Source organism: Acinonyx jubatus, chromosome B1 (genome assembly GCF_027475565.1).
Source record: "Acinonyx jubatus isolate Ajub_Pintada_27869175 chromosome B1, VMU_Ajub_asm_v1.0, whole genome shotgun sequence".
Lineage (NCBI taxonomy): Eukaryota > Metazoa > Chordata > Mammalia > Carnivora > Felidae > Acinonyx > Acinonyx jubatus.
Window position 1 is genome coordinate 198,018,482 of NC_069382.1, and position 284,256 is coordinate 198,302,737.

Genomic DNA, 284,256 nt, shown 5'->3' on the forward strand with positions numbered 1-284,256 from the left:
AAGACACGTCCGATTCGTAACCTGGCCCGGAGCCCGGCACTCAGCAGGTGCACAAGCGTTTCTTCAGTTCGGGTCTGTAGACTACGAACCACTTAAAAACACAACAGCTAAGGCTCTTTCATGAAAGAGGGTCCTTGCGGATGGAAACAAAGCACAGCCCCCACCTGCTCCTCCACCTGCTCCTTCCCCCCCCACCCCCCCCCGGAGACTGCCCGCAACTCGCCCCATTCCCGGCTGCTCTGCAAACCGAGTGAGCGAGACCCGGAGGCTGGCTGGACACGTACCGCTTTATTGATAACACACAAATGAGGCACGCCGGAGGGCGCCAGTCCGTGTGCTACACCGTGTAAAACAGTAGAAAAATCAGTTAGTAAAGCAGAAAATTCAAGTGATTTACTACAATATGGAGCAAACGGCCTGAAAACTGGTATCTCCATTGGCAGTTTCCACTGATAAAAGTTCTTACTTCATGAATTAAATACATTGAGAAATACAGTGAAAATCTATTTACAATCATTTAAAATGGGCACCGGTGACATATTTAATTAAAAAAAAATCTTTGATGCTTCTAGTTTGTTTTTTTCAAAGAGAATTTTAAATATGACTTTAGTTTTTTTTTCTTTTAAATACAGTAGGAAATAATTACAATCTTAATATGAAAACATTTTACAACTTATAGCCGTGGTCAATTAATGCTAAATAGAATGCAAAAGTTGGTGTTAAAATTTAAAGTCACTGCTTTCCTCCTCACTAGAAATCAAATACAAAGATTATTTCATTAAAAACACCTTTGGTCCCTAAGAATCACGATCTGACGATCCCATGTTGAAAACACCTTCCATGGCGACAGCTCGGAACGCCTGGGGACACGTGCCCGCTGCAGGAAAGGGGACTTTTTCTGGAAGATCACAGCTGGAACTGTTTCACAAAAGATGGGGCGGCAGAATCGAGGGAGCCCGGCGACCCCTGGGGCGCAGCCACCTGCCTTCACCCCGGACACGCCGCCTGGGGGCGCTCGTGGGAGAGGCTGAGCCCGCCTCTGGGCACGCAGTGTCGTTCACCGTCACGTCTTCACAGTATCAACCCGGCCCTCCACGGGGACAGCAGCCAGCAATGACAACAGGAACAAAGAGTAATTGCGCTCTTTAAAACGACACGACAGACTTAAAATTTTTCCCATTAAAAAATTATCTTAGAAAGAAAAAAAAAAGAGGGCAGCCACAGTGGGCCATGTGAGCGATGCCGCCTTGCCCCTCGGCGGTCCTGTCACACGCCTCGGCCAGCAGACCGAGTGCACGGCCAGGTGTGTGGCCAAGATGAGGCTTCCAGCCAGAGGGCACGCGGGGACGGTCGCCATTCCCTTCTGGACAGAAAAGATGTGACCACAGACAAATGGGTCCTGCCCGAGACACCCATGCTGCCCCCAGGTTGATCCCCTTGCAAAGCTGCACACAGGTTCCAGACTGTGGCTGTGAGTGAACAAGTCTGAGTCTCCTTCCTGGGCGCGGCCTTCAGGCCTGAGGGCACAGACCGCTCCAAACAGACTCGACAAAAGGTAAATCCGCAAACCATTCGGGTAGTTTGTTGAAACGCATGCGGGGGAGATCAGGCTTGGCAACACAGAGGTGTGCGGATGAACGGGATGGCGGAGGGGGGGCAGGACGGGTTCACACCACGGCGTGAAGGGTCACCCAGAGAAGACTCCAGAAAGCTCCACGGCCATCTGGGCCGCTCCCCAGACCCACACTGGTTACCGTGGTGGAACCGTCCGGACGCCCGGCAAGGGTGTGGCCAGCTTGCAGGGCCTTGCCCAACCCTCTACAGACTCTGAACAAAGGAAAAGTGACCTTCCCACCTGTGCCCACACCAGGTGACCAATTTCTGCCCACCTGTGACCACACTGAGGTGACCATTTGCTTCTGTGCAAAAGGCTGCTGGGTGACTTTCAAACGTTACAAACACAGAAGGCGGGAGGGGATTTTGAAGGTGGATGATGACATGTGACCAGAGGCAGCGCCTGGAGACTGATGGTGTGGCTTCAAGTGCTGCTAATGGAAGTGGCCCGTCACCCGCAGAGCTGGCCCCATCTGCGAGCCCCCCGCGTGCCTCCCACTTTGGGTCAGGGCCCCGTCATGGTCTGGCCATCACTCCATGAACGGGACCGTCTGTTACGGCTCGGGTGACGTCTCCAGTGGGACGTGACTGGCACCCACGCAGCGAGGGACCCTCAGCCCGCTGCACAGGTCACCTCGCCGGGCAGGGCCCGAGCCCTGGGGTGCTTGGGGAAGGTGGTAAAATGACATCGCTGTCAGGATTCTGACAAGATGGCTAATGTGTGTCTAATATATACAGACATAAATTAAAAACTCTATTTATTGAACATATACAAATAAATAACTTAATTTGAAGCAAATCCCTTCACCTAACTTTCTGACCAAATCTAAAGACATTGAGGGGAACGCACAGCAAAGGAGCCCAATGTCAGCAGACTTGCTCTCCGCGCGACCCCCACAAGTGGCTCCGCGGGACGCAGGACCCACCTGAGCCTGTTGGCCCCTTTAAAGGGTTCGTGGCTGTGAAAGCGAATTTAAAACCTGGCGTTTTAGACACCAGTTTTGTACGTCAGGAGCGTGAGGACCAGGGTCCGAGTCCTAGTCCGGGCTCTGGCTCCAACGGGTTGTGTCCTCGGGCAAACTCATGGGGATGAGGGTTAGCACCGCCTGGGGTCTCCCTGGCTGTGCTGCTGTCCATGGTCGGGCGCACAGGCTGCACACTTTCCCTCCTGATGGCCCTAACCTGGCAGCTGTCTCGGGCAAAGTCGGCTGTCAAGCAGAGAGGCCCCAGCGCCTTACGCTGAGAAATTTTACTGGACCGGAAGGCAGCAAAAATCTACGGTGGATCAAACCTTTTGCTTTTACAGAAAATCAGTTTCATAGAAGGAAGGCAAGGCGGTCCAGCTTCCCACACGGACGACAGCAGTGCTGGGAAGATGGGCCCTGAGGTCTTGGGGGCATTCCCCCTCGATGTCCCAGGGGGTCGAATGGGCTGGGTGCTGGGGAGATAGGTCTCCACCTGCTAACGGGTGACGGGGGCCCTGAGGGACAGGCCAGGAGACAGCTGTCTCCGCTCGGGCCCAGCTCCACAGCTCACACTCCCTGCTGTAAACTGTCTCGCTAAGGTCACAGGCAGCCTCAGGACCCCTAAGAAGAAAGGGCGGTGGGAGCCGTGGCGGAGCCCAGGACAGGCTATGCGGGCGCCTGGGGGAAAAGCGGGGCAGACCGCTTCTTGTCTGCGGTTCCCGTATTTGGTGGGGAACCTGCGGCGGATGGAAGCCTTGCTCCGCTGTGGCTCCACATGGTGCAGGAAACAACCTCCACGCGTGTGTGACGCGTGCCCCCGAATCTGTCTGCAGAGGGGTCCTGGGGTGACCACTTTTATTACATCAGTAGCTGCACCCCCCGTTACTGAGGATTCCTGAGAGGGTCCCTCTGGAGACACAGCAGATTACCTGGCTCTGAGAAACGCCACACGGGTGCAGGGACCCGACCCCGGCCCACGGGCCTGGGAGCAGCCCAGTGCCCCTGCGCTCCGGGTCTGCGTGCGGGAGGCAGGGCCGTGCTCTCGTCCTGCACCAGGATGCTCTGGTTCTGTGGCCGGGCGGCTTCCAGAACCTGCTTCTCTCACGGGACTGGCCCGTCTGTAAGTGGAGGTTTCATTGTAATCCCTCGAGGCACCTGCGGGCTCTGAGTGGCAGGCAGGGTCGGGGACAGCGGGGAAGGGGACAAGGACACACATTGGTGAGCAGCAGAGACGTTCCGCTGCCTTTCAAAAGCAGTACAAATAATTAATAAAATATGGTACAGAACCTCTGAAGAACCCTTAGAGCTAAGTGCAACACATGATAAAAGGAGAATTTTTTTAAGGTTTAAAAAGAATGGCAGCTTTTCACGTCACGGTGACAAAAGCCTTTGTCCAGAAAAAAGACGGTAAAAGGGGAAAGACGCTTCACAGCACAGGTGCATCACGTGCCCGCCTCCAGTGACGAGGGGGACGGGCACGTGGGGAGGGACGCGGAGACCCCGGCCTCTGGGCAGATGGGCAGGGCGGTGCCGCTGCCCACGCCGGCCGCGCTCACCCGCGAGGGCCCGGGTCTGGGCCCGGGGGTGCTGCGGGGCCGGCGCTCCCGGAACCCGGGAAAGGGGTGCAGCTCCCCATTCGCCACGGGGCTCCTTCCCGTCCTCTCTGCTCTTTGGCAAGTGGAGGCGGAAGCCAAAGTGTTACCAGGAAGTCTCTTTAAGGGGGACGTGAACAGTAGCGAGAGTGCGCGCGGGCGGGCGTGGGCGCTGGCGTCGGAGCTCGGTCACAAACCCTCGCGTCCTGTGCCGCGGCCACGCGGGCGCGTCCTGCCGTGCTCTACGTCCCGTTCTTCAGCTCCCATTCCTAAGTGTGGCGAGAGGAAGGCACAGGTCACGGTGGCCGGGGCCAGGAGGCAGGGCTGCGCCCCGGGGACGCAGGCCGCCTGCAGTGTGGGGACGGGCACGGCGGGGAGAATGGCCATCCCACCTGGGAGTCAGACCCACGCGAGGGGCCGCTGGGAGGTGCAGGGAGGGGGCGTGTGTGGGCGCGGGGCCGGGGGCCGAGCGGGGCGGCCGCGCTCCATCCCCCACGCCCCGGGGGGGCAGCGCTGGCCGACGTGCACACCCGACTCCTGCTGGACTAACGGGGCTTGTTCACTGCACACCTGCGCACATCGCATGAAACGGGGGATTTCTCACCTTTTCTGGGGTCAAAAGTCGAAGCTTAATTACAGTTAAAAGCATAGCTTTGGCCAATGTGCCGGAAACAGAAGCAAAACCGAGCCGCCCTCACGCCCAGGAAACCATGTGTGGGCACGGTCAGGCAGGCTGTGCAGACAGAGGACCGGCCTCCAGTGCGGCCTCCCTCGGCCCTTCTGCTGCTTCCCCGAGACGGCCACGTGGGCATGTGTCCACCGTGAAAGCCAGGAGGCCGCGTCCCCCACTCCCCACCGCCGCGGCTCACGATGTGCCCCGGGGCCGTGCAGGGTTTAGAGAGAAGACGGGTGTGCGTGTTGTCCACAGAAGCTGCCACGTGTCTCCCCGACAAGTTTAGCAAAGGTAATGCAATCGCCAGGCGCGGGTCACAGTGGCCAAAGCCAGGAGGGACAGAGCTGCACGAACACACCGAAGCAGGCCAAGGTGGGAAGGGAGACCACAGACCCACAGGCCCTCGCTGGAGAGTCTGCGGAGAGGTCGGGCGCCACCGTGAAGCAGCCCGGCACCCGGCACCTCCGGAAGGGTCTGCCTGTGGAGGCTCCAAAGGCACGCTGGGGCCATGGCACCAGGCTTCCAGAACACCCCTCAGCGTGCAGGTTTCCTGACGGAGCCGGGGGAGCACCAGGCCTGGAGCTGAAAGCCCGTGTGACAGGTGCCTCCCACCATCCGGGTTCCCATCGGGACCCGGAAGTCACTTAAGGGATGCCATCTGGGCTAACCCCTCCCGTGCCCAGAACGAGCCGACGGTCCTGGTCCTCAGAAAGGGGCTGGGGTGGGCCCCTGAGAGCACGCGTGTGATGCCCCTAAGTGTGGATTACTGTTCCCAAAACCCCTGGCCCTGACCCCAGCCATGAGGCCCCTGTCGCCTCCCAGGGATCCCGGAAACCCCTGTGCGACCCCCCTCTCCCTCAGTGAGGGACCCGCAAGCAGGGACAGCGGCTCCCCTCTGTGGACCTGGGCTGGCCTCAGTGCTGCCACCCATCTGAACCGGCCGAGGTCACGGGGAAGCAGCAGGGGCTGCCGTCCCCAAGCCGGGGGGCCGCCGGGCGCCCCCGGGGCATACAGCTGGATGGGGGGCTGCCGCGGCTCAGTGGTAAATCTGATTTCTTCCACAGGAGAGGAACAAAATAGCTGCTACACTCTTACCGCACGGCTCATCTACAAACAATTAGCGGGACCAGGGGGGCCGGCTCTGTGCGCTCCCCGGGGGGGCTGACGGGCACCCGGCAGGGGCACCTCTCAGCGGTCAAGGGTGTGCCAGGAAGGACGTGCCCGCAGCCACAGCCGCCAGCACCCACCGTGGGCACCCAGAGGGCCGCTCTCACCCACCCACAGCCACCTCTCAGGAGACACTGCATCTCTAGCCAGGTCGGGCGGGTTCTGACGGCGACGAAGGGCCCAGAGGCGGCAAAGGGAGGCTGCCCGCCTCCACACGCGTCAGAGCAAATTACATGCATCTGATGAATTAAGGTAATTACTCCCAGCCCGACTTCTCTGCATGCCACGCTTGCGATCACCGCAGTCAAGAACCGTTCACTTTGACAAACTATAACGGATTTAACATTTTCTGAGAGTTTTCGGTCTAGCATCCCAGCTTGTCAGGGCCAATTCCAGACAGGAGACTGGAGAGCACAGGTGGGCACAGGGGTTCACCCTGTGCCCCCAGCACCACCAGCAAGGCAGTGGGGCAGCCTGGACTCTGAGAACCAGAGGTCACCTGGTCCAGTCCCCACCCCAGGTCCGCCCAGAGCCACAGTTGCTAGGGACACCAGCTGGTCGGTGCCCTGAGCTAGGTTCTGGGGCTCTTGGCCTTTGAAAAGGAGGAGGACCCTGAAGGAGGCCCTGGCTGTGGGGATAACGGCGAGGCCCTTGGAGCACCCCCCCCACAACCTGTCCCTCCCATGGCAGCCAGCACACCCTGGGGCGGGTGCCCCCGCACATGGGAGGGCGGAGCTCACCTTGGCCTTCCGCAGCACGTGCCCGCGGCAGGGGGAGCTCCCGGTAGGCTGGCTCTTCCGTAGCACGGCCGCGCTGTTCACCGGCACCGGGCCCTCGGCATCGCTGGTCTCGCAGCTGGACATGGGTGAGCTCTCCAGAGTCCGATGCCTAAAAACTGGAGACTGTCAACGCAGAGAGAAGGCCCCTCATGAGGTATGGTTTCCAGGCCATCAGCATTTTCCAGCAGGAGAATCATTCAAGTTTTTTAACATTTATTTATTTTTGAGAGACAGAGAGAGAGAGAGCGCGTGCGCGCGCGCGCACACACAAGTGGGGGAGGGGCAGAGAGAGATGGAGACACGGAATCCAAAGCAGGCTCCAGGCTCTGAGCTGTCAGCACAGAGCCTGACACGGGGCTCAAACACACGAACGGTGAGATCACGGCCTGAGCCAAAGTCAGATGCTCAACTGACTGAGCCACCCGGGCACCCCGAGAATTGTTCATTTTAAAGAAAACACATGGGTTTTGGAAACAGGCAGAGACAACAACGACAATGGCCCTGCATGGTTAGCACCCGGCTCTGAGAGCACCTTTGACACGCCATTTCAGAGGGGACGACTGGTCGAGCTGGGCAGCTGTCCATTTGCACGGTGCTTTTTGTACCTTCAGAGAGCTCTGCGTGCCACCAGGCAGTGAAAGTCACTGTGACCGTGGCTGGTGGCAGCGCAGAGCTCCCTGGAGTGACCCCAGCCCGGATAATCCTGCAGCCCATACAGCTCGTGGACACCAAAGGAAGACGTCTTCTGAAAGGCTTAGCGTGTGACCAAATGTGCCTATAATTGGCAGCACCCCGCCCCCCCCCCCCACGAGGACACAGGCTGCTCCCTGGGGAAGAGGACTGGTGGGGAGCAGTGCCCACCCCGATGGGGGCCCAGGACCAAGCTCCCCATCATGGCGGCATAACACATGCTCGCATCTGGTTGGGTCACACGGCACGCCACTGAGTAGAACACTGCTTCAATCACCACTCAGTTGGGTCTCGTGGAACCCCCCACGGGGGCTGCTGGCCCTGGATGCCAAGCAGCTAGCTGTAGCCATGTTCCGGTTCACTTGGACATGCTTTTCAAAGGCCATGCTGGCCAGGAGGGAGCGGGGGACAGAATGGTTGGTAAGGAGAGAGTAACACCATCTCTCCCTGGGAGAGGCCAAGCTGGGTCCTTAAGGCAGCCCGTGATGCTCCTCTGGGACATCTGTCCCATGAGCCGCATTCCCAGGACAAGGTCCGGGCGGGTAGAGCCGGGAGCTGCCAGTGCCGGGACCGATGACAGCACCAAGGTCCAAGGAGAGACCTCCCGAGGGAGGACGTGGCTGGGCCCTGCGGGCTGGGTGGGGAGGCTCAAACAGACCAGTCCTGAGCCTTCCCAAGGACAGGTTGGCTTTGTGAGCCCCAAAGGAGAAGAGTTGATAAACGGGGGCCAAGATGGGGACTCTTGGTTGGGGGGGGTGGTGCAGGGTCACCGCTAGAGAGAGGAGGAACCCCCGGGGGGGATGCGGGGTTTCAGCTGTGCCCTGCATCCGTAAAGACATCAGTCTTCCCTGCGGGTCCACCCCAGCGCTGAGGGGAGGGGCAGGGGGCTTCACCCAGGCTCCACATTTTGCCAAGCAGTTTGGAAAGAGGGACAGAAAGGAGCCCTGGGAAGCGGGTCAGGTGGGGGGAGGGGGGTGCTGTCACAGGCTCCCGCAGAGAAGGAGGCACCGCATTCAGGGCTCCCCACTGGCCACGTGTGCTCAGGGCGGTGGGGGGGGGGGGGTCACTTCACTTCTCTGGGTCCCACGTTCCTCGACCGTAAAACGGAAGTAGTGACATCAGACTCTGAGGGTCATCTGGACCCGACAGAATAGTTATGAGAAGGACGCTGGTAGCTCCTCAGTGACTATGAGTCCCAGAGAGTGAACAGGAAGCCCCTGAAGGCACTAATTTGTGTTTCGAAAGTTCTTTCCCCTCGTCCTGTCAGATTTGACAAGGGTTCTGCCCCCCGCAACTTGGCGGGATCCCCAGCATGTGCTGGATGCTTCGTGAAAACCTGCTACGTGGGATTGAGATTTCCAGCTACTGAGCTGGAATCCAATCAGGACGTGTTTGGAAAGAGATAAAGAGAGCTGTGTCCTACGATGACGGGATCCGGGAAGGGAGAGGAGGGGGGCTGCCGTGTCCACCATGCTTACACAAAGAGGGGAAAACGTGAGGCCAGTGGCTCAGAGCACAGCCGGGAACCCATCCAGAGCTGGCATGTGGCTGTGTGCTCGCTGGGCTGGCAGGGACTTTACCTGTGGGCTCGACGTCCCTGATCGGGGCTCGATGGCCAGGCCCAGGGTGACCCCGCCGGCCAGGGCCTTCTTCAGGCTCTCCTTGACCTCCGTGAGTTCCAGCTCCAGGTTGACGCGCTCGGCCTCCTTCTGCTTACACTCCTCCTCCAGCCGCTTCAGCTTGCCTTCCAGAACCGCCTGCGGCTTCCTGCCTGCAAGCCCACGGACACGCTGTCGCTCCGGCCAACAGATGGCACACGCCGCTGCCCCTCGCGCGAGCTCTGCACAGCGCTGCGGGCCAAGCGGCCCTGACCTGGGTTCCCTTCTACGAAACTCAAGTTCAGCTGTTCGCTAAAAGAACAGCGACCATTTCCAACGGCTCTGCTTTCCTGCAGCTGGGAGACTGTGGCCCTGGAGGCCGGAGGCCTGGATTCCCACAAATCCCAGAATTCTGGGCCCAGGCCTCAGCGTACTCACCTCAACACAGGGGACTCAGAGCAGATGTGTGCAGGGGTGCCGCTGGCTTGGAGAGTCTGGCGGTCGTCCTGTCCCAATCCCCCCCTCCACCCCCCCCGTGATTCCTGGGCCTTCTCTCCTCCCGGAGGATCCACGATAAAGCTTTCACCCCCACAGAATAGGCACCTGTCGCTTCAAGGTGCATTTACTGGACTCGGTTTATTTGAAATGTGTCCCACGGACATAAGGCGCCTGGGAACGTACCCACTGGATGTGCAGGAAAACTGATCCCAAGGGGTTACCCGGCTCGCGTGTGTGGCCCTGGCCTAGTGCTCACCGCGTGGGAGCTGGTCTAACCTGTCTGCGTCTTTGCTACTCTGCAAGCTTGAAACAACGGAAGGAAGAAATCCTCCTTCTGTCTTGTGGGCCTGGAGGCTCCTACCCAGGTCTCTGACTTAGCATTTGGTTCCCCGCAGGCAGGCGGCTGGCTGCCACGTCCGGCCCCTCCTGCGGGTTAGCTCTCACTTGCTCAGCCTATATCTAACCTCCCAGTCTTTAAACTCCAAAAGCGCTTCCTGTCCCAACACTCATTGAGGCCCCGAAGTCCGGAGAGGCTGGACTGAAAGGCTGGAAAGGCTGATGAACTGTTTCACGTGCAGGTACGCCAAGGCCTCCCTGCAGGTGAGCCGTGTGAAAGCAGGCGTCTCCCCTTCGGACCCCTCGGGTCCTCTGCTCCACCCCGAGGCCAGCAAAACCGAAACCTAAAGCGTGAATCTTGCCCCAGGGTAAGAACCAGTCTTGAGCTGAGGCGACCTACATCAAACAGTTCCATCCGCACAACCATGAACCCCATATTCCTTGCCCCTGCCAGCAAGAACAAACCTGCCTGGTCCAGAGACGCCCCTCTCTCTGGTCCTGACTCGGCTCTCCAACAACGGCCATTGGGGCGTGTTTCCACTATCCTGGCCTGTTTCCCTGTTCCCTTCCAGGAGTTCACACGCCGTCTCTTCTCGGAGCACCAAGGGTTCCTTCCACCTCTTGCTTGGGCTCCTGAATCGTACCTGTCCCCGTGGACTGTTCTGCCAGCAGCCCCAACTGCTTCATCATACACATGACTTGAAACTGCCGAGCCCCGCCTGTCCCGTAGGCAGTCTCTGCTGCCAGCACCTGAGGAGGGGACAGCACCCGGCGGCCCCGCCCACCGGCCCTGGAGAGCAGGCGAGCAGGCTGACGGGCGGCCCTGGCCTCCTCTTGCCTGTTCTGCTGTGCCACCCTGGGCTTACCAGCACGGAGACGGGCGGTCTTACTGAGGGCAGGACAGGAAGTGCACGCTCTAGCCCAAGGAGGTGCCCCCGCATACCAGCATTCACTTCGATGGCGGCCCTCAAGTCCTTCCTCTCCTTCCGGAGCTGGGCCAGCCTGTTCCGCAGGGTCTCCTTCCTCTTCAGCAGCTCCTCTTGCTTGCTCTGCAACAGCTTGGCGTCGGCTTCGACCCGGTTCTTGCCATATTTGTACTGGTCAGCATCTTTAAAAAAAAAAAAAAAAAAAAAAAAAAAAAAAAAAAAAAAAAAAAAAAAAAGAAAGCCACAAAAGAAAATTAGGTTTAATTAAGCAGGTAACAGGGTAATTCATAAAGCCTATTTAAAATCAGCCAACTCGAGGTGTGCCTGGGTGGCTCAGTCAGTTAAGCGTCCGACTTTGGCTTAGGTCATGATCTGACGGTTCGTGGGTTCAAGCCCCGTGTTGGGCTCTGTGCTGACAGCTCAGAGACTGGAGCCTGCTTTGGATTCTGTGTCACCCTCTCTCTCTGCCCCTGCCTTGCTCGCACTCTGTCTCTGTCTCTCAAAAAGTGAATAAGCGTTAAAAAATATATTTAATAAAAATTTTTTAAAAAATCAGCCAACTTGGTAAAAGAAACTCTAATCTAGCTATTTCGCTAGCTCAGTAAGACAAAGAATGGGAAGCTGGACTTGAGTAGAAAATGGACAAATTCGAATAGTTTCAACAGCTTCCCAGGAGTCTCTGAGTTGAGTTAAGGGAACACAAACAGAACATCAGGACATTTTTTAACTCGCTTTCCTTTGCAGCACGCAACAATCTTCAATAAGGCTGCGGCTCAGCATTCTCTAATCCACACCAAGAGTAATCTCCTGGATGTGGGCACTTCTCTGTATTTTTCAAAAGACTTCCGTGAACACCGGCACACCCGAGCCCCATGACTGAGCCGCCTGGCAGTGTGGCCGGCTGGACGCAGCTCTGTCCCCTGTGCTGCGGTCGGTGTGTGGCCTGGACCGAGCACACGGCTATCCACTGAACGAGTGAAGGAATGAACAGGAATACGGGGAGTCTGTGTGCAGCGGGGTCTGGATCTGACTGGCTGGGCTGGAATCCCATCATGCCACATCAGCTGTGCGACCTGAAACAACGCGCCCCGCCTGTCTATGCCTCGGTTCCCGCAACTGTGACACAACAACCCCCAGGGCTGTTACCAGGGCTAACTTAAGATTTATGGAGCGCTCAGAACAAGCATGAAATGAGCACTTGCTAAATGCTCATTAAATAAGAGGAATGAATGAGTGAACGAATGAATGAACGAACGAACGAACGAGCGAACGAAGAGGAAACCAGTCTTAGGGAAACTAGTCGGAGATCTGGCCAACGCTACCACATTAAATCTTGTCCTCTGAGTATGTGGGCCTTATGAGGACAATAATTCAGAGAAACCCTCCCTGGAAAAACACCCTGAAGAGACAGAGATGCCACACGTGTGATCAAGGGTCACTGACTTTGGAGCTCCCACTGCCTCCTGCACCTGATTGCGACTCAGGGGCCTCCTACGAGTCAGCCGCACCCCTGCACCCCGCCGCCTCACACCCCACAGCACCGCCATCGTCGGCTTGTGTGTCTGCTGCCCCAGGGGACTGGCAGTGACCCCTGGGCAGGTGTGTGGTGTGATGCCAGAGAGGCCGCCAGGACTGGGCAACGAATCTCCCCGAGGCTCAGCTTCACCCCACCCCCCACCCCCCCCATGAAGCAGAAGCGAGAAGCCCACCTGGAGGTCCAACAAAATTTGAGATCTGTACCTAAAACCCATCCCAACAAAACCACAAGGTGCCTGGGACGGGGTGGACCCTCACTGGCAGCTCCAGTCACCGTCAGTGACAATGGAGTCCCCAGGAGCCCCAGCCGGCCCCTGTCCTAGATGCTGAAGGTGCTGACTCCTGCAATGAAACCTGCGTTTAGGAAGGCAGGTGCAAATCTTCAGTCCCCAGGCAACCTCCCCTCACTAGAGACAGACAGACCGAAAGAAAAAGTACACACACAGCATGATATTAAAAGGATCGCAGCCCGAGGGTGACGAAATCGGCCATTTGAAACAAAAGCACTGCGGGCACCGGCTAGAGTGCTCGCTGACTTCTAACCGGAGAGGCTTTCCCAACAGACCTGCATGCACTAACCTATAAATGTCCACATCTCTGGGTCCCCGTGCCATAAACCCCGTCCAGCCTGTAACGCAACTGGCTGAATTCAGCAAAAACACTGAATGCAATTATTTTTTTTCTTCTGTCACTGTTAGATGTCACCAAAGTTAATACAGGTTCCCTACAGAAGGTCTCATAACATAAAGGAATAAATCACCTAGGAAATGAAAGGAGCACGGGCCCTGGGAGAAAGGCTGTCAAGACAGAGATCTCATGAGGGTCAGGTCCCATGTAGCAAGGTTCTGGGGCACAAGCTATTTCTTTCCCCCATGTCCCTCCACGAATGAAGAGCGCTAACCTTTTAAGTGACTATAAATACACCCAACTGCATTAGAGAAATAAGATTTGTCAGAAAGACGAGGTCAGAATTAACTAGCACAATAACATTGTGACGAGGGGGATTTGGTCCAGCCGGCTCCCGACCTATCTGCTCGAAGCGCACGTATGAGGAGAAGGAAGTAGAGACAAGCTGATGTACAGAAGAGAAGCCCCCTTGGGGCACAAGCGGCCAAGGATTGTTGGTCAAGTCCAAGGCTCGTCCTTGTATGTGGCCAAGGAAAGGGCCGCCCTCTCCATCCCCAGACACTCTCACACTCCGAACGTCCGTCACAGTGCAAACAGGAGGTCACTCAGTCAGGTGCTGAGAACACCTGAGGGGTTACTAACGAGCCAGCTGGCCTCATCGTCGGCTCCACGGAGACCGTCTACCAGCCAGCGGTACCGAGCCAGATTCAGAAAGTACAGACACAACTCCCCACTCGATCTCCGGAGTCTGACTCCCATCCTCCTCCCCTAACACGTCCACACCCGCTCAAGAGCTCCCGAACCTCGTAACGGCCTGAGCCGCAGCCCCTTTACCAGCAGGTCTGGCCGAGAGCTTCCCCGGACACCCGAGCAGCTGGGCGGCAAGCACCCTGCGCGTGCTGCCCGGGCAACAGGCACGGCTGCCCCGCTGGCCGAACGAGTCGGGGCCCAGCGCCGCCGGGGCCGAAGCAAATCTGCACGGGTGTGGACGGCGCTGTCACCTGAGGTGAATCCACCGCAGGTGGGGAAGGGCACCGGGCGCTCGGGCGGGCTGGGTCCCCCCTCGTGTCCTACTTCTGCTCTGCTCGGCCGCCTGCAGATGTGGAGTCTGACGGCAGTGCTCACTCTGGTTCCGTTACTGGCCAGCTGTGAGATGCTGCGGGAGCCCCTCGGTCTCTCGGAGAGGATTTCTGCGTCTGCATGGCGGGGCAGACGACACCACCTGCCCTGATAAACAGGCCGGGCGAACCAACAGGGGAACGCGAACATCGGCTCGCAGACCCTAAGGCGGGGCACGAACACGCATCCCGTCAACCTTCCGCCGCTCTCGTGCCTGGAGGCCCACGGGATACCTCAGAGATGTCACAGAGACCACAGCCACTTGTCTACACCACCAACACGGGGAGCCGAGCTCACAGAGCGCTCGCGCGGCTTGACAGAAGTCACTAAGTCACCAACAGACCGGGGACGCAAGCTGACGTCTGCTGACCCGAAGCCCAGGGCGCCTACAGTCGTGTCCTAGGGAAACAGCGTCAGAGCGGTTGCACGCCGCCTGTACGCCTAACCGGTCAGCTTTGCTTCTCCTTTCATACAGCGCTCAGAAGAGCGGAGTTAGAGACCGTCACCCGTCTTCGGCCCGGCAAGGAGGCAGGGTGACGATGAACGCAGTCCCCGCTCTCCACCGGACCCCCACACATGGCATCTCTACCTGAGCAGGTGAGAAGACGGCTCTTACGGCCCCAGCCCTGCAAACCGCACCTGAAACTAGAAAGGACCCGGACGGTGAACTTACTTGAAGGCGTGCGTTTCACGCTGGATGCCGAATCGGCTTGTTTTTGCTGACTGCTTGGAGTCTTCCCCTTCCCCGGGGCCCCACTGGAGGCTGCCGGGGGCTTTTTACCCTTCAGCTGTCAAAACAAGCAGAAGGAAATTAAAAACAGACAATAAAAAATACTTTTTGTTTTCAGTAAGTTGTCTCAGTCTCTGAATCCTTCCTATAACCTAGCACGGACGGAAAGCCAGCATGCGTTCCAAACACTGAGCTGCTGTGGTTTTCCTGCTCTGGCTTACGTGGGTCTGGAGCGGAGGTCCGAGGCCAGTGAGGAACTTGGATGTCTCCAGTTGGGATGCAATGAAAGTTATATACGCTTCTATTGGGAGATCATAAACGCTAATCAAGAAGCTGGCACAGGCAGCAGAATATCCGAGAGCATTTGGTGGAGATTCCTAAAAGTGTGGTTTCTAAAAACAAACGGCTCGTCTTTCTGGGGGATTCTCTTTAGGGGAGCGGCATGGCCAAGCATCAGATTTCTGCTCGAAGGGCCCTGCCGCTGCCTGACGTCCTCACGGGACAGGTAACTACCTTCCGATTCATGGGCGGGTCAGAGGACAGAAGCAAGGAGAGCGACACAGGACCAGTATGAATGCAGTCGGTTCTTGGGAAAGATTCAACGGTACCTCTACTCCTTCACTGCAAGCCAACAGACGCTGGGTTTTGCTTACGTGATACACGTGGACCTTACTTATGTCATCAATCAACCCAGAGTGGCGGCAAACGTCGACTCCAGACCCACGCTTTCCCACAATGCCTCGTTTGCTGCTATTGTGGGCCCAGTGGTGGGGAGGTGGACAGACGGAGCTTCAGGCTCTGACTCTATGGTTTGGGACACGCTGAGCAAGTCGTTACAACTCTTGGAGCTTCCATTCGCTCATTAAAAAAAAACATAAATATACCGAGTCCTCCCCACAGGGTTCCTAAAAAAGTCAGGCGACATGCCAGACACGTGCACAACATACGGCAAACTGTAGGTTCTCACTAACTGAAAGACCTCTCCATTAAACACCAGGTCCCTGTTATTTGGTCAAAATGACCAAACTAGCACAGGAAACCTAAAGGCTCTACTATTCAACTTACAAACGTGTCTCCTACCTTAAAACAGAGTAAAAACGAATAAAAACAAGCACATCGAAATGACGTATCGAGTCATTCCAGACTAATCTGGGGACAAAGCAAATGTGCCAGATGGCATACTTGCCCCACAATTTCCACCTAACAGAACTTTTATGCCAATAAAAGGAGAGAAGTCCGTAGACACGTTCGTGTTCACTGAGTGAATCTTCACAGATCTGAGCAGTGGTCGTTAAAAATCAGAAACAAACAAACCTTCCCTGGGATTTTGGTGAAATCGATGAGCTGGTTAGAGCTCTGCCGGCCTCCGCCGCGCAAAGCGCTAGGACCTTACCAGGCAGTCACTGCTTCCTACAGTTACCCCAAAAATGGAGCAAAAAGAATGTAATTTAAAGTGTACCCCTCTGCTTCATGTTTGTAGAGTATTCTCATATCGTGGTGCTTAGATCTGTATGCCAAGTACAGAAAGTCCTCGGGCGGAAAATGCATGAACACACCAGATTAGCACTGACACTGCAATGTTATCGTCTGCCGTAACTAGGAGGTACAGAGCAGACAGCAGTTCAACATCCAGCTTATTTATTCAGTGATAATCCAAAATCCTCATTACTACTTGGTTTTAGGCAGTACGCTTTAGACTCGTTGCAGAAAAATACTGTAGCATCTTGAAGATCCTGTTCTGTTTAAAGACCAAAAGCAAGTCCAGCTGGAGTCCAGCGTTCCTCACGTACGTGCGATGGGAACATATTGTAAAGAGCTTGCAGGGCAAGAATGTTCTGGAAAGTTATACTGTCCCTGTCCTTTTTTGAAACCTTTGCCTTAAGTCAACATAATGCACAATATTCACTGGGGAATTTTCCAAGAATAGAAAAAGAGCCAGATTTAGGCCAAGAAACACAGTGCTTAAGCCATGAACTAGTTAGGAGTGTTTGATCAGTTCCTGGGCAGCAAAACATCGATTACATTTGCAAATTCTGTTCTAGTTGAGGACAAAATCCCGCTCCACCCTTGATGGGTCTCAGCCGCTGTGAGCTGGGGGCTACACTATCCTTGTAACGCCCTGCAGGAGGCCCGCGGTTCAGACAATTCTAGAACAGGATGGAAGGAGATGCTGTACCTGGGAGCTGAGCCCGACAGAAGACGCCCTCCCCAGAGAAGAGGTGTTAGTGGCAGACTGAGTGCAGGAGGGAGGGTATTTGTAATGGTTACAGGACAGTCTGTCGGCAGATGGCCTAGAAGCCTTTCTGTCAGCAGGCGGGTAGCGCGCAAAGATTTTCGGAGACGGCAAGTTATCGTACAGGACTGCGTTATCATAGAGCACCTCTTCTCCCAGGCCTCTGGCACGGGAAGCAGGAGGGCCGTCTTCAGGGTCCCACTGCAACACACGGCTTCGTCGTTAGTGCCCTCGGCCACAGAAAGCATAGCAGAGACATCATTAGTACCCCCCAAAACGCATACGTGTACCCCACGCCGTTAGCAAGAACACACACGCGCATGCACACACACGTAAGCGGACAACTTTTCTACTTTGGGAGACTCAGGAGGGGTTGCTTTTTTCCTTAAGATCATTCCCAGGGTAACTGGCTTATGAAGTTTTTGTTTTGTTCCTTTCTTTAAAAGTAGAGGGGAAAACAAAAAGGATTTGACATTTTTTCTTTAAAGACCCCAATTTTGGAAGCTCCAATCCAGAGAGCGGAAGCCATGTGACAGCCTGGGGGCCCAGAAACCTCGGCCCAGAAAGCGCTTTATTTTACAGTAATTACTACAGCCCAGACGTTGTTTTAAGTGCTTCGAAACTGTTGACCCCTCTATGTCCCCCGGGGAATCTCAAGATGCGGGAGGAGACCGCGGCACAGAGCCTGGCCCCCAGCCGCGCACGGCGCTGCCTCCAAGCTGCAGGTGCGCCAGGGTGACACCACCTCCTGACTCCGCCTGTCTGTCACGCACGTGTCAGCGGCTCAGGTGTTACAGGTGACCATCAGTGTGCACCCGGGTGCCACACTCTGTTCTACCTGAAGAAAGCACAGCGACCAAAACACAGTCTGTTGAAAGAAAGAAATCAAATCATCACAGAAAAGAGGACGTTTCAGAACATGGCGGATATAATGGTGTTGTTTTAGCAGGAAAGGTTTTCACAAAGGACTAAAATAACTACGGGCCACTTTAGAACAAGGACATTCAAGTGTGAAGTAAACCCAGACTCAGAACCACAGCCAGAGACCAAAAGGTCTTTACCAATTGCTTTGCACTTTCCAAAAAAGAGAGAAATATTAATTCCTAGGTTGTGCTCATTTTACCCTATTTTTACATCCTTCTGGCAGCACACTGTAATTACAGCCTTTTGTTACAAAAATAGAAGCGGTCTGAGTCTCACGGGAGGGGCGCTTCTGTCTGTTGCAGCCGCTTTGACGTGTCTATTTCTGTGATGCAGGGACCCGCCCGCCATCTACACGCCGCGGCCCCTGCGCACAAGCCTGGGCTGACGGCCCTGCGGGGGCAGCCCAGCACACAGCTGTCCAGGGTTATCTGAACGCTCCAGACTGGACCATCACCTCCCCAAATGCCAAAGGATCGAGTCACATGGAACACTTAGAAACTGATACTCCACGGACGTTTCTAGATTAAAAGTACCTCAGAAGGTCCCTTTTGAGACCCGCTTTTATCTCGCGCTGGCGTCAGGGGGGCACTGAGGGTCAAGGATCACTGAAGTAGAGACCCTGACAAAATGCCAGATTTGGGGTCAGAAAGCACGAACTTCGTAAAACCGAGGAAGGAAGCCTCCCGAACAAGGGACAGCCTGGTGCTGGAGCCCGGAAAACAGAAGCAGTTTAAAGAGGGGCCTTGGCTTCCAGGAAGCCCTCAGCAAGCGAGAGAGCCACAGATACTGCACCTGGGACCTCAAGTTGCCACCCTGCCGCACACACGTGCAGAAACAATTCCTAAATGCAGAGTCCTTCCAGAATGGTGGGTTTTTATGTCTGAATCGGACGACGCTGCGGGTGCTCGAAGGAAAGCTCATTCCTGGGGACGGGCTGAACCCCCGTGACACAAACCTAAAGGGATGGAGGGGTGGATGGGGCGTGCTCGTGCCGGCCCACCCAGCTCTCCCTGAGCCCTCCGTGTGGAAGGTAAGGAAGAAGGCAGAAAACCCTTGGAGGAAGAGGGACGCAGAAGGGCCTTTGGGTGGGAAGGCCCAGAGACAGTTTTGTGTGATGTCTTTCCAACACAGGGGGCGCCTGGGACCAAGGGCTCAGAGAAGCTCACGACTGCGTGGGGGCGAGTGGGTGGCTGGACCTACCACCAGGGGTAAGGCCACTCTGTCAACAGGAGCTGGTGGCTGCACGGAGCAAACGGAGGCCAGCACAGCCAGGGGCCAGCCCTAGCCAGTGCCTAGGAAGGCAGAGAGACTGCCCAAGAACCTGCTCTCACAGGGGCCACCATGCAGCCCTCCCTGAGTCGGAAGGCCACCGGGGGACAGAGGCTACAACTCCTGTATTGTGTCTTCAATCCCTAGTGCAGACCCTGGGCGCTAGGGGCCATGCGGCAAATCAGGAAGGAGGGAGAGAGGATGGGCAGGCAGGGAGGAGGGACTGCGCGATAAGGAATCCAGTAAAGAGCCTGCGGACGGGGCCCTTCAGGAACCCCAGGGCAGACCCGAGGGGGTGGAGGGAGGCACGCCCAGGGCAAGCTATCCAAGACCCTGGGACAGACACATGACATCACTACATTTGATAGCCAGCTGGTCACCCAGCTGGTGGTGGTCTGACCCAGACCACAGTAACCTTCTTTTCAGTTTGCTTCTACTTCTGAGCTCCAGGAGTCCTTGCCTGACCCCCGCACTTCCCTCGAGAAGGCCGTGATCTCCCGGTGCCTGCCTTGGGCAGGTGTGGATTTGATAACCACACAAAAGAGGGGGCTGATTGGGGACGTCCATCCAAGTACCGAGAGAAGAACAGGTGAGCAAAACAGCAGGAAAAAAGTCCAAAATACCTTCCAAGATTTGAAAAACACAACAATAAACACATTCTCTGCCGAACTTCGAAACGTATCCTGACGCGATGCCAACTTTAAGCCCACCCAATACCAGGGGACCGACGGTAAGATGGTTCCTCGAGGGCCTCTCCCCTGGTGGCCCGGAGGACGGCACGGGGCCTGGCCCAGGGAGTGTGCTCAGTGACGGCTGTTCTGTTCGGCGAAGAATGTGGAGATGTGGTAAGAGTTTACTGATGAGGTCCGCTCATTGCGTACAGGACACAAAGTACTGAGAACCGAGCCGGCCAGCCTGAGGCCACGCAGAGCTGTCACTGAGCACCCGCACTGCATTCCTACGGGCAGATAAGCCGCTCTGGACCAGGGGCCGGGCGTCCTGGGTGCTCCAAGGCCACCAAGGGGGAAGACGCCTTGAGTCTGAGGTGCGGCCACTACGCCGAGGCAACATGTCCCTTCTGCTCCCTGAGAACCGAGCCTGGGCTCTATTTTGACATATATGAGGTGCCGTCCTATGTCCCACATTTCAGGACGTGTTGAGACACAATGACGTGGATGCTGAATGACAGCGTACTGGTGTCCAGGTACCCACTTGCTCAGATGCACACTAAGGTCACAAACAAGCCTGGGAGAGAGGGACACGGGTTCCATCCCGCCTCAGAGCACGGCCAAAAGCCCTCTGGCGCCTGGCCTGAAATTGGGGTCCCAGATTACAGGAACCCTCGCGCTGTCCCGCCTCTGACACAGCCGAGCCCGGACCCCCGTACGAGTGGCGCACTCACCGAGCCGTTAATGCAGGGGACGTCGTCGTAATGCAGCGCTGTGCCGCTGGGGTGGGCGTAGCCGTTGGAGGTGCTCCCCAGGTACGGGTTAGTGGAGACGCCACGCCTGTTCATGAAGCTGCAAGAAAGGAGGTGAGTTAGGCCCCTCCAAGCCACCCAGAGTCTCACCCGAGATGGGCTGGGTGCTCAGGCCAGACCGGAGGTGACGGGGGACAGAAGCGCGAGCCGGCACGCCGGCAGAAGTGGGGTGCTGGGTTACGGCAAGGACAGGCTGCTCTCCTGTAAGACTAGGGAACACCGCCTGCAGGGCTGCGGCCAGGACCAGAGATCACGCATGCTGGGACATGACGCAGTGCCGGCACGTGACCCAGCTGTTCAACACAAGCGACAGGTTTCCTATCTGCAGTGCGCGGCAGGGGCGCCCGGCCGGCTGCCTGCTGGCTGGGGCTCGGCCTTGACCCTCCGCTGGGCGCGCACCGTCTGTGGCTGCTTTCCAGCGCTTTACGGGCTTCTTCCAGGAGCCTGCTAACATGAACGCCCTGAGGCAGAGACTCCCAGCTGGCAAAGCTGAAGTATTTACTATGCGGCCTTTCTGGGGAATGTTCGTGGAGCCCAAGCTCCTTAGGGCACTGTCAGCACGCGTTTCTCCAGTTCCCAGTGTTCATGCAGCATCGCTACCTCAAGCCACTCGCCTCTCGTGAGTGCCTCCTTCCCTGACAGCGGCCAACACGTCTCCAGGGGGAAAGCCGGATGGGGCCACCCCCTGCTCTGAACTGGCGGCCGTGACGCTCCCACAGCAGTCAGAGTGCCGCGTGGCCTGCGGGGCTCCACCACCAGCCCGCTACCTCCCTGCTTCTCCCTCTCACCAACCACCCTGCAGGCCGCCCTGCGCAGCAGCTTTGTTCCCGAGGTCCCTCTGGTCTTTCAGCCCCGGTGGGAATTTACCCTGGCACACGAGAGCCCCTCCCTGAAACTGCACAGTAAGGGCTTCAGTGCCGCTACCCTTCTGCTTGTGCATATTGCTAATCGCCACCTGATGTGTCTTTATGCTCGTCCCCCACGACGTCAGCCTCAGGAGAACATGGCCGTGGTCACTCTTGCCCATTCCTGGACCTCAGGAATCTGGCCACAAGACGCTCGGCCTATACGTGCTGGATGTGTGCACGTGTGAACGGTTTACTCGTGAAGTTTATGCTTGTGAGAAGTGAAAGATGTAAATACCCAGGGAGGAGATAACCTAGATAGCACCCTCTCTAAACTAAAATAAATAAGTAAATAGCTAAACTAAAGTAGCTTCCGGACTTCAAGATACATTACAAAGCTGTAACCATCAAGACAGTATGGCACTGGCACAAAAACAGACACGCAGATCAATGAAACAGAATAGAGAACCCAGAAATGGACCCACAAACATATGGCCAACTAATCTTTGACAAAGCAGGAAAGAATATCCAATGGAATAAAGACAGTCTCTTCAGCAAGTGGTGCTGGGAAAACCGGACAGCGACATGCAGAAGAATGAACCTGGACCACTTTCTTACACCAGACACAAAAATAAGCTCAAAATGGATGAAAGACCTCAATGTAAGATGGGAAGCCATCAAAATCCTCGAGGAGAAAGCAGGCAAAAGCCTCTTTGATCTTGCCCGCAGCAACTTCTTACTCAACACGTCTCCGGAGGCATGAACTATTGGGACCTCATCCAAATAAAAAGCTCCTCTGCACAGTGAAGGAAACTATCAGCAAAACTAAAAGGCAACCGACAGAATGGGAGAAGATATCTGCAAATGACATATCAGATAAAGGGTTAGTATCCAAAATCTACAAAGAACTTATCAAACTCAACATCCAAAAAACAAATAATCCAGTCAAGAAGTGGGCAAAAGACATGAATAGACACTTCTCCAAGGAAGACATCCAGATGGCCAACTGACACATGAACATCATCAGGGAAATACAAATCAAAACCACAATGAGATACCACCTGACACCTGTCAGAATGGCTAACAACAACTCAGGCAACAACAGATGTTGGCGAGGATGCGGAGAGAGAGGATCTCTTGCACTGCTGGTGGGAATGCAAGCTGGTGCAGCCACTCTGAAAGAGGTTCCTCAAAAAACTAAAAATAGAACTACCCTGCGACCCAGCAATTGCACTACTAGGCATTTATCCACGGGATACAGGTGTGCTGTTTCAAAGGGACACATGCACCCCAATGTTTATAGCAGCACTATCGACAGTAGCCAAACTACGGAAAGAGCCCAAATGTCCGTCGATGGATGAATGGATAAAGAAGATGTGGTATATATATACAATGGAGTATTACTCGGCAGTCAAAAAGAATGAAATCTTGCCATTTGCAACTATGTGGATGGAACGGGAGGGTATTATGCTAAGTAAAATTAGTCAGTCAGAGAAAAACAAAAATCATATGACTTCACTCACAGGAGGACTTTAAGAGACAAAACAGATGAACATAAGGGAAGGGAAGCAAAAATAATATAAAAACAGGGAGGGGGACAAAACAGAAGAGACTCATAAATATGGAGAACAAACTGCGGGTTACCGGAGGGGTCGTGGGAGGGGGGAATGGGCTAAATGGGGAAGGGACACTAAGGAATCTACTCCTGAAATCATTGTTGCACTATATGCTAACTAATTTGGATGTAAATTAAAAAATTAAATTAAATTAAATTAAATTAAATTAAAAATAAATAAATAAATGGGAGGAAATCCCACCATATGTGACAACATGGATTAATCTGGAAGACACCACACTAAGTGAATTAAGCAAGTCACAGGACAAATACTATATGCTGTACCTTTATTGTCATTGAGGTGAGAAAATAGTTTTTAGTCTCTATCATCCGCCCAGTTTTGTTATTATAATTGGCTTTCCAAATACAAAACTAATGTGATATTACAAAAAGGAAAAGTTCTTAATGAAAACTAATAAAATGTGAAATAATCATGTTACTAAAAGAGTTACAGAAAAAAAAATAGTCTGGAATAAAAATACATGTATTTTTAAAAAATTGTGTTTCTTCACGGGATCTTAGATTTCTATGGTAGCTAGGTGCATAAAAATGGGAGAAAATGAAACTGGTGAGGGCAGGCCTGGGAAAGAGGTCTTACAGTGAGGCCAGCCTGTGGTTCTGTGAGGAGAGGAGGAGCCTGTGGTCCGAGGGGGCCCCTTCCCATCTGTCTGTCCCATCCGTCTAAGCACAGGCACCACCTCTGCTGGGCCAAGGCCACGGCGCGTGGTCCCGCCTCACACGTGCACTCTTCAACGTGAAGAGAACGGACACAAATGTGTAGGATGATTCTATGAAATTACATACAGGAACAGGAAATGTGTAGGAAAGAAAAAGACAAGAAGAGAAAAAACTTAAACAAAAAATTTCAGAACTCTGCCATGACAGAAGGTTTTTTGTTCAAAGATATGTATTTAAGGTTTTCTAATTTAAATGTCCCATTTGAAGGCATCATGGGCTGAGTCACCGTGTGCACGTGTGGTCGACGAGCACTGTGACACACAGCCGCCGTGGTGGTCACGGACCGCGTGTCGGGAACACGCACGGTGGGGACCGTCGAGTGCTTGACGTGTGGCGGTGGGCACGCTGGGGCACAGTCGCCAGGAAGGAGTGGGCTCCGGCAGGGGCGGGACAGAAGCTGGGCACAGACCCCAGAGAGGTCGCGGACACGCGGGACGGCCCCGTTGGAAGAGGCCTGGGCCTTACAGCGGGGGACCTGCACCCCCCCCCCCCACAGGTCTCCGGGCCCTAAGCTGCAAGGCGAGCCCCGTCTGCGTGCTAGGCCCCCGTCTTCTGCCTGCTGCTCTTTCCACAATAGGGGTTTTAACCAAACATAAAAGTGGACATGAGATAACAGAGCACACGCTACCTGCTAAATCAAGACCGTAAGACGCTCACAGAAGTACGCGTACCGTGGTAAGATACGGACTGCCAAGTGTATGGATCTGGGGCACTGAGTCCATTCACGCTGCTGGGCGGCCGGCACCGCCCTCCACCCCCAGACCTTCCTCCTCTGAACCTCCGTACCCATGACACCCTCCCTCCCTCCCCGCCCCCGGGGCCCTGGGCCCAGCGTCAGCTTCCGGCCTCTCCGAATCCGCCAGCTTCAGACCCCATGGGAGCGAGGCAGACAGACCGCGTCCTCTTGCATCTGGCTTATTTTACCGAGCACCGTACCCGCAAGGTGCATCCCTGTTTTGAGGGGTTCACGGGAAGGTGACTCAAGACAACAGCTCCCTTCCGGCCTGTCCACTGCCCTCTCTCCGTCCACCCTGATCCACAGCCTTTTAGCGTGTCGTCACTACTTCCATAGCCTCGTGGGTCTCCAAAGGGAGTGTGACTTGAAATCAGTGTCAGGAAGAACATTCAGAACGTCTCTCTTGTACCATATAATCGATACATCTCACTTAAAGCTAGGCTAGGCCGTGGGAAAACAGGTTCCAACTGTTTACCATTATTAATATTCTGAAATACGCTACTTTTCCCGGGAGAATTTAAATTGCTATATTTTTACTGCCCTCTTCCCAAAACACATCACTGTCCTTTCCCCTCACACATAACCAACGCACAGACACTCCCCCACCCCCCCCCACCCCCCACCCAAGACCTTGGAAACATTCATTAACCAGCTGCCATTTGCGTCAAAGCAAAAATTAATTTAATCCCAGGACATTTATTGTACTGGCGAGCTGCCATAATTTATATTCTGAACATTATTTACTTGTTAAACGTCTTCTCTCAAGTTTTGCAAGAATTTTTAGCTTGCAAACTGACAAACGAAAATACACTTTATTGCTAACACCTATAAAGATTTTAACGAGGTACCAAAGAGTCTTGCAGCCATAAACTCCTTGCACGCATCCTTTTAATAAATGATTTCTCAATATTGCAATCTACGTTCCTTTCTCAAAAATGTGGCCTTCCCACATTTGGTTTAGATTACTATTCCGCTCATTTGGAAAGCCAAGTTTTGTTCTGGGGGAAACGCGGCCACTCGGGGCCTGTCAGACACGCGATGAGTGCTTTGGTGATTACAGCTGAGGTCACGGGTGCACTCGGAGAGGCTCCAGAATCTAGTAAATTCTGAAGAAGCAGCTAAAAACCATAACCTCCTTTCTTTTATGTCACTCTAGACATGGAGATTTTGCAAAACCCAGTGTGATGTTACATTTCTTAGAGAGCCGCTTGATTAAACGTTCTTCAATTACTGCATGTGCCGAATGACGAGGGGGGTTCACTGCAATTCACCTGCATTTTGTTGACCAGACAGGGTGTTATCACAGAGAAACGACGAACATGAACAGAAGAGTCAGTTGACTCAGTGACTTGACTGAGTCACTCTGATTCTGACACTAAGAACAGGAAGTCCACACTTGAGAAAGACCGCTAAGCGTTACTGGGGATCTGCTGGAAAAGCTGCACCAAAACTAACTCATGTTGTCAAGGCTACTGATTCACCTCAGTTGGGGGTAACACGTGGCTCGATCCCTAACACCAGCCCATGTTCCTCTATTCGCCCCAGAACATCTCAGCCAAGCAAGAAACGTTCACTCCCCAGTGCCGCTCGAGGGACGCAGGAACACGGCTCAAATTCGCTGTAGACACCACGTGTGTGGCAAAACGGATGACGGGACTCGGGGGGAGCAGGCGAGTGCCAGTGTGGACACGGGGGCTCATCTTCTTCGCACTCAAAGGGACTCACCGTCTGACTGAGGGTCTGCCCACGGCTGCCGGCACGTTTAGCAGCACGTGTGGATGGTAAACCCCATCACCCGCTTTGTTTCTACCCACCTCGCCTCGGCCCCAAACGCGGACCCTCCGTCCCTACAGACTGTCTGTGAGGGAAGCAGAAGCAGGCGCCTGGGGATCGCAGACGCGAGACCGGGAAAAGCCTGGCCTCTCCAGAGGGAGCCGAGGCACCGAGAGCCTCCAGACCACTTGTCCGGAATCTCCACGTAGTAAATGCTGCGCGGGACCCGCCTGGGTTCCTTCCTCCTCACCCAGCACCTCCCCAGCACAACCGCAGGGCACAGGCTTTCAGACCAGTGTTATTATGAAACCGGTTTTGGCCCCTGGAACTGCCCGCAAGAGTCTCAAATGCCCTCAGGGGTCTGGGGCCCTCACCTTGAGAGGTGCTGCTTTGTCATCATTACGTTACAGAAATAGGAATCAAAGGGATGTTTTCAGACATACAAGCCTTTTTTAAAAAATGAGATCGCAATTTAAGTTTTAAAAGTACATGACTGATGACTCTGAAAATTCCGCCCCGGCGACAGCAATACGGAAGTCACGTGTCGCATCAAAGCGTTCCCTGAGCGCAGGGGCCAGAGACCTACGGCCCGCGGGCCACGGCCAGCCCACTGCCTGCTTCCGCAAATAAAGTTTTATCGGGACGCAGCACGGCCATTCGCTGATGCGGGGTCTGTGGCTGTGATGGCAGAGCCGGGCAGTTTTAACAGGGAACGTGGCCCAAAAAGCCGAAAACACTTCTGGCACCTGATGGAAAAAGCCTGCCAACCTCTGCTCTGATAGAAAGCGCTCCAACAGAAAGTGGGAATGACAAACATTTCAGCAAAGTTCAGATCAATGTAACGCCAAAGGGAGAGTCTTTAGTGGTCTTCCTTCCCCCTGAGGCTACGCGCACAGGCAGTGAAAAAATCCGTGAAAGGGAGCACTGTTTAGCTTTGGTGCCACTTCCCAGGGGTCTTACCAGAAGGTTTGCTTGGCTGTCTGAATGACGTTCGCGGACGTCTCCACGTCGATGTAGTCGTAGTGCAGGGCCCCGGGGTCTGTGGAGGAGCCCGTCTCAGCCAGCAAAATTCCGATCCATCTGCCCATGTCCTCTGAGGAGGACGCCTAGCGGGGGGAAGGGAGGAGCGTGCATTTACTTAAGTGATGGTAACGAGCCCCACACTTGCCAACCGCAGCAGAGACGGAGCGGCAGAAAAGGGAAGGGAACAGGAAGCACGGAGCGGGCACAGGGGACGGAGCCACGGTCCCGGCCTGAGTGACAGGCCCACGCCGCGTGCACACCAAGCCTGGACACCGGAAGTCACGCACGGACTTACACCCAAGGAAACAAGATTGAGCCCCGCGATGCCGTCCGGTCTGGGGGACGGCAGCAGGTGCAAGGTGTGGAAATTGCTATAGGAGTGAAATCGCAGCTGAAGGAAGCAGCCTAGAAAGTGTCTGGCCAGAAAAAAGGAGTCCCCCAGCCCCGGCCAGCCTCACCTGGCATCTCGATGGGGCCCGCGCCTCTGGGGGGGCCAAACCCTGTCCCACTGCGGCCCTTGGTGGGGGGGGGGGGGTCTCCTAAATGGGCCTGAAATGGCAATCTTAATTCTCTTAAGATAGCACAAAAAAATCAGCGAAGTTTTCTACCAGTTTATATAAGTGTAGACGAGTCTATATAACTTTATATAAGCGTAATCACGTTTTATAGTCATTGCCCCGCTTGGTGCACGGTATAGCTTTAAGATGTTCGAAATGGTCCCCATCCCAAATTTGATCCGTTGAATTTGCAAGTCGGAAATATATCTTCAAGATCCTGTTCATTAAATTTTTAAATCATCCTTATCGTGTGATTTAGAAAATCAGATACTTTACTTTATAACGATATTTGAAGCATTTGATTAATCAAAATACAATGTTTAAAAAGGTAGGGGATGCTGAGTTATTAAGCACGTAGGTTAACAGAATGGGAAAGAAAAGAAATATTTTTACTAAAATGACTAAATTTTAATATAAAGACAGATCTGCTAAGTTAAGCTTAAAGACTCCAAGAAAATGAAGTTTTGTATTCGTAGCCTTGGCAAGTTGAACGCTGATCAGAATACACATAATTGTAAATATTCCCAGAGCCGTTAACACGAGAGGAGCTATTTTTCTTGTGATCATAAAATTGGCTGGCAGTAACGGCTCCCTCCTGGCCGGTAGGGCGTGAGGCCCCAGGACAAAGCAAATGGACTCGAGTTACGCGCCTCCCCGGGGGAGAAGGTAACCAAAGTTTGGGGAGCAAAAGTGAATGCATTTAAATACTTGGGTAAATAAAAATCCCAAATGTGTTGTTCTCTTTCATCTTCCTGTCCTTCCCCAAACAAAATCTGGATCAAGAAAGTATCTATGACTCAATCTACACTGAGGCATCTGTAACTATTTTATCTAAGCATTTTTAAAAGTGTTTTCACACGCCACGTAATGTGTGATTGATATAGTGACACTAGAGTTTATTCATTGTTTTCCTCATAGTTTACTCTATAGAATTTTCTAATAGGCTTTTTAAAAAACAACCCTGTGATGCTGGACTGAAATTAGAGGTCTTGGTTATGATCGTAACTTTTAATACAGATGTGGGTGTGTGAATGCACATATGTATATACATGCACACTTAGAAGTATGTACCACACATGTAACACATACAGGTGCACAAAGACATGTAGTGCACGTGTGCCACACACACACACACACACACACACACACACACACACCCCTATTTCCCACTGCCACCGGGGGGATTCCACTAGGAGCTGTCCGGAGACATGGCTGGTTCCAGGCCTGGGCCAAGGGAAGGTACGAGATAAGCCTGGAGCATCTTACTGTATCACAACGTAAGGAAAGTGCTCAAAGAATGAAGGGGACCACGGCATCTTATTACAGGGACACAGCAAGGACCACAGGGGCAAGCAAAGTTCAGAGGGACTTCTGCTGACCAAATCTGGGAGTTTTCCACCAAATAAGGCATTATAATCACTGAGAAAAACGATATGCTGTGAATCCCCGCAGATATACGTACATAAGGGATTGATAATTAACGGGAGGAAGGGAGACCCTTCCTTACAGTAGAGGCTAACTAAGGAGCACAGAAGGAATAATGGGAATCCAAAGTGTGATTTAGTTGCCACGACGATGGTCGCCTCATCAATGGATGACAAAATTAGCAGGTGAAATTCTGAGTGACAACAGGATATCTACATAGACGGCCTCGAAGTAACTTCCAGATGATGCTTTTAAAAACAAAGGGGGGGGGCGCCTGGGTGGTTCAGTCCGTTAAGCGTCCGGTTTCGGCTCAGGTCACGATCTCTCAGTTTGTGAGTTTGAGCCCCGTGTCGGGCTCGGTGCGGACAGCTCAGAGCCTGGAACCTGCTTCGGATTCTGTGTCTCCCTCTCTCTCTGCCCCTCCCCTGCTCATGCTCTCTCTCTTCCTAAAATAAACACTGAAAAAAATTAAAAAAAAAAAAAAAAGACAAAAGGAAGGCAGTGACTGTGCAGGGGGAAGCCTTGCAGACACCCTGCCCAAGGGATCAGTTAACACCACCAGCCGAGGGGCCAAGTGACGGATGCGCCTGCCCATGTGGCCTGCAGCACACAGCCCTGCTTCCATGGCTCCCGCCAGGGAGGCCTGCCCGCAGTCTAACAGCGAGGAGACAGAGATGCGCCCAGACTGAGGGCCTCCATGCGGTAAATGGTCTGTAACCTCTGCACGTCTCTGTGCCGGGAAAAGAGCCAGCTGGACCAAGAGGCGTTGGCTGGGGTTTCCTCGTGCTTCGAGGAACACTGTGGAGATCAGAAACGCCGACTAAGGTCGAAGAATCAGGTAACAGGAGGGTGTGAACGACCATTTCCTGATTTTGATAATTATATTGTGGTTTCGGTAAGGGAATACCTCTGTTTTTAGCACATGTGCAAGGAAGTATTGAAGGAATAAAGGGGCAACGTGGCCGTAAAAGTCTGAGAAACGTTACACAGAAGGAGAGGAAGGGGGGTGCGGGGGGAGCGCCCGAGATCCCGCACACGGCAAGACGCTTCTATCGCGGGATACGGTGGAGGGTGCTTGGAGATTTTCCCACTGCTAGCACAACTTTCCCGTAATTCTGAGACTGCCTCCAAATAAAAGTTAAAATGACCTTAGAAGACATACAGATTACAGTTACTGGCTGGCGTGCCGCATCTCATGACTGACCGAGGTGGGGCTGCCTGCGTGTGGCCGTGTGTGTGCGCGTGACTAATGACGGGGACAGGGAGGAAACACGGGGAAGGGGCCGCCCCGCCTGCGGGCTGCAGACGCACAAGGGCGCCTTCCCTCCCTGGCTCCCCGCCCCAGGTCTGCTGCCCAGGCTCAGCTCGCACGGGAGACCCGACCCGCCTGGTTTTACATCGAGGACGTTGTCTCCTCCTTTGGGTTTTCAGCTCTCTCCCCTGCGCCCACTCTACGGTTTTCGGCCCACGTTGGCAAAAGTGCAGATTCCGGCCTGACACTCCTGTTTTACAGGCGAATCAAAAGGCCATGAGGGAAAAAACACGCAGTGTGATCCCGCTGTTCCACAGCACGGGGCCCGGGGCCCGGAGCACATAGTGGGTCCTGGCCAGCTTCGCAGGCCCGCAGCCCCGTGGGAGGGAGCACTCCGGTGCTAGTCTGGTCCCGCCCCTGTCGGAGACAGTTTCTGTGAAAAGAGTCTCTGGAACAAACACCTGTCTCCCATCAAGACCTCCCAGACCATCAACTGCACAGCCCGTGTCCACGTGCTCTGAAGTTCACACGCCTGGTGTTTGTGGACACGTGTGTGTGCATGTGCGTGTCTTTGTGTCTAAGTCATGGTAATGTGAATGAACAAAGGGCCAGAAAAAAGAAGGTCTGAATTAATAGGGGGTAGAAATAAATTAATAGTATAATAGATGAAAAATAAAATCCGAAGTTGTCAGCAGATAGTGAAGAAACCAGTGTCGACTGCTTTTCCGCATCAGGGAATAAGAAGTTCCCAAAAAGCAGGCAAGCACGTATTGCATGCACACCAAGCAGAGGGCTCCTGAAAGCGAAAGGTGTTCTTTTGGGATTTCCGTGTGACTGGCCCGTGAGCCGCCGTCTATAAGGTTGTCTAAAAACACCTGTTCCGTCTGTGAAGAACATTCCGAAGGGCAACTGAAAGAAATACCATTGTTTCAAAGGTAGACCATCGTTAGGGGAGAAAGGGGTGACTTTACTCTGAAAAAGCAGTGCGCTGTGTGGAACCGTGTATTTAACCGTGCCAATGCGCGCGGACGACAGGAAGCGAGGTGGCGTCTGGAGACGGGGGGCCTGCACCGTGCAGTGAGAGGGGGCGCTGGCTACTCGCACCATCACAGAGAGGGGGTCCCCACGGCACACACGAGGGACACGACCGGAAGCACGGTGCCCCGGGGCCGGCAGCGGGGACCGGGCAGGAAGGAAAAGCGCCCGGCAGGTCTCCGAGGGTGGCCTCGGGCAGCACCTCACCTCCAGCACCGCGACCTCCTGTCCATTGCGAAGCAGCCGGAAGGTCAGGGGGTGTTTGGAGTCCAACCCAGGGATCACGTCACAGCCGCGCAGAGGGATGGAAACGATGTGGGTCTTGAGGTCGGTCCTGTCCTTGTGGAAAATGAGCTTGTTGTCCTTGACCCGACACCAGCGCTCCCGCCAGCGGCTGTTGGAGAGCACGTTGAGATAGCCTGCAAGGGGACCACGGAGACCGTCAGCGCGGAACCGCCCCCCGCACACCTGCAAGTGCAAGTTTACGCCAACGGGAAGGGCTGCCCCCACCCAGTGGCTCACTTCACGCAGTAGGGGACTCCTGGGAAGGCAGGCGCCCCCTCCCCCCAGAAGCCCCTGAGGGCCCGCATTGGGGGTGGGGGGGTGCATGCCAGGGAGTGGTTCTGGGAAGGTTAAGGGTTTCGTGGCGATCTGGGGTCGGGCTGGCCGGGCTGAGCCCTCGGTGTTTGCAGGGTGGGAGGGAAAGGACACAGTGGTCGTCTTACATGACCAAAGGGACACCATATGGAAAAGGACGAGATTCACTCCGGGTAGCTGCAAAATGACACAGCCGGGGCAGAAGTTACGGGAGGCAGATTCTGGCATCACGTGAGAAAAACACTACCCAAAAAGGAAACTCTATTCTCCTACTCTGCAAGGAATAGGAGGCCTTGGGGGGCACTGAGTCCCCCACTGCTGGACGCATTCCAGCAAATGATGGAAGGTCCTGGGCACGAGAGTCCTACAGAAAGAAGGCAAAGATGCCTCCTGGCCTTCCCCGCAGCCCTCGCGTTTGACGATTTTGTCCGACTGGTGGAGCGTGCCCAGACGGGACGGGAACGCCGGAGTCTGAAGGCGTAGGTCTCTGACACTAAAGACATCATCAGTATGTGAACTAACAGGGCAGAAAACCAGATTTCACAGGGTGGCTGCTGCTTCCTCCCGCTCCGTGATGCTAGGAGATGGCTGCCCCCCGCCCTCGAGACGCAGGAAGGGAGTGCGTGGGGCTTAGAACCCTGGCCAGAAAGGAAGAAACGATACAAGGATTTCACAAGTCATTGCACTACTCCTTCCACTCACGCATGCAGGTGCACACACCCACACCCACACCCACACCCACACCCTGCTCAAAAACAAAACAAACTCTCTCCAATCCGGGTTTTGTATCGCCTTTTCCAAAGGGTTTGGGAGCACGCATTTTGCTTCTTTCCACGTCTAACACACACAGTCCTGCGTCTTACACGCTCCATTAGCAAAGGATAAATGCTATACACAAATCACAATCACAAAACAAAACCCCCAACACACAGGTAAGTTACAGGGCCCGTAGCGATGCTTTCTACATCACGTATAATCATTTGCTCGATGAATTCACGCATAAAATGCACAGGTAAAATGTTAAGTCTTCACTTGGCTCAGGGTGACATCAGTTCTACCGCAAGGTGCACTGCCTCTCCTGGAACTAGAATTTTCATTTGGGGCGAAGTTGCTGTACTTGTGAAACTGGGGAACAAGGGGAGAAGCCCGCCCATCGGCTCAAGTGCCTGGGACCCGAGCTCCTCGCGTCTCACACATCTAGGAGAGGCTGCAGGGACAGGAAGAGAGGCTGGAGTCCAACCGGAGTCTGAAAGGGCTCCTTTGTGAAGGAGGGGGTCTCTCTGGACCTGTGACTTGTTCAGGCCAGCGACTGCTCTCCAGGAACCTAGTGGACACACAGGTGACCAAGTTTCACAAGGAGGCGGTGGGCTCCAGGGCACTGACAGACATTGTGACTGGGGCTGGCAGGAGCAGTTCAGGGACAGGGCGGCCTTGGGGGGACAGGAGGTGCCTGGACTGTTGGAACCTCGGAAAGCATCACGGGAACCCGGCCTTGGTGCGCAGGGTGATGGGGGAGTGAGACGCTAGGATATTTATTGAGGAATGTGAGCGACAAGACCTAGGAGCTAGATGACTTCTCAGGAACAGTGACGACACTGCCTTCACACTCGCACGTGGCTTTCCGTTGCGGAGCTCGGCACGTGGGGGCACTCTCGCGCGGGCACACGGCCCTGCAGCATGGCAGGGACAGTTACGGAGCCCGGCTCCACTAACCAGGGCGATGGTAATCTCTGGAACAGGTCCAGGCGCTCTCGTGATATTTTCTTCCCTGGCTGAATCTGGCCCCGAGTCACCAATACTATCAATTTCTTGACATCTGAGTCCCAAACGGAATGGTTACACTGGACAAATCCTCATTTTGTTTGAGCATGACACCATATGAAATTACCGTATTTGACGCCTTCCTCAGATTTGTTTTCAGTTCCCAAAAGGGAAAGGCAAAAGGGAAAATCACAGTGCACGCGAGGCCCATCTCTACACACAGTGAACACCACAGTGACGCGTCCACATCGGGCAGCAGGCCTCCACCACCAGGCTCGCTGCCCTTTGCTCTTCCAGAAAGGGGTGGCCTAAAAATCCCATCTTCTGGGGAGGGAGCACAGGGAAATGACACACAGCCATCTAGGGCATCTGGAGTCACAGGGTGGGGGGACACGGATCCCGATGGGCCCCATGCACATTTCAGCTGTAGCACACACCCACCACCAGATGGTGCCAAAGCGCAGCCAGGCCCGCTAAAGACAGGGAGGGACGGGTGCTGCCGTGAGAACCGTACCCCCAGGCTCAACGGCCACCCGGGTCCGGGTCAGTTCCAGGAACCGCACGCACGAGGCAATTCGGAGGCAATTTTATTTTTATAAGATCCCACCCATCGTGTCAGGTGAGACGTCAGTGTATCTTAACAGTTTGGGAATTTCAGTTTGATGTTTTCAGATTAGTCTTGCTCTGAACGCTAACGTTTCTCGCGAAACCGTGGCAAGAGGCTCAAGGTTCCCCGAGAGCTCGATGGGCCGGAGACGGACACACACTCTCGCATGAGGCCGTTTGGATCGCTGGCGTCTCAGGCCTCAGCGCCAGGTGCTCTCAAGCACAAGCAGCTGCGGGGAGCAGGCGGGAGCGGGGCCGAGCGTCCCGTGTTCTCCGCAGGGCGAGAAACGTGGCGTCTGCCTGCCAGGCTCTGGTCCCCTCTCGGGAGGGCTCTGGTCCCGGTGCGATGGTGGTTTCACTTGCGGCGAGCCTTGGCTTACAATCAGCCGGGAGGAGACGCCCAGGGGAAGGAGGGGAGACCACACGTCCTGACGCTGCCACTGGCAGGTCCCGGTCCCGCCCACGGCAGAACTCCCCTGCCCACCTTAGATGCCTGCCCCCCAAAGGCTCACGTGTCCAAGAACGAGGATGCCAACACCCCAGGGCAGCAACTTATGTCGAGGACTCTTTCCTCCCCCTTGATTAAAGGTCACCTGATGTCCTGTGGGGCAGGTTGTGACAGAAGGGGAGAGGTATAGACTTTCCCCGCGTGCCAAAAAACCCTACTGTTGAAAACTCCACAAAGTCACAGAATGCTAGATGTAGAAGGGACCCTGGGAATATCCAGCAAGGCCTCTCACTAGCTCAGGTCATGCTGCCTCCACAGAGACCTCCACCTTAGACCCGGGACCTCTCCTTCCACCCGCTTCTGTATTTCTCAGTACCCAGGCTGCTCCCCCCAGTACTGCCCTCACGCTGCTTTGGTCTGTCGGTCTGTCTGCTTGGGTTTTTTAAAATAAGCTCATCAGGTGAGCAAATAACAACAACATTACTTATTAAGCATGGACCTTAGTGTTTCATGATTTCATCTTTAACTTTCTTAAGAAGACAAAGTAAGCATGGGCCCATTTCCCAGAGGAGGAACCTGAGGCCTAGACAGATTCCACAATTTGCTGAAGGTAATTCAGCCAGTTGGTGGGCGTGGGCTGCACTGCCCCTGTCTGCCAGGCTCTGCGCCGGGCACTGGGGCGTGACGAGAGAGCCAGGCAGTGTGAACGTGACCCAGGAGGATGGGAGGGACAGCTGTGGAATCAGGCTGGGACACGACCATCAGAGGCTCTGAACCGGGAGGCAGAAGCAGCTCTCGTTTCAGCACAGGACCCTGAGTTGTCACAGCTCGCGCCTGGTGGCCTGAAGGGCACAGACACGGAGGCCAGGTGGGGCTTGCACGCTGGTCCGGCAGTGGACAGACGGGGCGGAGAGGATGAGGACACGTGTCTCCCGACCCCTGCCGAGTGTAGACAGGGACAGGCAAGCACCAGAAGGGGGCCCACAGAAGATCCCTCTTTGCGGGGGGGGTCTGGTGCACGTCTCAGGCTGCAGCCTGCGCGTGGCCGTATGCGAGCGCACCGGGCTGACGCTCACCATCACTTCAGGGCCTCGGGGCGGTAATGGGCAGCGGTACAGGGCTGGCTGGGCTGACCTGGTCAGCGGCCGCGGGACCCACTGCCCCTGCCCACTCCCCGTGGAGCGCCTGCAGAAACCATCTCCCACCCCCACTGCATCGTTATTACACACCCGGAGGCCCACCTGCTGGGCCGCATTTCATGGAAGGGCTGGATTTGAACCCAGGTCTCGATCGCTCCCGGGAGCTCACGTCTGCCCGCCCAGCGGCACGGTCCTTCCGGCCCGTCCGGCTCAGCTCCCCTCTGCTTGCCGCACGGGGCCAGCGGCCGCACGGCCACCACTCGGCAGGGTTGGCGTCTCCGGCCTCTTTCCAGCTGACATTTTCTGTGTAAAACTTTACAGAGGTACTAGAATAATTGAGAATAGTCATTTTCCTCCTGCCTCTCTCTACAGACCCCTTCTGTGGCCCCTGGACCCAGCGGAGATCTAAATGGCAATTTTAAAATTTTGTGGACAGAGAAGGTTCTCTTAACAGAGACGAAAGATATCCGCGGAGCAGCTTGATAGAAATCCACACCTGCATATTACAGGTTTCAGACTCACTCTCTCTGCCCTCTGAGTGCCAAGCGTTTCCGAGAAAGTACCAGCAAAGGATTTCTGGCAGTGCCGGATGGCCAATACGATGAGGCCGTGTGCGACGGGTTATGAGCGGGGGAGTCTCCCGGGGAGCGAAGGGCTATGCGGAAGGGAGCTCCAGGGAAGGAGCAGCGTCGGGCCCGTGGGCCAGCTGCGCCTCCACGGGCTGTGAGGCTCCCGCAGGCCAAGGCCTTCCAGAGCTCAGCGTCTGGACCCTGAGGTCTAGCTCGCCTCCCACGTCAATGTTTGCTTTTCGTGACAGAATTTCTCTTTCCTTTTTTGGATGGCTCCCTCCTTGCATTTCTAATCCCTAACTCCCCTCCAGGGCCAGTGCGAAAGGAGGGACAGTCCCACACCACCCAGAGACTCTTGCCGCACCAAGAAAGTCAGAGGCAAAAGGGAAACAGCATCCTGGCGTCACCCCTCTGTGCTAGAGCCCTGCCCCCACCCCTGCTGTAACTTCAACAAGGTGATGCCCCCTCCTTCACGTAGGGCAGTGGACAGAGCCTCAGTCAGCCCGCCCCTATGACCCCACTGCCATTTGCCAAGCTCAGGGACCTGAATGCACGGGCTCCTAGACCCTCGGCCTCCTTCCGCTACCAGGGCGCTCCCCGACAATCCAGACATGGCAGCTTAACGGGACCTCCCTGAGAGGACTCCCCAGCCGGCTTCCACGGCACGTGCGCCACCACCCAGGGTTGCCCCGGCCTGACGAAGGACAGGTCTCTGCAGGGCCTGCGGAAGTCTCATGCGTGCGGCTTCCTCGAACCCCGACCGTCAAGGCCAGAAGGGAGCCGGGACTCCCCGTGACCCGCCCTCGGGGTACGGCACGCGCCTGCGTCCAGCGCTCTGCAGCCTGCCCCTCCGCCACAGTGCTACCTCTCCCTAGCGTTCTCCTGGCACACGGCTCGCGCCCCGGCATGTGACAGCTGCTGAATTAATTTCCCCTTGTCTGTATGGCCAACTCGGGCACGTGGCGCGGCATTACTTCCCAGGAAAGCCCGATACCCCGGGCAGATGGATGCTCGCGGAGAGAGGGGTGAACAGGGTGAGTCTGCAAAGGGAGGGGACCAGACACCTGCAGGGACAGAACACTGGCTGTGCCGCGGGTCTACGAGCACCCACAGCCTACCCTCGGTTCCCAATAGAGGCCAAAGCCCCGCCGTCCGGTGGCCAAGGAAACAGGACACCTGTCCAACCTCACCCTCCACTTCTCCCCAGAGGCTGCCCTACTGGGCCCCCACCTGGCCAGGGTCCCTGTGACACTCTCCCGCTGTGCCGGCTTCCCTCCTCTGTCACCAGGCCGCACTGCACGCCTCCTCCCGTGACTCCTTGTTCACACGGGAGGGCCGGGGCCGCTTTGCGGGTGCCCACCCCTTCCTGGACAGGGCAGCCCCTCAGAAGGGACTTGAGGTGACAGGCTGAGCGACAGCACCGCCAGGATGCTCGTTCTACCGCTGTAGCCCGGGGGGAACGCCAGCGGTAACCCCACGCACGCCGCACCGAGCCCCACGCTCCCTCCTTCGCTCGCCAAGGCACGTGTGCCCCAGCTCAGAAATGCTTAAAAGGACTCTGGGAGAATTTCACGGGATCACAGCAGGAATTTGTTTTTTATCTTGAAAGAACCTCGGAGATCGTCTCAAACCCCGGCACGATCTTTTATTAATAAGCGGCAGAAATGTAGCGCCTTTTCCACCATTCAGATGATCACAAGCCCGACTGGGAAAAGCCCGCGCGATGCAGAGGCAACTCCAGGAAAGAAGGACACAAGTGGGGTGAGCGCCACTCCCGGCCGGGGAACCCCGGCTTACCGCACGTGGGGACGTCCTCCTCCGCGGACGAAGTCTGCTCATCCGTCGAGGGCTTTTTCTTCCCCAAGCCGATGATCTTGGTGATCTTCTTCCCAGTGACTTTAGACACGGTTCCCTTGGTCTCTGATTTGGAACTTTTCTTCCTCTTAACTGTTAAGAGTGACGATGGAAATGAGAGAGAGAGTGTCAGTTGTAGACTTTAACGGAAAAAATCAGGGACAGAGCATAAATCGCAGTCCATTTTATTTTCCTCAATTTGTACTCATTGAGCACCTGCTATGAGCCGACTGCTGGCGTGGACACAAAAGAATACAGCAAACAGGTGTTCAGAAGGAGTGTATGTGCTAGAGACGATGCACACGGGTGTGCAAGCACGTGTACACACGCACACATGCAGTCACACACAGAGGAGGCCTGATGGCAGCCGGGCCCGCACGGTCTACACTGGGGTGACGTGGACAGGCCCCAGGCGGTGGGCAAGCCGCCTGGAGGGGCCATTTTGAACCGCCAGCTGGGAGACGAGGAAGCAGCCAGCCGGACCAAGCGAGAGCCTTCTGGGCAGCGGGAGCGTCAGGAACACGGAGGCTGTGAGGCTGGAGGGAGGGATGGAAAGAAGCAGAGCGGCCTGGGGAGGGGCTGACGGAGGGACAGGGGGACGCGGGTCCTCCCCAGTCCCAGGAGCCCTCCACCAGCCCCTCACCCTCCCCAGAACGCCCAGGACGACAGCTTCCTTCTGAGCCCCTTACGCTCTGCTTTGGCCTGCACGGCATGAAGTTACGAAGTCGCACTGAATGTACCAAACACGCAGACGCTGTGCACCAAAATGACTTCTGGCTCCCCTTGGGAAACAGAAACGTCTGGCAACTCGGGACCCCCGTCTGGGATCTCGCAGAGATCGGAAGGTGCGTGAGAAAGCGCACCCGGAACCGGGGGCCAAGGAAGACCTTTCCTCCCATGGCAACTGTGCGAAGGAGATGTCACTCACCCCCCTCACCTGACAGCCACTGCGTGCCTGGTACTGGACCCAAGGGGAAAAGGCACCTTTGCCAGAACCACACAGGACAATGAGCCTCCGGGAGGGGCAAGTGTGGCTTCACGACGGAGGGCAGTGGGCCGGGAGAGGGGCTCCCCATCGCCCTCCTGGTGTCGCCGTGTCCAGGGTGACTCGAGCCTCCCCATCTATAACCCACAAGGGGTCTTTTGACAATGTAATGAAAGTGAGGACCTCTCTCCCCTCCTGCTCATCCTGGGCCCAAAGGAACATACCTTAAACACACACAGAATAATTTCAGAGACAGGGGACTGGGGCGTGAGGGATTACAACCCTAGGCCTCATTCCTAAAGGCCCCTGTAACACAGACTGACACGATTGCTCTCTCGATGGGGGTGGGCGGGGGGGTGGGGTGCTTCTCTCTCCTCCAGTCCCAATCTGCCATCCGTGAGACACCAGGCACAGGCCCACGTCCCACCTGGCCCTGGGGACACTAGGCGTGGGCCCACGTCCCACCTGACCCACGGGACACTAGGGGCAGGCTCACATCCCACCTGGCCCTGGGGACACCAGGCACAGGCCCACATCCCGGTCCTACCCGGCCTGCTCTCGCACTCCCTGGCCCGGCAGACTCTGCACCATCCCGAGTTCGAGTCACTTTGTGTTTACCGTTATTGCCTCTCTAGAAAGAAACGACGGTTGAAAGACAAGAAGCCAAGCCAAACTTCTGGGTAAACACAGCCTTTGTTCCAGACTGAAAGTAGGTGCCCCCCAGAACCCCTGCATTGAAGCTCCAAGCCCAGTGCAGCTGTATTTGGTGATGGGGTTACAGGATCATAAGGGTGGGGCCCTGATCCCGCAGCATCAGTGCCCTTCTTAATAAGAGACTGAACACGGAAGAAAGGCCACGTGAGGACACAGCGGGAGGTGGCCATCGGCAAGCCAGGAAGAGGCCCTCACCAGCAGACAGCTCTGATGGCACCTCCAGGTAGGGCTCCCGCCTGCGGACCATGAGAAATGAACGTCCGTGCTTTCAGCCTCCAGGCTGTGGTACCTCGTGAAGCCCTGGTGTGACACAGGCCCATGGATGGAGCACAGGACAAGCACCCCGCCTCCCCTACGCTCTCCCAGCGCCCGCCCCTCCTCTCTTCAAATAACACACCAAGAACCTGTTGCCATCTTGGTGGACTGGCACATTCCCACCCCATCCCCCCAGCTACCCCCAGATGTGGGCGTCCGCGGTCGGGACGACTCTGTCATTGTGCTTTCCGTGTGGCCACACCAAAGCGTTTCAGAAGAGCCTCAAGACCACCTCTGACCGCAGTCCCGTTCAAACTAAGCTTTGAAAGGAAGGCGCTCCCAGCGTGCCCTGAACACCCCCTTCCGCAGAGCTTGGGGAGCACACGGAGTTCTTCCTTGTGGCTCAAAGCGAAGACGTTACATTTACTTCTGATTCTACCAGCATTTTCTCCTGCTGGGGAAGTACCTGACCAACAAGAAAAGACCCGATGCTTCTAATTCCCTGAAGGACCACTGATTAATTTTTTACAAAAGCAGAAAGGACTCCCTGGAAGGAAGAGCCAAAGTATGTAGGGACGTGAGAATGTGTTGATGCTGCTCGCTACACAGAAGGCAGGATTTGACACACGTAATGGAATTATGAAGACACCTCCAAGACTCAGAACTCTCCAATAAATTCAGAGACCAGGAAAGCCGCAGGGTCCAAACGTCACACGCCGTCAGTGCTTGGCAGGCAGTGAGGGACAGACCACCGAAGCAAAGCCAACTCCCAGCATTTTGAAAGCCATAAATATCATCAGCCCAGACACATCCCTACGGCCAGTGGAGAACCTGAGTCACAAGATGGCTAGGGATATGGGGAGCTGTGTTGAAATCTCTCGACTGCAAATCGGTCATGAGTGAGAAGGTGGGTGCTTAGGTACAGATATATTCTCTCCCTCTCTCTCTCTCCACACACACACACACACACACACACACACACACACACACACACGTATATTCTCTAACACGTATATACAGACATTCGTATCATTCTGTGAACCTAATTTCCAGCAGGGACCCGGGAGAGGAAATGGCAAACAAGGACAGAGACCAACAACGTGTGCCGTGCCTCAACATCCGAGCAGGGACCGGAGATTGTATGTTATTCTGTTTTGGGGCAAAGTGTAAAGACTGCTTTTCGGGCTTTGATTACACATAATGTGCCCACGGAAGACGCAGATGATACCTTCCACTGAGTAACTTCCGACGGAGAAGACTAAAATTACACCCAGACACGACCGAGCTAGGGAATCGCAGGGGCAAAGGCAGAGATCGTGACCTTCCGGCGTGAAGCTTCTAGTATCGCAGTAGGCCAGCTTACTTGGGTTTTAACATTCTTAGTGCCTGGATTGCTATTTGGCTTAAGGGGACTTCCTTTCCGAGCTGGGAGACGCCTGCTCGGCACAGTGCATTTGAGCTGGGTGGGCGGACCGCTCCCCTGGGAGGCCAAGGTCATGGGGCTGCAAGCACACGGGCTGTTGGCTTTGCACAGGGGAAACGTCCCCACGACCCACAAATCCCAGCCTCCTCTCAGGCCACACACCCCGGGAAGGACACAAGCCACAGGCTGGGAGAGACTACACGCAAAACACACTGATAAAGAACTTATATTCAAAACATTAAAGAACTCTCTAGAGTCAATAATATGAACAAAAACCCAATACAAATACAGGCAAAAGATCCGGGCAGACGTTTCTTCGGGTGAGATGTGGCGGGCAAATGAGCACGTTAAAAATGCTCAATTAACATGGCTAGTCTTCAGGGAAGTGCAAGTTCAAGCCACAACTACGTAGCTCCACACACCCACAGAAAGGGCCGAAATGTATAGAACAAAACAAAACGACAGTGGCAAGGTGGTGAGAATGGACACGACTGACAAGCCACGCCCCTAGATTTTTATCCAACAGAAACGAAAACCTGTTGCGAATGTCTAGGACAGCTTTGCTCACTGCGCTCAAACCTGGAAACCCCCAGCTGTCCAGGCGGTGGGGGATACCCAAGCCGTGGTCCACACACGCCGACATGCGGCTCGGCCACACAGAGGAGCAGACTGTGGGGCGTGCTACAGTGTGGGCGCATCTGCAGGGCGCTGAGCTAGACAGAGAGGCCAGACCCAAAGGCCACGTACCGCCTGATTCCGCTCGCCGGGCCTTCTGGAGAGGACACAATACACGCCAGTGGCTGCCGGGGGCACGAGGGAGCGTTTCGGGGTAACAGAAACGTTCCACGTCTCGCCTGCGGTGATGGTTAGAGGCCCGTGTTTGTCTCAGCTCAAAGAACTATGTGCCAAAAAGCGTGGATTTTACTGCACAAAGTTACGCCTTGTGAAGCTGACTTAGAAAAAGAGAATTCAAACTCCATACGCCCACGTTCACAGCAGCTCCATTCACGACGGCCAAAACGCGCAGGAGCCCAAATGTCTGCTGATGGAGGAACGGATAAACCCAGCATGGTCCGTCCAGACAACGGGATGGCAGCCAGCCTTAAAAGGAAGGACATCTTGACACCTGCTCCCATGTAGACGGACCCTAAGGACATCGTGGTGAGTGAAACAAGCCGGTCACGAAGGGACAGTACCGTACGGCTGCACTCTTGTGCGTTTCCTCGAGCTGTCAGGCTCACAGAGACAGAAGGGAAAACGGTGGGCACGGGGGCTCAAGGAGGGCAGGGGAGCCACTGCTTCCTGGGGACAGAGCGCCAGTCTCACGAGACGAAAAGAGCCCTGGACGGGGATGGTGGGCGGCGGCACAAGTCCGTGAGCGTCCTTAACACGGCCGAAGTGGACGCAAAATGGTCGACGTGGTCAATTTTATGTCGTGTGTATTGAACCACGGCTTAGTGGTTTTTACGTGAAGGCGAATAAAAGACGTTTTCGGAACCTCTGATTTCAAATGACCAGAAGTCTGTGAGCCTGGCCTTGGCGTCCCGCACAGGGGACGCTGGGAAGGGCCCTCACGCAGCAGGAGGGCTTGCTTGGGCTCTTGGGCTACGTGCAGGTGACGTGGAGCGGGCCACGGGCTGCCGGCCACACTGCCCACCCACTCTTACGGACACTCAGGTCTCCCCACTGCAAATTCCTCTTGGCGATACATCAGGTCTGAGAGCCCGAAGGTTTAAATATGCGCAGGGCACCCGGAGGACGATGGGGAAAAACCGAGGCCAGGGCTCAGCAGGACAGCAGGCGAACACATGGGCTCGCATCGTCCCAGGGGGTTTCCGTGCACTTCTGGACGATGACACACACGACCGAGCCACCGAGCAGATGGTCTCAGAGTTCACAAAGCCGATTAGTTTCTTAAATTTTGTTTCTCACTTTGATTTTTGCTTTGTGGTTTACGTGTTTTCGGCACGAGCAGAACTCACCTTGTTCTTTTCCATTACACACGGTGATTCCGTTTTCGGTAGCGCCCTCCCCGTCGGAGCTCGGCCTCTCAGAAGACAGTTTCTGTGAGGGCACAAAGGACCAAGTTATGCTCCCGGTGGTTCACGCTGGCCGAGTGACACATCCCGGGTCAGTCAAAAGCCCTCTCCGCAGTGGGAGGAAGCGCGGGCCAAGTTCGCGACAGCCCAGAAGGAGCCGGGGCTCGAGCACGGGGCGCACCGCTGGCTGGCTCGCTGCTACAGCTCCCAGACGGCGGGGAAGGGGGAAGAACTCGCCAAGGTGGCCGTGCTTACACGCGCTCTATACCGCCCCTCACCCACGTCATTCTTGCAAGCAATTTTGAAAAACATTCAGATTGCAAAAGGACATTCCCCTCACCAAGCCTCACCGAGCCACACGATCCTCCCAGAAATAAACAGCCCACCACCCATCTCCTTTCTTCCTGTCGTCTGCCAATTACAGGGGAAGGTCAAAGATCTGCTCGTAACGAACACTCCGAGGACACACAGAGCCCAGCCACTGTCAAAAGCGCCCAAGGGCACACGCACATCCGCGCAATCGTTTGCGTCCGGCATCTGATGTAGGGAGCGTCCTCAGGACCCTGAGCAGCATCTGAAGAAGGGGTAGTGTTTAGAGCTGGAATCTCCATCCTGGCCAGAGACCCGTGGCATCATGGTGGAGGAAGTGGACCTCGGGTCCAGCCCCACAGCCCAGCCCCACAGAGCCTCGGCCAGAGACAGAGAAAAGATCTGGATGATACCGGGGCCCACGCACCATCAGCTGCCAACGCGGGGTCTGGGCGGTGCTGCCCGAGGACGGCAGACAGGCGTCTGCACTCCCGCGGCGGGGCCCGGGAGAGCCACAGTGAGGGAACTGCGTCATTTAGTGGGAACCGGTCGTATGTCGAGTGCCAAGGGACAGAATGGCTGCGAGCCGGCACTGCTCCAGTCTCGGGCCAGGAAGCACCCCTGGGCTCCGGGTTGGCAGGCCTGGCCAGGCACTAACAGGACAGCCTTGGAGACCAGGGAGAAGGAGACTGGCCAAGGGATGGTGAATGGGGGGCCCTGACGTGCAGCCCATAGCGAATGGGCCCCAGAGCAGCCTGTCTGGAAAGCAGCGTGCTTAGCAACAGGAAGCGAAATCTCAGAAAAGATTTCCACCGCTTGGTCTCGTAGGCCAGCTCCTGGGAGTCTAATCTCAGGTAACAGAGACGCAGCAAAGACTTGTGGGAGAGACTCCAGTGCCGTGCCGTTTGGATCTGTCTGAAGAGGGAGACGGGCCTGGGGCGGGGGACCGATCCGAACAGCAGCAGAGGCACGGGTCTTTGGTACGAGACACGTGCTGAACATGCAGACGCGTTTGCTGCCCCTTACAAGGTTTCTAAACTGGGAACGTTGCTCATAACACACACGTAATGGAGGAAAAGCGGCATAAGCCATGCTATGCATCAGACCATCCAAGCCAGCTAAACCTACGCACTGCTACGGGGAGCTTCCTCCTCCATGCGGTGGCCTCACGAGTGACTTCCTTCGTCCCGTTTCTATTTCTTGGCCTTTCTGAGTCTCTACAGCGAACAGGCGTTAGTTTTGCTATCAGGAGAAAAACAAACAGGCCCGCCGTGTCCCAATGTCTGGGTGAGTGAGGCCTGTGAGGTTAATTTTACGTGTCAACTTGGAGGCGGTGGGTGGGGTGGATGAGACTTAACATTGAAATCAGTGGTCTGTGAGTAAGCAGACTGCCCCACTACGGTGTGGGTGGGCCTCACCCAATCAGGTGAAGGTCTGCACTGCGCAGAAAGACCAGCCTTCCCCAGCAAGGGAGGACTCTCCAGAAGACTGCCCGCAGACTTCACCTCCAGCCCGCAGACCTACACCGTACATTTTGGACTTGTCAGCCTCCGTGATCACATAAGCCAATTCCTCATAACACGTCTCCTCACATATAAATGAGTGTGTACTTGTGTGTGTATATCTGTGCACACACACACATAATCTTATATAAAACATCTTATATTTAAATTTTATATGTTGATAACACACACACCTTATCAGTTCTGCTTCCTGCAGAATCCAGACTAAAACGAGAAGAGACAAAGAAGGATCCATTCCCTGGCTGTGGGGGCCTGACAGGGGGGACTCAGAAGCTTCCTGGGACCCAGGCTACCCACAGAATATCTCCACGTGTACAGACACAGGAAGCACGGCCAGAGGGGGCTGGGCGTGTGCGCCACAGTGATGGGCTTACATGTTTCTGGCAAGAAAGGCCAACCCTCCAGCCCCTGTGCGGGGCGCTCACTGCGTCTTCCCACAGGTGAAATGCACGCGGAGCAGAGAGGGAACGTACCCTGGTCTGCAGGGAATGATCGTATCCCGGGTCTTCGGGAAGGCGCACTTGTGTAGCGCCTGCTGGATCCCAGACACACACAGACAGAGCGGCACGCAGAACAGCCACATAACAGCCACGACTTTGAGCACCTCCAATCCATTAACACCTTTAGCCCTGTTTCTGTGTCTGTCGCTGGGAACCTCAAACCAACCATGCAGTCTACGAAGTGACTAACTCAGGCTTTGTACAGAGTAGGCACTTGAGGCATAAGCAGCTGAATTGCATTTTTTCTCCCAACTTTAAGTGCTCGAATCCTCAGAGAATGTCACCAAGACTTTGAGGGAGGCCTACATCGACTGCAAGAGTACCACTCCCGGGAAGAAACACGCCCTTACCTTCTCCAGCTCCGTCTTGTGCACTGGGGAGCTTGATGGCGGAGGCCCCTCTGAATCCGCTGGGCCGCTGCAGCCACTGTAGACCTCTCGGATCACCTGTAAGAGGTGTAGACACGTCTGAGCTCTCGCAAAGGCAGGGACACATGGCGTGGGAGGAAAATCCGTGGGCGCGAAAGCACGTGGCTTTAAGTTCTAAGATGCCATCTGTTCACTCACTCGCCCACCAGACGTGTCTCCGATCCTGGACTGACACAGGCCATGCCCTGCGTTCACGGGCCTTCCAGTCCCGGATTATCCAGAGATCACGGTGAACAATGGGTACCCCCCAAACACGAAGGGAAAGTAAGACAGCAGAAGGGCCCAAAGACTGGAAGGTGATGTTTAACAAAAGGGGAGTGGCTGATCTGTAAGATCCGGAGGCCTCACTGGGGTGACACATAAGCCGGGAGTCGAATGGCCAGAAGGATGTGGCCACGTGAGGAACTGGCAGAAAAGGCGCCCAGGCAGAGGGACCAACGGGTGCAAAGGCCCTGTGGCGGATGGGAAGTGTTTAAGGACAGCACCTAGTACTGTGTGGCAGAGACGGGGGAGAGGCCACCAAGGGTCACAAAGCACGCTCAGGCCAGCGAGGGGGGCTGGGTTTGTGCAGTGAGAAGCCCAGGGGTGACGGGATTGACTTTGAGAAGCGGTACAGCACAGGGGCCGAGAGTGTGGGCCTCAGAGCCCAACTGCCTGGGTTTTCATCCTGCCCTTCATCTTGGGCAAAGCGGTGACCTATTCTGTGCTTCAGTGTTTCCACCTGCCACGCAGACACGCGACGGTCCCACCTGTGAGACTGAAATGGCCGGAGGCGGTGCCTGAAACAGGAAGCATGCCCCAGCAGAAGTGCTAGACCGCATGCGTGCTGCGGAGGGAGGAACACGGACAAGTAGAAGGAAAGGAGTCGGGCCCTCGTGCGGTGGCTCAGGGGACACAAGGGGGCAGTGCAGGCTGGGGCGATGGCAGGAAGGAGCTGAACAGTGGCCTCTGGAAGATTCTGGAGAACCAGCAGGCCCTGCCGGTGGGTGGGGCAGGAGGGAGGCGCCCACTCCAAGGCGGCTGGGTGCTGCCATATACTCCGACGACGACGGGGGAGGCAGAGAGCAGCAGCGGGTGGGGGAGATGCGAGGCGGGTGAGTGGAAGCAAAGGCGAGCTTCCAGACAGAGCTGGAAGTGAACTAGGCAGTCAGGGGAGAAGAGCCCGGGGGTGGGGGGTGAGTCGCCAGAGGGAGGGCAGACAGAGCAGGACGCAGGTCCAGGAGGAGGACCAGAGCCGGTCAGCACTTGGGGGCTGAGCCACAGGGGCGAGGCTCGTGCAAGAATGAGCTGGAGCGGCCAGGGAAGCGGGGGCGAGGCGGGAGGGTGCGGCTCCCCGGAGCACGGAGGAGGAGAGAAAGCCCCTCTGCTGGGGGCGGGGAGTGACCGAGGGGCTCCCGGGGAGGAGGCGAGCAGAAGAGGGTCTTCCAGAGGCGGCAGGAAGGCGGGGTCCGGAGAAGGCAGGGGGACACAGAGAGGCTGTCGTATCTGGTGGCAGGAGTCTGGGGACGCTCCTGTCTGGCCGGCTCCGTCTTCCCAGCGAAATATGAAGCGAGAACCTCAGCTACCAGCTCGAGGCCCCGACCTCGCTGAGCCTCCGTTTCCTCACCGGCACAGGAAGGAGGGTCAGGGTGGCCTGTCCCGCCATGTACACGGCTGTGATTAAATTAAGAGAAAACGAGACCCGCTCCGCAAAACGCCTGAGCCGGCACCCGGCACGCGGTGCTGCTCCGGTCATCGTCACCGTCACCATGGGGAGCGTCCTCACCATTGACGCCGGCAGCTCAGAGGGGTTCCCGCCCTCGACAGACGGGAGTGGTGATCCTCAGCCCCGCCAGTGCTCACAGCGCCCCCACGGTCACCCGCCGTCCCCTCCGTCACCACTGAGCTCCAGCAGTGAGCTGGACGTGGTTGTGGTCACCGGGGATGTGCAGCGAACAGGACAGACCGGGATCCGGGGCGGCGGCCCGTGCATTCTGGTAAGGCAGAAGTTAGCCGGCGGTTCCTTCAAAACGTCTTGTTCCTTTTGGAACTCAACTGCAGTTTGAGTCCGACCCAAGCACCTTCGGGGCAGAACTGAAGTGCCAAAGCCCCAGATATCCTGGTAGGGGTTTTGCAACGGGATCTCAGCACACATGCCCAAACTCGCCGCCTTGCACTGACGCCGGGATGAGCGCCAGGAACCCACAGGAGCCCAGGACACCGCGGCCAGCCATCTTCCTGCTCAGCCGTTTTATGAGAAAACTATCAAGCAAGGTACACATTTGGGGCTAAAGTAGGAAAAAGGAAGAAGAAAGAAAAGCCCAGAGAACTTGCTGCCACATTTTTTTTTTTTCCTTGTCGGTTCTGAGCTGTGAAAACATCACCGAAGTGACATGAATCGACCCAGGCCTTCCGGACACCCCAGTCTCTGTCCGTGCTGACTCCGCTCCTGCTGCCCTGCGCCAGGCCTCTGTCCCCACACCTCCCCTGCGGCTTTATCAGATCTGTAGTCGACAAGGCAAATTTTTATTCGATCCAAGAACAAGATTCTGTCTTTTTTCAAGGGAAAGAGTACAACGCAGCGGGATCTCCGGGGCCCTGGGGCCAGGCGGAAACGGGGTTTCGACCCCAACCCTACTGCCTTCTGCATACGAGAGGCGGAGTGTCCTCGCCCGGGACATGCAGGACACAAGGCCTCTGGGCCACCATGGGAGGCAGGACCACAGAACGTGAGGTGCCCAGCCGTGCTTCTGCCAGAGCAGGCAAGCGGCACACGTGGGCTCCCGTCCCCATCCCGGTGGCCCGCCCCAGAGGACGCACCACAGGACAACCGTGCCAACCGGCCGGAAGCTCCCAAGTTCGTTTCACACCGCAGAACACAACCTGCAGGAAGCCCCCTCTGGCAAAGCGTTTATGCAAGAAGCAACCGTCCCTTCTCACTCTTGCTCCGTCCGAGGCGGGAGGGCCCACGGCACCGTGACGCGGCTCCGATGTCCCTCCCGGCCTCCCGGGCGGCCATCCGACCTGTGTGGGGGGAGCTGTGCTTCTCCTCCCGGCCGGATGGGGCTCGTCCTCGGAGCCACATGTCTGGCGTGTGAGCAGCACCCCCGTCCTCACGTGCACACGGCTCTCGCACCCCGTGCGCCCACCGGCCCGTGTCTTCCCCTCAGCTGGGCCCGCTTTCCCACATGGGGCTGCATCTTGCTTATGTGGGTCTTCCCAAAGCCGAGCACGTAACAGCAACGTAAAAAGTTTGATTGGGAGGCGCCTGGGGGGCTCAGTCCATTGAGCGTCTGACTCCGGCTCAGGTCATGATCTCACGGTTCACGGGGCTGAGCCCCGCATCGGGCTCTGTGCCGACAGCATGAAGCCTGCTTCAGACTCTGTGTCTCCCTCTCTCTCTCTGCCCCTCCCCTGCTCATGTGCTTTCTCTCTCGCTTAAAAATAAACATTTTCAAAAAATTAAAGAAGATCTGATTAAAGAAAAAAAAAAGGAGGGAAGAAGGAAATAAAATGGACTTGACGTTTTCTATAGGGAAAGAAAGATGAATGAATGGAATCCAGGGGGAAAGAAAGTGGGCCGTCACATAAAGTAAGTAAACTCTCATGACAGCCTGTCCCCAAGCCTCTGCACAGATTTCTGAAATCCTTGGAGAACAAAAAGTTAAAACACGAAAAAGGAGTGTGCAGATAATAGCCACATCTGTGGCACCGACCCCACCCACAGGAGGGTAACCTCCTCACACTCTCTCCCACTCACCGCAGTGTCCCCTCTCTCCTGCTCCACAGCTGGACCCGTTCTGCCCACGAAGGTCCAAGGGACGGCGCACTGACATCGCCAGATGGGGTGGCCTCACCATCAATGCCAAGTAGTGTCCTCACGTCTCCTGAGAAGCCTTTCCTAACAAACCCAACCCATGTATCTGCAGGCTTAGAACTCTGTACATAAAGGATGTTCTTTTCTTCTCGACCGACTTCTCCTCGCTCCCGCGACCGAACTTAAATTCCTTGTGCAGAGTGCAGTGCCTCTGGCGATGCCTGGGAAAGAGACGGCATCCAGCAGGCCACAGGGGACCCGGACACACCTGGGGCCAGGCTCGGGGTCATCCCTGGCATCCCGCCAACATGGGATTATTTCCCTTCCCCCAGACTCAACCATAATTACAGCCCAGGTACAGAGAAGGGCACTGTGGAAAAGATGGGGGGTGGGGGGCATAAGCCGGTCTCCTTCCACGGTTTTGACCAACCAGCCAGCTGGATTACTTCCGATTTCTTTTTTGAAACTATCTTTCTGCTCTGATCTCCATTCATTGCCAAACTGCCCCCACACGGTTAATTCAGAAGTAATAAAGAAAGGGTTTATCACCCACGTTGCTCGGATAGCTGCAAAGGAAGAGTTCGTATTAATGTGTTTCTTTTTAAAGAGCCACATTCCACGAGAGGTTCCATAGGTATTTAAGAGAACCAGATCCAAATTCAGAATCACAAACCCTTCAGGAAACTAATTGTTATATGTTCTGTGGTATTTTTGTTTGCTTTTAACTCGAGCCCTCATCTCCAGAAACACAATCTCTGCACATTTTTTAAGGAAACCTGACCACTCCGTTTCTGGGAACATTGGCTGTTGTCTTCTGACTGACCCCTACAAAATGGCTCATGTTTTCAGCATCTGTACACACACACACACACACACACACACACACACACACACACAGAGTCAGTTAGTTTTGGCCTGAGCAGCTGGTAACGGACGTTGCAGACCAGAGGAAGAGAAACAAACTTGGCCACAATTCTTGAAGAGGCGTGGGGCAGGTCAGGTGCAGACCCCACGCGGCCCTCCTGCTCTCCGCACCTGACAGCGGCCTCAGAGAACGTCAGCTGGGCCATTAAAGCCGCTCTTCAAAATACCAAAAGCCTGGATAATAAGTTTGGGACAACAACACAGCAGTTTATATTAACAAAGACACGGCCCGTTTCACACCACAGTTCACGTCAGAGAGTTGTTTTAGAGTTTCTACACGAGGAACCCTAAGGGGTGACACTTTACATTCCAACAGTTGATTACAGTTCTAAGTGTGCATTTGTGTAACTTTTCAGCCTGTCTTTGTGATAATTCTGATCACTATCACCTCCACTTGGCAGATAAATGGGAAAGAGTTTGCTGACCTCGAACATCCTGATGGGCGAAAGCCCTTCCGGGAATATATATATTCCAGATTTCAGAGCCTTCGCTCACGCTCTGTCACTCTAACACGCCGTCTCTCAGATAAATAAGGGCTGTTCCTCTTGTGACAGAAGTTCTTTGATTCGGGGGGGGAAATCTGCTTCAGTCATAAAGTTGTGGACTTGACAATGTGAAATAAAAAGCCACGATGACAGCATTGGCTTATTTCACAGAAAATTATTGTTTCAAAGTTTTAAATCATTTAGAAAAAAATTGAACAAAGTTAGAAGACACAGACTAGCTAATTCCCAGACTGTGTGTAAAGTTGCAGCCATCAAGACGACGTGGCACTGGCACGACCACATGCGAGCAGACTAATGAAACAGACGGGAGCCCAGCGGTGGGCCCGCATGCCCACGGTCAATACATTTCCAACCAAGGCAATTCAGGTCATCAACGGCACTGAAACGACAGACTATCCACATGGAAGAACATGGATTTTGACCCTTACATCTCATCCTATACACAAAACCAATATATATGGACAAGACCAATGAATCAGAAGTTCTGAAGATGACAGTTAATGACCGTGATCTGAAAAACCCGTGTCGACCTGTGCACCCAGCAACCGCAAAATGCACATCCCTCAGCACAGACTCAGGGCATTTCCCAACACTGACCGCAAGTCCGCAAACCTCTGCAGTGTGAAATCATATGAAGTTCCGAGTACAGCGAGATTCAGCTAGAAACTAAACGAAAATAGATTATTTTTAAAAATCCAAACACGTGGAAACTGAGCAACGTATTCCCGAAGAAATCAGTGGTCAAAAAAGAAATCACGACAGACATTAGAAAGCATCTTGAACTGAATGACAATAAAAATACAAACATCAGAATGTACAGGACGCAGCTAGACTTTAAAAGTCTCTGCAGGGACTTTAAATGGATGCACGTATATTAGAAAAAGGCTAAGAATCTATTATCTAAGTATGAACTCCGAGAAGTTCATCATTCAACCAAGTCCATAGAAGTCCAAAACTATAAAGAATTAAGCCAAAAGAAAGACGTGGAGAACAGAACTGAGAACAGAACACCAGAGTACGAGGGTGAAAACCCAACAGAGCCCAAAGGTGGCTTCTCGAGACACCCAGCACAGAGGGGGGCCGTCTGGCAGGGCTGAAGGACGGAAGGCCCAGGTGTCTCCATTCTGGTTACTGAAGACAGTAACCGCCACTCCCCTTGACAAAGAAGACAAGGTGGATATATTTTTAACACCACCGCAGTTTTCACTCATCAGAGAAGGAGGATAGAAATAACCTGGACACATTACGTTCCCACACGGGAAGAGCCCACGGCAAGAAAGCAGTGACCGCGGCCACCTCCTGACGGGCCGGGCGGCGGGAGGCAGGGACGCCCACCGCGGAGGCTGGGGGAGAAACCAGCCACATCCGAGCAGCCGTACGTGGGCCGGCACGATGGTTTAAACGTCAAGGAGCCCCCAAGACCTCGCGAGACTGCGCCCCCCCCCCCCCCAGCCCTTGCCCCTGCGCCCTTACTGGGCGTGCGGGAACAACACGGATGGCTGGAGGCGAGGAGGCCGGGTTCGGGGATGTCCTGTGGGCACGCGGGAGGCATCTTGCCGTCCCGAGCGAAGGAGGGTTGGAGGCCGTGATGTGGACGCCCCTAGCTCCGGCCTCGAACGCATCCCGCTCTCATCCTGATTTTCACGCTGCTTCCAGCTGGGGCTCGTACGTTTACTGAGACCTAGAAGCGGCAGCACCGCGGTAACAGCGAGAACAAACGGCGGCGGAGACGGCAGCTCACACTTACAGAAGCGCTCACTGTGCGCTCGGCGCTGTTCTGAACGTGTCTACCTTAACGTGCTATTTTATGCTCACAGGTCAGAGAGCAGGCGCCACTAGGACCCTCCTCCCATTTCACAGAGGAGAAAACCGAGGCACAGAGAAGCCAAGTAGCTCATCCAAGGCGCGAAGTTAGGACCGGCTGAGGTCACAAGCCGAGGGCGCCTGGGTCTGGGCTCTAGTGACGCCATCTGCCCGACACTGGCGCTCACGTCCTTCTCCCGGTGCTTTTCTATCCACCATACTGAATTTCGGAAACAGTGGTGAGACTCAAATAAAACTTCCCCCAAATGGCTTTGGAATGTCCTTCACGTCGACTGCCCGCCGGACCACAAAACCAGTCAGATCAGGTATCTTAAATGCTACCTCAAGCACGAGCAGGGGAGGGGCAGCCAGAGAGGGAGACGGAATCCGAGGCGGAATCCAGGCCCCGAGCTGTCGGCACAGAGCCCGATGTGGGGCTCGAACCCACGAACGGTGAGATCACGATCTGACCGAAGTCGGACGCCCAACCCACTGAGCCCCCCAGGTGCCCCTTAAGAAAAGACTTCTGAGCGAAGGACATTTACAAAAAGGACAATAGGTGTAAACGGACAGGTCACAGAACCATTAATACAACTATAGGCTCTCAAACCGAACAAAAGGGTGCTGCTCTGTGTCAGCCGTAAGAAGCGAAATGCAGATTAAACTAGATGGAGAGGTGGCCCTTCCCCATCACGGGGCGCATCCCCGATGCTCGCTGACATACGGTGGGCGAGGCTGGGAGAAAGGCACTCTGACATCTCGCTGGCGGGAGCTGAGCCGGCAAACCTCCTGCGGAGAGTGATGTGGCTGTGTATCAACACTACGAGTCCTTACGACCTCCGTGCAAGCAATTAGTCTCCTGGATGTCAGCCGCCAGGCTGACAAGAGTGCGGGGTGATACACACACTGGGTTCATGATCACAGAATTGTCTGTCACATCCGAAGACTGAAACAACCCAATGTCCAGGAACAGGAGAGTATTTTTTTTTAATTGTGGCCTGTTTACACCATGACACGATACGTACTGGAAAAGAGAAAAAGGAGCGGCCCTATCCCCTAAATTGGAAAAATCTGCCAGACACTCGAGGTGTGCAGGGAAAGAGGCGGAACGCTGTGTCTTGTCCGTGGGGGTGGGAATTAAAATGTGCATTTCTACTTAACTGCATATGCAGATAAAGAAACCCTGGATGCCACTCAAGAAATGACTGCTCCCATACATGGCTGGCAGATGTAGAATTGCACAAGCAAACCCAGGAAACCATTTGTCATGTTCTAGCAAGGTCGAACATGTGCACACACGAAAGCCAGCCATGCCAACATAGGTATCCACGCCAGAGAAGCCATGCCACGCGAGACCAAGCGGCGTGCACGAGAACGCTCGCGGAAGCGCTCCAGGACAGCGACGGGGTGGACAGACCCTGTGGCCGTCGACCCCAGGACAGACATAAAACAGGGAGTGGAAAAAGCAAGCTTCAGGGTACGTGCGGTGTGGAGCCATGGACGTGAACATTTTTAAGCATAAGGAAAAAAAAAATCATTTGTCGTTCACAGTACATATATAAGTAAAAAAGTATTTTTAAAGTATGTCTAGGCAATATTTTGGATAAAAGTTACCTTTGAGGCAGGAGAAATAACTAATGGGGAGGCATGTTCCAATTCTATCTGCAGCAGTTGAGATCTCGAGAAAGAAGATACAAAGGGAAAAGGAGAAGATTCTTAGGACCCTCATGAATCTGAGTCACTGCGAATCTACGTTTTTTAAATTCTTAGGTGATACTGACAAGACAGCCAATCTAGTAACAGTATAGAGAAAGCACTTGACCCTTTCGGGGATCTGTTGCTTTAAAGAAAGAGAACTCTCTCGCTAACTCAAGCTAGTTTTGTCTCTGACTCATTTCTAATCAAGACTCCTTAGCTTCTGGGGCGCCTGGATGGCTCAGTCGGTTAAGCGTCCAACTTGGGCTCAGGTCATGATCTCGCAGTTTGTGAGTTCGAGCCCCGCGTCAGGCTCTGTGCTGACAGCTCAGAGCCCAGAGCCTGCTTCGGATTCTGTGTCTCCCTCTCCCTCTGCCCCGCCCCCACTCATGCTCGCTCTCTCTCTCTCTCTCTCTCTCTCTCTCAAAAATGAATGAACGTTAAAAAAATTAAAAAAAAAAAAAAGACTCCTTAGCTTCTGACACCGTCATACGTCATAGAAGTAAAGCACAAACATTAAACGGACGTAAATCAACTTCAGCTCTCTAGACGAAGGTAACTTACCAGCTATTATTTATTTCCCTTTTGAGAAACATCAGCCAAGCGCTCTCAAAATCTTGCGGTGAAGCTTCCTTCCATTGACCAACAGAGTCATGGCTGTGAGTCAGCTAAGCGCCTCCGATCGGCGTCTCACGTCTGGTGAGATAGGACGTGAGACTATGTCCACCCCATTGGCGTCTGACATCTTGGAAACGTTTGCTCTCTAGCTGTCTACTTGCGAGCTGCCAATGCCACTGCCCGATGAGACGGGAAAACGCAGCGACATTCTCGAGTCATTAAGAAGGGAGCGACTCGGCGCGCACAGAAGACACAACAAACCGTACGAGCGGGGGAAGAGGAAAGCTCAGGTCTCGGGCTGGCCCTTCGGGTTCTCCACTAGCGACAGGCGAACCCACGAGTGCAAAGGACAGAGACAGCTCGCCCAGAGCGGGACCAGGCCAAGAAAACAGAATCACAAAGGAGGCTCCCTGCTTCCTTCATCCTTCTTTCCCTCCTTCCTGAAGGGACGGCGCTGGGACCAGGCAAGAAGGAATGACAGGGAAAACGGCAAACTGCCAGGTGCCCAGCACGAGGAAGCCGGAACGTGAAGGGGAAACCGAGGCCAGTTCCCGCTCGAGCCTTCGCAGGCCTCTGCACTGTCCCTCCTGAGACCCGGCCCCTCTCCTACAACGAAACTGCTAACGGAACACCTTCCTCGGGCGGCCGCTCTGTGCGTGGAGAGATAACGATGGAGACGCGTGCTGTAAACTCTGAAGGGCTTCAAAGATTCTGCTAACGGTGGTGTGGATATGCGCCTTATGAAAGCTCCGTGTGGGAGGCTGAGCACCCAGAGCACAAGTTCCTGATCACATGGCTCCCGTCAAAACATCACATGCTCTGTTCAGTCTCTCCTGGTGCAGACACGAGAAAAGGCACCTGTGTGTTCAGACCAGCAGACAGAGGTGATCACTGTTAGCACCGTCACGGTCTGGCCTGCGTGGTCTCCCAGGGGAGAAGAGGGCAGTGAGGCTCAAGGGTGAATGGACACGTGCACGTTACAAGAACCACTGTTAGAGAACGTTTCATCAGGACTTCCCACTCCTCCCACCCCTTTTTCCAAAGCAGGTACCGCAGGCAGTGAGGGACTAGACGGCCCGGAGTCGCCTTCCTGAGGAGGACCGTCAGGAAGGCAAGAGAAGACAGACACAGCTTCTTCCCAGAGCACGAGAGAGCTACTGTCACCGTGAGGAATAGTGGGCCGAAATCCAGAGGAAGACGGAAACCTGGACGGGTGGGCTGGCGGCGGGGACTGCCTTTGCCACCCCAGGGGCGGCAGCCGAGAGACCAGGCAGCGGCTCTGTGGCCCCAGGGGCCTGGGAGTCAGAAGCTGGAGTCCACAGCATGCCCAGAATGAGGGCTCTGGCAAAACACCCACAATTAGGGTGGGGAGTGCATCTCGGAACAAGCGTGAAATGAATATCAACCTGTAACCTTGAATGGACTGCAGGCCGGGTGGCTCCAGAAAGCTCAAGCCCTGCAAGCAGACTAAGCTGACTTCGGAGAGCTAATGCCCTCGCGGCACGCGGCAGAGGCAAAGGAAAATGCTCTCTGATGGAGGAAAGTGTACTGCCACGGATTGAATTATTTCTGCAGGGACGACTGGACACCAGCATACGTGAGCACGAAGTCAGTCCCCTATCTCAACACTACGTGGAAGAGTCAACCAAAATGGATCCCAGACCAAGCTTCAGGTCTGACGCTCTAAAGCCATCAGAAGGGGACATAGGTGCACCTCTTTAGCACCTTGGAACAGGCCACGGTTTCTCAGACGTGGTGCAAAAGCAAAACCAGAAGCAATGAACGAGCGATACATCTGACAACACGGAGGGACCTTGAAAACCGTTACGCCAAATGAAAGCAGCCAGGCACGGAAGGACGCGCGCCGTATCTGTGTTTGTATCACATGTGGAACACAGGCAAGTCTCTGCAGACAGAAAACCAATCGGCGGTGGCCTGGGGCCGGGGGGCGGGGCCGTGACTGCTCACACAGGGGGTTCGGTGCTTCTCTTGGGGGAGACGAAAATGTTCTGGAATTACACCGTGGTGAATAGACTAACAGCCACTGAATCGTGCTCCGGAAGGGTGAATTGTATGGTATGTGAATTATACTTCGATAAAGCTGTTCTAAACAATTATCGAATTCATTGTTTTCCCCACACAGAACGAGCAGCATGGTCGTCGGAGGCCCCGGCGCACAGGAAGGCAAAATGACACGAACAAGCACGTGTACAGAGTGGACCAGGTCCACCCGCGACCCAAACCCCTGTCTAACCAGACCTGTTACCTGCTTGTTACGTAAATAAATGACCATCGTTTCCACAGGAAATTTAGAACTGTAAAAAGTAAGTGGTATTTCCAGGCCGAAGAAGAAATAAGTAGAAATTCTAGAGTTCCATAACCAACGCTCAGAACCCAGTGAATGGGGACACATTTAACAGCAGCTCTGACACAGCTAAGAAGAGAAACGGTGAGCTGGAGAGAGACACGAAAACAGTAGCCAGACTAAAGGAGGGGAAAAAGGTAGGAAGATACAAAGAGAAGATAAGTAGAATATAGTTAAAGCGTCTAATGTATATTTAAACATAGCCGGAAGGGAGAAGAGAATGGGACAAACTTCTATTTTTTAAGAGACATGGATGAAAATTTTTTTCTAACACTTAGAAAGATGGCAATCCACAGATTTAGAAGCCCAGGGAATTCCTAGCAGAATAAATAGAAAAGAATCCACATCCGGACACATAAAAAAAAAAAAAAAAAAAAAAAAAAAAATCAAAGAAAATCAAAGGAAAAGAGAAAGACGGTAAAACAGCCCGTGAGCCGGAGGCAGACGGCCTTCTGAAGACCAGAGGTGGAGGGATTAACCACAGAGTGATCAGAATACTCTGCCATCAAAGACAAAACTGCTCAGGTCAACCCATTCGTGCCGACACCTGAAAAAATACAAACTGAAATAAAAACAGGTCTGGGGGGGCCCCCTGGGAGGCTCAGTGGTTGAGCGTCCGACTCCCGATCCCGGCTCACGGTCCGTGAGACCGAGCCCCATGTCGGGCTCTGTGCTGATGGCGTGGAGCCTGCTTGGGATTCTCTCTCCCTCCCTCTCCCTCTCCCTCTCCCTCTCTCTGCCCCTCCCCCCCTAGCGTGCGTGTACTCTGTCTTTCAAAACAGAAAAACGAGACGAAACAAGACCCAGGTGTGGGAAAGAGGCCTGGCGACGCGAGCGGCTCAGCGGCCAGGCGAGCGCCTCACCTTCAGCCACTGCTCGGCCTGCTCCTTGCTCTGCACCGCGAGCACCAGCGGGTCGGTGCCCTGCTGGGTGATCTTCAGCTCGTGCTTCTTCTTCTTGCTGTCCTTCGGGATGTACGTGACGCTGCAGCCTTGCAGCGGCAGCTCCATCTGTGGCTGCTGGTCCTTGGAACTCTTGTAGCACTGCATTCAACACGAGACAGCGGAATCAGGCTTAAGGAAGTACAAGCAGAAAGGCTGATGAAACCCCGGCGCGACAGAGGGGCCGGCGCCCGCAGGAGGTCTATCTGAGCAGCGGAGAAGCCCCGAGGCTGGGGGCTGGGTCTGCAGACGCACACGCGTCACCCACACGGGGCGCGCTCCGCATGGCACGTCCCCCCCACGCACGTGAAAATACATCCGCTGGTGGTTCAGCCAAGGTTACCGAGCATCGATGACCCGACTCAGCAGAGACAGAAACTCCCTCCTCTGATGGGGATCAGGTACCAATGGAGCGTCCTCGGGAAGCGACAGGAACGTGATACACCAGAACTGCCGAAAGGCACACCCCTGATGTGGGCGGACGATACTCTGGATGCTCTATTCTACAACCTACGGCGCTGGGTATCCGCCTGTCTCATCCTATCCCCTTCATCCCCATCAACGCGTCCTACACATCATGTCTGCAAGCGTTTGCTTTCTAGTTGAGTACAGGATCCAAAGTTCACACGGCTCCATCTACACAGCAGACATCCACTCTAAAGATCTCAGTGCCGTGGTGAGCACGAGGAGTTAGTTCACATCAGTGGTGTGTAATCCGGATCTGTAAAATCCGGACTAGGATCAAATCTTGCCCAAAGGTTTCTCCTCCCACCTTGGGTCTAATTGTATTACTTAGGACCAACTGTACACATCTTCATGGAAATAGATGGTCTGAGGGTTCAGGCATCCAAGTCCTACTCTGTCACTGATTGTATCTGGCCCCTGGGAAGTCTCTCAAGCTCTCTGAGCCTGTTCCCACATTTGTAACACAAACTATTGCTGTGATTATCACTATTTTATGGAGTCACTAAATTATTGGTAACTATAACACCTCCCACCAAGTCAGCATCATATGAGGCATTTCATAATTTCATTTGATCGCCACAGCTGTCCATGTTGCAGACTAGGGAACTGAGGTTCACCTGGCTAAATAGCTTGCCAATATCAGACACCTGGAAACTGGTAGACCCCAGCCCCACATGGCATGAGTGCAAAGCCCACTACCTACTGGGGAGGGACAGGAGGAACAGACCCCTATTTTCAGAAATGACTTCCAGAGTCCTCTACTTTCCAGTTCTAAAACCTTGGCTCTTGAGCACCACAGGTATGGAACACATCCACTTTTTACAAAAATCCACTTGATGGCTGCCCCGGTCTGAAAAGGAAGGAAAAAAAATACACCGAATCCAACTAACCCTGGATTGTTATGAATACTTACCGTTCGGCAGTCTCTTGTATTCTAGGTTAGCGCAAGAAAGGAAAGAAACAGAGAAGAGGGAATTGACAGTACAAGGGGTGGGAGTTAGACGGGAAACGTGACAGCTTGTATTTTTCTCCAGTTAAATGTCTCAAAATGGGATGTGTCACCAGCCCTACGTGAAAGTGCAGGCTGGAGACCCCTGCGGGTTGGGCTCCCGGGGACGCAGACTCTCAAACAGAGGACGGTGTGCGGTATCTATCGGGGCGCCCCCTGAGAGCCACGCCCGCAGGACGGAGGGGTAGTAAGAGGGGGCAGTTCAGATAAAAGTCCTCAGCTGAGCCTGCGGGATCTCTGGAGCTGGAAGGCACCATCGGGGCCGTCCTGATGCAGACCCCCGAGGAGGGGCCGTGACCTGGGCGAGCCGTCCTGAGGGGCGTCTGGCCCATCACGGCGTCCACCGCAGGGCCGCCTGGGCACGGAAGGTCACAGATGCCAGGTGCCTACTCGAAAAGCTGAGGATGACGATGCCGATGGGCAGGAAGGCTCACTTAGGGAAGGGCCTGGCTTTTTGTTTTCCACTGACAGTTTTCTGTGCTGTTCAAACTTGGAAAGCATTCGCTTTCGTCACTGTTGATGTTTTTTCAGTGTCAACAGGGGTGATCTGGGCACTTGCATCATAGGTCATTTTTGAGAAAAAAAAAAAAGCTTCATCCTAGTAATAATTAACTTGGATTCTGCATTTTGTCAAAGAAAGTGTTTTCACATGGTTTTTCCGTTAGTTTCTTCTGAAATGTTTACAACGAATCTAAATGGTAGGTGTTTTCATCCTGGGCATCCTCTCATTTGCAAGAAACGAGAAGGGAGGGGAGGGTGTGGAAGAGGAGGACGGTCGGGAGGGGTAGGGGGGCTGTGGGGCACCGAGGGCCCTGCTCCCTGACTGCTGAGCCCACCACACAGCCACCTGCTTCCTGCTCCTGGTTCAAAACCCCACATTCACATGAGTCCACTGCACGTCGTTGAAGCATTTACGTAACACGGCCACATCTTGCAGCCATTATGTCAGATTGTAAATAAGGACCATATTAATCTTTTAAATCTGTTTTTTTCATTCTGTACTTTAAAATTCCCGCATGGCATCATTTTTGGCATGTTCTAAATTTGGGAGAAATTCAGGCCACACATGTGGAAAAAATATGTATTCTCAGTGTTTAAAAAAATTGTTTTTAACCATTAATTTAAAAATATACAACGCCCCAAGCATCCAGTAAGCATTCCCATGATTCACAGAAGAAACTGTAAAGAAGGGGGTTACCCGCTCCACTCAAGGGTGACACACAGAATCATAAATCCTCCCGTGTTCTGTTTTAACGGTAGAATTTGGGGAGAACCTTTTCTCCAAGGTTAATGAGAAGGAAAAAGCAAATGCAAAAATACACTCTACAATTCACAGTTCCGATGATCAACCACGTTTTCTACGAAAGCTGGAAGGACAGAAGGAGCAGGGGGGGAGTGACACACGCTCTCAAGGGCTCTGGCTTCCTCAGGGGGGCCCCTGTGGGAAGGACACGGCAGCGGGCGGCCCGCGTGTCCCTGTCCCCGGCTTCCCTGTTTCTTAGCCTATCTTCCTCTTCAGCCCCTCAGATTAAACAACAAGAAAAGAATCTGCCTTTAGTTTTCCAAAAGAATTTCCTTGCCTGGGCACTCTCCCCGCAAACCGTGGCTGGCCCGCCCGCCCCACTCGATGACCTGGCTTTGAGGAATTCACTGACTCACTACAAACGAGAAAATCCATCTTGCGCCGTCTGGCAAGTTAAAGCCCGTGCGTTTCCATGGGCACACGCCACAGACGTTAGTGGCCCGGGGCGGGAGGCCCGGGGCGGGAGGGACTCTGCCCACCGGTGGGGGCAGGAAGCGGAACCGAAGGCACGCAAGGCTCGGTGCCCACGGCCCGCACTTACTGCCCGGCGCCCGACCGCGGTGAGTGCACCCACCGCCCGGCAGCCACTTCCCCCCAGCGGACGTCGGCGCCACCCGGGGACCGATCCCATCGAGTCAGACCGCCGCCCAATCCCGCCGAGCCTGCGCCAGCACGAGCCGTGCGCGATGCGTTACCAGCAGCTTGGTGTCCTTGATGACACAGAGGAGCTTGCTCCACTGCCCGAAGCGCTTCTTCCTCAGCAAGAAGGCGCAGATCTTGGCGTCCTTCACCAGGTCCATGGAGGCCTCCTCGGACGGCCACTGGTGCCGCGTCTTCTTGCCCTTTCCGTCCTCCTCCTCCTCGTCATACGACTCGTAGGAGCTACTCATCGCGTCCGAGTCGTAATCTGCCAAAGTGAGGAAAGCGGTAAAGGTAAAGCGCCTGCCTGCAAAAGCCTTATGTGGAAGCTACCGCTGCTCTGGGCTCCAGAGCACGTGCGCCGAGCCAGTAAACGAGGAAGGGGCTCTGGGTTCCGTGCGCCACGCAAAGAAAGGGCAGTTAGTAAAAACGGGGGGGAAAAAATCAACGAGACAGCCGGTGGAAGCGAAGGAAAAGTTTTCAACTGAAGGGCCTTAGAATCCTTCACCCGTGAGAAGCAGCCCTAGACTGTCCAGCGAGGGATTGGCCGCCTGCAGACCCCGTGGCGTCGGGTCTTGGCCCCGCCGCTGCCTGGCGAGCGGGCCCCCGGTTCAGCAGTGTGAACCACCGGCCGCAGAGCGTGGCCCTCCCCTACCGCAACACCAGGTCAAGGCTCTCCGGGGTCTCCAGCGTCGCCCCGTGCGCATCACCACGCCCTCGCTGCGGACGTTCCAGATCCAAGCCAAGGCCGCCCCTCTCCTCGAGTCCTCCTCGAGGCCTCCGGACGCACGTGCGCCCGTCCTTCTCATGCCGCAAGGCAGTAACGCTTCGTGTCTGATGGCGCCCAGTCTCCCGAACGCAGCACATCCTCCCTCGCTCCTGCGGCGCTTCCGCTCACTTCCCGTGTGTCCCACTCCATTTCCCTTCGCCTGAATGAATGTTCTCGCCTTTCACGATTTAATTTACGGGCACCTCCTCCACGATGCCCTCCGTGAATCGCCAAAGCCGGCCCTCCCTAATTCACATGCTGAAGCTCTCGCCCCAGCGAGACTCTATCTGGAGACAGGACTTCTGGGAGGTAATTATGCTTAAGCGAGGTTATATGAGGGGGGTCCTAATTCGGTAGGACTGGTGTCTCTCCGGGGAGAGCAGGAGTGGGGTCTTGCTCTCTGTCCGCCACGTGAGGACACTCGGAGACGGCGGCGGTCCGTGAGCCAGGACGAGGCCCTCGCCGTGACCTGACCGGGCCGGCACCCTGCTCTCGGGCATCCAGCCGCCGGCACAGTGAGGAGACAAGCGTCTGGTGTCGGGCCACCCAGTCTGCGGCGTCTCGCTCCGGCAGCCCGGGCTGAGGCACTAGGCGAGACGCCCCTCGTGTCTGCCTCCACAGCCTCCACCGTGCTGTCCTGCTGTTTGTCGACACCCTGCATCAGGCTGCAAGCCCCCCAGGGCAGGGAGACCGCCCTGCAGGATGCGATGGCCCCAGCACAGGACAACGTACCTGGCCCGGGGCAAGGAACCAGGGTCTGCAGAAGGGCGGACTGCTGGATGAACCCGTTACACCTGCAAAGCCCTCGGACGAACGGCTGGTGCAGAGTCCAACGAGTGCGAGGGACTGTCCGTCTTCTCAGCCTCAGCCCTGCCGGACGACAGGCTCCTTGACACGGTGTCGACTTCACCTCTGCACTCTCCCGCACCCCCAGACACATCCGGAACACTTTCCCTTCTCAGGACACGTCTGAGAGACGGATGGACATCTACACGACGCGTGACTCGGGTGGACGAACTACGGCGGACGTGGCCGGCCGCACGGTTCTGGAGCGATGGCAGCCGCAGACCTTCCGCTCGGCAGAATCCACCTCTTGCTCGCTGGGAACTGGGTTACAACCTGCACTCAGCGCTCATGCCCACGCTCAAATGTCATCACAGAGAATCAGTACTTCGAGCGGGGACAGCTGTTCGGCCGGGTTTTCAATCACGATGAAGCGGTCAGGGAAGGGTGTCCAGCAAGAGCTTGTGGGGGCAGCGCTGAGAATGGGTGCGGTCAGGGGGCAGAGGCCGGCGGCCCAGAGGCACCTGCGTCCTGCCGATGAGGACCTACCCAGAGGACCAGGCAGAGGGTGAATCCAGGCCTGAGAAGGGCCCGGCCCGAACTGCTGCGGACAGAGAATGAGAGAACGGCCCGTTCCTGCCCCTGCGCAGACATACAGCCTTCCCCTGGCAGTCGGGCTGTCCTCCCCGAGGAAACGTCCTCCCCATGCGCACGCGCACCCACACCACCGCCCCGTTTAATGCAGGAGTCGCAACAGCTACTTAAATTCAGGTCTAAGTCAAGTCAAAGAAAATCAGGTGTCAGTTCCTCCGTGGCACTAGCCACATCTCCAGAGCTCAGCACTCGCGGTGGCAAAGCGGACGTGGTGCCACAGCCCAGACGGGGAGCGTTTCCACTGCCGGGGAAGCTGTCTGGCCTGTGCTGGAGTGACTCATGCGTGCCAGGTAGAGCGGGGCAGGCCGTGGGAGACAGGCCGGGGGGGGTCGGCACACGGGGGGCAGGGGACACCAAAGGTAAAACTCGATCCAGACCTTTTATGTGTCGGTGCCAACCACACACAGGAGTCGAGGAGGAACGCGGAGCAAAAGCACCGAAAACATCAGAGCGGAGCCTCTTGTTTTCCAGTAGCACCTACATGCTTGCCACAGAGGCCACGTTACTGGTTACACTTGTGGGGAGGGGCTGGGATGAGGAAGGGGCACACGGGAGCTTCTGGGGCTGACGCGTTCTCCTCGTGACCTGATGGCGCTTCCACAGATATCCTGGATCGTAAGTCAGGAAGTCCATATGCATATTTTGAGTACTTTTCGGTAAACGTACAATGTTTTTTACAGTAAAAGGGTTTTAAAAGTTCAGCATGGCTAGAGCAGAGCTCACGTGGCAGGGAGTGGCGAGGCACGACACTGAAGGTAAGTGGAGGGCCGCCAGACTCGGAGAGACCCAGTGCGCACGGAGGTCTCGGAGGGGCGATGCACAAAATCAGATTTTTCCTTCCCAAAGGTTATGCCCACCATAGTTTGAAGGACCAGGAATCCCTCAGTGCTTAGCTCATTTCCTGGAATAGCGAATCCACTAAACACTTAGCAAACGAACGAGCAACAGCATTAACGAATACTTACAAGTGGAAGAAAGACCTTTGATTTCATTCATGCAACAAGTATTTACCAAAGGCTCACGATGCATCAGATATTACTTTTCTTATTTATACAGTTGACCCTTGGACACAGTTTGAACTGCACCGGTCCACCTGGAAGCCGATTTTTTTCAAAAAACACAGGACAGTCCTGAAGATGTATTTTCTCTTCCTTATGCTTTTCTTAATACCATTTTCGTGTCTCTAGTTTACGTTATTGTGAGAATACAGTACATGATATACATATGACAAACGAAACGTGAGCTGATGGACTATTTGTGCTCACGGTTAAGGTTTCCAAGCCAACAGCAGGCTAGCAGCGAAGATTTCGCAGAGTCAGAAGTTACGCACGGATTTTCCACTGTGCGCAGCGCCCGTGCCCCCACCCCAACGGTGTCCCAGGCCAGCTGTGCTTCCACGGGTACAGCCATGGAAGACCAGGCCCCCGCCCCTGAGACGGGCGCACCTCAGTACCGTGGTCCCCCCTGAGCCGTGGTCTCACTTTCTGTGGTTTCAGTTTGCCACGGTCGGTATGATCCAGAAGCAGGTGATTCTCCTCCTGACGTGTGGTCAGAAGCTCACCAGCAGCCTCACGCTGCGTCACGCGCCCACGTCACCTGCCTCCTTCATCTCTGCACATAAGCACTTGTCATCTCACATCATCGCAAGAAGAAGGGTGAGGGCAGGACAGTAAGACGTTGAGACAGAGAGAGAGAGAGAGAGAGAGAGAGAGAGAGAGAGACCACATTCACACAACTTTTATTACAGTGGTTGTTACACTGGTTGCATCGTTGTTAATCTCCTGCTGCCTGATTTACCAATTAAACTTTATCACAAGTATGTGTATAGGAAGAAACACAGCACATACGGGGTTGGGTACTGTCTGCAGCTTCAGGCATCCACGGGGTTCCCGGAACGTCTCCCCCCCGGAGGAGTGATGGCCAACAGGGCCCCTGGTGGCCCTCTCTGTACTGGGGAAGGCTGAGGTGCCCAGCGGAGAAAGACAGCAGGTTCACTGCCCACCCCCCCCCCCACCCCCCGCTTCTGAGAGAGAATCGGCACATTCCTTTTTAGGAGACCGGCAGCCAACTTAGCAGGAAACACAGAGCAGTCAGGGGTACTGACCACAGTCTGAGCCTAAAGGAAAGTCAATCTCTGAGAAGTCTCTCCAACGCCTCCCCAATGGAGAGCAGGACGTCTCATTACCTCCTCATTCCCTGCACCCCCTGGTGGCTCCAGTAGGACTTCAAGGAGCTCACTGTCTGGGGCTGGGGTTTGGAATATATTAGGAAACAATGAGGACTTTGTGAAAAGTTAAGAAGGACCCGGGATGGGGGAGGAGGAGAAAGAATCACCACCGGCCTTCAGACCTTGAGGTAAGCGGAACGGGTGTTTCGGAGATGGATGGAGGGTTTCCTTTCGGCAAAGTCCAAGAGGGTGCTGATTAGAAGCCCCCAAGCCCCGGCGTGTCCTGGCATCCCGTGTAGACGTCTACACTCCTTATAAAGCAAGGAGGCAGCCCAAAGAGCCAGCCAGAGACCTGTGTGGATCTGTGTGTGTGCCTGATGTCACTGGTTAGGAAACAGTCCTCAGGCCAGACTAGTCACGTGGGCAGTTGTGATGGAACCAAAGAACATTCCGATGGTCAATTACTTGCAACCAAAAACGTTAAAATGCGTATCGTAGACCTATCTCCATAGCCCAGAAATCAGAACATTTCAACCAACTGCCCTTGGGGAGCGAGAGGACAAGGGGCGCGGGCGACCAGGAACCAAAAACAAGATGAAATGTGGATCTGAACCCAAAGCCCCAACAAGATCCACGGCGACTGCCGCCAGCTCAGCCAGGCTGGACCCGGCTTCCAGCCTTCCTGGCCTGTGTGACCAGGGTGAGGGCCAGCACCACGGGCCACCACCAGACGCAGACCGGAAGGCAGAAGGAACGGCGGCACTCTGAAGGAAGGTTGCCGGGCTCGGCCCCCGGTCCCGGAAGTGTCGCCCGCCCTGCTGCGGGGCCCCCTCCTGGGGCAGCTCGGATCCCCTCGGTCCTGCGCCACGGCCAAGAGCACCGGCATCTTCTGTGTCACCCGTGTTGCCGAGTGTGGAGGGACTCACAGGCAGATGGACTTGTCTTCGTGGATTTCGGCGAGGCCCCGAGCCCCGCCACCTCCAGCCGGCTGCTCTTCCAGACTTCCGAGCCACCAGATGCGCAGGCAGCGGCTTTCGTGGACTTCTACGGCTGCCGTGACTGTGTGAGGTCCACGTCACCATGGCTCTGTGTCTCGGATCATACCCTGTTCTAGAAGCTAGCAGAAGCCTGACAGAAGGCAGGCCCCTAGAGGTGAAGCTCGGCGCAGACCCTTTAGGATTTCAGGGCACGGCGACACCAACCTCTGGAAACAGTTTACCTTGGAGAAACTGCTTTTGGCTCACGGACACCCTAGTGGCGTCTAAATGCTTGGTCACGGGCGCCCCAGCTGCCCAACACGGGCTCCGTGTCACCTGACCCACCGCGGAGAACCCGACCCTCACATCCCAGCGGTCTGCATCCATCGGGCTCCTCCAGGCCCGGAAGCTGTACGTAACAGGTAGAAGCTAGTATTTCAGATGCACGTGGTCCTGTTCCTGCCACACGGGCTCCTTCTCCCAACAGGGACCTCTCGGCATGGCCTACGGCTTGGCTGCGTGGTCAAGACTAGAGACTAACTGGCAGCAAGAAGGTCTGCAGAGGGGTGCGGACAGGCCTCCCAGATACGCTGGGAAGGTGAAGACTGACATACCGGGAGAGCTCTCGGCAAAGCCTCCGCGGAGGGGCTTCGTGACCGGGGACATGACACGGCCCGTTACACGAGCGTTGGCCAGCCTCTTTCCCCAGGCTGCCCGTCCAGATGCATTCACGCACAAGTGGCCGTGGTCCGGGGATGGACCTCCGCTCGGCAGGGTCAGTCTGACTCCTGGCCCTGCTGAGGGCCCTGCCTGCACATGACCCTGTGCCCCGTGGCCCCAGCCAGCCCACCTGGAACTGGACCACGTCCTCCACAGAAGGGGCAGCAATGCATTCGCACTGAAAGAGATCACTCAAGACAATCCGCTCTCCCCGCCACGATGCTCCTGCCTAAAGCCCCATCCACGGTCTTGCAGAACGCCCCGTTCACCAGCACGGCATCCCGCGACGTTGCTTGTGACCAGAGAACTCTGCTATAGCAGATGTAGCCCGCGCTATGGGTCTGTGCTCGTGAGACCCACTGGCCATGCTGTGTCCCCGTCCCCTGAAGTGGGTGACCCAACAGGCCAGCGGAATACCCTTTGAATACCCAGTTCTAGGACCAGCTTGACTGGCCACCCCTGGAGACTGGGGGTGCCATCTTCGAGAATACCTTCTGGTAGGGTGTGCTGCGCCTCAGTTTCCCCCAGAGCCAGGGCTCACGGGTCTGGGAATCTAGGGTTGAACACGGTAGTGGCTCCTATCTCTATTACCCCTAGCGATCACGGACATTTCTGCCTCCCTTCCCTGACAATTTTGGCTCTGCAGCCCACAGGTCTTAGTTTCTAAGGGCAGAACGTTCCCTCCAAAGGACACAGTGACTGCTCCGTTAACCCAAAAGTGGAGACAACGGGGGGGGGGGGGGGGAGGGGGTTATTCCAGTGGCTGGGGTGACTAGTCACGGCCACACCAGGGCGAGGGGGGCGGGGGGTGCAGGTCTCTAGGGTGGCCCCGGTACTCCCGCTCCCTGTAAGTGAACCATCCAGTGCAGCACAGACCTTTCGGGAAGGAAAGGTGAGTCATCTTACCGGGTTGATTGGCCAAGGTGCTTGCCGAAGCCAATGGGAACAGGAAGGAAGTTACAAAAACGAGCCATGACCACTGACCAGTTGTAGAAATGAGGACGGGACTAGTTACACACAAGGCTACTCATCCTGACTCTGCTGTGTGTGTCTCCCCCATTCCCTACGATCTCACAGCAGAAACTCTAATGGCAGGTGGTCGTGCATCACAACCTTCAGGTTACAGGCTCCCAAAGGGGAGAAAGACCCCGCGGGAAGAGCAAGGGACTTTGCCTCCTCTGGGGTGGAGGGCCGGGGAGCTTTCTGTGATACGGGTGACAGTTGGGTCCCATGACCCTGCACTGTGACCCTGCACTGTCCCTACCTGGAAACCCAACGCGGTTCAGAGCGTGTGCCTGGGTGCCAGACGGACGCCGGAGAAACAGCGGTAGCTTTACACCACATCAACCGAGCAAGGCTGCAGTGACGTTGCCCAGAGTCCCTTTCTCGGCTGGCTCTGGCCACAAGAGAGGTCTGCGAGCAGTCCGGAAGGCCGGAGGGGAGCGGCCTCCAGCACTCTCCGCAGGCTGGCGCGGGGGGCGGGCGCTGCTCCAGCGCGCACACAAGTCGCTGGCCAGCCCTTGCTGGGCCCAGAGCCCGGGCAGCTCGTGCAGGTCCTGTCCCTCGTCGTCGGAGGCCCGGCCAGGCGCGTGCAGCTCTGCGGAGGCACATCCCCGTCTGCCCTCCCCCTTCCTCCGGATCCTCAGCGTTTCTTCCCAACCACCAGCCCTGCTCCATGGGCCTTTCTGGCCGTTTCCACGGCTGCCTAAGCCTCATTCCCTTCACAGACCCTTCATTCCATGACACTCTTGACAGCCTGCTTCTCTGCTAGACCCACACCTGACCCAGGGTTCGACAAGCCGGTGCCGAGTCCCTAAGGAACCATCTGGAAGCCAGCCCGCTGCCCGGTTTCTCGGGAGCAGGGGGAGGTCCTCACCACCAGCTGTGCAGCTGCAGACACCGGACCGAGGGAGCCACGCGCATCAGCCCCGCTGATTCGCGGCCCCGAGCGTGCGTCCCACTGGTCTTGCTTCCGGAGCAAGCTCAACAAAAGCTCCCCACCGCCAGTAAGTGTGGGACGGCTTCTCTGAGGAACAGGCCAGGACACCTCGCTGACGGGGGGCTCCTCAGACAGGCCCCCCGACGTCAAACAAAATGACTACCAGGTTCTGGCCCAGACAGTGTGTTGCGGGTGGGGGCGAGGGAAGGTAGGAGAAAGCTAGAGCCAGACTGTTCCAAGTGCTGGGCAACCCTTGTCGAAAAACCCGTTTCCCTGTGCTCAGTGCAGTGACAAAGCAAAGGACTCCAGTGAAGTCCTGAATCCACCGGGCCGTTTCTGTTTCCATGTTTTCTGAGTAGGCCCCTGATTTCTGAGATGGTGGACACTTAGAAATTACTCGAACGCATCTTCCATGAGTAGTTTTTACATAAAAGAAACATTAGAACACTTGACTTAGAGACCTCAAAGCCCGATAGGGCCTGGCCTCCATCGCAGAACGGTCCCCTTCTCCCTCAGCGTGCACCTGTTCCGGAAGCTGGGCAAACTGGCGCCCTGCCCTCAAAGGGCCGGCGGTCCCGCTCGCTGGGTTCTCACGCAGAAGACGTACCACGGGAGGAGGCCCTCCTGGAACGATCCAGGGAGACGGTGGCAGCACCTCCGCCTGCCTGCTGCCAGGGGACAGGGAGGTCAAAGACCGCGAAGTGCCGCAGGGCAGAGACCTCGGGCGACGGGAAGACGGCCCCGGGAGAAGGCGTGCATTCCCGTGAGAAGACAGATGGAAGAGGACCGTGTGCCACGAATATTAACGTGCCGGAAGCCCCGAGACCAAAATGAGCAAACCCGCCTGACTTCCCGTCTCATGTGTCTAAGAAAAGCACGGCTCTCTCGTCCACAGGGACCCGGATGCCGTCCCCGCACTTCACTCGGGGACAACAGCTCCTGCCTGACAGAGGATCGGGGGAGAGATGAAGGCGGTGATCCGGCACCAAAGTCCAGAGGTGCTTAGAGAAAGGTGCTCCGTGTGAATGCGGGGCCTGGGACCCAACAGAGGTACTTCTGAGAGCTACCAGGCAGGCGCCAGACCAGAGCCTCGCCAGGACGGCTCCAGCCTAGGCAAGAATTTTCTAGAAAAACCTATATGAAAGGAAGAAGAAACAGGCGGGAAGAAAGGCCTGTGACTGGGACGCCCACCGGTTCTGTACCCAGGCTTTTCCAGCTGCGGCTCCGCCCATCACGGCACTCGGGGGGAAGCCGCAAACACACGCCGCCACGGAAGTCACTGCCTGTGACCAAAGGGGACATGCTCCATCGAGACCTAGGAATCCACGGCGACAAGGCTTCAGCACAGGTCAGAGGAAGCGGACAGTGAGTTACCCAAGGGGCCGCCAGTGAGGCACTGCAGGCTTCACAGCCCTTCCGGCACTTACCTTCGGGGTCCAGAATGACTCAACTCCACGCTCCCCGTCGCTCTGTAGGCCCCTCCTCCCCTTCCTCCCCAGAGAGCGAGCCGCGCTCTCCCCACCCTGCAGACAAGGCGGCCGGCACGGGCCGGGCAGCCCCGACACTCACTCGACGTGATGTATTCCGGAGCCTTCCCAGGGCTCAGGGGCACGGCCTCCTCGTAATAAGCTTCCGGGAGAGAGGACGTCGGGAGCGGTGGCGGCCCGCCGTCGGGTGGCTGAGGAGAAGAAGCGGAGACACCAGAGATCAGAACTGTCGCTGGAAAATTCTGTAGTGTGCACTAGCAGGTGCTGCCCAGCACTCCCCCCTTTCCTTGCGAAGTCCGTGGTAAAAAAGAACACCGTCCCACAAAGGGGTTCTGAGTTCAGGCCCTGCCGGGGTCCCTATTGCTTCCCTGCCACGTCCACCCCGGCCCGGCCCTGGCCGTACCCCACAGGCTCCACGCCAGGTCGCCAGTGGCCAGCAGCCGTTGGCACCCGGCACAGCCTGCTTCCGGGGCAGGGGCGGACTCGCAGCCCTCTCTCGGACCCTCCCCAGAGCCGAGAGGGGGGCTCCCCTCCCCGCCCCCCACAGCACTGACCCTCCTGCGTCCCCAGGGCTCCGGGGCGCGGGAACCGTCCAGATCCGCCGCGAGGCAGTAGGTAGGCAGTGGCTGGACAGACGAACGTGGCCGGCCCACACTCCCACCACGCCCCTCCCGTGGCCACGGACGCTTTTAAAGAATTATAAAAGAAAGTCGCCTACGAGCTGCTCTCTGAGAGAAACTTCTGTCGACAAGGAGTCTGCTTGTGGCGGAAACCAATCCCGCCACAGTTTCTGGTCAGACTCTGGGGCTGAGGCACCCTGGTTCTGAGGCCATACCTTCCGAACACGCGAGAGCCGGCGGGGACTGAGGCCGCCTTCTTCCCTCGCACGTGCCCGAGGAGGAGCACGTCCTCACCTCGCTCTGCATGGACACCCGGGAGTTTGCCGCTTCCCTCACTCGCTGGTCCTCATGCCGGCAGACGGCAGGGAGGGGAGGGCAAGGAAAGCCAGCATTTGCCAAAACCTGCTACCCGCCCGGAGCCGTGCCGGGAGCCTGTGCATCGGCCATGGGTGGCTCAGTCAGCCGCCTCCGGAGGCCTCCGCAGCAGACGTTACCTTAACTCACGCATCCCAGACACGGAGCGTGAGGCCAGGAGTCTAAACGGCCTCCCTGAAATCGAGCTGGGCTTTTTCCGACACCAGGCCTGTCCACTGAAGACCTTTTTGTATTCCCATCCTCTCTCTCCCTCTTGTGACTGGTTCACACGACCTACATCCAGCACATTAGAAAGACGTCACCGAGAATGGAACAGAACAGTGGCCCAGACGGACGATCCACCAAGTTAAGTGTCCAAGCACAACACGTTTCGAAGAAATCGTAAGGGTTTATACTAACTCTCTAGAATGTGAGACTCCACCACGGAAAGTGCAACTCAGCACCGGATCCAAGAAGTCCTTTGTGAATGACTAATCCCCCACCGTGCATCCAACCCACTCCTTCCTCTCGCCAGACGAAGGGTAATTTTCACAATTTTCCTCCATCTGCTTGAGGCCCGTTATCTGCCCTCCGCCCCGGGCCTGCGCCCCGGACTACACAACCCCCGTCTCCTCGCCCACCTCCCACCGGGCTGCCTTCCCGACTGTCGTCATTCTGTGGCCGTCCGCTGGACGGCACCCAGCTCCTTCCTATCCTCCCGAAAAGGCAGTGCTTAAAACGGAACCCGCTACACCATGCTCTGCCCCAGGCCAGGTCTGAACAGGAGCCCGTGCCCGGGTTAAAATCCCTGCTTGTTACTCGTGGAAAAGAGCTGCCTGCCTCACTGTGTGTTTTTATTCATGAAACAGAGAGGGTTTCAACTTCCTCTTGGAAGTTGGAACAGGCCAATTATTCATGGCCTGGGAGAGCGTTACGAACAGCTGACTCAAACAGACGTTTAGAAGGAGCACAGACCCCGTTCCTACAGCCGCAAGCTACTCTAAGCCGCACAGGGTGAGGGGCTCCCCTCCCAGCTGACAGGCTCCCGCAACTGACTCGCAGCCGCTGCTGCTGGTCGCGGGTTTGGCACAGCTTCTCAGCAGGTGTGCCCTCAGGTCCCATAACTCCACGTCTTGTTTCTGTTAATTTTTTTTAATGTTTTATTTATTTTTGACAGAGAGAGAGAGAGAGAGAGAGCGAGAGCGCATGAGCGGGGGAGGGGTAGAGAGACAGGGAGACACAGAATCCCAAACAGGCTCCAGGCTCCGAGCTGTCAGCAGAGCCCGACGCGGGGCTCGAACTCATAAACTGTGAGATCGTGTCCTGAGCAGAAGTTGGACACTCAACAGACTGAGCCACGCAGGCGTCCCCACCCCCCTCATAATTCCACTTCTGGAAACACATGGCGAGAGGACTACCAGTCATGAGAGCAAAAATGTGTAAAGATGTTCAATAAAAGTTTAGTTAGCAAAATCTAAAAACAATCTCAAAGTTCACCAAGAGAAGAACGCTTAGGTGTGCCAACCGACTCACGTGCAGACGTCAGAAAGGTCAGCACGCACCTGCTACAGTCACTTTCTTGGCAAACCTTCCCTGGACTCTGTTCGGTGGGAGAAAGCCGGCACGCCAGAGCCCTTCGTGGAAAATGTGTGTGTTTAGGCTTACACACATACACAGACGGGAGGTCATTCACCAACGTGTTAACAAGCATTTGCATATCTGTGTAGCTTGGCTCGTCCATGTAATATTTACCATTTCTAAAATCAGTAAAAAATTAAGCTACCTTGGCTTTGAAGAAATACCCCTCAAAAACATCATTCTTACGGGGGAACACCCTCTCTCTCCCCAAAGGGCCTGCACTCCACTCCCAAATACTCCTTATCCTGGAAATTCTGGGTTTCAGTCAGAGAAACCACGGCTTGTTAAGTAACAGCAAGTGTGGGAAAGGCTAAACAGAGGGACCCGAGCTGTTAGTATCGTTGCTTTCAGAGGAGAAGCTTCTTTCTGAGCCTTTTCAATAGTAACAGTTCACTGAAATCACCATTACCAGGAATTTTTAGAGGGTGGCTGGGAGCCTGGGTGGCTCAGTGGGTTAAGTGTCAGACTCTTGATTTTGGCTCAGATCATGATCTCACGGTTCGTGAGATCAAGGCCCTGGTCAGGCTCTGTGCTAACAGTGCACAGCTTGCTTGGGATTCTCTCTCCCTCTCCCCCCCCGCCCCTCCCCCACTCACACACTATCTCAAAGTGAAAAACAAACAAACAGGAATTTTTCTAAGTACAAAACACAGAAGGCAGATTTCCAAAAGGGCTCATGGAAAACCAGAGAAGGCAAGGGGAAGGAAACAGGAGTCTAGCACAAAGAGGACGAAGGCCAATTCGTTGGCACGGACCGCGTGTGGGACCAGCGCCGTCCTGGGGCCGCGTCACCTCCCCGCAGCTCTGGGCCCCGCTGTCCTCACTTGTAAACAAGGGCGCCTGTGACGTCCACCCCAGCTCTCGGGCTCATTCCAGCGTTCCTGTAAAGCTGCAGGTCAGCAGGCCATAACACCAGCTTGACCGGTCTGGAGAGTCCCGGGAGAGTTGAGCTTGGGGCCTCATTTTGTGGTAATGACACTAGTCTCTGGCCAGGGCGGCCTCTGAGGTGCACCTTCTAACGGCGACACCAATCGCCAGCGTGACGCCAACATAGACCGTGCACGTTGCCCTCGATACAGAAGACAACCAGTCTGCACACGGAGCCTGGCCGCTGTCCTGCCCCCGCCCCCCGCGTCTCCCGCGCTGGCCCCACAAACCACCCCCACAGCCTCTGCAGAGACTTGGGGAGACACGCGAGAGACCGTCCTCCTGGAGGGATGACTGAGCCCTGGTTGCTTGGCCGCGCCCCAGACATGAACGGACCGGCACCGCATCAGTCACTAGACATCGTCAGATCCACGGAAACATCTCTCCCTCGAATTAATACTTCAGAGAAAGTTACTCCGTAGCTTAGGAACACTCTCCTGCCTTAAAGTAAGCTTCTCCTCCGAGGCGTCCATGTCTTACTAGAGGAACCTACACCTACGGCTGGACAGAAATCCAATCTACAGGCTTGCTTGGCTCTCCGCATCGGCCATAATCCAATTCCTCTCTTTCTGGAAGGAAAAGCCCATTAGCATCTGCCTTTGCTAATTTAAGGAGAAGCCTTCAGGGACCTATTTTCCCATTGATAATAATAAATATCATGTTTATATAACTGTACAGTAGAAGCGTAATTATCATCGTTATTATGACCCTTTCGGCAATCAAACAATGGTACCTGCCATTCACTGCTGGCCTACCTACCGCACGTCAGACATTGTTCTGGGTACTTTATATGTGTTTTCTCCGGTTCAGAAATTAATACTGAGATGCTGGTATTTTGATGATGACTTTACTTAATGAGGAAACTGAGGCCAGGAGGGGGAAGGCCCCCACACGGAGGTCACACACACGCGGAGCTCACTGGTGGAGGAACTGGAGGCCGGCTGGAGAGGCCCGGGGCTGAGCTGGAGGCCGGGGACCGGAACGCAATACACTTCCGTGCCTCGACCTTATCCCACTGCACCTGCTGCCATGCCCGCCACAGGAAGGAGCCTACCAGCCCGCTGAGGCGCTGGGTCCAGGGTCATTCCCATCGTCTCCTCACAGAGGCGGCCATTCCACCTGCCCAGCGCCCTTCAGGGCTCCCTGTCTGTCACGCTGCTCCCCACCACCTTCCCTGCTGCCCCAACCCATCTCTCGGGCCTCTGTGGCAGAAACAATAAGCTAAGAGCCCTGATTCTAGCCAAGAGTCTGAAATCACCTGGAATCACTTTTTTAAGTTTGTTTGGGGGGGGGGGGGGAGTAGAAAGAGAGAGACAGAGGGAGAGAGGGAGAGAGAGAGAGAGAGAGAGAGAGAGAGAGAGAGAGAATCCCAAGAAGGCTCTGACCTGAGCTAGAATCAAGAGTCGGACACGTAACTAACTGAGCCGCCCAGGGGCCCCTGGAATCACTTTCTGACTTGAATTCTATACATACGTCGGGCATCCAGATTGTTTTTCTGGTTGGTGTGACTAAAATCCATCAAGAGTAACATAACGTGAAATAAGAACATCAGAGTTCAGGGTCGAGGTCTGTTACATATCAGCAAGAGCCTTTTCTAGCTGACACAGCGTTTGGGAAGCACGGCAGGGCACCCTCGCGCGAGCGCAAACCTCCTTCGGGCAGCACGGCTTCGTGGCAAAGCTGTCTGCGCTGCTGAGCTAGCCTGAGGACTGGCGTGGAGTAACCATCGATGGTAACAGAATTTTACAGTCTAAGCAGCCAAAGGGGTTCGGCCCTAACAGCAAGCATTTTGAGTAAGTACTCCTCCTGGCAAAAGGCAAGTTTTCGCCCAGGTCACACCCTGCAGATTCGCATTCCGCTTAGCACGTGAGTAAACAGTGGGACCATATTCACACTGTTCAGTTTCCTGTGGCTTCATTCACGCGTGGCAAAGAGTGGAAGCCCTGCGGGGCCGTGTCCTCTTCCCCCTCCTCCACCAGCGGGAAGGCATCCGCAGGGAAGGCCAAACAGTCCGTCGGGAGTATAAACAGGATACGTATCTGGAGTGCGGCCACACGTTAAATTTTTAAAAGATGCCACAGGAATTACACAGGAGACTGAACTCCTCAGGAAGACAAGCGGGGGAGAAGAAGAAGAACAAATGATTCATGTTCACCAAGAGGATCACATCTGATTTCACCAGGAAATAAATGGTTTTCTTGTTTTAAGTCTTGGGCTTTGGTCTCAACTGGGCAACTGGAAAAATACTTAACTTTGTCAGAGAACCTCAAGGAGCCTCGTAATCTCATCTGTCGGACAAAGTTGCCGTGAAAGTGCTTTGGGAAGCACGGGTGCAAGGGCGGAGGGGACGCTGGGACCACACTTGACAGTTCCACAGAGCCAGAAAGCAGAGCGGTGGGTGCCGGGGGGCGGGGGGGGGGGCTGGCTTCCTGGGGACAGAGTTTCAGCTGGGGAGGAGGGACAAGTTCCGGGGACGGAGGGTGGCAGGGCGGGGGGGGGCGGGGGGCTCCCCAACACTGTGAATGCACTTGACGCACCGAACTGGACACCTAACGATGGTTAAAATGGTGGAGCTTAGGTCATGAATATGTTAACACTGCTCCAAAAGGTCTTCATTATTATCTGCTGACATAATAAGCGATCACCATTTATAAACTCTGGCCCTAAAATATCAAAGAACTCAGTGGCTCTCTCACACCCCATCCAAACACCGTGTGGCGCTCGGCCAATGAATTACCAAATGAAAACATTTCTAAATGCCTCGACTGGGCAGCACACCGATGACAGCTCTCCTCGCTCAGCCGTGAAGACCTGAGAGTCCCCGGGTTTGGGCTCAGCGCCGTTCCGCGACGAGGGGGAGGAAGGAGTCACCTGCCGACGGCACCCGGCCCCCCGCGAAACGGCCCCGTGGGCACAGGTGCCAGCCGGCAGCCGTGTCCGCGTGGACGTGTCCACCGTCACAAGTGCCCTGCACCCTGGCCACACATGGAGCACATCGGCGTGACAGCTGCGCACTGTGGTGCGAAACCACACGGACCTCTGTGGAAAAGCACAGCTCTTCCCAGAAGGCTTTTATCAAACAAACCATTCCTTCGGCCCATTCTAGTCTCCGTCGGAGAGCAAGGGGGTGCAACCAATCGCCCCATGCTTGCGATTTCGAGGCCTTGGGAGAAGTTCCGAGCATCCACACTGTTGCGAGCACTTCTGAAGCCTGATGGCCACACTGAAGGACCCCAGGTCACACGGGACGCCCTCGGCTGCCACCACATTTCCTCCCAGGACGGAGCAGGCACACTCAGAAGTTCCCTCGGTGCATGGGCGCATTGTCAATGCTAACAAGACTTAGGGACGCGCTCCCCGACCCTGAGAAGCCACCGGCCTCTTCTGCGCGGCACGCGGCACACAAAGAAGCACAGAAACAAACCGTCTCCACAAAGTGCAGACTTCGCTTGCTTAGAAGAGTGTGGAAGGGAGTCGCTGCTGTTCAATAGACCCTCACAGTCCCCTGGGGAGACGGAATGACGGGCGACGGTCGGTGGTAGTTGCATAAAGCCCTGCTGGGCACTGAAAGGGACCGCTGACCTTTTTAGGTCAAAGATAACTCATCTCTAACAGTTGTTCAGATGGAGAAGAGGACGTGGCCGGAGTATCACATATCTTGCCCTACGACACATTCTTCAGCCTTTCATGGGCGGCGTAGACGGGAACCCCCACAGGCGCCTCGGGACGAACCCCTACAGCGTGGCAGCCTCACGGGCAGGCCCCTGGCCAAGTTGCTCCCCGGCACACGGAGCCGCGTGCCAAGCTCCAGGCCACCCCGCCTTCCTTGGGGAGCTGTAGGCCGTGGCCCAGTGGCTGCCTGTCCTTTCCACCTCTGCCCCAGCACCTGCTAGTTCTGCTGAAAGTCAGCCTGCCACCAGCAAATGACCGACCGGCCAAAAGCCAGCTCACCAGGGGCAGACTGAATCCACTGAATGACAGACCGGCTTCCTTTTTGGATGATGAATTCACTGAAGCACCATCAGAAAAAGACAGTGGGGCCATCCTAACCCACCTCTACTCCCCTGACTTGCTGACGTGACAGGCTTTCTTCATTCCCTCTGGAAAGCGCCCTGATGGATGTCCAGAAAGTGCTCAACATTCATGGTCGACAGGCTCCTCTCCAGGGTGCCCCCTGCAAAGGGTCCCATCCACTGAGTTGTACGTACACCAAGAGTCAGCCTCGTTCCTTAAGCACTTACACTCCTTACAGTAGTTATTGATGTTAACGTGATTAACTATTACACAAATAAGCCAGTGAAATAATGAGTGCAAAAGGCGAGGTGATGCCTCTTTGAGATGATGCTCTTTAGAAAGCTTCAGTCAGGGGGCACCTGGCCAGCTCAGTCAGTGGAGTGTATAACTCTTGACCTCAGGGTTGTGAGTTAGAGCTCCACACTGGGTATAGAGATTACAGAAAGGAAAGAAAGAAAGAAAGAAAGAAAGAAAGAAAGAAAGAAAGAAAGAAAGAAAGGAAGGAAGGAAGGAAGGAAGGAAAGGAAGGAAGGAAGGAAGGAAAGAAGGAAAGAAGGGAAAATGAAAGAGAAAGAAAGAAAGAAAGAAAGAAAGAAAGAAAGAAAGAAAGAAAGAAAGAAAGAAAGAAAGAAAGAAAAGGAGGAAGAAAGAGGGAGGGAGAGAGGAAAAGAAAGGTTTGGTCAAGACAAACTACAAAGGAAGAAAAGAAAACCATTCAATCAAGGGAGGGCGTGTCGACTGGGAAAGAACAGCACAGCACTTGAAGCTGCACAGGCTCCAAACTCAGGCCGGCTCACAAGTGTCTACATTTTGCTCCACTTTAAGGAAACAAAAACCGAAAATCACTAACTGCCACAGGTAGAGATGACGCAGAAAAGACTAGAAGAATGCAGGGCATAGCCCCTGGCCCCACATCACAATCCCAGGAGAATCGTAGCAAGGAACATCCTGGCTTAGAGGCTGCGGGAAAACCCCAGATACCCATGTTCTAGGCACCAGTAGGGAGAAATTGTCCATGGGTCAGACTCCTACTCAAAAGCTATTCGTTTAAATTTAATATATTTAGGGGTGCTTGCGTGGCTCAGTTGGTTAAATGTGTGACTTCAGCTCAGGTCATGATCTCACAGTTTGGGAGTTCGAGACCCGTGTCAGGCTCCGTGCTGACAGCTCAGAGACTGGAGGTGCTTCGGATTCTGTGTCTCCCTCTGTCTCTGCCCCTTCCCCGCTCACACTCTGTCTCTCTCCCTCCCTCCCTCCCTCAAAAATAAATTTAGAAAAAACATTAAAAAAATAAAAATGTTTATTATGAGAGAGAGAGCACGAGCAACAGCAGGGGAGGGGCAGAGAGAGGTGGGGAGAGAATCCCAAGCAGGGATCTGCTGTCAGCGCAGAGCCCAAGGTGAGGTGGATCGCACAAACCGTGAGAACACGACCTGAGCTGAAACCAAGAGTCAGACACTTAACCGACTGAGACCCCAGGCGCCCCCACCAACATTTTTGATTACCCCGCTACCACCAATAGGAGGGCTCCTCGTGCACCTTAGACCAGGACAGTCTGCAGCACTGCAGCCAAAGGCAGGGACAGAGCATAAGCTGGCACAGCGAGAAACAGGAGCGCGCGCGCGCGCGCGAGAGAGAGAGAGAGGGCGCACAAACGAGTGAATGAATAGCAAACTCCATCGGAGAAAAAACCCAGGGGAACAGATTGACTATTTGGTGGCCAAAATGGTAGAAAACGCTGGCTATTCAATGAGCAGGCTTTGTCTGCAACTGACACCGAAAGCGGCAATCTGTCTGGTCTGGACCAGCTCTCGGGTCTCAGACTGAGACACGGGTCTCAGTCCAGACCAGGTATGTGGCACTTTACGTGGCAGCCGAAGAGTCCACGACATTCACAGAAGCCTCCCACTCTCCGATCTGAACAGCAGCGATGAAATACAAGCCACAGTGTAGGGAGGGCCACGGGCTCAGACCAGGAAAGTGCACGTGAGCCGGAAGATAAGCCCCAGAAAGGAATGAACCGCTGACCTCCACCCTGTTCTGCTCTTTCAGACAAACAACGTGTATGAGGACAAATGCTTCTGGCCTACGGTTCCGCGTTACATCTAAAAACAGATGACAAGTCACAGTTTCTACAACAAACGGGATGAGTTTTAAAAAGGAAACGAATCATTAAAAAAGAAATTTATAAAGAGGGAGAAACACATCATGTTAAAATGATAAAACACGGTGCATAAAAATCATATATTCCATACACTCTCGACCGCAAAAAGGCTAAGTGTGTAAAACGACAAGTAGGCAAGCTACACACGAGAGCCCCACGTGTAATGTAAACTTTCCTAGTGGCCGCAGAAATTGATGAAATTGACTTTACTGCTGTAACCCCGTGCACACGAGCCACTTACAGCACATCGGGATTCGGACCTGAGGCCTGTGGTCCCCCCACCCGGACGGCAAGGGTGGAGGAAGAAGGCGCCTCTCCCAGGAAGAAGGAAAAGTGGGTGACTTTTATTTACTTTTGGGGCTTTCCCCCCAGTTCTCTTCTGTGATCGTGTTGAAAACGCAGCACCGAAGGCCCCATGCGGACCTAGTGGATGAGAAGGTTCGTTTTCACAGGATCCCCGGGGATTCGGGGCCGTGAAAGTCTGGGAAGTACGGCTCTCTCCAGGAGCGGCAGGCCCTTGCGTGGGGCTTGGCACCTGCCAGGCACCTTCTCTAAGCACCAGAGATCTACCATTTCGGGACGAACTCACGGTTACCCTATCGGGCTTCCGGTTCCGGACACCACATTCTCTGCTCCGGGAGCCATGCCTGCCTCGGCTGTGCGGCCACACCCCAAAACAGTAGCGTTGAGAAAAGACTGGATTTGAATCCAAAGAACCTGCTACAATTTTTGCCTTTCCTGACTCTCGTGTGGTGTTGAACCAATCACATATATTCACTGACCTAAATTTCCTGGTCTGGAAATGGGTGTGCGTCCCAGTCACATGGTCAGGTGCTGTAGGGGTTCTCTAAGGTCAAGCCGTGAGGATTACATGAAATTATAAGTGGAAAAATACCGAGTGAGGTGTGTGATACGCAGGAGGGAGCCGACGGGTGCTAACGTCCTCTGTCCCCTCTAAAATGCTAACTGATGGGCATCTAATGGACACAGGCCACGACGCGGGGACCCAGGCGGAGACAGGCCCTGCTCTCCCACAGCCCTTGTTCTGAGGGTGAGACGGTGACGTGTCCCTGCTGAAAGCAAACATTAAAAAGAAAACCGTCAAGTAACCAAGTTTGCTCTGGTCCTGCCAGCATGTCCAACGTTCCTAAGTGAGCACACAAGAACGCAGCAAGGCAGGAAGAGCTAAATGGCCTGTGAGAAGGTGCATGTGAGAGCACCCCAAGACGGCAAACGTGGCAAAAGACTTCCAAAACAAATTCTGGATGCATCCAATCCAATCCAATCCAATCCAATCCAATCCAATCCAATCCAACACACATTCCTGGGATGTGGATGTATTTTTTTGCCCCGGAAGAAGCATAACAATGAATATTAAAGTGTCAGACTAAGGTATTCAACCCCAGAACTCACCCAGATGGTCAGGTCCCTAGACTCTGCTGCCACTGTTGTGCCTGCTAAAGCCTCTGATTTTAATTAAAAAAAAAAAAAAAAAAAAAAAATCTGACCTAAGAACAGATTTCCACGGACCTGGAGCTCCAGCCCTTGTTAAGGAAACACCAGCCTCCCAAGGGAAGCTACGTGAACAGCCTCCCGCTCGCAGCCCTACAAACCACTCGAAGGAGAGCCTCTAGCAAGACGAGGCCCCCTTTCCCCCAGACCCAAGCCATTATCACCTGCCCGGGGCCCTGAGTAGCCCGGGGCCCGGGGGCTCTGCTGCTGCCCCGGGGGGACCCTTCACTCACCAGCCACGGCTGAGGGATCTCCGGCAAAGGCATCTGGGGAGGAGCCGGCAAGCTGTTGGGGGTCTCTTGCTTCTGAACATGGTCTTTCACTTCGAAACCTGTGAGCATCAACCAAAACCACAGAACTGAGTGGGGGGGGGGGGGGGGGCGCTAGCCGTTCTCACTCCCTCGGCCCCATCGTGAATGCTTTGCAAATATTTGTTTTCTCTAATCGTGTACAGCAATTTTGTCATTCTCCACTTTACAGGTGAGGAATCTACGGCTGGAAAAAAAGGGTTACGGAACTCACGGAGACATTAGCAGGTGCAAATGAGGGAGTGGCCACCAAAGCCACGTTCTTCCCAAAGCCACCGGCCTCGCCCAGGTGAGGTGCTTTGCCTGAACTTCCCCTCAGGTCAGCGATTACCTGTGGACTCCGGGGGCAGGCGCTTCCCTGGGAATCAGCCCGTGTGTATTAGGTGCCCTCTTTTGTTCTCATTTTTTAACTTTTTTTTATTTTGGAGAGAGAGAGGGAGAGAGATACAGCATGAGTGGAAGACAGGGGCAGAGAGAGAGAGAGAGAGAGAGAGAGAGAGAGAGAGAGAGAGAATCCCAAGCAGGTTCCATGCTCAGTGCAGAGCCTGACATGGGGCTGGATCCCACGACCCTGGGATCATGAGCTGGGCCAAAATTAAGAGTCGGACACTCAACCGACTGAGCCACCCCAGCACCCCTGTATTAGGTGCCCTCTTAAAGTCAGACACTGGGACAGACGAGCGTGGTGAGTGCCATGGCTGGTGTGAGCTCATGCTCTCAGTGGGTTCGTGTTCAAGTTGGGAAGACAAGTTTACACACAAGTAACTCTTAGAAACAACAGTGAGCACCAGGTCAGCGAAGGCAGGAAAGTGGAAGGAATCGGGTTTCATATGGGCATGGGACTATCTATAGGCCAGGACCCACCTGGAAAGACCCACAAGCACAGCCACTCGACAAGGTTCACCTGCACTAGGCTGCATGTGCTATGCAGGCAGGAAAATGGGCTGTGAAAAGCCAGAGCCCTGAGCGCCAGAAGCTACGGTGGAGAATTCTGGCACGGAACTGGCAACAGTGAAAAGACAGAAAAAGAACGAATGGGAATATTCTACCACTGAAAATAATCAGCGGACAGGTTCAAGGCTAATTAAAGAGTGGAGGGGAGAACAAGACAGGTGGAAAGCTTCGGAAGCATGTACAGAGCACAGCATGAGAGACAGAGGGTCGGAACCCACCGGGCAGAAGGAGACAGGAAGGGGCATCAGGGAAAGCCAACAGCAGCTCCCAAGGCTGGAGGCCCACATGCGGTGGTGCGTCCAGACCGCCTGTCAGGAACAGCCGGGCAAAGAGAACACGCAGAGGGCGTGGGGTTGGAAAGCAGGGCCCCTTCCACCCATAAAAGCCACAGGAAAGGGACCCCTGGGTGGCTCGGTCGGTTGAGCGTCCAACTCTTGACTTCGGCTCAGGTTGTGATCTCACGGTTCGTGAGTTTGAGCCCCGCGTGGGGCTCTGTGCTGACAGTGTGGAACCTGCTTGGGATTCTCTCTCTCTCTCTCTCTCTCTCTCTCTCTCTCTCTCTCTCTCTGCCCCTCCCCAACTCACTCTCTCTCAAAACTGAATAAATATTAAAGGGAAAAAAAAGCAACAGGAGAAAATCACAGCCAGTGATGGCGGGTTTACCACATGTCAGACACTGTCTGGAGGTATTTTATGTCATCGCCTCTGACTCCCACGACATTCGTCTGAGGCGGATGCTCCCGATGAGGAGAGGAGTGTACAGAGAGGAAGTAAGTAGAGCGTGGTCACCGTCAGCTCCTCAAAGGCTTTGCCCTCCCATGCGGGGAGCCCGCCAGCACCGGGCACACAGGGAGGCCCTCGGGGACAGCGTGGTGAATCGATAGGTTCATATGTTAATGAACAAACGATCGTGTTTACATAGTGGTATTAAAGAAGGTTCAGAGGCAAAGCAGACACTGGAGGAAGAAAGAGCGGACGCACCTTTGGATGACTGTATCCTCAGCAGTATGTCGGTAATCACCGCCTTTTTCTCCCTGACGGTTGACGTTAGGTACTCGTGGTCCAGGAGTTCAAGAAAGAGACGGAGTTCAACTATTAACTCTTCCATTGCTGCGAACAAAGGAGAGAGGAAGGACACCGTCAGACCCAGTGGTGTGCAAACGCCACAGGATAAATGCGTTTCATTTCAGCTGGACTGGGTACAGTGTTCCCATGTGCAAAGCAAGTTTGCCGAAGCCAGGCGGAAGAAGATCCAGGCACCACCTTCTAGACAAACACGCTGCTTTGCCCGGCTTTGACGCGGCAAGTTTCGTCTCGGACAAGCTCCAGAGCCGTGCTGCCAACAGATGGAGCCGTGACCCAAAAGCCCGAAATCATGGGGTCAATTGCATATTAAATTTCAATGTTGAGAAGGAGCTGGCAGTTTGAAATGCCAAAGAGCTTTCAAATAACCACTAGGACGTGGTTTCAGAAACTCAACACTCAACTCTGCTTCCATCCCCAAGAAGGCCGTGAGCATGTCTGTGCAGTTACGAGAAAGATGCCGACGCCAAGAAGGACTTGGGTGCGGACTCCTCACCGTGTCTGTCCCTTATAGGATCAAGGCAGACTCAAGACCAGGCTACGTGGCTGAAGTCAGCAATTGACGTCTCATGGTGTGAACCTTTCAGGGACCCCCAAAGCCCTTGTAGGGTGTGCAGGGGCTCCAACTATTTTTATAGTACTGAAGCTTGATTCTTCTTGTCCGGCATTAATGGTGCAAAGGCAAAGAGGCTTAAACTGCCACCCTCTTAGCACAAAGCAAAGCAGGGACGGCGAACTAAACTTGTGGCCACTGTATACCTCACCACACGCTGACAGTAAAAATTAAAATGTTACTTTAAGAGTGTTTTGGGGGGCAGCTGGGTGGCTCAGTTGGTGGAGTGTCTGACTCTGGATTTCTGCTCAGGTCATGATCTCAGTTTGTGACTTTGAGCCCCACATCAGGCTCTGTGCTCCGTCTCTCTCTGCCCCTCCCCTGCTCACACCTCTCTCAAAATCAAATAAACTTTAAAAGAAAAAGAGCTTTGACGGAGTGGTACGAATCATCCGCCCCAGGGGATGCACCTTTTTGGCATCCTGTACGATAAAATGGGAAGCAGGCAAGCAAGCAGCCCCTCCGCGCAGACTGACAGACAACAGGGGTCGGAGGGCAAGCACGCGTGCACTGTTTGAGGTGCCAGTCACACTAAGCTGCTTTGTCACGGGGGCCCAGGAAGCAATGATACACGAACTGCAAGGACACAGACTGAGTGTATGACTGACATCTTCCCAACAGGGAACAAAATGACCTCATCAGGCCAAGGTAAACAACGGCAGTGTCGGTTGCCAAGGGTAAAATTTGAGCTTCCAAATGGAAGAGTGAGAATTTCGAGCACTTGTACCCACCACCGTGAGCACGACAGCTTCTCAGCAGAGACTTTACCGACCAGAACGGGAGTGACACTGACCAACAGGCCTTTCTGATACGGTACAGAGCAGCAGGTCAGCCTTTGGAAGAGCCACACAACCCAGTGAACCGTGACGTCACAAAATCACACACGGGCAAAGATCCATCTAACGTACAAAATAAGCTGAAATGTTCTAATGTAACGGAGGATGAAGTGTTTGTTGTCTGATTCAGCTTCAGATTCCACATTGCAACTAACACACTAAGAAACTACCACTTGACAATTTTTGGTGTAGTATCAAAGAAGAATATTGACAGTTTCCTGAAAAGGCACTGAAGTACTCTGACCCTGGGTCTGTGTGAGCCAGATTCTCTTTATGTGCTCCCTCTAAAACACTGCTTCACAGCAATCTGAGTGCAGAAATAGATACAAGAATCCAGTCATCTTTATCAAACCGGATACGGGAAATACTTGCAGGAATCTGAAACACGGCACTATCTCACAAATTAGCTTGTTTTGGTCAATGTGGTTACTTTTCATAGACATATATTATTTTTAAATGAATGACGAAATTCCTTAAAAATCTGCCAGTTTTAAATTATAATGTGTACAGATAAGCCACACATCTTCAGTATTTATTTTGAAACCAAAAAGTCCTAAGCAAAAAGGTTTGAGAACCACTGGTCTATGGGATTCTTTCCAAGTCCACAACACTCTTCAGGACTAAAGATCCTAACTGAGGCCATGCTGTTGTAACTACAGAATCTCTCATAATTTTAGGTACGTGGATGAAGAAATGGCAAATGAGTCCAAAGTAGGCAAGGTGTATCCCTGGGCTGTTCACTTTTCCTAATTGAACGAGTTCCCCTCTATGAAATGGAGAGGATAGATTAAGTATTTACTTAGTCAAACACTGACTAAAGGTTTCATTAGTCAAACAATGTGTTGATGATTCTAAGTGGAAAACAATCTCATCTATACTTTAAAAATGGTGGGCTGCTAGTGTTGTTCATAGTTCAAAAGGTGGAAACAACCCACACGTCCACTGATGGCTGGACATGGCCTATACACAACAGAATATTCTTCAGCCTTGAGAAGGAGGGACATTATGACGCCTGTTACAACATGGATGAACCCGGAGGACCTCGTGCTCAGTGAAATACACCAGTTACAAAAGGACACATACTGTGTGATTCCACGTATGCGAGGTACTTACAGTCATCAAAATCATGGCAACAGAACATGGAGTGGTGTCTTCTGGGGCCCGGGAGGGAGAACAGGAAGTTAGGGTTCAATGGGTGGTTTCAGCCCGGGATGATAAGTTACCGTTTGGGAAGATGAAAAAGTTCTGGGGATGGAGAGTGGTGACAGCTGCCTGACAAAGGGAATGTGCTGAATGACACTACATGTGCATTCACAAAGAGTCAAAACGGCAAATTTTATGATATGTGTATTTTACCACAATAAAAAAAAAAAAAATCAACCTCGTCCAAAAATCGATGGGCTGCTATCAGCAAAAATGTTAAAAATGCTTATGGGTCTATGTTAAACTCACGATAGCCCCTTCTCGGCCTTCATTCATACATACTTTTTTAATCAAAAATGCCTCTCTTGCATGTAACCAAATTATATTCATCCTATAAGATTTCACGTAGGTCCCAGCATGAGTCATGAAAATGTATAAAGGGGGCCTCAGACTGCATCTGTCCTAAAGGCCCTGAGCTCTGTTACGGAGTTCCCACGCAGGACTCACACAGACCTCTCCGGGCTGTGAGTTTCCTGTGACCATGGGGGCGGGGCACCTCCTGGCTCACACTCCCCCTGCTCAAAAGACCAGCGCCCTCTGGGAAGCCGTATCCATATCCCTGTCACCCTATGCAGCCTACAGCCACCTTCCACTCCCAGGATAACTTGCTGGGCCACCCTCAACCAAGCTGCACAGTCTGATTCTCCCTCCTTCCTGTGGAGTTTGCCTGGGACTAGGGACTCGTGGGCAGTTGGGATCTCTGCAGTGGAAGAAGACACATAGACACAGGAGCCATGTTTAAGCACATATGTGCCGGAGGGCGAAGCCAGTACCAGAGGAGGAAAGAATTCAGTTATCAGCACACCCTGGAATACAGGCAGACACGCTCAGAGGCCAGAGACAGACAGACAGACACCGATGGGCTTCCCGAGAGCTTCCCGGCCCCTCCTCCGTCATCCGTGGAGCTGCATGGCACACCTTACGCCCGAGCCTGCTCACAAACGTTCGTTTCGTTGTTTTTTACAAAAAGCTGCCTCGTATGGTTTTCTGTTCACCTGAAATTGCAAACCAAGATCCGCGGAGCACGGCTCTCCCCACCGCAGGGTGCGGCACGTCGCACATCAGAGAGCGTCACTGTTGGAAAACCTTCACAGACTCCACAAACCACACCACGCCCCTGGCAGCCCCTGCAAACACTTAAAGCCCCCCCCCCCCCCGCGTCCCCCTCCTCCCAGCCCCCTCTGACCAACCCTCCCCAATCGGCCCCTCCCCACGGGGCTCCGCCTTCGTTCCCAAGACTCACTCCGCTGGCGGCGGCCCTACCCATAACCGATAACCGGATACTTAGTGATCTAGGCTTTGTTTTGGTGTTGTTCTTCTCCCAACAGCTGGTCAGCTGGTTGAGAGCAGGTTTTGCGCTCAGCTCATCTCTGGACGCCCGGCCCCGCGGTACCGTGTGCGCGGAAAGCACCGGAGTACTGAGTGACGGGTGACTCTCCAGTAAGGAAGAGACACTTTCTGAGGACCCACGACGTGAAAGGCACCTACACAAGACCCCTCCTCCGCCTCCTCCCGGGAGTGCTGCTGAGACTCCTTCATCCCCATCTGCGGGGGAACGAGAAGCCAGCCCCGGTCTGCTCGCTTGTATTCGAGCAAATGCTCACACAGCAGCCTCAAGTGTCCACCCTGTGCCCGTCCCTGGAGAGCAGCCCCGGGGGGCTTAGCTGCTGTTGCCATCCCAGCTTACGGCTGACGAAACGGAGGCTCAGGGAGGTCGCCGAAGGCTACCAGGCAAGTAGGTGGCTAAGCTTCTCCAGCTCATAATCTGCTCACGGCCACACGGCAAGAGCGCAGCAGTGAGAACCTGAATGCAGATCTGATTCCAAGGGCCCTGCTTCGGCCCCTTCACGATGATCATCGCATGGTTGCTTCCTGACACGACCCGGCCTGGTGAGACGCTACAGCCATCTTCTTATGAGCTATTAGGGGGGTGATAAATTCCGCCGGGGCCTACATGGTGCCCTGTAGGGCATCAGAATTACGTACCGAGCCATCTACCTCCCCCACTGGACTGCCGTCCTGGCCCACAGAGACAGCATCCGGTACGTCGCTGGGTTCCCTCTGGTGCCCAGCAGCATCCAGCATTAACCACGCACTCGGCACACGCACGCTGAAGGAAGGGGCGTGACTTCCCAGAGCTAACAGACATGCCGCCAAGGCTAGGGAGGAACGAGAAGTTCCCGCACCCAATCTTCAGCCTAAGACTCTGGATATGGACCCGCCTTTCCCTGGAAGTCTAAGGGCAGTGTCCACAGTAGCTCCAGAAATGAGGCTCTAATGGACACGTGCCCCGACGCAGGGGTGGCATCGTATGACTCAAACTGCACCAGGTTGCCCTGTGCCCTCTGGCGCGGCCACTCCTTCTTCCAGCTCTGAGCCCGCTCTCGTAGGACAGGCAAAGCAATCCGGGGTCCAGGGATTCGGCTTGGGTTTCCACGGATGGATCCCGAGTGCCCCTCTCCGCGAGCCTCCGAGGGCTTCCCTCCCCGGGACCCGACTTCTCCACCGCCCGACACTCGCTCTCTCCTTCGCTCAGGAGCCGGGCTGCTTCTCTGGGGCCAGGAAACACACGTGCACCTGACCTCCTGCAGCACTCCCAGCCCGAGTCCTCGTCACAGTCCAGGTGCTTCTGTTTTCCCCCGCAGAAGTATCGTCCCTCCTTAGAGACGTTTGCTGGGGAATCAGAGCTCCCGCCAAGTGCCGACCCCGTGCCAGACTCATCGGCACACGAGCCCTTCGAGACAGAGAAAGGTTATGTTCCGGCCCGAGGTCACAGCGCTCGACATGAGGGGCAGGATGGGAGTCAGAACCAAGTCTGCTCAGTGTTGATGCCTGTGCTTTTCGCACCGTCGCACTGACTGTACCTTTCACTCTCAGCGGAAGAGGACACTCACTCCTCTGTGTCCACGCTCAAGTAACCTCCTTCCCACGATGGCAACAGGCTCCCCTCACAACCACAGCCTTCTGGCTCACCGCTCAAATGGTGCCTTGCCTAGCTCTCTTACTAACACTGCTTATGTTAAAAACCAGAATCTTATAACCGAGGCCAATTCGTTCTCAACTTGCTGACGGAACAAGGAAGGCTCACAGGGTCGGAGACTCACCAAGGGCACGGTCTACTCCTCTTCCCCAGTTTGTGTGCCCGGAACACAGGCCAAAGGGCGCTGCACTCAGAATAACAACCAGTGACACCCTCCTCTACAAAATGCTTCCAGTGCATGTCATCCCTTGACCCTCACGATCACGTTGTCTTGGAAATATCACAGGTGGCAGAGATCAAAGGAAAACGGTGAAGAGCCTGATCCAGGCCAGGAAGCAGAGCAAGGCCACGTCCACCCTCGAACCACCGTGTGGCCCTCTGGGGCTCCCGCCTCCTCTGTTCAACCTCCCAACCCTCACACCCGCTACCCTCCTCTCGGCAGAATGGGAATCACTGAACAATGACTGGGACTGGGACACAGGTGTAGTCACTAGCTTCCAGGAAAAAAAAAAAAAAAATTCCCAAATGCCCACACCACACAAAAGATCTGGCTACAGAATTTATGATTCCCAAGGCAACGAGGAAATCACCTGGAGGCATTTCTGGGTACATTCTATGCATCCGAACAGCAAAACTCCCTTCTCCCAAGCAAAAGGATGTCTGCACTAAATCAAGTGACTCTGCTCTTGTGGTGTCTTCCACGGTCCTACAGAAAGAGGGAGAGAATGAGCAAGGCCGGGCAGCACAGCAGACAAAGAGTTCGGTACAGCAACCGGCTTCCTCTGTAGTCCGCCCCTCTACTATTGGAAAAACCTCTAACTCACGTTTGGTGGTGGCTTGATTTATTTCAACGACAGAAAAGAAATGGGCTATCGTTTGCGCGACCCAAAAACCACTTTAAAGGAATTTTATCCACCTTAATGCCTAAATCACAGAATGTGAACGCCAGACGGATGGGAGGAACCTGGGGCCCAGAGAAGGAGAGTGACTTACCTGCTGAGGTCACAAAGTATTTGGTTAAAAGGCCCCAACCAGGAGCCGGGTGGCCTGACCGCCAGGCTGGAGCGCCCGGGTCTGCACAGAACTGTCTTCTCCACACGCCTCCTCCAGGGGCGAGGACAGAGCTCCCGGGGTCCCCCTGCAGTTTCCCGGGACACCGAGCCACTCGCCGAGGACAAATCCTGCAAGCAACGAGAAATAACGTCCACTACTACTGTCTCTAGGAAGACACGGTTAGCCGCCCAAACCTCCCTCCTCTTTGTCAGGAAGGGCAAGGAACGGTTCGCAGATTCCCGTCACGCAATTTGTCACGGCGGCAGACTGCACACGCTGCCACGTCCACATTCTCCTCGGTCCACAAGCTTCCCTGGCGTATACGAGACCCGTGCTGTTTGCACCCTCAGTGATGGTCAGTGTCTCTGGGCAACCACGATGGCGGCTGGGGGTCTTTTTTTTTTTTTTTTTTTTTAATGATTTTATTTATTTTTGAGAGAGAGAGAGTGTGTGTGTCTGAAGGGGGAAGGGACAGAGAGAGAGGGAGACACAGAATCCGGAGCAGGCTCCGGACTCCAAGCTGTCAGCACGGAGCCCGACGCGGGGCTCAAACTCACAAACTGCAAGATCATGACCTGAGCCGAAGTCGGACGCTCAACCGACTGAGCCACCCAGGCGCCCCAAAGGGGGTCTTTTCAGTGTTAAGTTTTCATCCCAGACCCCTCTCATGTGGTTCTTCCCTCCCAAGTTCTAACCCACTGCATGGAAACTAGACGTGGGTAACTCCCCTTATCTAGGGTCACTTGCAAACAGGTACGGGCTTCTCCCTACTTCCCCAGTGCCCCTGGCTCTCCCCTTCCCAGACCTAGCGCGCAGCCCCAGCTGGCACCCGGACCTGCCAGGCTCCACGTGTCCTTCTCACCGGGTGGAGATACGGTCACCGCCTGCTGCCAGCCAGCCCACCTACGATCACCTTGCTGCCATCTCCTCCTCCCTCCCCAAACTGCCAGTCCTCTAGAGCGGAACACACGTCCCGCCTCCTCAGCGAAGACACCCTGGTCATTCCATCCATCCTGACCCCCCTTCCCAGAATCTCTCCGTCCATGTCTCTGCTTGGCCCTCCTCACCTGCCGATGCTTACAAGGAGCCCAGCGTTGGTGGCCACACAAATCAGACCCACAGCCCCGTTCCAAACCTTCCTAGCCGTGTCACCTTAGGTCAGTGAGTAAACGATCCCCCAAACGATCTCATCCTTCACATGAGATGCTGATCATGTATCTCAGTGTTGTAACGAGCGTTAAAGGAGGGGCTCTACGCGCAGAGCCAAGTACCTCACAACTGGCGGCTGGCGGCATTATGACTGGCATATGCTCATCTTCCTAGTTCACTGTGCGACCTGGGATCGATGGGATCAAGGAGTAGGTAAACACCACGCACATACTTCTTACCTTCCGAAACTATGAAGTCCTTAGATATCTGCCTCCCCTTAAGAGAAGCCATGAAACACTATCCTATACGACTCTATGCAAATACATTTAAAAGTAGGTGAAATACATAAGTTCACAGAAAGGAGTACAATTTACCAGATTGTCTTAGAAAGCATACACAGACCAATTTTCCATAGAAGAAGCAGAGAAACGTGTCAAAGAATTAGCCCCACAAATGCAAGCCCCAGGCCCAGATGGTTTTACAGGGGAATTCTACCAAACCTTATATACCAAACCTTACTACACAAATTGTTTCAGAGGGTAAATACAGAAATTTTTCAAATACTTTCTTTTTTAGAAGTTGGTACAAAACCGATGCCTAAACCCGACAGAGATAGCACAAAAAGAGAAAACCGAAAGACTAATGTTACTTACAAATACCAATGCAAAAATCCTAAATAAAATATTAACAAACAGAAATCAACACAATACATTAATAGCACACCAGACCAAATGGGGTTCATTGCAGCAATGCCACGATGACTCGGTGCTAGAAAACATGCTAATATGATTTATCATATTAATATCTTCTCTAATGAGATCATGTGATTCTCTCCATAGATCATGAAAATGCATTCAACAAAATTCAATACTCACTCCTAATTTTTTTTAAAAAATCAACGAATGGGAATTGATGTATACTTCCTTAGCTTGATAAAATACGTGTAGTAACTCCTATAGGCTGAATGTCTGTGTTCCCCCCAAATTCATGTTGAAACCTAATGCCCAATGTGATAGTACCAGAAGTGGGGCCATTGGGAGGTGATGAGTCATGAGGAGCCTTCTCAAAGGGGAATGGTGCCCGGTACAAAATGGTACACAAGAGGTCCTACAGATCGCTCTTGCCCCTTTGCCCTGTGAGGATGAAGAGCAGACAGTCTACAGCCCAGAGGAGGATCCTCACCAGAACCCATCCATGCTGGAACCCTGATCGCAGACTCCCAGCCTCCAGGGCTGGGAGAGATTAATGTCGGTTATTTACAAGCCTCCTAGTCTATGCTACTCTGGTATAGCAGCCCGAGTGGCCTGAGACACTAACGGACAAACCAAAGCAAGAAGAGGAACCTACTTAGTGAGAAAGACTTCAGGCATTCCCGGAAAGGTTGGAAACAAGTCAAGGAGGCCTGTTCCCTCCACCACGTTTAACACTCTATTGGGAGCGCCAGCCAAAGCAATTAGAAAAGAGAGACAACTGGAGACTTACGAATGGAAATGAAACAACAAAATTATCTCTGTCCGCAGCTGATGTGAAATCATTCATGGAAAACCCGAGATAACCAATGATAAAACTACCACAAAAAATAAAAAACTCCGATAAAGTTTTCAATAAAGTTTTGCATGTTAATTCTATACCAAACAAGCATTTAGAAGCAATCAGAAAGTAGAACACTTAATTTAAAAAGAAACGTGCACAACCTCCATGAGGAAAACTGAAAGCACTCCTGAAAGACAAAGAAGTAAATCTGAACAAACAGAAAAGTGCCCCCTTGCCTTTGGAGAGGACAACTTACCATCAGAAAGATGTTAATTCTGTCCACGGTCACAACCAATTTAATGTACCAGCGAGGATGCGGGGATGTCTCAGAACAATGACGAAGGACGGACCCTACCCTCTATTAAAGGTTGCTACCGTTAAAAAGGTGTGATGCAGGCACATATGTTCCCAGGTGGATCAACACAACAGAACAGAAAGTCAACAAACGGACCTGCATGCGTTCAGATATGTGGCACCTGATACGGGAAGCATCGCAAACAAAGGGGGAAAAGATGGCCCTCCCCCAAACCGGAGTCAGGACAACTGGCAGCCATTTGGAGGAAGACAAAAGATAAATTTAAGTACTTACATCACACACCAGAAGAAACTCCAAAGATACCTGAGAATCAAAATACCAAAGACGAAGCCATTCAAGTCCTCAAAGAAGCAGAAGGCGAATTCTTTTATAACCCCGGCCTGGGAGAAGATTTTCTAACTAGGACTCAAAATCAGATGCCACAAGAGAACGGGGGTCAGGGAGGCTCCGGAAAGAACAGCACAGATGAGGCAGGGCTCGCACCTGCCTCCCGCGGCGCACCGGGCCTTGTGGGAAAGCACACATCTCTCCGAGCTGACCGTCTCCAGAGGCTGGGTCGCTGCAGCGCTGGGGAGCCTGTTGCACGAAACCTCCACGGCTCCCCCTCCCCCGGGACCAGTGCACTGGATTTGAGGCTCCAGTTAGGAAGCAGTTTCTAAACCATGGCTGGTCCCAAGACCAACCTCCTTTTCAGAAAATGGCCCTTGTCCCCGACCTCCTTAAGAAGTGACTTTTCCTGACACTGTATCAGATCTCAACCAGCCCCTGCTGATGTTTCCAGAGTCATCCTCTCCACTCCCCCACTCTGCCTCACACTGCGGCAAACGGTCCGGTTTCCTACACCCGTCGGGCCCACTCTTACCCGAGGACGGTGGCCTCCACCTTGCCCGTCCGTGTCGTGCTACACCTCTCGAGGCCACACCTCCCTTACCTGGCTGCCCTGCGAGGCAGCGCCGTCCCCACCGGGCAGGCCTGCCCTTGGCAGAGTCCACGCCTGACGCAGGAGCGGTGGCTGGACCCGTGTGTCTGCTCCGGCGGGCAGCGTGCGGCCTCACGTCGGGGACCGCCGCGTGACTCCACGGACGCGCACGGTGTGCTTGGCGAATTCACACGCCCGTTTGTTTCTACATCTCCATGACGGACAAAACTCCTGAGATTCGTGTGGAAGAGAAAGTTGCAGAGAAAAATACCACAGACCGTCCTCTCCTGGTAGCCATGTCTTCCGTGCTATTCTTAGAACACGCGATCAGAAGTGGCAAAGGAATGATTCTGACAGCTTCACGGTCTCCGCCAGGTCGATGCCCGTCTCCGTCAGCGGAGACACTGACAGGAGGACTTGGGAGCGTGCTCGGGAGGGACGGGGCTTGTGTGGCACTGGAGCAGAGGAGCCGACGCTCCAGCACAGCACAGCATATTTTCCCTTATAGGGTTACGGTGAGGACTCTTCGTGCAGACTCTGGCAAATCTTTCCACAGGCCCCCGCAGATAATCTCAATGGGCTGCCGAAAGGTCGATCTGAGAAACCTCAGGAAAAGCAGCATAGCCTCAGACGCGGTCTGCTTGGCGAGTTTGCCTCAGCTAGACCACGTCCAAAATTCCTCACGACTCAGACGACCACGATCCGAATGACCGGATGCGGGACCCGACCAAACGTCTTGGGCTCCCGGTGCCCTGCCCTACAGTTATGTGCCTCGCGAGACGGCTGGAGATCCAAAGAAGGCTATAAATAAAAGCCTGGGACTTCAGGGGAATTCCATTCAGGCTCGTTTAATTTGATTCTGAAAAGTCAAAGTAAATAAAGTTGCTACTTGTCACTCTCTTGGGTCTGCAGCCCTGGCAGTCAGGGCCCAGTTTCAGCATCGACCAAGAACTGATCCTTATAAGATTTGTCAACATCCCAGAGGAAAGCTTGCATTTCTACAAGAGTAAGTGCATCCATATATATTCTAAGTCCTGAGACGCTTCCTTTCTGGTCAGAGTGAGCCAGCAAAAAGCCCCCCAAGGGATCGATGTAAAAATCCACAGAGCATATTCTTGCAATCATCATAAAAGTCGGATTAACACATGGAGAAAAAACAAAGCGCTGAAGGAAATATCCTTCTATGATTTTGTAGAATGCAAAGGAGGAGCAAAACCTAGATCTGGAGCTGTCTTCCACAATCATAATAATACATGTAATCTGACCCCCTGAAGCCCTATTCCTAGGCTGGTAAGAGAGACCCAGATAAAAGCAAGCTGGTTGCTAGCAAAGGTTCCAGTATGATATTGAGAGCACGGTATTTGCATTCTACGGAATAGAAACTGATTTCAGTAGTGAGTTGTGAAACACCGACCACGTGCAAGACATCGGACTCAGAAGTAACAGCAAGCCCCGACTTCCAATGGTTCACGACGGACAGCAGCAGACAAACATTTGGACTCGCGATCCTTTATTCTATGAAAGGGAGAGTCACAGGTTTTCACAAAAGGTGGCATTGCAAGATCCCCACGTCTGCAAAGGTGGCTCTGACAGCAGCATCCAGGAGGAAGTGGACAGTGAGACTACTGCACGAACAGGCCCACGGGGCAGGGGATCTGAACGACAGCCCTGGGAGGATGGAGAAGGAAATGTGCTCTATTCACTGCACTGTATTTCACATAGTTACTAAAAAAAAAAACCTCATGGCACAGATACTTGGGTAACCTAAGTGTGGGGTGTACAATAATAAGTAACACAAACATGGTCTCTGACACTCAAGTTAGGGGAAAAGAGCCAGAAATGAGGACAGACGCTGTGAACAAAGCATCCAGCCAACAATTTTACATCACATTTTCTAGCTCCAGATCCCCTTCATCTCTGAGGTCCTCTGCCCTTAAGAATGGTTCTGTATTCACAGTGGCCCAAAGGTGAAGCCACCCAAGTGTCCATCAACGGAAGAACAGATAAACCGAGTGTGGGCCATCAGAACAGAATATTATTCAGCCTTAAAAAGGAAGGGAATCCAATCCGGACACCTGCCACCACACGGACGACACCGTACTAAGTGAAATAAACCAGTGACCGAAGGGCAAATACTGTAGAAGTCCACTCCGATGAGGTCCTTAGGGTATTCAGATCCACAGACACAGAGTGCGGGTGGGGGGCGCCAGGGGCCGGGGGAGGGTAGGGGAGGTAGTGTTTAATGGGGGCAGGGCGTCAGTGTGGGAAGGTGGGAAAGTTCTGGAGACGGAGGGCGGTGATCCACAACAGTGCGGGTGTGTTTAATGCCACTGATTTCTATTCTTGAAAAGGGTTAAAATGGTCAATTTTATCACAATTTTTTTTTTAATTTATTGAGGTATAACTACATAATACTATATTAGTTTCAGGTATATCACACAATCTGTGAATGATGAATGAATGAATGAATGAATGAAGAATGGCTCCATGTCGCCCACTCACAAACACCCTAGCGCCCCCTGAGCGAAGCTGAGCCTTGTCCAGCAGCCAACCCTTTGCCAGTGTGGCCCCAGCGTCCTCACAGATGGACCACCTTCCACACTCTGCCTGTGTGTGCTTCCGTGCGGCCAGATCCAGCTACTGCTCATTCTTTCCAGAACATTCTTGTGTTCCTTCCTCTGACCTTGGCTCATGTGTTCTGCAATACACCTGCCCCAGCACTCAACTTCTCTCCCAAGCAAGATTTCTGTGGGTGAAACCAAGCACCACCTCGCTCTGCAGACCCTTCCCAGATCATCCCAGGGGACGGCGACCACTCCGGCCTGTGTTTAGGTCCCTCATCCGTCTACTCTCCTGCCAGTTTCTCTGCAGAATAATCAGATGCTCCCTAGCAAGGAACAACTGAAAAGTGAAAGAAAGAAAAAAAAAAAAAAAACCACCTCATTCCATTTATAATGGCCTTGAAATATAAGAAATACCTGAGTTGAACAAAGTGTTGTGGAAGACGTATAAACTGTCCACTGTGAGACGCTGCTCAGAAAACTGAACGCAAATCTAAATAAAAGGAGAAACACCATATCGCAGAGTGCAAGACTCTGTAGTTAATTCAGCAATTATCCCCCAAGATATTCCAGAGACTCAACACAATCCCAAACAAGGTCCCAGCAGCTTTTGCAAAGAGGGGAAAAAAAAAAAAAAAAAAAAAAGATGCTGAATCTAAAGTACATGAAAATGAAACAAACAAGAATAGCCAAACACTGCAGAGAGAAAAACCATGTTGGGGGACTTCACCGAGCTTCGAGACTTAACTGCCAGCCCACAACAACCAAGCCCGTGCGGTACTGCTGTTAGGAGGGACAGTGGAACAGAGCAAAGTCCCACACGATGGCCAACTGGTCTCGGACAAGGATGCCAAGTCACTTCAATGGGGAAAGAACGGTCTTCGGAACAAATGGTTCTGAGCAAGTGGGTGTCCCATGGAAGAGTGACTTTCATCCCCTGCATCAAACCGCCTACGAAAATGAACATTCAAATGGATCAGAGGCCTGCAGGTAAAAAGTAAAACCATAAACTATCTAGAAATAGAAAAGAAAACGTGCCAGTAATTATTTAGGACTTTGGAGTAGCCCAGGAGCTCTCGGGAGAACACAAAGTACTAACATAACATTTAGAACTCGGTAAGTTGGGCTTTTGAAAGACATCACTGAGAAAATACTTGCAGTGCACATTTGACAAAGCACAACAGACTGACTCCTCAGAACGTCCAGAGAACCTAACAATAAACAACAGAGGAGTCCGACAGGCCACACGCACAAAAAGACACAAATGGCCGTGAGACGTGGGCACCACCAGTCACCGGGGTGAAGCTAGTTAAAATCACGACGGCACATGCCTCCACCTGCAGCACGATGACCAGAGCTCGTGAGACTGGCGGCATCAGGCACAGACAAAACCGTGAGCGTGCGGCGCACTGGCACTTTCCTGGAAGGAGCCTCCGTGGTGCAGCCACTCCAGAGAACAGTCTGGCAGCTTCTCCTAAAGTGAAACGTGCATCTCCCGTGGGGTCTGATAATTCCACCGTGCGTGTCTGCACACAAACGTTAGCGGCTTCGCTCAGAACAGCCAGACGCTGCCCTTGGCCTAGAGATCATTAGCAAATACCCAGATAAACCATGACGCGTTCACACAATGGAGTATTTGGTCGCAATAAAAAGAAACCAACTATCCATTTGCGCCACTTGTGAAGGAAGCACAAAAAGGCACACTACACGATCCCATTTTCATGCAATTCTAGGATCAGCAAAGCAAAGCAAAGAAGGCAGATGGGGGGGGGGGGGGGAGGGGGACAGGTTGCCGTGGTCTGAGTGGGCGAGGGACCCGTCCTGCTGGATTCCCGGATTCGCGGGGCTCCAACCAGGGCGGGGCAGGCTGATCACGTGACAGGCAGTTCAAGGTCAGAGAAAAAGACCCCACCTAGTCAAGGCGGAGCCACACAAAACAGGAGACCTCTGCACACTGAATCTGATAATGCCAGACAAACGGGAGAAAACCGAGGTAAATAGGATGTGAAGAGAAGATTCTGCCGCACAGCAGATAGGGAACAGGAGCATGGACTGGCTCGGCACAGCAAGGGCTAATTCCAGTTTCCTAAGGAGGGAAGCAGGGCTCCTAACCACAGGCGCAGAGACTCAGAAAGTTCCAGGGAACAGAGTTGTGTCTTCATCACCATACAGCTGCTCGGAACTTCATTCACGAATGCGTTCTCCTTCTAGTCAACGGAAGGAACAAAAACAAACAAAAGGGGAAAGAAAGGCAGACTGAACTCGTAAGCCGGGTCCGACTCAAACAACCGAAGGCTTTATTCTCTCCCAGGCCACTGCGGAGGCCGACCAGGTTTGGAGGGGTCACGGCCCACACAGCTGCAGGGGACAGGGGACAACCCGCACCCTCTCCAGCTCTGCCTTCTCCCAGGGGCGAGAGGTTCCTGCTCAAGTACGAAGCCCTCCAGCAGGAGGTCAAGGCTCCGCGAAAAGCGGCACACAGCCGCCCCTGTCCAGCAAGCATGGAGAGGCCACGTGAAGCCCGGGTCCCCGCGCACCTGCAGGGAGGCAGGGCCGAGCCAGGTGCAGGGGCGCGGGCGCCCGCCTCCCCCGCCAGCCGCTGCCTCCTCACAGAGTTCCAGGGGCAGGCAGCGAGGTACGGAGCCCACCCACCCTCTCTGGGCACATCTGTCTCCCCGCTGACTCGGTTTCCTCTTCAGGCAGAGGCTCCTAAAGCTGAAGAGATCTTGGGCAGTATCCCACCTAATACTATGAGCGTTGTTTTTTTTTTTTAAGTTTTATTTATTTTGAGAGAGACAGAGAGAGAACATGAGCAGAGGGACGGGAAGAAGGAGAGTGAGAGAGAGAGACAGAGAGAGAGAAGGACAGAGAATCCCAAGCAGGCTCCATACTTAGCATGGAGCCCAAAGTAGGGCTCGATCCCACGACCCTGGGATCATGCCCTGAGCTGAATCAGAGTCAGATGCTCAATCACCCTAGCCACCCAGGTGCCCTTAATACTATGGTTTTATGAACACAGACGCTGAAGCTAGGGGAGGAGCAGGGACTTTCGGGCCAAGAGCACAGAAAGGACCGACAGAAGAGTCTAGCTGCCCAGAAGGTTCTCTTTCTCTGAAACAATCCTACCTCCACAACCCGCGGGGACGGTGCTAACTCAGGGCACAGAAGAGGCCGGGCACCACCTCCGAATGCAGAAGCGTCGCTTTAAAAGAACACGAGGCGGGGCGCCTGGGTGACTCAGTCGGTTAAGCGTCCGACTTCGGCTCAGGTCACGATCTCGCGGTCCGTGGGTTCGAGCCCCGCGTCGGGCTCTGGGCTGACCGCTCAGAGCCTGGAGCCTGTTTCGGATTCTGTGTCTCCCTCTCTCTCTGACCCTCCCCCGTTCATGCTCTGTCTCTCTCTGTCTCAAAAATAAATAAACGTTAAATAAAAATAAAAAAATAAAAATAAAAATTAAAGAACCCGAGGCCTCTCCACACAGAATGAAAGATGAGCCTCTGGCCCACGAGGCAGCCACCTGCTGCCGGCTCAGAGAGCCCAAGGCCCTGCAGATGTCCCCAATGACTGCCGGGACAGAGGGTTCGTGGGGGAGGGGCAGCTAGGAGGTTCCAGAGTGGGGAAGCTGCTCGCAGACCTCGCTCTCCCCGGGCGGTGGGAGAAGGGCAGGCGGAGGGAGAGGGAGGCCCACGCCAGCTGCAAGAGCCCACATTTCCAGGAACGGAGACAAGGGATGTTTCCTCCTAAGCTCCACCTTTTTCGCGTCCAGCTAGATGGTCCGAGCCCTGCAGCCACACTTACCTGAGTCATCTGAGACGCGGCTTTGGACGACCGCGGACATTGGGAGGCAGGGCCCCAGGACACCGAGGACAGTGCCCTCAGACTCCAGACGTGCCCGCCGGGCGAAGCCGGCTCACCTCCCACAAACTCGAAGCGGTCCTCCCCGAATTCAAGCTCTTCCCTGCACCGCTTCTGCAGCTCTACGGTGACCACGCATTTCAGATGGCTCCCCTGGCCCCGCCAGCTGTGCCCGAACCGCAGTCCTCGGTCAAAAGCGGGAAGGGAGGAGAGGGCACGTGTGAGGACGGGGAATGGACGGCAGGGGCAGGGGGCAGGATCAAAGCGCACACCAGAAGAAGACCAAATAGAATTCTCGCAACCAGGGGGAGCTTTAGTCAAACGCTGGCTGCCATCCACGGCTCGTATGATACAGGAGAGACTGAGGCACGAGAGAGCAAGGCAGTGTGCCCAGTGACGCCCCAGGGGGGAGGGGGGGCAGTACCTTCTGCCTCGTATTGTTTCGTTAGTCTAGAACTTTCTACGCCACTCTGCATTAGCGGGCCGGATGGCCCCCTCTCTGTCAGGAAAATAACAGTCCGTGACGACTCTCGTGTCTGTAAAGACACAGAGCTGCCTTCACAGCTCTCACGTTGCAGAATTATATTTTGATATTAAAAAACCAGAGATAAAAGTATTTTTAAAATGCTTTCTCCCTGTCCTCCAGACTGGAACTCTCACTCTGCCATGGGAATGGGGGGGGGGGGGGGTTGGTTCCTGTGGAAATGCAGATTCTGATTCTGCAGGTAAGGGGGCCCCGCAGGGCTGCATTCCTAAGGAGCTCCTAGGTGACGCGATCCTGCTGGGTCCGGGCCCGCCGGGCCCGAACCCGGCCCTCACTGAGTCTGCAGACCCAGTGGACCGACCGGCCGGCCGGCAGCAGGGCTCCTGGAAGAAATCGGGACAGCGTTCCTGCCGTGAAGCCTCCTCCCACCCACAAGCGGGGCGGGACGCTCACCACAAACTGGATTCAAGCCTCCAGCAAAGTCATCAGGAGAGGGGACGGTTAGCCCAGGAACGAAGCCCCCAAAGACACGTTTGGCCTCTGGCTAAGCTCCGAACGGCCAGGTCCAACCAGACTGAAAAGACTTGGTAGCACGGCTCGACCTGCAGCCTCCCGCCTCTCAGTGGGGACAAACCCGCCGTGGGCCCAATCTGGCCCGAAGCCTCTGTTTGCACACAGTTTGGTTGGCACCCAGCCACGCCCACTCACCCCTGGTCCACGGGGGCGGCTACCGGAGCCTAAAGCCTAAAATCTTCGCCACATGGGAAGGGGGTTCAGGGACACGAGGTCCAGAAAAGTGAGCCTGAAAGCCAAGGGCCGGCATACGATCCCAACACTGCAGAGGCGGTCGCGACAGGGCAAGGGTTTGGTTCGGATTTGGTTTTGTTTTCATGTTTATTTATTTTTAAGAGAAAGAGAGAGAAAGAGTGCACCCAGGGGAGGGGCAGAGAGAGAAGGAGACACAGACTCTGAAGGAGGCTCCGGGCTCCGAGCTGTCAGCAGAGCCTGACGCGGGGCTCGAACTCATGAGCTGTGAGATCGTGACCTGAGCTGAAGCCAGAAGCTCAACCGACGGAGCCCCCCGGGCGCCCCCAGGGCAAGGACTTGTGAGGCAAGTCTGCTAAGAGCTGAAACACAATCGGAAATGGAAGACCGAATCCTCTTCTGAGGCTCACGTCTTCCTGCTGCGAGTGTGGAGCCGGCCTCACAGGGACACCACCTGAACGTGACATGCACCCGAGTCACCTGCCCCCACAACTGCTCTTGCCCCGCACGGAAACCTGACTCACAGTGAGGGAGCAGCCCGGCAGCGGAGAAGCTGGCGTTAGGGCTTCAGGTGAATTTGGTCCTATCGTCTGGTCATCGCGAGGGGCCAAGGCCGCGGGCTCTACCTCCACCCGGGTCCCTCTGTGCTCCTCTGGGGCTCCTGACAGCAGGAACAGAACCGAGGCTCAGACCGCATGGGGAGCGGGGGGCCGACGGGTCTGTCTGCGGGGGAAAGCAGACTGAAAGGCCATCTGTCGCCCTGCCCCTACCCCCTGGCAGATGGGGCCCCCACCGCGCCCGTGTGGATGGGGAGGGCCGGTGGGCACCAAAGGCTGGGTAACATATGTCTGTGTGTCAGTGGAAGTCAATTAAAGGAGACGGTTGGCCTCACAATAGCTTCTCAGAGTCTGGAGCTGCCAGCTCCCAGGACAGATGAGATTCGGGTTCTGACAAAATGCAATGACGAAATTGTGGTCACACACGGAACCAGCAGACTCCGGAGTTGAAGCCACTGGCTTGAAATTCCACTCCCCCACCTCCTAGCTGTGGCCTCAAGGACACGGCGACATCACCGCTCCTCCCTCTGCAGAATGGGAAGGAAGGACGGGGCCTCGCCACCAGGGCTCTGCTGAGATGTGCCTGGTGAAACATTTAGCACCGGATAAGCCGTGAGCAAGCCGTGACCGCTACCATCACCATCATCAGTATAATTATCTGTTAAAGAGCATTTTGTAAAGTTTAATCTCTGCTTTAAAGAGCAGGTACAAGGATTAAACGAGACGATAGCAACTTGCCGACAACGGAGCAGCAGCTACGCAGTCCGGCCTCAGTAAACCGTAGTCTGCCCGGAGACACCAAGCCTCACCTCCCCTGTAGATGTCACGAGAGCCCCCCCCCCAACCTAGTGAGAACCCCTCTTCCAAACACGTCATAATGCTGCTTTAAATGATGGTAGAATCTGCGGAGACGTTATTTCACAGAAGAGGAAAGGACTTCCTGGAAGGGTAAGTCGCTCGAAGACACAAGGCTCGCAAGTGACAGAGTAACCACAGCAACCTCATAAAAGTACCAGCAACTTCAGGAACCCCCAGCTCAGTAATCCTGGCTTCAGTAAAGCAGAAAACTATGCCGTCACGTTACCATTTCCGCGTGAAAGTGTGTGTCCCTCTTCGAAGTAGTTCTTTTCAAAGTCGATGCAAAGGGCCCTATTCCTGCAGGAAAACATGTCCCTCACAGTGTCCAAAATACAGCATAAGCCACAATTCAGAGATTTCTAACACACATTTAGTTTTCCGGGTATAGGATGTTAACCCGCCCCCCAGGATGAGGATCCAGAGGATACAGAATGAACTAAGTCCTGCTCACGCCATCGCGACAAACCATCTAGAGTAAACCTTACTTAATCCACCAGCTCCCTCCAAAGAGGGGTCTACACCGCCCCCAACTTCCTTCCTCCCCACTGTGCTGGGCTCCCACGTCCCGCCGCCCCCCCCCCCCCCCAGACCGGCTCCCATGGAGTCACAGTGACATCTGTCCTCACTTCATCGACGGGACGGCATCTGACCACACCCCCATCGCCCACCCTCTGGACACGGTTTCTCCTGTGTTTCCCGAGATACCTCTTCCTTCCCTTCGGTTGACGGGCCTCCTCCGCTACTGCCATGCATCTTCCTGGACCCGGGGCTTTTTCCCTCATCATAACACACATCCGGGTGATTTCCTCCGACTCCATGAATCTAACTACCATTTGTCATGGCCCCTAAATTCCCGTCTTGAGCTGAGACCCCGTCCACACTTCCAGCTGCCCTCTGTGGGGAAACAGAGCTGAATCCAGCCTTCCTGAGGAATGCCGGAGAGATGGGATCGATACAGGAGACACTCGGGCGCAGGGGACAGGGTGGTGACAAACAGCTGTGAAAGCGAAGGCCAGGGGACACGGATGGCGCATTAGGAGAACCGGGACATGAGAGGGAGCTCAGTGTACCTGCCGATGTGAGGCAGCTGCTGTCCACAGTGGTGGACACCGTGTGACACGGGCAGGCCCCGTCCCGCAGGAGTGAGCGGGAGACACTCTACACCTTTGTGGCCTCTTTGCTTGTGAATCAAATCAGCTAATCCTATGTGAATTGCTCATGTTCTTTGCGGTGTGCTTTCTGCTCCTCCCCACCTCTCCCCCTGCCCCCTGCACTCCAGGGCCTCGGGCTTGGACCTCAGTCTTAGCCATGCCACCAGCCACCGACCCCCTGGCCCGAGGGCTCCGGCTGGCCCTTCCCCATCTTGGTAATGGCGTCGCCGGCCCACCAGTCACTCAGGCCAAAACCCGCGAAGCCTCTCACCCAACCGGTCAGCACATCTTACGGGGTCTCCTTTGAAAACACAGCAGACTACCCACTTCTCGCCTCCCTTGTCATTCCCCACCAGGCCCAACCTCTGCGTTCGCCAGCCCAGGTTGCTGAGAGAGCTCCCAACCCGCCTCCTCTCCACTTCTTCACCTCGCCCCTGCAACCTAGCCTCACTAGAAACAGTTGGGAACGAATGAATGAACGAACGAACGAATGAACGAATGAATATACACACACACAAACAAGACAAAGAAAGAGAGGGAGGGCGGAAGCACAAATCTAAGATGTCTGGGGAATCCGCTGAAGAGCATACAGGAATTCTTCGTGTGATTTTTGCAACTTTTCCCTAAGTCTGAGTTGTTTCAAACGAAAGAGTGAAAAACAAAACAAACGAAACTCACTCCCTCCTTCTGAGTCCATCCTGTCTCCCTGCAGCCCCCCAACTGGGGGGACCCCTCCGCTCAGCCCCGCTGGTTTTCAGAAAACGGTAAAGAGCCCTTGTCTTTCTTTGGTCTGACCGAGCTTGGCAAGGGGGGTGTAAAAATAGCGGACGCAGGACCCACAGACTGTCCTGTGAGAGCTCTCCGTTTAACGGGAAGGACAGATACACAAGCAGAGAATTTCAGAATGACGTGACACGTGCTTTGGCGGGGACGCAGGGCTACAGGGACACGCAGCTCGGCGAGGCGGACCAGAACCTCAGTCCTGTGTCTTGCAGGCACCCCGTGACCACACTTTCAAGGCTCTGTGCACAGGTGTGCGCCCAGGCCATCCACTCCCTCAGGGCCAGTCCCAGGGGCAGCAGGAATACGGGCCCAGCTCAATAAACCGTGGACGAGTGAGCAAGCAGGTCAAGAACACCTCGTCCAGCAATACTCAGTACCACGACAAGACGGTGTGCAAACCACGCTTTTCTGGTTGGAAGCAAGGCTCGGTTCACAAACCGTCTCTCCCCAGAAGGGCAGACGTCAAGGCGTTCTTTACCACCACGCACGCCAAAGGCTCCCTGTGCAGGACAAAGTCCCATCGTTATCCAACAGCGTGCACGGTCGATAAGCCTCAGCCTCTCTCCCATCCCCGGGGCCTGATAAAACGAGCTCTGGAAAACCCTGATCATTGTGAGGGTGGCTCCTAGCCCCAAGAGCCTCCAACACCAGAAGCCGAGGCCAGCAGGCCGACTGGGGACAACAGATAACTGGGAGGTAAGAACAAGGGGGCCAGTGGGCTGGGAAAGTGCTGGAAGCAGGTAAGGCAAACAGAGACCTGACAGTGGCCGCCCAGGGCCCAGGGAGTTAAGAAGGAAGTTGTGTGTGTGCATGTGGGGTGGTGGGGTCGGTGTGGGGGTTGTGGGGGTGAGTGTGGGGTGTGTATGCGTGGGTGTGGGGTGTGTGCATGTGAGGGGGTGTGAACGTGGGGGCGAGTGGGGGGCTGTGCGTGGAGGGGACATCGTCTGGAGTCTGACTGGCAGGTGGGACAGTGATGGGTGAACAACTGGGCTGAGAGCACCTGGCTGGGTCTCGCTCGCTCGCGGTCCACGCCGGTCCAAGTGCACGTACCCCCTCAAGTGTGAGCCACGGCAAACGCCTCCGGCGGCACTGCCAAGAGAACATCTAATTCACACACGTGGCTGGGAACAACACCGCCACTATCACGTTAACACCGAAGAAATCCTGACTGCCTACAGCCCGCAAGAATGACACCCGTGGCGACTCCGGTTATCACAGAATCCTCCGGAAATCTGTAACGCTGCAAGGAGAGGCCGTAAAGCACACGCCCCACACCAGAGCGCCTCCCATGCTGCCCGTGCATAAACGTCTCCACCGCAGGGGAGCCCGGCGGGGCTCGCGCGGTTAAGCGTCCGACTTCCACTCAGGTCATGATCTCACGGTTCGTGGGTTCCAGCCCGCGTCGGGCTCTGTGCTGACAGCTCGAAGCCTGGAGCTGCTTCGGATTCTGTGTCTCCCTCTTTCTCTGGCCCACCCTGCTCACACTCTGTCTCTGTCTCTTTCAAAAATGAATAAACATTCAAAAAATTTAAAAACTAAAACATAAAAATAAATTTCTCCAGTGCAGTGTATTTAGCAAACTGTCCTATCTAGTATCTCTGTGCCAATGGCCACTCTTCCAGCATTAGCTGCAAACTTAATGCAGAGACGCCCCCCACGAGGTCCAGCCAAACAAGCTGGAGAATGCACTGGCAGCAGGCAGACCACCGCCCCCGTCCCCGCCTGCCCTGCTCCCCCTACGCAGGCTCTGACCAGAGTAGCCTTGACAAGTAAACCCCCATGAACGCGGCACCCAGAGTGTGATCCTGAAAGCCTGTCGTACAGCCCACGAGAAACGGCAAGCGGGACCTTGAAGACCACGAAATGCATCCACGTTGCCGTGCGTGGACTCGGGAGTCTGGTCACACAGCCACGACGCGGTTAACTCGGCGAAACTCAACAACGAATGACGGATTAAATATGTGCAGGACGCAGAGGAAACGGGACTTCCAGGCTCGAGAAGCAGGTCCAAAGGCGGCCTGGCTGCGAGGCTGCAGTGAAACGGTGGCACGGCCTGGTCCAGGACTCCGGTGGCAGGACTCACCTCCCCGAGGAGCACCAGTGTCTTCCACAGGGCTGAACGCAGCTGCAGGCCCGCCGCACGAGGAGGGACATGACCGTGGCACTTGAAACGTGACTGCGAGGCCAGATTCCAAGTCACACGTGGGATGTGGGCGCGTGTCCGCCTGCACCCGGCAGGGACACGGAGGAAGTGCCCAGTCACTAGATGCCAGCGCGCCTGTTACCCCTCCACTCCCTTCCTCCGCTGTCATTCCACGTCAAGTCCCTGACTTCCCTCTGACACCACAGTTCAGGAATCACATATTTTCCCACGACTTACCCCCATGATTAAAATGCCCAGAGCATCCTGACGAAGCGATCTCTCCTGCCACCGTTGTGGCCTCCAGTTTTATAGAACGACGTGCATTCGGTGCCACTCGGTGACCAGACCGCAGCAGCTGGCAAGGCTGGCCCCCGCAGGACGGCAGGCGGGCAGTGGGGCCACTTTTCAGGCCACAGTCCTACGCAGCTCAGGGAAGCCGTGGCCAGGCCGCCCCCTTTGAGGAGAGCCCAGAGGAGCGGGAACAGGTAGGGAAGGTAAGCAGGAGAGCAGGTGCACAGCCTGTGGTGAGAAAGGCAGGGAGCACGCCGGCCCGGAGAGCACCTGTGGATTTTTACACAAGGCGGTGGGGGTGCTGGGCCAATTCTGCTGCTGCCTTTTGAACACTGCTGTAAAATCCGCACTTGCACAAAATTAAGGGATATCGTTTTAATAAGTGTTCCTCTCGGTGCTCGGCGTCACTCCTGGGTAATCATTCAGAAACTCCAGCTTACGTTCTAAGGCTCACATCCTCGTGCAAAGTGCCAGGGACCATGCAGCGGAGTACGGACACCTCTTCGCGCATCGATCAATAATATGCTCAATTACCCATTAAAGAAGACCTTAATTAGCTTACGTACACTTGAAATGCGGATTTGAAATACATACAGAAGACAGCCATCTGACAGCTTTGCCTCAGAATTTTGGATGGCATAAATAACCCGTCGTGATTCCAAAACAATCAGCAACCTATCTTCACTGACGGCAGGAGAGCAACCCTTCTGGACCCAGCGTGAAAAAGAGCCCAGCTGGCGAGGCGACAGATCACGATCAGTTCTCTGTGAGCTCAGCCAGCCTCCGGGTCCAACATAATGCGCGGAAGTAAAGAGCTGTCAATGACCAAACATCTAAATGCGTAGCCCGCCTCGCCATCTGCTTCTCCTGCCATTTGAATTTAAAATTAATAAGGCCACCATTAGAGGGCAGATTTGGTGTTTGCACCTGCTGTTCTGCAATTATGCGTAATGACTGGCCACACAATGGTTCAAGCTGTACCTTACACAGGAGTCCAAAGTGCTTAAATTCTAGGCTGAGAATAAAATAAAAATGGCAATTGTCTATCTGACATTTCCCCTTTCTCTCAAGTCGCTGTTCCCCAAACGCCTTCTTTTGTACTGTCTTATAAAACTTAGGAGAAAAGATAAGGTATTGGGAAATTTAAAGGCATGGTAAAAAAAAAAAAAATCACTACTTTCTCTAGGTACAAGACTTGTGAACATGATTCTAGGCTGCTGGGTTTTTTTCTCTGCCCCCGTGACATCGGGGTACGTTTCTCCCCCATTACTGCATATTCAGAGTCAGGGAGGATGGTCCGAGCTATAAGGCGGGCGGTGAGGTGAGCAGTTGAAAGGCTCCGGCCCCCGTGCAACCAGGCGACGCTGGCCTAGCCACTTTCTGGTGCCTCACGCCGCATTTTCCACCTGCGCCGGGATGAAAGGGCTGTGGTGCCGAGCCCCAGCAACGCTGCACACGCACACACGTGGCAGCTGTGACCGTCAGCTAATTTCCCGAAGACGTGGTCTACACGATTCCGCTCACGCACCCCGCCCTCCTGCAGCGTCAGTATGCGGGCTGACGACACATCCCACAGCCACCCGTGCGGCCCCAGCGGCTCACGGCCTCCACGCCCTCTTCTCGCCGCTTCTAAAAGCCTGTTTCAGGACACGGCACAAGAGCAGCCGTTTCGGCCAGCACGTTCACGCAACAGACACTCGTCGTCGGTGCACCAGGACGGCCGACAGAGCAGCGGCCTTGAGACAATAACCCAGGTCTTCGAGCCCACGTTTTTGTAGGTGCGAACAGACAAAGGGAGGGATCAAAGCCGGAGAGGACAAGGCAACCGGAAAGAGGAGAAAAGGGTCTCCGCCCCACCCGCACAGATGCTGACGTTACGACAGGTCAGCGGGGAATAGGACAGACTGACAAAAGCCTATGTAAAGTGACACGGTGCTCCCTCAATTCCTCTCTTAATGGAAACAGGCGGTGGGGGGGGGGGGGGGGGCATAAAACTGTTTTAAGACGGTTACGGTTTCGGATTTCAGATGTCTGACCATCAAACTCACGCATTTCAAGGAAAACCCGTAAGCCATATGGCCGACGGCGGAACGCCTTTTTTTAAGAAAAGCTCTGAAATACGGCCAATGTGTCTGTTTATGGGACTGCGTTGAGCCCGTGCTCAAGCAAACTGTGCCAACGGAACCGTCCGCGTTTTGCTGGATCTGCCAGCTTGCCACACGCGGCCTTCCACGCCTTTTCTGACTGTTTATAAAGAGCGCAAACACCCAGACCCACAAATCGAGGCAAGCTGGCCCTTCCACGGCTGCCGCCGTGATCCAGCAAACGTCAAGGGGCCAAATCGACACGCGCACACAGCACACGGGGGCTGCTGGGTGGGTGGATCCAGACCGGCTGGTTCTCCTTTAAGGTGGAAAGGAACAGGGGAGGAACCTTCTCTCCGCACAGGGCAGGCGGCGCTGTGTTCTCTGGAAACTTCTGCTTCCCTTGTCCACCTGCTCCTCCTCGTAATGCCACGGCTGGCGTGTTTGCTGCATGTCCTGGGGCCCTCCCAGCAGCCCCGCCACGGGGACCCCAGCCACACGAACGAGCCTCCGCTCCCATCACACACGGGGTCACACGCGAGGAGAGAGCCCCGTCCACGGCCAGAGTCTCCTGATACCCAAAGCAATTCTTTTCCATCACATTTCTACATGGGGCTGAATTCAGACCCTTTCTACTACCACCACAGCCCAGAGACAATGATACAGTGGAAGCCAAGATGACCCATTCACGTTCTCTTTCTTCTCGAATGTTGAATTTTTTTTTTTTTTTAATTTTTCTGATGTGTATTTACTTTTGAGAGAGACAGACAGAGGGCAAGTGGGGTAGGAACAGAGAGAATGGAGACACAGAATCCGAAGCAGCTCCAGGCTCAGAGCTGTCAGCACAGAGCCCGACGCGGGGCTCGAACTCGTGAATTATGAGATCTTGACCTGAGCCAAAGTCAGACGCTTAACCGACTGAGCCACCCAGGTGCCCCTCGAATGTTGAAGTAATTTATTACGCACTCAGGAGGTGCCAGGCTTTGAGTTTTATCTCACTGAACTCTTATTACAACCCTATAAAATCAGTACCATTTCATTCCCCAACTTGCAGATGAGGAAACTGAAGCACAGAAAGATTAAATAATTTGTCCGTGGTCACAGATCACTTCGTGCTTTTTTCCCCAATTTTCAAAAGGGCATACTGCTTTCATTACAAATGTTAAAATTTAAATGTAACTAAGACTCATGAAATAATCACATAGCAAATATTCGGATTCGGATCCATACAAAACAGTGAAATTCTCCCTCCACTATAATCTCCAATCCCAACCCCTTCCTCCGAGACAGCCGGTGCTGACCACGTTACACATCCCCCCAGAGCCGCCTCCATGGGTGTAGAAAGAAGCACGCTGCACACACACGAGTGAGAGACCATCCATCACTGCTGTATCGCCCGAGGGGCTTGGGGGGCTTTAGCGACTGCACCCACCACAATCCATGGCACGCCTTCCCTACCACCTCACATAAACCATCAAAGTAAAGACTCGGCTTGTCCCACAAACACAGCTTCGAAACGCACATCCCGGCCACCAGCTCCGCGTCCCCCCAGCACTGTGTGCCCACACGTGGTCAGCTGCTGGTAGACACAAACGTGATATTTGATTCCTCTTCGAGCAGAGACGTGCTGCAGGGAGCGTGGTCCAGCTCTCTGGGGTTGGCCCCACCCTTCCCCCCGGCAGCCTGAACCCCGAAAGGGGGGAAGAGGCCTGACGACGTCAGTCCGAAAGGGGACGCTCAGTCGGGCAGTCCCTGCTCCCGAACACCACACAGGCCGGCCGGCCAAGGCTGCGAACACCCGCATCGCAGTCCGCTGCCTCCTCGGCTTCCCCCCTGCCCCTCGCCCTGCTGATCCTGACATCCTCCCCCCACGTCTGCCTCCGCACAGCCACCGCAGCCAGCACGGTCCCCCTCCGTGCCTTCCTGTCCGCACTACCGTCTCGAGTTGCTTTCGTAATCACTGGGGATTAGTTCGCTTGGTAAGGCTTTCACATTCTGAGCCGTAGATTTCATGAGGAATACACAGGCCTGCATCCTGGTGGAGACGTGTGTACCGCTACAGCAAGCGGTCAATGTACAGAGGGCCCCCTCACTGCCACTCTCCCCCACAGAAACCGCCACCGCTGGGTCTGTCTTCCGCAGGACTCCGCTGGCTCTCTCCCGTGGTGAGTGCCAACCCCAGTGCGTACATCGGGGCTTCAGTTAAGGATGCACCTCATTAACGGGCATCAGAAGTCACGCCTCCCACCGGAAGCCAAGCCCGCTCCTGAAGCACGCACCGCGCCAGAGGCCCCGGCGGATCCAGCGGAGTGGGGATACAGGCTTTTCCCTGGGAGGTCACTACCCCGGCCCAGAATAGTCACAAGATACCTGAGCACGGGACGAGAAACTCTCTAGGCAAAAGATACCAACAGGCAAGTCAGAAAAGAAAATCAATCACTGGAACCTCACAAATAGTCGAAAACGCAAATTAAAAGGATACCGTCTAGTATTCACCCAACTGACAAACTGCTTTCACTGCTAAGACTCAGCACTGGAGAGGAGCTGGTGGGACGACTACTCTCGAGCGCGGCTGACACCTGGGCCGGTGGAAACCGCCTTCCTCAGGAACCCTTACCGGTGTCTGCCAAGGTCACACACACCCCCGCGCCCTCTCTCACCCCGCGCCAGGAACAACCTTCGCTGGGATGCACCCTGACTACAAACCAGGACTCTCGCTACCCGCAGCAGCACGTGAACTGCAAGACTCCAGCATCCCACGTCACATAGACGCTGAAGGTACGATTTGAGTGCAGATCGTGTTTTGAAAGAACATTTGACGGCATATGACAAAATGCTCACTCGTGGTTGTGGGGAAAATGAGAGATCTCAAAAAGAAATAAAACCCGTTTTATGAAAAAATATACCATATTGTCATGCTTGGAAACAGACAAGAAACAGGCCTTGGTCAAGAGTCCCCAAGACCACCCCGGCTCAAGGACGGGCAGCAGGACCCGAGGGGACTCCGCACACAGGCGTACTCGGAGCTAAGACCTGTCAGGGCGAGAAGACACAAAGTACCCTCAGCAAAGGGAAAGGCACCGGGCGCAAAGAATGGCAGGTGCGAGCCTCCAGTCTCCCTCGCAGCAGAGTCACATGGGACACAGGACACAGGACACACGTGGGAAGTGCCGCCACGAGGAAGCTCACGAGAGACCCAGCGTCAGGGGTTTCTTCGGGGGCTGGGCACAGGGCCCCCCTCTGCCTGGCACCTACCGGTTCCAGACTCCCGGGAGGAAAGCGGGCGTGTAGACGCGCACCGCGCTGTCTGCGCAAAACCGCTCAAGCACAGTGAGCCGCCCTATCCAGTCCCGGTGGTGGGCGCCGTCCTGACGAGGAAGTCCCAGACGTCAGCTGTTCTGCACAAGGCTGAAACGCCCGTAGCGGTGATTTCTGCTTCTGAGAACTATTTTCTTCTGTATCCTCTCGTTTCCAAACATTCCACTATGAACATGTATTTCCTTTACGATCCAGAAGGTGCCTTACACTCTTTTAAAAGCTCTGTTTCGCTTATTTCGCCTACGTGTCAATTTTCCGATTACATACAGGGGAATTCTGATATTCACACAGGCCATAAGAAGACACACGCCAGGGCACTGGCATTAGCTAGAGGGAGAGAGCAGAGCAGGGTGGGAGAGGATGCAGAAGAACCACGATGGGACGGGCGTCCTGGGGGGGAAGTGCGGGGGCGAAAACTCACCTGTGTCCTCAAGCTTTCCAGCTCTACCCCCAATCGCACAAGCCAGATAGTCTGAGTTCACCTCTGGCAGGGTTCCGGGCAGGCACTGTTTTGTTTGTAACGCAAAGATCTCTGTTCCAAGCACCCCCAGCAGATAGCGTGACAGTTCTTGTCAAGACAGTTTCTTATTTTAACGCCACTGAATTTTGAAGATCATGAAATCTTCTTACCTGTGCTTCCTTCTGATGACCCTCACCAAAGAAAGAATTTCAGAAGAATCTGAAAGTTAAAAAAAAAACAAAAAACAAAAAAAAACAGGTATGGAGTTGGGGGCGGCGGGGGAGATATGTAACCAGGAACTCAACCCATGACTCAACCAGATGCCATCCACAGGGTGACACTCTCTTGTGTAAAAGGGGAGGGAAAATACTGCCTACCGCACAGCTGTAAGGGTCAGGTGAGAAAACAGAGGTACAAGAGTTTTGTTTAGTGTAAAAGATATTAATGTCAGAAACCACTCTGATGTCACAAAATCATTCCACAAGTGCCTCGTATGTGTCGGCTATTACACATATGTGTCCGGCCCAGGGAGTACGGCGGTAAATAAAACAGATGTGGCTCGGCAGAGCTCAGAGGGTGTACTGATCGCTCAAGGAAGAAATCGTGCGGAAGGTGTGGTCATGGCAGGTGCAGCTCCCCAGTGGGGGCTCAGAGAAAAGACTCTGGGACTGAGGCCCGGGCTGCAATCCCAGGACTATCACACGAGAGCCTTGTGACCTCGGGCAAGTTCCTTCCGTTCCCTGTGCCTCAGTTTCCTTAGCTGTAAGATAAGGACCGAAACAGCAGGATTACAATCCTCTTGGGGCTGTAATGAGAATTTAATGAACCAATCAATGTCTGTGACTTTCTCAGAACCATGCCCAGCCACAGAAAATATTTTGAATTGTGGCGATCACTTTCGTAAAATAATTCATATGAATCTTAGGGCAAGATGTAAATGAGACTCTAATCTGCACGTGGGTAAGCCGAGATACCTGACCAGATACTCCTCTCTCCTCCTCGGCAAGCCTAGTGAATTTTATTCCAGCAGCATTCCCAAGTAACTTTCAGATGCCACATTCTGGCGGTATTAGAACGGTGCCAAGTGCTCAGTGCGTGACTAAGTTAACCATGCTTCCAAAATAATTACATATGTTTCCGTATTACGTTACTGGCTGTTGCAAAAACCCTTCAAAAGAAGCATAAGGGAGAAGGAGGGTCATTCGGTGACCCTGTGTGGCTTGCCCAAATTCCGAGAAGCCGGTCAGCGGGGAGGAACAGACCAGCAGAGCCCGTTAACGCCGTAATGTGCACATCCCTGCTCGGCTCCCAAAGCTTCACGGAAATCCCAACACAGACACCTGAGACAGCATTCGAGAACGGCCACGATGCAGACGAGTGAGTGTCTTGTCGTCTGGCCTTGAGGATGCTCTGCTGCCCTTCGCTCATGGAGGCAGAAACTGGGCTCTGCTCCTTGAGCCGAAAGCAGAGCGTACGCTTCTCGGCAGGTAACCTCTGGGTTTAAACCAACAGGAGATCCTTGCCCAGCACTCCTGGGACACGTCTCCAACAGGAAGGGTGACTTTCATAGAAAAAGCTGTTCCATTTGGGAGAAAGGTCTACTGAAGCCACAGAAGGATAACATGGTCACACTACAATTAACTTCACCTGTCACACAGCGAAACCCCAAAGCCTTCTGGGCACACAGCTGCCCTCTGGGCCGAAACTAAACTCCCACTAAGAAACAGGTCAACCTTCTAAAACATTCTTTTGTGAACATCTTAGGTAAAAATTCCTTTGGCTTTGTCATTTGCCAGATGTCACACCTCTGCTGGCCTTACTTGAATTTAGGCACTTGAATCTGACCATGCCCCAGACACCCACCCAGCTGCCCGGTGACAACACAGAGGGACGCGGTGTGGCCACACCCTTGAGGAGCTCGCGCTGGGGGAGGGAAGGCTACACAATCACAGTTTTAAAGCAGCGTGCTGATTGCTTAGCTTCGGCTCTAACTAACTTGAATTTAAAAAAAAAAAAAAAAAAAAAAAGAACCCAGTGCACCCAGAACACCCCTTATTCTATAAGAAGTGATCAGAGGTGCACAAGAGGTCAAGCTGAAAGTGTGGGGGCAGGCACAGGGGAGGCGCCTGTAGTCAAGGGCTCGTCCAGAGGACTTAGCACACACACACCACGTGCAGGCGAGGAAGGCCCCCAAGCACAGGGACGACCCGGGAGCTTCAGGAACATCCAGGCATCCGGAGGAAGGAACAGAGAACGGGAAACCGAAAGCCTCCACACAGAACAGAAACACCCAAGAACTCCCCAAATGGGTGAGGGGTTTTTAGGAGACTACGTAGCCCAGAGCCCTGGTAGCACAGCAAGGAAGGCACAGGGCCACCAGGGCCCCTAGCTCGGTCCATGACCTTGGTTAAGACTCTTCTTTATTTATTTTATTTTTTTAATTGAGGTGCTACTGACATATTACATTATGTTAGTTTCAGGGGTACAACGTAATGATCTGATATTTGTATGTGTCACGACCAACCGACCAACCGCCACAGTCGATCTAGTTAACATCTCTTACCGCACACAGTTACAAAATTTCCTTTTCTCGGGATGAGAACTTTCAAGATCTACTCTCTTAGCAGCTTTCAAATATGCAAAACAGTATTGTTAACTAAGGTCACCATGCCGTGCAGGACAGTCCTTGGTTAGGTCTCTGATCTTCTGGGAGCACCAATAAAACCACTGGAAAAACAAGAGATGTAAAAACTGACCTGCCTTTTTCACAGAACTGCAGAGAGGATGAAATGAGACAATGGATTGTAAACTTGTTTGTGAACCGTGAAGTGAAACACAAATGTAAGAAGCCATTATCACCATTAACAACAACCATGTAAAACTGAGCTGTGCCAGGCTCCTGGGTGGCTCAGTCGGTTGAGCAACTGACTTCGGCCCAGCTCACGATCTCTCAGTTGGGGAGTTCGGGACCCACGTCGGGCTTGCTGCTGTCAGCCCGTCAGCACAGAGCCCGCTTCCGATCCTCTGTCCCCCTGTCTCTGCACCGCCCCTGCTTGCACTCTCCCAAAAGTAAATAAATATAAAAAATCCCCTGAGTTTTGCAACACACGTTCCTCCCACATTCTCCCAACCCTGGAGTACAGGCAGTGTCGTTGGGCAACCTCAGCGTCCAGGGCTGGAGGGCCTCAGACAGCTCAGGACCTGTGTTGTGTCACTCCGCTGAGGGATGACAAAGCTCTCTGACTGAGAGAGCCCAACTGACGCTGCAAGACCACATTTTATCTTTCCCGGATGGGCCTGAAGTCATCCAAACTCGCAGCACGGCTAAGCAATCAAGGTGCTGTCTACGGCTCGACTCAGGAGCCGGCATCTGTACATTTCCACGGCAGAGCGCAAAGGGCACTCAAGGGTCGTGTGACGATACGAGATGTTCGCGGCCTAAACCACAGAAACCGTCTGGCGTCAGAGTCCCTGAGAAACGAATTCACGGAAGAGCCAGAGAACCCCGCTGCCAGCACACTCACTGTCACCCGTGGCACCTTGTCCTCTGCCTCTCTCCAGCTGACTCCAGTGGCGCTCTGACCTTTCCGAAGCTTGTACTCACACCACGGAAAGTTAACACGCCTGCGTGCCCCCCTCAGCTGGGCGCCAGATGGGCAACCAACACTTCTCCCGGGGCTTTCCCCCCAAATCAGGCTGCGAGGTCCCAGTGAATGTAGGTAAACAACTCCCCGGCTGCCATACTCCTTCCCCACTCCCAAGGAAGACGGCTGCAGACGATGAGTCTGGGGTCAGAACTAAAAGAGGCCACACGCATCAAACGGCCCAAGCCTCCTGCTACAGCACAGCAAGCTGCCTGCAGGAGAGCCTGGCCTAGTGACAGAGCCGAAGCCAGAACCCCCTGGCCCGGCCCTGCTCCAGAGCCCCTGCAGCAGCACTGCTCTGCCTTTCTCTTTTCCCGAGGAAGAAAGGTAAAGCAAGGGCCACGCGAAAGCCACTCCATCCACACGAAGGCCACTCAAGAGTTTATTTAGCACCTTTCATGTATTTATGTATTTATTTATTCATTCACTCAAAGACAGGCACTTCCCATCAACTGTACGAGCATGAACGTGTAATTTCAGCTGCATTTTGACTTGCTGCCTGTGTTCATGAAGCACAAACCCGCCCTGTGGTCCACAGCGCGCCCTTCATCGTAATACTTACCGTATATATAGCACAGCCACGCGTCCACCTGCCTCCCTAGACCGCACGTCCGCGAGGGCAGGCATCAGCTGTTATCACTCTTTCTATCCCCAATGCCCAGCCTATGCAACACTCGGTAATAATGAACCCAGCTACTCAAACATTTTAAACCCGCATTAACAAAATCGATTCACTACGCTTTGTTGATGAGGTTTCATACCACACGGCTTAAATCTTATCGTGCGGATTGATCCTGTGTTCTCCTAGATTTCATTTGCTAAGTATTTCGTGAGCACCTACTATGTGCTAGACACGGCCAAGTGCAGATGACCTGGCAGTGACAGGAGCCAGAGTCCCTGTTCCTGTGAAGCTTGGAGTCTAATGGGGAACAGATGAAAACAAGATTAGGTTTGGTGAGAAAGCAGAGAAAAACCCGCCCTGGCCGCCGAGGGATGCACCTAACCAGGCGGTCCGCGGATAACCCATGCGTCCTACAGGGCGTGACCACGTCCCTTGGGCCGCTGAAGAGGGGCTGTATGGGGATTTCCGTGCCAGAAGTCACCGCAGAGCAGTGTGCAGGAGAAGAAACCAAAGAAAGAGGTAAAGCTCCAGGATTGCTCATGAATACAGATTAAAACCAGCATTTAGGGGCAATGTTCCAATTAGGAACTCCCGTGGCTACACTCATTTGAAATTCAAGGTACTCTAGAGGCCGGCATTTAGGTGGTGAATTAACCCTACCAGTTAGAACTGCAAGAGCTAAGGATGAATTGCCTTTGACAAATTTACAGCTCTGAATATTTCCATTACAAGATCATGGAAATTACTGAGCACTTACCATGTGCTAGGAAGATGTACCAAGCTATACGCTTTTCAGACATGTTTGTATTGATTTGTCTTTTTTAATGTTTGCTTATTTTTGAGAGAGAGAGTGACAGAGCACAAGCGGGGGAGGGGCAGAGAGAGAGGGAGACACAGAATCGGAAGCAGGCTCCCGGCTCCGCGCTGTCGGCCCAGAGCCCAACGCGGGACTCGAACTCACGGACCGCGAGATCATGACCTGAGCTGAAGTCAGATGCTCAACCGACTGAGCCACCCAGGTGTCCCAAGACATGTTTGCATTTAAACATCAGAACAATCCTGTGAGATGATAAGGGCTCCCGTCATCCCATTTCATAGATGAAGAAAGTGAGGTCTACACAAGTTTTAAAACTTGCCCCAAATTACACAGTTAGCAAAACCCAGGCAGCCTGCCTCCTCGGCCCCCGCATGAATGGCGGTGTTCGTAAGCTGTGTGGCACGGAGCGGGAACAGACGAGGACAACCAGTACCACAGAGCACTTCACACTCGAGATCATTTTGTGCCAATCAAACCAGTAGTCTGGTGTAATTCTGTGAAGGAAAGTGGGGTGGGTAGACCCCGGAATAAACAGAATCACTGGCAGATGTTCACAGAACGTGGCATCTATTTGCACAATATTCTCTAATCGGCCCACAGCACCCGAAGCCAGTCTGAGCCGGGGAAAGCAGGGGGCACTCGTGCCACCTGGAACGCCCACTCAACCTTGACACTGGTTCTCAACCTTCCCTGTCCATCGGGATTACCGGGGGGGGCTTTCCAGACCTACAGCCTCCCAGGCTCCATGCCTGAAGAGCCTATTTCAGCCTGTGTGCAGGGAGCACACAGCTCTTCCCAGAGCCCCGGCCCCGGACGCAGCCAGGGTGGGGAACCACCGCCCCAGATTCTCGTGTGCTTCGGCTCAGCTCCCCAAACACTCGCTGGAACTCTTAAGTCTGAGGGACCCAGGCTGAGTAAGAGTGCTCACCACCCACCCCACCCCCCAAAAAAAGGGTTTACAGTTTTCTCTGCCTTTAGGATAAAGACTCTAATGCCAGAGATGTATTCCAGTCCAAACCAAATAAACTGCCAGTGGAAAAAATGCTCTTGTGTAAGTTTACATACAAACAACTTCCTTTAGCCTCCCTGTCAGTAGCCAGGGGACTCACTCTGGGCCACGAGAGGCTGCAGAAATGAGAACCTCAGGGCGTGGCCGGCTGTCACGCTCCACGTGCGCCCTCCCCCAGAAAGAGTGGCCGGCTGCCCTGCGGGTTCACCACTGGATCAAAAGTGGAAACGAGAGAGGCAGAGCTCAGCCGGGGGGCAGGGGGCCGGGGACTCCTGTCCTGGTACCACTGCCGAACAACGAGCAGTGTCCCGGCAGGTAAGTCTCTTCTCCCCGGTCACGGTCGGGCCAGCAGCTGATGAGAGGGTAAAGCATCAATGCGGGAGTTAGTTCAGGCTCCAGGGTCTAAAAAAAAAGGGCTTTCTGCCGTCCACCAGTGAGTGAAGTACCCGAGGCACCTTTTCCCTCTCCCGAGGATCAAAAGTGCAAGCAGAGAACGCAGCAATCAGCTGGCCAGGTGGCCAGGGCGCGCACACGACAGCCAAGGGGACACCATCAGAAAGAAGGGGTACCGCCAGCGATCGCTCATCCGTTCCGCAGGCACCCGGGGCACCTTCTTCGCTGCACACCCCACCGACTCCCAGCTGCCGTTTACCGCAAGCCCCCTCGGCTCTAACCATCACCGACCCCTTGGCTGTCGGTCGCCACGCCACAGACGAGGCCAACACTATCACAGGCAGGCTAGGAACCTTCCCCCTGGGCGATGGCTCCCTTTCCTCCTCTGGCTGCTTCCCGCCCTCGGCTGGCCCAGCGGTCCCCAGACAGCTATCCAGTGGTCCCCAGATAGCTATCCAGTGTCGCGGGCCGTTCCGAGGCCAGGAGGGCCACAGATGCACGGGGCTAATGCACCCATCTGTCTCTAGAAGATCTCCTGCTTGTCCCACTGCTCACTTCTGTGGGCAGATGGGTTAGGAACGGCTCTGGCCACTACCACGGAGCGACTCCCCGCAGGTCCTTCCCAGGAGTGAGGACTGGGTAGCCAGCAGGGAAGACAGCTTTCCTCTCCAGAATTCGCTGCGCATTCCCGTCCCTAAAGCATTCGGGCAATGCCACCAAATACAGGCAGGAAAGAGCCTTCTCTCCCTAGGTCAGTATGTGTGTGTGGGGGGGGGGGGGGGAGGGGGTGTCCTGTGGGGCATCTCTAACTCGGCATAAAACAGAACACGTTCTAGGGCGCCTGGGTGGCGCAGTCGGTTAAGCGTCCGACTTCAGCCAGGTCACGATCTCGCGGTCCGGGAGTTCAAGCCCCACGTCAGGCTCTGGGCTAATGGCTCAGAGCCTGGAGCCTGTTTCCGATTCCGTGTCTCCCTCTCTCTCTGCCCCTCCCCCGTTCATGCTCCGTCTCTCTCTGTCCCAAAAATAAATAAATGTTGAAAAAAAAATTAAAAAAAAAAAAAAACAAAAAACAGAACACGTTCCCCCCGCCCATGACACAGGATGTGCAACACAGGTGCTCACTGGGGTCACCAGGCAGACATGCTTTAAAGAGTTTCACACAAGAATTCCAGAAATGCTGCTCCCCCAGCGCCAGTCCCCGCGTCTGTGAGGTTTGGACGGCAAAGCATCTCCACCGTGTACCACACAGGTGCCTCCCGGTAACCTCGTGTGACACGCTCAGTGCGTTTCATTGTGCCCACTTTTTAGATGAGGTCACCAAACGTCACAGACCCTCAGGGACTTTCCCAAGGATGCCTAGCTAGTATTGGAACTGGGGCACGAGGTCTCTTGATTCCAGAACCAATCCTGTTGCCAGCATCCCCCCGCGGTCCCGGCAGGGACCCTCACTTCCTCTCGGGAGTGCAGAAAGCAGGTCTGTCCTCCAGAGCCCTCGCCACGCCGGGGACAAGTCCAGCATTTCCATCAGAAAGCATGTGCTTACCCGAGCAGGCTACGCAGGGCAGCATGGTCTGCGTGGGTTCTGACAGCAACGTGCAGAACGGGTGCAGAGAGCTCTCTGACGAGGCAGAGAGAGTGAACTTGGCTACCGCGGCAGTGCAGCCGCGGCCGGGCGAGGTGCCAAGCCAGGGCTGAAACGGGGGGACCACACAGACGAGCAATGCGCGTGGAGTCCAGTTAGACGTCGGGACGGGGGAAGGGGAGCGAGCGAGAAGGGGGAGGCTTCCAGTGGAAAGGGCTGACGAGGACGGACGTCGCTAACCAAGGAAAACCAGGGCAGGAGAAGCAGCTCGGAGGAGAAATGAGGGAATATTTGACTTGAGAAGCACGAGGACCAAGTGAGGAACCCACTTCACCACCTTTGATTCCAGAGTCCAGCACAGGCTACACACTTCGGGGATGTCCGCGGAAGAGACAACAGGAGGAAGGAAGGAAATGGACCGGGGTGGAAACAGCCATCAGGTAGCGGGTCTCTGGGTCCCAGAGGCAGGAACAGAAACCGGGACGCCATCAACAACCGTGTTAAGTTCACAGACTCACCTACCTCGTCCACAAGCATCCGAGCGTCTGGATGTGCCGGGTGCCACGTCAGCCCCTGCAGGGTGCTGCTAAACACGAGCTCAAAGCCAACAAGGGAGGCGAACTACACAAATGGTCAGTCCATGAATCACGACGGAAGCGAGGACTAGGCGGGAACCGCAGAAGCAGCGGCTGAGGTCGCTCGCATCTCCTAGTGTTCAGGCCCCCCCTGCCCACCGTTCCGACGTTGTCCAGAAGGCACGGCACCTTCAGTCCTCCAGGGCATCACAAGGACCATGCAGGGGGTCACCTGAGCAAAAGTCCCAAGTCCAAAGGTGAGGGCCACGACAGTTTGACTTCCAACAAGCCCCCGAGTGACGGTGGTATGTACGTGGACCAAAGGGCCACGGTGAGGGACGAGGGAGAAGACAGAGGCAGGGCAGGCCCCAGGTGAGGCACTATTAACACCCGGGGGCTGGTTCTGCTTCTGGACACTATCTCGGTACCCGACGCTGATCGAGTCCCCCAAACTCTCCAAGCTTTGGATTCCTGATGCCAGAATGAGGGCGAGCACTGCCCTGATAGTGTCCAGAAGGAAAGAACAAATTAAATGTGTGGGGACGGAAACAGTGTATTTAAAAACTTTACGTTTATGGTAATTTGTGAAGGGCGAGTTTTGGGTAATTTTTTTAAAAACATTTATCTGTGTATATTTCTGCATTATTTGATTTCTTTGCAATGTGCATATAACATTTTTTAGAAGAACATGAAAAAATTTTTAAAGGGCCAAAAAGTCCATACATAGATTCTCTAGAAGAGTTTTCCCATGGATGATGAAATCAAATGCTTAGCAACCAGTATCTTTTCAATAATTCAACTTTTTATTTTGAATAATGGTAGATTTACATGCCACTGTAACAGCAAATACGGAGAGATCTCATGTACTCTTTACCCAATCTCTCCCGGGGTGACGTCCCACAAAACCACAGTGACCATCACGCCAGGATCCTGACACTGACATGGGCAAGATGCAGAACATTTCTCTCACCACAGGGACCCTTCCTGTGGCCCCTTACAGCCACACCTACCTCCCTCCCGTCTCCTCCCTGCCTCCTAAGCCCTGACCCTCCTCTGGTCACCATCTCTGTAATTTGGTCACTTCATGAATGTTATATAAATGGAATCTTACAGTATCAAATCTTTGCAAATTGCTTTTCTCACTCAGTGTAATTCTCTGGAGACTCACCCAGGTGGTGACGCGTGTCAGTGACCTGCTCCCTGTCACCGGGGAGTTGTGTTCCACGCCGTGGCTGCACCACTGTTCGACCAGACGCCCCCTGGGGGACACCTGGGCGTTTCCGGTTTCTGGCTCCCGTGCGGTAAGGACACCGGGACTCCCGTGGGCGGGCTCTGCGTGAACACGAGTCTGCGCGTCCTGGGGCAGACGCCCGGGGGGGCACTTGCTGAGTCACGCGGTGGTGGCTTGTTCTGCTTCGTCAGAAACTGCCAGACTGCTGTCCGCAGCTCTGGTCCCATCACCGCCCCCTTCCCCCGAGGCCACGTGTGAGGGGTCCCGTTTCTCCGCATCCCCGCCAGTCCTTATGCTGGCCACTCTCGCAGGTGCGTCGTGACACCTCGCTGGGGTCGAGTTCGCATTTCCCGGATGGTCGGTGAAGTTCAAGTACCTTTCGAGTGCGCGCCGGCCACCTGCACGTGCTCCGTGACGAAAGGGCTCTTCGTGTCCTCCGCCTGTTTTCTAACTGCATTGCTTGTTTGCTGAACTTGGAGAGAGTTTTACGCATTCTGGATAAGGGTCCTTTACCATATACCCGGTTTGTAATATCTCCTCCCGGTCTGCGGCTCCTCTTTGGGAGAGCAAAAGCTGTTAACGCAGATGAAGCCGTCCACCAGCTCTCCCTTGCGCGGACCGCGCGTCACTGCGCGGCGGGAGTGAGGGCTCCCTGCCAAGCCCCCCATCTCCAAGATGTCTGTTTTTCTTCCTCAAGTTTTATAGTTTTACATCTTCTACTTAAGTCTGCAATCCACCTTGAGTCCATTCTTGTTTACGGTTGAGACTTAGGCCAGGGCTCATTTTGTGGCCCGCGGATGGCCAGGTGCTCCGGGCCACCAGCTCCACTTTGCGACGCAGCGAGAGCGATGCCAGGACCTCACCCCAAGACAGGTGAGTCTTGTTTGGGAAACTTTAACTCCAACTCTATTCGGGGCAATGCAAAGTGTCCAGTTTGAAAGTTTGAAAGAGCATAGTTCTGAGTATTCTTACCTTAAAATTCTGATTTCCACCTATGGTGGATACTATTGACATGAATATCACAAATGACGCCTAAACAACCAGCTAAAACGTGCAGCAAGGAAAACAACGGGCATGTGTGTGTCCTGATTAGGGTTTGTGTCCCACTTATTGGGGGAAGAGGTCCTCACCGTAAACCCCGTGAACGGATAGTTAACATCTGTGCTAACGCAAACCTGAAGTGTACTCTCTCTTATGAAACGTTAGGGCTGACGTCTACACGCTCAACATGCGAACACTTTGCACTCAGTGACCGCAGGGCAGTTTGGTCAAATGTGTGGGGTCAATGGCAAAGCTATGAAAAGGCGACCACCTCGTGGCCATTCCGACCCACGTTCAGCTCTTGGACCCTCCAGGAGTCAGGAGCCCGTGGGGTCACATCCTCTGACTCAGACGATCTGTGCTGGCTTCTGCACTGCCACTTTCGGCTCTGTGACTCCAGGAGGCTCCCTCAACCCCTTGGAGCTAACCGCCCTCATCAGCAGTCGGGGATAAACCCCACCTCTCTTGGCCAGTTAACAGTGCGAACTGAAAGGGAACGTGGGCCTCGCGGCCTCACAGTGCCCGGCACGCAGCAAGCCCCTCCGGACCTAGCGTCACGGTCATCGAAGGGAAGTGAAAACTTTCTTTTTCGCTTTCCCAGGCTCACCCCACATGCGGTTAGCGGTTAGCAAAGGACAGCAACAACAACAACAAAAAACTTGCTCAATTTTTAAGAAGAAACGTTTAAAGCAAAACACAGGGGAGGAGGAGGGAGAGAGGGAGATGCGCTGACGGCACTCACTGCCGACCTCCTTCGCTCAGGCGATCGTCGGGCCCCACCAGTCAGAGCAGGCAGGCACCTCCCCCCCCCAACTCAGGACAGCCTCTCCCCAGGTGTTCAGAAATGGGTTCAAGGCTGACACCTTGAAATGGGCAGGCGGGGTGTGCTTTTGGCTAAGAGAGCTACAATCTCCTTAAAGAAACCACAGCAGAGAAAGTGACCCACATAGGAGGTACCAACTGCTATAAATACTTGGTGGCAGAGGCTGAGGTCATGCCTTCTGCACAGGAGACACCCAAATAAAACTGGCCAAAATAGCAGAGAAAGAGCCTAGCGGAAAGCCAACAGCGTGGGCACAAATCGGATGCTGCCCGGTCACAGAAACATTTACACCCCAGTCACGGGGACCCCTAGCCCGTGTCCCCTGCTCTGTCCTGTCTCTTTGCACATTCCATAATGCTTTCTGACTGCGCTGGCAAAACATGTGTATCAACCCACAAACGTCAGAGCCCTGCTAGCCTGACCCCCACGGCCCCTCAGCAAAACCCACAGACGAGTGAAATGTCTTCCAAGTGCGAGAGAGCAGGAAAGTCTAATCCACCATAACAGGCATCAAACCCACTTAGCCACTTGTAGGCAAACAGTCTAGTCCCGGGTGACTCCCACAGGGTTGGGGTAACAGTTCCCCCGCCAGAGGGGCATCAGCACTGACCTTGACTCAGGCGGTTTGAAATCACAGCCACTCGGTGTCGGGTGAGCTATCGTAAGGACCCAAACCGAATCTCTGAAAAGCATACAAGACCTGGACAGAATGTGGCAGAATTGGCCGTCCCGAGGACCACCCAGAGACCTCCCCTCTGCACCCCGTCTCCCTGACAGGGCCCGTCCCTCCCTGCACCCGTGGGGCCCTGTGCCCCCGGCGGGCTCTCCCCTCCCCCCGTCCCAAACACGCTTTCAGGAGCCACTCCTCGGAAGGCACCCCGCACAGGATGCAGTCAGTGAATGTTCCCTGAAATGAGTAAACGGCAGTCGCTTTAACCTAACAGGGGCCTTTTCAAAAGCGTTCTCTCTTGGAAATGAGGCCACAAGCTGGGGCAGGCAGCTATGCCTCTCTCTACTCTGGTTTTCTCATCTGTAAAATGACAAAGGCTGACAATAGCCACGCGCACCCACAGGGCTGTCGTGAAAAACCACGTGACCCAACTCGTGAAACAAGCTCGGCGTACAAGGCCAGGCACCCGACAGACGCCCAGGAAAGGTCGTTATCATTAGTGGTTACCGGCCAGCGCTCCAAGGGCAAGAGAGTCTATCCGATCTGCAGGCATCATCACAGAAGGACGGCCCCGCAACCACTGGGGTGGAGGTGTGAACAGCGTGTGTCAGGTGCTCGCTATTTCTTTTTACAAATGCCTCCAAGAGGCACGCTTGTATGTGCACGTACGCTGGAGAAGGTCCGGGAGGAAATACCCCAAATACTACTAGTAGTTATTACCCCAAAGGCCGTGAGGAAGAAGCATCCACCTTTCGCTCTCCTTCTCACGGAACTATTGGGATTGTCCTCAGTGAGCATCTATGCCCCCTGTAAAGTTCGTCAAAGGGATTGCCCGCCACCCTTCGAAGGAGCGGGCTGCATCAGGAGGGCGCAGTGAAGCCGAGCGAAGCCGGGTGTCGGGCCCAGGCGTGACGAGCGCCCGGGAGCCACAGCACAACTTCCTGTGAACACAGAGCACCGTCCCTCCACCTTCTCTCTCGGGCGATAATCCAAGACTCGGCCGTGGCGAATTTTCTACGCGAGCTCAGCTTTTTGCACGCGTCTCCCTCAGCGTGGTCGGGGCAGGGGGGTTGGGGTCCCGTCAACCACCCTGCGGGAGGGATCTGGAACCGCCCTTCCAAACTCCACCAGCGTGCGCCCGTGCCCAGCGCGGGTGGCCCGTCCCTTGGCGTCTGAAATTGGACCGCAACGCCTCGTGGTCACAAAGGCGCCTCACGCGTGCTCATTTCCACCGCGCTTGGCGCAGTGCAGACAGCGGGTCAGGAAGTCACCACGCCGGGAGGCAGCTCAGCAAACACCATCCTCACTCTCCCGGGAGCGGACACAGCGCGTCTCCGGTGACTCGGCGGGTCACCGCCTGCGGCAGGACAAGGCCAGGTCTCCCGACCCCCAGAGGGGTGCTGGCACCCAGTCCCACAAAAACTACTCCTAGGCTTGGCTCGCCCTGAAAGCGCTGAACGTCCAGAGGGTAAGTATGCTCCCTCTGGGACTGCGCGGCCCAGAGTCCCGAACACCGGCTGCTGGAGAAGCAGGACAGTTGGAGGAGACTTCCTGACGATCCATCGGAAAGAGAAGGCAGCTGAGAGGGAAGGGAACTCACACAGACTACGATGAGTCAGTCATCAGAACACACAAAAAGCAAGACAAAACGAAACAATCCCCCTGAGGGGAAGCATGAAGTCTGATGAGCAAATTCTGAACAGATCCGCAACACCGGAAACAGGGTCGTCGAGGCGCAGGGCCAGCAGACAGGCTGCGTCCATGTTACCCGTGGACCTACAACCTCCGAACTTGTGGGGTGAGAGGGCTCTCCGGAATTTGTCGGAAAGGCCATTTTAAACGGTACCACTTGATTCCCACCACAAAAATGAATGTACGTTTCTACACACACATACACACCATACCTATGGGAATTACACACACACACACACACACACACACACACACACACACACACATACTCAGCTCACATATCTGGGAAGTGTGACGATACCATGATTATTATGCAAAATCGTTCTGGTATGCAGAAACTCAGAGTGTGGTATGCGGTGGTCCATGTTTGGGGGTGGGGGGAGTCACCCTTCTCTGGATGTCAGCAAAACCCAGTGGCTTTGGCTTTATACACAGATTTCATGCTGTCGCTACACTGGATAAAGGAAAGAAGAAAAAAGAATTTAATTATCAAGGAAGCAGATTTAATTGCTAAACGTACCTGCTTCCCAAAACAATCTTGTAAGTCACGTGGCAAATACAATTAACACAGACAACATCTACAAATTGAGAGGGTTCCTAGCAAGGTTTCCTTTCTCTTATCAAGAAAGCCACAATCCCTAAAAGAAAAAGGGCCTAGACTTCTCCCTTAGAACAAATCTGTATCAAATGGTTTGAAGAGTCAAGACAATTTAGATCTGCTTTGAGATTTAAAAGCAGAAAAACCTATATTATTTTCCCACCTGCACTGCCTTTCGACTAGACTCAACGAAAAAATTCTCTCACTCTGAAAATTCCCTTCTGCGTGCATGCACACACACGTGCACACACACGGCTTATAATCCAGGAGGAGGACTAAACAGTGGTACATAATTATTAACTTGTGAAAGGCGATATATATTTTATGCCAGCCTGCCGCAAAAGCAAACAAATTTGGAAATTTAGAAGGCTTAAGTTCAGGTCACGGCTTACCCACCTATATGAGACCAGACAAATTACCTACCTAATCTCTCTTGGCTTCGGTTCCCTACTCTTTAAAATAGGCCCAATTTTTTTTTTTTTTTAACCTAGCTATGAGATTGGCAAGGAACAGACATTTGAGAACATACTGCATTGTCAAGGGTGTGGAAGGCATGCACTCTCAAACACCGACAGGGCGGGGGTAACACAGCCCAACCCTGATGAAAGGGAACACAGCATCACCAGTCTCGACCCCAGGTGTGCACGCCCCTCGATCCAGCAGCAAGAAGACCCACTGCTTCTTCTTCCAAGAGACTGGGAAGCACCTAAACGTCTAGCAGTAGGGAACTGGCAGGAAATAGTGTTTAGGTTACACCTACATCTGTGGTTTTAAAAGAAGACACAATTCTCCATCAATGCTTGGCTGTGCTCAGACCACCTCGCGAGGGTGCAAACGTAGCAGGTCACGCGGTTACAGGAGGCAGATGGGGGGCTGGAGCGGGGCCCCTTCTGAACGCCGCCCCGCTACCCATACAACACGTTCAAAATCCAGGACTAAAGCAAGCATTTTTGACTTGACTATAAGAGCAATTAAGGTGACTACTAACAGTGACCCCACGGGATCGTCGTGTTGATTAAATAACAAAATGACGGCGCAATTTTAATCGGGGTGTCAGAGAAGCGGTCACGGAAAGGGGGCCGTTCACAGCTCAAAGGATGACAAGGCGGGAAGAGGCAGCAGAACACAGAGGAGGCGGGAAAGCACGAACCGTAAGCGGGGCTCTCACGCGGGGCTTCGGGAAAGGGTTTATGCAACGAGCTGGAGTGTAAGGTTGGTGACAGTGAGAGAGAGACAAGCCCACATTTGTAGACTGCACCTAGATCATGAAGGCCTTGAATGCCAAGCCAAGGAATCTGCGCGTCTTAACAACGGAAGACCACAAAGGGGGTTTGTACAGACGTGGAATGCTAAGAGCAGGACACCGTATGTGATTTAATCCAGACACATGATAGGCTGGAGAGGGGTTAGGAAGCTATCCTAATACAGACAAAACACAGCTGGGAGACTGACCGAGGGTACCGGCCCTGGAATCACAGTGCTCTCTGCATACAAGCACCAGCCATTTATCTCTATAGCACTGCCAACTTAAATACAGGCCGCAGCATTCGAGAACCATGTCTGTGTTAACCATCTTGGCCCACGATAACAAAATACCGCAGACTGGGGGCATGACCGACAGGAACGTATTTCTCACAGTTCAGGGGGCTGGAAGTCCAAGATCAAGGTGCCTGTCGATGCAGATCCTGGCGAGTCTCCTCGCTGTGGGTTCATCGTGGGGACAGCACGCGAGCTCCCCGCTGTCTCTTCTTACGAGGACCCTCATCTCATAGGACCAGGCCCTGTCCTCATGACCTCGTCTAACCCTATCTACCTCTGAAAGAGTCACTTCTAGTGCCACCACATTGGCAGTCATGTGGCTTCACCACGTGAATCTGGGGGGCCCGTAACAACATCCTTTCGATCATGTGGAAACAGCAAATGAACAGGAAAAAAGGTAAATTATATGTAAATAAGTTAATATTGTTTACATTGATGATAACCATAAAGGCCAATTTAAAATTTCTGTGATATGGGGCGCCTGGGTGGCTCCGTCGGTTAAGCGTCCGACTTCAACTCAGGTCACGATCTCGCGGTCCGTGAGTTCGAGCCCCGCGTCCTGGGCTGATGGCTCAGAGCCTGGAGCCTGCTTCGGATTCTGTGTCTCCCTCTCTCTCTCTGACCCTCCCCCATTCATGCTCTGTCTCTCTCTGTCTCAAAAAAATAAACGTTAAAAACAAAATTAAAAACAAAATGAATGAAGAAACATTTAAAGGAAAACTATTTCACTGCAGATTGCACATTTCGCCTTCCCTCAGTCACACCGTGGCAGGTACACAGACTTTTACTCCCGGCTTTACCACCAAAACCACGATAGCTTCTCCCCGCTTCCCAGTTTGCCAGCGCAGTCAGTGAGCTGACCCACAGTTCCATACTTTAGTACCAACAAAGGTTAGAAAACTAAACTTCACTGGCCAGGCGGACAAGCTAAGGCCAACGGTGAAGGGCACAAAAGATGACATCCGCAGGGATGTGGGTCCAGCACAAAATGGGCAGTCAAGAGCCAGCTGTGGACAAAGGCAGACTTTCATAACAATGAATGAAAAGTGTAATGAGACCAAGGGAATATTACTGGAGCCTTTTAAGTCTCCGAGGTGATGGCCCCAGAGTGCACAGTCGCTCTGATTTAAATGTCTGTGTGAAAAACTTCCAGAGACCATACGATTTCTACAGAATTCCCAACACATCTGTCATTTCGTAGTGTTACCAACAAGAGAAAGATGAGAGACTGAATCTACAAAAAGACAAAGGGCCAGACCACGTATACACACGACTCTGACCCACAGTCCAATGCAACCCGCCCAGGGAGCCGGCCCCTCACCCACAACAACCTACACCCTGACCCACAGTGACCCACCCAGGAAACTAGTCCCTTACCCACAGTGACCCGCCCAGGGAGCTGTAAGTCAGATCTGCAGGAAGTCAGATTGCTGTCTCTAATCACAGTCCAGGAACCCAAACAATGACCCCTGTGACCTTCGGCCAGGACTTGATCGATAACGGACAGCTTCCCTAATTTCTGTCCTGCTTCAGACTCGGGACCAACCCGAGAAAGCCACACCTGCTCCCCTGACCAGCCGCATGGACGCCCCCCTTCCAGTGGGCCTCCCCAGCCTCCTGAGCAACCCCAGCCTCCCTGGCCTCCCCAGCCTCTCTGGCCTCCCCAGTCCCCATCAGGCCCACCCAAGCGCCCTTTCCTCCTCTGGGAAGCAGCCCCACTGCTCTGCCCGCCTCCAAACACAAGTGTGGGTGGCTGACCCCCTGCTCCAGCCAGCGCTGAATCAACAGCTTTTGCCTTTCTCATGTTTGGCCTTCATCTGTTTCCACACAAAAAGGTCTAAAAGCAGGGGTTTTTCCTCCAGGTGGGCACTCTATAACTTAGAAGCCCGCTGCGGCATATCCCAGGTCTGCAGACATCAGACATCGTCATATCCCCCCCCCACCCACCCCCCCCCGGTCCTTGCCGCAAAGCCCCACGTGTTGGGAGTTCTCAGTTGCTGCCGCACCGCCAGGGAACGACCAAGTGTTAAGGAAAGTTCGAGGGCTTTGGGGGGAAAACCCACAGTGCGTCAGCCTTTCATTTTTCCACTCACAACCGTGTGACCTTGAAAACCTCCCGATACCTCTACGCCTCTGTCTTCACGTTTAATACAACTAGTATTTACCGCTAGGCTTGTATCAAAGGGGACGCTGTATTCACAGTAGCTCACACTTACTCCCAGCTGTGGGCACCGTCGCCCCGGCCACCTCTCCCCCAGACAGAACAGCAGACGCCTCAGGACGAGGCTGATGACCCCGTGCCCCGGCCCCTTTCATTCAGCGACGTGCAGTGGCATCCAGACTCACGGAGGGTCACCAAAGGACAACAATTGTTTCCACTCTTCAGCTTAGGCATAGGTCCTTCCAACTCACACTCCCCGGCCCATCACCGGGAAGTGATTTTCTCATGTCGGCCCTTACTTCCACATTTAGCAACTCGGACGCACCCCTAGTAACGCCTCCTCAACTCCTCTTCGGCACCAACAACAAAACTTTCATCGGCCACACCGTTCCGAGCGCCTTCCGTGCGGAGCTAGGACCCGGGCACTCGGCTGCACAGCCCCTCCTCCCGCAGCACCCATGCACCGGCCCCGGTGGCCCCGGGCAGCCTCAGCGGCATGGCAACTCCCCCAGTCACCGCCGCACCGGCCCAGGCGGCCCTGAGGGGGCCGGCACGTGGCTGCACAGCAGCACTCCAAATCTCGCTGCCGACGGCAACACGCCCCAGGTCGCAGGCTCCCAGCCCTCACCGCTGCCACAAGGACCCAGGCTGGGTGACGCTCCTCACCCCTTCCCACCGGAGGCGAGCCGTGACGACAGCCAGTAACGCCGATCGGTCCCATCCCGCTCAGCGCTCGCCACACGCCTCGCCCACACCAAGCTCCTGGTGGTCGTCACCCCGCGCCCCCGCTCCCCTTTCCAAGCAGGGCTGTTTCCACGTGGTCCGGGAGGCTCACAGAAGTCCCCGACGAGCCCCAGATTCCACACGGCCAGTACCTGAGCGGCAGAGCCAGAAAGCCAGCCCGGGTCTGGGGGCCTGGGTCTCTGCCATCACCCCAACGGCTCTCCCCGAGCTCGGCGGGCAGCTGACAGACTGCCAGCGTTCGGAGGCTTCAGAAGTGCCCTCCACGGCGGGACAATGGAGGGTTCGGCGTCGAGGAGGCAGGGTGTGGATCAGCAAGAACCCTCTGGATCTGTGAGGCTGTCCCACCCAGAGGACGGACTAAGTACCACGTGCGATGTTCTCCACGCACTGAACAGCAGCTCTCTTCGTACTCCCCAAATACAGGCGCCGCTGGCATCGAGGCACAGGCGTGGTGACACTCGACTGGGCCTCGCCGGACAGGTGTCCAACGAGGAGGGAGGCACGGGCTCTTGTCTCCTGGCCCAGGCTGGCCCAATGGGCTGAACATCGAAAACTCTAAATGCGGTCACGACGTCTGGAGGACTCCTTTGCCGTGATAACTTCCTCCCTGCACTAAGAACGCAGAGAACTCAGGGAAAGCCACCCAAGTGGGCCCGGCCGGCTGGAATCTTCGCAGAGCTGAGAGCCTCGGCTGCTCGGTGCCACTGTGGGAGTCCCACTCCTGCTCCGCGGCCCACCTCAGAACCGTGTCCTCTGCCCTCCCATCCGTCCCCCTGCAGCCCAAAGCATCTGGTTCCTGCCTCTGCCAGCATCTGCCGCGTGCCCCGCACCACCGTAAGGGCCACCGGGGCTGGGATCCTCCCCACAGACAGGTACCCTACCTGCCACACGGCTGAGGGAGGGACTTCAGGGAGCACGGACACGGACGACCTGCCAGCACCACGAGGGGCGGGCGCCCTGCAGATCAAAGGCAACAAGAGCCACTGGGCCTCCGGGCAGGAGTCGCCGTGAGCGATTGAGCTGCGCCCTGGAAAGCTCCATCGTGACAGTCCCTGGGCACACCAGTCAACTCGGTGCCAAGACACCAGAAAGTCCCAGCACATACAGAGGCCGTGCGATGTGGCGGCCAAGAGCCCAGGCTTGGGCGTTAGCGTCCGAATCCCACCTCCCCTGTGATCTTGAGCGAGTTATTCAACATCTCCTCACCTCTTGTTTTTAAACTGAGATACAACTGGGGGGTCCCGGGGTGGCTCAGTCGGTTGAGCACCCAACTTCGGCTCAGGTCATGATCTCGCGGTCCGTGAGTTCGAGCCCCGCATCGGGCTGTGTGCTGACAGCTCGGAGTCTGGAGCCTGCTTCGGATTCTGTGTCTCCCTCTCTCTGACCCTCCCCCGTTCATGCTCTGTCTCTCTCTGTCTCAAAAATAAATAAACGTTGAAAAAAAAAATTTAAAAAAAAAAAAAAAAAAGAACCGGAAAATCCAAATAACCCATCTGGAGAAAAACATCAAGTGACGTATGACCTCCTAACACACAAATCTGAGTTAATCGGGAAGAGGGGATTTTAACGAGAAAATACCAAGCCACGCGTCCTCAAGATTCATCCTGGTTGTCACCGTCACATTCGTTTCCACAGACCAGAACTGAGAACTCCTTGCTGTAAGTGTTCCAGAAATCCTTCACTGTTCAAGAGTCATTCAAAATACAGGATTCCAGAACAATTTTCGAATGCATTCCCCTTTTCTCTTTGGATATCTGTTACACGTGTCTTCATCAAACACCCACGAGGAGGCCTGTGTCCTGCTCCCAAGAAGCCATTTCTGTACACAGCTCCTGCTAGAACGTTCCACATGGGCTGACAGCCCCAAACCTAACTCCACCCACCGTGGCTAAAAATACCCTAGTTTTTGTGGCACCATTACCTAGTGTCCAGCACAAGAACCCATCACTATTACCCCGTCTTTTTGCCTTTTCTTAATATTTTTTATGATTAAAAACTGACCCCCAAAGGAGCTTTCCTCGGTGCTATCTGCCTCCAGCGGCACTGCATGCCACACGCACGGGCGCGATCGACTAGCATGCACCTGTTCAAGCAAAAGGAGACAGGATTTCCAAACTCTGAACTCACTGACGCAGCAGCACACAGACCTGAGCGGACAACACGAGGTTTACAAAGCGAGGGCACAACTTAGCTATGACATGGGCAGGGAAGAAACACGTTGGAAGAGGGTGTTTGAAAACATACAAAAGCTATGTTCTAACACCTCCAAGGATTGAAAGGTCACTTCTTTTCCATATTGGAAAACGGATAATGAGTGGAAAGGTAATTCTTGAAACTACTATCCAATATTTCAGGCTGTGTTAGATAATCCAACTGAGAAGCCATTTTTTTTTAACATTTATTTATTTTTGAGACAGAGAGAGACAGAGCATGAACAGGGGAGGGTCAGAGAAAGAGGGAGACACAGAATCCGAAACAGGCTCCAGGCTCCGAGCTGTCAGCACAGAGCCCGACGTGTGGCTCAAACCCACAGACCGCGAGATCATGACCTGTGCCGAAGTCGGACGCTTAACCGACTGAGCCACCCAGGCGCCCCGAGAAGCCATATAAAAATAAACCTTTTCGGGGCGCCTGGGTGGGTCAGTCGGTTGAGCGTCCGACTTGGGCTCAGGTTCACTGAGTTCAAGCCCCGCGGCTGAGCGTCCGACTTGGGCTCAGGTTCATTGAGTTCGAGCCCCGCGTCGGGCTCTGTGCTGACAGCTCAGAGCCTGGAGCCTGCTTCGGATTCTCTCTCTCTCTCTGCCCTTATCCCACTAATGCTCTGACTCTCTCTCTCAAAAATAAATAAACATTAAAAAACAGGTTTTTTAAAATAAACCTTTCCTCCAGGATGAGCACAATAAAACCACATCTGACCACATCCTTGAAACAAGAAAGGATGGGACTTTAAAAAATATATATAGGGGCAGCTGGCAGCTCAGTCAGTTAAGTGTCTAACCCCTGATTTCAGCTCAGGTCATCAACTCACGGTTTCATGGGCTCAAGCCCTGGGTTGGGGTTTTCACCGACAGCATAGAGCCTGCTCAGGATTCTCTCTCCTCCCTCTTTCTGACCCTCCTCTCTCTCTCTCTCTCTCTCTCTCTCTCTCTCTCTCTCTCTCTCTCTGTCTCTCTAAATAAATAAAATATTTTTTTTCAGGAATTACAAAGGAGTTCTTAAAATTTTTTTAAATTGTAACAATGAAAAATTCATAGAAGAGTTTAGAGAAAATGTTTGAGAAATCTTCCAAAAAAGGAAAACAAAAGACAAAGAAGTGAAGAAACAGAAGAACGCAGACGTATAGAGGAGTTCAATGCTCAGAATAAAGGACAGGCGTCCACGGATGGACAGACTCACCAAGTGTCCGACACAAGGAACAGAAACAAGACCCACATCATGGCATTACCATCACAAAATTTCTAAACACCTGGAAGAACAAAGGCCTAAAAGATCATGCAGAAGAAAACACGAGTCACATGCAAAGGAAAGGCTTTGGACACACTGACCATCACATTGGAGGCTGGATCTGAGCACTATCTTCAAAATTCTGCAGGAAAATGCTTTCTAGCCCAGAACTCTATACTCAAATGACCAATAACATGGAAAGGAAAATATAACAAAGAGAAGAAAATATTCCAACATTATATGAGATCTCAACTCTGTATGTACGTATGTATGCATGTATATTTTTTGACAGCTACTGGTGGACATGCGAAACCAAAGTAAGAGACAAAACTTAAAAAGGAGGGATCCTGACCCCAGAGAGTGAAAGGAGCTCTCAGGGTGACAGGGAAGGTCTAAGAGGACAGTGGCAGCAGGCCTAGCAAGCAACCACTGGAGAGGAAAGGCAGCAGGATGGGAGTTTCAGAAGAGTTATCCTAAGAAAAGGATAAAATGGATGATTCCCCGGTGCCTGTGGATGTACTGAGAGGAGATTTACACTGCTGGGGTGAGGGGTGAATAAAGCACAGATACAAAAAAAAAACTAAGCAAAGCAAACTCTAGGAAAAAGAAAGGAAATGCAATCAAAACAGACTAAACATCTCAGCTGTGAGTAACGTTTCCACAGTTGTAATAAGTGCTGCTGAATACTTCAGCAGAACCTTTGACATAATCGCACAGGGAGCACAGGGCGGAAAGAGGTGGCAGTGGGCGGAAGGGGTGGGATAAGTGACCCAAATTGGCTTCTAAGTAGTAGGATGTTCCACACACACACAATCTGGAAGAAAGAGCTGAAGCATTAAAATGATGGCCTCTGAGGAACAGGAATCAGGGTGGAGAAGGGTGGAGTAGGTGATGGCTGTGTTTTTGTTCTAAGTCTCACAGAACTTTTGACTCTTAAAACTATGAGCCTGTATAACTTTGGTCAAAATGAGTATTACATTTTTAAACACAATCTGATACTCAATATCACATTGAGCGATATGTTCTTCGACGGTCTGGAACCCAACCCCTTTGAATGGCAAACTGGAACTCCTCTCCCCGCTAAACACGCACGGGAAGCACAAACACACAAAATGTTTGCCCAGGATTACAGGCTGTTCCTGAATTCCTGAAGGCCAGCCTAAAAGCCTTAGGATTCTAGATTCTTCTTTCTTACAGGCAGCTTATTTCAAATCAGAGCTTGTCACTTATCGTAAAAGAAAAAACATCCTTATGAAACAATCATTAAAAACACCTCCGCGATCAAATGCGGTCATGCTCCTTTGAGTACATGGTGGTGACTGTCACAGTTGTTTCCCTGACCACAAAAGGCACCTCATTCCCAACTATCAATCCAAGTGCAAACGTTGTTTATTGGGTTTTGCCTCAGCCGTGAAACAGACTCTTAAACTCAGGAATGTGACTCCCTGTTGGGTTGACTCAGCTGTTTCCATTCTAGAAATGGATGTGGATTCATGCACTCTACCCCATGGGGTCAGTCCTTCCTGTAAACCTTGAAAAGACAAGGTCCCAAATGCCCCACATGAGTGGTTTTTCTTTTCTTTTTTCTTTTTTTATTATTTGAATCCAAGATAGTTAAAACAGAGCGTAATACTGATTGCAAGAATAGAATTTAGGGATTCATCATTTACATATAACACCCAGTGCTCATCCCAACAAGTACCTTTTTTTTTTAAGTTTATTTATTTACTGTGAGAGAGAGAGACAGCCCAAGTGGGGCAAGGGCAGAAAGAGAGAGAGAGAGAGAGAGAGAGAGAGAGAGAGAGAGAGAATCCCAAGCAGGCTCCGCACTGTCACCGCAGAGACCTACAAAGGGCTCAAACCCACGAACCCATGAAATCATGACTTGAGCTGAAACCAAGAGTCGGATGCTTAATCAACTGAGCCACAGAGGTACCCCATGGGTGGTTTTTCTAATAGAGGAATTACTCTAATGACTTCTTGGCAAAACTTCTCTAATTAGAGCGGACCACTTCAATACTCCAAAGCAAAAAAGTTTCTTGGCTTTTGACTGACCTGTCTCTCATGCAAAAAACCCCACCCCCAGCACAACAGCGAGTCAGAAGAATTGTCCTGTCATATACTAGGAATCTTAACAGCCCTGCCAATTTGCTTAAAATCCTGGTGCCTTAGTTAACTTATATGTTAACTAGGATAACAACAACTTGATCAGATGTTGTCATAATTAGATCAGCTACTTGTGGGAGGCAGAGTAATGGCCCCCAAAGACGCCCATGACCCAATCTCTGGAACGTGACTAGATCGCATTACATGGCAAAGGGACTTTGCTACAGGCCTTAGATGGGGAGGTTATCCTGGGTTACCTAGGTGGGCCCCATCTAATCACATGGACCCTTAAAAGCAGAGAACTTTCTCCAGGCAGAAGAGATATGGCAGAGTTGCGGCAGGCTTCAGTGGTCCTTACTGGTTCTGGGCTCAGGGGTTTGTGTGCAAGGACCAGAAAGAAGAGGCCTCTAGGAGCCGTGGGCGGCCCTCCGGCCGACAGCCAGAAAGGAAACGGGGGCCTCAGTCCAACAGGAACTACATTCGGCCGATAATCGGAATGAGCTTGGAAGCAATTGTCCCCCAGATTCTCCAGGAAGGAACACAGTCCTGCCAATGCCTTGTTTTTTGTCCGGTGAAGCCAGAGGCAGACTTTCAACCTACAGAACAATGACATAACAAATTCGTGTAGTTTGAAGCCACTAACGTTGTGGCCATTTGTTACAGCAGCCGCAGGAGACCCATACGGTGGCCGATGCGAGAATACCCAGCAGAGTGTTGGTCACGCTGTTGACATATTCAACAAGAGCACACGGACTTGAATCGACAGGCAAGCATGGCCGTCCAACACAACACATTACGGACCTGTTCTGATACATGCAGGTTTGGGGAATTACAAACTGCCCGGGACATTCTGCAGATTTCAGGTTTGGGGTAATTCACTGCCCCTTCAATTTAGAAACATCCCAATGCCTGCCCTGCCCGATAAACTCTAAGCGCCACGCAGGAGAATAAATGCTGGGCTGCGTGCACCAACCCGGCCCCCAAACTCTCCTGCATAGCTATGGCGGCACTTAACTGCACCGCACTGAAATGACACCCAGGTCTGCTTCTCCCACTGGACTGTAGAGCCCCAGCTCTTCCCAGAGAAGTCACCGCGCCCCAGCTTGTATTTGCACATTGACCGCAGTACTCGGGCATGTCACAGATAATCTGTACAAACGTCTGCTGAGCTTTGTGACCGTGACACCGTCATAAAAAGTGGGCTCTTTGAGGACCAGTGCTGTGCTCTATTAGCCTCCGTATTCTTCCCACTGCCATGCCTGGGAGCTCAGAGGCACAGAGTGGTTGGTGGAGAGGAAGAAAAGGCAGGGGGAGAACGAGAGAAACTGGGAGGTACTGCAGTTTCCAGGGCAGCCTGGCCGATGGAGAGGGAGGCCCGAGCAAAACTGGGTGCTGAAATCAGGCTTGCACTGATGCCCGCTGCTCACTCATGTGAACGGCAGGAATGCCTGGCTGCCCTTGACCTCAGACTGCCTATCGCCTTTTCCCACCTCGACAGGTCGCTCAGGTACTGAAACCTCAAGAAAGTATGCTTCGTTAAAGGAGCACCCACGGGATGGCACAAAACTGAAGACACTGTTAAGGGCTCGGTTCCACGCCTCCAGGAGCCTTGCTTACGGAAAAGGGGGGCAACTGCACGCGGTGCTTCCCCACAATGCTGAAGTGTCCAACAACAATGCCAATTACAGACTAAAAACAATCCTGGATGAAGTTGCCCGATACACTCACATAAGGGCTCATATGTACGTCTGAAAAACTTGGATTCGTTAAATTCGTAATCAAGCCTTTTTTTTTTTAATCTTTGGCAACAAAATATCTCACAACTTACAAATTCCGCCACATTCCTGATTTCGTTTCATCCTCAGAACAATCTCTTGAGCGACATCGAAGAAGCAACCTAAAGGCTAACTCCATTTCACAGCTGAGGGAGCTGAAGTCCCCGGGAAGCACTCGAACGTCACGAAAGCCTCACCGGGAGGACGTCTCTCCTTGACGTATCCCGTCCAAAAGATCCCAAGTGAGTGACCTTCGGTGCGTCACCTGGATTTACATCTTGCCAACATCCAAAAGGATCTCGAGGAGGCTTAATCACAGGCACGTGTACGGTAAGGACTTTAAAGTGGAAAAGAGAGAAGAAAATCCATTTGGTGGGTGACACGGGGCGGCGTGGGGTGGAGGGTAGGCCGGAAGACCAAAGGCTGACTTTGAGCCAAGTGATACGCAAAAGAAAAAGGTGATTTACAGAACATCATAATCATAAAAAAAGGAAGCACCATCAGGGCTTTAAAGCAGGATGAATGAGGCCTTGGGTGGGGGCCCCTGGGGGAGGGGGAGGGGTCCTCTCTTCCCTCAGTAAAGAGCAAGAGAGGACAGCTTTGAAATGCAGAGTCCAAACTCTATCCCCGGGCATTCCATTCCCAAGAGGCTCCTTTCCATTGGGTCCATATACGAACCCAGCCAGCTACACACAAAACAAATGGTCTTCTCGGAGCAAAATGAGCATTAACCAGTTAGCTTTCAGTGAGGACATGACTGCATCCTAAGAAAACCGCAGAGAAGAGCCCGTGGAGTTTCTGAAGGCCCCTCCTAAAATGAAATCGCTAACAAAACAAACCACATGCCGCATGTAACAAAGTACATTTTTCTTTAATTAAGACTGCAAACCGAAAAAAGGAACCAAACTCCTACTGCGTGAAGTGAAAAATCTTAATTCAGCGGCACCGTAACCACACAGCTATCCCCTATTTTTAAGCCCTGAATCGTCCACACAAGAATATCAGAGAAAACTGTGTATCCTTTCTACAGACAGACAAGTGGCTTTCAGTGAATCAAGCACACCAAATTCCCATTTTACCGAACAGATACATTGGAGAGGAGATTAACAGCTGAAAGGGTTAATTACCATATTCCTTAGAACTGGAATTTCCTTACAGGCCATTTAACGTAGGATGTAATTTCTTGCAAGTAACCATTTTACACTGTGCTTTGCGCCTTTTCCTGAAGTCACATACACCTACTCAAGGCACTCCCAAATTCCGCTTATTTCCGACTCCCCAAATTAACATCTCTGCTAGACACGGGACACACGGAAGCCTTCACACGGCACTCAAACGATCCACTGAATGCTCCAGACACGAGTTCTGCACCCAACTTCATTAAGGAAAACATCAAATCAATCTGATACGGTGAAGATGTTGCAAGGACGACACAGTTACGAAGAAAGATCAAAATGTTGCTTAAGCTTCCGTCATAAGACTCTGGTCCTCAAATCTGAGATAAAGTATACACCCATGTGACTAAACCCTCCGAAGAAAAAGAAAATAAAAGAACTTCCACTTTGGATCCTACGCCTTCAAAGATCTCCGCTTTTTACACACTCCTGCTAAGAGAACGTTCCTCTGCTCTATTCTGTTGAAATAATTTAAAAAATTAGGGCTGAGAAGCTTCTTCCCTCGATTAAGACTCTCAGAGGGGAAGGACGTGATGCCCAGAGGGGTGGCTTTGCAGGAACAAACAGGATCCACTCTGGAGCCAGAATTAGAAGGCATAAATGCCAACCCAGTACCCTGTAGGCACGGTGCAACAAACACCAGGAAGAAACAGCGAACCCTTTGGAGAGCTGACATGGGGAACCATGGTATAGAAACGAAGCTCCCTCGTTTATTTTTTTTTTAATTTTTTTAACGTTTATTTTATTTTTTGAGACAGAGAGAGACAGAGCATGAACGGGGGAGGGGCAGTGAGAGAGGGAGACACAGAATCAGAAGCAGGCTCCAGGCTCTGAACTGTCAGCACAGAACCCGAGGCGGGGCTCGAACTCACGGACCACGAGATCGTGACCTGAGCTGAAGTCGGACGTTTAACCCACTGAGCCACCCAGGCGCCCCTACCTCGTTTAAAGAACACCCCTTCTCAGCTCCGCGCACACACGGTGCCCACCTCTACCGGAGCATCCGGCGGGCTCTCCCACGGCTCACCACTCTGTCCCTGAGGACCACAGAGGGCAGGACAGAGATTTCAGGGAAGGTTTCAGACAGGAGATGCTGCTGAAAGTGGCAGATAAGAAGGGGTAGGCGGGGTCAGAACTACAGCAGCTACCGGGTTGGGGGGGGGGGGGGGGTTGGGAAGAGTGGAACACAGACAAGGGTCTGCACCTTCTGGGTTTTCCAAAAGCAACAGCTGCCTTTTTAGCACAATTTCGTCCAGTGCTGCTATTTACACGCTATCTTGTCCAGAAAGCATTTCAGTTCGGCCATTAGAACTACTTCTGCCTACACCTCAGTCTTCTGTCTTGGGCCAGGACACCACACGCTTAAAGAAAAGAAGAGGCTGCCTTGTTCAGCCGTGCATCCCCCAGGGAAGAGACTCATCCCGGGGACACTGTCGGCGTTTCCGCTTTATTTAGGTGACGGGGCATCCAGTCTTGAAATCTGAGTTTCTCCATCCGCAGCCTCACCCTGGCTATCCCTTGGTCGACTTGACCTCTAACTGTGACTGCCTTGGCCTCCTTCCGTGGGTGTGGATTCTCCTCCTTCAAATGCGTTTTCCAGCCCGCCAAATTCTTGTGAGAGTTCCCTCGACTCTCCAGGCACTGAGAGCTGCAAAGTTAAATCTGGCTTTCCAGATTTTTTTTTTTCCCTCCCAATCCTAACGGAAGAAATCAAGAAGCACCGGGCAGAGGGGCTCGGCTCCCTCCAATCAGAGCCTGCTCTTGCACCGGAGCAGGAAACGCGGCGGCCTGACTTGCGCGGTCCCTGGGCGGGCCAGTGACAGCCTCGCGGTCCCCAGGGACCCGCCAGGGAGAGGCGTAGGTTCCAGAAGGGCAGCCCGGCCATGCCGCTCCCCATTTCTGCTCATTTGGCGGAAGAAAAACGAAGGCGATGAAAAAGAGAGTCAGCTGTCCTACCCAGGCCAGCTGCGCCCCGTGCACCCCGCTACACCCTGCCGGGAGCCACCACCCACACAAGGACGCCCTCACCGCACAGGCCACCACACACACACTCACAGGGGTGGGATCACACCCCTGTAAGCCCCCAGGTGGGGCGGGAGGGGGGGGCAGGGGCAGTCTCCCAACTCACAGGGTGGCCAGGACACCGGCGGCAGGGGTCCACGCAGGGCCACCGTGGGTAACACACATTCACTTGACCAGTCACGGAGGGGGGCAGAAAGACAGCGCCGCTCACACTCAGGGGACCAGGACCCGCACGCTCAGAGTCCCTGCCATCACCCTCAGTGAGACACAGTAAGGTGACCACACCATGGGCGGAGGGAGGGCACAGCACGCAGGACGTCCCGGATTCCCCACGCGCAAGGGCCGACGCAGACCCACCTTCGCCGACACAGTGCACCAGCCACACCATAGGGGGAGCCAGGCCGGAGCCGGAACCCCGCTCTCAGCGATCAGAAGCCCCGCGGGCGTTCACGCCGGGGGCCACGCGGGGTCGCAGCAGGCGCAGAGCCCCCTGGGTGCCACCCAAGGCGGAGACAACGCCCGGGCGCCCCGGATGCGCGACCGCGGGGTCAGTCCCGATCTTGGTCCTGCGAGGCTCAGGGTGGCGGCTGCCACCTCGGGCTGCGACCCCGCGGGTGCCCCGCTTGGACCTGCCACACCCGGCGCGGGGACCCCCGCCGCCCGGGACTCCGTCCGACCCCTGGGCCTGCGCGCGGCCCCGAAACCCCGGTCCGGTCGGCGGAGCCCCCGCCTGTCCCCCACCGAGGAAGAACCTCGCCCAACTCCGGACCCCCGCCGGGCCCGGGACCCTTGCCACCCGGAACCTCCGTCAGGCCAGCCCCGCCGCTCGGCCCCCGTCCCCCCACCGGCCCGGGACCCTCGCCGGCCCCCGAGACTCCCGGTCCAGTCCCTGGGCCCCCACCGGCTCCGGACCCTCACCCAGCTCCGGGACGCCTGCCTGCCCCGGACCCCATCCGGCCCCGAGACCCTCGCCCAGCCCCCGCCCCCCACCGACCCTGGACCCTCGCCCGGCCCCGGAACCCCTGCCTGTCCCGGGCTCGGTCGGACCCCGAGACCCCCGTCCAGCCCCGGTCCCCCCACCGGCTCCGGATCCTCGCCCGGCCCCGAGACCCCTGCCCGCCCCGGACTCGGGCCGGGCCGGGCCGGCCCCGCCGCCGCCGCCGCCTCACCTCAGGTCACCGCCTCAGCGGCGCTCGCTCCGGGCCGAGCGGAACAGAGCCGGGCAGCCCGCAGAGCCGCGGCCGCCGCAACAATGGAGCCCCGGGGCGGGGCCGCCTAAGCCGCCGCCTCAGCCCGTCTCCGACTCGGGCTCGGGCTCGGGCTCCGCGCGGAGCAGCAGCCGGCGCCAGGCTGCGGCCGGCCTCAGGCACCGCGCAGGCGCACTCGCCCCACCCGCGCCCCTTCGCCCCGCCCCCGGCGGCGCCCGGCGTTCGGGGCCCACCCCCCGACCAATGGGGAGGAAGCCACGCGCAGGGGGCGGGGCCGAAGGAAACAAAGGAGGAGGCGGGGCCGCGCCGGGGCGGGGCTGCGGGGGTCTCGCTGGGGCCGGCCGGGTGAGTCCGCGGCCCAGTCCGTTCAGAATCTGCTCGGCAGGCTGTGTGCTCAGCCGGAGCCCAAAGCTCATTCTTCTCGTTCTCGGTAAATGGCCTCTCCATCCACCCAGTCGCTCAGGCTAAACTCTGAAATCACCGTGGAGTGTCTTATTTCCCTCACTCCCTCGTGCGGTCCCTGTCTGCATTGCCACTCTGTCACAGCACCAGCTGGACTTGCCTGAGCGGGTACCCCACCCCCCCACCCTCAGTGAAGCGTGATCTCTCTCTAGGACAAGCCAGGAGTCGGACTCTGATTCATTTCTGCGTACACAACAGAGCCCGGTGCCCTAAGGCGCTCAGCGAATGCTAATAGGACAGATGGATAAATGGATAAAGTCCCATCTCCTTGTGATGAGGTTTGCGGGTGATGGTGGGGGGGCCGGCGCCGACGACCAAGAAAGAGTTCTCGAAGACCTCTTTGGTGCAAAAAGGGGATTTTATTAAAGCACGGGGACGGGACCCAAGGGCTGGAAGAGCTGCGCTGGAGTTGTGAAGAATGGCTGGTTTTACACTACGGAGTTGGGGAAGTAAAGTCAAAGGGAGGCCTCCAGCGGGACTTTGATGTGCTAACGAGGAGTCCTAAGCTGCCGGAGGCCCAGCTACAGTCAAGCTAAGGTTGTTTTCCCTCTACTGAGGCATTAACATTATGACAGCAGGGGGTTCCTGGAGAGACGTTCTACTCTGTATTTGCCTTAAGTATTGTCAACGGGCTGCAGGCTATAATTAAATTTTACCTGGCATTTCCTTCGGCCTTTGTTCCCCATATCACTATGGAAGGGTGATGTTGGGGCTTCAGGAAACTGAGTCCATGGGTTTCTGGAGATGAGGCTGTTGATACGATTACCTTTTTCTTGTAATTTACTAAGATGTTTCTAAACTAAGAGCTTAGTAAACCCATGTCCTTCAGGACTGTGATCTCTATCAGCTGCCCATTCGTTTTCTCCTTTCCTTTGTCCTTGGGCAGCCGGGAGTGCCTGAGGAATGACACACACATCCCACCCGGGGGGGGGGGGGGGGGGGGTCGGGGGTGTGCTGGCTTGCACTTTGTCCTCAGTCCTCCTCAACTCACTCATCACTTGAACATGCAGAAACACACACACACACACACACACACACACACACACACTCGCACACACGGACAACACTGAAAGCCTGACTTCCAAGCTGATTTGCCAGACAAATTCCTCCACGAATATAAGAAGCTTCCCTACTCCTCTCCAGCCAGGGCCCCCCTGTGGTCTGGGGATGTCCTCAGAGAACAGGAAAATAAAATCCCAGGGAGTACAGTAGTTTCAACAAAGGATGGTCACCCAGGCTTCAGACCTTCGCACACGCTGCCCTCTGCCTGACACACTTTTCTCCCTGTATCAGCCACCTCCTACTGACCCTTCCAGTCTCTCCCTAAGTGTCACTTTCCCCAGGAAGGCTTTGTAGCACCCCCTATGCTACAACCATGGCAGACACACCTTAAGGTGACCTCCAATGAGGCACACCCATCCCTGCCTTGAGTGCAGGCAGAAACTGTGACCGCTTCTGGCCAATACAATGTGGCCAACATGGTGGGGTATCACTCCCAAGGTCACATTATATTACATAAGCACTTGTCTTCACAGACTAGAGACAGAGGTTACACTTACAGGCTTTGAAGATGTCACCTGCCATGCTGGATGAGATGGCCTTGGGGAAGCCCACCTGGCCGATAGTCTGTAAGACCTGAGGACACTCTCCAGCCAATAGTCAGCAAAAAGCTAACCCCCATGTCATGCAGGCCCGCATAAATAAATTCAGGCAGCAACCTGCATGAGCCTGGAAATGGGTTTTCCCCTAGTGAAGCCTCCACGTGAGAATGCAGCCCAGCCAAAATGCTGAATGTAGCCTGGTGAACCCTGAGCAGAGGACCCAGCTAAAACATGCCAAACTCTAACGCAGAAACTAGTTATGAAATGTGTGCATCATGGGGGTGCCTGGGTGGTTCAATGGGTTAAGCGTCCACCTCCTGATCTCGGCTCAGGTCGTGATCTCACGGTTCAGGGGATCGAACCCTGCGTCAGAATGTGTACTGACAGCATGGAGCCTGCTTGGGATTCTCTCTCTCTCTCTCTCTCTCTCTCTCTCTCTCTCTCTTGCTCCCTCCATCCCTCCCCTGCTCGCTTGCTCTGTCTCTCAAAAAACGAAATAAATTTTTAAAAATAGTTTAAAAAAAAAAGAAATGTGTGCATTGTGTTACGCTTCTACATTTGTGATTATTTCTTATGAACTTGAAAGCCCCACGAGAACAGGAATGGACTTTGTCTCGCTCCCCACTGTGCTCCAAATGCCCAGCACAGTCCTGTTCTAGGGCAGTCGGTTGGAGGAGACCAAGCAGTCAGCTTGCTGGCTGGCCCCACTGTCCTCTCTGACCCCTTTCCCTTGGCCATATTCCATCATATAGACCTGAATAGTGTCTTGTCTTCCGAGCTTCCCTCAAAGCCTGAGGGGACCATGTGACATTGTCCTGGCCATTGAGACCTGGTGGAAGTTGGCTGAAAGGTTTCCAGCAGTTGGTGCCCTGGGGCCAATTTGGAGCAGGCCTTGAGAGCTGATTGTTCACCCTTTGGGAATTGTGCAAAGTCACTTATTAAACAAAATGGCTACCTAAAAATTAAATTATATGCACTTACAATGAAAGTTATATCAAAGACAAAAGTTATATCAAAATCAAAAATTGGGGCGCCTGGGTGGCTCCGTCGGTTAAGCGTCCGACTTCGGCTCAGGTCATGATCTCACGGCTCGTGAGTTCAAGCCCCGCATCGGGCTCTGTGCTGATAGCTCGGAGCCTGGAGCCTGCTTCGGATTCTGTCTCCCTCTCTCTCTGCCTCTCCCCTGCTCACGCTCTGTCTCTCTCTTTCAAAAATAAACATTAAAAAAAAATCAAAAATAAATATCCAGAATTGGCTCCTAGTCATTTTACTGTGGTTTGTGACTATCTATGCTACTGAAGATTTTAGATCTACTGTATGATAGAAATTCTATATCATGTGGTGCTACTGACATCTGTTCTCATGGCTGCCTCCAGCAACGGCATGTTGGTAGCTTGAAATTAGATGTGGTGGGAGGATTTATGCCGCAGAAATTGGTAACGATGATAGATCAGGACTATCTTCCTCCTTCCCACCCCCCAGAAAGCCGATGAGTGAAGATCTACCGGCACAGCATTAGCTTCCAGAGAAGGTGTTCCTCTTCGAGAAAAGGGGTAGACCCCGCTGATGCTGCTTTTTCTCGGCAGTGGAGCTCATTCGTTTACCTTTGGACACACATGTGACCCCTGGACCCGTAGCAGCCACTTGACAATGAGCAAAGTCAGAAGCAGATCCTGACTCTTCCATCCTGGAGCCACTGGATCAAGACAAGGAATCGCCTGACTCCAGATTCCCTGTGGAGCAGGAAAAGCAAACCCCCTTGGCTGTGTCAGCCAGTGCTGGTCAATTTTTCTGTTACTTACGGAACTCCTAACCGACATATATAGGCATTCAACACGTGTCTGTCACATGGAGAAACCCAGCCTGACTCTCTCCTTCCTCATCAGTGGCCATCCTATTTGGGCCCCACGATCACTGACACGAAATTCACCACGCAGTGAACCAGTCCCGGCAGGTTTCATAGCTCTGACTAGTAGAAAGGTTTGTCCTATATGAAAATAAAATGTTGGGACCTCCCGGAACCTCAGAAAATAAGCCCAATCCCTGTCTGCCACCACAGTCCTAATAGAAAGAGAGCATTCATTCAATAGGAAAATAAATCAGAGCTTAATGACCCCAAAGTTGCACCAATGCTCTTTATGGAAGCTCCTGACCTAGTCTGATACTGTGAAGGGCTACTTGGTGGGGTTCGTGACCTGAGACCTCTTCCCAGACTTTTCCAGTAACAAGTCTCTTGAGGAAAAAACATGATTATGAAATATTTCTATGCCAAGGTAAGCAACATGATGCCTTTGACACAGTCTTCCTAGATTCTGGGACTAGAGGGAGCAGGGACCAGCCTGGAAGGACGGATTCGCCTCCCCTGGATCGACTCAGTTGCCGCCTTCTCTGACCACCCTGCATCAATCCATCAGCACCCAGACCTTCATCCGCGCGAACGAGCCCTCCGTCTCCTCTTTCGCCCTCCTGACTGCTGCCCAGGGTCCCTCCCGCATTCAGACCCGGGCACCTACGGCCAGCATGTGCTTTTCTGTCTCCCAGCCTTGGTGCCCGTCCGCCTCTTCCACCCCCACACGGTTCCGTCCCGTGTCTCATCCGTCGGTCTGCATCTCACCCTGCCATCTGCCCTCTTGTTAACCCTCTCTCCCCTCGGCCTCAGCTGTACCACACCCGCCTGCCTCCCTCCCTGTCCTGCTGCCCTCCTCGGTCACCTCTGTACTCCATTCTTCCTGCACCACACGTAGGAAGTCCAAGTGCACAAAAAGCCAGTGTTCCGCTGGGTTCCCTCTTCTCACTCTGCACCGTCCCCAGGGATGGCTCGTGAGGGCCTGTGACTCTGGCCATCCCTCACAAACGTCCCGCCCTGCCACCTCCATCCACCGAGTCTCAAGCCTGTCAGCCCAGCGGAGCCTGGAGCACCTCCATGGGGCGGCCCCTGGGCACCTCACCCGAGACACGCCGTGGCCCGCACCTGTCTTCCACATCCCGGACCTGCTGTTCCTCTCAGGTTTCTCACTCACCAGTGGCTCCAGCATCTGCCCCATTGCCCTGCCAGTGAGTGGGGTCCCACCCTCTCCCCCGTCCCCACACCCAACCTCCAGGTCCTGCTGGCTGTCTTTCTGGAATCCACAGCCCCCCTCAGCCTTTGCAGCTGTCCCCAGAATTGTGGCAAAAGCATCCATATCATTCTCCTCCTCCCAGGCCTGGCCCCTCCAAGCTCTTCTCCCGGGGACAGCTCATGGCAAAGGAAGAGGGGCAGAGATAGTGCTCTAAGAGCAAACCTCAGAATTCCTTTCCCAGAGGAAAACACAAGTATTGGTCTGGGAAGCCACTGGAAAGGAAGGTTAGAGGCGACAATAGGCCATAGGTGGCTGGGCTGAGGCAGAGAGCTGCACTGCTCTGGACAAGAATGGATCAGCAGGTGCGTTTGGGAGCACCCAGAGGAGGGGGTGAGCCACCGCCCCAGAAGCTGACCTCTCGATTGACCTCTTGATTGTAAGGCAGTTGCCCCTCCTCAGCAGAGCCGGGGGTCTGGGGGAAGCCACAGCTGGTCAGCATTGGAAGACATGGACACAGAGCTAGAATGGCCTTACCCCCCAGAGGGAACGGGGGGATGCCTCCCCACTGCCCACTGTGCTACGGGGCTCTCTTGAGAACATCTGAGTCCAGAGAGTGACCATAAACCCAAACCGAAAGGCTGTCCTTTTTATCGACTTGTCTAGGGCAGAAAAAATCCTGGAGACATGTGAAAGACCATCAAGCTTTTAGTGCAGGGAAGGTAAGAAAAGACTCAGGCAGGCGAGAATGACTGGGCTGCTGGCAGCTGGCGGAAAGGGGTCGCCAAAGCCTCGTAGGACTTGTTGGGAGCATCTAACCCAATATCAGCCCCAACCAGTGCTGGGGGCCCGTAAAGCAAGTTCCCAGCAACCCCCGCACGCCTGAGGCCTTCATGTGCTGAGGGGAAAGACTGTAAGCTGGCACAACTGGGGTCTGTGCATGCTCAGACTCACTGGGGACAGGGGTCCTGTCAGGAGCCAGCCTGGAGTCGGTGACCCAGGGCAGCTGGAAGAAGGCCCCCTTGAGGGAAGATGGATCAAGATGGAGTCCAAGGCAGGAGGTCAATGAGAGCAGAGATTTCGGACAGGATAGAGGGTATGCCCGTCCCTCCCCCAGCTCAGGGTCAGTGTGTGAACTTGTGAGGCACACAGTTCAATCCACAGTACCTTTTTCCTCCTCTTGAGGGTCAGGGACGGTGTCTTTTTCATGCCCAGTTCAGTGAATATTTGCTGAGGAACGAGGTTATCTGGACGGAAGGAAGAGTGATAACAATGGGGGGAAGGGGGGCATCTCATGGACGTCTTTGCAGAGAAGATAGTATCTCAGCTGGGTATTGAAGAATGGATGGGGGTTTGCTAGTTGGGGCATCGCAGGGAGAGGAAAGAGCCTTTGCAAAGGGCACTGTGTTTGGGAGGGAGGTGAGAAGGTGCTGCCTGAGAAACAAGGGTATGAGGGGAGGAGGAAGGAGGAGTCTGTGGAGAGAGTCAGTGGCCAGGCGGTGCCAGTGAAGGAGTCGGGGAACGGGCCCCAGAGCCCCAGTGAGGCACCCAGGCTCATGGGCAAATGTGTGCTACAGATTTCTATGGGCTCTTGAGCACGGGATGGACCAGAGGGGATGACGTGGCATCTAAGTGTTGAGTAGAGACATGTTCAGGGGGCAGAGGTGGGAAGAGCTGTCAGCAGGTAGGGCTGCTCGGTGGAACTCTCCGGAAAGATGTCCAGCTGAGAACGTTCCCTGGGCCTCATGATTCAGACAGAAGGAAAGGGAGCCTCTATTATTCGTGAAACCTAGTTCCCTACTAGCCTGGCGGCCCCTGGTGGCCACTAGGTGGCACTGATGTCCTTTCTTGTTAAACTCTTCCAAAGCGTGCTCCCTAGGGACACCCCCCCCCCCCACCCCCCAGAGGGCTGTGTTGGGTCCCAGAACTCCCAGCACAGGTGAGCCACCTCTCCGGCTGCCGGGGTGTCTTCCACCCGGAAGGTGGGGGTCCGGGAGCGGGAGACAAGGGGATGGAAACCAGTTCTGCGATGCTCCTTATGTAGTAGACGGGTTTCTACTCTGGGAACTAAGAAGGCCAACCTTGGGGCAAAGTACAGCGTCCAGATGGGCTCCAGCCTCGCTACCAAACAGCCCAACGAAACTTCTGGGTCGCAGAGCACTGTTACCAAACTACTGTAAAACTGTCCCCCCCTCTTGGCTTTACCGGTGGTGGAGGGAAGGAGCCAATAAACAGAACGGGGGCAAGTGCGAATCCCAGCACGGGCCAGAGGCAGACTTTCTACAGGGCCGGCGAGCGGCCCGTCTGACTTAGGAACTTCTGAGCTGAGCCCAGAAGGTAGAGAAGGGCCTCGCCTGGGGAAGAAGCAGAGACCCTGGGACGTGCTGTGTCCATCCAGGGAGGGGTGAGCATGGGCTCAGTGTGGTCGGGGCGACCACGGGCCCCAGTCTGCCTGGGCCCGGCCAGGTGCACACCAGCCTCCCAAGGTCGGCAGTAAGGGAGCCGCCTTCCATCCCGCACGGGCCGCCGGCGTGAACGATTCTGTGACGGGGTCCGAGGAGGTGGAAAGACGCAAGGGGGATACCTGCCGTGGAGTCAGGCCTTCTGCTGGGTCCTCGGGGGCTGAGGGAAGCGTGCCCGTTTACCACGGGGGATACGGTTGTGCCATTTGCCAAGATGGGCCGACCGGGTCCACGTGGACCGGCTTTTAGGGGGAAAACCCAAAGCGTGTGGAAGCCCTAACCGGTGCGATGGGGCCTCTGGGAGATGATCAGGCCGTGAGGGTGGGGCCCTCACCATGGGACCGTGCCCTTTTAGGAAGATGAGGCAGAATGGAAGGGTGATCTCTGTCCACCAAGGGAGGACGCAGCGAGGGGCAGCAAGCCAGGGAGTGGGCTCTCACTACTCAGTCTCACCAGCACCTCGATCTTGGACCTCCGGACTCCACCACGATGAGAAACAAATGTGTGTTGTTTAAGCCACCCAGTCAACGGTGTTTTGTCATAGGAGTCTCTCGGTAGTGGTATACTGAGTCTGAGTAGTCAGTCGTCTGAACAAAGTAGAGATGAGGGGACGTTTAATCCCAGAGTGACATTGGCGACTGTGGGGGGGCAGGCCTGCTGGGCCCTCCCTCGAGGGAGCCCCACCTGCATTTTCCTCCCTTCCTTAGCGGTGTGCTCCAGCCTTAACCAGCTACGGAACTTTCCAGAACCTCGGAAGCTATCTCCAGCTCACTGTGTCTGTTCCTGCTGTTCCCTCAGCCTGGAATGCCCTTCCCTTCACTGACCTCTGGGTGTATCAGGGGCCCCTCCGGAGGGCAGCGGTCAGTCTTGTCTTTGTTTGCTGGTTGGTCTCCCCAGCCCGACAGGGACAGGCATCAGCTCCCACCCACCCCCCCTCTATCACTGGCACCTGGTGCTGGCTGGCAAGTGCCTCTGACTTGCTGTCTTGAGACAGGGGTGTCCCATGTGGATGGGGGTCCCGCCCCTCGAGGCACCGCCCCCACCCTGTGCCCATCCAGGGCCACTGCTTTTCAGCAGGCGGTCTCCCCGGGCGCCAGCCCGTGCCGTTAGAAATGACACACGTTTATGAGAAGCGGCTTTGACCTTCACAAGTTAGGATACACCGACCTTTATTTTTCCAGGCTCCCCTGGGAGCTGACATGACATTGCACTAGTGAGAAAAATGGGGGTTTCCAGTTGCTCAGGCTCTGCTAAATGGAAGGAAGTGCATTAGGTGCTAGAAACTCCCCCTCCCTGGCCGAGCCGGGCCGGTGAGGAGCCGGTGCACGACGGGGTGCGTGGCGGGGGCCGGAAGGATCTGAGTAACACTGACTCACAGGCGGGTGTTCAGGACGCACAGAAAGACACAGCTCCACAGAAGACAGGGAAGACAGACTTCGCTGACACCTTCCTACTGATTCGCGAACCTCTCAACCCACTCTACAAGCCGCCTGCGACAGGCACCGCGCCCCGACCCGCACCCGATTACAGACGCGGACGCCTTTCAGCTGGGGGCCCGGCCGGGCTTCTGATGCGGAGCGGGCAGGTCCGAAAAGGGGGGGTGTCTCCCTCCTCCTTCCCCAGCGGCCAGTGCCTGCCTCGGGACCACGCACGCACCGGGCTAAGGCGGGCACCACCGGCCATGTCACAAAAGGGCACCCCAAGAGCTACGCTGGGTGTTAGGCTGGGTGCGTGGAAATCCTTTATTCCGGGGCTTTGGCCATCAGAGGAGAATCTTTTCTCTCCGGGATGCGGAAAATAACAGCCAGGCAAACAGTGATGGCGACACGTCACGCATACTTAGAAACGGCATTACGTGGCCGAGGGCTGGTGTGGCAGGTGAAAAAGAAGGAAAGCAAAGAAACCCGACAAGGAGCCGTGTGCGCTAGGAGCACACGGGGAAGCGAAAGCACACAGGACCGGACACTGGAGAGTAAGGCTGGAGGCGCTCCCCTTCCGCGGGACCGTAAAATGGAACTCTATCTATGTCGTCTTATGTTTAAGTAGGCTATGCTTTTTAATAAAATAAAAACTTCTGTGTTACTTTAAAGATATCATTTAGGCATCTAGGGGATGATCTGGAAGAAAAATGCAGTGCACGGAGGGCCCCGGCAGAAGGTACCCTGTCCGGTGGACGGTTGTCCCTAAAAACAGACTCGTCACAAACGGCGGCAAACATCATGCACCCCACGCTTCGCTTTGAGCGGCCCTGGGTGCTCCTCAGCGCTCTCCCTGGCCAGGCCTGGCCTGTCTGCGCGCGAGGCTGTGCCTCCCCAGGGCTGAGCAAGCGGGGGAGGGGGGCGGGGAGCAGGCGCTGGGAGCCATAGGCCCACCCACCCGTGATTGTGTCGTGCCAGCGTCTGTCGTTGACAGACCTCCTCAAATCCCAAGGCCCAGGCACCTCTGTGCGCCCCCAGGGCCTATCACGGGGGGTGGGGCACTGCACAGGGGCGGGGGGGGGGGGGGGAGGCGCCGCACGGTCAAGGTAAATGTTCTTCGAGCCCCGGGAGCATCTTTGCAGCCCCTCCGTGATGTGGGTTACACGTGCAGTGCGAAGCAAGGCGTCTGGGCTCTGAACTAGGGGCAGGAGCGTAGCTGGCAGAAACTAGAGGCCGCACCCGCTCTGGAACATCCTCCCGCCTCAGCCTCCCGCCCCGCCCTCTCCAGGGGCCCGCCGCCCGCCCGCAGGGGACACAGAGAAGCCAGAGCCAGGTGCGGAAGGAGGGGGTTCTGTGGTTCTCGCCAGCTGTCCCACGCTCTGTCGCTGGCACGCTGGAGGCCGTCAAAACAACAGGGCTTTCTTCTTGAGGTCATTCCTCTTCCAGAGGGCCAGGCGGTCGAACTCTTGCACACTCATTCCAAACACTTCCTGGAACTCCTCGGGCGACAGGTGCCTCTGCAAACAAACCGGGAGACCCAGAGAGGAGCGGTTAGCAACTCTGCTGTCGGGCCAGCTCCGTCCGCACCGCCGGGCTGTCCGGAGCCAGGGTCGGCATTGTCGAGGACGCAGGGGGCTCTCCCTGCGGGCCCGGGGCCTTCCAGGTCCCTGATTCCCTCTGCATCCCTGCTGCTCCCACTTCGCAGTGCACATAACCAAGCGCAGGGAAAGACACTCGCTGAGGGACCCGACTGAACAGGACTCAAACGGGTCCTTGCACACCCGTGTTCACAGCAGCGTTATTCGCCGAGGCCAAAACGTGAAAACGACCCAACTGCCCACAGAGGCACGAATGCATCCACAGAATGTGGTGCACACACACGGTGGGGTGTCGTTCGGCCATCAGCGGCAGTGGAGTCTTGACTTGCACGGTAACAGGACGCACAGCGGGAGGTGGAGTGAAGGAGGCCAGACACAAAAGGCACATCCTGTGTGGCTCCATAGCTAGGAAGCATCCAGAACAGGCAAATCCTTAGGGACCAGGAACAGATGTGCGGCTGCGGGGGGCTGGGGAGGGACCGGCTGGAGAGGGCCAGCGTTTCCCTTTCCGGGAGCAGGGCGGGGGGCGCTGCACAAACGTTCCAGAACTAGGTCGAGGCGGTGGCCGCACCACGTGGGGAATCTGCTAGGTGCCGCTGAATTGCATACTTTGAAGTGGTTACGACGGAGAATTTTATGGGACTCTCCCCATTCTTGCCCCAAACGTGTTTTCCTTGACTCTGACACTAAACTACTCATATAAAAGGTTGCGATGATCCCGAGAGGAGTGGATGTGAAGACGTCGGGAACCCTGCGGAGAGCATACACGTCAGTCGTCACCACTCACGGCTTCACAGAGATCCCCGCACCGTGTGGCAGGGGCGGGGGTGCAGGCCGGATGCCTCCAAGATCCACAGGATGGGGCTCAGGACACCCTCTGTCTTGTGCTGGGTCACAGAAGGCCCTATTTGTCGGGTCCGGGCCCAGAGTACTCAGGGCGCGTGCACATGCGCACACACACACACACACACACACACACACACACACACACAAAGAGATACACACAGACACACACACAGACACCCCATCAAGCAAGTCTCTGCCAGGAAGAAGCCAGCAGCTGCCCGCTGTATCTTGAACTTGCAGACTGGAAGGGATCCGGCCAGAAATGAACCACCTACACGGTGTGGACCTGGAGTGCTCAGGAGTCCACAGCCAGCCCGCAGAGATACAGGATTGTCATCGGACAACAGCACCCCTGCTTCTGGGTACCGCATCACAGCCTTCCCGAATACTGCAGGGTCACCGAGATGTGGACGAGGAAGCCAAGAGGAAAAGCATTCTCACTCTTCTCCACACCCACAGGCCACCTGTCCCCAGTGCCAGCCACCCCCCCCCCCCATGGGTTGGGGTAAGCCTGAGGCGAGCGCTCTCAACCTTGATGATGCCGTCCTGCATTCCTGCCGAAAACAGGAGCCCGATGATGGTGGGATTAGGAGAGAGTAGCGGGGAGGCTACATGGGGTCCCAGCCGAGTCCCCAGTCCCACCAGCCTTGGCAACCCCCTGGATGCTCGCCAGAGCTGAGAACTGCCTACCCAGGTAGGCTTAGTGGCACGGGACCCGGGAGCCCGTATGTGTCACATGCCTCCCAGAGCCCAGAGCGGCTGGTGGCAGCTGGGTTGGGGAACCCTTGGGTAAGGGAAAGCCCTAGAGGCTAGCAGGGACCCCCAACCTCAGCTGCAGAGCGAGAACGGAACTTGGCTCCCTGAGGACCCGGGAGGGCCAGCCGAGGCTCAAATGAGGAATGCCCGGCAGGTATCTGTCTCCACCCCCCTCGCCCCACCCCCGCCCCAGCTGTGGGTCCTGAGTGCCCAGCTAGCCTGGATGTGTCTCCACTGTTGCCTAGGCAACAAGGAGCTGAGGGGCCCTGTTCATTAGCCTAGCAGATAAACTGGCTCCAGGCCGAGTGGCAGACTCACGCACCCCCTTCACCCGGTGCCCCTCAGCAGGCGGGACATGTGGGGTACAGCTGACCCCCGTGGCCAGCTTTCTGAGCCTGGGCCCACTCCCCTGGCCCTGGCTCCTGAAGCTTCCCCAGGGGGCAGGGCGGCCCGACCTCCAGGTGCCCGCCAAGGTCAGGCCTAGCCAAGCTCCTTCCTGAGCCGGCAGGAGGCAAGCCCAGGGCGCGGAGCCTTTCTCGAGGGGTGGGTTGGCCTCGCTCAGGCACAGCCTCACTCCCGGAGCACCCCGGTCTCCCCAGAAAGTGCCCCTGGGGAGGAGGCCATTTTGTCAGCAGGGTGGGGGGGCCCTACACGCTTTGCCGGGGGTCGGCCTGCATCTGACCCCCCAGGGCAGCATCCCGAAAGACCTGCAGCCCAGGAGCCGGACACGCCAGGATTCCTGTCCCGGTTCCATCCCTGTCCAGCTGTGCTGAGTGACTTCGCCTCACTTATGATTCTGTAAAATGGGAACAAGCACGTCTGCGCCTTGATGCGCTCCTGGAAGGCCGGTCCCCCCTCACGTGCCCAGGCAACTCCCGCTCAGTCCTCAGACCTGGCCTTGGATCTCAGCTCCTCCGGGAAGCGCCCCCTGACGGCACCCTCACCGGAGGCTCCCGGAGCCCGCAGGCCTCTTTGCACGGTGTGAGGACGCACCCCCTGGTTCAAGCTGCTATCGTGATGTCACTGAGTGCAGAGTTGGAAAGAGGGACCAAGTAGCACGGGGTCCTAGGACGTTCCTCCTGTACAGGTGCGGTCGGTGCTCGTAACCTCGAGAGCGTGGGTGATAGGAAATGTAGCAAAGGAGCCAGGAAGGGCTGAGTCTTGGGTACTTGGCACCTTTGCTTTAAATAGAATTTATTGCATCCCAGGTTCACTTGGTTTTCAGTAGAGGCTGGGTTTAATGCACCACATGCAAAATTCCTGAAAATTAAGCAGTAGGAACAGCCTGGCAGGTGCTGAGCGCCCCGTACTGTGGTTCCCTCAGTAACGGCCACCCCGGGCAGAGACGGGGAGTCCCCCACCTGTGCCCAGGACCCAGCGCAGGGCATTCGCAGCCACCAGTGGGCTGCAGGATCGCTGGGGGTGGGTGTGTGCAGGCTGAGCTCGGTGCCTGCTCTGGGCCTGTCCTTTATTCACTGGTGGGGTGGTGGGGACAGCTGCCGGGACACAGAAATAAACCTGACCGGGCCGCCCTCACCCCACAGTTATCTCACCCAGGTGGGGAGGCAGCTCCGAGAGCAGTTTGGTCCCTGTGGGAGCCCCGGGACTAGGGGTGGCCCAGGGGGGCCTTGTCCAGGAGACACCCGTGACCCGGAAGCCTCGATGCCTTCTGAGGCATTAATGATGTTTCTGCTGGCATCTCATAGCCAGAAGGTTGTTTCCTAAGGGAAATGGATCTCTGACTTCACTCTGTGACCTGGACCAACCAGGGGAGGCTTCCCGAACACGAGACTCATACGGACTAACCACCTGCTCCCGGCAGGAGGAACAGCCCGCGACCGCTGATGCGCGCACCCGTGTTCTCCCGTGTTGCTTCGCACGGAGGGGAGGGCGGTGATCAGTATGCGTGTACAAGGCACAGGGGACTCGTACAGTCATCTCCCGTCTGCAGAGGCTGCAGACCGAGCCACAGACAGGGGACGCCCCTGTGTCACACAGCCCGCGATCGGCGCGCAGGCACTCCGAACTCCGCCCCGGGGCCCAGGGCTCTTCCCGAGGCGCCAGAGCTGTGTGCCCCCCGCAGCACTGCGGGACCACCGTGCGGCTCAGCCAGGCAGGTCCACAGAGCTTCCCCCCCCCCGGAAGAAGGGCCCCCCGCGCAGGCCTGCCGGCCCCGAGGCCCGGACATCCGCACCACCGCTTTGTGGCAGAAACCCCCAACAGTTTTGCCTCACAGACCCTGTGTGACGTTGGCGAAGTGGCCCATCCCAGTAGGAACATGTCACTCATACACCCTCCGTGTCACGCCAGGGAGCTCCGTGGACACCCTGGGCCCAGGTAGGGACCCCGGTTAGGAACGCAAACCCCACAGTTCTCTGCACTGACTGAGGACCACGGGCCAGGCAGTGGTGACAGCCTTCACCACATTCGCTGCCACCCCCACACCCTGAGACTCTCGTTTAATTGCCTCAGGAAACCCAGGCTCAGAGAGGTCCTGTGCCTCGCCCAAGGTCGCACAGTCAGGAAGCCACAGGGCCAGGCCTAAGAGCCCGGGAGCCTGGAACCAGGCCCCGTAGCCGGTAGCCCAGCCGTGCTGCCTCCGCTCCAGCAGGGTCGGGTTACCCCGCGCCCCCCACCCTGCTGGGACCAGCCTGCCCCTCCTCTAGCCTTCCCCTCAGCAGGGCACTTCTGGCTGCCCCTCACTTCTCCAAGCCCAGCTGTGCCCCTGGGAGGGGCCTGGCTGACCCTCGCCTGCTCCTCCCACCCCCCCACCACCCCGTCCCCCACCGGCACCAGGCCCTGCACCCCGGTACCACTGGTGCGGGCTGACCTGGTGAGATTCAAGCCCCAGGCCTGCACAGCCTGCCATGCCTGGGCCGGAGGGTGGGCCGCTTTTCTCTGGAGGACTGGGCTCCAAGGTGTGTTGTTGTTTTTTTTTTTTTTTTAAGTAGGCTTCATGCCCAGCACGGAGCCCAACGTGGGGCTTGAACTCAGGACCCGGAGATCAAGACCTGAGCTGAGATCAAGAGTCGGATGCTCAACCAACTGAGCCACCCGGGTGCCCCTCACAGTACAGTTCTGCTCAATCCCACGGCTTAGCCTCCAAGAAGAGGGGCCCCTATTGCAGAGGGGAGTCCCGCTTAGGGGGGCCCACACTCTGAAGTTTCAGCCCCTTAGCGGGAAGCCCCTTCTAGTGGCATCGTCGTACCATGGCACCATGGCCGTCACGACATCCCTATTGCAACAGCTTCGTAGTCATTGTGACATCACCATTGTAACGACATCACCATCGTCATGACATCATCAGCATGAACCACCATCTCAATGACATCATCAGCACAAGTCACCATCTCAATGACATCATCAGCATGACATCACCATCACGTCATCGTCACCGTGACATCACCATCACTGTGACACAGTTGTCCTCATGACAATGGCTGCCACTGTGTGGGGAGTGCTTGCCTATGCCAGGGGGGCTCTGGAAACGCCCCACAGGCAGTCACATGACCTCGCCCAGAGCCCATGCCGTAGGGAAGAAACGGAAGCTATGCTGGGCAGAGTGACGAGGCTGTCAGGTGGCCTCAAGGTCCTGCATCACCGTCAGTGTGTCCTTGCCCACCTCTCCCACCGCCACTCTGCTCCATGGTGGGTTCTAGAACATTCCAGGCTCTTTGCCACCCTAGGGCTTCAATCCTCCTCATCCTACAGGTCCCAGCTCAAATGTCCCCTCCTCCAGCAGGCCCTCCTAGGCTGCCCTAGCTGATCAGGCCCCGGCTGACCTCACGTGGCTTCCGGCTCCACGAGGGTGGGCACGGGCCTGTCTATGCAGCCTGGTCTCCCACCCTCCTCCAGGGACAATCCATGTTGGCCATGCATACTCCTGAATCTAAATCTGTGTTCTCACGTCCCTGTCATACTGCCTCCCAGCTTCCTCTCCACTCCATCTGGGCTGGTTCCACCACCCTACCCTACTCTCCTCTGCCATTCCCTCCTCCCTCCCCATCCTCCACCCCTGCGATGGCCTGGCAAGGACTGCTCATGCTCGGACCCGGGAGGCCCTGCCTGGAGTCCCAGCTTCTGGTGCAGCCCCTCAGATGCACCCCACCCGTGAGTATCGCCATCAGGCTACATCAGTCTATCAGATTCTCACCAGACCGGTTGGATGGGTTTAAACAAAGGAGGTATTCTTAGCACAGGGTCCTTATTTTTCAGGCACATTCCCACCTGGGCTCTTACTGTTGGAGCAAAGTAAGGTGTGCATTTAGCCTCAAGGTCTGGTGGAGGCAGTCAAGAAACCACAAGAGTCCTTTGCAAGGAGCCACTCCCTCCCCCACCCTGCCCCCTCCCCGCGGACCGGAGTACTTGCAGACCCCAGAGGTGTTGAGTCAGGAGGACCCTCCAGTGACTCATCCAGCCTGTTGGAGGCCTTAAGAGCAAAACCAGAGGCTTCTCGGAGAAGAACTTGTGCCTCAGAGTGTCAAATCCCGCCTGGGACTCCAGGCTGCCCTACAGATTTCAGACCCTCCAGCCCCCGCCACAGCTACGTGAGCCAATTCCCGCAAACGTGCCCGTGCCCGTGTCTGTCTGGCCGCTCACCCCTTTATCTCCCACAGACTCCGTCTCTCTGGAGGACCTGGGCTGATATACCGCCCTCCCTAAGGAGCAGAACGTCCCTCGACGTGCGCTGGGGAGTCGGGGCACGGAAGAGAGGTTAGCAATTCATTCTCCGGACTGGAACCCAGGAAGACGGCACAGGGCACCAGCTCCTACGCCTCAGCCTGAATCCCAGCTCCGCCTGTCATGAGCGTGGCTGGGAAGTCCTCGAGCTGCCCGCCAGCCCCGGGGCCTCCTCAGTGGCCACAGCATCGCGTGGTAAAAACCCAGTGGGCCAACGTGCCACGTGCTTGGAACAGCCCGGTGCAGAGTCGGGCGGGAGAAGTACTTACTAAATAAACCGAACCCGATACATTCTCCAAAGTCCTACTTACCCCCAGCACGGGGCCTCAGGAAGGGGTTCCTGTTCTCCTCCTGGTGGCCGGGCCTCCGCTGACACCCCCTCCCTTCACACACAGCCACCTTGCTTTTTCTGAAGCTCTTAGCCACCATTGTGTCGGCCACTCTGTAACCCTCGTTTCCACGAAAAGCGTATTCTAATCCATAGTCATCTATGTGGCTCAATCTCAGGTTGGTAAAGTGAGGTGATGTGGAAAACATAACTGAGTCGTGCCCACCCTGCACCTGCCCGGGGCCTGTTCACAGGAGGTGTTTAACGACTACCTCCGAACAACAGAATAAACGCTCAAACCAGCCAGCACGATCGGCACAGCAATGTCATTTGACAGGGGAGAAGTCAGGCTCAGGGTGACGAAGGAACCCGCCTGCGGTCACATAACTAGACATTACGGAGACTGAATTCACACCCAGGTCATCCCGACCCTGGGTGAGCGCTCTCTCCTCCAGGATGTGGAGACGGACGGACAAACGGGATGGTGATGTCATTTGGCAGGTGCCAGGCAGAGGTGTGCGGGGAGTGGTCTCAGGATACTTGAGTCTTTCCCAGGGACAGGCAAAGCTCCTTCCACTCAGACTGGAAGCTCCTGGAAGCAGACCCTTGGAAGGGCACCGCCAAATCAGGAAGGGCCCGAGGTCCTCCCAGGCACGAGGCCCTCGGGTACTGGGAACCAGGGGCCAGACCCTCTAGGACAGAGAGCCCTGGATCTCGGGAATGACGTTCAGCCAGGCTCCAGGTGGGTGTCCCTGGAAGTCTGCCCGCTGACCCCTGCCCTGCCCTCTGGGGCGGGGGGGGGGGGGGTCACACGGTTCATCTGACTGCACTTCCAGAGCCGCAGAGGGTTATCGTCCCCCTGCATACGTCACCAACATTTATGGAGCACCCACTACATGCTAAGGGCAGCTATGTGACACCTTTCGTTTTCCTGGGCTAATAAGCATCCTGAATTTCCCCTGGCCAAGCCTCGTAGTGTCCACCATCATCGGGGTCCGGTCTCACCGTGCTCCGAGTGACTGCCACCCCCTCCCGACACCCTGGAGTCACGCCAGATATGCCCGTCACCCCACAGTGCACCTTCCATCACCCGGTCCTGCTCCCTCGACCTCCCAAATAGGGCCCAAATCCCCACGCTGCCCCCTTCTCACAATGACGCTGCCACCACCCTGACCAATATGCCAGCATGTCTTGCTTGGAGGACGCAATCGTCTCCCAAACGGTCTCCCTGCATCCCCACAGGCAACCCAGGCCTCACAGAGCAGCCCCGCTGATGCTTTCAGTGACAAACCTAATCAGGTGGTTCCCCCACCTAAAGCCGTTGCTCTTAAAACTAAAATCCAAACTGCTTACCATGGCCCAGGGCCCTGAACGGCCTGGCCCCACCCTTACCTTCACCCTGCTCAACTACAGCCACCTGAGTCTCCGTAAAGTTCTTGCTCAAATAGCCGCTGCTTCCTCCTACCCCAGGGCCTTTGCACACACAGTCTGTGCTTCCTGGAATTCTCTTCCTATGTGCCTCCCTCACCTTACAGACACGCACACACCTCTACACACACAGCACTTATACATCCGATTAACTTTTACCCATTTTCAAAGGCTCACGGGCCCACATTCCCTCCCGTTAAACCCCTTATCTTGGTGTATAATTACATATACTCATTTGGGGTATCGGTTGATTGATTCCGTCTCCCCGGTCAGACTGACTCTGGGAGGGCAGAGCTCATGCTGGGTTTTGCGCGTCACACACATCCCAGGACCCAGCTCGGTGCCACATACTCACCGAATGCGTGGGAGAGTCAGCTGAGCGCTCTGGCAGAAAGGGGCGGGAAGCTGACGGAACAGTCCGCCTTCCAGAGGCGGACCCTACAGAGATGTGCCGGGCTCACCAGCTGTCCACCAGATTCACCCTTTCCTCTCGCTGGGCACCCAGCACGCCGAGCCTGCCTTGCGTGGCGCTTGGCCACGTGACCGAGCCACGGCTCGTGGGGGCGTGGGCAGAAGCCTGGCCCTTCGGACCCTCCCATGTGTGGATGTGGGACCATCATCCAGCCGTTTAAAAGGACGAGCAGGTCTACGTCAACTGGCAGAGAAAACGTTCACGTCAAATTTAAAAGAAAAGAGCTGGACTCGGCCGTCTTTATGCAAACTGTATGCAAATTCGGCCGTGTTTATGCAAAAAGAGATTTCCGGAAACAGGTCCACCATGGAGTTAACAGGAGTTATGACTCGTTGGGGGATTTCCGTGTGATGTCTGCATTCTTCTTTGTATTTTTCTGAAGTTCTACAAGAGTTAGAAATTGTTTTTACGTTAAAAATAAAGCTCGGGGCGCCTGGGTGGCTCAGTGGGTTAAGTGTCCGACTTCGGCTCAGGTCCTGATCTCGCGGTTTTCGGGTTTGACCCCCGCGTCGGGCTCTGTGCTGACAGCTCGGAGCCTGGAGCCTGCTTTGGATTCTGTGTGTGTCTCTCTCTGCCCCTCCCCTGCTCACTCTGTCTCTCTCTCCCTCTAAAATAAAATAAACATTAAAAAAAAAAAAAAAGAAAAAAAATACAGCTCCCTCCCCTGACATAAAAACATCAGGGTCCCCTGTGTCCTGCTGGGATGTGGCCCCTCCTACTCCACTCCCACTCACCTCCCAGCTCCGAGCCCCGAAGAATGTGGGACGAGCCCCACTTGTGGTAACAGTTCCAGTTTGCCTCCTGGCTGGGCTCAGACGGGGAAGAGAATGATTACAGAGATGCACCCTTGGATGTGCTCTTGGGGACTGGATGACGAAACTCAACACCAGTCCTCAGAGTTCGTTAAAAGGAAATATTGACAGCTATCAACCGCTATTTTGCCCCTTTCGTGCCATATTTAATAAAAAGCAAAGGGAGGCGGGCGTCATTTACAGTGCACCCCAGTCCCAAGAGGGAGACAGCTAGTCCTAACGCTGCTGAGCCAGGAGCCCCAGGCATCCTGTTCTGAGCTCCGCTCTGTGGTGAGGGCAACCAGCCCACAGGGCTCGGCCCTTTAAGGAGCAAAGACGCGCAGCAAACAGGAACCCTCCAGGCTGGGGACGTGACCGCACAATTAACAAGGACTCCACTCAGCAGGAGCCAGAGAGCGTGTCCCCTGCAGAGAAAGTGGGGATTGTTAATCGTAAGCCCCTTGGGGAGGCTGCCCAGGACCCTGTCTTCCCCACAGCAGGCACCCCCACGGCGTGAGATGGCCCTCCCGCATTCGCAGCTTTTGCGTGTGCTCTCCGAGGGCCCCCACGTCCCAGGAGCCGCACCGGGGACTGGGGGCTCCGCGGCTCCCCTCCCCTGGACTCACACACCAGCTCCCAGCTGGCCGCCCCTGACCCCACGGGCCACCTGAGCTTATCCCCACAGGTCAGAACTTTCTACACATCTTTGCTTTGCTGTGGGGTAACGTCCAAATGTCCTGATAAATGGACAGTCTCCTGAGAGAGGAGCTCGTGTGTCATTTGGCTCTGTGGTTCTTTGCCCGGCACGATGCCCCGGTGTCCTGGATGATGGCAGGATCTGGTGGGTTCGCCGCGCTGCCCGACTGCGGCGTCCGTGGGCTCACCGGGCTGCACTGTCCCCTCCTCCCCGGCCTCAGCTCCCCGCCTCTCTGTAGGCGTCTGGCCCCAAGCTGAAGTACCAAGTCCCAGAGCTCGGAGCTGTCCCCCTGCTCCAGGGCCGGCGGCCAAGCCTGGCCAGAGGGGACATCACCGTCCCCCGGACAAGCTGGTTGATTCAGGGTGGTCAGATCACCCGCCCAGAGGCGGAGATGAGGCTAGGACTTTGGAGAGAGAGGGAGAGAGAGAAGGAAGGAGAGGGCGGACGGAGCACACTGACCTCTTCTCTGCAGACTCTGAGCCTGGGAGAAGTGAGGTCAAAGTCGGTCTAGCGGCCAAGACACAGGAAATACGGCCAAGAGACTGCAGGAGAGACGCTGGCCCCGAGATATGACTGAGCCACCCTGAAGGGACCCATCAATCCTATGAGCTGGTAACCCCCTTTCTGCCTGAGTCACGTGGGCAGGCTCTCGTCACTCGTGACAGAAAGCGTCGGCACGATGTGCCTCCCTGCAGGGCTGCAGCCACACCAGCACCCGCGTAGCCCTCACGGCCGCCACTATTCCCCCCGCAAGCGATGCCGTTCCCTGGGCCCCGGGCAAGGAGCCCAGGGACCCAGCCGCTGGACAGCGGTGTCTTCATCGTCAAGGCTGTGCACGGAGGTCTGTGCCCCATCAGTCTCACCGAGAGGGCTCCCTTCTTACCCAGGGCACATCCTGTAGATCCCTCCTTGAAGCCTTTACTTGGGGTCCCCAGGCCCAGACCTATGTTCTCCCCTCTTTGCAGGTGAGAATCTCGTCCCTCCTTCAAGGGCCAGCTCAGTGTTTCCTGCTGAGTGGTGGACGTGTCCCCACTCCCCACCCAGCTTTCCCCGCCTGGCCTCCATCCGTCCCGTCTTGGGTGGCCACCTGGCCTTCCCCTGGCAGCCCGGCTGAGCCCGAGGGTGTCACTGGGTGCCCCCCGCTGCGTCCGGGTCCCTACTACTCCCTCCCAGATGGGCCGTCTGGCAGGTCTGGCACCAGCTGCACACACACTATGCCTGAGACGCTTCCGGGACCTACTCTGTGCCCAGCTCTGGGTCACCGATGGGGCAGGGGGCCCTGGGCCTTCAGGAGCCTCCAGACCCCGCACTCCCAGCAAAACGGACATTAACAGGCCACAAAACATTTGTGACAGGGCTCAGGAGGTGAAATTCACTGGATGGACGTTAATTACTTTGTAGGACAATCGTGGGGATTACGGGCTCATAGCAAGGGCTCAGCAAAGATTATCTAAACACCTACCCCGTGCTGACATCCCGTTGCTTCTTTAAACCTACACCTGCTCCCCACAGACCGCCTTATTGTTCTAGATCGGTGTGGACCGTGGTCCACGGTGAGGCCGTGGATTACGACCGCCTGCTCAACACCAGTGCTTGGGGAAAAGACGGGCACTACTGACTCAGCACCCGTGCAAACAGCAGAGCCCTCTGCAAAGCCATCTCTACCGGGGCACGTCCTCCAGCCTTTCAGACAACGAGGGGCCCTGGCGCTGAGGCCGCGGTGGGAACACGCGGGAGGGGGCCGAGTGTTGACAGCAGGGACAGGAGTGCGCCCAAGGGAGGAGCCCAAGATCCTTGGGACGGGAGGAGCCCAAGATCACCCAGCTGGAACGAACGTCCCGGCCGGGGACGCCCTCCTACCTCCAGTCTCGTGCGGTCCACGTCTCTGGGCAGTTTCACGCGAATTCGGTTTGTGACAACGAGGGCGTCATAAGGGTAGACCTGTCGGGAGAAGCCACAGGTTCGCCCCCGGAAGCAGGCGCGAGCCGGGACCGAAGAGCCGAGCCGAAGGCCAACGCGAAGATACATACTTGCGTCTGCATCTGACATACACATTTCATGCGAAAGCACAACGAAAGGAACTTTTAACCTGGGCAGGTGCGGCCTGGCACGAAGCGGTCGGCGTGGCAGCGGGCGCCCCTCTTACCTTGTATTCTGTAAGAGAAGGAGCAGAGACCACAGGCGGTGGTTTAGGAAGCATGGGAGCTCATCCCAAAGGTGGGAGCAGCCTCCCATCCTGGGGACCCCCCTCCCCCGCCCCGCTGCAGTCGGCTGCGCATGCCCGCCTCCCACCCCCGGCGGCCTGCACTCGGGGCTCTAGTCCCCCAGGGAGCAGATTTCCAGAGGGAAACCGAGAGCAGGAGGCATGGTCAGGAGGCCGGAGGCCAGACTGGGAGCTGGATGCAGTGCTGTGTTCCTCGGACGTGGTTTTGTCGGCCTGGCGGTCTGGGCCACCCTGAGAAAGCTGCCTGCCTCGATTCACCCACCCGCGGAGCGGACATTCCGGGGTAGACGTCTCGGGGGCACTGCTTACCTTCCTACCCCCTAGGTCCTCCTGTTAGACTACTGAGTTCCGTACGCTTTTTTAAAGGCTTTTCCACCAGACTAAAATCGTCATGTCAAAGAACAAACTCGTATGGATAGGAGGGCCTCGGGGACCATGCAGAACCCACAGAAAGCAGACCTGGGCCACAAGCTGGTCTTGGGAGGGAGGCCCCGACAAGGGCCTGGGTGACAGGGGTCGGTCCCCAAATTTCCCAGCATGCCATGCGACGTCCTGACATGCCAGCTCTGAGCCCGGGAGCTTGGAGAGCCACGTGGAGGGGGCCGGCTGTGACACCCCATCGCTCCTCTGTCTGTTGTGAACCCGCCCCTGAGGGCACGCTCCCTGTCTTTCTTGGGGTGACAGGGGTGAGCGGCATGGCCCTGCGCGGGACGGGCTCCAACTTAGCAGAGCCCCCGGTCAGGCACCTGCCATATGAGCAGGGTCACTCCAGGAACAGCAGCCTCCCGGGTTTGAATGCCAGGAGGCCACACAGCCAGCAAGGGTGGGAGGCAGGAGGTGACCCGAATCCACTCGGCTCAGACCCCAGAGGCTTTCTGCTGTGACTTCCTCCCTTACTGCCACGCAATTTGCCAGTGGGTGTTTGCCTTGTCCTCGGTGCTGGTACAGGAGGCTTAGTCCAACACAGATCTCTCTCCCCAAGGGACCAGAGCGACAAACATATCAGGACAGGGGCGGCTGTTCTCAAGGATGCAGAGAAGGGAGGGCCTGAGGTAGGGGAGCGGGGCACCTGAGGTGGGAGAGAAGAGAACCAGGGGAGCAGGAGCGGGAGCACCAGGAGCGAGGGGAGCCCCTCAAGTAGGAGCGGGAGCACCACGAGCGAGGGGAGCACCTTCGGTAACCTGAGAATGGAGGTAAAGTGCTCCTTGCGTGGCCACGCGCCCTCCCTGATCCCCCCACCGCACGGTGCTCAGAGCCTTTTGCCAGCTGGCCCTGGAGGGGCCCGGGTCAGGATGACACTCATGGAACCGTGTAAGTGACCCCTGCCCCAGCCAGGGACCCACGGGGGTCCCCGCGTCTTGTACCTCGCGTGCCCCAGCTGGCATCCGGGTCTGCTCCACAAGGGGCCAGATTGGCGTTCTGGAAGAGAAAGAGAGAGGGCGGCAGGAGGCAGGTTGTAGGGGCGGGTGGCCGCGCCTTGGTGGTGCTGGCCCAGGTGGGAGGAGGGCGGGCAGCCAGGAACCCCCCGGTGCCACGGCTCCAGAAGGTCCTCCCGCCCCTTCCTGCCTGGCCCGGCTCTCCTGCCGCCCTTCAAGCCCTGCCCGCGCACCTGCTCTCTGGGCCCCGCACAGCACGGAGACCGGACCCCGAGGGCCCCAGCGCTCCCGCATGCCGGGCCGGCACAGCCCCTGGACGGAGCCCTGCGTGGGGCACTCAGGTGGTGACGTTCGGAAAACACGGGCCACCCTCCCTGCTTCGCGGCATTCATCGGCAAGCTGGCATTTCGGTGCATCACGACCCCGCAAGCCCACCTGAAAAACTCATCCTGCAATGGCTGAGGAGGGCCCGGGCCCGTAAAGCGGGTGCCGAGCCCCTGAATCTCTACCCCCGCCTCCTGCGCCTGGTGTGAGCACCGCCAGTCGGGCTGAGCCAATCGAAGAGCACCGCTTCCTCAGGCCCAGCGCCTACACGGGGTCTGACACAGGCTGGGCGCTCGCGGCCGGCGCTTCTGGAATTGGGTGCAGGGGTTGACCTTCAAGGTGACCGCTTCGCCCCGGACTGCGCCACGGGGAGAGCGCCTTCAGTGCCGCTTCCTGCCGCGGACAAGCGGCGGTCGAGGGGCAGGCGCAGTCCCAGGGAGTGTGGGGGCAGAGACCAGCCCGGAGAGCCCCCAGCCCATGGTCCTGCAGCCCAACAGGGGAAACAGGGGTGGTGAGTCAGGCGAGCACGGGTCAGGGCCTGGGGCCAGTCTCTACGGAAACGGTTGGCGTTTTGTTCACCACGAATTAATTTGGATTTTAAAAGGTACTCATCAGGGGCGCCTCGATGGCTCGCTCGGTTGAGCCTCTGCCTCTTGATCTCAGCTCGGGTCGTGATACGAGTGGTTCGCGGGTTCGAGCCCCGGGTCAGGCCCTAGCGCTAACAGACCGGAGCCTGCTTGGGATGCTCTCTCTCTCTGCCCCTCCCCTGCAGGTGCTCTCTCAATAAACAAACAAATAAATAAATAACATCTGTGATCAATCACTATTTAAAAAAAAAAAGAAGGCATCGCATTGGACCATTATTTACTTTGATGACCGAGCCTTTGGGCAGGTGCCTCACTGGCCTCATGACCCTGAGCCAGGTGCGTTCGCCTCCACTCCCTTTTACGATCATCACAGACTAGTTCTCCTTGGGGGTTTTTCCTGAGACGTTTTCTCAGGACACCGGGAAGCACCCCCAGGGGGCGCCTGTCTGGCTGGGGAACCTCCTCCCGCATAACGCAAGGCAAACCTGCGTCCATTGCCTTCGCCCGGCTGGCCTGTGGTGCGGAAGAGAAATGCCTCCCCCTAGTGCCCACTGCCCTGCATCACAGGCCCCCGCCGCCGACCTGGGCAGTTAGAGCCCCCTTTCTTGGCAGCAAAAGCGCCCTGTGGTCTGCCAGGCTCTGAGACCAGACAGAGACTCCCAGGAGAGAGGGGTGGAGGGCCGGGGCCCGTGGATCAGTCCACAGCAGGGGAAGAGCGGTCTCCCCGTGGTCCTCCAAGCGTCTGAGATCTTCAAGACCTCCCTGGTGCAAGGGAGTCTCGTGGTTACTCCTCCAGAGATGGGGTGGCCAGGGGAGCCCCGGGAACGCGATGCCAATAGGCACGTCCGTGGCTGATCCCCCTACGGGCCTCAACAGAGGCCCCAGGGAATTTAAAGGCAACCAGTTAGTAACCCCTCCCACTGGCTGGAGTCTCCGTGCACCAGCCGCCCTCCAGATACATCCCACAATCTTTGCTGCCAAGCCAGGAGACGGGTACCATCATGTCACGTTATGGACGAGGCTCAGAGAGGTCAAGCAACAAGCCCGAGGTCCTACAGCGAATCCACAGAACTGTGACCGTTTCAACCCACGTCTTTCACTTCTCAAAAATCAGACCGCAACTGTTAGCAGTAGGAAAGGAACGGTGGCCGGTCACCGTTATTTTCCGGCTGAGGCTCCCATCGGAATGTGCCAACAGCCACCGGTGTGGGAGCAAGAAAGGGCAGGGGGCTTCTGCCTTGATGACGACTCCCCGTGTGGGAACCGTGCCGTGGCGCGCACGGAGGAGAAGACGCCACCCGCTTTAATGGTCGCGGGTCCTCACGACGCCCTTGAGAGGCAAGGGTGACGTTTTCAAAGACCAGGAAGGAGAGCCTCAGGAAATGCGAGCGGGTGGCCCGAAAACGCGCCCGGAGCCGGTGGCAGAGCTGGGGGCCAACCGAGGGCTGACTGCGGTACGTGTGCTTTCCAGGGTCACGGCTGGGAAACCTCAGACTTCTTCGCCAAGGCTTTCCTTGTACACAGACGTTTTGGCAAACGCTTGATGGACACGTGGAAGCCTGATTCGCAAGATACGCGTCCCCCATAGGCCTCCTAGGCTGCTTGCCGTCTGCACCGTGCAGTTGCGCCATTCGCTTCCCGTGCCTTTTTGGTTCAACGGATCCGCACGTCTGACCTCAAAAGCCATGTTCCCATTGCCTGCCATCCTGTATTCTATCCGGGTCTCCGGCACTGCCGGGTGGCTCGGGGCATTGTCACGTGCGGAGGCAATACCTGCCCGATACCGTGTGTCCTCACAAACTAGCGTCCCCTCTGCCTGCCGTTACTACAATGTGACAGCCTCTGCCTTCTACTCAGAGAATTCGATTACGCTCCTCGTTGCCATCAGGTGGCCGGCGGTCGTTCTCCTGATAGCAGCCCAGGCGGCACAGGGGGAGCCACGCTGCCAGCCACAGGAATGGCCACCGGTGGCCACCGCCCTGGTCCTTCCACGGAGATGAGCAGCTGCCACAGGTAGGCTTTGTGGCAGGGTGGTTATCAGGGTATTTTAATGAGCCTTGGGACACGGGGTGGTGACCCCTTGTGACAAATCCCTCTCAGAGCAAGAACTAGAAACCTCCGTCTCCCCCTGATGAACTTGAGTTCCTTCTTCCCGCCAGATGAGAACTACACAGCCAGTCCCGTTTGCCTCTTTGCCCTGGCCGCTAGGAAGCTCAGAGCTAAGCTTCAGCAGTTTTGCTCATACCAGGCTCTTCTGTTTCTTGTATAATTCTGGTACGTAACTTCTTTCATACTTTTCTCCTCTGCTCCCTTGTGGTTGGCGGTCATGGGTTTTTGGTCTGAGTGCACCCGTGCTTTGGAGCCCCTGCTCTCACTAGCTCTAGGAGAGGGAACGAACATTGCATCCATGCTGGGGTGTCTGGATCAGCCGTTCCCAGCTCTTCTGGGGTGGGGGTGGGCGTGTGACGCCACAGCGTTCTCTGCAGGTGCTGGGGCATCAATCCGGCTCATTCCAGCATGTACCAAGGAGGGCATCTCCCCAGAGGATGCACGGCCCAGGCACCAATGATGTAAGACCAGAGTGTGGAGAATTCCTCTCTTAACGAGGGCAAGTCCCAGGACTTGGCGTGGGGGGTGGGGCACCTTGGCATGGCCTAGCCTGTGACCACCGCCCTCGTAGGCCCCCGAGCCACACAGGAGCTGTTCCACGTGTGCGGAGAACGTTCTGGGATGGTTTCCCCACCACCTTCAGGACGCCTAACCCCGAGCCCGAGGGTTTACATCTCCCGCCCACCCCGTGCCCTCCCCGCCGTCCACTGAGGATGAAGGCTGGAGAAATCCTCAGAAGGAAATTCAGGGAAGCGTGCCGCATGCGTGCGCCCTGACTCGGCCCCTTCCAGAACGCGGGTGCGGTTAGTGGCAAGAGGGGGTTCACTAGAGTCAAACCATGCAGAGGTGCCTGGGCCCAGGACAGACACAGCAGCAGGTGGGCCCGAGCCTGAGGAGGACAAAGAAGGCGGAGAAAACGCCCGAGGCATCCCTGTTCTTGGATTGTCCCGGAGGCGTCTGGGACCCTGGATGTGAGGTCTGCCCTGGGGGACCGGGGGAGGCTGTCCCCAGCATTATACACTTACTGCCAAGACCACTGCAGGGTATCACAGGGGGTGACTTCTGAGCGGCTTCTCTTGCGGAACGACTTGCCTCGGTTTTAGACAAACGTCCTCAGACAACAGAGGCTGCCTGACCGCGGGTCTCCCGGGGCTGTTGCGGGGGGGCGGGGGGGGGGGCTCTGGTGCCATCACACCTGCCCCACCCCAGTCCTCACTGGGGACTAGTGAAGCCACAGGAACAGCAACAAAAATGAGCCCAGACCTCCCGTGGGGACAAGGCAGGTGCCAAACTACCCGGGCTCACATTCCCATGTCCCAAGACTGGGAAAACCGGACGAGGAGGTCAAACCAGCCTTTAGCTGGTGGCAACCAGAGAAAGCCAAGGACACGGTGTGGGATGCGATAATTATCACAGGTGGAAGCGGCATCATTAGGGACGATAACGGGGATGATAATAGTCACAGATGTTAATGACACCACTAGCGGTGACAGTCCTGATGGTCACGACACCCCAGGAACGGACGTAGGTCCTCGGTTCACGTTGCTCGTGAGCCAGCCGACCCTTTAAGGTCCTTAGACAGGCTCTGGGTCACAGAAGAAGGACGTGGGCCAGGAGGGGCCTCAAAGGATCTGAATACTCTGGGTGGCCCCTGTCTCCCCCTGTCCCCCCACACTGAGGTCTCCTTGGGAGCCGGGGGCCGGGTTCAGAGGGGAGGGGGGTGTCCCAGTTCTGGTCTGACCCTGGTCTGCAGGGGTGGCAGCAGGGCCCCTGGGGACAGCAGGCAAGAGCTGGTGGGCGAGCGGGGTCCCCGGGCCCCTCCTTCTGGCCGTGTGGGCCCCGCGCTCAGGCTCACGGCGGGTGACAGTTAGTGCACCGCGAGCCAGGGAGGGGTCGAGTACCTACCCGGTGATCCAGGCCATTCTTTCCGTGTCCTGGGAGAGGGTCAGATTTGGAATAGGGGGATCCTGAAACAGACACAGCACAGCTCTGTCACGCACACACGCAGGCTCGGCCAGGCAGGGGAGGAAAGGCTCAGCCCCGGCCGGCGGGGCTGGGTGGTGACACCCAGAAAGGCCCCTGAAGGTCACGCCCCCCCCCCTCAGTCGTGGCCTCTGTCTCTAGGGCGCTGACTGAGGAGGAAGCCAGCAAGGGCGTGATGTCCCTGAGCCGGCCTAGGACCCCAGGAACACCCTGGGGCCCAGCCCTGGTCCCGGTGGGCACCTGTGTTCTCTGACGGCCTCAGGCCTTGGTGCCACCGGTCCCCCAGGCCGCGCTCCTCACCTGGTGGACCCGGCGAGCTGGGGGCAGAGTCAGGAGCCCTGTGCGGGGTAGGGCTGTGCCCTCCTGTCCCAGAGGCCGCACACGGAGGCCTGCCACCAGCAGAAGGTGGCAGGAAAACTATTTTATTTTTTGAAAGACCTTAAGCTGTTTGCAGTTGTGGGGGGGTCACATTAAAAGCCTAATGTCCAACTTCTCTTGAAGCAGAAAAGGGCTGGCCTGAGACCGTGGTACCCCCACACCTGCTCCACCTCCATGGCTCACGTCCCCAGCTGCCCCGCGTGGGCCCCGGGGTCTGAGATCTCCCAGTTACGCCCCTGCAGCACGTGCCTGGAGAGGGCAGCACGGAGGCTCTCTGCAACGTCCTTCTGGCCGAGAGGGGAGTGTGGGATGCGTCCTGAAGGCGAGGACGAGTGGCAGAGCCGGGCCACCCCCACTCTGGGGGAGCACCTTCAGGAGGCTTGTCCCCGGTCCCTGTGGGCCCTTAACGCTCAGGGACCAGTTCTGCTCCATCCGGGGGTCCTGGCTCCCAGCACCGGGCCGGGACCCAGCGGCCCAGGCAGCCACGTACCCCGGGAGCCTCCAGGCTGTGGGCCTGGCGGGGGGTGGAGCACGTCTCTGTGTCCACAAGGCCATGTGCACACCGGACCAAGGGCGGAGGACAGGGCCTCGGATGAGCTGGGTGCTGTGCACAGAACTGCCCACCCACCCACTCCAGGACGGCCCTGCTCTGAGCAAAGGATACTTATCCAGATGCCCTCGTCTCTGGGAGTCCTCGCCGAGTCTATGAGGACAAAGGAGACATTCTGCGTGCATGTGGACACAGGCAAGCCTGTAGGCGATGCCTGAGCTGGGGAACCGGTCTTGGGGACTGGTTTGCTCCCGGGTGGCCTGCGGGAAGGCCCTGGATGCGGGTCAGAAAGGGCCTTTTGCCACATCAAGGGCAGGGTTCTCAAGCTTCCTTGAGCAAAGGCGCCCTCTCGCCACGCGAGATTTTACATGAACTGACACACAAAACAGGGGGAAGGGGAGACAGAAGTGGGGTGAGGGGCGAGGGGCCAGCCCCACTCTTGCCGTCCCTCTTCCTCCCAGCCTCTCTCAAGCCTCCTCCAGGTCATCAACTAGCTTCCTATTCTACAGAAGGCGAATCGAGGCTCAGAGATCGTGGAGGTCGGGGGGTGGGCTGCCCGAGGGCGCCCAGCCCCGTGATGCAAATGAGGCGTCCTGACTCACAGTCCTGGGGTCCCTCCTAATTTACACACAGAGCCAGGCACACTTGGGGACGTGGTGGAGGATCTGAGGGACCCTCCGCCGAGACACAGGAGGCCCTTATCAGCCAAAGATGCCCGGGGCAGTGGTTCTCAAAGTGGGGTTCCTGACTAGTGGCATCGGCTTACCTGGAACTGGTGAGAAAGGCAAGTTCTCAGGCCCCGCCCCCGACCTCCTGCATCAGAATCCAGGGCTGGGGTCCCGTGAGCTGGGTTTTCACCAGCCCTCCGGGGCATCGTGACGGGCACTACGGTTCGGGAAGCACGGCTTTAGGGCCTCAAGAACAGCAATGCCCTCACCTCTAGCCGTCACCTGGAGGCCCTGCTGTCACATGGACGGCTGTTACAATGTCCCCTGTTCAGACCGCCATGTGCCAGCCTCTGTATTTTACTGCTTCTCGTGCAGAGCCCTACTCCCCAGAGGCCACCCTGTTCTCCTTTTTAGTGACACTTGTCACAGGTATTTCTTCCACCTACCTTGAGCGTCCATATCCGATAACGTTAGAAATTTTGCTTCACCGGGATTCAAACAGGATTTCAGAAACTCATGAAAAGAATAGCCAATCACGTTTGCCCCATTTTTTGCCTGTTCCGATGGGCTTTCTGTTCAGAAGCTCCAACCTTCTCTTAGCATTTCCCTTCGGCCTGGACCACTTCCGCCCACAATTCTTGAAAGAACGTCTGCTGGTGAAAACTTCTTACGTTTCCTTCGAGAATTTCTGCATTTCCCATTCATTCCCGGAGGATGTGCTCCCCCAATATGGAATTCACGCGGACGAGCAACTTGCTTTCGGCCCCCGTGGTTTCTGATGAGAAATGCTTGCCTCCAGACCGGCGTTTCCCTACAGGGAGTCTGTCTTCTGTCTCGGCTGCTTTCAGGATTTTCAACCCTCTGTCTTTAGATTTTAGAAGTTCAATTGTGATGGGTTCTGGAGTGAATTACCTTGGACTCATCCCACTTGGGGTTCACGCAGTTTCTGGAACCGGTAGGTTTATGTGTTTTGCCACATCTGGTAAGTGTTCGGCCACATCCTTGAGCACTTTTTCAAACCCACTGTCTTCTCTCTTTCCGGGACTCCAGTGCTACAAATATTGCCCCGCAGGTCTCCGAGGCCCCGTTCATTTATTTCCTGCTGTTTTCTCTCTGTTGTGCTGACCGGGTCCCTTCTGCTGTTCCATCTAAGGGACCACTAGCTTTCCTCTGTCATGTTCTGTTGCTGTGTTACTGAATCCACGTGATGATTTTTAAATTTTGATTATTTTCTTTTTCATTTCTGTCGTTTCTGTTTGGCTCTTTTTTTACATTTTTGGTTGTTTCCAGAGTATCTGTACTTGCTTGTTGAAGTGTTCTTCTGATTGCTGGCACTCAAGGTCCTTGTCCGCGAACCCCAACATCCAGTTCGTTTTTCAAATATTTATGTGTGTGTGTGAAAGAGAGAAAGAGAGAGAGCGAGCAGGAAGGTGCAGAGAGAGGGGGACAGAGGATCCAAAGCAGGCTCCGTGCTGACAGCAGAAAGCCCAACACGGGGCTCAACCTTGCGAACCGTGAGGTCATGACGTGAGCCGAAGTCGGAGGATCGATGGACTGAGCCACCAGGCGCCCCAACATCCAGTCCTTCTCCATGTCGTGTTTGTTGCTTGTTTTTACCCAAATTGTTATCTTCATGGCTCTTGGAGTAGCCCTCTATCATCTCCCAGACATCTGAGACTTTGCGTCAGAGGACGAGGACGCCGGGTCCCAGGAAAACCTCCCACGGAGGCCGCTGCCACCTGGTTGGGTTTGGCAGATGGGGTTTGTGGCGGATGCGGCTTCGAGGACAAGCCAGTTTTCAGAACATTTGTCAAGGGCCCTTGCGACCGGCCGAGTCCAGCCGGTGCCTGTCGGCACTGCCTGCGGGGGCGAGATGCGCTTCCCTGGTGGCTCCGTGCCCCGAGGTGGGGGTGAGAGATGCCAGCCGTGGTGGAGAGGGCCTCCCAGGCCCACCCTCCAGGCTGCCAGGAGCCAGCGGGCCTCCCGCTTCACATCTGCTGGTGTGGCCAGGGGAGCGAGACGTCTACCTGGCCCCTGGTGCCACTGCATGGGAGGTGGGAGACGTGGGTCCCGCGTTTTCCCTCGAGTCCTGGGGTCCAGCCCACCTCCTCTTTCCACCCTTGAGAGTTCTGTGATCTGTCTGATGTATTGTTTCGGGGGGTGGGGTTTGGCTATACATAGTGGGGACCAGCAGGGATAGTAGGGGAGGGTCCACTCTCTCCCCCCCAAGGCTGCCATGTAGACCCGTCAAACTTGGTTTCTCTGGGGCTGGGACCAGCCATCAGTGGATTTTAGAGGTCCCAGGGACCCCATGTGCAGCTAGGGTTGAGAGCCACCAGTTGAAAAAGTCCCCACACACATTCAGAGACTTTACCTGACCCTCATACGCCTTCCCATTACACATGGCCTCCCTTTACGGGTGAGCAAGCGGGAGCCGAGTGAGAACAAATGACCCCTAAAGGTCAAGGTCTGCTCACAGCGAGGGCACGGCAAGAGCCCGGGACTTCCGGCTTCAGGATCCAGTGATCCCTTCCGCTCCAGCAGCTCTGCCTGGTGTGGGTTTTGCGGGGGGGGGGGGGGGGGGGGGACTTTCAGGCACCTGCGTGTCAGATGACACTGGGTGGCCAGAAGAGTGCCCGCTGTGTGTACTTGAGAGAAGGCAGGTCTACTGCCCCTGGGACGAGGCGGCAGCTGGGTCGTCGTCAGTCTCATCAGCTGTGCAGGTGCTGGACACCCACCTGTCCCCGAGTCCTCGCCAAACAGGCTCCCCTGCCACCTCCTCTCAGAAGCCCACTGGTGTCAGCCCTGGCGTCCTGCGGGACCGCTCTCAGGGCCCCGGTCTCCTCGGGTCTGGGCCTCTTCTGGGCTGGCTTCCGACCGGTTGGAGTATCCTCAAGGGGAGGATCTCGGGGGCGGGCGGCTGGTCCCGATGCAGCTGGAGAGCAGCCGAGACCATCACAGCCTCCAGGCATTCTCGGTGCTTCCCTGGGCAGACCTTTGTCAGCTCTGCCAGAACCACAACGGGTTTTCCACTTTCCAAAGTCACGTGGCTCCGCGACTTTGCGGCCGTGTGGCCCTGCACAGGTTTGGGTCCTGCACCGGCTGGAACTGCCTTCCACCCCGATTGACCGTGACCAGGAGGCCCGAAGATGGTCCAAGCTCCAGGCTTCAGAAGCCGGCGAGAGGGGGCCGCGGAAGGCTCACCACGACCCGGGCCGCGGACTTGACCGCGCTCTGCCGAGACTTCCCCCAAGGCTCAGGTCGCGGGATGCCGGGTGCCCACACGTCAGCCCCCAAAGCCCAGGTGCTTCCTCCCAGGACGACCGGATCATCCCCATTGACGAGGCCATTTTCAAAGCAGACAAGTTTGCTTTTGTGCCAAAGTCACAAGGCAAGTGACGAGCTGGGATTCACGTCCGAGTGGACCAGCACCGGATCTAGCACTCCCTGCCGGCCTGTCCTGTGACCTCGTGGACACCGTTGCTGCCTGTATCAGCGGCAGCCACTGTCATGCCCCCCCCCCCCACCAGAAGCAATGCTGTGTCCCACGAAGAGAGGAGGGGGCTGGTCCCCGAAGGCCCAGCGCACAGCACTGCCGAGCACTGAGAAGCGAGCGCTCCCCAGGCGCTAACCGTCCCCGTCCCCGGGGGAGAAAGGACACAGACGGTCATTGATCAAGTGCTCCCGGCCTGGGATGGGGGAGGGGAGCCAGCTTCCAGCTGGGTGGGGGTGTCTCAAGACGCCAAGGCAGATTCGGAGGGGAGCAAAGGAAGCCCTGAGAGGTGTGACCTGAGACATCAGCTCCTTTCCAGGAACACGGCACTGCCTTCGGCTTATGCCCCTGCCCACCACTCAGACGCCGCACCCCGCCCGGTCCCCGAGGGCAGGCCTGCTGGGAAGCGGTTACACAGGGGATCTGGCTAAAAGCAAAGAGTCCCCAGCCAACCCCCATCAAAGGGCGGTGGGCTTTGCCCGGGGGTGCCCCACTCTCGCAGCTGGGGTGGTCTCTACCGATGAGGGGCCAACAGGGTTTTCTGGGTCAGGGTCCCCTCCGTGACGTCTGGCGGGTCCACTGCTCTTTCTAGGGACTGGACGGGAGCAGAGAAAGAGAGCGATCTGTCCATGCAGCTGGAGGCCACGGTCTTGCAGAAAGACGCGGCTGGCCACGCCCTCCCCAGCAGCCTCCACGCCAGCTGACCTAACCACCTGCTGATGAGGTGGCCGCCCCCCACTGCCCCGCCCCTGGCTTCCGTGGCCCACTCCCCGAGCCGTGGCTGTCTTCATCCCTAGTGGCTCATCTGGGTCTCCTTGTGCCTCAACACGGCGCCTTGCCCGCCCGCCCACTCTTTCTCTCCCCTTTCCTCCAGGATTCAGCAGAGACGAAAAACAGAAGGACCCAGAGGGAGCTGGGAGTAAACCCAGAGGACCACATCTTATTTGGGCCTCAGACCCTTTGGAGAACGTGCTGCGATCTCAGGAACACGGGTCTATCGGGCACCCGTCTGCGGAAAGTCCTGGGCCTCAGGCTACCCACTCGCCTCCGGGCGCTGAGGACCCTCGGGGACTCTGCTGGGAGCTCACACGTCTCCTGAGCCCCCAGCCCGTCCGCCCGCCTCCAGCTGGGCCTGGATGTTCAGGCTTCCGGCTCGATGGGCTCCTCCCAGAACCACCTGGTTCTTTCCCTATCTCTGAAGAAAGGCACCTCCATCTACCCCACGTCACTCCTGATTCTGTCCCCCCGGCCACACGAGCCTTACCTGCTCACACAGGGTCCTGCCATTCAGACCACTCAAGGGGCTCCCCGCTGCTTCCGTGGACACCCCAATCCTTCGTTTCCTGGCCTGGCAGCCTCCATTCTACCCTCTGTGACGTTGCCCGTCCGTCCTGGTTTTCCATACGTAGAACGGACTGCCTCGTCCCCCTGCCCGCACCCCTGCACCGCTGGCCCGTTCCTCAGCAGACAGAGAAGCTTCCTGGCACCACGACAGACCAGCTTGGTCCCGGCTGGTCCCTCCCCTGCCACTCCACTGGCCTCCTGTTTCCCAAATGGCCACCCGCTTCTCACCTCAGCTCGTTTCTACGTGCCGCGTGTGCTGCTTAGAACACCCCCCGGGGACACCCTCCTAGCACCCCCCAGGACCCTCTCCCCTAGGACAATCCCCCAGGATGCCCCCCCCAGGGAACCCCCCCCAAGACACCCTCCCCATAGGACACCCTGTCCCCGGACACTCTCCCCCAGGAACACACCCCCCAGGACACCTTCCCCAAAGGAACCCTCTGCTAGGAACGCACACCCACAGGACGCCCTCCCAGTAACTGTCCCCCAACCTGGAAGATAGCAATGGCCTCATATGGTCTTTCGTGCCCCCACTCAGGCCCGACGAGGTCAGGGCTCTGCCGGGAACCCTCCAGGACCACAGCTCCATTTGGACGCCAGGCTGGAGTCGTCCCCGGGTGACCGAGTCCCCCATGACCCCACGCATCGCAGCCCTCACCCCTACCACACGGGCCCCCTTGCCACCCACAAGCCTGCCAGGCTTCCTCTAAGTGTCCACTTGGTTCAAGCCTATACCCCCTCGAGTCTCGCTCAGACATGGTCTCCCTTCCCCGGCCGCCGTATTGAAGACTGTCCCCAGCACCTCCTAGCCTCCTTACCTGCACGGCATTGATGGAACTTAGTTTCTAACTCTGCTCCTGAGCCCCCACCCCATGAGCAGCTGGGCTCCTCGGGCCAGGGTGTCATCTCTTCGGGCTTCTGCTCTACCCCCAGCACCTACGGCGGGGCCTGAATACGGAAGGTGCTCGGGAAGGTATCTGCCGAAGGTTGGGAGGGTGGCGCCCTCCCCCAGGGCCTCGTCTGGCCCGTCGTGAGGGAGGAAACAGCCCTGACGCTGTTCTTCAGTCCTGAGGTTTGTGGAGCCACCCCCGGGGGCCACAGGGCCCACGTGAACCAGACGCTGTTATGAGACCGGCCGACGGTGAATCGGGGTCTCTTTCTTTCAGTCGTGGACTGGGACACGTGGGAGCAATTGTTGCCATCCTGCAACTCCAGAGGAGTGACAGGGGACGGGAGAAAGGCCATCTCTGAACAAACCTCAGGCCGGTAGCAAGCTGCCGCAGAGCCCTGTCTCCTAACCCCCGTGCCCGTGGGCGCTGGGAGGGACCCAGGGAGGCGACCGCGGCCAGGCCCCACACCAGGACCCCGGGCGGAGACCAGCGCGTCCCATCAAACACGGGACTCCACAGGGAGGGACACACAGAAGGGGACGCAAAAGCCAAAGCCACAGGGACCACCATCTGTGCTGCCTCAGTTTCCAAAGCAGAGCTTCCCCCCCGCCCCCCTGGCCCCTTCTCCATCCCTCACATGTGCTGGGGCCTGAGGAAGGGCCTGTTCCTTCAGAAGCACTGGGGTCTTTCTAGGGGTCCCTGAGTCCTCCGGGTGGGGTCTCCAGCCGGCTGGGGCTTTGTCTTATGCCGACACCTCCCTGACCACGCAGAGGGCGTCGTGGGGGACCTCAAAGGAGAAGGCAGAACCTCAGGGGCTCGGAACGTGGGACCCAGGGCAGGCAGCAGGCCCGTCCGCAGGGTCCAGGCTGCGGAAGGGGGCTCACGTCGCCTCGTGTTCTTCTGGGGGCTCAAGACCCTCTGCTTCTAACAAGCGCTCCGTGCCACCCTTCCCCGTGCCAAAGTCAGCTTCACTGGTGCCACAACGTACCAAACACACGGTCCAGATAGGACCCTGGGTGTAGGATAAAGGAAAATAAAAGCAGTCTCTCATAAAATGTGTATTTCAACGAGACCCTCTTCAGAGGGGGTGACGGTGAGAGCGGAGAGCCACTGCCACAAAGGAGGGGGGTCCGCGCTGCTCTGTCACTGCGCCTCAGTCATCTGCTTCCCTGCGCCACACTCCCCTCCGCCTGTCCGCTGCCTAGCGCCATGTCCAGCACATGGTAGGTGCTCAATAAATGTTTGGTGGAGGGATGGATGAAGCACTGAATGATGAGCTCAGCCCCAGGTGAGATGTGCCGATGGTGTCATGGGTGGCATGAGCCGTGCCCCCTCCCCGTCAGCCCTCGGAGGCCCCCGGTGGGTGGCGGCGGGATGCACGGGTGCTCGCTCCCGCCGGCGTCTCCGCCTCTCTCGCGCCCTGTATGCTTCTCCGGGGCGGGGGCCGCTCTCGTCTTCTCGGTGCCCCCCCTTCGCGCCCCACACAGCGTCTGGCACAGAGTGGGTGCTCAATAAATACCCGTTGAATTTAACGCATCTCAATTCAACAAACATTTATTGAGCGCCCACTGTGTTGAGTGTCACAATCCTACCTTCCTTGGGCGCGCTACAGATGGGTGTCCCAGGGACGCGGCTGGGCGTGCCTTGCCGTGTGCAACTGCTTCGTTCGAAAACAGTCATTTCCCAACGGGACCGGTGTCGATGCACTCACGTTGGGAGCTGCTCGGGGATAGTCCAAGGAGCCCCGGGCAAAGAGGGGACCTGGCCCACGGATTCTGGGTGCTGCCCACCCCGCCCGAATTTCTCAATCGGCTGGCAGCTGGCAAGGCACGCTCGATGTGGGCATGGCCAGCAGCCCGGGTCCATGCACATCGGTAAACAAGGCAGTGTCTTCAGGACACGTGTGATAGCACAGTGGGCTTCCTGCTCAGAGGAGCCGACATCGGGACACCGTAGAAAGTGAAGGAATGACAGAACCATGGTGATTGCCAGAAGCAAGCATCGGTAAAGGGAAGGCCACACACACACACACACACACACACACACACACACACGTTGTATGCACTTTGGAGGAACCTCCCCAGTGAGATGGTGGATTCTGGCACAGGCCAGGTGATTCCTTAAGGCCAGGTGTGCCCGGATGAGAAGCACCAGCACTCCCCTCCCCCAATGTGTGGTCACCTGCCTGTGCCCCAGTGATGGGGCGGCAACAGTGGGGGCGGGGCAGAAACAAGACCTTGCAGGTGTGTGATTGGCCGATCAAATCAGCGCACACAGCCTCGGGCCTAGCCTGGGTCCTCCACCTCTGGGACACCCGGGGCACCTGGTTGCAGCAGGTGCAGGCGAGCTCACACCGCTCCCGGGGTGAAGGCAGCATGCACAGGGCACACGGCAGGTGGCGGCACGAGGAGGTCCCCACCGGCAGCCCGTCTCCTGCCTCGGCTTCTCCCCGCGTGGTGCCCCTCCTCCCGCGGGTGGCCTGCGAGCCTAAGTGGGGATCCCTGGGTCAGCGGGAGGCGAGGGGCCGAGCCCCGCCCAGCAAGCAGAGGGCGGAAGGCTGGAGAGGGCCACCCTGACGTCCCCAGACACTGGCTTCCTGAGAGCCCCTGGGCCTCGCCGGGAACGCCACGACACCCGGGCACAGGAGGGCGGCTGGAGGCACCGCCTTCCAAAACAGCTGCCGTGAGAAACAAGGGAACACAAAGCAGCAACGGCCTGGGGCCCGGGTGTCAGTCCTGAGCCACCCAGGGCGCCGGGTGCCTGGAGGAGAGACGGGCTGGGGGACGGACTGCGGCTGCCCGGTCGGTGGGTCGTGCTGGGACCGGCCCCGGGCCTGCACCCCGCCTGCGGGCGGTACGGGCAGCCGGGAGGGGTGCCCCTGTGGTGGACGGGTCACTCTGGGGGACTGCTTTGGTGTGGCCTTCCCGCGGTGACATCCACCCTTTGCGCCGGCCCAGACATCCCCACATTTAGAAGGCTGCACCCCAGGCAGGGCCGGAGGCGCAAGGCGGGGCTGGGTGGGCTCACAGATGTCTGCTTACGAAAGTCATCCACGAAACGGTGCGTCTTTGCTGTGCTTGGGGCTCTTTTTCAACCATCAGCGACGCCCAGCCTTCTTCACCCCTTCCCTGCCCGCGAAGGCTTTCATTTGTCAGCCCCGTTACGGCTCAGTCATGGAGGTGAGGATGACAATGACAGTCTGTTCGCTGAGCACCTACTATGGGCCAGGCAGAGCGCTGGCTGTGCGTGCGTGTCCCCTCGACTGGTCTCTACCCGCCCGACCAGGCAGGTGGGTGGGACAGAGGCCCCGCGACGAAGGAGCGGCCCAGCCGGCATCCGCTGCGCTCTCTGCCTTCTCACGCCCGTCCCCATCCTTCGCTTTCGCGCTCCGCCTCACGCTCACCCACCGGGCACCACCCACGGCCCCTCTGGGGCCCGAAGACCACGTCCAGACCTTCCGGGGGGCATCCCCCTGTAGCTGGCCGTGGTTTCCCCGGGAACTCACAGCCTCTAGAATACCGTGTGGAGCCTCGCCCTACATGTGAAAACCACTCCTAATCCAGCCCTCACAGCCCCCAGAGCCAGGCAGTCGTCATCTGTGCTCCCTGGGGACGGGAAGCCCCCAGTCCCCGGATCTCTGCTCAGGACCAGCACCGGGTGGCAGTGCCCTGTCATTGACTCCCAGTCTGGACTCCCCTGCCTGGACCATGCTTACGTCTGCTCTGGGAAACAGGCCCTCAGCTTCCAGCCTGGCGGCCCGAGACGCCTTCTTTGCCAAAGAGCCCGGGAGCCCCATTTGGCTTTCTGGGCTCTGGCCAGCTCCGGAATGTTCCAGGAGACAAGCCAGCATGCCCGCTGACAGCTCGCCAGCTAACGATGTCCGAGGGAAACTCAAACAGAAAAGGGTCCTCACTCCTACCTGGTTTGCTCTTATGTATTTTTTTTAATGAGCAAGGCTTGGATCTGGGGGGACGGGTTCCAGGCTGTGGGGCCCCTTTGCTGCGAGGCCTTTCAAGCCACACGTACAGCTCTTTGCTCAAAAGAACCACTCACGTGAGTAAAAGTTGTCCCCTTGCATTGTTTGGAGAGGGTCTCTATCGGTCCCGCTACTGAGGGACAAAGACTGGCTGTCTAGGTCTGGAGAATTAGTCCTAGTGTCTGCGTCCCCCTTGAGAATCAGCCAGCTGGTCTTCTGCTGAGAGAAAAAACAAGTCACGTGAATTTCCAGGTCATCGGCTATGGCACTGCCCCATTTTACAGATGAGAAAATGGGTTTGAGGAGGTCAGGGATTCTCACGGCGGTGCATGGGGGGCGGGGAGCCAGGTGTGGGCTCTCTCCACACACGCCTCCCTCCCTTGACGACAAGGGCCCTGGCTCTCCAGCCGGGGGCGGCTGGGGAAACTCAGCCCGGGGGGCCAAACCCTGCCCGCAGCCCGCTTTCGTAGTTGACACGTTGCGGGACGTGGCCGTGCCCGTGACTCCACGCTCCACCCCTGGCTGTTTTCACAGCAAAAGAGCCGCACCAGAGACGGCACGGCCCCGAAGCCCTAAATATTTACCCTCGGACCCTTTACGGAGCACTCCGCCAAGCCCGATCTCGAGCAATCACCCCAGATGCCCCCAGAACACACGCTGACGTATTTTCCTTTATTTTCGGACATCTGCTCAGTTATAGAACCAGGAAAGCGACACGGGCACCTAAGGGGGACTTTGGCAGGAGACGAGCTAGTCCTGCGGGTGAGGAGGAGGCTGGGGGCGGGGGGCACCTCGTAAATCTGGCCCCGGGGGCGTACAGCCTCGTGGGACCCAACCAGGAGCAGAATGTCAGCGAGGGGACCTGAGGTTTCCGCTGGAGAATCCCCACGAAACCAGGCTCCCTCCGGCAGGGTGGCCTTTAACCAGACCTGCCCCCGTATTACCTTCCTGTTATCCTGCTCGAAACTGCCGTCTTCTCCGTCTGGTCGCCTCGCGGCTGGAAGGGAAGAGGCGGCTTGTCAGGGCAATGCATCAACTAGGCCGCGCCTCCCCGCCACAGCATTCCTGCTCCACAGTGTGCTCAGAGACAGAGGGTGATCAAGCCAAGGTCAACACTACGAGTGCCTTTTCAGGGCTGGGGGACAGGACACGCTGGAGAAGGCTCCCGCGAGGACACCGTGGGCAGCGGCCACGCGCCCTCACGTGTGACGATTCTTAAAACCAAGAGCGGTGTGCACAGTGATGAGCTCTTAAAACTCCAGCCAATCCCCCGCCCTCCACACACAACAGAGAGATCGAGCCGTGTTTTCCGATGCAGCCGCTTGGCCTTTGGAAGAACGCATTCTCTGCTTTCCCAGGTTAACGTAAAGTAAGAGGAGGTTTTGGCCAACCAGCGCCTACTGTGTCCGACTCAGCCAGTAAGGCACTACCGCTCATGCCCATGCAACCCCTTTCACAGATCGGGAGACTGAGGCTCAGAGACATGATGGCCTTGCTCAAGACCATGGATGGGGGGTGGCAGAGGCTGACATTTGAACCCAGATGGTCTGTCTCCAAAGTCCTCCCTCTGTCTGCCCCCCTCGCTTCCTGCCGCCCGCAGAGCACACAACAGTCAGTGAGTTCTGCCCCTGGAGAAGGTCCTCGAAGAGCAGGAAAGGAGGTACGACATACAGCCAGAGGCGACCTCAGCGAACTCGAGCAAGCGAAAGTCCACTTCGCCGTAGTGTGCCTACCAAGAGAGCTATTTGGAGCTGAGGAGGAAGGAGTCTGTATTCTCCACTGGGCTTTTTTTTTTTTTTTCTCGGTGGGGGTGGGGGTTGTCACCCAGCTGGGCTGACATCACCTCCAAGGACGTCTGATCAAGCAAATCGTACAAGGGCATCCCGACAGTTCTCAGGATCTGACTCGGGACTTCCCATACAAGAACACGGACCCCCATGCACGGACGATGAAAAGAGAACCCCAGGGTCCTTCCCCACCCTCCACGGGGACCAAGGCCACGGGAAGGACATGCCAGGGGTGGGCTTCTTACCTGCAGCCCGCAGAGGGCTTGGACCTTCTAGCCTTTTGGAGCACCCTGCCTTGTGCACCACCAAGGACAAGACTGACATCAGGCCCGAGAGCTTGGAAATTGGGGATTGGGCTACAGGACCTTGACAAGATAAGGTCACAGTTGAAGAGCGTTCTGGATACGCTGACATCTCATTACTCCTGACGGCCACCTGTTTCTCCTTCTTCCAGGAGAGACAGTGATTTTCCAGCATGAAAATGAAAACCCTGCTCTCTCCACTCCTGGAGGCCAATTTACAGCCAGCTTGCGTGACAAGCACCGTGACGGGCAGAGAGCAGGGGGCAGGGAACCGAGGCGGACGCATGCCCACCAGCCAGGGCTCGCTCGTTGCCCAGACAACGGCCTTCGCTGGGTAGCAGAGCCCCGAGGGTCTGGCCGTACATCAGCCAAGACTCCTGGCAGCCAGCGGCCCAGCAAGCCCTGGGGACAATCAGGCTAGTGGCTACTTGGAGCCCTGGGAGCACAGCCATCACCCAGCCCAGAGAAGGCCTCCAGGGCTGGGTTCACGGGTGAGTCAGTGAGCGCACCCCTCACGAGCCCTCGGGGGCCCCCAAATTACCCCACAGTGGGGGTAATTTGCAAGTGTAAAAAAAAAAAAAGCCAAGGGGCTCTTTGGGACGTGAAATCCTAGCCCTTGGAGTTCAGGCCACAGGGACCAGAGGCCATCTTGGGTCTGAGGAGGTCACACAGCCGTGGGTGACAGGGTGGGCCACACATGTCCGGGGGCTTTCCAAAGGCTAAGGGTGCCAGCCGGAGACACACACGACAGAATCTAAGATGCGGAAGCAGGAGGAGGAAGATACAGGAACCCAGAATTTTGTATTGTTTGTGGCCGGCTTCCTTAACAACCCCGAGCCTCAGTTTCCTGATCTGTAAAGTGGGCAAGTGACGCCCACCCTCAAGTTGCAAGGATCTGTGAGATAACGTATGTGGATGTGGTAACACACTGGGAGAGGTCCGGAAAAAGCAGGAGAAAACAAGAGGACAGCTTTGAGGCCGACTGGCAGTAGGGTGTCTCACGGTGTGGGCAGAAGACGGCCAGGAAATCGGGTTGTGTCTGTCCTAAGACACCAAGCAGTTCCCTCTGAGCCTGGGATGTGTCTGCCGTGAGGAGCCCTCCTGGGACAGCCCCGGGGACCCTCCGTCGGAGGCATCCCCAGGAGGGTGGCAGGCTTCCGAGTTTCTTTCTGGATCCACAGCCCACCTGCCTTCTCTTTCCTCTCATCCCAAGACACGTTCCCCAAACCCCCAAGACGAGACTCAACCTCACCACAAAGGAATCCCAGAGACACACGAGAAGCGATCGCTTCCCGTTTCAGACCAGGGACCAGAGGAACAGCGTGCATGTCCCACGGGGCCACGTCTGCTGTCTGGCCCGGGCGGGAGGATGGAGCGAGCACCCTTCCTTCGCCAGAGGGGCGGCTGCAGGTGCAGGGCTCCTGGGCAGGGACTTCGACTCCCACGGCCGCCGGCCGAGAGCTCTGTTGGCTTACAAATGAGACAGCGTTTGGGGAAATGCAAGTCCTATGCCTGCGTCTGGACACTCGGCTTCCTGGGGTGGGGGGGGGTGCGGGGAACGTGTTCTGTTTTCCTCTGGAATTCATTTGGAGCAGTCTGAAACCTAGCACAGCTTTGCCCCATCCGGGGCATCCACCGCCGGAAAGCTCCGCTCTGCGCCTCGCGTCAAAGCTCGATGGCAGAGCAGCCTGGAGCCCACTCTCAGGCGGGGACGGGGAGCGGCCGAGGCCGGAGCCGTGCCTGCCTCACCAAGGTCACCGGGCTCCCCACCACAGCGCCCTGGTCCTGCCTGCACTCAGCGTCCCACGGCTGGCCCTGCTCCGCGTCTGTCCCTGGCTGTGCAGGAAAGGGCTTTTCTCGTCCTGGCCTGGCCTGTCCCCCCACTGTTTCCTATTTTCCATTCACTCCCTTTTGCTTCCTTTGTTCTGTCTTACTATTTTTTTTTTTAAAGCCGTTAAATCACAACCAAGCAGAGCTGGAACGGATACAGTACAAGAATATACCGTCGGGCCCTAAATGCTGTACGAGAGCAGAAAGGTCGGGGGCTGGAGGTCGGGGGTCAGGCAGACCTGGGGGTGAGCCCCAGCTGGGCCACAGAGTGGCCACTTCTCGTCCCCAGGCTCAGTGCCCCCCTCAGAGTGGCCAACAGAAGCGCTGACACCATGGAGTGTCTGTGCAGAGCAGGGATACATTCACGGCGGCCGATGGGGCGCTAACCGCCCTCGTCCTCAGCCGGCAGGCTCGCTTCCCCCCAAACAGGAATGGGACGCGAGCCCCGGAAAAGCGGGATGCTAATTAAAAGCAACCACGACAGAAACCTTTTATGGGTTGGAAACAGGGAATTGGAAAGTAAATGCGTTGATTAAAAGCTGATTTTTAGGGGCGCCTGGGTGGCTCAGTCGGTTAAGCGTCCGACTCTTGGTTTCAGCTCAGGTCATGATGTCGCGGTTTCGTGAGTTCAAGCCCCGCATCGGGTTCTGTGCTGGCGGTGCGGAGCCTGCTTGGGATCCTCTCTCTCTCCCTCTCTCCCTGCCCCTCCCCCACTCACGCTGTCTCTCTCTCTCAAAATAAATAAACTCAAACAAAAAATTTAAAAATACTATGATTTTTAAACTGGTTGAATGTATCATCTTAAAGTAGTTAAATGCATATGTTATCTTAAAGTAGTTAAATGGTCCAGTGACTTAACATCATCACCCAGAGGGTCCCAAGACAGGTGGAGAGTCAAAGACTGGCTTCTTAAACCTGAACTACACTCCTCTCTCCTGCGAGATGATGGGTGGTCACTTTGCTCAACATAGTGGGGGGGGGGGTGCACACACGCACTCACACACACTCACAACATACGCACGCGCTCACACACACATACTTCCGACAGGATGTGCTCACTTGGATGGGGGAAATCTTGTAATCCAAACATCTCAAATATGTTCAAAACCAAATGCATCCTAACACAACCATCATTTTCCAAGCGCTACGGAAGGAAGCCTGGTCAAGGACAGTGCACGCCCATGCTGACCCCTCCATTCACAGCCCATGTACATGCACAAAGGGAGAGACTTCATTCGTGTTTATCCCTGGAATGTGGCCAATGCCCAGTGGACAGCAGGTAGTCCACAGAGCTTCCTTGGTAAAAGACTCGACATGCCAGATGCCCGAAATCAATGGGCTTCAGTCATGGCTCGGGGCTCCGTTATATTGGAATTCACTCGCTTTTGGGTAGGAGGGGCCTTCGATTCTAGTTTAAAAACAACAGCACCAGGATTATCGCTGGTAACGGTAAAAATCAAATGTCTCCCTTGGGCGATCTAATCAAAGGACTTAATGTCGGAAGTCCTCTGGCTCCGAACTGGCTTTCAGATGTCGTTGAGCTGGTTCATTATCTGATTTATGGCCTCTTCCACTTTCTAAGGAGCCGGTCCCTCCTCTACCACGTGCGTTAATTACATGTTTGAGGTTAATAAAAGGCCAAGGCTGTGAATCCCACTTGTGGGCCAAGAACAGAACACGCCGCTTTCCACGCAGGCTCGAACACGGGTGCCGTGATGTGAAGACGGCACTTAACACGACGGCTCCTTCCTTCAGCTGGGCCTCGGGCTCCCCACCGGTAACAAGAGGGGACTGGTCTGGACAATCTCTAAGAGCCCTGGCGTCTAACTAGCCCACCCCTCTCTGATCCCTCTGGGAGATCTGTGCTCCAAGCTTCCCCGGCTGAGAGGCCACGGTATGAAAGTCACCGCCCTCTCGGCACCTGAGAGTGGAATCCATTTTCTTCCGTCTTGGGAAGACGAGACAAGTGCATGTGCAAAGCACAGGGCCTACTGCAATCAAGGAAAAAGTAAGAACCTTGTTGTCTGTACGGTCAGAGCACTGATTTACCAGTAAGTCACAGAAAGCACACTCTTATAGGATTCCGTCTCACAGTGAGTGATGCAGTGGTCAACATGGGACGTGGCTGTTTTCTCTGGGTGCATCTGGACAAGAACCGTAAATGTGAGAATTCCTCTTCCCATCTCCCCGTCACGTGCACAGCACGTCACAGTTTATAATGCATTTCCACATTCATTATTCCATCTGGTCTCAGAACCGGCCTGTGGAAAGGGCGGGGTGGAGGGCTCGGTCCCATTTTGCAGATGAGGAAACAGAGGCTCAGGATGGTGAAGTAACATGCCCAAATCACCCAGAAATTCCATCAAGAAACAGAGGGGAGACCTTGAGCCTTCTGCTTCCTGCTCCGTGGCTCTAGCCACATGCTGCCTGTGCACCTGTTCCAGGCGGGCAGACTCCGGTGGAGCGGAGGCGGGCAGTCCCCTCACTTAGATAGGGAAACTGGGGGCTGAGGGGACCCCCTCGCTGCTAGACGTCCCCAGCCCCTATCTGTTGAGGCAACAATCTCTTTACCTGAAAACTAGCTATCGTCAGAAATTCCTAACACGCAAGAATAAATGACTAAATCTGGTTTGTTATGTTTTCCAAAAATCAGGCTGGGTTGGGCTGTGGTCCAAGAAGCCTTTGTCCCCCACCACCTTGGTTAAAGCCAATCTGGCTGCTTCACTCAGAGTGAAACAGTGTTGGGGCGCCTGGGGGGCTCAGTCGGTTGGGCGTCCGAGTTCGGCTCAGGTCGTGATCTTGTGGTCTGTGAGTTCGAGCCCCGCGTCGGGCCCTGTGCTGACAGCTCGGAGCCTGGAGCCTGCTTCGGATTCTGTGTCTCCCTCTCTCTCTGTGCCCCTCCCCTGCTTATGCTCCGTCTCCCTCCCGAAATAAATAAACATTAAGTAAATTTTTAAAAAAGCGAAGCAGTTTTCATGGAAACCCGCTCTCGGTTGTGAACACCCACCCCGAGCCCAGCGACGCGTGTCAGCCTCGGCCTTACGACACACAGAGGCGCCCTTACTCAGGGGCACCCTCTGTCGCGATTTGAGAAGAGGCCCCCGGGAGCCTGCTAGCGAACACATGTAACATTCAAGGCTGCCCGCGGTGCCTTCCCCATCGCCCATCGGGTCACAGCAGGAGGGTGCGACAGGCATGCAGGGAGCCAGTGACAGAGGACAGCTGACTGTACCATGCTGTTTGTAGATGGGGGGTTTCCTATAGATGTTATCTTTTACGCCAGTGTCTGGGAAAGAAGAGAGAGAAGAGAAGAGCAGGGTGAGCCAGCAGACTGGAGGTTTCCATCCCACGTCAGCCCTCAGGCACCAGATCCTAAGTGGCCAGAAAGGATCTCGCGCCCCACAGGTGACTGATGCCCGGGACCCACACCGCAAGCTAAGCGTCGCCCAGCCCGATGCCAGAACCTAGTTCAAGGGGCAGAGGGAGGGAGGCGGCTAAGGTGCACAGCCGGCCGGACAGCGCCTTCCCTCCAGCACATTTCCAGGAGGGCAAAAACGTCTCCCTGGTGCTTGTATGGCTTTGGGAGAAGCTCAAACACAGGCCAGCTACGGGGTGTGCAAACCCGCAGAATTGGGGGCGGGGGGCGGAGAGGCTTGGGAACCACGGCCCTTCCGTGCAAACAGACGCTCTGCATGGCGAGCCCGACCACGCGTCCTGGGTGCCTACCTGGGACGTGGAAGTGGCGAGGCGCCTGCTGGTAGGTGCAGGGGGGAGGCTTGCTGTCTGAGAGCACCGAGAGGCTGGGGGTGCTCCGGCCACTTTCACTGCCTCCAGACGGAAGAGCAAAGACGGGCAGAAGGGAGGAAGGGGAAGGGAAAGGAGAGTACGTCAAATAGGAACACTTGTTCCCAGTGAGCCCTCTCCCCTGCCTGGTGGGGCCCCCCACCCCCACCCCTCTGCACAGGGAAGGGAGGGTGGCCCCCACTGACATTTCCAGACCGGGCCCCATGGCTTGTTAATCCAACCTGGGTGGACCCCGTCCAACGGCCCCGTGGCGAAGGAATAGTGGCCTCGAGGGCAAAGGGTTTGCTGGTTGCTAGTTCATGGGGAGGCTGGCCTGGCTCTGGGCTGGCCCCCCACTCTCCTTGGGGTGCACAGCTGGCCCGCTGCTCAGCCACGGCTGATGCCTGCATCCAGCAAACTGCAAAGCCACCAAAACCAAAGCCTCCCTTTCTGAGTATCCTTGTGTAAGAAGATGCCCCTTGCTTGGAAAACCCGCGGATTAATCATCCAGCGCAAGATCACAGAATCTGTCCCTCAAAGCCACGGAGTAAACTTTTACGAGCCGCGGGAGAATAAGAGAAAGTTGGTGTCAGCTGCCATGCTCCCGGATAAAGCTATTTTTGGCAAATCAAATGAAAATTCTCCAATTCTGGCTCCGATTCCTTATCCCTGTGGATTTGTAATTTCTGAGTTTTGAACAAGGTTGGATTATCAAGTCACAAGTTTAGGCAGCCACAGTCCCCCTGCCCCCCTGCCCCCGGGGAACCTCCCCGCCCTACAGGTACCTATTTGAGGAATGGCATGATAGACAGAATGTGATGGGCACTGAACACTTTGGATGATGAGGTTTACGGCTCGTTTTACCAAGACACGCATAAGGCACACCTCGTTTCCTTTCCCGTTAGCCTCAGGAACCCTGTGCTGCCTCAGATCGCGGCCTGGCGAACACAAGGGGCTCTCCTGCCTTGGAAGGAGCTCTGGGCGTTGTAGCATCGGGACCCCAAGGTGACGGGGAAGTGAAGCAGCCCTTCCGCGGGGCTGGGAGTGGACTGGCAGGGGGCCGCACGGTGGCTGACAAGGAGGGCGCGGCGGGCGTGGGCTCAGAGCGAGCTGTGGCCCGGGGCAGGTGCACTGGGAACCGGGGAGGGCGTGCGGGCACGCCTGTGTGGGCTGAGACCACAAAACGGGCTGCTGACCGCAGCTTCGAGCATCTTCCCACGCCTGGGCTCCAATTTCACCCGTCGGCGGCGCCGATCGCGTTTCAGGCAGGTGACTGCCCCCTGTCGCAGCGTGAACCCCGCCTTCTCCTGAGCCACGCCCCTCTAGTGTGCGGCACGGAGCCTTCCAGAGCTCTCCGCCAATCCGGGCCATTTCTCAGCTCCCGGGGGAAGCCACGCCCCACGCACACAAAGGAAACCGCGGGTTGGTTCTACCAACTGTGGCTGCGACTGGATCCATCCCCAAGGGCAGAGAAACGTGGCAGAAGCACAGGCTTGAAAAATTCCACTTGCATGAGCTCCAGAGCAGCGGAGGACGGCGCATTTGGGGTGTCATGGCTAAGCTGGGCGTGCTCCAGCCTGGCATGTAGAATCCGGGGGTCTTCGAACAGCTCGTTTCCTTCTGTCCGGAATTCACTGGCCCTGGTCCATCCAGCTCTTGCCCAGGCGGCCCCAGGCCATCAAACATAGGCTCCTGAGGGCTCCTGTCCCCCCAGTCCCCAAGCCTACAGTGCGGTGCCCTCTTACATCACACGCAAGCCCCCGTGTACATGTGCCGATCTGTCTGGGGAGTGCCCGCAGCGTCCCTCGGGTACTCACAGGGCACAAGACCCAGAGGCAGGTGGGGACACAGAAACAGTGGCCCGTCATGCCTGCCCGCACCTGCCATCCAGGGACGCACTGGTCACCAAACTCTGCCACCTTGTCCCACATCTCCCAGCCCTCCTTCCCCTCCTCGCCCCAGCCAGAACCCCCTTTGTGATCTTCCCTGCTAGTCAAGACCCTTCCTGGGTCAAGGCTCCAGTACCCAGCTTCCCCGGAAGACACAGGCCACTGCTGACCACTCCCTTCTCTGGACTCGCTTCGTCACTTCATGATCGCACACCACCAACGTCAACCTCCAGGGCCCATTGCGGTGCTCGGCCCGCGTCGGCCCTGCAGGGCTCCCACCACCTCAGCTCCCATCTGCAGGAGGGCGGGGCTGGGAGGGTCTGGGTGACAGGTGCCAGGGCCCCGGTGAGACCCAGCTCCGGCCCGCTCGCCGAGTCCCTCTAGAGGCTCCCGTCATGCCCCAGGGGCCAGCTTCCCCCGTGGGCCTTCAGGATAAAAACCCCAAACCACTGATGTCACCACGGATGTGGGAAACCCAGAGGAGAGCCTGGCTGTGCGGTGACTTTGAAAAGGCACAGAAGCCCCTTCTGAGGAGGCTCGTGGCTTCTGGAGGCAGTTCAGGAAGGAGGGCAGAACCTGAGCTCTACTGGGGGGGGGGGGAGGGTGCTTCTTCCTTTTAAAAGTTAAGTAAGTGATTTATTTTGGAGCCGTTTCAGGCTGTGCAGAGGCTCCTGTGTGCTGTTGGCCAGTCCCCGCCGGTTCAGGGCCCACGTCACAGCCGTGCATTGCCACTTTGGTACTCTCTGAACGCCACACTTTGTTCGGATTTCCTTACTTCCCCTAATGTCCCCTCCCTGCCCAGGAGCCCACCCAGGACATCACGTGACGCTTTGTCCGCCCGTCTCCCGGCTCCTCGGGGCTGGGACGGTTCCTCAGACTTGCCATGTTGTGACATTTCTGCGAGGAGTCCCGGCCAGGGGTTGTGTGCGAGGTCCCTCGGCCGGGACTCGTCCGATCGTCTCCCGTGCTTACACGGGGATCGCGGGTCCCCGGGAGGAAGACCGGGGTGGTGGAGTGCCCTCTCCTCGCGTCCCGTCAAGGGCACCCGCCGTCACCGAGATGCTGACCTTGACCCCCCGGCCGCGGCCGGGTTTGCCGGGCTTCCCCACCGCACGGCCCCCTCCCCGCCGTCCCGCGCTGCGCTCTTAGCGGGAGGTCACGACGCTCGGCGCCCACCTGAGGACTAGGGAGGGGGCCTCCCTCCTCGGGGGTGGTGTCTCCACGTAGATCACTGGAGGTTCATCTGCAGGGGAGAGATCTGTCCCTTCTCCCGCCTTTATGTATTCGTGTCAGCGTGGACTCACGGACCCTCATCTCACACCTTGGGTTACAGTCAATACTCTTCATTCAGTCCACTCTTCAGTTGTCCCATCTTTGCCCCCAGTTGGCTCCTCTCGAGGCGGCCAGAAGCAAGGCCAGCCCCCATCCGTGCGCAGGGGAGCGTTAAGGACGAACGCCGAGACGTGGGCGGGTCCTCGCGTGTGCAATGCTCCGCCACAGGCCCCCTGAGCCTCGACCACGACCACCCGGTAAGGTGCATGGCCCAGGGATTGGGGCCAGATGGAGAGGTACCTCTGGGGCGCAGCGAGCGGTGGGAAGAGGACCCTGACCTGAGGCTCTGCACCATAAGCCCCTTCCCTCCTCTCCCTCCCATGCCTCGTGGGGAGGAGGCTCGCTGGGCGGTAAGTGGCAGCTGCCCAGTGAAGAGACTCCAGCAGCAACCACCTCCCACACCTGCCCGCTCCTTAACAGGTGAGAGGTCAGCCTTAAGCCTCACACCGCCCGGAATTCATACTAAAGCGTACCTGACTACCATCAGCACTGCTGCTGTGCGCAAGGTCTTGGTGGAGGGGCAGCCCTAGGCACAGAGACAGGGGTGGGTAGGTGTGACTGGGAGGGGCGTCCAGCAGGGAAAGAGGAGGGAAGCATCTGGCGGGTCAGGGCAGGTGCTGGCCGTGGGGAGGGCATGCCTCCCCTCGGGGAGCCCTCTGGCCACAGCAGCATTCTTAGGGAAATTTCCACCTAGTGGAGTCAGGGATGCTAAGGAGGGATGAGGAGAGGCCAGGAACAGCTTTTCCGGGGACCGTGGGTAGACCCAGGGCCGTGACCAGCTGGAGGAGGGCAGGCCGTGGGCACAGCTGGCCACTGGAACGCCCATAGGCTGGGATGCACTAGAGCGCGGGGCTGAACGAGCATCAAGGAGAAGGGCACAGGCTCCCTCGGTGTGGCCTCTGAGTTGGACCCGGGACCTGTGGTGGACACGGCTTGTGAACGGGAGCCTGACTCGGGTCTGTCCCAAGGAGCTTTGGGATTTTAGGGCCCGGGTCTCTCTGAGCCTCGGTCTCCTCTGGGGTGAGTCCTGGAAAGAGGCTGGGCAAACCCCAGGTCACACATGGCCCTGGATGTCGGGCGTGGGGCAGAGCCGTGGGGTCAGGGCTCCCCCACATCTGACCCCGAGAGGAGGGTGGGGAGGCTGTGTCTGACCTCTGACAAAGGGAATTGGTGGCCAACGCAGCCAGGAGGGAGCCAGGGCAGACACGGGCCTCAAAGGCCCCACACTGGGCGGGTGCCTGTGTCCACCCACCCGGCCACCGCACCGCACGGGGACTGAGCCCCTGCCCGTGGGGGATGCCCTTGGCCCAGCCAGGAAATAGTTTCTGGACCATATTTTGGGGGGTGGGGGGCGGGGTCTGTCTGCACAGTCTTCTCCCACACGGGATGGAGGGAAGGGCCTCGCTGCTCTTGTCCGAGGACAATGGGGCTGCCTCTCCCCGGCCCCCTCTCAACGGGGCTGAGGACGGGGTGCTGCTCCCCCCGACCCGCCCGGAGCACGCGGCACCCCCCGGGGTGTCTGCCCTTGGCCGAGGGTCCACGTGGCTCTCCTCACCCTGGCACGGAAAGAACTCGAGGGTGGGGGGTCAGAAAGGAGCAGAGGAGGCTCATAGGATCTGCTCCCAGCCTGTGGTCTGCGGGCCACGCCTCGACCAGAGCCCCCCGGGGGAACAGCCCCACCCAAAACGGGGCCACGGCAGGTGGCTGTGGTTGGGGGGGGGGGGGGGAGCCGTGTGCCCAGGGTCTTTGGACGTGTGAGCAAAGGGAGCAGACACGTCTCCCTGGTGACCTAACAGTCAAATTCACTCTGCTTTGCAGTGAGTGTTCCGTGTGCCTCTTGGTCATTCGACACACCGCGCTGGCTACTTTCCCACGCCCGGGGTGCACCATTTCCGGCTTTCCCACGCACGGGGGCGGGGCGCGCCATTTCCGGCTCTGCTGCTTTTCGAGAGAGTCAGCACGACCAGCGGAGCCGGCACAGGCGCCGTAAGGACCCGTGGCGGTGGTCAGGGGCTCTCCTCCCAGCCGACTGACAGGGCTCGCACCGACACGACCGGTGACGTACGCGGGGGACGCACAAGTTCCGACGAGCCCCATCTGAGACCGACGCACGGTGGAACGATCCAGCCGAGCTTGGCTCGCCTCCCGGTCCCTTCGGGTCGGACGTCTTCCACCCAGCGCGGTACGGGCTGGGGACTTCATGCATCTCGGGGGCGTCAGCAAGAACATCCTACCTGTTTCCTCTAACGCCTCGAGGGTCTTCCTAGGGTGTCTCCGGCCACTAGGGCCTCTCGACAAAGTGCCGCACCGGGCGGCTTCAGCAACAGACACGTGTTTCTCGCGGTTCTGGAGGCTGCAAGTCCCACGCCAAATTGTGGCGGGGTCTGGTGTGCGGCGAGGGCCCACCTCCCCGCTCGCAGGCGGCCACTCTGGCCTCACGTGGCCTCACGGTCTTTCCTCCGAGCACGTGCAGTGAGAGCGAGAGAGACGTCCTGGTGCCTCTTCCGCTTCTCGTAAGGCCACCGATCAGGGCCTCGCCTTAGTGACTTGGGGTAACCCTGACGGCCTCCCGAGGACCCATCTCCAGAGGCGGTCACGCTGCTAGGTGGGGCTCTAACACACGAGTCGGACGCAATTCAGTTCCCAACGTGCAGGAGAAGAGCTTGGCCATCTCCCTGGTGTGATTTGCGTCCGACAATGCCCCTGCAGGGATGCGAACGGCGGGCCGTCTGCACCCTGGGAGGAGGCGGGACTTCGGAGCCTGTCCGGGCGCATCCTGCCCCCGCCACCCTGAGCCCGAGGCCACGGACGCGTCACGGCCTCCTGTGCTTTGCTCTAGGTAATAGCTGGGAGCGGTCCCTCTGCCCCTCGCAGCTGACGTGGGAAGGAACACGGGCAACGGGCGAGGGCTCTCACAATGGGCCCCGGGGCCGGGCGCCGGGGGACGGCCTCACCTCCTGTCCCTTCGGCTCGAGCTCCGCCCTCACCGCTCACTCCTCTCGCCACGAGCTGCCCACGTCCTCCTCCCAGGAACATTTACACACCGACAGAGACGGAGCTGGACTCACGAGACACACAGCAAGGGGCACGGGCGGACACACAGGGCTCGGGGAAGCCATGCGGCGGACACGGGACAGCGAGACACAGACGCGTGGCGGGATGCCCTGCGAGCGCCCACAGCCCGCGGCACTGCGCACCTTACCTCGGAAGTAGGGGATGTAATGATGTCTGAACACGGATGTAGGGCTTGGGTGTTGGGACAGGGACAGGCAGCTACTGGTACCAACACTCACAGTACCAGCTGCGGGCAACAGAGAGCAAGTCAGAGTCCACCCCGTGCTCGCCGGCCGCAAAGCCACAAAATATTCCTAGGCCCCGCTCTGCTAGGAACATTTTGCTTCCTCTCCCGAAGAAAGCGCACCATTTTGAGGCACCTGAGGGGGAGTCGCCGAGGACGCTTTAGCTCGGTCGGCTCCGGGTCCCGCCGGGGGGTGGGGGCCCGCTCTCTAGGGGACAGGGCGGCAGCTCCCGCCGTGGCCGGACGGCCGCCACCGGCCCCCGGAGGCCTGCCTGTCACTCCACCCCGGGCGGGGGGGGGGGGGGCCTCCGTGGGATCAAGGACAGGTGGAGAGCGGCTGGCTAGGCCGGGGCGAGCGCGCACGGGACGGTCGCCCGGCCTCGCCCCACTGAGGCGCACGTCTCAGCTCTTGGAGGTGGCCACCCGGCCAGGCACGGCCACACGCCCAGGTGACCCAAAGGACGGTGGTCGGGGGTCAGGAGAGGGGCCCTCGGAGAGGGCGCGTGAGGACGCTGACTGCCCTTCACCCCGCACCCGCCTGCTCACCCGCTCACCCACACACTCACTCACTCACCCACCCACACACTCACCCACACACTCACTCACTCACACGTTTACCTAGACACACCCACACTCACCCACTTACATGTTCATCCAGACACACACACCCACCCATACTCACCCACACACTTACTTAGACACACACTCATTCACACACGTTCACACTCACCCACTCACTGACATACCCACATACCCACTCATCCAGACACACCCCCCCCACACATTTACCTAGACGCACCCACACCCACTCACTCACACGCTCATCCAGACACACTCCCCCACACACTTACCTAGACACACACTCATTCACTCACACTCACTCACACACTCACACACTCATCCAGACACACCCCACACACTCATTCACTCACACATTTACCTAGACACACACACACCCACTCACCCACTTGCTCACACGCTCATCCACACACACTCCCCCACACTTACCTAGACACACACTCATTCACACATGTTCACACTCACACACCCACACACTCACACATTTACCTAGATGCACCCACACTCACCCACTTACATGTTCATCCAGACACACACACTCACCCACACACTTAGCTAGACACACATTCACACATGTTCACACTCACCCACTCACTGACATACCCACATACCCACTCATCCAGACACCCCCCACACACACTCACACATTTACCTGGACACACCTACACACCCACACTTACCCACTCACCCACACACTTACCTAGACACACACACCCATTGACACATATTCACACTCACCCACACACACCCCCACACACTCACATTTACCTAGACGCACCCACACTCACCCACTTACATGTTCATCCAGACACACCCACCCACACCCACACCTAGACACACACTTATTCACACACATGCACACTCACCCACACACACACACCCACTCACACATTTACCTAGATGCACCCACACTCACCCACTCACACGCTCATCCAGACACACTCCCCCACGCTCCCCCCCACACTTACACAGACACACACTCATTCACACACGTTCACACTCACCCACTCACTCACATACCCACATACCCACTCATCCAGACACACACCCCCACACTCACACATTTACCTGGACACACCCACATACCCACACTTACCCACTCACTCACCCACACACTTACCTAGACACACACCCATTGACACACATTCACACTCACCCCACACACACATTTACCTAGACGCACCCACACTCACCAGCTCACTCACACGCTCATCCAGACACACTCCCCCACACACTTACCTAGACACACACTCATTCACACACGTTCACACTCACCCACACACTCATCCAGACACACCCCACACACTCATTCACTCACACATTTACCTAGACACACACACACACCCACACTCACCCACTTGCTCACACGCTCATCCAGACACACACATTCCCCCCCACTCCCCCCACCTAGACACACACTCATTCACACACGTTCACATTCACCCACTCACACGCTCATCCAGACACACTCCCCCACACACCTAGACACACACACTCATTGACACACACACACTCACACATTTACCTAGACGCACCCACACTCACCCACTTACACGTTCATCCAGACACACACACCCACCCACACTCACCCACACACTTACTTAGACACACACTCATTCACACATTCACACTCACACACTCACCTACATACCCACTCATCCATCTACCCACACACTCATCCACCCCCCCCCCAACACACACACACTGACTCATCCACCTTCCAGACACCCAGTGAGCGGGACGTTCCAAGAACATGGCGGGGAGTCAATGGAAAGAACTGCAGACGAATGAGTTGATTTTTCCGCAAAGGCTGTGAAACTAAGAGCCAGAGTCCATGGGCGTGGAAATGGCGCCATGCAGCAGCCGCCACGGAGGAAGCGGCTTGCAAAAATCCCTCACGAAGGCAGAGTGTGCGTGGAGCGTCCTGCGGCTTTGACACACCGAGGGCAGCGACGGGCTTTCAAAGCTAAGGGACAGCAACACGCAGCCGGGCGCCAGGCAGGGAAGGAGGTGCGCTCGGGGGGTTGGGGGGCACCCCGCACCGGGCGTCCCCCTGCGGGGGCGGGCCCGCCCCTGGCCTCTCGCCAGTTTCCATGGGGCTGTCTTTGGGGCCACCAACCCAGCTGCGCGTGAAGAAAGCTGGCTCTCTTTTTGGCCGCTGACACCGTCCTCACGGCTCGAAGCCCCTCAGACCCCAGGTGAGCCCGGGACTGACGGGCTTCTGGTCTCCAACACCCGTGCTCCGTAACCTTCTTGCCGCCCATGACCAAAACACCAGCTCGGTTCTGAGCGCTCGGTGCTGCCTGCATGTTCCCGGACGGCCCCTCTGACCCACGGGTTCACCAGCTGCCTCTGCCGTCCCCCCGCCCACCACCATGGGCAAGTTAAACGGACAGCTTCTCCCGTCACCCACCGGGAACCCCACGCCCGGCCCGTCGTTTTCCCAGGTGTGTAAAGTAAGGCACGGATTCGAAAGAGAGGGAGGGCAATAGGAAGTAGATCTTCATCCGGGGTCAGGGAAGCCGCGGGTGCAAAGTACCTGGACGGCTGTAGTGCTGGGGCGACCGCGAGGTCGGGGTGTAGCGCCCGAGGCTGACGGAGCCGGTGGAGCTGGGGCTGGAGGTCCGGCACTGCTTGTACGAACGGTCGTCCTGATCCCCCTGGGAGGGAAGGCGGCCTGGTGAACGCAGGAGCTGCCCGCCCCGCCCGCCGCCCACCCTCCTCCTGGCATTCACCCCCCAGACCCTCAGGGCTGACCCAACGTGGCCCCAGGGTGAAAGCCTCTGCACCTGCCAGGGCACATCTGGAGGGCCAGGTGGGGGCCCGACCCGGCGCTGACACCACCCCGCCTTGGCCTGAGCCCGGTCCCTGTGCCCCCGGATCCCAGAGGGCAGGGTCCCCATCAGCCCCTCCTTGTGTCTGGGCTCCCCAAAAGGTGGAGGAGGGACCTGGCTGCACCTGTGCTCCTGCCCCACCCCCTTCCCGGCACGCGGGGTCCTGACAACCACCAGGTCTCTGAGAACCTTGAGCTTCTGCATTCTCCACCCCCGCCCCCGCCTGCCCCACAACGGGGGCTCCCGGGCCTGGGAGGCACCACAGCACTCTTCCCAGGCCCGAAGGCTCGGTTGAATCGGACCCGCAAACACTGGCCCACAAGACTCCATTCAAGCAGGATGGGCAACCGTTTGGAGCGGGCGGCAGGCGGCGTGAGATGACCCGGCAGCAGGGACGGGGGACGGCCAGGCTGCAGGGCACGAAGGCCGCAGTCGTGAGACGGCCCAGGATGCCGTGGTGCCGACGCTGCTGGCTGGGCCCTGAAGGCTGCCACGGGGACGAGCACGGGCGACGAGAGTGTGGGTCTGGCGCTCCCGGCTCTCGCCCTTTCTGGGCTTTACCTTCTGCCTCCTGAGGCTTGCCCTCCGACCGAACCCACTGAGCCGCCGTCCCCGAAGCCCGCCTGCACACCCGCCTCCAGGCTCTGCTCAGGCTGGCCCTCGTGCTGCGACCGCACCTGCCGGCCGGGCCCTGAGCCCGTGTGGCCCGTCCCCACCCACGGTGAGGGGCCCCCTCGCCCCAGGGGTGGTGGCGTCTCTGGCCGTCCTCTGCTCAGCCCCTCGGGCTGGCTTCCAACCCACGGGCGCCCTGTCTCCTCGCCTAGCCTGTCCGTGGGGCTCGCCGGCCACGTGTGGTTGTAGAAGCTCCACACGAGCTAACCACCGTCCCCGTGTCGCCGCGTTCCTGGACCCGAGGGTCCGACGCCAGTGCAGATGGAAGTCTGACTGACAGCTGTCCACGTCACTGGCTAAGGCTGGGAAACAGGGACCCAGAGCCGCTCACTATAAATCTAACAGAGGAACGCTTTTGGAATATTCATCTGCGAGGGTCTGGCTGCCTCCTCGTCCCACGCAGAGGAGTGACATGGGCCCTGGGCTAACCCAGGCTCCCGGGGTTTTTCTCCAAAGAAAGCCATGGGGCGCCTGGGTGGCTCAGGCGGCTGAGCATCTGACTTCGGCTCGGGTCAGGATCTCACGGTTCGTGGGTTCGAGCCCCGCGTCGGGCTCTGTGCTGATGGCTCGGAGCCTGGAGCTGCTTTGGATTCTGTGTCTCCCCTCTCTCTCCCCCACCCCTGCTCATGCTCTGTCTCTCTCTCTCTCTCTAAGATAAACAAACATTAAAAAAAATTTAAAAGAAAGCCATGACCCAGGCCTCGAGAGAGCCACGTCCCATGTGTCTGTGACTGCAGGGCCGACAGGTGCACAGGGGGCATGCAGATAAGACGTGATGAGACGTGATTATAAAAATAACCAACGCCGAAGACGGCATTTCCGGCCACCAAGGACCGGGGCCCCAGACCCCACGGTCAGGAGCCACAGAGGCCCTGCCGGGGGTGCCGTGGTGGTTATCTTTATAACCCGGGGACGGGGTGGGGGGGAAGCACCATGAGCAAACGGGGTGGGAGGGTGGCAGGCCGGGGAGCAGGCGGTTACCTCTGTCGGCGTTGGCGAGAGTACCTGTGGGGACTGTGGACACAACAGAGTGGCCTGTTAGTGCCTTGGCACCAGGAGGTCACGTGGGGAAGAAGAAACAGCCCAGGGCACAGACACATCCTCACGACCAGACCCTCCTCCAAATGGGCAAGGAACCTACCACCAGACACGACACAGGAGCCAAGACCTTTTTGGAGAAGTAGGGTCAACGGCACCCCAGGAAAGAGGTTCCCCAGGACACTTCTTTGAGTGCGCCCTACGCCCACTGCTCCCCCGTGAAGACGTATTTTCCTAGAGGGAGACGGTCAGGGCCCAGGGTGGCAACATCCTGAGTCCATCTGCCTCGGTCTTCTCCGGAAAGGAGAAAAAAGGGGCCCAGAGAAGAGGAGTGTGATTCGGGGCCTCGGGGTTTGGGGTTTCCTTCTCCTCAGAATGGAAAGGTGCAAGTGTTTCCCAATCTTCCCATTTCACGGAAGGGGAGACTGAGGCTCAGAGAGGTGAAGCCAGATCTCTGAGCTTCCAGCCTGCTCTCCTTTCCCTGCTAGGTTCCCGCACTGGTGCTCAACTGCTGGATGGCTGCCATTCCAGAGAATTCCAGCCCTGAGGCCCAAGTCTGCTCAGCGCGGTGCCCTGAGCCTCCTGTGGCTTCCCAGTCCCCACCCCGTCATGTGCCCACAGAAGGGTCCCCGGGGAGACTGGCACCAAGCAGGCTCCCAGCCAGGGTGTGGCAGGGCCTGGAGAGGGGGGAGCCCTCAGGGGCCCTGAACTGAGGGAGTGAGGGGGCTCTGACACCTCAGGACAATGGCAGACGTCGGCAGGGAGGCCACGGTGACCAGAGCTGGTGACCCCTGGTGACAGGGCTCTGCCTCTGTCAGCAGCACGGCCCTGGGCCAGCACGGCCCCTGAGCCTTGAGTCCTCATCTGTATCCTGGGACAGTCACTGCCAAGGTGCAGGGCCATGGGTACACAGGAAAGCCCGGTGTCAGTGCAGAGTGAGCAGGCCTGGGGGGAGTAGGGACCGTGACACTACAGCGTGACCGGTCCCTGAACAGAGGATTTCTGTGCCCCGGGCTGCCCTGCATCTGGCAGGAGAGCCTCAGTGTGAACACATCTGACCCGGGACCTCCCTCCCCACCCCCACCCCCACCCCCTGGTGGGTGCACCCACGTTCACATACAGTGCGCCCCACTGGAGGGGTGCAGGGTCAGAGGCCACAGTGTGGACCGTGTGTGTGTCTGTTCCCTCCCGTTTCAGGGGGCTCCTCTCGACTCAGCCCTTCAGCCTGCTGCACATGGCCCGCGAGGCCAGGGGCGGGACCCGCCGCGGCCTCCCTCAAGGGGAGGCGCACAGGCTGTCAGAGGGGCGGAAGCGGACGGGGCCCCTGCCGTGGGCACCCCTCCCCCCCCCCCCCCCCGCAGGTGCCCTACCTCGCTGCAGCTCTGCCTGTCCGCCACCGAGTGGCTGATGTACGGCGAGTAGGAGATCATGTCGGGGCGGTCGATGTTGTAGATGGCCTTGCTTTTGGGAAGGGCAGCCAGGTCCCTGTAGTCGAGAATCTCATCGCCCAGCTTCGCCTGAGAGGAGAGAGCCAGCAGAGGGCGCCGTCGGCCCCACACCCCACAGGGCAGCGGCCCCGGGGCCCGGCCCGCAGCGGGTGCTCCGGCAGCCGTGTGGACGGCGGGGCCCCGCCCCAGAGCCACGTCGCGGTGACACGGGGTGAAGGGGCAAAGGCACACACGTGTGTGTGTGTGTGTGTGTGTGTCTGTGTGTGTCTCATTGTCACGTGGGCCTGAGGCCCTCGGCCCCACCACAGAAGACCACGTGGTTCTGAGGAAGCGTCCCTCAGGCAGACCCCCTCCGCCGAGCCGGAAGCTTCCACAGGGACGGCTCGGGGATCAGAGACACGGAGCCCGTGACCTGCCTGCTGCGGAGCCCAGCAGACCGTGAGGCTCGGCCCACCGCCCAAACACACGTACGCACGCACGCGTCTATACACACATGGTGTGTGACGCAAGCAAGTGTGCAAACAACGAGGTACACGCTTCTGCACCCACACGTGTGCACAGAGGACGTCCCGTCTAAGACCGTGTAAGTCAGCCACCTACACAGCCGCCAACTGGTTCGTGCCCCCGGCCACACACTGGCACACACGTCTGCACAACCCACACCCTCTCCCACACCACACTTGCAGACGCACCGGTCACCCTCACTCCCACACCCACACCAATGCACGGTCGCGCCACCCGGGCCCACACGCTCGCTCATACACACATGCACTCACACCCACACCCCCACTCCCGTGCAACAGCACATACTTGCACACATAACGGCACCCTCCCAAACCAGTACACATCGACACACACCCTTACACGCACACACGCGCGCACACGCACGCACACACACCCATACACACACGCACATGCACGCACACACACACACACGCACCCGCAGCAATTTTGAGCTCTTGAGATACGGCAGCAAAGTGCCTGGCGTCTGACAGGCCGGCTGGGCCCCGGGCTCAGGTGGGGCAAGGACCGCGCCCCGCCCCACGGCAGGCGCTCACTGGTGACGCTCGCTTGCGCTGGTGAGGGCCCCCTGGCCCCTTGCTCCCCTGTGACTCGGCCCAGCCTCCCCCCTGCACCGCCCCCACTGCTCCCAGGCTATTGCCCCCGGCTGCCACCCCTCCCTGGCTCCGGGGGCTGCCTGGGGGCACACGGCGGGCTCAAACAGGTACTAGAGCTGGGTGGGCAGGAGCAAACACGCAACCTGACCCCCAGCGGTCACGGCGGGGACGATTATCTGTGTCGGTCCCCACGTTCCCCTTGCAGGTGCCCACGTGCCCACCCGTCCTGGAGCCGACGCACGGCGTCACCTCCTCCCCACCGCGTTCCCCTCTCGGGGTCCGTCTCAGCCTGGCGTTGCCGGCCGTGGGCAAAGGTGGCGGTCAGGCTGCCCCCACCGGCTCGGCTCTCCCCAGACCCGGAGAGAAGCCTCTACTCGGCCCCGGTGTCCCGTAGCATCCGTACCGGGGCCGGCACGGGCCCCACGCTCCTGTCTGCTGTGCGACTAGCTGTCTCTTTCCAGCCCAGGCGGCTCTGGTCCAGGCCCTCACTGCTCATATCTGGACCCAGCAAGAGCCTCCTGGGGGCCTTCCTGCCGCACTTGCTCCGAACAAACGTCGCCAACAGCAGCTGCCGATACCACGAGCTCTTGCCCGGGATGGCATGAGACTAAGCCTTCTATTATTGGCTCACCGGATTCGCAGAGCGAGCCCGTGCTGGGCGCACCCACGGTCGCTCCACTTCATCGACGACGAGTCCAGAGCCCAGAGAGGTTAGGTAGCTCGCCCAGAGTCACACAGCCAGGGAGGCGTGGGTGGGAAGAGGCCCAGGCTGTCTGACTCCAGAGCCGTGCTCCCCACCGTCGCCCTCTTCCCTGCCAGGGCCGCGTCTCTGGAGCCCCAGCGACGACACCCTGCCCTCCAGCCCCTCTGGGTGGGTGACGCAAGCCCTCGCTGTGGTTCCCCAAGTGCGCTGCTGACATTCCCAGCCTGCTGGCCCTGAGGGGTCTCCTCCCTGTGCCCCCGCATGCCAGGCTCAGCCCCCGGTTCAGCAGCCCCAGCCCACCTCCTCTAGGAAGCCTTCCCTGACCACCTGACCCCAGGGCTCTCATGAGTCTGGTGGGTGGTCTCGGGGTGAATGCTGCCGTTTGTGACACAGGTTGAGAGAGTGAATGCGTGAGGTCTCAGATCTCTGACTCTTCCCTTTGGAGCCTGGGCAGGGTTCTGAGGACCTGAGTTCAAATCCTAAGTCTGGGGGCACCTGGGTGGTTCTGTTAGTGGGGTGACCGATTTCGGCGCAGGTCATGATCTCGCAGTTTGAGTTCGAGCCCCACGTCGGGCTCTGTCCTGACAGCTCAGAGCCTGGAGCCCGCTTTCGATTCTGTGTCTCCTCCTCTCTCTGCCCCTCCCCTGCTCACGCTCTATGTCCCTCTGTCTCCCAATAATAAATAAACATTAAAAAAAATTAAAAAAAAATTTCTAAGTCTGTTGTCCGTAGTCGGGATGGGCCCTGATCAGAACTTCTGAGCTGTCCCTCAGGGGACCCTGTGCCTCTGCCTGTCCTAGTGACCCGCCCCTCAGAGCCATGCTACCTGCTACGAGGAGCTCCTTATGGCTGCCCAGCCATCCAGAGCCCAGGGGCCTGGCACCTGCTGTGAGCTTGCACTCCCGTGCTCGCTCTCGCTCTCTCTCTCTCTCGGCCACGCCCATCCCAGTCCCTTTTGCCTGGCTGTTCTTCCAGACCCAGTCCAGTCCTCCCTGTCTGGGAGACCGTCCCTGCTCCCCTCCGCCATCTGGTTTCACGTTTGTGTTTGTCTCCTTTAAGTCAAGGTGCGGACGTTGGTGGGCGCGTCTGTCTCCCCTTGTCTGGGCCTGCGGCTCCTGGGGGCCCAACGAGTCTCTCTGATTCATGATGGAGTCCTCCTCCCTGACTCCGTGCCCGGCACGGCAAGGTCCTTGGGACGTGCTTGAGAACTGAATTAAAATCCACGGGGCATTTGCCAAAGTCAGGAGGACGCTCTGGGCCTCCGTCTCCGCATGTAAAATGGGGACACCACCTACGTCTTGTCCACCCGCTGGATTCCGCGGACATCAAATTCAAGCTGACACTGGAGTGAGGGGCAGGGCAAGGTGCCTCCCCCCCAGTCCCTGCCTCGGGATCCCACCCCGATCAGAGCATCTGCCCGTGGCCGTCCCAGCCCCGCGGTGCCTGGGTCAGGGAGGCCGGCCCTGCCCTGGGTCAGCCCCTGACAGCAGGGACCGCAGAGGAGGCCTGATGGCACCATTCGTGCCCGCTCCCACCCTGGAAAGTGGCTCCGCCTGGCTCTTCGGCATCTGTCCCGCCCAGCGGGGCTCACAGACCCATTGCCTCCCCCGCCGAAGCCTTCGGCGGTCGCCGTGACAACAGGCTCTCTGACTGGCCGAGGGCCACTGGGGCGTGTGTACAGGTTCATGTGGTTTCCCTGCGCCTTTCTCTCTCCCACACGCCACCTGGCATAATAAACAATAACAATATACGGCCACACAGGACATCATACTTACGATGCGCTGTCGATAATAATACGTCATAACGCAATAATGCTGATGTTACACTATGCCTAGTTACTGACTTACTGCCATGGTGAACAGAGGCTGCAACAAATATTCAGTGTGACCTCACTGTGGTTAAAAGAAAATACACAGAGAGAAAAGGGACCCAGAGACCCACGGGGCGTGCTCCAAAATATTAACAGTGGCCACAAGGGCACTGGCAGGGGACGATGGTATTCATCTTTCCCCTCGCACCGGTGAGCTGCCGGACTGCTGGCGTCCTTCCAAGCACACCGAGCCGCCACGGGGACCAGGGCCACCCTCCTGAGGTCCGGCAGCAAGCACGGGGTCAGGTGCACAGTAGGGCAACAGCAGATGCCAGGAAAGACACGAAAGCAAAAGCAAGGCAGAGCCCCGAGATAAGAAGGGCTCGTCTTGCAGGACTCACGCCTCCTCGGTGAGGGAGGTCGAGGATGTGCACCAACTGGGAGCGGACACCACGCTAATGGGGGAGGGACGGCCGGGGTGCTCCAGCCTGAGGCCCATCTGCTTCAGTCAAAGGCACACCCAGTAAGCGCCACCGTGGACAGTCGCAGAGCCTTGCAAGTAGTTGTGACAACGGTGACCAGTGTCTCTGCTCACTGCACGGTCACAACAATACCTGGTCTTTCACAAACACCAGTGTGTTTAAAAGAGTGGTTCGTGTTTGGGGCGTCTGGGTGGCTCAGTCAGCTGAGCGTCCGACTCAGGCTCAGGTCACGATCTCACGGTTCGTGGGTTCGAGCCCCGCATCGGGCTCTGTGCTGATGGCTCGGAGCCTGGAGCCTGCTTCGGATTCTGTGTCTCCCTCTCTCTCTGCTCTGTCTCTCTCTCTCTCTCTCTCTCTCTCTCAAAAATAAACATTTAAAAAGATACTATCACGATTACTATTTTTAATGACAGCGATGCACTATGGGCTGGGTTAGGTCCTGCCAAATCCATATTTTCACATACATATACCCATATGCACATGTACATATAAATCTGTGCACACACAATATACCTATATACACATATACCACATGCACACATACACGTATGTAAACATATACATTTACATATGTGTATACCCATGTGCGTGCATACACACATATATGCACATACCACACACACCTGCACGCACATCTACCCATATGCACACCCATACACATATATATCCATAAACACATACACATATGTAAACACATACATTTACACATGTCTATCCCCATATGTGCACGCCCATACACATCTGTACACACATATACCCATATGCACACACACGTATGTAAACACACATACATTTGTACACACATACACCCATATACACACACATACACACAAACACCCACACACATATGTAGCCATATGCACACATGCACATATGTAAACACATACACTTATACATGTATATACACATCTGTACAGAAATATACCCATATGCACACACATATGCACACCCATACACACATATACCCATATGCACACACACACGTATGTAAACACACATACATCTGTACACACATATACCCATATGCACACACATATGCACACCCATACACATATATATCCATACACACATACACATATGTAAACACATACATTTACACATGTATATCCTCATATGTGCACGCCCACACACGTCTGTACACACATATACCCATATGCACACACATACATACACCCATACACATATGTAGCCATATGCACACATGCACATATGTAGACACATACATTTATACATGCATATACACATCTGTACAGAGATATACCCATATGCACACACATATGCACACCCATACACACATATACCCATATGCGCACATACACGCATACACACGTACACTCTTTCATGAAAACGGGACCGCATAACATAGATTATCCTTCACAGGCCTCTCGGAGGAGCACGTTAGAAACGCTTCCCAGGTAGCAGGTGCAGATCTGCACGCCTATTGGTGACACCAGCCCGGTCCCCCGTGCGCCGAGTGTCACTTTTTCGGGCAAGCCTTAGCTGCAGGACAGGGAGGCGGTGTTGAGCTGACACCATTATGGACAACAGTTGTGAGCACATCTCTTTGGGCACCACCACCACGTCACCCAGGAGCTGCGGGGTCACGTGATGGTCCTCACCGAAAGCTCGGAGTTAACCTCACGAAGTCTGCACCAGTCTGCACCCCACGGCCGCGGCGAGAGCCCCGGCTCTGCACCCCAGCACCTGAGGACGCCCCGGCCCCCAAGGGCACCCCTGGCCATGACCCAGGTCCAGACCCTCCCACCACGGGCCTCCCCACTCTCCAACTCACATAGATCACGCGGCTCGGAGACCCCGAGGTGCTGGAAGCAGGTACAGAAATGATGCTCTCTGAGGAGCTCCTGGTTTCCTGGAAAGGAAGGCGACAGGAGGAGACTGAAAGCAGAATATGTTGATTCCAGAACCTTCCAGATGCAAATTATCACAGGTCACACTCCGACAGAAATGCCAGTAACGACATTTTTTTTTTTTCAGATTGAAAGAGTTCTTAAAATAAACACGTGGGCTTGAATGAGCGGCTGGAAAGCTATAATCAGACAGACGCGGCAGGTGACGCCAACTCCGAGCTGACCAGCACATTCTCCGTGCCGCTGGAAACGCTCCGATGATCACCCGGCTTCACGCAAAGAAATTATCTGTTTTTCGGAGGACGAGAGCAAGGGATTCTGCGCACTCCAGAGGCCAAGGCCGTCCCTTTTACCCAGAATTTTGCTGCTCGGAGGTGTTATTTTCCACCTAGGTTACAGGGGTGGGGGCGTGTTTAGCTCATTCTACCAGCCCGGGCCTCTGCTGTCAGACTCTGCGGCCACCCCATCTGTGACCTGCTCCCCGAGTGCCCACCCCTGCCCCTCCTGCCTCTTCGGCCACATCTCCTGCTTCCCCGGAGGCAACAGTTTCCCCAGGCCCCTCCTCTGTTCCGCACTCCAGGCCCGCCCAACCCTGCGTGGACACCCTTCTTCCCCGGCTCCCATCACTCATACCGGCGTCCGTCCAACCCCACCGGTAGGATGTGCTCGCCCCTCCTGGTCCAGCCTCCACCCCTGCCTGGACCACCCCTGCCTGGCCTCCCCCTGCCTCCTGACAGCTCCGGCTGGCTGCCTCCTACCTCGTCTCTATCCCTCTCGGTGGCCCACGCCTGCTGCAGTGGCCCTGGGAGGGGCCACATCACAGGCTGAATTATATCTCTCAAAACTCGCATGTTCAAGCCCTAACTCCTGGCACCCCAGAGTGTGACCATGTTTGGAGACGGGGCACTTAAAGATGTAATTAAGGTAAAATGAGGTCACTAGGGTGGGCCTGGTGTCCCTACAAGAGGAGGATATCAGGACACAGATGCACACAGGAGACGACCACGTGAGGACACAGGGAGAAGACTGCTGTCTACACGCCAAGGAGGAGGCCTCAGAGGGAACCAACCAGCCCACATTTTGAGCCAGGACTCCCAGCCTCCAGGACCGGGAGAGAATAAATCCCTGCCGGCTGAGGGTCCAGCCTGCACCATTGTACACAGCGGCCCCAGGACACTGGCACGGGCCGTGGAGCCTGCCCTCCCAGCTGGAGGATGCCCAGCACCTCCTACACTGTCGGCAGGACAGCAGCAAGGACAGGACAACACCAGGAGCAGATGCGAGGCCACCACGGCAGTGGGAGGGACAAACCTGCAAGGCACAGGGGGTGGTGCCCGGGAAACCTGACTGCAAGCCTGCTTCTGCATCTGGGGAGGAAAGAGAAGAGGCAGAGGGCGTGATGCCGGGGCTCACCTCTTCGGTGAGGCGCCCGCTCGCCCGCTCATCAGCGCCAGCCGCCCCCTCCACGCTCCTGGGTACGGCTTCCTCCAGGACCGGGCGTGGGGCCGCCCCCTCCGCTCCGGGCCTGCCCTGTCTCCCAGGGCCGCTGGGCCCAGGCTCCAGGCCCCCTGGAGCTCTTCTCCAGCTACTTGGCAGGCCTGGGGCCACTCTCGGCCAGGCTCTAGAACAATCCCTCAGTCTCAGTGCCCTGCAGACCCCCGGCTCCCTAGGCACAGGCCCCGAGACCCACCTCCCGCACCACCTGCCAAGGCTCGGCTCCAGGAAGACATCCTCTCCCCCACCCTGCCGCCTAGGCCCGTCCAGGGGTCCGCCCCTCCCCGTCGCCCAGGGGGCACCCTGCGGGAGCCCCCTCATCCCACACGTGCCTCCAGGGCAGGGAGGCCGCCAGTCTTCCCCGTGTCTGTGTTCCACCACCCAGCCGACGGGCACTCACGGGCCGGCTGTGTGTTGAGTGACCCAATGACCAAGGACGTGCCGGGGACGGGCAGTCAGGGCCACAGCCTTCCGGAAGGCTTTCCTTGAGCGCCCTCAGCAGACACCCAGGGGCCATCCTTGTCCTGGGGAGCGGCCGTGCCCCCGGGGTATGTGGTCAAGGAGGACACAGTGCCCTCTGCCTCCTCGTCCGTCCCTGCAGGGACCCCAGGGCCGGCCTCTCTTGCTGGAGAGCAACTGGGAGGCCAGGACCCAGCTGGTCCTACGGGTCCCGGAGCCTGGCGGGGGCGGGGGGGCACTTGGTAAATGACGGGGCTGCTGGTCAGTTCCTGGCGGGTGCCTCTTGTCTGGATCACCCCCCACCAGAGACTCAGCGAGGCCCACACCACCTCTGCTGCGTGTCTCCGGGGCTGGCTCCGCCACGCTGACCCAACGCTGGCCGGGGCTGCTGGCTCGTGCTCCCCGACCAGCTTGCAGGAAGCAACACAGGACACGTAGGGCTCTGCCTTCCTGTCACCCGGGCGCTCACCGCCCGGCCCCGCCCAGGTCTATTCTCATTTCTCAGGCGAGACAGAAGAGGCTCTGAGGGGCTGGAGCGAGGGAGGGTGAAGTGAGGGGCAAGCAGGGCATGGCCGGGGCCTGGATGCCGTCCCAGGACACAGAGGGGCGGGCCCCGAGCCGTGCCAGCCCCAGGGCGCAGCACCGAGGGGACAGCTGTCCTCATGGGACGGCCTCGGCCCCAGATGTTCCCAAGGCGTCTGTGGAGACACAGCCCAGGAAGCCAGCTCTGGCTGAGCCCTCTCCTTCTCCCCGTCCACTGTTCAGAGGGCCTCCCTTCCTCCGGCCAGCGGCAGCGGTCATCACGGGCGGACCCCTGGGCTGAGAGCAGAGGGAGCTGGGCTCCCCGCAGGCCCCGAGGCCAGCCTCGCAGCCGGGTCCAGAGGCCACGAGCAGGGCTGGCCACCCGACCTGTCCTTGAGCAGGCTGGCCCGGGTCCCCCATTCTAACCCGGTCACGCTCCGGAGACAGGCCTGGAGGCCTCTTGGCATGTGGGGTCCCTCGGCCAGGTCCCTCCGATAGGCCTCTGGGTTGGGATTCGGGGAGGAGTCCCGCAGACAGGACCCCGTGGTCACTTCCGGGTCAGGGACGCTGGCTCTGTGAGGGCAGGGATGTGCCCGGGGTGGCACGGGGGCGGGTTATGGAGGGAATCGTGGGCTGTATGATGTGAGAGGATGTGGTGCACAGTGGGGCGTGCCCGCCACCTACTGTGACCCTGACCGTGAACGAGACCAACTGGGCATATCCTGTCACCGTGGGAACAGAGTAACATCCATGAGGATGCCCACGTGTGACCAAAGGGTCTCTGCCGATGGGAGTAAGGAGCTCGAGTTGGGAGGTGGGCTCCCTGGGGTCTCAGGGTCGTTTGAAGGAGGCTGGGGGGCCGGGGCCCACGTGGCGACGAAAGCGGGGTCTGAAGGACGTGGGGCCGGGAGCCAACCCCGGAGGCTCCAGATGTGGCAACGAATGAGGAGGGGCTTCTCCCTGGAGCCTCCAGAGGGAGCATAGCCCTGCTGGCCCATCCTCAGCCTCCGGCCCCCGAGGGAGGGGATACATCTGTGCTCCTTCCAGCCACTAAATTTGCGGTAATTCATTACAGCAGCCACAGGAAGCCACAGTCTCCACGGCTCTGTGTCCCTGTAGCTGGGAGGACCGCCATCATGTGGGCCTGTCCCCCTTCCTCACCTTCACACAGTCCCCCGGTGCAGGGCCTGGGGAGGGGCACCATCCTTCACAACCTCTGCACCTCACCCCTGGCAGCGGGGGGGGGGGGGGGGACCCCAGGGCACAGTAGCTTCAGTCCCTGAGATTGAGGGGCAGGGGGCAGGCCAGGCGGGCGGCTTGCAGCCCAAATCCCAGTGTTCTCTAGTTGGGCTACAGTCTGGGAATCTAGCCGGAAGGGTGACAGGGGACAGTGAGCCTGGCCGCTGAAGCCCCCGGGGTCTCTTCCCAGGCTGTCGGGCTCCCCTGCCCCTTGCTTCCCTCTGCACGGTCGTCAGTCCCTCGGCCTCCTGAGTCTCAGCAGACATGGGCAGTGGCCCAAGCCAGGGTCCAGCGGCCACAGACCTGCCCTCCCCAAGGGGACAAGACCCCGCCCTCCACTCCTGTGGCTCCCTGTACCCAGGGCCGGGCCCCCTGCCTCTCCCCACCCCCCAGGCCCGAGGCCGGAGCAGTGGCCATATGGAGGTCTGTGCCCACCAGCGCTTAACGCTGAGTGGACCTCCTCTCTGTGGCCATCAAAGGCGACCATCTGAACCCGAATTAAACCAGAGCCCTGTGTAGACACTTTGACAACTCTGCAAAAAGCAACTGGCACTACTTTAAAATCGGGAGGAACCAGCTGGCAGGCGGAAGGAAGCATCAGGCCGGAAGAGGAGAGCTCAGAGGCGCAGTTCCCTCGGGCCGGCCTGGCGTCCACGGAGAGGGGCTGAGCAACCATGCGAGGCTGTCACGGGTTAGGGGAGGCTTGGGGACGCGAGAGGAGGCGCCTCTCCTCCACGGAGACCTCCTGCCCCGGCCCAGGGCCCCCTGCCCTCGTGTCCCGGTGACAGGCTGGGCGTCCCCGTGTGCCCACCCATTCCCCCTGTGTCCCCAGCACGCTGGGGCAGGACTCGGTCACCTCTGGGCCCCGGGCCAAGAACAGGGCTCGGCACAACCAGACGCTGGGTAAAACTCTGCTGAATGAACGACAAACCAAAGAGGCAGCACTGTGAGCGAGTGCGTGAGAAGCAGGGGCCTCCGAACCCACCAGACTCCGTTTCTACAGGATGCGGGAGCACTTCCCTCTGCTGGGGTCTTTCGGAACAGGCTTGGCAAGCGACAGCCGACCTGGGGGAGCCCACCCATCCTGCGGGGGCCCGTAGGAGCGTCTCCTCCGCCAGCCAACAGCCCTGTGAACCTCAGCGGCCTGAGCCCATGGGCTCTCCATCCAGCCTCACGGAAATTCCAAAAACCTTCTAGTCCCACAGATGGGCCCAGCTGGGGCTTGCCGGTTGAGCCCCGCCCTCGCTGCAGGGCTAAGGGCGAGGCGACTCTGCCCGCCCACCGGCAGCCCTCCCCGCTCCCTCCCGCCAGGGCCGCCCCGGCTCATCCCGCAGGCCTAGCTCCCACCCCATGTCCTCCCGAGGCCCTCCCTGACCATCCATCCTGCCCCCGACACCAGCCTCTGTTGCATCATCGCTCGTTTGGGCGTCAATTTCCGTCTCTCCCTAGAACTCGGTCCCAAGAGGGCAACCCTTCTTCCTTACTGCGACGCCTCTGTGCCCAGAGCCCAGCTGGGCCTCTGGGCAGCGAGGGATTTGGCCTTGCCCAGAGAGAGGCCTGGCCTGCGCCCTCGACCCTGAAGGGTGATCTGTGTCCACCTGATAGACTGTTTGCTCAGGGAGGGGGTCACCCTCACCCAACAGGCTTAGGGTGGGGCCGGCACCAGAGAGACACCGTGTGATCTGGGGTGAAATCAACCATGTGGCAATCAGTCAATCAGTCAGTGGAGCCCCACTAAGATCTCTGGACACACAGCTTCCCTGGTTGGTAATACCCGGCGCGTGCAGTCACGCGCGGGCCCGGGGGTGCCACGTCCTGCCTCCGCGGGAGAGGAGCGGCTCTGGGGCTGGACCCCTCCCGGACCCTGCCCCGCGCCCTCTTTCTCTGGCTGATTTCTCGCGCAATAAACCGTAACCGTGATGAGGATAGCCTTCAGCGTGTCTGTGAGTCTTTCCAGCGAACGACTGAGACCCAGGGCAGTTTGGGGCCCCTCAAACTTGCAGCTGGTGCCATAAGTGTGGGCAGTCTGGACACTATTTGGAGACCTGCTAACGTCAGAGCTGTCCCCAAGCTTTTGCGGCCCTCGAGTCCACGGGACCCGTGGGGAGGTCAGCGGGCCAGCGCTGGGAGGCCCCGGGATGCCCGTGCATGCCCCACCTCGCACCAGCCCCTCGGTGGATCCACCGGGCGCACCTCAGCACCCCCAGGCCTCGCGCTGCCTGGCCCGTGGGCGGGTGTGACCCGCCGGTGAGTCTACAGAAGCGGGTGACCACACACGGCGCTGACGAATGCACGGGAGCAGATCGTAAATTCCACCAACCTTGTTTTTGTCTTCAGTTCTGGCTGCTTGTCGGCACGCCGGGTGCCAGATGGAGGAACCTGCGGACAGACCCAAGAGGAAGCGCTCAGTGTCCCTTCCCGCGATGCAGGGGCCGTGCGGAGAGTCGGAGGCCGCCTATACGTCCGCGGCGCTCCCCTGGGACTCCCGGCACAGGTCAGCCCTCCTTCCAGGGCCCAGAGCACTTGCTCTCCCTACGGGGCCCCCCTGGACCTCAGCCCGACCCCCTGCTCCCTCTCCCTGTGGCTCTGTGTGTGGGTTTGTGCCCCAGCCAGGAGGGGGCGGTGTCTCTTGCACTCCAGAGACCAGGCACACAGAGCCTGGCACCTCATGGGGCTGGCAGGTGCAAGTGAAGGAAAGCACTACATCCTATCTCCTGCTTGCAAAGCCTCCCAGGTCACAGGAGCTAACGCCTGGGGGTGGAACTTACCACTGTCCCTCCCTGGAAAACATCTGCATGGGTCTGGAGCTCCTGGGGAGACCACGATTTAATTGTGTGTGTGTGTGTGTGTGTGTGTGCGCGTGTGTGTGTAAGACAGTCATTTTTGACAACCGTTTTTGATGACAAAAGTCATAGATGAGTAATCGATGGCCCTTATTGACAATTAATAAGGTGGCGGGGTGGCTCAGTCAGTTAAGTATCTGACTTCGGCTCAGGAGATGATCTCACGGTTCATGAGTTCGAGCCCCACGTTAGACTCTGTGCTGACAACTCAGAGCCTGGAGCCTGCTTCGGATTCTGTGTCTCCCTCTCTCTCTCTCTGTCCTTCTCCCACTCATGCTCCCTCCCTCTCTCTCTCTCTCTCTCAAAAATAAACAAACATTAAAAAAATTAAAAAAAATTAAAGAACCCCAACAAAATATAAGTAAGAAAATGAAAACCGTCTATAATCTCCGAGCCACTTCTGGCCGGGCAGCCTTCGGGCACACACGTGCGTTGGTCGTAGAATGTGGATCATGTTGTACGTACGTATTTTTATGTCTTGGGAGCTTTGTTTTCGAGTCCTGCACATTTCCTCATACACTTAAACAGCAGAAGCGTAACCCTTGAGGGCTGCGTAGCATTCCACCACGTGGAAAGAGGATGGATCTGTCCCTGGCCATGGGATGTGGGGTTTTCTCTCTAAGTCTTGTTGGGGGGGAGGGGGTCCACAGCACCCAAGTCCTAGCACGTCCCTCCTACTTGAGGACTCCAAGAAGTGAGGTCTCGGCTCAAAGGGTGTGGGCATTTTTAAGGCAATTTCCCAATTCCTGCCTCACCAGCCAGGTTCCTCACCACGTGGGTGTGCCCTTCGATCGTCAATCGAATGGGGGGCAATAGCATCTCGTTATTATTTTTATCCGGGTCTCCCCGACAATTCCTGGGAGTCAACAGCCCCTCCGTCATATTTATCGGGAAGGTGTTGCCCACGGTAGGGGTGCTGGTGGCAGTGGGGAGGGGGTGGCCTGTCTCACCATCCTCAAAGGCTGCAGGGCTCACCGGGCCCCCTGCTTCTCACAGCTTTGGCTATACAGGATTCACCTGTCAATGCCTTCATGGCGCCCCAGCATCCAGGAGGACCAGGCAGGGTGGGGGCCGGGCCCCCCAAGGACCCCCTGGCCACAGGACTCCAGGGTTCCACAGTGTACCACTGAAAAGCTCCGACCTGGGTTTTGACCCCTTGTCACACCGACCGGGAAATCTGAAGCTGGGAGAGGGGTGGGACTGGTTCCAAGGTCCCACAGAAAGTCACGGGAGGGCCCGCTTTAGACACGGGGCGCCGGCCTCAGCCCAGAGCCATGACGAGCATCTTTATTCCCTGACACTGGGGCCCCCTTGTTGGCGAGCTCGTGTCCCCATGCTTGGTGTCGGGCAGGCCTGAAGGCACTATTTACAGCAGGGGTGGTGCCCGGGGCAAGGGGCCCCTCCCGCCCAGACATCTGAGCAGCAGGGGGTGGGGTGGGGGCAGCGCAAAGGACCCCTTTCACGGACTCTCAAGCAGCGACTTGAGGAACAAGAGGGGACACTGGGGACGAGGCCGTCCCAGCTGACATCAGCCCATGAGGTCCGGCTCAGAAAGGCAGGCCTGTCTGACACACCGCCCCGGGATGACCACCGCGTGAGGTCATGGAACAGCCCGTGCGTGGCCCTGCCGTCCGCCCAGCCCCGCTCTGCTCCCCTCCAGGGACGCTGGACACAGAGGGAGCATTGAGAAGAAATGGTGGCCGCAGAGAAGGGGCCCATCCTCTGGGGGAAGGTCTGAGCAGCCCTGGGCACCCCGCCCCCATGTCCCGGCCATCACCAGGTCCCACGGGTGCCTCCTGCACGCTGCCCGCCATCCCACCGCGTCGCCCGGGCAAGCCCGCTCGGGCTCTGCTCCGCCAGCCCCGGGTTGCGTGGCCGGCTTCCCAAGCAGCACTCGAGCTACCGCAGGTGACCCGCCAGCAATCCCCAGCCCCAGGGGACTGGGCGGCATGGTTGTGCGCTCACCTTGAAGATACATCTCCTCGCCTTCTGCAAACATCCGGCCACACCTGACACATAGCGCACACAAGGGGTGATAGTGTTTCTCTCCTGCCTGTGGGAAGAACGGAGCAGAGGTGTTTCTGCTGAAGGGAGGGTGGTTAGGGGAGCACGCCTGCACGCGGGGTCCTCAGGAGAAGCAGAGGGTGTGCCGGGGCCTCCCGTGCGCCCCGGGGGCTCGGGACAGCACCACGGAGAGTCCGGGGCCAGTGGGTGCTCCCAGGCTTTCTGGGGTGCCGAGTGGGGGGAGCAGAGACCCAGCCGTGCCGCCCGACGTCCCCAGGGGAGCAGGGCTATTGCTCCGCAAATCCTCACAAGGCAGGGGGGCCCGGTCCCGTCCATCTCTGTAGCTGGCAGGGGGGCGGCGGTGGGGGACGGCAGAGGGGAGGCCGGAGCAAACATGATTTCCCCAGGTGGAGGCACAGGACGAGTGGGGTGAAAGACAATTAGTCACGGTCCCACGGGTCCCTGCACTCAGGTTTCTCGCTTAGCATCTACTATTTTTATAATTCCTAACACCACCATTGGACTAGGTGGAAATATTAACACCGGAATAACCTGAACAGGTTATAGAGGCTGGTCTGGCTTCATTCTACGTGGTGCAGGGCAATCACCCCAGAAGAGCGTACTGGGCGCCTCTTCGTGGCCACACCCTCCACCCTGGGGAAGGCGGGCCGCTCGAAAGCCCGTGCCTCACTCTTTCCCAAAATGGCAAGGAGTCTGAGCATCACTCCCGGGGTGTGAGCTGGTAATAACCGGTTCCCTGAAGGAGCTGGGAGTGGGGGAACCACATCAGGAACAGCTCCCCCCATCACTGGTGCCCCCGGTGGAAGCCTGGCCCAAGGTGACCCCTGTGTGAGGAGGAATCCAGAGCTCCCTCCCCTCCCGAGTGGGGTGCCCGCGGGCATGGCCCACCGGCGTCTCCGGGCAAAGCGCTAAGATGCTGTGCCCCCCGCCAACCCCGTCTGTGGCTCTGAAGCCTCAGGAAGCTGTTCCCCCGGGAGTGCCTCCCGGCTCCTGCCCGGGGGCCCTGAATGTTCTTTATCTCATCTCAAAGGTGCCTCCTCCAGAAAGCCTCCCGGGCACTCCTCCCTCCTGGGCTCCTGCAGTTCCCTCTTCCCCACCTGGGGGGCAGGGCCCCGCCACGGCCACTGCTAGTTGTGGGGGTCTGTCGGGGGAGCAGGTCACACGGCAGCCCTGGCCCAGGCAGAACCAGGGCAAAGCAGCCATTCCGGGGATTTAAAAAATGCTTTTAATGTTTATTTATTTTTGGGAAAGAGAGGGAGACAGAGCGCGAGCAGGGGAGGGGCAGAGAGAGAGGGAGACACAGACTCCGAAGCAGGCTCCAGGCTCCTAGCTGTCGGCACAGAGCCCGATGCGGGGCTCGAACTCACGAACCGCGAGATCATGACCTGAGCCGAAGTCGGACGCTTAGCTGACTGAGCCCCCCCAGGCAGCCCTGCAGTGATTTAAACATTATGCCCCTGGACCTGTCCTCACACCCACCTCACCCAGGGCCCCCATCACCCTGGGTGGGGGGCAGACTCCGTGACCTCAAACAGCAGGAGTTCTGTGACAGCAGGAGAAAGCTCGCCCTGGAGGGAAAACAGACCGTGGGGTGTACCCGAGGCGTCTACGTGTCAGGTCTACACCTGAGTAGGAGGAGAGAGAAAAATGCGGGGCTGGTTTCTAAGACAACAGGCTCGAAACCCCAACCAGGCGGATGAGACTCATCCAGAGTGGAGACGCAGCTCTGGGCCGCTGTGAGGGGGCCGGCCCTGCGTCCACACTCTCTGCCATCCGGGAAGCGCTCCCGTCCCCGGTCTGGCGAACGTCCCCACCTCCAAAAATAACGGCAACTCGGCGACCGTTACTGCAGCTCGAGCAGAGGCCCTTTTGCGCACTAACCTGTCTCCACCCTCCAGAAGCCCTACGAGGCACATTATTGTCCTTATTTTCCGCATGGTGCACAGAGAGGTGGAGGAAGCTGGGGAAGGTCACACAGCACACAGGTGGCAGAACGGGAGTGGAGCCCAGGAGTGTGGCCCTTCGTGGCCTCTCAGCCCCCGGCCTGGCGGTCCCGGCTCCAGGGTGCTGACCCCGACCTCACATGCCCCCCAGTCCCCGCCCTAGGCAATCAACACGGAGACTCCCTGAGAGCGAGTCGAGAAACAGACACTGAAGAGTACGGATTCCATCCGCGTGAAGTTCAGGATGAGGCAGACGAGTCTGCTTCGTCAGGGTGGTGGCTGGGGGTCCCGGGGGGCTGGGCACATCCTCCTTCCTGACCTGGGTGCCGGGCACACCCACGAGTCTAGCTTGTGGGCATTTACCAAGCTGCGCACGCATGATCTGCGCACTCCTCTGGGGGACATGCCAGCTAAAGACTCTTCCCGCAAAACGGATCGATGACCTAAATTAAGAGCCGAGACTACACGTCTCTTAGAGGAGGACACGGGAGCACATCTTCGCGACCCCAGATTTAGCAACAGAGCCCTGGGTTTGACACCAAAGGCGTGAGCAGCAACAAGAAAAACAGACTCTTTTCTTCACAAAAATTAAAACTATCGCGCATCTGAGGACGCTGTCGGGGACGTGGAAAGACAGCCCGTAGAAGGGGAGAAAACATTTGAAATCGTAGATCTGACGAGGGCTTCGCATCCGGAATAAAGACTTCTTACAGCCCAGCAGCAAAGAGAAAACCTTTGGTCCAGTGAGAAAACGGGCAAAGGACCGGAAGAGCCATTTTTCCAAAGGAGATGCACCAACGGCCAGGAAGCACGTAGAAGATGCCCCCACATCGCCATCGTGGAGGGAGTGCAGATCCAAACCCCAGCGAGAGGCCGCTCCGCACCCGTGAGGGCGGCTGTAGTCAAAGCGAACCGAGCCAGAGCGGGAAGTCAGCGCCGGCGAGGACGTGGGGCAGCCGGGGCCCCCGTGCACCTGCGGCAGGGACGTGACTGGGGCAGCGCCCGGCGCCTGGGAAGGTGACACAGTTACCACGTGACCCAGCAGTTCTGCTGGTGGGAGTGAGAAAACCGGCGGTCGTGGTAAGCAAAGCGAACCCAGGTCTGCGCCGCAGCCCGCGTGTGAACGTCCACGGCAGCGATTTTCAGAGGCCACAGGGTGCAAACGGTCCAAACTGTGGCCCATCCACACGACGGAATATTAGCCAGCCTTAGAAGGGAAGGAGACCTGACTCGTGGGGCCCCAGATGTCAAGGCGGGACGCCAGAGCTCTGTCTCCGCCACGTGAGGACACAGGGAGAATCTGGTGGCCGTCTGCGGCCCGGGGGGGGGGGGGGGACTGTCCCCAGGAACCGAATGGGCCGGCACCTGAATTGTGGCTTGCTGCGCAGGGAAGGACACGGCCTGGGGTCTCAGCACACAGGGTCCAGTGTGGCTGCAGCAGCCCCAGCAGCCCAGGACGGGCGATAGAGTCAAAAGTCAAGGCACCCTCACTCTCATATCAACCCCCACCGCGGCCACAGTGACCGGACATTCCGCGTCATCGGAACACTGCCGCGCCCCTGCTCTCGCAGGCGTCTCCTCCCAGTTGCCACGCAGGAAAGGCCTCGAAGGCCAGTACCTGTCGCCCAGCCCCCCGCCGGGCAGGTGGCCCAGCCCCTTGCCAGGTGGGTCTCTCAAGATGGCTCAGGTGTTTTTAAAGAATATTAAAAGCCATGAGATTTTTCGGTGCGTGGTTTTAAAAAGATGTCTTGTGCCTTCTGACAAGCGGCTGTCATCGTTAATGAGACAGAACAACGCTCATCAGGAACACAGGAACTCTGGTTCCAGGGGCTCGCAAAAAACGCCGTGTCTTACTCAGAACCAAGTGGGAGCCGAGCCTGGAGCACAGCCCACGGCCGGCACGCAGGGGCGACCAGAACTGGGGACTTGGGGCAATGCCTCTGGGCTCCAGAGACCCCCGCCCCTCCCTCCCTCACCCGGCCACGGCAGCACAGAGGGACAGCACAGAGGGACCATGACATGCCCGGCACGTGTGAGGCAGGCGTCCCCTCATCCCTGGATTCCAGACCGCCAAGGGCGGGGCCTGTGCTGCGTTGAGGCCCCCCACCAGGCCACACGGCTCCCGGGGGCCAGGCATCCACATCCTCCAGCCCGATTCAAAGCTGAGTTTCCTCGTTGACTGCCTAGAACTGAGTCCGGATCTTAAAAGGCCTCGTCACCAGCCGACATAACGAAATCTACCTCGAAGCTCATCAAAACCTTCGGCCGGAGCCGCACAGACTTCCCAGGGCAGCTGCACAAATGCCCTCCTGCCGGGAGCCGCCTCCCCGCAAGAAGCCCAGCTCCTCGCCATGCGGGGCCAGGCAGGCCAAGCGCTGGGCCATCTGCAGTCCCCTCCCCAGAGCGGAGTCCCGACCTCACCCCCTGCCACTCTCCCGCGGCTGACCCCACGTGTTCATGCTCAGGGTGGGGTCTCTGCCCGGAACGCAGGTCGCCGGGCTGAGCCAGCTCGCTCCCTCGTGCTCCCTCTCCTTCTCCTGCTCCCTCTCCCTCGTTCCCACCATCGAGCCCCATCTAGGTCATGCCCTTCAGGAGCACCACACTGCTGTCCCCTTGTTCTCCATGGTCCCCCAGGCCCTGGAGCAGAGCCACGTGCAGGAGTGGGCTGGTAGAGACCAGTTGTTCCTAAGTGGCCCCTACAGGACAAAAGGAGGGTTTGGACCAAGTGAGTGTGGGAGCAGATGAATCATCCCTTCTACCTTTGGGTGTGTCCGTGGGCATATCCGCGTATCACGGCTCTAAGAAGCCCTCAGCAAAGGCCTCTGCTCAGTGCCCTTGCCCGGCATTACTGGATGCATGAGCAGGGGCACGGTATCAGGCTAAGAGCAAGTCATACTGTGTCTATGTCTGTGTGTGCCTGTATCCGCGTGTATATCTGGGTGTATCTGTGTTTGTGTGTGTCTGTAATGTGTGTCTATGTGTATCCACGTGTGTATGTATGTGTGTCTATACCTGCGTGTGCCCCTGTATCTGTGTGTGTCTGTGTATGCACTCCTGCATCTGTGTGTGTATTTGTGTGTGTGCGTGCGTGTGTGTGTGTGTGCCTGTGTTCATCTGTGTACGTGTGTGCACAACCTAAAATGGTGATTTCTAAATGCTAATGGTAGTTAGTCTGGGTGCTGTCATTTATTACGGATGATTTTTCAGTTTACGATAAACAGGTATTCGTTCTGAATATGTTTGTTAAATAAACACAGTCATTAAATTGCAAAAAGACAGGGAGAAGGTAGGGCCTGGGGAAGGTGACTTTGCTTCTGTCCTGAGATAATGCATTTATTTCTTTGGAACATATGGTTTATTTTCTCCCAGTGATAAAACTCACACCCGCTTAAGAGGGTAAAATGGGACATGCCGAAGCAAGACAAGAGAAAGCAAGTAACCGATGCCCCGCAGTGGCAGCGGTGGTTTACGTGAGGTGCAGAAACGTTTAGCTGGCTGCCTGACCCAGGGTGGGAGCTGGCCAGGGTGCCCCCTCCCACCAGGGCTCCTAGCGGGGAGGCATCGAGCCCAGGCTCCAGCCCAGGGTGGGTGGGGGGGGGGGGACACAGCGCATGTTCAGAGGGTCTGTAGGTGAGTGGTGGGTTGAGGGAGATGGAAAGACGGGAAGGCAGGCAGGGGGAGGGAGAGAGGGAGGGAGGAATTCATTAGTGGTCCCAGAGGTACCCTGGGCTTCTGGTTACCATGGAGACAGGCAGGCTGCACCAGGCAGGTGGGGCTCAGACAGCAGCAAGGCAGGGGTTAAGGAGGGCGGGGCCAGGCCCCGCCCCCGCCCACTCCCACTCCCACCTGTGCAGGGAAGCATTCCAGCCAAAGGACAATAAGGCAGGGGTGGGGCGATGGGGAGGACTGAGCCAGGGACTCTCCCTCACTCAGCACCCCCTTATCAGACTCTGGTCTAGCTGGTCTGGCCAACACCGCTGTCCCCCGCAGGCAGTTTTCCAGCCACCTTTTAGCCCTGCCCTGGGGGCGACTCCGTCCCTGGAGCCAGCCCTGCAGAGGACCGCCCGGCCCCCCCCCACCCCAGCCCTCCCCACACTCCCAGACGCCCACCTCGGCAGTAGGGTGGGGGCAGACGGCCCTGCGAGTCCCCACCAGACCCACGAGGCTCCTCCACCTGTGCCCCAGCGCGCGGCAGGGGACGCCCCGAGACACGCAGGATGCGAGAAAACACGCAGAAAGGGAGGCTGCATATTTGGGAGTAGCTGAGGCAGGGGGAGGAAGGGCCGCACCGTCGCCACCGAACGCACACTTCGCGGGCAGACAGGCGGGCTCTGGGGCGCCCGGCACTGAGATGGCATGCTGCCCGACGCACACAGACGCGGCACAGATCGATGGCTCCCGCGGGCGGGGAGGGGGGCCCGGGCTGCTCTCCGGCTCGGGCTCCGGGGGCAGGAAAGCTCTGAGTGTGACACGCATCTCGCGGGAGGACAGAACGGGGTGGGGGGACGACAGGGGCGTCGGGGGGGGGGGGTCTCACCTGGCCGATGTGGCCCAGCTCCTCGCGAGCCCACCCTCCTGCAACCCAGCGTGGCTCCTCCGGCCTCACCACCGGCCCTCCGAAGCGCCCGGCCAGGCTCCCTACCTGCACGGGGTCCTCGCGACAGAGCCCGGTCCGATCGGCCGGCCCCCGCTGCCCCTCTCCAGCGCCCGCGCCCCAGACAGTCAGCTGGAACGGACGGCGTGCCCGTGAGGACGGCCAGCCCCCGCCTTCAGCCAGCGGTCCGGATCCTCTCCCTTCTTTCTCCTGCCACCCGCCACCGGCTGCCCCCAAGAGCCCACGGCCCGCCCAGCGGGGCGCCAGCACGCTCTGGGCCAAGTTCAGGTGACGCCGCCGCGGCGGCTGCTCCCCTTCCGCGGAGTCGGGCTCGTCTCTGCCCGCCCGCAGCTGCCACCTCGCGAGGAGGCTGCTCAGAGCTTTGCAGAGCCCGCCGACTCAGCCGCGCCAGGGAGCTCGAGAACAAAAGCATGAATCTTCCCCGGGAGGCCCCGTGTCCTCCACCGACGAGGAGGAAAACCCGGACCTGTTTTCCTCCTGCTCTTCGCAATGAGGACGGTCCCCTGCCTGAGGGCAAACCGGAGTGCACCCGAGGGGCTCAGGCGCCGAGCCCCCACGTTCTGTATTTGGCCCAGCGTTAAGCATCGGGCCCCACGGTGCAGACGGGGTCACCCTTCCCCCTCAACCCTTCAAGGGGAGCCCCGCTGACTGCCCAGTGACAATAAGGAAGCCCCCCAGCCCCCGTTACTGGGCTGGAGAACACTTTGCACACGACGTCTCATTGAGTCCCTGAGGTTCTGGAGTGCTCTCTGGGTCAGGGCAGGCAGCAGCGTCGAGGCCAGGCGTCCACCCCTGCCCCAGGGCACAGTGACCGGAGCCCACGGTTGCCAGGAAGCAGGCCAGGCTAGACCCACACACGCGCCACAGAGCAAGAGCTCAGCGCCCCCCGAGCCGAGACGCACCCCGCTGGCAGCCATCAGGTATCCCAGTGGGGCACGGTGCTAACACCAAGTGCAAAGCAGCGTTCACACCCCGCGAGGGGACTGGACGGCACCGGGAGCCCGGGGCGGCCTGGGTTCCAGTCTGGCTCCGCCACCTGCTTGGAGGCGGCCGACGGCCCAGCACACATGCGCGGGGAGCCCAGGAGAGAGCGGAAGGTCGGGACCAAACTTCACAGGGAACAGAGAGAAACGGTTTGAGCTGCTGGCCGTCGAGTCCTGTCCCCAATATTTACGGCGCCACGTGGAACCCCAGAGAGGGCATAGCCTCCGTCCACAGATTCGGGGAGTGTGGGTATAAGCGTTAGGTATGGTCACTACCCCGCTAACAGGGTAAAAGACGCCCTCAGACTAAATGCCAACAGTTTCGTCACGTGACCCGCGTGCCCAGACAGAGCTGAGGGTCAAAGACCCCGTGTGGAACCAGGCAGCGTGTGGAAAGCGGCCACGATGCAAGCGCTGGGGTCCACTCAACCGTCAGAAAGACCAGGTTCAAGGGCCGGAAGAAAGTCACGAGAGTGAGCGAGGACCCACGTTCCCAGCTGTCGAACCAGCTCGGATTCCACAGAGACCACACTCACCGTGGGGGATGGGACACCAAGTTCTGTAGGTAAGAGGGTAAATTAGAATGATCTTTCTGGAAAGCACTTCGCAAGCACCAAGACTCTTGTGAAGTTCATAGTTGTTGACTGAACTTCGACATTTCTGGGAATAAATCTTAAGAAAAATTAGAAATGCAAAAAAAAAAAAAAAAACCAGATGTTCATCTCAGTGCTGTTTATTGTAGTAAAAAAAAAAAAAAGAAAAGAAAACTAGGAAGCCATGCTCCGTCTGACAATAAACCATCAGCTTACTGGGTTCTGGAATAGTCCTACGGTGGAAGATAATGCAAGACGGGGCCACGCTCAGTATGGACGCGCCTTGAAAACCCGCCCCGTGAGAAAGCAGCCAGTCAGAGGGCCACACGCCGCCTGACCCCATTTGTGTGAATGTGCAGAACAGGTAAGTCTAGAGAAACAGAGACGTGGTGTCAGGGCTGGGTGGGGCGGGAGCAGCCAGGACGTCGGGTTCTCCTGGAGGTGCTGGAAACGCTCTAAAACAACGGCACGAGGTGCATGCGTCCACGCAGAAACTGACGGCCACGGAGGCACGCGTTCAAGCCGTCAACTGCGCCGTACGTGAGCTATGTTCCAATCGAGCGGTTTGAAAAAAGGCCCATGCAAATGGGTGATGGGCATTGAGGAGGGCACGTGTTGGGACGAGCACTGGGTGTCGCATGTAAGCGATGAAACACGGGCATCTACCCCCAAAACCAGGAGCACACTCTACACCCTGTATGTTAGCCACCTTGACGATGAATTAGATTAAGGGTAAATAAATAAAAATAAAAAATAAAAAAAAATTTAAAAGCCCATCTTACAAAACAAAAACAAAAACAAAAACAAAAACAGGAGAATCTGCTAAGGAGGAAACGTGAACCGGACAGAATCAGAATATAACGTACAAACGGTTTGGTCTCAACTATAATTACGTCAAGAGAGAAAAAACTGGAAGGAAACCAGCCGAGAAGCGAAGCTGCCCCTGATCACATTACCCGCAGCTCTCCCCTTCTCTGTACTCTGCACCCTGTCCCCAGTCCGCACGCGTGTGACCACACCCATCCTCGGGCCCCTCCGCAGAGGCAGGGCTGCCCCCACCATGCTGGCCTCCAGGGTTTCCCACCCCGGGAATGAGGAGAGGGGCAGGTCTGCTGCCTGTGGGTGTGATACCCCTCTCCCCTCTCCCCTTCCCACCCCTGGGTGCAGGGGCAAGAGAGGGCTGGGGTGGAAAGAGGTGGGGCTGAGGGCCTGCAGCAACTCTGTCCCCGCCAGTCAGATGCCAGGTGTAATTTCGAGAAAAGCAACTCAGAGTTCCAGGTATGATTCCACTGCAGCACCTGAGACCCCGCTCGTGGGCCAGGCACTGGCTGTGGGTACAGGCAGGGCAGACATCCTTGGGGACGCGAGGGGCACCCCTCGTGTCCCACTGCCCCTGGCCCCCAGGCACTCCCTGGCTCAAAAGCCTTTGTCAGGGATGGCTGGGGGGGGGCCCCCCTATCTTCCCGCCCCCGGGGGCTCCTCTGTGACCCGCCTCCCTGTCCCCTGAGGCCCCCGTCACCTGTGCCTTCCCCATGGACAAAGCCAAGGAGGGGCTGAGGAATGGATACGGGGACGAGCTGGGTCTGACAACCAGGTGGCTGGGGCTCGGTCGTCCCATAAGATGTATCTTGGGAACAAACGTACCGAAGTGCATGATATACGTTACTTCCACAAAGAGACACAGCCACGTAACTCCCACTGGGATCAAAAGACACAGCGTGGGCACCCCAGAAAGCCTGCCTGCCCCGTGGCTGCCGTGTGACCGGGCCTGCCGGGAGACCACTCTAGGCTTCCTACGGGCACCTGGTCCTGCCTCCTGGACCTCCTCCAGGTCTCAGACCCCCATCTAATGCGGAAGGGCTGGACCCAGATCTCAACCCTTCCCACCGACTCCATCAGCTCGCAGAGGGCACAGGGGAGACTGTCCGGAGAGGGCTTCCTGGAGGAGGTGGCCCTCAGCGAGCAGGCCCCGGAAGGCTGAGGAAGCTGTCTTCCGGCAGAGCCGAGAGGAGTGAGGAGGCAAGGGCTCGGGGGCACGTATCCTTGCGCGCGCACACAGGAGCACGGGGCGCCGCGCGAGGCACAGAGCAGGACCTGCCCAGAGAGGGCACCCGGAGGCCCACTCACCTCCAGCACGTGCCCCGTGATGTATTTCTCACAGCCGTCACAGCGGATGCCGAACTTGGTGTGGTAGTCAGTCTCGCAGTAGGGCAGCCCGTCCCTGCAACGAGATGGGCGGTCAGGACGCGCGGGGGCTTCACCCCGGGGCCCCTGAGACCCCACAGCCGTTGCTAACGAGAGGGACCGCGTCAAAGGGGGAAATGCCACCTCCTCCTACTCCAGATGGCCACCATCAGCGTTTCCTGGGCTCTTTGGGTGCCAGCACACCTCCTCCACCGCTGCCCTGGCCCCACGAGAAATACCGGGAAGAGGGGCCCGTTTTACAGGGGCAGAAACTGAGGCGCACAGAGCGGGGAGCCCCAGGCCCAGCGGTGGAGCGAGAGCTGGCAGCCGCCTCCGGAGGCTCAGCCGAGAGAATAAAAGCCGTATCTGGGAAATCGAAGATGTTTCCAGGGACGTGGCTCTTGCTTCCGGTTCATTCTGTCCCACGTTCGTTTGGCATCTGGGTGGGAGGCGGCCTATTTACTCAGCAGGTGGCTTCCCACTCCCTCCGAGAGGGGTCCGGGCTGCCCTACGAAGCCACGAGCCACAAAGGGTGTGTGACGAATGTGCCCCGTCAGGGCCTGGCACTTGGGCTGGGTTGGGACGACCCTCACTGTCCCTGGCTGTGGGTGGCAGAGGCATCCAGCTGCGAGGGAGGGAGCGGGAGGGCCACAGGGCACGCGTATCTGCCGCGGGTGCTGTTCGTGGCGGGGGTCACACCGCGTGTGGGGCACTGCTCCCGAGTACTGGGCGGGCTTGGGCAGGCTTCGGCCCGGTTTTCGGGGTGCTGACGAGAGAACACAGTGCAGGCACGTCGCCCAGCACAGCATGGGACACATGGTGGGAGCCTCTCTACCAGCGACCGCAATGACCATTTTGAGGTCAACACAGCACGGCGGGAGGCCGTGTGGCGGCGAAGTGAACAGGCTTGCCCTCAAACGCCAAGGCCCAGCTGTGTGCCCCTGGGCAGGTCACTTAACCTCTCTGAGCCTCAGCTTCCCCAGCTGTGAAATGGGAGAGGTGACGGTAAGGTCTAAAGAAGAGAAGGTGTGGTCAGCGCCTAGCACAGGGCAGGCACTCGCCAGCTGGTGGCCGAGGCTGCTGTCGTTGCTGACCGGGGCTGGCCCTCGGCCCCGCCCAGCGGGAGTCGGGCGCGGAGGCCACGGGCACTGGGGACACCCGCTGCCCCAGTGCACCCCCCCCTCCCCCCACTGCTGAAGCTGCCACGTTCCTCCCAGTGTGGTCGTGACTAGTTTCCAGGTTTCCAGCTGCCGACAGGGGTAAGCTTCTCGAGCTGTGGGGAGACCACAGCTAATGCCGCTGTCTTTCCCTCAAAGCTCTGGACCTTCTGTAGGTCCCAAGGCCTCAGGCAGGAGAGGGCCGCGGTGGCCGCAGGGCATCCCTCCCACGCCCCAGCCTCGGAGGGAGGAAGCGCCGCCTTCCAGCAGAGGAGCCTGTAAATCGAGCCCTCAGGATCTGCTTTCAAAGGCCTGCTGACCTCAGGGCCCCTGTTATTCCCCACTGGGAATGGGCGTGCCCCAAACCCAGGAGGTTCAGAGATAACACCTCCATGGCAACACCCACGCAGCCTCCCTGACAATTCTGGGACAGCTCTGAAGGCCGCTGAGTGACAGGCGTGCGTGTGGGTGGGCTCCAGAGGCAGCCAGCGCTGGGGGCTGGGCGCTCGCTATGGTGCCTTCGAGGGAGGGCTCGGCCTCCCGGGCTGCCCTCACGTGAGTCACCCCTTCCTTTACTAGGACAGAGGCACGGCCGGTACCTCCCCCAGCCCCATCCAGCCTGGATCGTCTTGGCTTGGGGGCTTTAACTGAAAAGGTTTTGTTCTGAGAGAAGCGTGCACTCTCACGCAGCCACGAGGAAGGAGACCGAGGGACCCCGTGCCCCCTCTGCCCCGTTGCCCCCGGGGTGGCCTCGTGCAGCACGAGAGCACGAGAGCAGCCGGCACGTCGGCGGCCTGATTCCGATTCCCCGGGTGTGGCCGGTACTCCTGCGTGAGGGTGTGCGTGCACGCGGGGTTCACTCTGCGCGGTTCCCCCGCACGGTGGGTTCCTGTGACAGACCCGCTCCCTCCGGCATCAGGAGCCAGCAGGGTCCCCCATGTTAGCGGCCCACAGAGCCCCCTGACTTGCAGGAAGGAGCCTGCACATTTCAGCTCCCCCCGACTCTGCGCCACGGTGGGGCCTGCCCTGACTCGGTCCGCCAATCCCAGCAAATGCACCCCTCCCTGGCAAGCCAGCTGCTCCTGCTCGGGGCTGACCCCCGCAGAGGCTCCCTCTGCACGGCCTTCTGATGAGATGTGCCCTCCGACCCCCACGCAAACCAGCCATCACTGCATCCGGGCTGCACGCGTGGGGACACCGGGCTGGCCAGGGGGAGCTGCCCAATGCCCAGGGACCGCCCAAGCCGGAATGTGGGGCTGAGCCACCACATCGGTGACAACTGAGGCTGGTCAGCCCTCGTCCCCTCGCTCCCGCTGCTGCGGTCAGCCGGCGCTCACGATGCACTCTGCAGGCCACCCAGGCGCCACGGGAGGGTGACACCCGGGGACGGGTGTAGGGAGGGAGGCATCTTACGAAGGCTAAGGTGGGGGCCACGGTCTCTGCTTCGATCCACGGAAACACTATGGAGGCGAGGCTGGTGGGAGGGGGCGCCGGGCGGGGGGACAGACATGCAGGGGCCTGGGCCGCGCGGGCCACGGGGCAGCCGCGGTCCCGGGAGGCACCGTCAGCACAGGCAGACGCGGGAGGGCCGACCACTCACTTGCTGATGTACTCCGCGTCCAGCTGTTTCCCACACGTCTCGCACTTAAAACAGCCCAAGTGCCAGTGTTTGTCCAAAGCCACCAGGGACTGGCCGTTTTTAATTTCCATGCCGCAGCCCCCGCAACCTGAAAGAAAGAACGGGACACAGACATGGCCATCGTGGGCCAGGAGGCGTGGGGGCCTATCCCGCAGGGTCTCCGGGCTCAGAAGTGCCCACGGTCTGTGGGAGGGGACAGAGGGGACAGTCCAGCTGGCTGTGCCGGAGGGACCCTGCTACACACCAGCCGGCACAAGTGCCGAGAAACGAGCCACGAGGTTCGTCTCTGCAGGCATTGAGCGCCGACTGCATGCAGCCTGGGCTGGGAGCGGAAAGGGCCCTGCCTTGCAGAGGACGGGGCCAGGGCCTGGCAGCGGGTGTGTCCTGGGACAAGACCACACTGCAGGGTGGGGGCCGCCTGGAGGGGCGGGCAGCGCGTCCTCCTCTGTCTTAAAGCAGAGTGAACCTAAGTGACCCGGCCAACGTGCCCCCCGAGGAAATGCACTGCATTAGGGAGGTCTGAGCTGTCACCCCTGCCATTCCTTCCTCTGGGCCCTCACCTGCCCTGATGCCCCCTCCAGGAAGCCCTCCCGACCCACTTGTCTGGACCTCCTCCCGTGGCTGTCTGTACCCGATATGGACATCGGCATCCCCGACACAGACCGCCCCGTCCCCACCTGTGCTCCGGGCCTCAGCCCGCGTCTGAGCCGGGCCCCGGGCGGTCAGCCTGGGGGGCCCCTCCCTTGGCGAACCGCCCCCAGGGGATACGCACCCCTCACCCCATGGCCCCCACCCGTCGGGGCACTGGCCTCCCCACGCCCCCGCTACCCCTCCCAGTGTGCCCCTCCTTGCTCAATGGCCCCTGGGTCCCAGGCCCGCCCCTCAGCGCGTAGGCCTCTGAGGCCTGGCCTGGGGACCACACCGGGGTCCCCAGCCAGTGTCACCTGTGCTGAAGGATGACGGGGTGGAGCCAGGCCAGGGGAGCCTCGGGCACAGACACGGGCGGCATCGCCTGCCTGGGGTGCGTGTGTGCGTGTGTGTGTGTTTGTGTGTGTGTATCTGGGTGTGTCAGGGGCAGGATGGGCCTCGGGGGCCCCGCAGGGTCCTGATGAGCAGGCATCTGCCAAACGGCACCCACGGCCCACAGGAGCCCGCAGCAACCCGGGCTCAGCCGAGGGGCTCGCAGGCTGAACGGGGACCCCGCACCCCGAGATGAGAGAGGGTAGCCCAGGGCGCGACAGGCCCGGCTACCGGTCCTGGCCCCCACGGCTCACCGGGCCGCAATGGGCCGAGCTCTGTCCCCTCTGGGCCCCGTGTCCTCACTGGGGGGGGGGGGGGGGGGGTGTTGCATCCCATCGAATGACAAAACACAAAGGCACAGAGTGACGGGGGGGGGGGGCACGCACGGGCCTGGCACACGGCGGGGGCTCCACAAATGCTCTTCTCCTTGGCAGATGGCAGCGTCCTATTGTTTTCAGAAAAAAAACCATTTGACGCCCACAGAACCGTTGGTCAAGCTCTGGCTTTCCTAAATTATCACACGGTCCAAATCCACACGCAAACTGCGCACCAAACGCCCAAAGAACAGAGTCCCGCTCCAAGACTGCGGGCGGGGGAAGCCAGGCAGCTCGCTCACCTGGGGCCCCTCGAGGCCCAGCGTGGCCGGCAGCCGGAGAACGCTGGGCCAGTGAGTGCGTGCGCGCACGCGTGCATGAATGAGTGGGGACCGAGAGAACGCCCTCCTTTCTCAAGTTCAGGAAGCACCCAGAGCCCCTCCCCAACCTTCGACCTCCGTGGGTCCCCAGCAGCACAGAGGCAACAGCGGCTGGCCAGTTCCGGACTCCCGCGGGCTGGCTTCGACTGCGGGCTCGCCCTGTAAGCTCCACGTCACCGCCTGTCGACCGAGGACGGCTGTGCTCCCCAGGGGACACCTGGCAATGTCTGGACACACTTTTGATTGTCCCCGCTGGAGGGGGGCATGCCCCAGGCACCTGGCGGGCGAGGCCAGGGCCGCCGCTCGGTGCCCTCCGGCGTGCAGGATGGTCCCACCGCACAGAATCATCCGGCCCCAACTGTCAGTGGCTCCAGAGTCGAGAAACCGGGCTTGGAGGCCACACCGCATTGTGCACAGGGCCGGGGGGAGGGGGAGGAGGCAGGGTAGAGCAGTGGTTAGAAACCTGGCCCTTGGAGCCTGGCTGCCCTCACCCGCTGTGCGACTGTGGGCTAGTCACTTGGCCTCTCTGTGCCCAGTACGAAGGGGGTGCGTTCTACGGGGCCAACAGCAGTGTAGGCTCACACACTTGTTATGAGGCCACAGGCCCGTGGATGTGTTTGATAACTGAATAAACGCGCAAGAGGCCCAATGCCGTGATTGTTGCCGGAAGACCCGGGGGCCCAGCTCCCTGCGGGAAGCCACCTGAGGACACCTCCCACATTGTCACCCCGCCTGCTACGATATTCGATATTCGCGCCCGTCCGGCCCCGGGGCGGGGGGGGGGGGGGGGGGGTCCAGAGGCTCCCGGAGCGTGCCAGCTGTGTCTGCAGGAGGACGGGGACTCCACACCCACCCCAGTGAGCCTGGGGCAGAGTCTCGCTAATAGTGGGCTGTGAACTCCGAGGCCAGAGCGCTTGCCGGAAGGACCGTTGCCATGGCAACAGCAATCGCCACTCTCCAAACACGACTGGAGCTCAGCATAGCTTTGCACGGCTTTGCAGAGGACCGTACAGAACCCCGTGTGATGAATCCTGCCAACAACAGCTGTCGGCAAAGGGGACTGGCTCTGCCGTCACAGCAACGGGCGAGCCTGGGCCGCTGCCCCAGCATGACCCTTCTAGAAAGTTCTAGACAGCTTCCTGTCTGCCCCAAAGCGCTCCCCCCTCTAGCGGACGTGGTCATGAGATCTTCAGCTCTGCCGCGAACTTGCGTGGGACACAGGACGTGCGGGGCGGCCTCTCTGAAGCCCGGCTGCGAACAGGGCGGGGGGGGGGGGGGTCATGGTCAAGGCGGGACAGACCCACCGTCACCCACTGGCCCCCAGGTCAAACTGGGTCGGGGAGCAGGGAAGGGCTCAGAGTCGGATCTGAGATTGACTTTTGAAAGCACGGAGCCGACTGAAGTCTAAAACTTGAAAATGTCCGACAGACACGTCCTGAGGGGGGCCCGTCATTTCTCTGAAAGCCCGGACTGAGTGGAAGGGCCTGGGGCAACGGCAGGGAAAGATAAACCGGATCGAGTGTGGTCCCACGCACTGGGGCTCTGAGCTGAGCTGGCGACAACCCCCCCCCCCACCGGATGGCAGCACGGGGGCAAGAGCGTGTTGACTCCTGGGGGCCGCAGCACCCCCCAAGGCAGACGCACCCTAAGACAGAAGCACCCCATTAAGGGCACAGAGCCGTCACCGTACCCTACTGGGCATGCGACCTCACGGCCTCGCTGCCCCATTTCCCAGGCAGCAGCGGGCCAGCGAGGGGGCTGGGGTTCCAGGGCCCCACCGCCGACCCCCGAGCACCTGAGCAACGTAGGCTCTTTCGGGCAGAAGACGGGGAAGCCCCAAGGGCCACAGGCCACGGGTCTCAGAGGGGAGGGCCGTGGACCCTCACCCCCACCCCCCTTCCTGCTGAGGGTGCACCACCCGTCCTGACTCTGGAGGGGCCTCCAAGCCCCAGCTCCCAGCTCCCACTTCGGAGCTGGAGGCCGGGGAGGAGGAGCCCAGGGAAGGGGAAGCGGGGGGGGGGGGGGGGAGAAGCAAAAAGAGCTCTCGGGGAGGAGACCCTCCTCGGGGCAGCGGGGGAGGCAGCCCAGGGCAGAAGCCGTTGTGCAAGATTCAGAAGGAGTGGTGTCTCCTCCAGGGATGGAACAGTGTGGGCGTGCAGTGCAGAGCGCTTATCCCGTTGCTAAGCAACAGGCACAGGGCCAGAGCCAAGAGGGATGCTGAGGGGCGCTCAGAGCCCCGGGACTCCAGCTGGACTCCGACCTCAACAGCTGCCCGGGGAAGAGCCGCTTCCCCCTCCCGCCCACCGCGCTCCTCCGGCCCCGCGACCTGTGGGCCGACCACGCCGCCGCTCAAGCTTCTCCTGGCATCCCTCACTCAACAGCCATCTATGGCTCCTCATTGCCTCCGGGATGCAGGGGGACTGGGCACGGCTTTGCCGTCTGGTGTCCGTCTCTCCCGCTTCATTCCGTCCCTTGTCCCCCCACGTAGCAGCCCCCTGCTGGGCCACTCACAAGGATCGGGTGGCTGCCCGCTCTCTCCCTGTCCTGTGGTGTCTTCCCTTCCATGTCCACCCACTGGAACCTGTGTTTCAAGTTTCAGAACAGAGGCCACCTGCACCCCTGCTTTGGGGTTTGAAGCCCTTGGCTCGAGCCTAGTGGGACACCCGGCTCCTGGCACACACACAGCCACCTCCCCGCCCGACTCAGGGCACTTCTGGGACGGAGAGGAGGCATCCTGCCTGTCGGGGCTGCTCTGGGGACACAAGGAAGCGGGGATTGATTGGGAGGATTCTGCAGATATCCACACAGGAGGCAGGAGCTGGTGGTGAATGTTTAACACTCCCCAGACACCAAAAAGGTCCTAGGCGGGAGATTTTCAGGGCAGACTGGAAGATGGGGCAGGTTGCATTATTAGATCACCTGGGGGTCAAGGGAGCGTTTGTTCTCTGGAAATGTAAATTTGGTATTTTAAAATACTTTTATATTTGGAAAGGGCAGAGCCTTTCCCAACTCAAAAAATTCTTAGACAAGGAGTCTGCAGTCAGGCACATTTCTCTTTTTACTCTGGCTGCCGGGGAGCTCTGGACAAACTGTTCAAACTAATCTCCCCCCTTCGAATCTTGCTTGTTAGAGCTTTTAATTACTATTTCAGATTTAATTATAAGAGCATCAACTGCGAAGCAAATCCCCAGAAGTTCAATCAATGCAGACCTCAGCGGGAGAGAAATCCTTGAATGGAGGACTCTCCCAGCAAGCCCCAAAGCAACAGCCTCACCAACTGGCGTGGCTGCCAGTTTGTCTCCCCAAGAGATGAGGGCTTCGCCTCCCTCCACAGAGTAAAATTACCACCAGGCCCTGGAGCACCGAGCTTCTGGAAGGCTGGAGGTACAATCTCTCCTGGAGAGATTTTCAACGTGGCAGACAAGGTGGGCGAGGAGGAAGAAAGTGCTTAACGGTGGGGCGGGGGAGCAGGAATGAACTGTGATAGACGTCAGCACCAAGCCCTCCTCTGTCAAGGGACACGTGACTCAGGCACTGGGGACACCACAGTGACCGTGGCACGCAGGGTGGGCTCGGAAACTCCAATCCTGCCCAGGGAACCAGGCAGCAGCAGGCCCGGGAGTGCGGGGCCCCCTTCCTGGTCCCAGCGCCCCACGTCTGGCCCAGCAGAGCTGCAGGTCTGCAGAAGAGCCCCTGCCTCGCCCTGTCGCTGCCCTGCACTCAGCACACATTGATTCCTTTACAATGTGCTTCTGCACCCAACAAGCATGCCTTGAGCACCTGCTGCATACAAATCCCGGCCTAGCTCTGGGCAGGGCGGGGGTGTGTGTGTGTGTGTGTGTGTGGAGCACTAAACCCGGGAGCCCTTGACCTCAGGAGCCCAGAGTTCAGTGCTCTCCTAATGGCTCCCCCAAAGAGCTTCTGGAAGGTCTAGAATTAATTATTATTATTGAGCCCCAGAAGGTGGAACTCAGTGTGTGCGTGTGCGCGTGCATTGGAGGGAGAGGACCAGAGGAGGCCAGGAGGCTTCCTGGAGGAGGCAGGCCGGAGCCGGGCTGAAAGCAGGAGTGGCGTGTGGCAGGGAGGGCACGGCTGCGTGAACGCTTGGAGGTCCAGGAGCCCCAGAGACTTCTGTCCCCGGTCCCCTTCCTGTGTTTGTCCACAGTCAGGGGTTCACTCCCACGGCCTGTGCCCCGGGAGGTCAGGTCCCTCCCGGACACCGCGAGCCAGCCACCCCCTCCCCCCACATACCGCTCGGTGCCCACTTACTCCAGAGGCCCTGGGACAGGTGCACGCTGCCGCCCGCTGTCTTGGGCAGGGAGCACTTCTGACACACGCATTCCTTCCCGTTGAAGGTCACTCGGTCCCCAGGCGGGAAGGGCAACCTGAAATGAGAGAACGTGTGACCGGCCAGCATTGCCTCCGGCTCTTCTCCCGGGGCGAGGGACCGAGACCCCCTGCCCCGTATACCACCGCTTCCCCGGGGGCCTCGCGCAGACGGGTGCCGCAGGCTGAGGACACGCAGGGCCCCCCGGCCTGCTGTGAGCCCAGGCCAGTCGCCCACACCTAAGCCTCAGTTTCCTCTCTGTGCAAACAGGCAGAATCGCAGCGCCCCGGTGAGGGGCAGCGAGGGCCAGCCCTGTGCTTGGCTCACGGCAACCAACCAGGCAGCGTCGACGACTCCCTCCTCCATTCGACCCTGCCTCCTCTGACTGCCCAGGATGCTGTGTCCAAATCAGTTCAATGATAATGGCAACGGCGAGCATTTATTGAGCACCTACTCTATGCCAGCTGCCACGTCTTACCATAGACGCCTCACATGCATGCCTCACTTAATAACTTTAGGACATTTGTCCAAGCTGGAGTTTGCTTCACTTTTGGCTCCCTAGGTGAGAAAACCCAAGTTCAGAGAGGATAGTTAACTTTTCCAAGGACACACAGCAGATGCGTGTCAGAACCGGAGTCGAAGCAAGGCCTGCCTCGCTGCAGAGCCGCATGATTTACCTACTGAGGCCTCTAAAAAGTCAGTGCCTTGTAAACTGTAGACAGTTTAATTTTTGAAACTACCCCACTGAAATATCGTTTACCTGGATTGCTGAGCGTTCTGGCACTTGATGAAATTCTGCATCCAGAGTGAATCCCAGCCCCGGTGCAAGGCAGGTCATGGCCCGGGGCTGCCCTGAGCCAGGCTGGAAGGGGCAGCAGGGAGCCTACTAGCCTCCTTCACCGAGGACCTCCCCTCCGGGAAGGTGGCTGCTCTCTGGTGAGCCAGGGACAGGCCACCTGCAGTCAGGGGCCGGAAGACGGACCCGAGTGTCCTGCCTGTGTCCCATCCCGGCCACCTGCTGCCTCTGAGCTCCTGGCAGCCCCTGGGCCACGTTCCTTCCCCGGCTCAGCCTGGCCGGAGAAGCCGTGCTCTGGGCCAGGAGCCTGCAGAACTCTCTGGGCCAGGAGCCTGGACCAGCACCTGCCCTTTCCTCTGGTTAAACCTGTGTCATCTCCACTTTGCCTTCTCAGGGCTGGACAGTCCATGGCACACCCCAGGCGCTCAGCAGGTGCCCGGTAATGCGTGAATGGGTGAGTGAACGAGTGAATGACCAGAGGCCCCCAGGAGGCCTGACTCAGCCGTCCTCACCCGGCTGGCCTCCCCACGAGGCCTGCCCGGTCACACCGGCCCCAGGCCAGCCCGAACCCTGCAGCAGGGGTCCCCCCAACAGAGCCTGCCATCGCCCCCACCTTGTGCGGCTGGTGGTCATTCAGCAGGTGTGTTCTCGGGTCCCCACTGGGCCAGTTCCTGCTCTTGGGGACCGAGGACAAATACAAGCTGAGCTGGCCTATCTCCCCAGGCTTGTGAGACAGCCCTGCAGACCTGGTTGCTCGGGGCCTGGAACCTTCACAGCTGACGCCTTGTGCTGTGTCACCTGTGGTCAGCGCTGTGCTCTGCTGCTCCCTCTTAGACTCTTGCATCTGGCCTGCTAATGTGCGGTGTTAGGACAGAGTGGGGGGTCCTCACCTTCCCTGCATGTGCACTCACAGGGTCTCTGGCTGTGTAACCCAGAGCAGGTTACTTACCCTGTCTGAGTCCTGTTTCTCACCTGTGAAGTGAGACTGAAAATACCTGTCTCATCGGGCTGTGATTCATCCATCCATCCATCCATCCATCCATCCTACATATACAAGGACTCACACAGGACATAGACTCTGATGTCTGGTTCAGCGTCCTGCCCCTGACAGTCACTCGCATGCTGCACACATCAATAGCTTGCACCTCGTTACTACTGAGCGGTGCTCCCCCGGACAGGTGAGGAACACGATTCCATTCACCGTTGACAGACCTCTGGGTTCTTTCCAGTTTTGGGGCTGTTGCAAATGAAGCTGCTAAGAATGTTCAGTGACAAGTCATTCTGTGGTCACGTGCTTTCACTGCTCTTGGGTACGTACCTGGGGCGTATGCTAACTCTGTGATTAAGTTTGTAATGAACCACCAAACTGATCTCCAGAGAGGTCGCACCACTTTGCATTCCCGCCGGCAACACGTGAGGGTTCCTTCAGGCTCATACCCTCGCCAACAATCGCCGTTACCTTCCGTTTCCGTTCTAGACGTTCTGGTGGCTAGCTGATGGTTCCTCACCATTTCAATCTGCACTGTTTTATGTGCTTGTGGCCATTCGTCTATATTCTTTTGTGGAGTGTCTGTTAAACCTTTCTGCCCGTTTTCCATAGGATTTTGGTTTACCTTCTTGCTGCTGACTTGTAGAAGTTCTGCACATATTTGGATGCCGATGCCTCATCAGATATATATTATCTACCAGCTGATGGCTTGCTCCGGGACTTTATTGATAGCTTTTGACATTATTTTTCTTCCTTTAACTTTCCCGTCACGCGGGTGTGTTGGCAACAAGTTCTCTCAGCTTTTGTGTGCTGACAGAAGTCTTTATTTTGCCTTCATTATTTGGGCGGGGCGGGGGGACACATTTATTGATGTCATTTTAATCACACACTACAGGCATCCCTCAGAGATACTACGGGTGCAGTTCCAAACCACTGCAATAAAGCAAATATTGCAATAGAGCAAGTCAAATGGATCTTCCGGTTTCCCGGGACGTAGAAAAGGTACGTTTACACTGTGGTCTATTAGATGTGCAGTAGCACGAAGTCAAAAAAACCACGTACATACCTTAAAAAGTACTTTGTTGCTAAAAAATGCTGTCACCTGAACTTTCAGTAAGTCATAGTCACTGATCACACATCAGCCCAACAATATAAAACTGAAAAAGCTTGACATGTTGTGAGAATGACCGAAAGGTGACAGAGACACGAAGGGAGCAGATACTGTCGGAAAATGTCACCGACGCGCTCGCTCGATGCAGCACTGGCACAACCTTCAATTTGTAAAACACGCAGTGTCTGCAAAGCACCATAAACCGAAGTGCAACAAAGTGAGGGGTGCCTGTGTGACATTCATGTCATTCAACGTGGTTTATAGGGTACTCAGACTTGGGCGTTTATCCCCACAATCAATTTGAGGACTTTTTCGTCGGCCCACGCAAGAAACCTCATATTCCTTAGTGGTCTTGCCTTCACTTTTGAAAGTGTTTTGCTTTTTGCTTTTTCGGTGTGTGGCCGGGTGAGCAGGAGGCTTGGCACGGAATTGTTTGATTTCTTTCTTGTAAGTCTTTAAAGATACTAGCCCATTGTCTTCCGTTGGGCATAGTTTTAGGTGAGAAGTCTGTAATAATTCCTTTGTTCCATTGTCTGTGATGTGGGGTTTTTTTTCCCCCTCTTGCTCCTTGTTAGATTTGTTACTATTTTTCAGAAATTTGATTACGACGGGCTTAGTAGGTTTCTGTTGTGTTTATGCTACTTGAGATTCATCAACATTCCTGGATCCACGGGTTAACAGTTTTCATCAAACTAGAAATTGTTTAGCCATTATTTCTTCAATTATCTGCTCTTCCCCCACCTCCTGGATGCCCCCCCCCCTTGGACAGGTAAAAAGATCCTTTATTCTCAGATTCCTGAACCTGTTCCCATGTTTCCCAGTCTTTTCTGTCTCTTTGCTGTAGTCTCAATAGAGCCTATGGTTTTGTCTTCAGGTTCACCAAGCCTTTCCTCGGCAATACTTACTCTCCCGCTAATTCCTTTGAAGGAATTTTCGTCTCAGAAATTGTAATGTTCATTTGCAGAAATTCCACTTGGTTTCTTTTCAAACGTCCTGTAACACTCCCACTTATATTCACATTTTCCTTTAAATACCGAAGCATATTTCCAATACCATTTCAAGCCACCGGCTGCTACTGTCACATCACTCTCATTTCTGGGTCTACTTCTATTGACTCGTTTTTCTCCTGGCTTTGGGTCTCATTTTCCAGCTTCTTCTGTGACGGGTGCTATTTGATCGGATGTTGGGCGCCGCATTCTATGGTGCCGAGGGCTGGACCCCACTCTTCCTACGGAGAGTGCTGGGTCTGTTCTGGCGGAGGCTCATTTGCAGATCAGCGCGACCTTTGTGGGTTTGACCTTTCTCTTCGTTTCAGCAGGTGTTTGCAGCTTTCGCGCGCGGGCTATTTTAGCCCCACTAATCGGGCACGACCCTTTTGGCATCCCCACTGCGTACCTGGGTGTTCAACAGCCCGGTCTCAACTTGAACGTCTCCCAGCCCTGGGAACGGTTCAGCTTACAGCGATCTGGTTACTCTCTGTCCACCTGGTGAAATGTCCTCTCCGCCTGGGTGGCTTTGTGTCCAGTCAAAGGCTCAGAGGCGCCCCCACGTTGCTCTCTGCACTCGCTCTGCGGGGCCCCCTCCCCTCCGGAGTACGGCTCCTGCTGCTCGGGTCACCGCCTCCTGACTCGGTCTCCCCTCCTGGTACTACGGCTCCAGAAACTGTCTCCGGGCACAAAGCTGGGTATTTTCAGAGTCTGCTGCCTGTGTCCCCAGGCTGAGTCCCAAGCAGCCTGTGCTCTGGTGCCTGAAAACAGTCGTTTCGTGTACTTTGTCCAGTTTTATAGTCGTGTACGGAGGGTGGTAAGTGCAACGCGGTCAATGCAGCGTGGCAGAATCGTCTGCTGTTGTTTTCAAAACAGATTATCCAGAGGTGATCCTTCCAGCCAACGGTGACCACGTCTCCTCGTCTCTAAGCTACGTGCACAGAAACCAACTATTTGATAGTCCTGATGGGAACTTTGGCCTGAACGTGGCACGAGGGCACAGTGACTGTCATTAGAAACGTTCCTTGTCATCGTTCCCCCGTCTCTGCACCTCCCTGACGAAAACATCCACTTCTGTCTGGTACAAAGGCTGTAACTACAGCCAACAGCTCAAAAACTGCCCTCGAAACTGGGTGTGGCGAGACAGAGAACACAGAGCAGAAGTTAACTCTGGGGAGTTTTTTTATTATTAGTCTTTGTCTCGCAGAAATGGAACATGTTCCTGGGAGCTGGAGCCATGGGTCTGGGGGCCGGGTGCTCGTGAGAAAACTACTTCTGGCCTCCCTGCTAACCCCCTGAGGTGCAGGGCAGAGAGGGGAGCCGGGTTGTGGCCCTGCCATGAGGATCAGGCCCTCAGTCTATCTCCAGCGACCCTCCGCCTCACCCCTGCTCTGGGCCAGGCACAAGGCACCACAGAGGAAGCAGGCCCAGCCCCTGCCCGCACGCAACTCCAGAGACCTGCTACTGGTGGGAAGGTGCCGTGGGGCCCAGGTGAGCACCTGTGCAGGGCACAGTGGTGCCCTGACGAGGGAGGGGAGCCGCCCCCCAGGGTAGGAAAGGCCCTGACGGTGCACCCTCGTACTTCAGGGTCTCTGGGTGCTGAGCCCTTAGAGTCTGGGCTAATGCCTCCCTGAGTCACCGGCACCGGCCCTGTACCAGGCACACGCAGGTGCTTAAAAAGCCTGGTTGCAGGAAGGAAGGAAGGAACGAATGAATGAATGAATGAACTAGACCAGACTGCGAAGTCCTCTCAGCCAGGCTGAGGAGCCCGGACTTTCTCAGGGATGCCGGGCGGGGGGGCAGTGAGGGGGAGCGACAGACAGAGGCGGGACCCGGGAGTGGAGGCCGCGGCAGGACCCCAAGCGGGCACGTGTTGAAGCCTCGGTGGGGGTCGCAGCTGGGGAGAGCGTAGCAAGGGAGGGGCCCTTCCCCAGATCCGGAAGACGCTCACGCTTGGGGGGCCCTGCCCCCGGGGGGGGGCTGGTGGGGTGCCACCCACAGATCGAGGACACAGGCAGCTGAGGAGGGGCTAAGCGTGGCCTCCACAGGCACCAACGCAAGAGAAGAAACGTGTAGAGAGTGCCCGCGGGAGAGGAGCTGACCGAGGGGGCCGCGGAGGGCGGGGAGGGGGCTCCTTCCCAGAAGCCCAGAACCCGCTGCACTCCGTGCCCCCCGGGAAAGAGGGCCTGGGGGCCTGGTCCTGTGCTGGGGGGCAAGGGGTGGACGCCTGCAGGGTCGGGGCCGGGCGAAGATGCGCCCCGGTGCAGGTCCGCCTGCGGGCCCTGGGCTGGGACCTGCCTCTGCTCCCAGCTGTGGCCCAACAGGAGGAAGGGAGGGGGAGGGGGGAGGGGAGAAGAAGGGGGAAGGGAGGGGAGAGGGAGGGAGAGGGGAGGGGAGAAGGGCAGGGAAGGCGCGGGGAGCCCGCGGCCTCACTCACCTGCACACGGCGCACACGAAGCAGTCGGGGTGGTAGGTCTTGCCCAGCGCGGACACCACCTCGCCCTCGATGAACCGGTCGCAGCTGAAGCAGCGGGTCCCGTAGAGCCTCTGGTAGTCCCGCGTGCAGATGTACTCGCCCTGGCGCACGAAGAAGCCGCCCTCGGCCAGGTCACAGCCGCACGCTGGGGGGCGGCCGCGGCGTCAGCAGGGCGGGGACCCCGGGCGGGTTTCCCGCCGCATGCGGCCCCCTCCCCCTCCCCCCGCCCGATGACGCGGGTCTCGGCGCGCCAGGCGGACTCTCCCGCGGAAGCTTCCGGAAGAGCGGCCCCCACCCAGGGCCGGGAGTCGGGGCCGCCTCGCCAGCCCCCTCGGCCCCCGGCAGGGAAGGAGCGCCGACGCCCCCGAGACCCTCCGCTCCCCGGGCCGTTCCCAGCACGGGACACAGCGGGCCCGGACGGCGCCCCGTCCTGGGCGGGAAGCCCCGCGGGGCGGAGGGCAGCCGCGTCCCGTGGTTGTCCCCAGGCCACCGAGGAAGTCCCGACGCCCCCTCCAATGTCCGACTCCACGTCTCACGTCTGTCTCCCAAGGCCAGACTCCCACAGACTCCCACAGGCCATGGTCCCTTGAGCACAAATCCTTTCCTCCCCTGTGCCCTAAACACACTCTTCTGGCCCCAGGAAGAGCCCCGCGGAGGGGCTCAGAGAACTTTGCCAGGTGGGGAACGGGGCGACTTGCCTCAGGACAGCCTGCCGGTGTGCGTCCGGGCCACCCATGCCTTCCCCTCCCCCCCCCCACACTCCCCCTCCAGCCCAGGGGCACGTGGGAGCCATGCACGGTTTCAGAGGGAGCAGCCTATGCTCTCCCTGGCTGGCCCAGCCCCTCCCTGCTGGGGACCAAGAGGGCGACCCTGCAGCTCTAGACCCTACCAGCTGGGCCCTGGGTCCTCCTGGGTCACAGCCCCCAAGCAGAGTCTTGAAAACCACATCCGTCCTTCCTTCCTCCCTTGCTTTCTTCCTCCCTCCCTCCCTTCCTTCCTTCCTCCTTTCCTTCCTCCGTTCCTCCCTCCCTCCCTCCCTCCCTCCCTTCCTTCCTTCCTTCCTTCCTTCCTTCCTTCCTTCCTTCCTTCCTTCCTTCCTTCCTCCTTCATCATGGTATTGCATCAGCACTTAAAATTTGTCATCAAAACATTAATTGATTGCAAAGGATGCTGCTTCTGGGGAATTCTGAGTATCGGCATCTTTCACTTTAACTCACGTCGTCCTTTCGAGCACATCCCGTGGGAGGTCTTGCCAGAGCGAGACCGCCAGCATCTTCTAGCAAAGCCCACAGCCAGCATTCGTAAAAGTGGAAACTTCACCTTGTCCCCCTTTTGCCTGGAAAGCCTACTTCCCTTCTACTTCCCCAAAGAACCACACGCGAACGGAACGTGTTTTAAGACCCGAAGTGCCGCCTCGCCTTCTCCGCGGGAAAAAATTCCAGAGTCAACGTGGACATTGATTTCTTAGGAATGTCTTGTGGTCACAAGGCTCTAAATATTTAATACGTTATTCTGGATTGGGTTATTTATTTATTTTTTTTTTTACTAAGATGAGTAGAAAGCTAGCAAAGTAACACATACATTATAAATTTGGATAAGTCGTCGGAGACAGAGAAAACCTTTCTACGTAAGCTCTTGGTGCCACGGATGGTGTTGACCGAGGGGAACGCCCGGTGGCCAGTCAAGGGAGCCCTGACCGTGGAACCTTTTCTTGGTGCCCTGGGAGTCTGGGAGGCGAGGGGAAGCCTGGCGGCCTTCCTTCCGGACAGGTGCCTTCTCGGGGGCTCAGGTTTCGGAAGAGCATTTGCGGAAATTTGGAGTCTGGAGACTGAACCTCTGGGAGTCGGGGTCCTCCCGGGGCCCGGTCCGCTCGGCCCGGTCCGCAGAGCCCCCCTCAGCTCACACCCCACTCAGTGCCCACCACCTGCCCCGTCGCCTGCTGCCCGGGGGCTCTGGCGGCCCTGCGGGGAGGGGAGCCCCCTCAGCTCAGCTCCCATCTCCCACACAAGGTGGGCGATGGGCCTCTCCTGGGTCTCCCTGACCCCTCGCCCGGGCCACAGGGTGGCACGTGCGGTGTGCCAGTTGTGGAGAGCAGAGTGGTTCTCCAAGGAGATGTGAGCTCTGCAGACGAGGTGGCACGTCAGCTGAGCAGCTGAGCCCAGACGCTGGAGCTGCCTGGCTCTGGACCCCAGCTCCGCCTGTGCCCTCGGCTGTGCGTCCTGGGCAAGTTCCTTAACCTTTCTGGGTCTCTGCAGAGGCCTCCCCGAGGCTCGGTCCTGCGCCTTCACTGTGGTCCTTCTCCAGAAACAGGAGCGCGGGACGGGGGTGGGGGGCTCTTCCCGGAATACCACTTAGCACGGACGCTACAGAACGTGAAAACCGCTCCTGCCCCCGACCCGTCAATCTCTTTTCTGGGACTTCATTCCCAGGAAATGACCAGGAACACCCACAGAGCACTGCTGGCCAGTGTAGGCTGCAGCCGCGATGCAAACGACGTAGGCAATTAACACGGGGTTTTGGAGCCAGGCAGCCTGGGCCGGAATCCTCCCTCCGCTGCTGCTCAGCTGTGTGACCTTGGGCGAGCTACTTAGCCTCTCTGAACCTCCGAGTCGTCCCCTGCAACGTAGGGTTCGCTCAGCGCCGGATGGAACCGGCTTACGTGTCCGACAGCAGAGGAATGGCCAAGGTGACCGCTGGCCTTGCCCGTGAGGAATCGGGGCAGATACTGAAACTGATGTGGAAGGATTTGCATGATGGGGAAAGGGCGCCCACGGTCCGGGAGGTGAATAAATCAGGACACAGAGGAGTGTATGTAACGAGACTTCCAATTAAAGAGACTCGCGAGGGACAGGATGGAGGGACTGCCTACCGACCCGAACCCGACAGGAGTCCCCTGGGGGGGCCCCTGGGGGGTGTTTCCACTCTCCCTTACGCCTCCCTGCGCTGGTGGGTGCAAGAGGGAGGAGGCAGCCGCTAACATCAGAGCACGAGGAAACGACGGAGGCGGCCCCGCGGCCTGATCTGAGTGCGCTGGCTCGGGGCTCACGGCCACTGCCAGCCAGGGCTCACCCCCGTCTCTGCCCGGGACCCTCCATCTGTACTAACAGGCCCCTGTCCCCAGAGCGACCTCCCTGCCACGGGGCCCGCGGGTCCTGGATCGCCCTGTGAGGGGCAGGCTGTGCAGAAGGACACCTGCCCGGGGCCGGCAGACGAAGCTTTCCTTTGGTTCTGGAAGCCGTGGGTTGGTTTCTCATAAATGCCCCGGGGGCACCCCAAAAGGAGAGAATGTGGGCATTTTGTACCACTCCCTTGTCACCCCCAGGTGCCCAGAGCAGCTCTCCGGTGGCGGTCCCAGAGAGATGTGCCCTTTGTGGTCGACCCCACAGGCAGAGCCAGTGGGCTCGCTGCCCTGCCCACCTCCTTCCCTCCCGGGGGGACTTTCCCGCCATCACGGTCCTGCTCAGCCCTGCTGCTTCTCGGACCAGAAAACGCCCGCTTGCTGGGCATCACGGGTGGATGTGGCCTCCTGTGGTCGTCACTTAGGGGCCGGGGCTGTGTTTCCAGGGCGCTACGAGCAGGGTGCAATCAAGAACCAGGGTCCTAAAAGCGCAGACCTTGGCCGCACACACAAAGTCAAGGGGACCACACTGGGCTCTCCAGGCAAATTTCAAGCTGTTGGTAAACACGCTTTCACTTCTTTCTTGAGGACCTACTACGTGCTGGGTGTCTTCCACGTTTGGTCACATGTTGCAGCGTGAGCATAGAGGCGACAAGATCCCTACACACAGCTGGAATCCCACGTCGCCGCACGGTGGACACCAGTCTCCGGCCCCTGGACCCTTCCCCACGCCCACCGTGGCCCTCCACACAGAGGTCTGGGGAAACGAAGGTGGACCGGGGTCCTCCTCTGTCCACTGTCCCTGGGCCCCAGAGCCGAGAGCCTCCCAAGGACCCCTCCCCATCGCTCATTCTGCTCTAGCCTTTTCCCACGTCCACCAGGCACGCACCCCGCGTTCTCGTCTTCGTCCCAGCTGCTCCCTCTGGCTGCAAGGCTCTTCCCAAACGTCCCTCAAGTCTTCACTCAGGTCACCTCCTCTGTGAGGCCCACCCTGATTGCTCAACGGAAAGCAGCAACTCTGCCCCTCTTCCTCCCTTCCCGTCTGGCACCTTCTAGCACATGGTAAGATGTATCTATCCTGTCCAGTGTTTCCTGCCCGTCCCCCGTTTACCAGAACGTGATCTCCATGAGAAGAAGGGTGTCCGTCGTGCTCATGGATGCCTCTCAAGCACCCAGAACACCGCCTGAGCATGGAAGCTGCCCGAGAAATGTTGCTGTACAAACCCCGAGGTTAGAAACATGCGTAGGACCCACACGAGCCGGTGGTGGCAGAGGTGGGATTTGAACCCAGACCTCCAAGCATCAAAGCCCAAGCCTGGGGCATCCATGAGGCAGAGTGTAATTACATAATTATTTCGTGGGCTCTCCCAGGTAAACTGAGGCACGCCAAACACGTGCCAAGGTGGCAAGAACCCATCCCACCGGGGCCTCTTGTGAGATGCTGTGGGTGCCTGGCAACGTGCCCACCCAGGGACAGACATGACTGGTCTCTGTGAATCGCCATCCTCCTTCTTGGTCCTCTGTGGCCCTGTGGGTGGACACGTGACCCGGTTCCAGCCAATGAGCCATATTAGAAGTCTTTGGGAGAGCCTCAGGGAAAGGGTTCTCCCTGATCAAAGAAGGGAGAATCATGTGAGCAGGGAGGCCTCTGCCTGTGTCTATCCCTCTTCCCGAGTTGGATACTATCCTGTGAGGATGTGAATGCTTGGAGCTACGGCAGCCACCTTGAGACCATGAGGAGAGGCACCTCTGTCATGCACAGGATGGGGGGGGGGGGGCGAGGGAAAGTGGGGGTGGGGCAGTGAAGAAACCTGCATCTTTAATGACCCTGTTGAGCTGTTAAGTTACACAACTCTGGGGAAAGGGGCCACTTCCAGGCTTTACGTTAAGACGATAAACATCCGAGGCGCCTGGGTGGCTCAGTTGGTTAAGTGTCCGACTTCAGCTCAGGTCATGATCTCACAGTTCGTGGGTTCGAGCCCCGCGTCGGGCTCTCCACTCAGCACAGAGCCTGCTTTAGATCCTCTGTCCCCCTCCCTCTCTGCCCCTGCCCTGCTCTCTCTCTCTCTCTGTCAAAACTAAATAAGCGTTAAAAACCAGATGATAAGTATCCATGCTGTTTAAGACACTAGGAGTTGGGTATTCGTTTTTATTCATCCCAAAGTGCCCTCAGTGACTCAGAGGCTTTGCACTTTCAGAGAAACTGGATAGACGCCCAATCGGAGGCCGTGTAACCTTCACGCTTAAACAAACACGGTTCTTTCCAGCCTGCAGGCAACCTCAGCCGCCCCACGTCGTTCTGAGCAGGTGAAGCAGAGATGCCCCCACCGCCAAGGGCAGGGGCCCCGCTGGGCACGGCCGCCCGGCACGGCGTGAGGCTCTGTGGCTGCCTGCGCGTGTGGGCAGCGGTCTCGAAAGGGGGCCCGCGTGCCCACGGGCTCCTGTCCCCCGTGCCACCCCCACAGCAAGCGCTGGGAGCGGCCGCGGCGCACAGAGGCGCGTCCCGGGTGCCCGCCAGCACCACCCGCCTGCGGGCCATGACGAAGGGGCCGCGGCTTTTCCAGGGCCGCTCACGGAGGACAAAGTGATCTGTCCCTGGTGACGCTGTGGGAGGGCAGGGGCTCCCCTCCTCCCAACCCCCCCGGGTCAAACCAGGACTCCGTTCTGATGCCTTTTATCACGTTCCTAAGGCCTGTGCTTACGGACCATCCTTGGAAACACGGCGGCCACTTCCCCTGTCTTTTAAAGTCAGCATCGAAAAAGAGCATTTTAATGGATTTTGCTTTTCGGACACAGCAAATTGATCTTTTGGAGAGTAGAGAGAAGTAACCCAGACAAATCCCTGGGAAGCTCTGATGAAAAGGAGAAGCTTCAGGCGAGGGGGGTGGGCACTCTCCACCTGGGGGTGGGGCACCGACCACAGAAGGGGTGGGGGCATGGTCCACAGAAGGGGAGCCGCGTTGTAGGCAGAGGTGGTGTCCCCAGGACGCTGCAGGGTCGCCGTTCTCACATGCCCACACGGTGCTGCCCCGTCCTTTCCCAGAAAACACCACTTCCAGGCTGTGCCCCTCTGACGGGCAGGGCCAGGGTCACCCTCAGACCGAGGGTCCCAGGACGCTCCCACCCCTGCCAGAGATGGTGTCGCCCCAGAGGTCCCTGGGTGGGGGCCACTGGGGGCGCTCGGGTCTTCCCTGGGCCACTGGCCCCCGCAGGACCCCCGAGTCTCCCACGGCACTCTGCCCGGCACCCTGCCCGGGACTCATCAGAGGCCACCATCCAGCCCTGGACAGGCTCCCACATCTCCAGGCCCCAGCCGCCCCCTCAAGTGACAGTCTCGGGTCCCTCACAGGGCCGCTGGCACAGGGGGGAGCCTGGGCCCCCAGCCCCATCCCCCTCCGGCCCTGCAGCACCCCGCAGTCAAACCGCCGACCTGAGACCCACACCGTGTGCACCTGCCCCTGCCGCCTGGGTTGGCCTGACGGGCTCCTCCTCACTCCAAGTCAGAGCCCAAACACCACCTCCTCTGCGAAGCCCTCCCTGGAAGCTTCCAGACCCTTCCTCACCCCCCACCCGCAGACCTTAGTTTAGCGGGTGTATTTATGTCCTCACAAGAGCTCACCTGTCTCAGCAGGGACAAAGAACAGAGACCAGAGATGCTCACCTTTACAGACAAAGCACTTGATGTGGAAATACTTGTTCTGGACCCTCAGCACCTCCCCCTTGCACACATTTCCACACGTGTTGCACAGGATGGCCGTGCTGGGCGACTTCTCCAGGGGGCTGTGAGCAGCCTGGGGCTCCGACACTGCCGGGGGAAGAAAGGCCACGTTAAAGGGTGGGACACACCAGGCGCAGGTGAGTAAACCAGTGACTGCGCTCGCGCCCCCCCGCCCCCCCCCTCCCCGCCAGCTCAAGCCCCATAGGGCGTCAGGGCACAGGCCCATCTTCTTTCCTGGGGGACCAGAGAGAATCAGATAACTTGAAGCCATCTGGTCAACCCCAGTGAGCGGCTCCTGTCTCTGGCGCCCCACATGTGGGCCATCCATCCCCCATCGCTGTGTGCGCGCCTGCCATGGTGGGGAGATCTCGACCCCATCCCAAAGGGTATCCTGGTCTCTTGCTGCGTTGACCGGCAGGGCCTCAGAAGCAGCCCCCTACCCCCACCCAGTGAGCCGGGCATCCCGTCTACAGCCGGGAGACCCACAGTCCTCTCTTCTGCAACAGCAATAACCACGGTCCTCCTTGGAGCATGCTTCAAAGTCCCTCTGTGTCCCGGGGACGTGAACCTGAGTACTGGTGCGCCCTCCTTCGAGCCAGCCATGGCCTGGGGTGTTTGTGGAGGTGTAGAAACCCACCGAGGGGCAGGTCGGGGTAGATGGTCAAAGGGCCCGGCTCTGGGGCTCTTGGGGTCTAGGGAGGCCATATGCTCCTCTCCCACATCCTCCAAAAGCACCTGTGGAGGCCAGTGGACAGGACACAGGGGCCCACAGCAGGCCAGCCCCTTAAGGAGCCCCAGCCTGGCGGTGAAGACAGCCCAAGGGGCACAGCTGATGCCGGGGGAGGCCCAGGGGCTGGGGACCAGCAGAGTCGCTTGAAACACAGGGAGGAGCCGGCCGATGGCAGAGCTGGAGGCTGGCACGGAGGCCTGCCGGGCAGAGAGCATGGCCCACGCAGGGACCTGAGCCAGCTGGATCCTTCCGACTCAGGACCAACCCGAGAAAGCCAAACCTGCTTCCCTGACCAGCCGTGTGGTCACCCCTTTCAGTGGACTTCCCGGCCTCCTGGCCTCCCAGCCTCTCCGGCCTCCCATCAGACCCACCCCAGCCTCTTTCCTCCTCTGGGAAGCCCCCCCACTGCTCTGCCCGCCTCTGGGGCTCTGGCAAACGCAAGTGAGGGGGGACGACCCCCTGCTCCAGCCAGTGCTGGGGAGACAGCTTTGACTTTCTCATTTGGGGGTCTTTGCTTACTTTCACGTCTTCTTTTTATTTATTTTATTTATTTTTATGTTTATTTATTTTTGAGACAGAGAGAGACAGAGCATGAACAGGGGAGGGTCAGAGAGAGAGGGAGACACAGAATCCGAAACAGGCTCCAGGCTCCGAGCTGTCAGCACAGAGCCCGACGCGGGGCTCAAACTCGCAGACTGAGGGATCATGACCTGAGCTGAAGTTGGATGCTTCACCGACGGAGCCACCCAGGCGCCCCTATTTTCACATCCTCTAATGCCGCCCTCCTTTCTTGGTCTGGACAGGGTGCAGGTGGTGTACCTGGGGCAGGAAGCCTGCAGGAGAAAGCCCAGGTGGGCTGAGGGGTGCGGGGTGGCCGAGGAAGGACCTGCCACACTTCGTTGGAGCATTAAGCTACTTGTACCCACGCACACCCACGAACACGGTTGTCTAACGCCAGCTTTGAGCGAGCACCACACCTCGGGGTCTCCTCGTAAACATCAAGGAGGTCACGCCAGACAGAGAAGGACATTTCTCCATCTGATTCCCCCCCTACCCTTTGCCCCCCAGGACCCCGCATCCCGGCGGCCCCCCATCCACCAGGGCGGGGTTCCTCTCTGCTGCGGTCCCCGCCCGAGGTGGGGACCTTGCGTGGGTGGCACAGAGGGGGAGCGGGCCATGCTGGGGACGGCAGGCTGTCTGAGGAGGAGAAGGCTGTGAACACCCCGAGGGTAGCAGGGTCCCGGCTATCTGGGGATGAGAAGCAGGTGCCGGAAAGGAGGTGAGCGGCATGAAAAGTAATTTGGCATCTCCCTGGGCACCCTGGGCCGGGAGTCAGCGCCTGCCTTGTGCCTCCAGAGGGATCCAAACAGCAGACTGCGGGTGCGGAGCCCGGCGGGGCCCCTCGAGTTCTGCTGCCCTCCTGCAGCGACCCTCCCCGCTCTAGCTGAAGCGCCAACACTGGGCTCTCTCTGTGATTCTCCTTCCTGCAGAACGAGTGCAGAAACTGTCTCATCGACGACTTGATAAAATGAGCGGAAGAAGGCAGAGGGCGGGATTTGAATTTAAGACTCGAAATTCAAGAGTGGGCTTCAATTTAAGACTCCCCTTGCGGGATGAGCCGCTGGAATCCGGGTTTGAAGCCGGTGAATGGCCCGGCGGGCTATGGAGTCACCCTGTCCTCCTCCGAGGCTCCATGGAGACTGTGCAGGGGCGGTGGGGGCGGGGGGGCGGGGCGGTGGAGGGAGGCCTGAGATCCTCGACACTGGACACTGTTATCTTCTCATCTGTCAGGCACACAAAGGACAACAGCCGATCGTCTGTCCGTGAGCAGACAAGCAAGTTTTTATACTGCTGGGATCTGGCTCAAGGCCAGGGAGGGAAGGTCACTGTCAGAGTCCCGTGGGGGGGTGGGGGGGTGGTGCAGGCCGTGGGGGCAGATGGCCTGGGCGCAGCCCCAGCCTCACCTCCTACATGCTGTGACCTGGAACGTCCAGCCTTCCACGCAGCTGTCCCTCTGCCCGGCTGCCTCGTTCAATCACCTGCCCCAGAGCGTTGCTAGGATGTGGGCTGGGTGCACAAGAGCTATTGTCACTTTCCAGAACACACGGCCTGACACCCTCAGTTGCCTGGCTCCTGGAGATATATCTGACCTGCGGGCAGAGCTGCTTTAAGACACGCTTTGCTGAGGGGACCCGACCCTGCCCACGGAGGAGGGGACCCTCTAAAGCCTCCTGGGACCTCCGGGGCGGTGAGAGCGGTGGTGCTGCCCTCTGGTGGCGGGAAGAAGACACTGCGCCACGGAGACAGCCGTGGGCCTCGTGCACAGGTGTTCCCTCCGGCCGGGCACCTGCCCGGGTCCCACCCGTGAATCCTGCAGATCTGTGGCGTGGGCCCTCTGACCCCCCGAGACGGACTCACCCCTTGCGCCTCCTGCACATGCCCACTTGCAAGAAACCCCCGTACGCAGACCACGCTGGGGTATGTGTCCTCGGTGAGCTGTTGTCCCTGATGCTGCTGAGGGAGCTGAGGCCCGGAGAGATGGCCCAGGCCCGGCGCGTGACGACACCCAGGGTTTTCTCCACTCGGCCCCGGGACAGGGATGGGCTGTTCTGGCCAGGCCTGGTGTCCGGGGTGTGGGTAGTACATTAAAAAAAAGAGAATTCTCGAGAAACTAGCTACCAAGCCTCAAAAAGACAGGGAGAATCCTACATGCACGTTACCAAGAGAACGAGCCCGCTACGGGGCTGTAGGATCCCACGCACAGGGCATTCTGGAAAAGGCAAAACCATGGAAACAGGAAACAAAGATCAGCGGTCGCCAGGGCGTGGGGGCGGGAGGGGTGAACGGGCACACAGAGGGCGTTTACGGCCACGAGACCCCCGTGGGGACACCTGTCACGGTACACTCGTCCCGCCCGGAGTCACCCCAGCGGAAACTTCAGCTCATTCTACGGCAAGCACACCCCACCACCGCAAGATGCAAACCCCAGTGGAAAGTTCCGGGTGTGGCGTCCATGGGAACCCCGCTGTCTGTTCGGTGTTGCTGTGGACGGAAGGCCACTCTAGGAGACGACGTCGGGGAAAATTTTTAAACGAAAAGGAGAGAGAGAGAGAGAGAGAGAGAGAGAGAGAGAGAGAGAGAGAGAGAACGGCCACGCCGGAGCCCTAACCACACGCACAGCGGGCTCTTCGCACTACAGACCCCCAGCCGTGATCATCACGTAAAAAAACATAAACGCGAGTGGCACGAATCACTCCCACAAAGGGCTGTGGCCACTTAATCCCCCTGTGCTAGTGAAATCCCGGCACCGGGGGGCCTCACAGGGAACAGGAATTACTACAGGCACCACCACTGCGTAACGCCTGCGGTCACAGGGGAGGGACGCGGCCAGCGCGCCCTGACCGGGGGCCGGCCCGCAGCCCCCGCGATGCCCGGCAGCCCCTCCAGGCTGCGACCGTGCTCTCTCTCCAGGAGAAGCCGTGTGCTGCTGGAGCTGGGACGGGAGCCAGCAGGGCGGGCTGTGACATCCGGGGGCGGCCGCGTGACCTTGGAGAGCTGACCGAATCCCAAGAAGCCTCAGTTTTCACATCTATAAATTGGAGCTCGGTCTCCTGAGGAATTGTTGTAGGCTCCATTAAAGTCGAGGAAGCCCCTGGTGCAAGGCTGGCCTGGTGGTCCCCAGGTCCCCAGATCTCAGGGGCCTCCCCGCAGCTGGGGGTGGGGACGGGGAGGAGGCTGCCAGGAGGGAGACCGGAAGCTCCCAGAGGGCCATGCCTCGGCTCACACACCAGCCTCGCCTGTAGATGTCCCCAGATTTGCCTCCACGCTCCAGTCACCTCGTGACGTGGCGGGGTAGACGACGGAGGGGGTGGGGGGGCCGGAGAGCCGTACTGACGCGAGCTATGCCCCTCCCTGGCCCTGACACCTCGGGCAGGTCACATGCCCTCCGAAGCCTGTTTCCACCTCCGCGATGGGGATAGGCATTCCCAGATGGGGGACCCTGATGCATCTCCCACTTCCCAGACCGCAAGGCACCTGCCGTTCGTGATCCTCAGGACATTTCTAGCCGTTTCTTCCGTTTTCTCATGTTGGTGCTGGTGTTCTGTTCCTTCCCCGAGGGTCCAGTTCGTGCTGGAGCCCGAGCTGGCTGTGCCTGGCGGGTCCAAAGACCCACAGTCCCTGGTCATCTGGTGCAGGGTTTGCTCTGGACGGACACGCACCTCGGTACAGGACGTGGGACCCTGTGCGCTCCGGTTCTGACTGGACCCCATGCTCCCGCCAGCCGTGATGGCTTCGCTGTGCTCTCCCCTCTGCTGTTTGCATCCTGCAAACCACCGGCCGGGGTTCCAAACTACGTGACTGTGTTCTAATATCGAATAGCCTCATAAACCATGCATGCGCACCCACTTCTGAGACTCTGATACACCCAGGGTGGGTCCCAGGCACACAGGGGGCATGGACCTGTGTGCAATCAAGGAGAACTTCTGGGAGGAGGTGACACGAGGTAGGCAGGTGCCTTCTGGGTCTTCAGCAAGGGCACGTCACCGTGCTCATTTCCATCACAGTCCCGACCGCGCTGGGTGGCCCCCGCCCGTCGGCCTGTGTGCCCGCCTCCCCCCGCATGGAAGGCCCCCAGGGCCAGGGGCCAAGTCTGGGAAGTGTGTGTCCCTTGGGCCGGGTTTGGGGGAGATGGCTCTCACACGCCCCACGTGGCCAGAAGCATCCCTGTGGCTTGCGCACCCCTCCGGCACGCGTGTTTCTTGGCGCTGGTTTTCTAAGTACAGAGTTAATGACGCCCCCCACCCCCGTGCCCCGGAGGGTCTGTCTGCCCTGCCCTCAGAACGCTGTTTTACAGGCTGTGCCTCAGGTCAGGAGTAGGTCCCGCCCTCTCCCGCCGCCCTCCCCAGTGCTGCGTGTCGGAAAATCACTTCAAATCACACGGGAGCACTCCCTTCGCTAACCTACTTACAGGCCGACTGCTAATTATAATCACGGAGCTGGCCGTTCTCTCCGAGGCCATCGGCAGCCTGGGCCCAGCAAGCAGGCTCCCCAGACGGGCCAGAGGGGCGATCCTGTCTGACCCTTCCAGGAAGTCATTCATCCGGTCCTCCACCAGCGCCAGCGAAGACGCTGCGGGTACCTGCTCCCTGCCGAGCTCGGGGCCGGGCGAGGGCCCAGTCAGTTCCCGCCCCCAGCGGTCTGCACTCCAGGGCACAGAGTTGGGGGACCAAAACACCCCACCCAGAAGCTCGTTGCACCAGACGCCTGAACTCCCATAGCAGCCACCCACAGGCCCGTTTCGATACCCACACCATCGGACCGCAGGGACCCCTGTCCCCCTGGGGATGCCACCTCGTGGAAAGCTGTTCCCTCCACCCCCCGGGAGTGACCTGGCCCTCGGCCGGTTCCCCACAGATGTGGCCTCTGGTTTCTCTGTGGGGCTGAGTGCGCCCACCCGAGCCCTTGACCTGCCCCAGGACCAGACTGCAGTCGGCCGGCAGCGATCAGCTCTGCTTGACCGGGTTCTAGGATGGGGACATGGGCTCAGCACAAACGTTCGCAGGCAGAACTGAGCATGTTAAAGTGCTGCACACTCCCGGCCAACTTCTGCCCGACACCATGACGTCTGGGGGCAGAGCCACCGGGGGTCCCCTGGGCCCCGCTCAGGGCCGGGGACACGGCGATAAGTGTCTGCTGGGTGGCTGAGCCGAACCTCCTCTCCTGTTCACCCCACTGCGCTGAACGTCCCCTTCACCCTCGGGGGCCCCGCACCCAGCCCAGCGCCTGGCACCTGCTAGGCGTTCGAGAAATAGGACGAATCAACACACACCACACTGAACTGCAACATTTTGGGACAGGTGCCCGTCTCCACCTGCACGCCGCGTGCCTGGGCATCCGGCGATGTGACCGCCCCTCCTGCTGGAGGTCTGGACGCTCACCGCTCTGAGCAGTTCCTGGAGGCAGATGCCCGTGCCACAAAGCCCTTCTCCAATGTGGCTTTACCACATCTCCCACTAAGTGTCGGGGTGGGAGACCCCTCCCCTGGAACACGGGTGGACATCTGGGGACGGCCTCGGCCAACAATGTGATGGAAACAACTCCACGTGGCTTCCAGGCCAGATCACCACGCCACAAACTTGCTTTTAAGGACGCTCATTCTTGGAGCCCAGAGGCCACGCTGTGAGGAAGCACGACCACCCCAAATACAGAGGAATCGCACGCAGCATGCACGTGAAGCTGTTCTGGCCACCAGCCACGTGGGCCACTAGCCACGTGAGCCACGACGCCTCCAGGGGCTCCATCATCCCCAGCTCTCGGGTCACCCCCAGTCTTTACGTCTTCCCAGGAGAAACCACAGACATCGTGGGGAGGACAGAAAACGCCCCTGCCGTGCCCTTTCTGGATTTCCGACCCTCGGAACCCGTGAATGTCCCAGAATGCACATTCGGTGCTGAAGATTTGGGGCGGCGTGTTATTCGGCCACAGAAAACCACAGCCAGACCCCCAGAATCCCCTGCCAAGTCCCGACATGGCGTGCCTCCCCCTCTGCACACAGCCGGCCTGAGGCTCACTCCAGACCTCTCCAGACACAGGAACGTCCCTCCCTCCACGGCCCAAGTCCCACGAGGATGTGCTGGCTGCTTTGATTCAGGGAAGGAAATGCCCAAAGTCTGGCATGACCTTGTCTGGAGTCCTTCCTGCCACCCTGGGGTAGACACTCTTGTGCCCTTTTGGCAGAGTGAGAAACCAAGCTCAGAGAGGTAAGGTAACCAGCCCAAGGCCACACAGCCAGGAAGGGTGGAGTCAAGGTTCAATCCCCGGTCTGCCCTCCTCCCGCCAACCTACCCTGGCTCCAAAGTCCCAAGTGTCTCGGGAGGTCCCCATTTGGACCTGGTGGGAGACTGTCCCCTTGAGCCCACGGGCTCACAGCAAGGGGACAGCCCGGACAACAGAGCCCCCAGGACAAGCTCCGGCAAGGTGGCAGGACCAGGGAAGGCGGCCTTGAGCACCAGCAAGGTCAGGTCCTTTGCTCGGGTCCCTGACCTGCTCAATACCCTGCCCACAGCCCGTAGGACCCATGTCCCCGAGGGACCCCCACGCCTCCACGCCCCGCGCCCACCTGGTTCCCTGACTTCTCCCCCACTGCTTGCTGACCCCAGACCCTTTCCCAAAGTTGTCCTCGACGGTCCCAGCACCAGCCCCGGCCCCCGCCACGCCGTGTCCTGGGAGTGCAGCTCCTGCCCCTTCACCTGCGAAGACGACTGACCTCTCAGGCCTCCTCTGCACCCACGACGCGCTCACGGGGAGCCTGCGTGCTGAGCCCCACGCCCCGGGGGGCGCTCTGGGCACTGGCTCCTCTCGAGGCTGCGGCAGGGGGGTCCCCCTGGGCCACCGACTGCCACCTGGAACAAGCAACATCTCCTCTCCAAAACGGCCAGTGAACCTCTGGCCGCCTCTGCTGGAGACCCCACTGGGGGCTCCCGTCTCTCTCCGGGGCCCCCTAAAGGCCAGCACGGGGCTGGGGGAACAGAGGACCCAGTTCACCTCAGACCGCCTGGGTCACGCTCCCCGTCCAAGAGGCCTGGGTGTGGGTGTGAATCCTGGGCCACCCCGCCAGACGTGGGCCCCTTGCTCCCAGGGCACTGCTGCGGGCCCTTTGGGTAGATTGGGGGAGCTGCACAGGGTCAACCCCGCCAGACCCAGGGAGGCCAGGAGGCAGAGATCACGCTCCATCGGAGTGACAGCAGCTTGGCGTCTGGATCCCGGCGGACCGAGCTCAGACCCCCGCTGCCCCGTGGTTTTTCCTGCCCAGAGATGGGAGCACATTCCCACAAAGTCACTCTCAGCCACACACAGCCTGGGGTGGGGGGGGACACCAGGCAGCCCCACGGAGCCTGGAATGAGCCTCATACTTGATGGGGGGAGGGACGAAAAGCCGGCCCTGTCTCCCTCCCTCCCTGCAGAGTGTGTGTGGTCAAAAGGGGGGTCCCAGGGGCCACGGAAAGAGCCCGTCTGTGACAGCTGAATTGTGTCCCCCCAGATTCATACGTTGACCCCCTAGCCCCCAGCGCCTCAGAATATGACCTGACTTGGAGGCAAGGTGTTTACACAAGTGGTCAAGCTAAAGTGAGATCATCGGGTGGCCCTGCTCCAACACGACTGTCCTTATGCACAGTGGACATCAGGACACAGAGGGGACCACGTGCAGACACAGGGACAGGACAATTGTCTGCAAGCCGAGGAGAGATCCTTCCCTCACGGCCGTCGGAAGGACCCCACCCCGGCGACACCTTGATCTCAGGGCCCCCTCCCCTCCGGAATGTAAGCCAACATCTGCTGGACAAGCCCCAGTCGGTGGGACTTTGTTACTGCATCCCCAGGAAACAAATCCACCATCCCCACGGGTGGAAAGAGCCGGAAGCCAGGCCTGGGATGTGCTGGTGCCCCACCCCCCCGAGCCTGTTTTCCATCCGCAGGGGGACGATGATGTTACCAGCCACCCCCACCCCTCCCCCCGCCAGGCTTTCTGAGGAGGGAGACGGGGCAGGGCTGGCCCATGGGCGGGGGGGCTCCTTCCCGAGGCAGAAGCGGGGGGCAACGCGGCCATGAGCAGCCCCGGAAGCTCAGGCTGGCCGCAGGGCCTCCCGCAGGCCTCAGCCGGGGTTCCTGGCAATTCCCAGGATGCTCCACGCTCCAAGCAGCTGGTCCGGGAGGCCTCTCCACCCACGTCCCCGAGGGTATTATTTCATTGCCGGAAGAGCGGCTCCTCCTGACCGGAGAGGCATCTGAGGACCTCACGGGCGGCATTCCGGAAGGTCAGGGCATCTGGGCCCGTCCTGTCCCCACACAGGCCCAGGGGGAATGGCCAATGGCAGAGAGGGGCGGGCCCCGCCCAGGTCACACAGAGTCTGGGCAGGCCGGGTGCAGGGCGGGGGTCTCCAGGCCCCCAGGCCGGTGCTTGACCCTCCGGTCACATGGCCACAGGCCAGGGTGGTCACCTCTAGAGCAGTAAGCGACTGTGTCTGGGTCGGAATGTACATCCAGGGTCCAGTACCCGGCACATGCCCCAGTAAACGTTCCTCAAATCTAACGGGAACAGGACACATATCCGATGACTCAAAGCACTGCACGGGGCACCAGCACGGGTGACAATGACGTGTGTGACATCAACTTTCGGTTCCCGTTCCCTGGGCTAAGTGCCAGGCGCTGCATTCGGCGGTTTCTGTCCCCGATCGGCTCCCAGAGCAGGATACGGGGACGGGGGACAGCTGAGACAGGAACGCGGGCCACGTGACCTCCGGCCCCAGCTGTGGCCTCCCCCCGAGGTCTGCTGCCATGGGACCCCATCGGTGTGGGGCCTGCTGGCCGGAGGCTGCCAGTGCGCCCCCGGTGCACCCTGGCCAGTCAGGATCACCAGCCTGTGCAGCCCAGGACTCAGAAGACAGGGCTGCAGCCATGACCCGGAGACACCGCGCCCGGACGGGGGCCCAGCTGCCCCACTGGACACCGTCGGCAAGTCCAAGCCCCTGGGAGCGCCCTTGGCTCTGGATCCGGCAGGGGTGGCCACAGGGGTCTGAGAGGTCACTGTCCCCCCTTGACCTCGCCTCCCTGTCTGTGTCCCAGGAGGACGCCGCCCATTTCCTGAGGCCCACTGAGCACCGGCCACCTCTCCTCCAGTCGTCACTTCATTCACACAAGTGGGAACTGGCCTCTGGTGGCAGCTTTACAGATGGACAGGCAGAGGTTCCGAGCGGCGAAGCCACTTGCCCGGGCCGAGACTGGACCCAGGTCTCCCCTGCCCACCGCGCCATGCTGGGGGGAGGCGCGCGAGGGACCTGGCGGGTGTGTGTGGCCTTCCAGAAGGACAGTCGAGTCTGCCTCCACGGGGCCCCTGCTCCTCAAACCTGCTTCCCAGCTTCACCGTCTTTGCCAACACCGAGCAGCCTGGGGACGGGGCGGCTCACGGCCCTTGGAACAAGCACCCGATTAACCTCCAGACCCGGCTGCGGCTCCCAACGGGCCCAGAAGGACCCTCCTCTGCCCAGGTGGGATTCGGGGCCTCTGCGTTCCTCCCTGCCAGCCGGCAGCCCTTACACGGGGTCTTCAGTCCCTTCCTGCCCCTCCCCAGTGCCTGGCCTGGCCGTCCCCATCCCAGGCCCTCCAGACGCTTGCATGGTGCGTGGAGACCCTGATCCCTGCATCCAAAAGCAGCTACTGGTGCCCGAGCCCCCAAAACCCACAGCACATTGCGGGGTCCACGCCAGAGTTCAAGTTAAAATTCCCCCAACCTGCTCCTCGGGGCTCGTGCGGCACCTCCCCCGTCCACGGCGAGCGTCCAGGGCAGCGAGGGGCCCGCTGGGCGATGTCACTTTTCTCCAGGAAACGTGAGCGTTACCAGCCTGTTTAGTGGTCTGTGTTGGTGATAAAGGGTCTCAGTCTGCATCTGAAAATCGTGGCCGGGGAATCCGACCACACCAGATACCCCAGGCCACCAGGACGCAGGGGTGAGCCTGGAGGGGCGGGGAGCCTGCGGGACGTCTGGCCGGGGCTTGTGGGCCCCCGTTCTCACCTCTGCTGGGCAGCCATGCCCCTCCAGGCCTCCGTGCCCTCCCTCCTTCCTCCGTGGGACCTCCAGGGCCTGGGGAGGATAACACCAGACGCTCATGGGAGCCCCTGAGACACATCTGCCCAGTGGGGTGGCGTCTGGGGGTGAGGTTGGGGGTCCCCTTGGAGTCATGGGGCGGGGGGCGACCACCAGCGCTGACCTACAAGCGGGCAGAGGCAAACTTCAGCTTCCCGTGATTTGGGGGCTGTAACGGCATAGGAGCAGACGCGGGCGGGTTCAGGGAGGATGTGACGATGCCCCCCGTCCGGTGTGGGCCCGAGAGCTGTGACCACCCCACTGTGCAGATAAGGAGCCTGGGGCTCAGAGATGCTCAGCAGCTTGGGAAGATCACACAGCTGTAGCTGGAACGGGGAGGGGGGCGGTCACAGGACTGGTTTGTCCTCCTCGGGCCCTTCCCCCACTCACGTGCGGGCCCCTCTGTGCTTTCCTCTTGCTCGCTGGGCCACGGAAGGGCCGTGGCAGGGGAAGCATGTCCTGAGTCTAATTAAAACCAGGCATCCAGAGTGCTGGCCTGGGGCCCAGGGAAAGATGAGACGTGCAGGACATCAGTTCGACACACACACCACACCGCCCGTCACCCCGACGTCTCCCGGGGCATTTCACGCGCACTGACAGCGTCCAGTGCACAAACCAACAGCCACAGACCCCACCCCCCTCTGAGCTCAGGCGCACCAGGGTCACCAATGCCCGGTCACACAGCCCGTCCGCGGTGACGGGCCCCTGCTCCACCCGGAGGGGCCCAGACGTGTGGCCTTCTGATGTCACGTGGTGCCGCATGGGAGCCCATCCCGGAGCCACTGCCCACCCCCCAAGACCACAATTCCTTAGGTTTCAACAACAAAAATACCTTCTTTTTGGTGACCCAAACAGCACACAGAAGTTGAAGAATTACAATCCCTGCTAACCTTCTATGCTGACATTAGCCACCGTGACCATCCCAGCAGGCAGTCCCGTGAGCCGCAAACAAGACGTTATCCGTATACGTTCACACACGCACACGCACACACACGCACACACACACACACGCACACCTAGGACGTGTGGCATGCTACGACCTAGGATGTGATACGATATAACAACGTAATCTTCTCGGGGGACAGAACCGATGCCTTGCCCTCGTGTCCCAGATGCACTCTCTTCAAAAACAATACCCTGAGCACGCGCCCAGGACCCACGCCGCTCTCCAGAAGGTGCCCTGCGTCCACTTCAAACAAAAGTTTTATTGAGCTACAATTCACATGCCACACAACTCACCTGCCTAAAATGCACAACTTTATGATTGTTGGTGTAAAGGTGACCCTTGAACGACACGGGGTCGGAGGCACCAACCACCCCTAATGCAGTTGAAAATCCAAGCATAACTTTTGAGTCCCCAGAACCTTAACGACTACTAGCCTCCTATTGGCCAGAGCCTACGGACAACGGATACAGTCGATAAACATGTATTTTGTATGTTACATGTACTATATGCTGGGGTTTTACAATAGCGTAAGCTAGGGGTAAGAAAATGCTATTAAAAATATCATCGGGGGGCGCCTGGGTGGCTCAGTCGGTTAAGCGTCCGACTTCAGCACAGGTCATGATCTCGCGGTCCGGGAGTTCGAGCCCCGCGTCAGGCTCTGGGCTGATGGCTCGGAGCCTGGAGCCTGTTTCCGATTCTGTGTCTCCCTCTCTCTCTGCCCCTCCCCCATTCATGCTCTGTCTCTCTCTGTCTCAAAAATAAATAAACGTTGAAAAAAAAAATTAAAAAAAAAAAATATCATCGGGGGGGGGGCGCCTGGGTGGCTCAGTCGGTTAAGCGTCCGACTTCAGCACAGGTCATGATCTCAGGTTTGAGCCCGCGTCGGGCTCTGTGCTGACAGCTCGGAGCCTGGAGCCTGCTTCGGATTCTGTGTCTCCCCCTCTCTGCTCCTCCCCTGCTCACGCTCTGTCTCTTTCTCTCGATAATAAATAAGCGTTAAAAAAATTTAAAAAAATAAAAATAAATATCATCATAAGGAAGAGAAAACACATTTCCTGTGTTGTATGTATATTTGCTGAAAAAAATCCACATATAAGTGGACCCGCTCGGTTCAAACCTGTGTGGTTCAGGCATCATCTGTTTTCACAGAGTAGGGTGTCGGTCGCCACGATCAATTTTAGCACATTTTCATCGTCCCAGAAAGAGTCCCCCGCCCATTTCCGTCACCCCCCATCCCTCCTCTGTCCCAGCCCCTGACAACTGATAATTGACTTTCTGTCTCTACAGATTGGCTTCCACGGTTCATCCGCACTGGAGCGTGAGTCAGGGCTGAAGGCTCTTAGCAGCCACTAACGTTCCATCCCACGAACGCATCCACCTGCCAGTCGATGGGCTCTAGGGTTGCTCCCACTTTTCGGCCTGCTGTGACCATTCGGGCACAATCTCCTTTGTGTGGACATGTGAGTCCATTTCCCTTGGGTACGTCTGAATTGGGAAGTGGCCATTCACACGGTGACTCCGTGTTTAGCCATCTGAGGACCCGCCAGACCTTTGGCTAAATGGCGCTGCCGTTTCCCATCCCTACCAGCCGCAGGGGGCGAGCCTCCAGAGTCCCCACATCCTTGTTTTTCCGACCATGGCCACTGAGCAGGTGGGAGCTGCCCATACCCACGACTAGTGACGTTGAACACTTTCGTGTGCTTGTTCAGACTTGAAAATCTCTTGCAGAGAAGCGTCTTTTCAGACCCTTCGTCCATTTAATGTGCTTTCTGGAGACCCGAGCCATAAGGGTTGTGTGCATGTTCCACACATAAGTCCTTGATCGCATACAACACTGGCGACGGCCGTCTCCAGATCTGCAAGCTGTTTTCATCTTCCTCATAATGTTATTCGTGGGATGAGAATGTTTAATTTTGACGACATCCAATTTATTTGCGTTTTCTTTGGCTGTGTCCGTGCTGTCGTTTCTAAGAAAGCACCGCTTCATCTGAGAGCACAGAGATTTAGCCTGGTTTTTTTTTTCCTAAGGGATCCACAGCATTTTTAGTTTTTAGCTTTTACTATAATCTTACATAAATAGAATCACATTTCCTTTACTGCAATTTTTATCACAAGATGCCATTTCTTCATCCGTGAACCGGGAACAGTGGTCCCTACTGCACAGGGTCTGGGCCATCTTTCATGACCCCTGTTCGCCCTTTGCCACCAGCGTCCCTGCCCACCGTCCGATGTGAAGGACACGGTGTGTCCGGCTGAGCAGGGAGACCCATCCCGCGTCAGCATGGAAATTCCACTGGAGAAACGCACATCGTGGTCACATGCCTGGGCTCCCGGGATCCACTGGGGATTTCAGAACAATCCGGCACAGCCACCAGGCCGGGGGGACGTCACCTGACCCCAAGCCAGCTGGTGCTGTAAGCACGGCCAGTGGGGGCGAAGCCACAAGCTTCGGGGAGACGAGTGTCAAATGTCCGCCGTGTCCGCTCATGACACCTCGGGCAGGGGAGCCACAATCAACCTCAGGTTCCGGGGGGGTGGGGGTCGCTGGGGCGCCCCCGGGAGCAGCCAAGTGCCCTGTCCAGGGCGCAGCAAGGCCAGGCCAGAGGGGCTCGGGTCTCACCGGTCAGCTTCCGGGCCACGCTGCCCCAGAGCTACCCCAGAGTGTGAGGCGAGGACGGGGAGATAGGGGTGAGGGGGTCCCGGCCCCTACTCTGCAGGAAGAACCGGTGAGGGGAAGGATCTGTCCCAGCCGCCCGGACATGAGGTGCCCACTCGTGCCCAGACAGAGGCCCCATGAGGCGAGGCACCTGCGGGAGGCAGGCCCTGCACCCCCTCCCCCCACCGCCCGGGCTTCAGAAGCTTATCCTGGTACATCCCCCCTCCCTCTGTTCCTGGGGGTCCAAGCTCCCTTTCCCCGGGTTTCGGCCTGTTCGTCTGTGAGATGGGTCACTGCACAGGGCTGTCATCAAGACGCCGTCACGGAAAGTCCCCAAAGCCTGGCATACAGTCGGCGCTCACAAGTGCTGGCCCTCACCACGTTCACAAACAGCGGCGCTCCGTTAGACCGCCTCCCTTCGTGTCAGACCCCCCAAAGCTTGCTTGTGGGGCTCAGGCTTTCCCCTCCGCCCGGAAGGTCTCGGCCAAAAGGGCAGTTGCCAGCTTTACCTGTGTCTCCTCCCGGCATCCCCATGGAGCGTGGCCTCCTCTCCGGGGACCGGCACCGGGCGAGGCTGCGGGCCGCGGCTGAACCAGCAGAAGAGTCTCTGGGGCCGGCACGTCTCCACACGGACTCTCCAGAAGGTCACGTGGCAGCTGCCATCCGCATACCCGAGGAAGGGCAGGGCCAACCCCTTCCCGGCACACCGAAATAGACTCCCACCAACCCCCAAAGGTGCACCTGTTTCCCGGGCGTCCGGGAAAGGGACTTTGGAAAGACACGGGCGGGGGTGGAGGGGCCGGGCCCATCTCCTGCCCCCGTGTGCCCGGTGCGGGCAGCGCGACCCCACGGCCCGTGTGCTGGGACTGCCCGGCACAGCCCCACAAACAGGGGGCTTCACGTGCGACGTTACGTTCCCGCAGTTCCGGAGGCCGAAAGCCCCACATCTGCGTTCACAGGGCCGCACGCGCTCCCTCTGGAGGCTCCCGGGGAGGATCCCTCCCCGCAGCTTCCGGCTCCGGGGGCTCCTGGCCACGTCACAACGACCTCTGCCTCTTTCTTTACGTGGCCTCTCCCCGCGTGTCCACGTGCCCGTCCCCTCCTGTCTCTGGTAAGCGCGCCTGTCACCGGATTTGGGGCCCGCCCTGGTCCCGGATGACTTCATTTCCAACCTATCTTGATGACACCAGCAAAGACCCTTACTCCCGATAAGGTCACAGGCCAAGCTTCCGGGTGGACGTGACTCGGGGCGGACCTTTTGAATCCACTGCAGGGCCCCAACGTGCCAGAGGGGAAACTGAGGCTCGGGAAGGACGCTGGTCGTGAACGGCGGTGCCGGGGCCCCGGGGGGTCCAGCTGACGCGCTGCACGTCCTCAGAGCCCCTCTGCTGGCTTCGGTCCCGGAGTTATACGTGCACAGTAAGCACAGGCCTGGGCCCAGCATGTAGCCACAGGGGACCCACAGGTGTCTGCACACCGGTCATCAATAACCACCGTTAACAGGCTTTGGGGTGACACCAGCGGCCCTTGGTGCAGCGCTGGGCGGGCCGAGGGACCCCTCTGAAGGCACCCGGCAGGAAACACACCATCCCACCAGCTCTAAAGAGTCAGGAGCAGGTGCTGGCGGCCGGGATGGGGCTTTCCTCACCTGATCTGACTGCCACCCATCGCCACGGTCTGACACGTCCTCCTCCCCACCTGGTCACTGGGGCTGGTGTCCCTCAGGCTACCACAGGAAACCCCCAGGGCTGTCTGGGCCGTCACTACCGGGCCCCGTGGGACCCACACGTGAGCACAAATCATCCATCCGGGCCACTGGGTTATAGCCTCTTTGGCTCATAAACGAGAGGAGTTTCCTGTTCCCCGATTCTGCCGTCCATGCCCTGCGTCCCCGTGCCCAGCTCCGCACAGAAACGAGGATGGTGACCACGACCTCAGCGCCCCTCTGAGCACCCAGCAAGTCCCACGTGCTACTCCATACCCGAGACAGGAGCCATCGTGTCCCTGTTGTCTCCAAGAGGAGACTGAGGCAGAGAGACAGGCGGGGTGCAGCCGGCTCTGGTGAGCAGGAGGGGGCTGTGGGCTGTGAGTCGGGGGGGTCTGGCAGAGCCCTCTGCGAGTGACCGGTGCCCCAGAGGGCGCCCCGGAGGAAGGGGCCGGTGGACACGTAGAGGCCGAAGGGCAGCTAGTGGCTGGACACGGGGAAGGAACAGCCTGCATGAGGTTGGACAGGAGACGTTCTAGGAGTGCGGAGGACCCCTGCTCCATGAGGCTGCGGTGCTTGCTGTGGTGGGAAGGTGGGCAGGGGCCAGCCTCTGTCTTACGCCCTCTCTGAGCCTCTCAGCCCCGGGTCCCCTCCTCAAAGTCGCCCCCAGGGACTCCCGAGGCCGCATACCTTCAGTCCACCTCGGCCGGGGGCCAGAATGCCCGCATGCAAGGAGGGCCATCTGCCCCAATGCTGTCGGATCAGCCTCCCGGGAGAGGGCGGCCGCATCACGGTGGGGACTCCGTGGACTCTGGGACCCTCAGGCAGAAATCACAGTGCAGGCCCAGGCTGCATTCTTCTCCAGGTGTCTGTCCCGGCCCCCCGCTGCCTGGGCCCTGGGACCGATCACCCCACGGAGACCTGGCCCCACTGCACCATGCGCCCCCATCTGCAGTGGCCGTCAGGTCCCCGGGAGGCTGCCCCTGGTTCATGGGGACACTGAGGGTGAAGACAACCCTCACCCACACAGGCCCGGGGTCCAGAGACGAATGGCTTCCTCCTCCACAGCCTCAGGTGGGTTCCCCGGCTCGAGGCGTGGAGGGGGTACCTACGCCCTGCCCCTTCCCCACTGGCTCTGCAGCGGGCAGGAGGCGCAGTGTGGCGGGCGCTCAACAGGAGGGAAGGTTATACATTCCCAGCCTCGCGGGGGAGTCTCACCCCTTGGCCGGGCCTCAGCCTTCAAGGTCAACCATGTGGTCAGAAGGCCAGGGACCGGGACCCCGACGGGCTTACGCTAGTTTGCAATTTGCACATCCCATCCTGGGGCTGTGACCAACGGGGCTTTGGGGGAACCACCCTCTCCCCTCCCCAGACCCCGCAGGATGAGCCCCTCTTTTCCTCCGAAGATGTGAGGTGAGCAGGTGAGGCTTCCGCCACGCCTAGAAACTTCCAGCCAGAAGCTCAGAAGAGTCGAGCCGACAGGCAGAGCGGGGCCGTGACACCCACCGACCTCGGGATCAAGGGCCCTGGGAGCAAGCACCGTGCACCGGGCTCCGTGTCACTGGCCAGCGGCTTCCCAACTGTTCCCACGCCAGCACACAAATCGGACGTGTCCCCCAGACAGGGGCCCCGGGGGACAGGTGTGCATGTACCTTCCCGGAGTCTACCCTGGGGAACAGAGCACTCTCCTGCCCGGTAACTTCCTGTTTGCTCACGTGGCTGGTTTTGGCCAGTGACCCTCGGGCGGAAGTGACCGCGTGCAGCCATGCCTACAGGCCTCACACGTTTCCGCCTGTCCTATCGAGCTGCTGCCTCTGAACAAGGAGAACCTTCCCGCGCCAGCGTGCTGCTCCCAGGAGGAAGGTTCGAGCGAGAGCAGGGCCACCACGTGGAGCCCCGGCCAGCCACGGGCCCCGAGCCAGGGTGTGGGGCTCTGCGCGCGGGGCTGCGTGTTCCACGGTGCGTAAGCTTCCCACGGCGGCTGTAACAAACGTTCTGGAACGGGGTGCTGACCGCGGTTCCGGAGGCCCGGAGTCCAGAATCGGTGCCTCTGGGCCGAAATCAAGGTACCCGCAGGGCTGCAGCCGTTCTGGGGACAATCTGCCCCCCCTGCCCCCCTTCCAGCCTCCAGGGCAGCCGGCCCTCGCTGCCTGTGGCCTCATCACCCCCACCCCTGCCTCTGCGGTCATGTGTTCTTGTTTTCTGTGCGTCTGTCCCTATAACCTCCCTCCGCCTCCTCTTCTAAGAATAACCGCGATCACATTTAGGGCTCACGCGGCTAATCCAGGATAATCCCCCCATCACGACATCCTTCCTTTAATCCCATCTGCAAAAACCGCCTCCCAAATACAGCCGCACTCCTAGGTCCCGCGGACAAAGACGCGGTACAGTTTGCAGGGCTCATTCCTCGGTCACCACACACAGCCGTGGTTTATGCCTCACGTAAATATATAACTATTGTTTTTCACCAAACAATACCTACTTTTATCACTCGCGACGGGCGTTGCCGTTTCTCTAGCCAGTCCCCCTTCTTACATAACCAGTGCCGATGTGACCCACTGAACTGATTTCATGCCCACAAATGGGTCGCCACCTGCCGTGTAGAAACTTCTAGCCCAGCATCCACACCTGCCAGGGAGGGGGGCCCGAGTGAAACAAAGTGATCGAAAGAAAAGAGAGAAAGGTGCTCTTTCTGCATAGCGCGGGTGGGCGGGGCTGACAGGTGCCTGGAAGGACACACGCACGCTCGAGGATGTGGTCCCGGCCACCCTGCCTCGTGGACAGTCCTCCCCTGCCGCCCACACAGCAGCCCGCACCCCAGGAGCAGTCGGGTGCATCAGGCGGCTTGGGAAGGGGCTCCGACCAAAAAGGAAAGGAGTGTGTGGTCCCAGGCGGCCCCAGCATCTCCGCCAGTGAGGATCCTATGGGCTCCCTCCCCCTCCTCCCAGCACACCCCTGCCCCACATTCCGGCATGATCCTTCACTCCCCACCAATCACTGCTCTGTTGTTCACTCACATCTGCTGAAAAGACGAGAAACAAATGAGATCGGAGCCTGGAACTTTCCAGCAGATGGTACAGATTCTCAAGGTGACTTTAAAGGAAAGAAGACACCGACGCTTTTTCAGGGGCATAAAAATTTGGGTCTGGAGGGATCTGCGACACCGTCGGGGCCCTGAGCAAGGATCTCTAGGGCCCAGCCCCGGCCTCTCCTGAGCACTCAGCCCCCAGAGCCAGCTGCATGCTGGACACCTCTGCCTGGAAGCCCCTGGCAATCCATAGCGGGAAAAGAGAATGCCGCGCCCGTCTGCGTCCACCCGCCACTTTGCTCACCTCCCCTTCTGCAGCTCAGGCCGCCCTCGGTGTGCAACCAGCTCCATCATCGCTGAGCAGCTGGGTGACCTTGACCCAGAGACATAACCTCTCTGAGCCTCAGTCTCCTTGTCCGTAAAAGGGGGATGCCTACCTGCCGGGTTGCAGGGAGACAAATGACAGGTTGTAGGTGAAGGCACCTGGTGCCCAGCCTGGGAGACGGTGGCGCTTGCTAAATGACGTCTGTCCTTCCCAGCTGGTGACGGCATCAGGTTTCCGCAGCTGCGGTGACAAATGACCCCACACTGGGGGGCTTGAACGGCAGACACCTGTGCTCTCACCGTTCGGGAGGCCGAGCTCCTGAGTCAGGGCATCAGCAGGGCTGGGCTCTAAAATCTGAAGGGGAGGGGCGCCTGGGTGGCTTGTTGATTAGGCGTCCGGCTTCGGCTCAGTTCACGATCTCACGGTTTGTGGGGCTCGTGGGTTCGAGCCCCGCGTCCGGCTCTGTGCTGACGGCTCGGAGCCTGGAGCCCGTTTCGGATTCCATGTCTCCCTCTCTCGCTGCCCCTCCCCCCTTCACACTCTGTCTCTCTCTCTCTCTCTCTCAAAAATAAACATTAAAAAATAAAAATAATAAATAAACAAAGAATCGAACAAATTCTGCCGGCTTCCGAACAAGACAAAGAAAGCTTCGGAGGGGCAGTGGGTCCGGCGGAGGGGTCAGCAGCTGGGAAGCCTGGGGCCACGGGAAGCTGCAGGAGGCCCAGGGACACCTCGGTGGCCCCCAGGGCCGCCTGCAGGGCAGACCAGCCACCGAGAAGGGTGGGCTGGGGGGGGGGGGCCGTGTTTCTGCCAGCCGGGCTACTGTGCCACCGACACCCCCGGACACACACCCACCCCACCCCCGGCCCGTGGGGGTGCCATCCCGCACTGGGATCACCGGGGAGCCACCCCCGGCCTGACAAAGCGCAGTCCACACACCCATCCGCCTCCCGAGTCAACAAACACAGATGAGCAGTCGATTGGAAAATGGGCAAAGGAGGGACAGGAAATCTGTGGAGGCACACGTGGCCTGGAGATGGAGAAAGGGCTCTTGGCGCCCCCAGTCCCCGGGAAGGCAGCTCAACGGTGGGGGGCAGGGTCTTGCTTCCCACCCTCTCGGCAAATAGGAACAGACTCGCTGCCCGGCGCCGGGCTGGGAGGGGGCGGGACCGGGAACTCAGGCCTCCTTTGGGCAAAGGCAGAAATCAGGATGGCCCTGGGGAGAGCGGTTTGGCGGAAGTTACTTCCATTTAGCACTTCCGGCCCGGCCATCTGTCGGGTCTGCACGGGCGCAGACACCTCCGCGGGGCTCGCGGCGAGTCGGAACACGCGTGTGGCCAGCGGGCCCGCGTGCCTCCCGCGCGGCCCAAACCCCCTCACCCCTCGCCGGTTCCTCCCCCCGTGTGAGCCAGCACGGGACGCAGGGTGGGACCCCCGGGGCTTCCACGAGCCAACGCGCTAGCCAGCGAATGGACCGACGCAGACAGGCCGTCGGACGGACGCGCTCCGGGGAAAGGGGCGATGTGGGTCCCGCACGCGGCCACTCCTCCATCCAGCACCCGGCACCTCACCGGCCTCAGTTTCTCTTCTGTGCACCGGGGACACAAACGGCGCCCAGCCACGGGAGGCCGTGGGGAGGGAAACCCAAGAGCCACGCGTAACGTGTCCCGTGCGGGCCTGGCGCCCGGGCCCTGCTGAGGGTGGGACCACGGGACGGTCGTGAGGCCACCGGCCGCAGAGCTGCTGATGGGACCGTCCAATCAGGACCGCATACCCGTGGCCACCGCAGATGATTCACAACAGGCAAAGTGGGAGCAGCCCGGGGGGGCCACCAGCAGGTGGATGATCAACAACATGTGGCATGTCCCCGGAACGGAATATTGTTCGGCCCGAAAGAGGAAGGAAATTCTGACGCACGCCAGGCACGGATGAACCCTGGAGACACTCGGCTCAGTGCAAGGATCCCACTTCCACGAGGGGCCGGAGGGGTCAGATCCGCCGACACAAGTGGACGGTGGGGACCGGGGGCGGGGAGCCCCGTGTCAGTCCGGGGACACCAAACAGTTCTGGGAAGGAGGGTGGGGACGGCCTCACGACCACGCGAATGCGCTTAGGCCACTGAGCTGGACAACCGGAAATGGCGAAAATGGTAAATTTAATTTAATTACACAATGAAAGCAGAACGTGCCAGTCGATGCTGTGCCCAGGGCGGCAAACCCCCAAAGCACGATGGAGGGGGGGCCCCAGCCGCCGCCTGCCGCCCACCGTGGGGTCTGCTCCGTGGGTCAGCGTCCCTGCGTCCCAGACAACGGGGCGCCGTGAGGGGGCCGACCAGGGCGGGCCTATGAATCACGCTCCCGGGACCGGGGAAGCAGGGGAATGAAGGGGCGGGCATGTTTTCCAGCTCAGTGTGGATAAATTTACACCTGAGCACCTGCGCCCTGCAACTTTCCCAAGCACGGGACTGTGTTTCCCGGGGAGCCCCAGGCCACCCTGCTCTCATGCGGACGCTTTCCCAGTTCCTGGGAGCTGCGGCCCGGGGTCATGCCCCACCCCCCCCACCCTCCCCCCCTCCGACAGCTCAGGCCTCTGGGCTGCAGCAGATGTGTGCTGGCTCTGGGGCGGCGGAGGGGTGGGGGGAGCATGGCGGGGGCAGAGAGGGGTGCCGGAGTGCCTCCTGTGGAATCCCCAGTCGAGGGAGGGGGACAGAAAGGGCACAGATGCACCCAGACAAGAGGACACACAGGTGCATCAGTGGGGGGTGGGGGGAGGTCAGGGAGAGCCGGCTGGAGGTCACCCAAACGCTGGCTGATGGAGGGGGGAAGCGCAAGGGAAGGCGGGCCCCTGAAGCAAATTTGCAGGGGTGGGAGGAGGGACCCCTACGAGCTCAGCGCCACGGCCTGGGCACCGGTGCTCACGAGGAGGTGACGGGCAGTGGGGTGGGGAGGGGCCGGGTCTCAGCCCCTCGGCCGAGCCCCGGAGTCTGCCCCCGATGCAGAAATCTGGATTATGCCCGAGGAAGCGGAAGAGAACGGGTATGTGCACCCCTGTGGCCAAAAGCAGCCAGGTGCCCGTCAACAGACGAACGGCGAAGCACAACGCGGTCCACCCGATGGAGCGTCTCCCAGCCTGGAGCAGGAAGGACCTGGCGACACCTGCCGCCACGTGGACGGACCTGGAGGACGTTACGGTCAGTGCAGTGAGGCGGCGGCAGAGACAAATACCGTGTGACTGCACTTCTGAGGTCCCCAGAGCATCAGATGCCCGGCGAAGGCAGAATGGAGGTCGCCAGGGGCTGCGGGCGGGGTGCACAGAGAATCAGTTCAGGGGACACGGTTTCCGTTGGGGAGATGGAGACACCCTGGAGACGGAGGGTGGTGCGGGTTTCACAAGAATGTGAATGTCCTTGACACCAATGTAGGTTTTACATTATGTCTATGTTATCTCAATTTAAACATGTTAAACACACAAAAAAACAAAACGGGAAACACTGTCCACCTAGTGAAGGAAAGAGAGAATGTGGTCAACGAAGCACGGAAAACCCGCTCAGAGCCACCCGTGGTCGCTGCGATACTACTTGCCATAGAAGCTTCCGGAAGGTCGAGGAGACAAGCACGGGGTGCCACCTGAAGGTCCACGCGGAGGCAAGAGCCGGGAGAAAATACAGCAGCGGGGCCTGGGGGCCTTCCTGTGTTGCTGGGAGTCACAGATTTTTCCTTTTCTGCTCATCAGTCGGCTTTGGCAAAACTGGATGCTCGGGGCCCCCGTGTAAGGTCCCCTCTGGCCAGAGTGGTACCCAGATGCGTGTGGGGGGCAGTGGAGGGCTGGTGACAGAGTTAAGCAGAGAGGCAGGCTCCGGCTGGCCAGTTAGGCGGGCGTCAGGCGGGCCTCAGGGAGCGCAGAGGCCGCTGGGAGGTGGCGAGGACCAGGACACTTCCCGTGAGCACAAACGGGGCCTGGGTGTGTGAACCGTGTCTTTTAAAGCCTCTTTTCTCATTGAAATTATTGGGGTCACCTGCTGCGGGGCAGGTGGGTGGGCACTGCTCCTCCAAGGTGATCCCACCCGGCTTTGAGCTCAGCCGACCTCCACCCTGCCCCCACCCATCCCCCTTCCCTCTCCCCCCACCCCCAGCCATCTCAGGGCGGGGGGTGGGGCCCGGGGCCCGGGGCACAGGCAGCCCTGACTCTGGCCCTGTGGCCTCAGCGTCCTGCCTCCCCCACCTCCACCCCAGAGCCCTGAGTATTTCCGAGGATTCTGGAAAAACTAACGGTGTCACAAACACCCCAGAGCTGGGAAGAAACATGAGCTACAATCTTACAGAAGACCCGTGGGGACCGGCCAGTCCGGGCCCGGACGCGCCCTGCAGTTAATTACCAGCCCATCGTCCTCCTTCGCCAGACCACGGCCACATGGGGCCTGGTTCAGCGTTTGCCTGCAATTCATTTCCCTTCGCCAGATGCTCGCGGGCACGCAGGGAAGTGGCCTTTGCCAGCCACGGATGCGACTCGGGTCTCTTTGTTCAAGCTGAGTCAAGTAATCGATATCTGAATAATTCAGCGGCCGCACAGGACACCGCGGGGGAGGGTGGATCCGCTGTGCTCAGTATTCGGGGCAGGTCCCTCGCGGGTCTGCACACGGGGGCCCCGTTTGCCAGCGTGATTCTGGGTTCTAAGTAGGAGGACCATTGTCAACGACGCGCTCAGCGCACCGGCTCGCCCTCCTTTCCTCCGCATTCCAAATTTGCTGACGTTCGGCCGCCTGTCGCATGGTTCCATCACCTCGGACAGAGAGCGGACGAGTGTCTGAGCAGGAAGGGGTACGAACAGCCGGGCACCTGCCACGGAGCTCAGAGGCCGGGGAGGGGCCCAGCTCCTCCGTGGCAGTGGTGGTGGGGAGGCCCCTCCTTGCCCGCCGGTCAACACTCCCCTGCTGCTGCCACGGAGGCCAGTGACCATCCCCACCCACCGCCAGCCACAGACGCCCGCTGCCAAACTGCCGCGGTCCCTGGAGTCGGGCACGCCGTGGAGAATGGAGAAGGTTCTACTCCAGAACGGGGACAGCCGGGGCCCGGTTGTCACCGGGGTTTCCGACTGGCCCGAGGCCCCTCCCTGGTCTCTGAGTCCCGCTGGTCTAGGTGGCCCTGAGGCACTAAGGCCTGTGCCTGTCTGGTCCCCTGCCAGCCTCCCTCGCCGGACCGGACTTCCAGACGGCGGGGGTCTGGGGGGCCTCACGTCGCTGCCCCAGCAGCCCCCGGCCGGGGAGAGCGCCATAGCCGTTGAGATGGCTCTTCACCTCAGACGCAGCGGGCACACGCCCTTGTCACCTGTGTCCCCTGGCTTCACAGAGCCACAGATTTAATGACATGGGGAAAGCCTGAAAAAGGGCCGCTTCTGCTATTCTCAGGAGAGCTGAGGGTGACGGAGGGCTGTGGACGGGCTGCGGGGCCAGCCTGCTGCGTGCGAGGGGGGTCCGGGCTTCCAGAACAGGGGCTGGCCGGCACGCCCAGCCTCTCTCCCGCCCGGCCGGTGCCACCTCCCTCCCCGAGACAGCGGCCCCGTCCCTGAGCCCTCAGAGAGGTTGACCCCACGTGACCCTCGAGGAACCCCAGTCCAGAGGGGGCCAAAGGGCCACGGAAGACAGCTCGGCAGCAGGTGGGGAGGACGAGGAGGGGCCTCAGCACGGCGTCCCTTGTGTTGCTCCCGCCTCCCTCTCCCCTGCACGGGGACCCGCAAGCCCTCCTGACCCGGGCACGCCAGCTCTTGCGCAATAACTCTCTTGCAGGGGTCGTGACACCCACAGCCCCCTAAACCTGGCCTGGCCTGGCATCACTGGCTGAGTCGCCAGCACCCTGGACCCCAGCAGCCCTGTCAGAAGACGCAGGGTCTGTGCCTGAGGGAGCACGAAGTCCTCCGTCTCCCCTCCTCTCCCCTGTGCCTCTTCAGCCCCTCACATGCTCCCTGAACACCACCTGCGAGCGCGATGCCAAACAGGCGCAGGAAGACCACGTACAGGAGAGGCAGACAGGGCTGTAGGGCCCTGGCACCTTACCCAGGGCCTAACCTGGGGCACCGACACCAGTGGAGTTTCTCCAGCACACCCTCCACTCTCTCCTCCAGGGCTCTGTGCCTGCCGCGGGGCGCCCTTCTCCCCACGGCTTTGTCTGGCTTAATGCCACCTCTTCCACGAAGCCTGCCAGGATTTCTCTCTCTCCGAGCAGCTTCACTAGCCGGCTTCTCTCTGTCCCCAGACAAGTGCTTTCTCATGCTGTGTTTTCATCACGTACCGTCTGGCTTTCTCATTATGCCTGGAGGAGAAACTAACTCAGGGTCACCTCCAGCACCTGGCCAGCAGATCGATACACTCAAGTGAAGCCACTGCCTCTGCCCCGGAAGGTCCCGGAAGGGAGGCATCAGAGCCCCGAGCAGGACATCGGTGCTGGTCCCCAGGCCACTGGGGCGGGGTAGAAACGGCCCTCAGGACCCCACTTTCTAGCAAGATGCCCTTTCCAAGGTACCCACCTTGGAGGCTGTGGGTCCTATTTTAAGAAAAGCAACGGTTTCTGCATAAGACCCTTTCAGAATGTTTTCTACCCCGTCCCCAGGGCTCCGGGCAGTGACAGCCACCGCCGACAGCCCAGCCCAGCCCCAGCCCAGCCGTCGGAGCGTCAGGAGCCTCCCGGCCTTGGCCAGCTGAGGTGTGGAGGAAAACCCCACACGCACATGAACCAACGCAGGCTCTGAGCTCAGGGACGGGTCACGCAGGGTCGCAGAGGGTCTCAGGAGGCGTCGGCGGGAAGCTGACCCACATGTGGTGCAGATCACAGGAAGCGCGTCACAGGTCAGCGGGAGCCCAGAGTCCAAAGGGAACGCCCGAGGGCAAATGCTGGTTCCACCTGCCAGCTGGGGACTCCAGGTGGCCTTCTCCTCGCCGCCTGGCTTCCGTGTCCCCACCTGCAAAACAGGCATGTGGCCGCCGCCCCTCAGTGTCGGGTGGGGGGGGGGGGGCCAATGGCCAATACTTGTCCACTGCTCTCCTTCTCGCCACTGCCGTTCTCGCCGCCCGCGAGGCACCTTTTACTGAGAAGCAGGACGATCTGGAGACCTCACGAGGAGACACGTGTCCCTGGGGGAGGCGGCACTGGGGGGGGGTCCCCCGAGAGCCGGCCAGGCCCGTGTGAACCCCACCCCCTCGTCACCAGCCGCCTGACCTCGGGCACGCCGCGCGCGTCCCGAGCGAGAGCGCCCTGTGCGCAGTGTGGGAGCCTCGCCCCCGCCCCACGGGGATCCGCGACTTCTCCGCCGGGCGCGGCGTTACTAGATGCTCCGCGAGCAGCAGACATTGATTTTTATCAGACAAATCAATCGGTCCCCCGAGCTCCGGCCGCGGCGGCGGGGGCCCCTGCGGAGACCGGCACAGGCCCAGGCTATATTTAGCTTTTCTGCTGCAGCTCGGCGGGGTGCGGGCACCCCGGCTCTCTCCTCACGGACCACCCTGGAATCTGCTCCAGAGCAGAACCCCCTCCCGTCTGTAACTGCAGCCGACGCACACGCCCGCGTGAAACTCCCGTGCTGGTCACGCGTCGTGCCACCCACCGCCCCACTTCCACGGCGAGCACGCTCCTCCCGAAATGGGGAATGCGTCCCCGGAGCCGGCGCTGGGGCCGGAGAGCCGGGCAGCTGCGCTCAAATCAAGCCTCCCTGAGCCGAACCCTGCCCCTTGCGCGTCCTCAAAGTGGGTCGGCAGGAGCAGTCCGGCGTCAGCCGGGGCGCAAAAGGTGCCCGCGACCCTCCCGCGCGGTGCTGCGTTTTCTCCCGCGCGTCTTCCGTGCGTGCGTCGCGGACACGGAGCGGCGCCTGGGATTCCGCGTCCCCTGCTCCTCACCCGTCGCCAGCACTGACGCGTGGGCTCGCCGACCCCTCATCACTGCCGTCACGACTGCCGGGCACCCCGCCTCGACCGGCGGCTCTCCAAGGAGTGTGGCGGGGAGCCCCGGGGCGCGGGGGGCCGAGACCCCGTCGGGGAGTGCGGCGGGGTCAGAGCCAGTTTCGGAACAAGATGCAGATGCTGCTTCCCGGGTCCACTCGCACCTCGTCCCGAGGGCACACCGGCTGGACACAGGCCGGACGTGAAGTCCAGCCGTCGCCTCTCAAGCCGGACATTGAGGAGACTTGCCCGACTGTAAAGCAACGCCCCTCGGGCCACTAAAAACGCATGTTGACATACAAAGGGCTGTATTATCCGTCGAGTTAGCAAATATCTTAGGATCTTCTCCATCTTGACGTCCGGCTCAGGAAACGCCAACAAATACAACCCATTTAGAAGCGGGTCTGAGAGCCCCCACCGTGGACGGACAGTGACGAACATGCCCCGCGCTCTGGGGGCGGGACGGCCGCGGTGCACAGCGTGCCCGCCCTGCGCGGGCCGACCGTCCCGTCCGGGTGTAGACCCGTGTCTGTGTTCCAGAGCCTCTGCAGAAAGAGTCCCGAAGAAGCGATCCCTCTACCAAAGGGCGCGGATGTACTTAAGGCTCGTGCGTGTGCCTGATGGCTCCCCTGAAGCTGGCGCCCCGGTCGGCAGTCTGTGACGGGATCCAGCTCACGGGGTTTGGGGAAGTTTAAATTTAGCCGAGTTAAGAGTCGCATTTTTTTTTTTTTTTTCCCCAATGAGAAGTCATCCTCGAAAACCCTCTGCCGGGCTGGAGACCCCACAGGGAGAGGACAAGTGCGGGTCCCAGAAGCGGTGGGCACGGAGGCCGTCTGCCGGATGCTGGGGGACGCCCTCCGCCGCAGGTGCGATCCGGTTAAGGGTCTGGAGACGGGGACCGTCCTGGATGGTCCGGGCGGGCCCTGATGCACTCACGAGCGTCCTGGTGGAAGGGAGGCAGGGGAGACGGGCAGGAAGGGATGTGGGGTCGCTGCCCCAGAAGCCGGAAGAGGAAGGAGTGTGTTCTCCCCGGAGCCCCCAGAGTGGTGGCCCCGCTGACACCTTCACTTCAGCCCGGTGACGCTGGGGGGAGCAGCCCGCCCGCCTCCAGAATGGTGAGCAAATTATTGCTGCGCATCGCCCTCCAGCGACGACGGGCTGAGTCCCCTCTTCTCCAGCCCCGTGACCTGCAGCCCACGGCATCACCTGCTAGGAGTGCTTTCTGCGCTGGGCTGAAACGAGCCCCCCCAGAGGCCCTCACCGGCCCCCACCCCTCCC

General features: G+C 57.5%; 2 protein-coding genes across 27 annotated transcripts in view; both read right to left on the minus strand.

Moving 5' to 3' along the window:
- Positions 1–273: 273 nt before the first annotated feature.
- AFAP1 (actin filament associated protein 1) lies at positions 274–147,000 on the minus strand. 7 transcript variants are annotated; one of them, XM_027074270.2, is made up of 20 exons: positions 146,784–146,998; positions 92,665–92,852; positions 92,262–92,377; positions 85,938–86,066; positions 83,928–84,025; positions 72,548–72,656; positions 63,026–63,237; positions 59,476–59,655; positions 46,828–46,923; positions 44,089–44,170; positions 38,673–38,822; positions 31,963–32,174; positions 27,424–27,569; positions 20,679–20,796; positions 17,027–17,284; positions 14,794–14,908; positions 10,856–11,020; positions 9,061–9,251; positions 6,752–6,913; positions 274–4,440 (listed from the first exon to the last, which is right to left on the minus strand). In XM_027074270.2, exons 3-20 carry the CDS (start codon positions 92,290–92,292, stop codon positions 4,414–4,416), a joined length of 2,481 nt encoding a protein of 826 aa, XP_026930071.1. In that variant the 5' UTR covers positions 92,293–92,377; positions 92,665–92,852; positions 146,784–146,998; the 3' UTR covers positions 274–4,413. The 7 variants fall into 7 exon arrangements, with proteins under 7 accessions (XP_026930071.1, XP_026930126.1, XP_026930170.1 ...); XM_027074325.2 differs by lacking the exon at positions 146,784–146,998 and adding an exon at positions 115,913–116,170; XM_027074369.2 differs by lacking the exon at positions 92,262–92,377 and having other exon boundaries at positions 146,784–146,997.
- An 8,555-nt stretch (positions 147,001–155,555) lies between these two features.
- ABLIM2 (actin binding LIM protein family member 2) overlaps positions 155,556–284,256 on the minus strand; it is a 139,519-nt gene continuing 10,818 nt past the window's right edge. Inside the window, exons 1-22 of one of the 20 annotated variants that reach the window (XM_027073276.2) lie at positions 270,506–271,458; positions 254,966–255,109; positions 248,148–248,331; positions 241,772–241,887; positions 235,750–235,876; positions 232,936–233,029; positions 222,615–222,702; positions 220,127–220,185; positions 214,017–214,094; positions 208,034–208,180; positions 206,607–206,639; positions 204,659–204,779; positions 201,445–201,543; positions 194,965–195,066; positions 194,471–194,524; positions 188,264–188,316; positions 187,397–187,538; positions 175,943–176,004; positions 171,006–171,060; positions 169,564–169,571; positions 169,278–169,358; positions 155,556–157,338 (exon numbers count right to left, since the gene is read on the minus strand). In XM_027073276.2, coding sequence (XP_026929077.1) covers positions 157,225–157,338; positions 169,278–169,358; positions 169,564–169,571; positions 171,006–171,060; positions 175,943–176,004; positions 187,397–187,538; positions 188,264–188,316; positions 194,471–194,524; positions 194,965–195,066; positions 201,445–201,543; positions 204,659–204,779; positions 206,607–206,639; positions 208,034–208,180; positions 214,017–214,094; positions 220,127–220,185; positions 222,615–222,702; positions 232,936–233,029; positions 235,750–235,876; positions 241,772–241,887; positions 248,148–248,331; positions 254,966–255,109; positions 270,506–270,530 — 1,986 coding nt within the window. In that variant the 5' untranslated portion in view covers positions 270,531–271,458 and the 3' untranslated portion in view covers positions 155,556–157,224. Of the gene's footprint in view, positions 157,339–169,277; positions 169,378–169,424; positions 169,572–171,005; positions 171,061–175,942; positions 176,005–187,263; positions 187,539–188,263; positions 188,317–189,351; positions 189,472–194,470; positions 194,525–194,964; positions 195,067–201,444; positions 201,544–204,658; positions 204,780–206,606; positions 206,640–208,033; positions 208,181–214,016; positions 214,095–220,126; positions 220,186–222,614; positions 222,703–232,935; positions 233,030–235,749; positions 235,877–241,771; positions 241,888–248,147; positions 248,332–254,965; positions 255,110–270,505; positions 271,473–284,256 lie in introns of those variants that run through there. The other 19 variants (XM_053217630.1, XM_053217629.1, XM_053217631.1 and 16 more) reach the window with 19 other exon arrangements.

Coding starts and splice junctions, on each gene's coding strand:
- AFAP1 (XM_027074270.2), bottom strand. CDS start 92,292: ATGCATAGAATGTACCCAGAAATGCCTCCAG. Junction 44,171..46,827: donor ACAAGACGGAGCTGGAGAAG/GTAAGGGCGTGT, acceptor GTGCCCTCACAG/AAACTGTCTTCTGAGAGGCC. Junction 27,570..31,962: donor AGGAGGTCGCGGTGCTGGAG/GTGAGGTGCTGC, acceptor TCCCCCCGCTAG/GCGTCCTCCTCAGAGGACAT.